At 36.9% G+C, this 288,358-nt stretch overlaps 6 protein-coding genes across 7 annotated transcripts in view; 2 read left to right on the top strand and 4 right to left on the bottom strand.

Annotated features, from left to right (window-relative positions):
• LOC6562824 (casein kinase I) overlaps positions 1 to 747 on the bottom strand; it is a 1,351-nt gene extending 604 nt beyond the window's left edge. The window contains exon 1 of the mRNA XM_001989223.3: positions 1 to 747. This exon is cut by the window's left edge and continues 604 nt beyond it. Coding sequence (XP_001989259.1) covers positions 1 to 599 — 599 coding nt within the window. The 5' untranslated portion in view covers positions 600 to 747.
• Positions 748 to 41,654: 40,907 nt separating this feature from the next.
• Positions 41,655 to 44,207, top strand: LOC6562827 (class E basic helix-loop-helix protein 22). The gene is made up of 4 exons (XM_001989224.3): positions 41,655 to 41,868; positions 42,686 to 43,194; positions 43,746 to 43,859; positions 43,927 to 44,207. The coding sequence occupies exons 2-4, from the start codon at positions 42,713 to 42,715 to the stop codon at positions 44,054 to 44,056; spliced, it is 726 nt and encodes a 241-aa protein (XP_001989260.1). The 5' UTR covers positions 41,655 to 41,868; positions 42,686 to 42,712; the 3' UTR covers positions 44,057 to 44,207.
• Positions 44,208 to 44,984: 777 nt separating this feature from the next.
• LOC6562828 (cytochrome b5) lies at positions 44,985 to 45,860 on the bottom strand. Its single transcript, XM_001989225.3, has one exon. It carries the CDS (start codon positions 45,628 to 45,630, stop codon positions 45,208 to 45,210), a length of 423 nt encoding a protein of 140 aa, XP_001989261.1. The 5' UTR covers positions 45,631 to 45,860; the 3' UTR covers positions 44,985 to 45,207.
• A 3,436-nt stretch (positions 45,861 to 49,296) lies between these two features.
• Positions 49,297 to 62,867, top strand: LOC6562829 (synaptotagmin-5). 2 transcript variants are annotated; one of them, XM_001989226.3, is made up of 6 exons: positions 49,297 to 49,622; positions 59,459 to 59,672; positions 59,765 to 60,185; positions 60,939 to 61,176; positions 61,639 to 62,136; positions 62,449 to 62,867. In XM_001989226.3, the coding sequence occupies exons 2-6, from the start codon at positions 59,485 to 59,487 to the stop codon at positions 62,622 to 62,624; spliced, it is 1,521 nt and encodes a 506-aa protein (XP_001989262.1). In that variant the 5' UTR covers positions 49,297 to 49,622; positions 59,459 to 59,484; the 3' UTR covers positions 62,625 to 62,867. The 2 variants fall into 2 exon arrangements, with proteins under 2 accessions (XP_001989262.1, XP_032592467.1); XM_032736576.2 differs by lacking the exon at positions 49,297 to 49,622 and adding an exon at positions 58,146 to 58,333.
• Positions 62,868 to 92,522: 29,655 nt separating this feature from the next.
• Positions 92,523 to 93,230, bottom strand: LOC6562830 (selenoprotein BthD). The gene has a single exon (XM_001989227.3). The coding sequence runs from the start codon at positions 93,087 to 93,089 to the stop codon at positions 92,649 to 92,651; it is 441 nt and encodes a 146-aa protein (XP_001989263.1). The 5' UTR covers positions 93,090 to 93,230; the 3' UTR covers positions 92,523 to 92,648.
• Positions 93,231 to 126,250: 33,020 nt separating this feature from the next.
• On the bottom strand, positions 126,251 to 274,459 carry LOC6562838 (neural-cadherin). Its single transcript, XM_043214450.1, has 23 exons — positions 274,369 to 274,459; positions 253,402 to 255,339; positions 226,246 to 226,696; positions 224,689 to 224,905; positions 223,824 to 224,609; positions 222,618 to 222,851; positions 222,365 to 222,556; positions 220,676 to 220,687; positions 219,733 to 219,923; positions 212,861 to 213,050; positions 209,235 to 209,417; positions 206,005 to 206,191; positions 149,270 to 149,413; positions 149,058 to 149,173; positions 148,321 to 148,485; positions 145,935 to 146,072; positions 141,944 to 143,267; positions 136,496 to 138,797; positions 136,096 to 136,266; positions 134,300 to 134,541; positions 127,445 to 127,657; positions 127,161 to 127,331; positions 126,251 to 126,601 (listed from the first exon to the last, which is right to left on the bottom strand). Exons 2-23 carry the CDS (start codon positions 255,050 to 255,052, stop codon positions 126,480 to 126,482), a joined length of 9,402 nt encoding a protein of 3,133 aa, XP_043070385.1. The 5' UTR covers positions 255,053 to 255,339; positions 274,369 to 274,459; the 3' UTR covers positions 126,251 to 126,479.
• Between the last annotated feature and the right edge of the window lie 13,899 nt (positions 274,460 to 288,358).

Below are 288,358 nucleotides of genomic sequence, written 5' to 3'. Positions count from 1 at the left end.
ATCGAGGCATACCGGGCTGTGCCGGTGAGAATGCGATCCTCACGATACGGTATATGTGTGTTCGTCTCCCGATCGCGATAACGCTTCGCCAAACCAAAATCAATAATATACAAGCGACTGCAATGCCGGCCCAGACCCATCAGAAAGTTATCCGGCTTGATATCGCGATGGATGAAACCCTTCTGATGCACACGCTCCACTCGCGACAACATCTGATCGCTGAGCATGAGGATCGTCTTCACGGTGAAACGGCGTTTGCATATGTTGAAGAGTGCCTCCAGCGAGGGACCCAGCAGTTCCATAACCATCGCATTGAAGTCCTTCTCGCTGCCATAGTGCAGGAGTGTTGGCAAGCCGGCATGTTGACCCATTTGCTCGTAAACCTTTGCCTCGAAACTTAATAGATGAATTTTCACATCAATGCCCTCGAGCTTGACGGCCACATCCTTGCCATCCTGCATATTGTAGCCCTGATATGTGACACCAAACGAGCCACTGCCAATTTCCCTGATCAGGCGATATTTGTTGCCCACCAAGCGATTCTCGAGCACCAAATGCGATAGATTCGCCCGGCCAGACGATTCCATCTTTTTGGTCATTATTAATTTATAAATAAATATGTTTCACTGATCTACTTTGGACCGTTTTCAATCAATTTTTGTTTTGTGATTTTGTGTGTTGACAACGCGAACTGCTTTTCTTAAAATTTTCTCAAAATCTAAATATATATTTTTGACACACGTTTTTTAATGTGAATGCTTTGTAGATCGGAGCAAAACGGAATCCAGGTTTATATGGAAAACAATCAACTATAACAGAAAAATACATTTACTTTTGATTCGGCAAGTGAGAGGAAGTCAGTTTGATTCGCTCTGCAAAAAGCACAATCCAATTGTTTGTTTATTGATAATAATAAGTTAATAAACTTCTAAAGTCAAATAGAGAAATGTGGTTTCAATTCAAATTGAAATAAAGATCAAGAAACCTTGGTTTTTGGCAGATCTGAGAAGTTTTAACTCCTTCAAGCACTTTTGTGGGCATAATTTTAACATAATAATGTTTATTATACCAAATGTAAAATCATGATCCAAAAGAAATGCTGATCTTGCTCTAGGAGGCTTAGACCCGTTTTTTGAATCCCTTCAGATGTAGCAGTAGTCGATGTGGATGCGCCATATCTTTTTAATACTGGTTTGTCATTGAAAACCACCCAAAATCCGAAAATCACTATTAAATTCAACACATCACTTTCCATTTATAATTATTCAACAATTAAGTTTGTTTTGCATTAACGCAAATAAATCATTAATTTATTTCGACAACTTTTGGACAGCTTTGACAAGCTTTAAATTAAATTCAAATAGATTAATGCGGCACATTTTGAATTGAACATTTTGTGAATTGAATCAATAGCTTAAAATTTTGCAATTAAAGCGAGTTCATAGCGAACAGCAGCCAAATGAATAAATAGTGAATGAAAGAGAAAAACACGGAAATTGAAGCATTTATAAACCGCTTAGGTTCTGAAGATAATAAAGAGTTGATGATGATGATGTTGTTTCTGTTGTTGTTGTTGTTGTTGTCGTGTTTGTATTAGTTTGCGAAATGTTTCTGGGTTGTGTGTCTGTGTGTTAAAGCTGCAATGCTGCAGCAGCCGCTGCAACAAAGAACAAAGCTCCTTAACTTCAACTAAAGGCGTGTCTGTCTGAGTGTGTACGTGAGTGTGTGTGTGTGTGTGTATTTGTGTATGTGTCTGTGTGTGTACTTGCAGGTGCATTAAATGCTATTAGGAGCGAGTCCAAGTCCAAGCATTTTCACTTGGCAAAGTCCATTGTTAATAATTTTGTAACAAAAGGCCACACTAAAACAATAACTAAGCGCGCAATAAGTAGTAAGTAAGTAGATGACAATGCCATGGGCGTGGCCGTGTGGGCGGGCAACTGGCCAAAGCCACAGTTGCTGATATATATATATATATATCTATATAACTATATATACACACAAAAGTACTTTGACCAAACCATAGAAATTGACATAAAAGAAGGAAGAAAAAAAGCTTAAGCAGAGAATGACCGACTGGGAGATGCCCTATTAAAGATGCACCAAAATATACCCAAAATATATTTGAAGTTATTCATAGTATTCTGTTATACTTATAAATAAAGAAGGTCGTTCAGTGAGTGAATATTTTGTATTAAATTAAATAGATCTCGCCTTCTACTTGATCTGATCTGATCTTGATCTGTGGAAGATATGTGGAAAAAAACATATTAAATTGGAAATATGTATATCATTGTATAAAATATTATATATCTGCTACAGAATAAATAATAAATTAATTAACTGTTTCTTTATAGCTACAAAAACCCACAGACAGACTTATTATTCTCTGGGTATTGAAGACAGGTAGCAATTAATTATATTTTTTATTATATATTTTTATTGTATATGTATATATATATATGTATAGAATTGAAGCTGTCTATTTCTGCCTACCCATTTGAGCTGTTTTTAATGTGTGTGCAGGGTATGAAAAGAAGAAAAGAAGAACTAAGAAGCAGCTAAAGAAGAAAACGACGATGTGGCAGCAAATAAAATAAAACAAATATAATGAGATTTTCTGAGGCTGTAGCCGCAGCAGCAGCAGCGGCAGCAGCAGAGGGAGCAGTGGCAGTGGCAGCGAAAGCAAAAGAAACGGGCCAAAGCCAAAGCCAAAGCCAAAGCCAAACACAAGCGTTGCATACTTATCAGCGCTGGGCAATGGTGTGGCACGAGTCGCGAAGGACGTGCACCAAAATGGCGGCGGCGGCGGCGGCCGCTATCTTTTGTCTGTGCCTGTGCATGAGTGTTATATATATATATGTGTGTGTGTGTGTGTGTGCGCGCACAACAACTAAGTTTATTTTAGTTTTAACTATTTGCCCAACACAAACGGCAAACAGCAAAAAAGCAGCAGCTGTAAAAGTGTGTTTATGTGTGTGTGTGAATGTGTTTGTTGTGTGTACATGTCAAATACTTAATGCCGCACACACACACATACACACACACTTATTTTCACTTTTCAGCAACACAAAGCGAGAGCGCACAAAGGATATTATAAATTACATACTCTGTTACATTTTTTTTATTATTATTATATTTCTCTCTCCCTCTCTCCCTCTCTCTCTCTCTCTTTTTCATTCAGTCTATTTTGCTTTCAGTGCCATTGGCAACTAAAAAAGAATAGAAAAGTTTATGTGTGTATTATTATTATTATAGTTGTTGTTATTGTTGATGCTGTTGATGTTGTAGATGTGGTTGTTGTTTTACACTAGTTTCAATTTGGTGTCGTCAAAAGGCCCTTGTTATTGTAATTGCAGCAGTTTATGTTCTTTTATGTTCTTTGCTATGCAAACTTAATTCCATTTCGCTGTTTATGTGCTTCAAGCCAAGTGCTTATGTACTTATTTCAACTTAAATATGGTACCATACAGGGTGTCCGTGGATCGCCGATTCCCTTTCGTTTTTTAGCAGCAACATTGTGTTTTTATTTTTATTATTAAATCAAAAGTGCTTCCCATTCAATGATGTTGAGTATGAAGTTATACAGGGAATATATACAGGGTGTGTGGTGGATGAAGAGTACCATAACGAAACAGGGTGAGTGATCAATGGGATGAATATTTGTATAAGCAAGGGATAGAAAGCCTGAAGAGTTCCACAGAGATAGAGCGTGATTGATTAATGAGATTAAGAATTATATGGCGATACAGGGTGTATGATGGAAGGTATGAGGACTTCTACAGCCGTACAGGGTGCTTAATGCATAAGTTGAAGAGTCCTATTGCGATAATGAATAGGATAGAGAGCTCTGCAATAATGCAGGGTGATTGATGAATGGAATTAATATATATTTATGTACACAGGGTGTGGGATTCAAAGGAAAACAAGTTCTTCAATGAGTTCTATAATGATACTGGGTGTGTAATGAAAAGAGCGAAGAATTCTACAACAAAATATATAATATAAATGGTGCTTAATGAATAGGCTGAAGAGATCTATAACGACAAAGTCTGTGTGTGTGTGTGTGAGTGTGGCAAAGGATAATTAGCTCCACAACATACGGAGTGCTATACCCTTACTTTCCTTCTGCTTTTATTTGTCCAGTACGTGACTAACCCTTTATTTCACCCGTTACAGGGTGTTAACTCCCCGTAAATTGGCTTCGTTGTAGTAGCTTTTGTTGTTTTATGGACATTGTTATTCAGCGCGTGCATCGATTTTACATTTATTAAATCAAATTTGCTATCTATTAGAGAAGCTTTGTATACAAGGTGTGTGTGTAAGGGTTAATGTGAACAATCAATCGTTGATTATTTAAAATTTAGTTAAATATTATTTGTTTATTGTTATATTATAAGTGCTTAAAGCATATCTTGTTATAAATGTGCAATACTTGTCTAGTCTACTTATTCACTTTCTATTCGTTAGCTATTCATTGACTGCACCCTCAAATTCGTTCTATTTCTTTTTGGCAACAGCTGCGGCACCCTGTTTATGGCAATCAAAGAAACAGCAGCAACAACAACAACATGGAGCAGCAGCAGCAACATCGTCAAGCACGAAAAAGTGGTCACCCCACACACACAGTCAAAAGTCTGCACGTCTGGACGCTTGGGATGAAGGGACGGACATTATTGTTGCGGCCAGCGTCGCTGCCAGCGACTGATGCTGCTGCTGCTGCTGGCAGCGACTGTACCCCGCACACAGAGACAGAGACAGACAGAGAGAGCGAGAGAGAGAGAGAGACAGAGAGATACGAAGTGAGTGTTGGAGAGAGATAGCAATCTGGAGCAGAGAGTGAGAGCAGAGAGCAGAGCAGAAGTATTTAATATGTACAGATGTACATATGGCGGCATATGGCAACATTTCTCGCGTTCACTCAATGAAGCACTCAACAACAGTAGCAGCAGCAGCAACAGCAACAGCAACAACATCAACAGCACCGACAGCAGCAGCGCAGTCGGCAGCAAAAGTTTGAAGTTTCTGTTGACGTTAGCAGGCAGTAAAATTTCATACATTTTCAAAGCACACACACACACACATACACACCACCCCAGCATCATTTGTGTAAATCTTTTTTTTTCGGCGGGGTGGTTTCTGCAGCAGAGGCAGCGGCAGCAGCAGCAGCAGCGACGGCGACAGCGACAGCAATGTTGCCGGGACTATAAAAATGGATTTTTATTATGCTGCTGCTGTTTCCACATCTCCTTTTTGTTATTGTTGTTTTTGTTATCTGTGTGGTAGCATTTTACTCTCACCTTGGGCGTAGGTAGAAGAAGCAGCATCAGCAGCAGCAGCAGAGATGCTGTTAGCACAACTTTCTCTCTGCGAGCTTTTTTTTTGGTGAGCAAAGCAAAGCTTTAAGTTTCGCCCAGGCTGCTGCAAAAGCTTCAAAGTGCGTGGGAGAGATGAAGAGAATGAGAGTAAGAGAGTGAGAGAGAGAGAGAGAGAGAGTGGGGGGAAGAGGGAGGGAGTAGTATTAGAAAGTAACATTTTATTAAATAATTGCAGACAATATGGCAAATATTTTAAGACAAGTTGTTAAATTAAATTTAAATTGAGTTTTGCTAGGAATTTTAAGATAAAGATATATAGATAAATATATATATATGTATATTTATAAATAATATATATATATATATATATATATTACAAATAACTTTCTAGCAGCATTTTAGATAATTAATATAAGTAAAATCAAAATTTAAAATTTAATTTATAAACCGAAGTGGAAAACAACAAATATTATAACAAGGAAAAAAACTCACTCAATTAAAGCTTTGCTGCTGATGCTGACTCATAAGCGAAAGCCGGCAGCAACAGTCTGCCTGTGTGTGAGAGAGACTGCACTCAAATACACACACGCATACAGATGAGCTGCTCTTGTACATAGGCAACTATGTAAGCAGAAGCAGAAGCTTTGCCAATGCCCACCACCAAAAAACAGGACACAACTGGGATTAAGTCGACGTGGCTGCGAGCAGCGCTGCTCAGATGCTGTACTGCTGTGTGTGTATGTGTGTGTGGGTGTGTGTGAGCGTATTCTGACTGTGTTGTTGGCTGTGCCATTTTGTATATAAATCACAAGCAGCAGCAGCGGCAGCAAACTGAGAGCGCTTTCTGCAGCTGCGGCTGTAGACTGAGGCGGCGACAGAAGCAGCGACAGAGGCTGCGGCTGCTGCTGCGACTGATGCTGATGTAGCTGCTGCTGTCGTATTTTGTCGTAGTGTGCGTGTGCCGCCATTTGGAATTTTTCGAAATTGGGGTTTGCTACAACAAACGCAATTCGTAGTAGACGTTTAGGCGTCAACTAGTGCGCTTGGTGCTGCGCTTACACCACGCTCAGCCACGTTTTGCTACGGCTAACAAAACAGTTACTGCTGCTGCTGCTGCTCACACACACACACACATACACACACCAATGTATACACACACACACACACACGCAGGGAGAGAAAATGAAGAAGAAGAAGCGCACACTTGTCCTTTTGACAAATGGCTGGCAGGAAAAATGAAAGAAAGCAAAATCAGAACACACTCGACACTGGACCAAGCGAAAACTGCACAAACACACAACACACACAAAAGGACAAAGCACAAAGAATAAAACCAGACACACACACACATACACACACACACTCATACATGCACCTACACACACACACACACTCGACAAACATTCAACATAATTAATTACACAATTTTTTACGGAGCTGCATTAAAAAACTGAAAAGCAACGAAAAGCAATCAAAAGTGAAACTCTGTGCAAACTTAAAATACAACTAATAAAATGAATACAACTAATAAAATGCAAGTAAAAAGTGCCAACGTCAAAGCAATTAAAGATTCAACAAGCTTAAACTGAAATTAAGTATATAATTAAATCAAAATTCAATTCAATTAACATATTTAAAAAGTGCGCGCTGTAACGGTAATGCTAATGCTAATGGGTATGTACTTGATGTTGTAATGGAATATACTACTACTACTACTACTACTACTACTACTACTACTCCTACTACGTCTCCTATATGTCAATATCTGTCAATTTCTTGGTGTTGTCCCTAATGTTGTTAATGTTGCCCAAAATATCTGTGTTTATATTAAAAGACAAACTTATAAAGTGAGTATAAATTGTAATTTCTATATAAGCATCACAAAAATAAAATCATTATTGTAAAAATATTTTCAACGTAAATGCATTAAAATATTTATATATATTTTTAACTATACACATCAAATGTAAATTAAGACCGAAAAGGATTTTGCGTTGGTATTTTTAAGAACCGTTCATAATAATTTAAAATTAATTTAAAAAGTTTCGCAAATATGTATTTTTTAAAGCTAATTATATATTTCATTTTGGTAAAGAATTCTGTCTACATATTTTTCATATTATCTTAATATATTAACATTTAATTAAAAGTGTTACTTAAAAATTGTATATATCATTTTTGCTTACTAAATATTTTGTATGCATCGTAAAATATTGTATTCAATATAATCTTATAACGTTTACACAAATGTTTCATCGTGTTGTGAAAAGTCACAGAAAAATCGTTAAAGAAAAAGATTCAATATTTTACAGCTTAAGCGCAGGAATGGATTTAATTTAAAATTTCATTTGTGTAAGTCCATAAAAAAAAGGTAAAAAGCTCGTATTAAACCCTAAGGAATAGTTCTTATAGTTTCAGCTTTTATAATCACTCTAAATACATATTAATTCGCAACCCTTTTGGGCTAAATCTTTTATCGATCAAAAACCCAATCTAAAAACTTCTTGCTGCACAGCAGTGAAAATATTTCTATTCAAAAATGCCAAGGGGAATTGCGGAAAACATGCCACGAACAAAATTCGACTAATAAATAAGTTGCAGAGTTGCCGTTGGGGCTTTTTTGGTGTGCTACCCAAAAATGTTTGCTAGTCTCTTAGTGTGTGTGTGGCTGTGTCTCTGTGTGTGTGTGTGTGTGTGTGTGTAGTTGTGGTAGTCAGTCACACGCCCGCGCACACACCCACACACACATACTAATACACTGAAAGTCTCTCTGGACAGCATCACAGTAGTAGTATCAGTGTGTGTGTGTGTGTGTGTGTTGCTTGATGGCGGGTGCTGTCGTAAAATCGAGTTCATCGTGAATTCGAAACGAGTATTCGCAGCAGGCAGGCAACCCTGCGAATCTCAAGCACAGACAAGAAGCAGGCAGCCAGGCTGGCAGGCTGGCGGGCAGGCAGGCAGGATAACAGCAAGGATACCAGCGAGGCTGGCGAGTGTCATGCGTCGTACGCGATGTCAAGGACCGCACCCAAAAAATTCTCGTACTTTATTCACATTTTATTTTTATTTTTTCCCCATTTGCCGTGCTGTGCAAAGGATGCTGTTAGCATGATTTGTTGTAGTAGTAGTAGTAGTAGTAGTAGCTTTTTGGCAGTGTGTGTGCGTGTGTGTGTGTGTGTGTGCACAACTGTGTGTACATATGCGAGCATTAATGGCAGGTTGTTGGCATTACTGTTATTGTTGTTGTTGCATTCGTTATTGTTGTTGTTAGGTGCGCGGAAGGAAATTACATTTTTATGCTGCTCGTTGTGGTGCCTCCTTGCAACAAGAAAAAAATACTGGAGTACGTGCTGTGCATAAAAAGCGTTGCAAATATTTGAATTTTTATTCTGCATTTACATTCCAGTTGGGTCTGCTTTATCTCTTACGCTTGGCTGCAGTTTCAAATTGGTTGCCTGCGCTTTGTGTTTTTACTACTTTTTGGCTTATTTCTTTTTCTTTTTCCTTCGAATTTCGGTTTATTTTGAGTTTATTTGTGTGGCTTTTCATTTTGTGCAAAATAAATACCATTTGACTCTTGGCTACTTGGCAAAAGTTTAGTCAAGCAAACTAAAACTTCTTGAGGACTTGGAAAACTGTTGGGAGTAGCAATGAAATTATTTGAGTTAGTCCAAAGTCGTAGAAACTTTCAATGTAAATGTTATTCAAGGATTCAAATATAATTTATTTTTCATTGATTTATTGAACTAGAAATGAAGTCATATCAATGAAAGCTGTGCTTACAATATATATATATAGTTGTAAGTTAATTTTGGGCTCCCTTATGGGCTTACAACTCCTCTTCTCCTCTCAGGAGTAGATCATTATACATGGTATTTAAATATACATATATTGCTTTACTAAAGTTTATTACATAGTAAAGCGAACCATAGAAAAGCTGTCATAGTGTAACATGGTATACTAAATAAGATATAAGATTCTGTATTATAAATGTATGTAACATAAAGTAAGGGATCATATATTGAGGGATCTGATATTAAATCAGAATATATAATATCAATTAAAATAAAATACAATTTTTGCAGTACTCAGTACTTTTTTCCCAGTACTCTTTTATATAATATCTGTCTGAATTTAATCTCTAATCAATCTCTTTCCCTGAACTATTTCATTTAGAATGTAGCTGAAAAAATCTTGAATCCTTCACTTTAGTATCTTTCAATTAAAATACGAAGGATAAGCTAAAATTGAGTTCAAGGTCACAGTTCTCCAAACTTAATCGTTGTCTTACATTAAATGCTCATCAAATCGGTGGCTTAATAGATTTTTGTACTCATTACGACAACAACTTGAGAGAGACAGAGACAGAGACAGACAGAGAGAGAGGGAGAGAGACAGAGAGAGAGCTTAAGAGTCGCACTTGCTGCTGCTTCAGCACCTTTTTATGGCAAATTAAACAAACAAGCAGCAGCCCTGACATCTACTGGGGGGCAACAAGGCAACAAGCACTTTTAAAAGCTCCTCAGCACAGCTAAAGAAAAAGTAAAATCTATAAAAAAAGGCGAAGAGGTGCGACGACCTCCAACACTTTCATCTTCTTTGCGTGCAAACAAGCTGCTATCTCTATACCTCTCTCTCTCTCTCTCTCTCTCTCTGTGGCAAATATGGCGAAGCGTGGAAACCATTGACATTAAAATCATGTTTAAGTGCCTCACATGACAGCAATGCGACAGCGTTGAGAACAACAACAACAACAACAAAAGCAACAACAGCAGCTAATTGCCAGCCATTGAGACAGTTTCCCACTAAGAGGGGGATATACAGAGAATCAGGGGCTCGACTGTGAACAGGACACCATTTGCATGTCTGTGTGTATGCCTGTGTGTGTGTCTGTGTGTGTATTTGTATGCGTGTGTGCATGCATAAAAGCCACAAGGGAGACGAGCATAAAAATTTCTATGCCACAGCAGCAGCCAGCAGAGCAAACTAAATAAACTCGCTTTATATATATATATATACACTGTGTGCACACTGAGAGAAATTTTATTTCACGTCAATATTTTAGTAGAGAGAGGTTGAAGAGGTTATAACCTCAACCCAACTGTTAAAACACAAGCAAAGTAATTGTAGTTTGTTCAATATCAAATCTCATTTTAGTTAACATAATCTGTGTTTCTTATTCGATCTTAACGAAACTTTTACAATTGATTTATGATATGTGGGGGTATTATATATATTACATAATATGAAATTGAATTTGTTTTGCTTGTATACGAGAACATAAATTGCAAATTCTAAATCTCCAGATTCTATAGCATCTGATATGGGCCTTTCATACAAAGGTACAAACTAATTTGCCTAAATCGACTTGGCTTCAAATATATATGCTTTATGGGCTCGCAGATGCTTCCTTTCTTCTATTACATCCTTCAACTTCTTCACACCCTTTTCGATTTATTATTTACCAATTAAAATTGTTAAAAATAACAAAGACAAAGAATATGAAACTAGTTTTCCTACTGTTTATTTTAGATAACAATTGATGTATGTATCTTCTTTAACCAATCTCCAATGACTACTTAACACTGCTCAGGACAGTATCTAGTTGTACATTTTTTACTATATTCAATATATGATCTCCGAAATATTATCTTGCCCGAAGATATTATAAATATTAAATAATTTCCTAAGACAAACTTAAAAGTAGACTTCAAGCCTTGTAGATTTCTTATACCTCAGTTCGTTGGCTTTTCGTTTAGCCACACATTTTATTTTGCAGTGTATAACTGCTGTTCAGTTATTTGCATATTCCTCATGCATACTTTAGAATGCTAAGATTGCTGGGGAGGAGGGAAAGGAGGCAAAGGGTTTATGATGTGACGCGTCATTTGCCGAGTCGAGACACTTTTAGCTCAAAGTGTATGTGAGGAGCTGCATTATTATTTTTATACCTCAATGTATGTGTGTGTGTGTGTGTGTGTGTGGCAATCGATAAAAAGGCAACTGGCAGAAGCAATTTAAATAGCTACAGCAAAATCAATAAACTGTGTGTGCAGCAGCCCACAGCTGTTTTTGGCATGAGCCAAGGACTCGCCTGACAGCTGCTGATTTTGATGCAATTTTCCATTTTCAATTGCCTGGCATTTTTCCTATTGCTTTTGTTGTATTACCTCTATGTTTTTTTTCTTTTGGGCGCCAATTCGTGCTGGAAACCTTTTGCTGAATGCAGCCTGCTGCAAATGTGTGTCACGGGCCAAACGGCTGATAGTTGATAGCTGAATGTCCTGCCATGTCCTGTCTTGTTCCGTACTCGACTCTACGCTATTCAATTTGTTGTGCGTTCCTCGATCAGCTGCTGTCGCCGTTGACAACAATACGCATTATGCTTTTGTCTGCATTTGTTTGCCTCTTCTCTCCCCGCACTTTCTCTCTGCCCACAAATGACTTTTATTCGCATCGACATTTTCCAGATGTGCCCTGATTGTGTCCCGTGCCTCTGTGTGTGTGCTTGAGTGTGTATTTACTATTGATCGAATCGTAACAGTTGTCGTTATTTATGTTGTTATATCTATAACTGCTTTTCTGCCCAACTCAAGCAGAAGTAAAACAATTGATTGAAATAAACTAATTGTTGCTAATTATGGGCAATGGGACAAATCTGATTAATATCTTTCATATACAAATTTAATGGTAAATTATTAAATTAAGTGTGACTAATCAATAGAAAATAAAAATATAGAATATTAAAAGCAAAATAGAAAAGTAAGAATGCTTTAATTGAGAGAGCTCAATTTGGAGATGTCTTTGGCTATCATACGTGTTAGATATTTAAGTCAGCAAATTGAAAGTATGCTTTATAAATATGTTAAAAAGATATCCTCATAAGAGTCAGATTTGAATTGCTATCGAAAATTAATTAAAAGCGATATTCGTGCAACGGGGACAGTTATTGATAACATGAAATAGACTTGATGTGCTAGGAGTATGGCATATGATAAATTCTATTCCAAATATTAAGTCTTTAGCTCTTATAGTCTCTGAGATCGAAAGACAGATCAAGAGTATATCTATCTTATGGAGTCGAAGATGTTTTTTGCTGTTTGTTACTTACTTTTGTTCAACTTCATTATTTTCCTTTGTCATTTGGGTTCAGGGTATACAAATTAGAAGTCTTACATAAAAATGTCTATCTCAAAGTATCTACTTAGCTAAACCTCAATTTTAGATATCTAAATAAATTCCAAGTAGCCAATATTTTTCTGTATTTTATTTTAAATGATGTTGTCCATGTAAATATTATTTGATGAACTTCTTAATGCCTTGTTTAGCAAAAAGTATACCCAAAAATAAGAGAAAACGGTTTTTTACTACTTGTCAAATTTTCTGAGTTTTTTATGACGATATAATCATCAAATACCTAACTATTTATGCGTTGAAAGTTTCACATTATATCCAAACATAAAATTAACCCTTCTAAAACTGTCACCTTAATAAAAAAGTAGCAATAAAAACAATAAAAGTATAAAAATAAAATAATCACTTTTAAGGTTGACGAAAGAATCAAGATTGTAAAATCCATGGATGACATTGCACCTTTTGCGGCTCTGATTGCAGCTCAGCTGCTGCTGCTGTGTAGAGAGGGGTGGAGAGAGAAAGAGAGAGGGAGAAAGAGAGAGGGAGAAAGAGAGAGGGAGATAAAGTGCAGTAGGAATAAATCACGAGTTCCATTGATAAAAACGCGCGCACATAAACAGGATATAAAAATGCATTTGCAACGCCGTAAACGCCAGCAACAATATAAAAGCAACACACAAACACACACACAGACATCAACATACACACACAAACACAAACAGAGATGCCTATAATCATAAAAATCGGCAAGGATAACAATAACAGGGAGCAGCGGGCGCTCTCCGTCGCTGATATGTCCTAAGCCCAATGCACGTTTCAATGAATTTTGATATTTTGCTTCTTTTTCTTTTTTTTTTTTTTGGCAGCTGCCTGAACAGGATAACCCAAAGCCAAAAACCAAAAACCAAAAACCGGATTTCACCACTGGGCGGAGGGAGAGCAGCCGCAGCAGCAGCAGCGGCATTGATCCTGTTACGCTGCGCCGTGCTCGGGGATCAAGCAACCCCTAAATGATGTTGGGATCGCGACTACTTAAGGCTCTGCCCCGGACTGAGAACAGAGAACGGAGAGTTTTGTAGCGCGGCGCATTCAGCAATTCGAGCAGTTCGTTCGCAACACTGGCAACGAACACACAACGCATCTCCCAACGGTCCCAGTTCCAGTCACCGTCCCAGTGCCAGTGGCAGACCCACTTTCAAGACGTAAATGGTTCCCAAGTGCCTCTCAAAAAAAATAACAAAAAAAAACCGGTTCGGTGCGGTTCATTTTGGGTCATTGCCTCAAGCAGCGATTGCTTGTGCGAAGGACATTCGCCTTTGCGATCATCAGCTGATTTTTCACTCATTATGCAAGTTCCTGTTTTGCGTGAGCAGAACTCGAGTGATGTGTGTGGTGTGTGTGGTGTGTGTGTGTGTGTGTGTGTGTGTGTGTGTGTGTGTGTGTGTGGTGTGTATGTGTGTGTGTGGTGTGTGTGCCGTCGTTTGGTACGTTTTTCTCCTGGTATCCACTGTAGGCCTCTATGTTTTTTGACCATAAGGCACGCGGTGAATGCCAAGAGCGAACGAAACTCTACACTTCCATTCAAATATAACCAGCAAACGACTGCTTTAAAGTGTGTGTGAAGTGAAACTCAAGAAAGCTAATAAACATCTTTGTTTGAGTATAAACTTGATTTGGTTTTGATGTGAAAAGTGCTGATTGTGATACGTGCTTACTTTATGATGAGAAATCCATAATATCAATTGAGTTAGTGGGTAAGTAAATCGGATTAATCATAAATCACAATGTGCAATCGGATTTTGCATGGAACTTTTTAAGATAAATTAAGAATGACTTTACTCCAACTAAAATAAATAAATATATTTCAGCTTAATGCTTAAAAATCAATTTTACTGTGTAATTAAAAGCTTAAGCAGAGATTGCCCTACAAATTTTTATTTAAAATAATTACAAAAATGGCATTTTAAAACAAAAATAGGGAAAGAAAGAATATAAATTTCAGATGTCATGATTTAAATAACTCTTAATGTAAAGAGAAATAATGCGCAAATTGTTTTTTTAACGTACAAATGTATCTGAATACCTTTCATTTAAAGAGTAAAAAAGATATAGTGAAGATACCAAGAAACAAATGTGAAGAAACGAAGACGTATTTAAAAAAGAGTACAAAATAAACTAAGTAAATAACTTAAGGGTGAGCTTGACTTGGAGCTTTGACCGATTTACAAAGCAGACAGAAAGAAATTCCTATAAGTCTTAGCTCAATTTTAAAATCTTAATAGCTTCAACAAAGAGTCCAACTTAAGGAAAATCTGTTGGTTGTCAATAAGCAAAAAGTTCGTCAGATTGTCAGCAAACTCATTTTAACAAATTTCTAAGCTGTTTTGTAATTTACAAAAGTTTTGTATAAAAAATGAAGATAAAGTGCAGGAAAGTTTATTTTTCGTTCAACTCCCAAGGATTTTCACTCGAAAAAACCAAAACTCCGAGAGGGAAAAGTAATATGTATATAGCAAAAGGCTGCTTATAATAAGTAGATAAAAGTTTGCATAAAATGCAAGTTATAAAAGGGGGTTTCCATTAGGCAGCCGGTAAGCTGATTAAAAAATACCTAAAATAATTGATGCGGATGCCATCTAAAATATGCCAATAAGCTGTTCAAAGCGGTTTGTCGAAGACGTCGTTGACGTTGACGACGGAGAACAGGCGGAAGACGATAATTTCTTTTGGCGGAAATTAATTTAACGTCAGCTACATGCAAAGTCCTTGCACAAATATGCATTAGCAGGAGCTTAGCTGCAGCGGCCAAAGGACTAAATGCATAAGGAAGGATGGAGGCTGAACGATGCACACAAGGACAACGGATGCGGAAATGTGCCACCTCACAAGGCAGAGTGAGGAGCATTTAACTGTTTGCCAGACGAACCAGGTTGGCAAAGAAAAATGTTTTATACAAGTTATAAAAAAAGGGCATGGGCAGAAAAATGCAATAAGCAACGAGTTTGACATTTTACTACGTTTAGAAGAGATAATAGCGAAAAATGCCCAAAGGTAAAGAAGAGAATTTAATATCGAAATATTTTACGAAGACTGGCAGCAAAAACAACGAATCAAAGAAACCAAATCTCTGAGATAGCAAAATGTAAATATGTAGCTGGTAAAGGTATGCTTGAATGATGTAATGTTTGACTTGAAAATACCCTATAAAAGATGTCAAGTTTACTGAAGTAACTGATAACTCTCTCAGTCAAGTCAGAGGTCAGGTTATTCATAGTTAAAGTAATTTCTACTTATTACTTGATTATGCATACATGTGATGATTATATTCTTAGAGCACTAAAGTTTATCTCAAATATGTAAACACTTTGTAATAAAACATATATTATTTAATTATTTTTATTAAATTTAATTTATAAGATGTGTTGACTCACTAACATTTCTGAATAGGATTGTGTTTAGCTCGAACCTAGCTAACTAACCTAACCCAAATTTATGTTCACATGTTAACGAGGTATCTAAAATGCATGAGGCAATGTGCTGGGAATTGCTTGTGACACATGAACCAGCCAGGCGTACTAAAGTGTGGACGTGGCACAGGCAGAGGCAGTGGCAGTGGCAGTGGCAGAGGCACGAGTGGAATGCAGCATTATTTAACCCATAAGCTGTAAAGCATTGCAAAGTTATATATCCAAGCATACTGTATATATATATATATATATATATACATATATATGTTTGAGTAGTTGTATGTGTGTGTGTTTGCATACCCATGTAAATATTGCTCAGTTCTGTGCCGTTTTGGTTCTGTTTATTATTTATAACCGGGCAGTGTCAGGGTATTATAATTTAGTGTGCAGTCTGCAAAGCATTGAAGGAGATATCGTATATATAGTCTTGATTGTCATGTTCCTCTGTCAGTCTATATGCCTGTCTGCTTATGTACAAACTAGTCTTGAAGAAACTCTGAATATATTCGTCTATATCAACAATCACTCAGCCTAAGGAAAACTGTTTTTGTTTTCCAAGTTATTCCCATCAAATTTACCAGTTTGGTATACAATTGTAGGCATTGCACTATTACATCATTTATCATTTATATGTATAATTGGAAGATACTTGAAATTTACAGCGAAATTCAATTATCAGCAATTTGAATCCAGTTCGCAAGGGTATTTAAGCTTCGGCTTGCCTGGGTTTTTCTTTTTTACGGGTTTTTTTTTGCGCCTTTTACGCGCTTTTCTCATACACAGCTCTTGGGGCCGTGCAGCGGAAAAATATATTCCACAGCCACGCACATGTGGCACATGGGCTCACTTGGGGCATATGCAACGCATTTTAATTTACACTTGCTTATGCTGAGTAGAGACTTGGAGTGTTGCAGTCACTAAGTTTTGGGTATATTTTTGTTGGCAATATCAACGCAAAATTTAGCAACTGCTCAATGCTGATTACTGATAAATTCCATGTCGGTACTTTTGCCCAACAATGTTTGCCAATGTTTCCTTATGCAAATTCTCGCACAACTGCTATCTGCACACTCAGCATATCAATGTTAGTATGTGTGTGTGTGTGTGTGTGTGTGTGTGTGTGTGTGTGTGTGTTGTGTGTGTGTGTGTGTGTGTGTGGTTGCTTTCAGTGAGGCAACAACGTTTTGATTGCCATTTGCATAAGCAGTTCAATGCAATTGCGTGCGGTTTCCACAAACTTTTCCATCGCTTTTCAAAGCAAATGGGCATATGTGTTTGCCAAGCTATAGATACACACACACACACACACACACACACACACAACTAGAGATACACATACATGAAAGATGACTATATCCTACGATTATATAGCTATTGCCGTTTGTGGTCGTTTTGCTGTGTGCGAGGTCATTCGATTTGTTCATGCATGAAAATGTTCGCATTGCACTCATAAAAGCGGAAATTGAAAATATATAAATCTTGTGCAAACACACATACACACACACACACTCGGGCTGCATTCAATAGGATATTGCATTCTGAGCATCTGCCAGTTGCAGGACAACAAAGTGCAAGCATTGTAGCAAACTGCCTGCTAAAAGTATCTGTCTTCAAATTACACGGAACACAGCATTTGAAATCACTGTAGAAACGGCTTGTCATAATTATGAAATTGCACTTAACAAAATGTGCAATAAGAATTATAAATTGATTTTGATTTCAGAGCACAACTTTGAAGTAAGTTGATTGTCGAAAATTAATAAATGGAAATTCAAAGCCAGATTCCTCGTTTATTTGATAAGAAAACAATTTATTCAAAGGTATGTTAAAATAAATACATAATAGCCTTTAGCTCATGCATCTGAAGGCTTAAATATTTATAAGTATTTATGGCTCATTTAACTCCCAGTAATAATTAAATATTCATGAAATAATATTAAAATACAGCTCGACTAGGAAATACCCTGAATACGTATAAGACTTGCATATATATCTGTCTTTCTTGTCTGATCTTAATGAAATTTTTATCTGGGTTTATAATATGTATACATTTTCATACTTTCTGCATAAATCTTATCTCTCTCTATCTCCTATAGTCAGCAGATGAACGAATCAAGTCGGCTGTTAATGCTGATTAAGAATATAAACACCTTATGGTGTTAGAGGAGCTTCTCTCTGTCCCTTTGCACAACTTTAAAATACAAAGTAAATGTGAAGAGCAAATTGATGCCCAATTTAACATACTAAATGGCAATTTGAATAGAAATGTAATTCGTTCGCAATCTGCTTAAGTGCTGCAAATGGAAAACTGGAGAATTTTGCCAGCTAAGCAAAAAGACTTAGATAGGTATTAAGGCGTGAACACAAACATAAATTCTCAAGTGATTTGCGCATTTGCTTCGTTTTCACCATGTTATCCATTTTGCGGACTATAATAAATCTGGCGCATGCAATGAAATGTAACACGAGATATTGAATTCAATGTATGCATTTAGATCTAGAGTCGAGGGGCACGGGCCAAACGGGTCACGTTTGATTGTCGGGGTTAGGCCAAAATCGGGCCACGTTTTCCAGTGTGTGTGTGTGTGTGTGATAAAGAAAAGTGGCTGAAAATGCGGAAGAATAATGCGACAGCACGAACAACAGACGGTTTGCCAGGGCCTGGTCCTGGACCTGGGCCTGGCAGCTGGGTGGGTTAACCGGGGATGCTGCTGCTGCATTACAATGGCAAAAAATATGTAGGCTGACAGAGAAAGAGAAGCACAGAGAGCTACAGAGGGAGTGAGATAAAAAGAGAGAGAGAAAGAGAGAGAGAGATGTGTTAGAGGGTGGGCCCCATGGCAAACAAAGGGACAGCAGAAGTACAATCGAGACAATGCAACGCCCGCAACACGCAACAAGAACAATTGCAATGCGGCAACTAATATATTATGCGTAAAGGCAACACAGATATTTGCCCTGCCAACGAGGGTCGTTCCATAAATTACCAGCTCTAAGAACATGACCGAAATAAACGATACAACGAAAAGCATTTGCAGTCTAAAAAGCAACAAGAAAAAGTAGTTGAAGAAAGATAGCAGCAAAACTCTCATTTAATTTTAATCTTGTGCGGAATATTTTAGCTTTGTCATGAAGTTTGTAACCATGGAAAGAGAAGTCTCCGACTTAATATGGAGTATTTCAATTCTGAATGAACACTAATAGATGGGTCTATATAGTCATGTTTTTCTCTGTTAAGATTTTTAAGTTAACTTGGTTTACCTTCATCATTTTTGATTCGTTAAGAACGTATTTCAAAGGCGACTGGATCGAATCACTATATCATATAGCTGTCATAGGAATAATCGGTCGACAGATGAGTCGTTGTATGAATAACTTATTCGCTTACCAAACTAATCGCACAAACTTACAAACTAGACTATTGTGGATGCAATTAAGCTCTTCACATTTGGACAAAAAACATCAACATCCAACTACTATATCATATATCTTTTAAAGAAATAATCAGTTGATTTTTGAAATTGGAAGTGAAATTTATATCTTGGCAGGTTGTATCTGAACTAGAAGGATATTTATATTCAAGTTCAAAATCATTTGTGACTAAAAAAACGTTCATAGTTAGCAAAGATTAAGTGATTAATGGATGGAGAAAACTAGTTTTGTACCCTAGAGATGAACAAGTGCTTAAGCTGCGCAGGAAAATAACTTAATTGGCATTGTAATCTAACAAATACAATGAATAATAAACACGAAGTAAAAATTTGTTTCAATTCGAAAGGAAGAAATAAGCACACAGTAAAGTAATATTATTTTATTAGTGCGCAACAAAAACTATTTAAGCTCAACATCTTCATCTCGATTATAAGTAAATATGCCTTCTGTGATATTTCGAGCACATTTCCAGTTCAAGTATCTATTTCCCTTAGGGCTGACTGTGCAAGCTACCACTACTGAATGCTGTCAGGGTATTTAAGCAGCGTCACGTGCTACTTACATGCCTTTTGCCCTTCTATTTCAACTTCTTGTGGCTGTTGCAGTTTATTTTCCTTTTTTCTATATATTTTTTGTTCTTAACATGCTTGTGCAATTTTCCATTAAGGGAATTAGTTGCCGAGCAGCAACTTGGCATATAAAAAGAAGTGCAACGAAGACACCAGAGTACTGCTGTGCATAGACTTCAAAAAGTAAGACTCTAAGTAAGTAGATGTTTCGGTATGTGTATGTAAGGGGCATGTGCTGATTTATAGAAGGTGACAGATGTGGACACCGAATGATAACAAGCTTTGCCCATACTTTCGCAAAATATACTATCAAATAGTTGGGTTCTAGAAATATTTCGTTTTGTTTGTTGTTGATGTTGCAGCAGATTTCTCGTTACTCGTTGGCCCGTCGCACATTGCAATTGCAGCCCTTGCCAACATACCCACGCCCCCACACCCATTCCCACCCCCAATCTCACTACCCGCTTGACTGTTGTAACAGCTGCAACTGATGTGCATGAAAAGTGGTTTTCGCAGCGCACCAAATACTAGAAAACGCTGGCAAAAGCCACAGCCCAGCTCAGCCTCAATAGGAAAAACAAGTAAGAATGCTCGAGTCGTGAGAGCTCGACTAGAATATATCCTGAAGTCAACTTTTAAAATACGAAATTACCATTTTCTTCCATGTTTCTTAAACAATCTTGTTGAAGTATTGCCATATGATCAATATTATTTCGAGAAATCAATTAGATCATTTAAATAGTTTATTTTTAATGCTGTTGAAAATCGATTTATATTGATATTCTTTAAATGGATATGGCTATCGATAAAATGAAATCAACTCTATTTTATTGAGAATTAGCAAGTCTCTAGCCTTTACAGACTGCAATGGCTGTATACATGTAAGAATATAAGTACTTTATGTATTTCAAGATATATCCTTTTGCCTGTTACAAGCTTAGCGCAATTTCATCATACCTTTCTCACACATTTTTAATTTGTCCAGAGTATTAACAGAATGAAGAATATATATATATATATATACGAAGAGGGCAACGAAAATTCGTCGCTGTGCTATAAATTAAAGTGTTGTCAGCGTCTCCATACCACATGCAGCACTGTAGCATGTGGGCAAAATTTTACACCATATTTATTATACATATACATACCATTTATATATATTTTATTGCAGAGAAAAACTTTGCACAAGCTTAAGTTAGAAACAAAGAATAGTCTGCGATGATTTAAAGTGCCAAAAGGAAGCCTGGCAATAAAGTTCAAATGAACTTTAACAAAGTTAATGGCATAGAAAAATGTAAAAGTGTACGAAATATGTTGAGGAATTTTAATAAATATATTCTGTAAAAATATAGTGAATTTTAGTTGGGCAAAGAAAACAACTTGTTTTCCCGTTCGCAACGAACTTGTCCACATTGTATTGCCAAACAAAATGATTTACTCTTTTAGCTTTAAAACTTTCCACATGAAACACATTCTCTAACCAAGTTTCGGATTTTTTTTTTATTGAATGAAAAATTGTGTTTTTATGACTAAGCTCGTTTGCGATTTGCTCGTATATTTTCCAATCAATTTGACGAGTTTGGAGTAGAGTAAAAATAACATTGGCCAACTTTTCTAGCACTTGCTAACAGCAGAAACAACACAAAATGGCCAACTGTTGTGTGTGTTTGTGTGTGTGTGTGCATTTGGGCCATGTAATGAATTTATTAAAATTGTTTTAGGCAACAAAAGGCAGCTGTAACAACAAAACTTTGCATTCGAAAAATTTCAATTAGATTAATGGGCTTTTGGAAAACACGTTACTAAAAATTACATAATTGAATTAAACGGTTGGCACAACACCAGTGAAATCAAAGCAACAACTACAAAACGGGTAAGAGCAGTTGTATTCGAAATGCCGAAGATAACATACACTGCTGACAGTTCGCAGGTCAAACTGCCAATTTCATAATAAATATGAAAAATCGATGGGTTGTTCCTATGGGCGTTATACGTTAGAATGATCCGATGTGAATGACTTTTGTGCTTAAATTTTGGAAGCATAATTTGTGAGCTTACTCTGGATGACCTGTTAAATCAATTAAGATATAGTTAACCGATTCGACCATCTTCGAAACATTTACTGCCTGCAGCAAAAATACGAATCTATAGAAAATGTCATAAAGAAGTTTCAAAACTGAGGCAGTCGTTGGGATATGGCTATATCTACTCGTCTATTGAAGCTGATCAGGAATATGTATATATGTTCGAAGAAGTCACCCACACATTTAACGATCGCCTTAAAATACCCTCTGCAAGTGTATACGTGTAACATGTAGAATTCCAATTGCATATTTTCAGCGCTCAATTTTCAGGTTTTTTTTTATCATTTTAATTTGAGCACGTTTTCGGCACAACAAAATAAAAGGAATTGGTTCAATTAAATTTCGGTGCGGCCTAATGAGCCCTAAAGCGCATTTGCAAACGCCTCTGCCTCTGCCCATATATATTTATATTTATATATATATATATATATTTGTACTTTTGTACGTGGGCATGAGTTTGAGGACTTTTGGGAGTTTGGGGCATGCCACCGCAGCAATAATAGCCAAATGGAACCGAAGCGAAACGTAACGAAACGAAACGAAACGAAACGAGACGAAATCAAATGAAAGCGTAGCCTGTGTTAAAATTGCCAACGTTGCAGGTTCAGCTGCTTTTCCTTTTTGTTGCTGTTGTTGTATTTTTGAACGCAGACCCAGACTCCGATCCGGATCTGTGTCCGTGTCCGGATCCTGGGCAGCCATGTTGATTTCATTTCATTTAGCAGCGCAGCGAATATTTGCTGTTATATACGTGAAATTCTCATTTTGTGTTTGTCTCGCTGTATGATGCTTGTGTTCGTGTGTTTGTGTGTGTGTGTGTGTTTGTGTGTGTGTGTGTGCTGGTGTGTGTAGTTCCAGGCAACGCCAACGCGAAAACATTTGCGAGCAATGGCCGCCATCGCGTTTGGCGTTTTCCAATGGCGTCTGGCTGGCCATTAGTAAAAACACCGTAACAAGAAGACGAAGAAGAGGAAGAAGTTATGGCAATGGCAATCAATATCGGAGCGTATAACGAATTAAATATACACTGCAATTTGTTTTAAGTTATCTTTTAACTTGATCTTTGACTTCCTTTTTTGAAAATCTTTTAATTTTAAATTTACTTACAAAAACAGAAATTATTTCCTACTGCCAGATGTAGATATATATAGTCAGGGTATTAATCTGAATCGTGTTCAGCTACGATTCTCTTTCGTAAACGTTTCCGTTCCCAGAATGGTTTTCAATTAGTTGTACATTTTTTTAGGTATTCGCTTCCATTATGACACTACATGGACTAATAAAATATTAATAATTATGAATTGCGGTTGTGGCTTCTAAATTTAAATCGATAAAGCTGCGGTTCCGGCTGAATACTTATATATACCATTTAGTTTTTTATGGACTTCATTGCTAAATAAATTCTTAGCCAAGAGAGATACTTTAAAAATTCCATTCAATTAAAGTTTAACTCCGTCTGCATATTGAAAAAGCAGATGACCTTTTCTGTTATATATATTTGAAAGCATATATAAGCCTTAAAGTAAAAGAGCTCGGATCATTAATTATGCCTCCCTTCTGTCTATAAATGATAAACTTGATGTGAAAGCTGCAAAGGCCTGATACTTTATAGAGCAAGAACACGTAGTTGCCCTAGACCTGGTCACAAAGGTGGATAGATAGATGGATGTCGTACGCTTGGGAGAACGTGCACTGAACTGTAGGCAGCAAGGCAACAAACGACAGCAGTTGGCCAACTTTCAATCGTTGTTGTTGCTGTTGCTGTTGTTGTTGCTGTTGCTGTTGTTGTTGTTGTTGCTTAACGACAAATCGAAAATAACAACAGGCCAACAGGCAAACATCAAATATGGCGACGGCACTCAACAGCGTCACACTCGAGGGAGAGTTCTGTGTTGCGGTCTCCGGGCTACTGACTCTTTCAGCTTCAGGTCTTTCCACACACCACTCCCCTGCCTTCGACTCCCTCTCTCTCTCTCTCTCTCCCTCTCTCTCTCTCTCTGTTTCTCTTTCTGCCGCTTCATCCGACTCTTCCTCTTGGATAGAGTGCGGAAAACAGCAGCAGGAGCAGCACTCAGTTTCCCAAACTCTCGATGTTTTGGTAGCAAAAGACCGGCAAAAAGCAGCAACCGGTAAAATCGAATGTTCACTTTGCACACACACACACACACGGAACACGCACACACACACCGAACACACACACACATATAGGACACACTCTCTCTTTGTCAGTTTTCACTCCCACACACTCACACACACATGCATAATGCTTGAAATTTTGCACACATTTACAATATTTGTAAATGTGTTGAAAATCGTTTGCACAACTGTGAGCAAGCAACACACATGTGTGTGTATGTCAGTGTGTGTGTGTGTGTGTGTGTGTGTGTGTGTGTGTAACTTGCTCATTTGATAAGGGGAAATGGCCTTTGTCTGTCTCAGCCAGCAACTATATGTATGTGTGAGTGTGTGTGGGTCCTGGCCGTGAGCGCAGCCATGTTTTTTTTTGCCTAGTGAGCTGCAGCGCGCAGGCGCCATTGCATACACTGAGCGAATGGGGGTAATGTGAGGAAATTATGTTAAAATTGAACATACTTTCTTTAATATATTGCTTGGATATTGATGAATTTTTGTTGAAATTTTAGGTGTATAATAACACGCATAAATATTGAGTTTGGTTTCTATTATTCGGTAGAAAAAGTTGTCAAGAAGTCATCCGATCCGAACGATTAATCAAGAATAGGTCGGAAATGTTTGTTATGAAGTCCTGACAAACTTCAGTTCAACTTGAAAGGATAATAACTAAATGTATTTTTATTATAGATGTGTTCATATTATAATGAACAACTTCTACTTTCTTAAATTATTATTATTATTACATTTTCATTGAATTTCAAAAGAGATTAAAAAACAATTTACAGCTTATAATGTATAATTTTATTGAACATGGCTAAACATAAATAAGAATAAAGTTTGCTATTCTTTCGTAAATTCTATTAAGATCAAGTAAGATCTATGTTTAAATGTGTTCGTTTGTTGAATAATTAATGAAACTGCTTTGCTTGTACCTCAAATTACTTAAGTCGATGTCTTAAAGTGTACTCTCTGCTACTAAGTGCTGCAGTTGGTCTATGCATTTGAGATGCAGTCATTACAGCTAACCGCATTAGTGATGCACCTACCCCTCCCCATATACCCTCAATAGCGCCAACAAAATGTAAGCAGCAACCACTTGAGACTCCCAGCCAAGGCTCAAAGGAGCTCTATGCTGATGCTGCTGCTGCTGCTGCTGTTGCTGCTGGCCTTGTGGCTGCCACCTGGCAACGCATCTGAGCGACGAGCTGTGCTTGACAACCGCTTTTATACTCGGGGCACCCGAAAAATGCTCGATGACACCCGTGTGGCTTTTGGGCTGCGCACAACATGGCGTATGAGCAACGGACAACGAACACGAACAGATACGAGACGACAAGCTGGAGCATGGTATACATACATATATATATTTATATCTATAGATATATATAAATGTATGTATTTGTGTGTAGTATGCGTGATGCTCTCTCCCAGATATTGCTATGGCAACCTTGACTACCTGTGCTCATGCCCCGCCAGCTTAGCCTCGTGCCGCATCCTGCTTGAGTCCTTTTTGGACCGTTTCGAATATTTTTCGTTGGCTTCGACTCCCTTTTGTACAGTTTTCGGGCGCACAGACTTTTGGTTTTAATGGATCGATGACTCTTTTGCACCACACACACACACACACACACACACAGTCACAATGAGTCAAAAGAAAAAAAAGAGAAAAAGAAACTTTTCCATGCGGCAGGCAAAAGTTTTCCTTTCTGGCATGTGGCAAACAAAAAATGTTTTCATATGTATATAGACTTGATATATCTATATATATACCAATATATATGTATAGATATATATATATGCTTACATACAAGTATGTGGCTTGCATATTTTTATGTGTTCAAGTTGAGGTTGTGGCACAGGTGAGGTGACAAGCGTGTGCTGATTAGATTTTAGATTTGCCTCAAGCCAGAATGCCAAGAGGAGAGATAAGGAGAGGCAAAGAAGCCAGCTTAACGCTTCTCACGCATTTCTAGGTTAGCTGGTTATTCTCTTTCTGTTGCTGTTCTTGTTGTTGTTGCTTAGCTTTTCATTCTCTGACTTTAAGTGCTGATAAGTTGATATAACAGCTTAAGACACTCAAGCAGAAAATTGAATTGCAAAAAAGTGAATACCATTGTACTTTGTACTTTGCTTTTGGTATATGAAAGGGTGTCAAACTGAAACCGGAACAGCAACTGTACTGATTCAAATTCAGAGCCGGAACGGAAAGCGATATTATGCCGAACAAAATTTCGAGCCAATTCAAATCATTTGCCTTGCATCCATGAACAGAAATACGATCCAGTTTGACAGCCTGATAAATTACGATAATGGAACTGAGTCGACTATGTTTTGTATTTCAATTCTATATATCATTTAATTGTATGACTATTTCAAACATGTATTTTTTAAACTTTACCCCATTGAATAAATAAATAAAATGTTGGTTAACGTTCCAGTTTCGGTTTTGCTTTGACACAGTTGCTCTTAAGCATTAAAGCAGCCTCCAAAACTTATATTTAAGTTCTCTCACAGCAGCAAAGCTGGTATTCGATTCCAAGCGAATTTCACAGAAAATTGCAAGCGCAAATTGCACGTTCAACATCAAGGGTACTTCCAACGAATATTCGATGCACACACACACAATTTGCAGTTGAGTAAATGCAAATAAAATATACTTTTCAATGGAAATTGATTTATTTATCTACGGTTTGTTAGCCAGCAGAGAACAACAAATACTAGTAAATAAATAATAAAAAGATACAAAAGAATTCCCAGCAGCTGCACAGATAGAAATGGCTTATAGTTCAAAGGGGTAGCTAACTGACTGCCTCCCAATTCGATTGCATTGCCACTCACCAGAATAAGTTGCCATTTGGAGCACTTCAATATGTATATGTACATATTTATATATCCCACTGAATGCAGCTTAAAGTGCTCTTTATTTGCAAACATATTTTTTTAGCAAGTATTTTCGTATTTATTGTATTGTTTGGTCTTTACACGAGGAATTTTTAATATTTGCAAATCAAATGAATTACGAGCAACAGCAGATGGCTAAAGGATTCATATTACCAGCCATGACAAAAGCTCTAAACTGCACGTGTGTATTGAAAATAATAGAAATAAATCATACAATTGAAATAAATGCTAAATTAAAATATGCCGAGGAAAGCCAAATAGGTGGCAAGTCGTGAGTGCTCAACTTTGGAGATACCCTGAACTTAAAAGCTTTTCAACTATCCGTAAATCGGAATGCAAATAGGAATGCTTGAATTTATACAGTTTCTCAATATTATAGATATATATCTATATTTCAAATTGTTTTGTTTTAATGGACGGATATAGTTAAATCGAGTCATCAAAAGAATATACTCGTATATGCTTTGTGGAGTTGGAGATGCTTCGCTCTGCATGTTACATACTATTAAATAATTTCATTATACTCGTTGCATCCATTTTAACTGGTTTCAGGGTAACCAAAAAATCAATTGAATTTTGAAATATGAAAAATGCAAAGGAAATGAATCAGTTAAGTTATGCAAAAAGAGTTTCCATTGGCGAAATTGTTGATTTTTTTTATTGAAATATATTTTAAAACTTTCTGGTATAAAATCTTTAAATATATTTGAATGCTACAAAAAAGAGCCTAGCCACATTTAAGGCTTTAAGAGAAAACTTTGCAAATTTCTTTAAATTGTTAGAGAATTTCAATTTTGTACCACAACTTTTATTGTATGTAAGCAGATATACCCTTTGAAAAAACAACGGACTTGCAACATTTTAAATATTCGGCTAATGAAAATTGGCTTTGTCGATTGACAGCTTTCAGAGTGAACCATTTTGAAATATGCCAACAACAGCAAACCGAAAGAACTCTAAGCCCATTACTGGATACGTCAAATTATGTTTTGGGCAAACGGTGTCAGCCTTTGAAAGTAAACACCCACACTTAGAGACAACATAATAATGGAGGCAAAAACTAAAAGCGCCAATTGACGACAAAATTTTCAATTTGTCTAACGAGTTTGCGGACAAAGTTTTGTGCACATACGCTTGGGCCCACATAAAAGCAGCTGGCATGGCTACAATCAAAGCCATCAAATGCATAAAGGCTTAGTGGCAACTTTGGGAACCACGCCCACACACATACACATAGAGAGAAACCCACCCCACAAACATTATGTGTGGGTTGCACTAATGGAAAACAATTTTCAAGCGTCACATTTCCAGCGCTAATGAAGTGAGGCTCAGCGGCAGAAGCAGCAACAGCAGCAGCAGCAGCAACTGGGGACGAGTTGGAGGCAGGGGCTGAAAACACAGAACTGCAGCCGGGCTATTAAAAAACTTTTAAAGGCTTCAGTTATTCATTTGCAGTGTTGCATAATGTTTCGCTGAACGATATCTGAGCGGCATATGAATTGGCTTAATTCGCAGAAAATGGCAAAGCATCCTTGCAGCAATCATCATCGAAATCATTATAATCATCATGAACTGGCGATGCAAGCACCCTTGCAATGCCAACAACCATAAAAACAAATACTTATTGCATCTCTTCTTGTGTGTATCTATGTATGTGTGTATGTTTCTCTGTGTGTGTAATTGTGTGGAGCATTGCCGAAGCAACTTTTTGCAAATGAATAATCCACAATTGTTGCTTGCCATAGTTGCAACTCAAGAAATAAAATCAGAGCAGCTCTGCAAATTTGCATTAGCAAGACAACATTTTGATGCTCTATCAACCAAATGTCAGACAGGTGAGAAAGTTGTAGTCGAACTCTAATGTCAATCTAATGTCAGCTGAGGGTGCCAAAGAATCTTCTTGTGGAGTTGATGATGAATATATATTCTTTATTTATTTAATATTTTTTTTAGCGATGCTTACAATTGATTATTGGTATAGTCTTATATATAGAGTATCTCTTAGTCGAGCTCCTTTCCTATCTTTAATTGGTCAAAAATCATTCATTTTTATTTTATGTTTACTAAATTTTTCATATTGCGGCAAGCAATTCCTCTGTGAACAAGTTTCTAAAGTAAAAAAGCGTGAAATTGATTTGGTAACAAAAATAGTAGAACTACAAAATAAAAATATAATCAAAACATATTTTTTGAATACAGAACGCAAATGGCCCGTATACAGAAGCAAATTAAAATCAATGTTGTCTAAAATCCAAGCGATTGACAAAGTGGAAATGCTGGAAATGCTGCAATTGAATGTAGGAAATGTGAATGCTATTTGTTTTTGCAGCCGACATGCTCAAGTGGAAAAAAGCATTGCGCATACGCCCGAGTGCACTTGGTAATAATAATTTGAGCTGCCTGACAGATAAAGAGACAGAGAGACAAACAGGTAGATGAGAGCAAAGGACATCGCCAAACACAACCGAAGCGAAAAGAATTGAGACTGAAACAGAAACTGTTGTCTAAAGTCATCGGCTGTGAATGTGGGCTGACGTAAATCACCAATGGCTAAACAACTGATGGTCTGACGTGCAACAAACAATGCAACAAAGAATGAGACACACACACACACACACCCATTGCACACACACACACACATGTATAGCATAAGCCGCTGTCATGGCTACTGTTGGATGGAAGATATATGAAAGCTGCTGTTGAGTGACTGCTGTTAAGCCCGAGGCTTTCGACAGTGTTGCCAAGGTGTGGTCGGACTTTGGCTTTGGTTTTGCATCGGCAGCAATCAATAAACAAAATACAACAAAAGTACAACACATGCGAATCCACACAGGCAGCACCAGTACACAAAACAAGAGTACAGTTGCGATACATATGTATCTGTATCTGTCTCGGAGTATCTGTCTGTCTGTCTATTTGCAGGCGTATTCCATTAGGCTTAGGCTTATGCCTTTGTAATCGATATTGCCATCAGGCCTGGTTGCCTCCAATTCATAATGTATTTCATTTAATTAATCGCTGACCAGCCTCTGTCGCCTGCATTGTGACTTTGCTGATCCAATTCACACATAGTGCATCAGGGGTTTGTGGTGTATTTTGATGGAGAATATTATTGCTTTGGGGTGTGCAGGTTTTGCAATTGTCATTGTTATCTTGACAGGCGAAGCAGAAACTGCTTTAGAGCATTTTCTCGCTTGGAAATATGCTTTGTTTAACAAATAATATGACATGAGCATTGCAAGCGTCTGCCTGTAGGCGTCTGTCCATTGCATTTGTAGGCAAATATTTATGCTTCGATATTCATATATTCATATATTCATAAACATTTCCGTAGCTGAGCTGGCTATTTATTTTTGCTGCATACATAAATGTCTGTAAATATTGCTGTTGCAGGCAAAATAGGACCAAAATCGAAGTTTGTCTTTATTTTATTTTATGAATATAAACCATAACGCAAGAAATATGTTATTTTAGTTTGGCTATTCAAAAAAGAATTTGTAGGAAATTGTTTATTTTAGGCACTCTTTAAAAAATGCACCATTTTAATTGAAAAATTTGTGGGAAATAAAACGAATGTCAGAATCTATGTCCGGTTGAGCATTTCTATGTGCTCCTAGTTTAAATTATCTTACTTATCATTAACAGATTTACAGATCGTGTATTTATTGTTGTGAATTCAGCTTCTTAGTTTTTCATTGATATGGTTTCAGATACTGCTCTTTTAATGTAAGATCAAAGACGCTTTGCGGGTCATTCTATGATGATATAATAATGATATGTAACCACAACAGAGCAATCTTGCTGGTCTGCTTATCATCACATGCTGAAGCTCTTTTCTTTTGTGCATTCGTTAGTCGCCTTACATAATCTCTAAAGCCTTTTACAATATCCAAAACATTAAATCCAAACTCAGATAGCTAAGACAATGGTCATTAGTGTTATTTTTATGCCCAGCACTGTATATATCTATATTAAATCTTTCATTGTTTCGCTTTTTATTAGAACTTTATCAATATCAAGATCCATTAAAAAGCAACTGGCTGCAAATAGTTGTGGGACAAAGGCAATGGGTGCCACTTTATGCGGCACACAAATGTTGCAATCGAAGTCCGAAATCATAAAATTAAATGCTGTCGCAAACCGGAATATGGAAAGTGCGCGAAAGGAAAATACAATTTCAAAATTTTATTACACTTTCCATTCTTTGAATTTTTTCTTTTCGGTTGCACGCTGCGGCAGCTGCGTCGAGCGAGAGAGAGAGAGAGAGAGAGTGGGCGAGACAAAGCGAGAGCAAAAAAGAGAGAGTGAGTGAACTGAATATCATATCGTAAAATGAAAATGGAAATGAAATTAAATGTTGAACATTATTTATGACGCTGCGCATATCAAATGGCTTTCAGGCAGTCATGCAGTCAGGCTGGCAGACGGTCAGGAGACGGGGGACACAAGGACACCACCCTTGCGGGCCATGTGCACCCCTTTACAAGCAAGCACTGGCCTACAGATACAAATGCAGATGCACACACCGAGTTACACAGGATACGTGAAAGGATTTTGTGGAATTTATTTTGTTTTGCATTTACATTTTTATTTTTTTTTTCATTCTCACTATTTGTATCTAATTTGCATATCGCCGTCGACATCCTTGCTGCGCATCCTGAAATGCGCCGCCATCGCCAGCGCTATCGCCGAGTGGCTTTTGTTGTGCCTCGTTGTCCTGACAACCGCTGGCAAATTTGTTGCCCTTAGTTCGCTTCATGCTGCACTTGCGTAGCTTGGACTACCCTACCTTTATCTACTTGCCTACCTAACTGCCTCCCTCCCTTTTTCTACATGCTTACATCGTATGTATGTATGTACTTTTGCCACCCTGCCAGCCTGCTTACTGCCATTGCCCTCTGCCCTCTGCTTGTGCATTTGCATCGCTGCATCGTATTGCCATCGTGACTTTCCCATCAAGCATCGCCCCTTGCTCAATCCCCCTGGGTACCCCTCTGCTCTACTCTGCTCTGCTCGCCGGCATGGCTTCATTTCCAAGTTTATTCGGCAACTTGAAGTGCAAAGTTAAGTCAACTTGGCCCGCAGCAGCAGCATCAGCATCAGCAAGAGTGCGCACAAAATGCCATTTCCGTTTCCGGCAACTTTTACAAAGAACAAAAGCTGCTGAATAGCGCAAAAGAAAAAAAACATTGATATTCACGAAATTAAAGTCAATAGTTTCACATCGAATTTGCAATACTCTTATACGAATAATACAAATTTAATATTTATAATTATATTAGGGAACATAGTGTTATTGATGTTGATTATAAGTTTGCTTGTATATAATTACATAATGTAAATAAATGAGATTCAGTTTTTGATTGATAACATTTTCTTTTGCATATTTTAATAAGATTATAAATAGTTTGTCCAACGAGTTGAGGGTCTTAGCTGCAATTGCTCTTGAAAATAAATTACCTTGAAGTTGAGACCAAAAGTTAGCTTTATATGAAATAACATAAATAGGCAATAACAAAAATAAGAAAAAAATTAAAAACTTTGTCAATTAGTGGGATAAATCAAGTTTTCTTAAGTTGTTTATAAGTTAAATGACTTTTAGTTGCTTAGTTTAGCTCCTATTTTCGCCTGGATGGCAAACCGAATCGTTTTTTCATTTCCGGTTTCGTTATGTGAAGAATACAGGTTCCACTTGACGTTATAATTTGGTTCTAATAATATAAGAGTCTCTTAACTGGTCATAAAATAAATGCCAGATTTCCGCATTTCAATAGCTATTTTTGTTTCGATTTCACACAACCTTATTTTTGCTGAAAGGAATCAAAGTGTGTGCATACCCAAGGGAAGAGTAACAAATAAAAGGCAAACCTTCTATGCCATGCATTAATTACATTCAAATAATATTTGTGCTTGCTTGTGGAGCTCATTAGTAGCTGGCAACAACAGAAGAACAGAAGAACCATCGAGCAGCGAACAACGCACAAAATACAAGTTACAACGCACAGCAACCGGAAACAACACAAACACAACACTCATACACACTCACACACACTCACTCACACACACACACTCACACACTTAAGTGTATGTAGCACACATATAGCAGACAATGTGCTTGGATTAAGCGCACTTTAATCAAACCAACAAGAAGTTCTCCCCCCGCACCTGTTGTCTGACTTATGACACACGAAAAAGTTGCCAAGCAACATAAATTATATTACAACTTGCCTGCCTGACTGACTGACTAACTGACTGACAGTGTGTGTGTGTGTGTATGTGTGTGGGTGTGTGTATGTGTGTGCATAGTATTCTTTTTGCTGCCTCTTGTGGTTGACATTCATTTGTGCAAATTTATGTTAATTAGAATTGAATTTCGAAGCTCGCAAACTTGCCTCATCCGGAGAAGTTTCCCGTTCGACTTTTTCTCCTCCATTTTCAAGTTGTTTTTTGTTGTTGTTGCTGCTATTGTTGTTGTTCTTCCTCGTTTGATTCAATTTATTTGAGGCTGTCAGGGCCAAGTGGAAGCAACAGCAGCAGCAGCAGCAGCAGCAGCATCTCTCTTATTTTTCATCTCTCCTCAAGAAGTCGACTTCTTGTTCAGCTCCTTCTGCCTGTCACAAACTTGGTTCCCCAAGTTCTTTGTGATTTTGTGGTTTGCGTAATGATTTGTGGAATTTCTTTATTGAAATTATTACTTTGGCTTGCAAATCATTATATGAATTTTACATCTGCCAGATTATTGTTATTGTTTGCTCTTGTTTTTGGCATTTATCACAAATATTGCTTTCCAATCTTACTTGAATGGGTGAGAAATTAAGATTGATTTGAGTTGCAAATTAGTTACGAGCTATGCTTTATTTATTTCGTTTTTATTTTAAATTTACAAAATCGTTTATTACGATTATCTATTAAGCTGAAATTTAATTTTTATAAATCTACTTTTAACTTCAAGGTATAATAAATATTTTTTCTCCTAGTTCAGCTTTATTTAGCTCTACTTATCTGAATTCTTTGTTGTAAGCTTAAGTTGTTTATTTCTTTTAATATTCCCTCAAGTTTTCTCTCTGTTCTCAATCTCTCCTTCATTTCTCGTTCTGTTTGCTGCATTTTCTAAAATGTAAATGCAACATTTCCAAGTGTACATAGTAAACATCCATCTACATACTTATTTCTTGCTATTCCACAAAGCATAATCACTGAAGCTGCTTGCCAGCTGATTTTGCTGCAAACAAACTATGGAAAATAAATAAAAATCCAAGGAATCAGCAGACGCAGAAGAGGCAAGGGGAAAACTCTCAGCTCGCTTGTGCGCATAATTTTCCTGAATGCCGGACCTGCAGGAAATGGCAGCTATTAGCATTTGACTGCTTCACTGATGATGTTAACGATGTCAGCAATTCCCTGCCCCCCCTCTTTTCCACTCTTGCCATGCCACCAGCCACCAGCCACCACCCACCACCCATCTCCCGCTACCCCAATCCAAACTTCAACTGGTATACAATTTCTGAGTGAATAAGAAAAGAGCATAAAAATCCAGCATGTTATATGCACATCAAATTTGTGGTCCGAACTGGACAAGGACTGCGCTGGCCATCAAGAGTGAGCCGGGCATCGTCATTCAGTATTGCACATTTTATGCGCTCGACTGCACATTGAAATCAGACCTCAAAAATCTGTTCGCCTTAACCGAAGCTCAAATATCCTAACAAGAATATTGCATACCCTTGCATTTAAGAGAGGGCCACAACCCCAGAAAGTATATAGACTATTGACCAACCTTACTTTCTCTCACTCTATGTTTGTAGTTTCTCAGTCTCTCAGATTTTTAAGGTATCCTAATGAAATGTGTTGCAATTCAGAGCTGAAGAAATGTTCTCTGTTAGAGAAATCTCGTTCTTGGGCTGCTTCTCAACTGCTTCCTGAGGAACCCCTGTAATATCACTGCCAGCTTTCATTAAGCCAGGTTACCAGCACCTAACACAGCTCCTTCAGCAGAAGTTGCGATTCGTTCAGCGATGAGCCAAAATAACATCCCAAATATACAAATAAAATGAAAGATTCAAAGCTCACTCATTCCTATCAATAAAACTGGCCAACTAAGCCACATTCAATACTTTCTCCAATAAAAAACCAATAGTTATCGTAATCTTCTTTTTTCACTAATAATTCCACTGTCAACTCTCACATTTTTGAGGTCAGCAGCAACTTCTTATTCTTTGCTTGCACGCGCATCAAATAATAATAATCAAAAATTCGACACAACTATTTGAAATGCTGTTGCCAAAACGTGACAAAGCAGAACCCCACGTCAGAGCCAAAGATGCTTATAATAAAATAAAATAATAATGATTAACACCCGAAAGGCGGCAAGGAAATGTGCACGTAAGCGGATACAATCAATATTCCATTTGACCAAAAAAAAAAGAAGAAAAAAAATGCTGAGAAGCGCACAATCAGTCATTAACATTGTTGCAAAAAAGAATAAGGGAAAAAATATATGAGGGGTAGATTCACCCCAAAAAGTGCTGCCCTCTCCCTAGATTTGCTGACGTCTACTACGCAATGGTCACTGCTTCTGATTTTTTTTATTTTATTTTTTCGTGGTGGTTGTTTGGGTGGTTGAGTGGCTGGGTGGGTGGTGCGTCCAGCAGTCTAATCAACATCAGCAGCAGCAGCAGCATCCACAACCAACGCGAAAGCCACACAGCCACATGCACAACAGCGTTAGCAATTTGGTATGAATTCAGGGCTCCGCTTTTGTCACTTTCTGTTGCCATTTAATGGATGTTGTGGGCGGTGCACACGCGTACCCCAGTGGCACAACAACAACAGCGGACCTCGGACCGGAACAGACCAGACACGCATGTGTTTATCGTCTAGTCGCATTGGGTTTGTAGCAAAGATTCTGTGGTGCGGCAAGGCCAAATTAAAAAACAATTTTCTAATACCCAATTTATACATACTAAAAATGTAATAAAGTATCTAAAATAAAATATGAAGTATTTAATGTTTATATAATGCGAATCGTTATCGATGACACCCAGATTTGTTAATGTGGAATATCAAAAAATAGATTATGCATTAAATTTAAATAAAAAATGGGAGATAAATTTGATTTATGTAGAATATTAGTGCTTAGATGATCTACTTACAGCACTTAACGTGAAATCTTCACATTAATTTACTTGAACCACTTTTAATATGAATAAGAAACTGACTTTAAAAGCCCGTAAAAAGTGGCCATGAAAACTAGAAAGGTTTTCTTGTTTTTAGAAATAATTAACGTCAAAAGTATGGCGAACTTCTAAGCGATCTATTTTCTGAGTGCAGGAGAGATGTGTTCATGTTTTTATTTCACATATGAATCATACATGGCCAGCAGACTTTCATTAGAAATGTATTAATCAAAATAATTGTATATGCTTGTTAAATAACTGTGGCCCGGGCACAAAACTAATCTGTGCGTTCGCTGAAAGCATTAGAAATGAGGACACATCATTAAGGGCAGCCCGGCAGCAGCAGTCCCAGACAGGCAGCAGGAGCAGTCCCAGTGCCTTGGGTTGCTTGACTAATCCACCACCCAAAGCATTTTCCATTCGAGTCCAACCCAACCAAGCACATTGTGCATACTCACAATGGGTTTGGTGCATAATTCATCACAATCAGCAACAGGAACCACACGGAGTTGACTTCAGATGGAAATTTCCAAATTCAGTGATTACCTTGGCAATAAACAAACACACACACTTAAATACATGCATATGAGCTAAGTCTGTGGCATCGTAATTGCAGGTACGAGTGGCAGCATCAAAAATGTGCGTGTGTGGCACGAACTCTTAGTGCAATCCACGAGAGACACAGAAAACAGCCACAAAATACATGTAGAAGCGGGGCAAGTGGCAGTACGAGAGTCGTAGCGCCACCAAACTTACGCAAAGTGCGCTGACTCAGTCCCAGTCCCAGTCTCAGTCCCAGTCTCAGTCCCAGTCCCAGTTTTACTTATCGAATTTGTGCGCACTTTCATTGCGAAACTTGTCAAAAGTTGTAGCTTCAATTCCAGATTCCGAATCTGTTTCTGATGCTTGTTTTTGTCCCTTTTTGCAACTTTTCTGCTGCGTTTACGCCACTAAGCTTGTTGTTTGTATAACATTTCGTAGGCATTTGCAGCAACGATCCAAAAATATATAAACGGTATAGAACAATTTAGCAAGCAGACAACAATCAATTAAACGACTATTCAATACTCTGTAATGGCTAAGAATCAAGCGTCTTTTTGAAAAAGAGGCACCACTTGGCTGTGTATGACAGGAGGTGCTCCTACAAAATTAGGTTAAACTGCTCTAAATATAAAATAATATAAATGTTTAAAATAAGCTATTATTATCTAGTCAAAAAAAAAAATACTTCTTGAATTTTAAATTGACATATTTTAATAATTGAGCAACATTTACTAAAAAGATGTACTAGAAAGCACAACTCGAATATCTATATAAGGAATACTTAGTTTCTACGGGATACAGCGTCTAGTTTAGTTAGGACAATCATAATCAAAACAGGCATTTGTATTCGGTTTTTTATTAATATATATTATAATGTTGTAAAAAGTTGGCATAAAAAAAATATAATATTTTATTGAGTATCTCACAAAGAAAGCTAAAATCCATCTTCTACTTACTACTCAGTTTATTATATCTGCTTTGTACATAATACTTTTAATGGGCATAGCTTCTAGTCTAAAGACCTAGTTAATCTTTTTTTTGTAAATAGGTAAAACAAGCTTCTTTATCTAATATTTTTTTATATTTATTATGACAGATAACGTTTCATTTTCTTATCATAAATCTCATTAAGTAAACAATTTATCATATACTTGCTACTCGGCTCATTAAACCATCTTTGTAGCTAACACTTTTAATGGGTATTGCGTATAAAAACAGAAACAACAATAACGTCGACAAAAACCACCCTTTTGCAAAAGGCGACGACGACGATGACGTTGACGATCGATGTGGAGATGAGATGATGCTGCGTTTGACGGGGTGGCACATTCGCACTCACATACCCTGCCCAATCTAACCATTCGCATTCGTTGCCTCATTCCTCATTCCTCATCCTCATACCTCATCCGGCAGCATTTTAATTCGAATTGCTGTTGCAGGCATTGTTATTGTTGTTGCTGTTGCTGCTGCTGTTGTTGCTGTTGCTGTTGCCGTAGAGCACTCATTCTACAACTGCTCTGACTGAGGACACGACTCTGTTTGGTTTCCATTTGATGCTGATAAATTGTAAGTGCGTTCGCTGGGTGGATGGAGAATTGAGTTTGGGCTTGGGATTGGAATTGGGATTGGGATTGCGAACTGTTCGGTGCTCTGGGAGTGGTAATGGCAATGTGTTCATCCCACAGGGGTGTTGAAGCAACAATGCAAAGGATGTTGTATACATCGCATAATTTGATAAAATATTGCACGCTGTTTCTTTGTTCCTGGATTTTGTGTTATTTTTTTTTTTTTTAGAAGGGCGCCCCTCTTCTGCTGAACATTAGATGTAATCAATAAAAACTCAAAGACCCGCACAACTGCTAAATAATTATAGACTAACTGATTATATATAAAATTTATTTATTTTAGATTTGTATTTCCAAGCAGCAAATTTTATTCAGACAATAGTCATGAAAATACAATACAAATGAATGGCATTTTAATTGTATGAACAACTCTGGCTCAACTCGAAAGGCAACCAATGCAACTACACAAATAACACCTAAGGAAAACAAAAAATAAACACAAACGTAAGAAATATATTTTGCTTAAGTTTTTCTATCAAAACTTTAAATCGAAAACAATTCGCAAAGTTGCATTCCGGTGTACGCAGTGCTAGGCAAAAGCAAGCTGGGATTGCCTTGGTAATCCAATTAAAGCTGCTGCTGCTGCTGCGTGCAAACATTTGCTAATGGGGCAAGACAAAAATAAATAAATAAATAAAATAAAAAAACCAAGCTGACAAGTTCATGTCCGAGAAAAGAGCTTATATCGAAGAGGCAACGCGACTCATGAAGTGAGATATAAATATTTTGTTGTATTTTGCGAGAGGCTTGCAATTTCCCCAGCGTACAATTGACACATCTTTGTAACACAAATAAATATGTGTGTGTTTTTTGTTTTATTCGATAGGGGAGAATGGCTAATCATTTGGAAGCCATAGTGCACGCTCGTACCTTCAAAATGATACGCTGGGGAATCATTAGAAGCAACTTTCAAGGCGGCCCCATAAATATGGCATGCGAGTAAAACCCATCATCGATAATAAGGTAAACGAGAACACGACACGACACGACGAGATGAGATGAGATGAGATGGCCATAAAGAAAAACTGCAAATGTTGCCAAATTGGGTATGGCAACAAATAAAATACTAATGATGGATACGCTTTTGGGAGCATTTCCCCCACATGGAATGAAAAGATACTTTTTGGGGTCGTAATTTAAAGCTGGGCTGCTGCCATTTAGCATTTGTAATTATATGCTCACAAAAGGAAATATCCCGACTATGCTAAAACACAACCAAAACAGCAACGAATGAGCGAATGGATGAATGAATGAATGAGAGAATGAACGAATCATGACTGGACGCAAATGTACAAATCTTAATTATGCAAATCACGGTCGTGCATAAATTATGTAAATTTTAACGAGATTCCTCATGATCCCGTCCACTACCTACCCCCATATACAAATGTAAATATATGTATGTATGTATACATGCCTTATATAAATATAGTGCCAGCAAAAACACAAAATAAAATTATATACAAATTCAGTGCAAAAAATAACCTCATTTAAAAGCAAACTAAATAAGAAAAAAAATTATATATGCATACTGTAAACAAAAGCCAACATTTTAAACATTGCAAATATCTTGTAAAAGAAAAAAAAAAACATTTATATCATTATGAAAAACTCAGCGTCAAAAATAATCCAAATGAAAGCGAAAAAGGAAATGAAATTTAATTCGAATCTGCTATGTAAAATAAAGTATAAATTCAAAGTAGAAAGTAATAATAAGTCTTTAAAAACAAAATAAAAAATAAACATTACAAAAGGATATACACAAGGAAGATGTAAATGCTGCTTGAAATATATATATATTTATACAAATTTATCTACACTAGCAACTGGAGTTGAAAGCATCGATTCCTGTAACAAGCATCGATTACTGTTTTGGCCGCTGTACAACACTGGCCCCGTTGAAACAACGCCATTGCCTGGCATTGTTCCCAACTTTGAACAATGCGATAACATAATTTACAGACACACACATTCACACACACACACACACACACACCAGGAATGGACCCGCACATTCATATATCAAACTACATGCAGATATAGTTGTTGTTTTTGCTGCTGGGCATTCGAATTCGTATTATGATGCATGAGCGAGCGAGCAAGCGTTCAACCCCCAAAATGGGCGCAAAAGGGGAATGGCTTTGTCACGGGGCAGGCAGCAGCAGCGGCAGCAGCATCAGCAGGCGGCGGCGGCGGTGGCGACGGTGGCAAGCATGTGATTAGATTCAGTTTCAATGGAAATTGAAATCAGAGACAAAGCGAAACGAACCCTGCCTGCCTCCTAACTCCTAACGTAGTTCGTGGCAGGGTTGCAAAAAAAATATATATGTGAAAACAAAACGATGCCAACAAGAATCTTTTGGCATTAAAAGTGCTATGTAAACAGATTCATAGCCACTTTTTGTATACCCTTTTAGTGGTTTTCATGTCTCTTTATCAAGTACAGCATCAACTTCGAAATTTGTTCATTACTATTTCTAGCAACTTGTTTTTGATAACCCACAAAAAGTTGTATTGTAAATTAAAATAATTTTAAATATAAATAAATATATATGAAAAATATGAAATAAAATAAATGTGATAATTCAAGTACTTCATGGTATCATCATAGTGATCATATAATAATATGCCACACCATAATGAGTAAGCCATTAGCTTATATAATCATAAAACAACTGATAACCGATTGGTTGAACAAATGAGAGGTGTGCCCCAACGTATGCAACGTATTTGGGAATTTACATTATGTGTGCTCAGATTTAAATTGATTTGATGTCTGTTCACCGATAACAATTATAAGGAGTGCGCCAAAGATTTTCCGCTTTTGAAAATTGGAGCATCCAGAAAAATTAAGACGGAAACCTTTTTCGTTTTCGCAAATTGAAACACGCCTGCAAATGCCGATTAAAGGGTATTTCAACTTTCAACGTTGTAAAAACTGTTTTTCCATCTGGCTGGTGGGCTGGTATTGGTTTGAATGCTGCATTACGAGTCTAACGACAACCACTAAACGTCAACCACCAACCGACGTCAACGCCAGAGACCAGAGCGGCACACATTTACACATTTCATTTGTGTGTGTGTTGATGAGTGTGTGTATCTGTGTGTGTGTGTGTTTGTGTTTGTGTGTGTGTGTTGTAAGTGTGCTCGTAATATTCTTTCACTGCTGAGATTAACACCAGGCAACGCAGACGTCGGCGACGGCGAGGCACAAAAATTATAATCGGAGCTGCGTTGCTGGCGTTGGCAGCAGCAGCAACAGCAGCAGCAAAAGCAGCAGCAGCAGCGAAAAATTGGAAAAATCGTTATACGTTATAAGTTGGCATATACACCACAAAATCGCGGTTGTGTGCTGTGTTGTTTTGGCCGGCACCCGCAACTCCTGGCACTGGCACTGCCACTGCCACTCACCACTCACACTCACTCGCGCATCGAATTCGAATCCTGCCACAGCATCAACGGCAACGGCAGCATTTTAATTTTGTGGTGCGTGTCTTTTAATATATACTTTACACATATATTTATATATATATATATATATATATATATATATATATATATATATATATGGATATTTATGTTTCCATATTGCCGTCTCGCTCTGCTGCGGCACTTGTATTGTGATTGTGATTTGCGGTTCATTTAAATAAATAATCCTTAAAGTGTGGCATAGTTATTTTGATATGAGCCGAGTTCAAAGTGAAGCCAATAATTCATTTATAATAGCTATGAATAAGTTAAAGTGGACAAAAATAAATTGAATAACTGAAGTATATCATAATTTAATATTGAATTCAATTAAATTAAAAGTATTAAAAACTAGTTAATTATTTGTATAATAAATAAATAACATAAAGTTTTATTTTAATATCTATTTAAAAGCAAGTGAGTTATAATTTTAATTGAATTAACAAACTCTGAAATAAATATGAAAAAAAAGGAAAAATCTACAATAGTAACTTGAATACAAAAATAATCTATATTTGATATCTACCATAATAATACTAGTCAAATTATAATAATATTAAACACACAAATCAATTACTATTGAATAGTTCAAGCAAACCAGCAAAGTATATCAAGTAACTTATAAATCTACTTGATATTTTATTTAAAAATTCGTTCACACACACAGCGCCATCTGTTGCAGACTTTGTGCATGCAGAAGCTTGCTTAACTGACCGCCAGATGGCAGCGCAACTGGAGCATTGACTGTGTTGACAACCCTGCTGTGGCGACTACCCTCAAATTACACACACTTCAGCCAGTTCTGCCTTTAAAAGGGTATTTTTTGCACTTGCAGGGTTAAAAACAAGACGTGATTTTTCAAATGGATCCTTCGAATTTGGCATTTGGATTTCCTGGACTGCCTGGCCATGGACACATGCCGATCCCGCCCACGGCCAATATGCTTGGGGCACACGGACATCCCGCCCCTACGGCCAGTCCGCCGCAGAGTGTGCCCGGACGTCGCACACCACTCGGCTCGGTGGGTCTGGGCGGCTTCTATGCCCAAGGCATGGGCATGTCCCAGCAGCAGCAGCAGACGTCCACGGATGAGAATAAGCCGGGACCGAGTGCGGCGGATAAGCCGCTGAGTCCTACTGCTATGGCAATTGCAGCAATCAGCGGTGGTACCACCACAGCGGCCATGTCCAGCATTGGCAGTGCTCTGTCCGGTGGCCCGGGTGGCAGTGGTGCCAATGGTGGCAAGCAAAAGAATCGTCAGGGCAAAACGGTGCGACTGAATATCAATGCCAGGGAGCGCAGAAGAATGCACGATTTGAATGATGCCCTGGACGAGTTGCGAAGGTAAAACAGATAAATATATATATATAGTGGAGTACTTCATGATTATACTGCGAACCCTTCAAAATGCTTAAAGATGTTTAGTAAAAGTATGTAATTGGCAGAAGTAAGCATCCCGAGCCCCATTAACTGTATATATTCTTGATCAGCATCAAAAGTTGAATCGATTTAGCAATGTCCGTCTGTTCGTCTGCCTGGATAAGCTGATAGCAGAGTATATAAATATTAGAGACTTCAAATTTGGCATTTAAGTTCTTGTAAACCAAACACAAAGTTTGTTTTGATTTATCGATAACTTTCAACGCTTCCCGAATATCGATACAAATCGATTTCCAATGACAATTAACGACACAATTGTTAAGATATAGCCTTCTACTTGATATATAAAGTACCCAGACATATTTTTGATCGATGGTAAACGTTGGTTTTTTATACAAACTACAAACTATGTATTTAACATCTGTGTCAGGGTATTCCCTAGTTGAGCGCCCTCAACTTGTTCATATTTATATATAGATATATATATATTGATTTATATATTTATTTATTTGCAGTGTGATTCCCTATGCGCACTCACCCTCAGTGCGTAAACTATCCAAAATTGCCACCCTGCTGCTGGCCAAGAACTATATACTGATGCAGCAGAATGCGCTGGAGGAGCTACGCAGGTAAACAAACCCCTAAAACCGACTATCCGAATGAAATCATGAATGAGCTTTGCATTTGCATTTTCAGACTACTCGCATATATACAAAGCACTACGGGAGCAGCTCCTTTGGATTTGGGCGCATTTCCGGCAGCGGCCAAGTTGCAGGCGCTGTTGCAAGGACCTCACAATGAGCCACCAACAAGTGGCAGCAGTTAAATAATGCTCGCAACGAGCAAAGGCCAATTAATTAGAGAAGCAATACGAATATATATATATATATATGTGTATATATATATATATTGAAGTCAATTTGTGTACTAGTCATGAGAAGAGAGGTTGAGCAAATGTGTTAAGTGATATTTAGTTCTTTTATAAATATAAGCATTCCTTTTATGCATTTACATACTTAATGATAATGTCTGTATAGATTTTAAGATGACTATAATCAGTACGACAAATAAATATACGTTCATGAACAACAATACTAAGTAGCAGACTCTATTCGAAAACAATTCTGAATGGTAATGCTGACGTTAACTATTTTTTTGTTATTTTTTGTTTTTTGTTTTTTGTTTTTTTTTGTTATGATATTCAAGTATTTGCGAGTTAGTTTTAAGATTTAAGATTAGAATTGGAAACGTTGGCAAATAATGTGCAACTTGGCGCATTTCTACTATTTTGAATTGCATTCAGAGTCGGGCTCTACCTTTGTCAAAACTGAACTGATCTTGACTTGGACTGTGGAATATTATGAGAATAATGCAATTTTTGACAACTGAAATGTATTCGTTGTGTTAAAATGTTCTACTGAAAGAGGCCTTTCCATGGCAGTGTAGGCCTGGTTTAAACAATACTGCAGCAAAAGTGTGCTTATTCAAATTATTGGTATATAGTATATGAGGACAGACGAGTTATATACACTCGTCTTTCGATGCTGATCGGAGTGGCTATAAAACGTATCTTCGACATTTCCCGTAGACATTCACAAAACAAGTGATTTGCATTGCAAAGCGCTGTTGAATGCATTTTGTTTGGGATTAATAAACATTTAATATTGAAAACATTTGGCACAGCCAGACTTAAGTACTCAAAACAACAAAAATGTGCAGCCACATCGAAAACGGCAATAACAAAAACAATGTAATCTGTGTAGCAAGTCTATAAAATGCTTATGCAAATATTATACTATATTTAGTTGAACGTGAAAAACACAGATTAAAGAGTAAAAGCTAAATAATATGGTATTACACAGAATGCAAAATAAATAAACACAAAACAAATAAAAGGAAGAAATTCGGACGGCTGACAATTCAGTTAGGAAGTATTTAGTTGTTGTTTCACATCACATCAGATCACATCACATCACATCACTCTGGTATGCCCGAGGAGAGGATCCGGTGCTTGCTGGTGCGAAAGATGCGCTGTGCGGCGGGCAGTTCACCGATGAGGAATTGACGCATTTGCTCGACTGCATGACGGGAGTGGCCGGTGCCATGGAATGCAATTGTCGCATCTCGTCCGGCATGATCCATGATGACATCGTCGCCGCCAGGATGTTCGCGCAGGAAGTGTGTCACATCGTAGACCCGATCATAGATCACAATCCAGCAATCGTCATAGCTGTCGTGATGTGCCACCTCCTCCAATGTGATTTCCGGCACCAATTTCACTTCCAGTTTCGCTTTGGTTTTCTCGATCATAATCAGATCCGAGCCCGGCTTCGATTTGATGGACGGGGTCAGAGGTCCAAGGCGCAGCGTTTGCAACAGATTTGTCAATGCCGATGACATTTTGATTCCGGTTTTGTGTTTCTCGTCTAGACTTTCACTTTTACTATTACTACTACAACTACTATCGCAGCGTGACGTCACTTTGCGTGTCAATTGGAGCGTCCACTAGTCAAAGTCTCTCTCTCTCTCTCTCACTCTGTCTCTCTTTCTCTCTCTCGCTTTTGTTTGGTGTTTGAGTTGTGTTCCAGTCCGGTTTAGTTGCGCCTCATGTGGCTACTGGCAATCGAGTGTGGGTCTCGCTGGCAGCTGTAATCACTTTATAAGTGACAACACGTGAATCTTTGCCAAGCATCGAGCGCTGATAAGGCTTCCCTTCACTTGCCAACGTCGATCGAAGTTGACCACAGCCAGACAGATTTGTTACACAAATACTTGTGTTGGAATTAGTTTCAAGTTAGAGCCTCCAAAGAAGACGTCACATATGCGACTTATGATTACAATATGGAAGATAATATATAATCTCGTTTTACAAAAATAATCATTCTAAAAATAAAATTGTGAATTTTATTCAAGAAAATAAAATAAAGAAATATAAACCAATAGTTAATAATTTGTGACTGCCTTGTGACTAACGCAATTATTTATAAGTTTTCAATCTCAAACCAAAATGCTTTCTTAAGAATCTGAATGAAAATAGGAAATAGGAAGACAATATACTCGACGCTGTTCATCCGTATTTTCAAAATGAACAATTGTTTTTTCAATTTTATGTATTATATAAACTCGTCTCATTCAGAAATTCAGAGGGAAACATACAAAAAAAAAAAAGAAAAAGTAAAGAAGGTTGTTCATACTATACCCTGAAAGCCTTGAAAATCAGTGAAACGGGTGTTTTGAAGTCGAGCAAGTGTATGTAACAGACAGAAGGAGGCATCTCCACATCCATAAAGTCAATATGTTCTTGATCTGTAGAGACTGTACAATAAACTACAATGAATATCAATATTAACTGTAAGTTGAGTTGTGGAATGCAATTTCGATAAATATACGAGTTAAATATTTCTGAATGCGAAGGAAACACGCATACAAATAATTACAGGACAGCTGAGAGTGTAGCATGCCACACACTTAAATATACTAGATACCATTTAGTCGAGCATTTCAAGTACGCGTGAGTTGAAATTATTAATTGAGTTTTACGCTAAGTACACAAGGTTTAAAAGTCAATCACCTTCGATTATTATCATTGCATTCTGATGAATTGCATGCTGCAAATAATGACGTAAATAATTGCGAAAGGTTAATGGAGTATAAATAAATATAAATGATGTAGAATATACATATTACTGATTATTATTTGTTCGTCGAGCACAAAAATACCAAATTGAACTCTGGCTGAGATTATTCAAATGTTATTAGCTGTCTCAGCATTTGAAATATCGCCCCAAGAGTTCACTTGTGTCTTCTTAGGCAAATTAAACTTGTAAGCACAAAGAACACGAGCTCAGAACTCAAAGTTGATTACCAACTGGCTTCAGCCGGATTTCTCAAAAAAATTGTGACGCACATCGAAATGGGCACAAACATTTTGTTTGACACACATAGGAAAGTAATCTATGATTTTTCATTGAACTATAAATGTTTTTTGGAACTGTCCCAAGAAGCAGCTGCATGTTAATTAAAAATTGTTAATGAATTCATTTATTGTATACCCTGCACAAATTGAACTTAAAGTAGAGTTAAATATAACATTCTTAAAATTCAATTTGACTTATATGTAAATATATATAAATAATAAATAAATAAATATTTTTATACAGATTAAAAATTGCTGAAAAATATTATTGATTCTTGAAGAAAATGTGCAAAATATTATGAACAATAAGTGGATGTAATATAACATGAATAATGTGCGCAATTGTCTATAGTCGAGTGTTATAACTGAGGCAATTTGATATGGGTTGGCAATGTTAAGATCAACATCGAACTTCGCACAACCGACCGCAATTAGCTCAATGCGTAATTAGATGTATAATCGAAAGTATTAAGCGATGATTGCGCGTGTGTGTGTGTGTGTGTGTGTGTGTGTACGTGTGTGTGTGTGCGTTTTTAAGTGGGTTACGCGACTTGACTTTGACTTAGAGGTCGACACGAGCATTTGTTTGTGTGTGTTTGGCAAACGCCATGCATATCATATTTCATCATACGTTTGAACTTGAGATAATGCAAAAGCCAACCAAGTGTTCCATTTTTTATGTGTCTACTTGGTATCAGATTAAAAAGTTATAAAAAAAATGGTATAACAATTTCAAATTTCTTTTTAATTGGGTCTGCAGTCTATTTTTTTAATCCGGGTATTTTTATTTCGTCTTAATCTGGGTCGTGTATTCGAAGACACGACTGTCTAAGAAATAAGTAATTAAGACGTTTTGATGATGACATATCCTGTAAACATTTCTACATAAGCTGGATCGAATCCGCCCATCAAGTTTTTTAGAAGCCCAGCAATGCTATCAAATCTAAAGTTTAATAATCATAGACGTATTGCTTGCTGCAAATTGAATAAGTCCCCTTATCAATAGCGTGCGAATAAATCAATTTCAGAGCAGCAGTTTGTACATTAATGGGATTGACTGACAAACATTACTAATACAAGTTCAAGGTTATAAATAACGTGCAGCTCAGCGTGTCAAGCAAAGTATCTACGTATTGATTCTATATTTAGGTGACTAACAAATCTGGATGCCTAAAAACTCTTATTGTTGCATTTCGAAGCAATTTTCTTAACTAATGTTCTCCTTAAGCGCGGTGCCTTTAATGGAATCGCACCTTAATCTCAATCTTTTCTTAGTTGGCATACAAAGTTGTTCTAAAAATTTGTTTTGTTTTTAATTTAACGTGTTTTCCCATGCCTAATTTATGTGAAAAAAATGTTGCAGAGTCTGTAAACAAGAAATAAATGTCCTTCTCTAACGACTAGGAAATATATCATGGACTAAAATTTCACTACATAAACTACATAAGTTTATTAATTTATATATTAATTCCTAAAAAGCATAAGTCTAAGCTGAGATAAATTCTTCAAATCGTTCAGTCATTTCTAACAAAAGTATAATAACAAATAAATAATAAAGAAATCACTAATTTGCGCACCTGTGGCAACGCCAATCGTAACTGTTAACAGCAAAGCTTTCTGTTTTCCTTGACGAGCTTGCGACAGCAGCCAGTTGTTGACATTGAGCAACAATTGGCTTGGTCGTGAGCGAGCTTTTGACTAATGAGGCAGCTGTTGCTTGTGCACCGAAGCTTTTGCCGCAAACTTTTCGCACTCACAACAAACGTTGCATATTCTTTTGCGTTCAAAATCAAAAAAATGCCGGTTTATGATATATATTAAGGAAAATTATACTAAACCAAAAGATAATGAATTGAAAAACATTTATAGAAATCTCACAAATAAAAAAAATATATATATATTAATAGCTTATCTCTGATAAGAGCAACTGCTAACAGATAGGAAGCGAAACTTTCTGACTAGGTGTAAGTCTGTGTGTTTGTGTGCTGGTGTATGTGTGTGTGTGTGTGTGTGTGTGGGAATCAACAGCAAAATGGAACTGTGTGTAATATTTTGGCGAACAACAACACAGTCGAGTTTGAGCAACGCGTTGGCCAAGTTGTTGCTGCTCTCGAGACGCATCAGAAAAATATATATAAAGTTATATATATATTGAAATATCGTTTAACAAAGTGCTCTGTCTCTGAACTAATACAATTAAATATTGATGCACGCAGACAACTAACTAAATTACTTTGAAAACGGTTTTCCAAATACGAGCAGAATGCCGGGCTTTGGTGATTGCTTTTAGAGCATATTGCGCATACGACACGTCGAGCGGCAGGATAAGTCAACATATTGTTGCGAATAACATTTGCGTGCAGCAATTCCGAGAACATAAATTGTTTAGCTTGTCCCTCTGACTGGGTGTGCGTGTGTGTGTGTGTGTGTGTATGTGTGTGTTTGTAACACATTGCTAAACAAGCACAAATAACTGGTAAGTGTTAAAGCTGCAAGCTGAAATATATTGTGTGGAAATCCTTCAAGTGTAAAATTGAGTTTTAAATCTAATGGTTTTTGAATGGGGAGATTAAAAATAATTCACACAATATGTTTTTCCATCAGCTGAAGCGAATAATGACATCGATTGTGGCAAACATTTTTGTGGTCTTAGAGTCCTTAAAGAGACAAAACGGTTATCGTTTAATATAACAAAATAATGACAAATTAATGAAATTGAATACGTGCCATATCAGAGCGCTTATATACTCATTTATATATATTAAGGAACCTGACTACGTGCTATATTCTAAGAAGTGGGCTTATATATTTACTTATGTACATTAATTAACCCAACTACGTGCTATATTGTGTAACCTCGAACTATTAGTGAAAATAATTATTGGATTCCACATTTATACCTTGACTAAATTGGAACAAGTTACTGAGTTCCATATCTATCTATCTATCTATCTTGATGAAACTTGACATATGTACATCTCTTTGCAACGGGCAAAACATAATTCAGATCTGGTCAGATAGGAAAATGAGTTTTTGTGGTGAAAACTTTACTAATACGCATCTCACATATGATACTATATCATATAACTTGCAAAGTTTGTTTAACCTTTCTACTTATTTTCAAGTCATTTATCTTAAGTTTATTGAATTAAAGAACTTGAAGCATATGTTTTCATAAATTTCCTCTGACAAAGACAACAATTTTCTTAATAAAAAACGTTCGATTCTCTGCAAAAATTGATTTATTAGCACAGCAGCTTTATTTTGAGTCCATTAAAGTTTAATTCCAATTAATTGAAAAGGCTTAGCTTCTAATAGAAACAAAGTGCACATTGAGCTGCCCAGAGTCACAAAAATAATTGAATATTTATCAGTTTGATTGGGGATTCATGAGTTCATGCAACACGCATACGCACCGTGGCCCACGTTGACAAAATTGATAGCCAATTCATAAACTCCCCGGCGGCTAGTCGCGAGTGCTCGTCGGTGAGGCGCGCTGAAATACAATATTTTCCCCAACTCATTATGTGGATGTATATATGTATGCATGTAAAGATTTCCCGATTTCCCGATAAATATTCAAAATTGTTGTAATCGATTTGAATCGATAATTCGGAAATAAATAATAAATAAATAATCTTTCAGGAAGTATCTAATCTAATAGTCTCTCGGTTTGATCATACAGCCATTGATGGCTCGTATGGCTTGATTATTATCTACTTTATATATACTTTATCATCTCGGAGATGCTTCCTTTTATTATACCCGTAATATCTGTAGTCAGGGCATATTAAGAAATATTTTTCACATTTTCATTTGATAATTTATATGTTCTACATTGTTTTATTTCCGACTTTGAGGAGACGTCACACTTGCGAGACAGGCAGGTGACTGGGCGGAAAAGACAAATATTATTCAACGCCCACATTTAGCTTAACATTTGTGGCACGCCGTTTAAGTCCCGTTAGAATTTAGTGTACATGTTTGGCGGAGATTTGTGTTGGAAAACAATGAAAGCTGGCCTCGAGCTGAGAGCGCATTTAGTGTTTACCTTGGCCCTGGCCACTCAAACACGAACACGCCCTTGTAACTTACACTCACTGACACACACACACAACACACACATGTCTATGTAGACACACTCACACAGAAACACACCTACCCGCAAACAGACCTTCTGTAGGGAAAAAGCAGAGTGTATGATAAAATATTGCACTTTAGGCTGCAATTGCAAATTGCATTCATATAAAATAGATATAGTAATACTCAACTCTGCAGACCCATGAATATTTATCACTTGTCTCGGATTAATGCATTTTTAATGCAAAAAAAAAATAGAATGCTGCAAGGACTTTGATAGCCTGGCGCGTGACATCAATAAAAAGTGAGGGTGAGCCAAGGAAGACGGGTGTGATGGGGATGGCGAGATGGGGAAGCGAAGGTCAACGCTGGAGGCAGCTGCTCAATATTTGTTGACATGCTGAGTTATTGGCAGCAGGCATCACAAAATTGAGGCTGCAACTTTTGCCTTTCAACATGCACACAAATACACACATGGCCCCAAGCGCTCGTTTAAGTGTGTGCCTGTCTGTGTGTGTGTGTGCGTGTGTGTGTGTGTGTATGTGTGTGCTAATAGCCCACTTCTTATTCTCTTTGTTACCTTATGTGCAAACAACAAGTGTCCGGGCATATTGCGCTTTAATGATCAAGTTTCTTAATACTCTGCCAGCAGCATAGTGTTTTAACTGTATGCAATGGTGTGTGTAACAGTGTGTGTGAATGTGTTAACCAACACTGTGATGCTGTCTTAAATGGGACAACGATAATACTTGCAGAAAGGAGCCATAAAACTGCGAGAGGAAATACATTAAAAGGATACATTAGCATATCTGCTAATAAACCTTTTTTCAAATCTTTCCATTCTATTTATTTCAAAAATGCAGATGTACTCTGACATTTTTGGATGGATCCTTTTCATTATAACATAAAAACTGATTAACAATTACAGCCTTAGATTCCATCGCATTTTTTCGAGTATAGTGCTGCATTTCAAAATCGTCTTCTTAAATAATTTTCCTTTAAAGCAGTGCCTTTAATTGACTCTCGCCTTAAACTCACCCGTTTTTTAATTGGCATAAAAAGTTTTCTACTAATATTGAAGTGTGAGTAATTGTTTATTCAATTAGCTTTAAGCATAATTAAATAATCTTATCAAAAATGTTAATTACAGTTTAACAAAATTGACTTTAATTTGGGCAGAGTGTAACTTGCCCCCATAATTTGTATCAATATTTGATGCATGTGGCATTAGGCATTAGGGTATTTAACTGTTAGCAAAGCTATTAATGTCTCTCATTTTGTTTATCTTGGTAGCCTTACTATTAAATTGCTGTTTATCTTGCTTTTGACAAGATTTTGTTGTTATTTTTTTGGTCTGTCTTTGTTTCTGTGTTCAATTTCCTTTGTTTAATGGCCCGTGGTAGATTGTTATATTTACATATGCTTGTTGCCCATTAAGGGCATTCGTATTTCATTGCATGATATTTTCGTGGAATCAGTTTTCCCTTTTCATTTTATTTTCTTTTGCCTTCATCGCATTTGTTAAAGTTGTTGCCTGTTTTTGACACGGCCGACAATCAATGGAAAACTTTTTACTTTTCAGCAAGACGAGATTGTCAAGCTTAATAAAGTGGCAAAGTTTTTTGGGGAATAAACGGTCAGAGACCTAGTCACTTTTGGGAATCCAATTTACACATATATTTGTGAAGCACAACAAACTAAATTAGAATGCTCGAGTGCTCAACTGGGAATATACCTTGTATACCCTGTATATAGCTTTTAAATACAGAGTCGGCTGGCATATTTTATCGACTTATATCAGAGAGTGTTATCTAAAAATTAAAAAGGCTCTATTCTAAATCTACGGATGCCGACAGGCATCTTGAAATGGCTTTTGATGCTCTTCAAGAATATACACAGCTTATATGCTCGCAGATGCTTCCTTCCATCTGCAACATACTTTTCCCCTTTTTTGACCATTTTTAAATGAATTCAGGTTTCATGATAGAAAGTTCTAGTCAAAATGTTAACTGCAGGTATTCACTGTACAAGGCACACATATTTTATTATCAGCATACCTATTTACATTGTTGTTCAAATTGAACCCTAATTGAATTTCTTAAATAAATGTTCCATTTTTCGCCAAATTGTTGCAAAATTGAATTTCTTGCTGCCCCAATAAGTAGGCAGCATAAAATGTGTTGGAATTCTGCTGATGTTGGCATCTAATGGCACCTATAGCAAACACATATATCTGCTTAGCATTTACCGGTAATACAGAGAATAGATATATATATTTATATATATCTGCTTGACATTTAGCGGAGATACAGCAAATGTATACATCTGCTTGTGGCATTAGCTGCTTATGTCACTTAGGAATAAGGAATAGCCTTCAAATCCAACAAGCCATAAATATTCATTGGCTGCTAATTACACAAGTCTATGGACAGCCACCAGTCAGACAGACATTCAGTCAGTTGTTGTTGTTATTGTTGTTGTTGTCATTGATGCTTGTCGTGGCAAGGGAATATTCAGTAATGGCAGAGCGCAAAGTCAATGCCAGTGGCTGGCAAATAATCAACTCGCCTAGCAAACTGAACAACACGCAAAAAATAAAAACAGAAACAATCTGCTGGCCATGTCAGCAACATATTAACAGACTAAGCGACAAGTTCAGACAGATAATGATGTTGTTGTTGATGTTGATGTTGATGTGAGTCCATATCATTATAGCAGCATTACAAATTGCTGATGGCTAGATTGTTGTTGTTTGTTGTTGCCTGCTGGCTGCTTTTCTACACACACACACACACACACATACACACAGACAAAAGTCTTTGAAGCTTTTATCAACTTTGTAGTCTACTTGGGCGTATACTTAACGCCACCTATTTGTGGCTGGTATCAGCTTTGAGCCAAAGGATAAAATTCTCACGTTCACACCTTTGTGCCACATTCGTGTGGCAAGTCGTTTATGGTGTGTGACAGTGTGTGAATGTCTGTGTGTGTGGGAGAAAAGTGAAAATGAAATAGCTGAACTGAGCTGATGTGGCAGCTGTTTTCTGTGCTGCTCCTTTGGGTCTGCAGGACATGCTCTGCTTGTGGTGCGACACTCAAAGCGCGGTAATCTAATTATATCATTGCGCTCCAGCAAACAAGCCGTAAACTTTCTACATATATGAATATAATTAGGATGGTAAAAGTGGAGGAGAGTTTTCAGCAAGCTCTTTTTTACTACAAAAAGATATTCGTTAAAAAATATTTGCCACAATTTTATTTTAAATCTTCTTTACTTCTACTATTCTATTTTATAGAATTCGCTAAACTGCGTAGAATTTCACTATTATTACTCTCTCTGGATCTTAAAACTTGCATAATAATTTAAGCAACATTGTGTCAAATATTTTCTTAACGATTCTCTTTTGTTAGAGTTTTTGTATGACACCTCTATTTCTCCCTAGATTCCTACTTTATCCTACTTAACTCAGCGAAACTTTTTAATTTATAGATAATATAATATATAAACGAAAATCACCCCTCAGTATTTATCAATCTTTGTCTTCCTAAACAACTACTTCTCTTCTCTTCTTCTACTTATATTCTACTTATAATCCTCCACTTCTCATACTCTCCAACTCACCCTCCAAATATGCCATCGTAATCCTGTACAATACAAATTGTCCCTCTTAACCAACAAATCCTTCTACTCACCCTAATATTATACTATACTTCTTATCTCTCCTCAATTCAACAACAACTGTGCTGTTTCTAAGTCTTACGAACAAATTTCGTAAAAAAAAAAACGCTTATCTGCTTTTAAACAATTCTGTAAGCTGATTAAAGCTGCTTATTGGCGCTAATCAAATTATGACAATGCTTTCGACCAAAGAAGCTGTAAACTTTTTAATGTGTACATTAGTAAACATAATAATAGCAATTGTCTCTTGTGAAAGTTTCATGCTAGGAGTAAAACAACTTCTCCCTCCATGCTCCTGTCCAACCATTTTAATCCCCCTCTCAAACACTGCTGATCCGAGACCAGAGTCGACCACAGATACAATTCATAGCTCACCTCTGTCCTAGACCACTCGTGCTCAATTAATCCTACAGTCCCTTCTGCATCCTACATTCCTACTATATTCACCTCCCTCTCCTGCTATTCCACTAAGCTCTGCTGTGGTCCAATGCCCTACTTTCAGTTCCACTCATCCACTCTTTCCGCCGTTTTAACACAGAATTCATTACCTTTTTACTACTGAGTTTTTTCACAACTATTTTCTCAATTTTAAAATATTCATAAAAAAATATTTTTTCCTCTAGTTACAAAATTTTTGCAGAGAGCATTTCTAAGTGTGTTTTAAAATCAATTTCTGTGCGAGTGCACTCAAATAAAATATGTTACTTCTGGCAGTCGTATATTTAAATTAGTGTGTGACTTAACTTAACAATATTGATATCTATATCCTTCGCAGTGCCTGCCTCAATTTTTGAATTCTAATGCAATAAGCAAAAAGCCACAAATTGTTTAGTTAAAACATTTCACTGGCTAGAAATGCCTGTTCCCATTAAATGTAGGGTTTGCTTTGATGGACAGACTTGTAGCAGCTGGAAACAAGTGGGAGGTGGACTGATTGCTGAGGGTCGCTACTTTGTATGACAAAACACTTCATTAGACTAATGAGCATAATTTGGACCATAATTGTGCAATTTGATGTCACTTGCCGTTGGCAAAATTCTATTCCTTGATGAAAAGCGAAAAAGTTGTGTTTCGAAATTTGCCAGCGAAGCTGAATGAAAATTCGAATCAGAAACGAGGCACGTGGAACCCAACTTGTGGCTGGGGGTCCCATTCCTCCCCATCCCCCTCCGAACAGCTTATCGATTAGATAAAATTAATTTTAGTCAGCGAGTCAATAAATTCAACGAGGCTGACAGCCAGAGCTGGCCAGCTGCTCAACTGCCCTTGACTTTGTCCGGAGCGGAAATAGTGGCTCTTATCTGTCTGCCTGTCTGTCCCTCCGTCTGTCCAGCAAAAGTGAAAATGTGATAAAAGCCTGCAAATTGTTTATAAAGCCAGAGCAACAATGCCGCCACAATGCCAAAAGCCACAAAACAACATTTAAATTTATGGCAACTGTCATAAACTGCTCGGCAGCACAATATATAACCATAATATAAATATATATATGTATATGCATATACATATATATGGCAACCAAAAAAACATTTCCAGCTAAAAGGTTCTAAAATGCATTAAAGTACGCCTCGACACATATAAACTGCGACACATGTGCGATTCGTCAGAAATGGCGAAAACCTGACATGTGAGCAACTAGTGTGGGATGTGATAGCTGTTGAAGGAGAAGGAGGATTGGAGGAGGGCTTGGTTTATGCTCGCTTGACATCGATTTACAGCGGCCCGCCCACGATCCGATCAATTTGACATGATTGGTTTAGCCGAGATTTATTTGCGATGCGAGGAGCCTCAATTTAACCCAGGCGCATTGGGAAAAATTATGCCTTTGGGGTTAACTGATTGATTGATGGATGTAGACAACTTGTTGTTGACTTTAATAAAAAATACAAATAAAATACGGAACATAAAATAATTATTTGATAAAATGCATCAAATAGTGCAAAAATGTACAGTATTATTTCAAATTTTTATTACAAGTAAATCATTTTCTAACTCGCATTTAATTTTGGATAATGTTGATGAAATTATTAACTAAAGGCATTTATTCATCATGTTATTAAATTATTTTAAATGTGCAATAGCATAAATGTTTTACGAGCAAGACGAGAGAACATTTTAAAATATGGAAAGGTTAACCACATTATACTCTGCCAATGAAATGATAAGAGTATATTCTTTTTATAATATGTTTTAATTACATAAATTGGGAAATCGATAACATCGATAAGTGCGAATCGATTAAACCACAAGTGTGGTACAATTTCTAAGCAAATTTGGAAACTAGATTGTTCTAGACTTACTCAATTAATTCGCATATACGAATATCCCGGCCTCAATTTTAGAGGTAAAGGAGATAGTTGCCAAGAACCTCATCCTACCATTCTTAAAAACCTTTTAGGCTATTCTACTGCCGTTACCACAAAAATAACACCTATATCCTTTACAATAGAGCTAGGAAAGAGCTCATTCCTCTCTCTAGAATTGCTATACAAGGAAGGTAGATTGCTGTGAACCTACTCCTAAAATTGCACAATCAATTTTCTGGTCACACTTACCAAAAAGGATTTCAAGGATTATAGTTACCATTATCGATCTATCATCTGAAGTTTCTTTGTCTCATGTTTTTGGTCTCTGGCAACAGAGTATTTTACAGTCGGCTAAGCCCAACTCGTTTCTCTCTTGGTTACGTCGGCTAGAAGCCAAATAATTAAATTTATGATTTTGCTGGGTATTTTTGGCTTTTTGGCCGAGGTTCAAATGAAAAATGAAGCTTTAAGAAAAGCATAAATCATTCGGCCAAAGACCCATCTTATAAATCATTAAGGCACGACCTCAGCATGAACTTCCCACACACACATCTACACCCACACCCACACACACACGGGACGTGCACCTCATTCAATTGCAATTCCATTTGCTGACAAGCAAAAAGTTGTCATAAATAAATAAGCAACTCCAGAACAAATTGGCCAAAAAGCGAGAGAGAGAGAGAGAGAGACAAGAAGTGTGAAATAACAGAAGCAAAAAGGGGCAAAAGGTTTTACGGTTAAGGTTCAAAGTGTTTATTAATTAACAGGATGAGGCAATAAATTTGTCGAGCTTGAAAAGTTGTTATCAGCGGGCTTTGCTTATTCACTTTTTGTTTGCTTCAATTTGACAGCAATTGTTTTTCAGCCCGCCTAAAGTTGCTCACTTTGGCACAGCTAATTACCAACAAGCCACCTGCTTGCCACCTGCTTGCCACCTGCTGCCGCTGCCAGTGCCAGCTTTGTGGCAGACAGGCCTTGCCTCAAGACGCCAGCACGTGCACGTCAGTCCAAAGCAGGTCCTGCTTCCTAGTCCAAAGGAAGCTGCCTCAAGCAGCGCAATTAATAAGCCAAAAAAACTGAGTACGCCTGAGCGGGTTTCCCTTGGCCTAAGGGAGTGGGGTAAGTGGATAAGGGTGGGTTGAGGGGAGTTTTTACTTTGACTGCGCTACCTTGATTTATTCATAGGGTGCCTCCTCAGTCTTTTATGCGCTGACCTTTGTTAATGAAACTTTTATGCCCAAGTAGTTGTGTTGCCATTAACCTGTGCAGGACACCAACTAATTGGGTTCTTACTTTTTATACTACAGCTAAAAGAATTTGTATTTTTCTCTTGCCAAATGAAAGCACATTCATATATATAAATATATTTATATATATATATTGCCGAATAAATATTTATTTGTATATTCTTGGAACTTTGATTATTGTCCTATGCATGTTTGTTTTTGTGTAGCACAATTGACCCACTCAAATTAAGGCGAAAAGCAATTAAAGCCTTTGTTAAGAACAATGTAAGTATTTCTTTTTACATCAACTTAAATACAAGTTATAGAACAAAGCACTTGATAGATGTGAGTGTGAGAAAACTTAGCTCTGTGTAATCTTACCTGACTCCAAAGTTTCAGGGAATTGCTTAACTTATTTTATGTCTCACTCTTTATCTTTCTCTCTCCCTCTCTCTCTCTCTCTCTCTCTTTGCATTTAAACTTTTTACGTTGCTTATTAATAAACTAACAATAGCGCTTAACAATTTTTGGTTTGATTGGATTTTTTACGGATTTACATTTTACATTTAAATACCGCCAGATTTAATATATCCTTTAATTGATTATTTATTTTTCTTTCAATTTAAACTTTCAATTTAATTTCTCACTTTTAATTTTATATAATTTAATTTGTCACTTTTATTTTAAATGTTTGTTATTATTATGTATTATTAATATTCTAAAACCCAATAAATAATAGCTGATATCGTTCCTGAAATAGGACAAACTCAATTTTGAATGGGTTTAGCGTATAATTATAATACTATCCCAAACTCAAGGAAAGTCTTTTTAAGACAAAAAAATAAAATAAAAAATAGTCATAATAAATAAATTTATGAAGTATCTCAAACTCCTGGCAAGACTCTTTTAAATTTTGCACAGGCCACAAACTTAGTTGCGCAATATGCACGCATCTAAAATTTAAGAGGTATATAAAAAAATAAATATATTTTTTTTTTTGATTTGCTCTCATTCACAGAGACAGTGAGAGGGAGAGAGAGAGGGATGGATATTGTTATACGTGAGGAGGAGCTGTCGCTGACGCAGATTGGCGTCTATGCGTCGGTGTCGTTTCTGGTTGTCTCAGCGGTGGGTGCTGCCCTCTACACCACCTGCTCGAAACGCTATCGCCTCAACTGGTTCGAGCAGAACCTGCTCGAATCTGCCAGCGAGAACGATGAGGAGCAGCAAAGGTAAGTAAACTTCCCTGCTTTCCCACTCCCCCACGACTCAATTCCCCCAAAATGTTGCTTGTTGTATAATGCGTTATTTGTGGAATTTGCAGCCGGGAGGCGCTTGTCTCTGGCGCAGTGGGCTATAATAATGTGGATAATGTACACGGTGGCAAGTTTAACCCACACAATAATGTGGGCAACTTGAGTCCCACGTCACTCAAGTCGGAGGATGCTGATCCGGCCTTTTGGGTGCCCGCTTCGGTGACTTCATCGTCAACGGCAGCCGTGCAACAGCAGGTGTCCAATGCCACCAATACCACCGAATTGGATTCAGCCCCGGCCACGCCCACACCCACCTCGCCCACAGGCAGTCTCAAGTCGAATACATTGTCCTACTGCTCGACCACATCGGTGCCCATCGCCCGCTCCGAGAAGCACGTTGTCCTCGCCATGAATCCCACCCGGCCGAGGGTCTCCTCCATGAACGCCAAGCTGGATCACACCAAAATCGACATGACCCTCTATCGCAGCGTGAGTAAAATATACCGCAGTTCTAATATAGGAATTTAAATTGGAAATCGGACAAGCTACAGGCTGCAAATCGTTTCAGTTTTTACATAGTATTGCAACGGTGATTGATTATTTGGATAGTGTTAAAGATTGATTAGACAGGAGTAGTTTGTTAAACTAGATTTGCATTGGTTGATTGTAGTGAAGTACTTTCTAAGAGTTGTGGGGATTTAGAGTAGTGGATAATCCTCTGGGACCTCCTCAGTAGTACGTGAAGGGATCTGAAGTCTTTTTGAGTTTGAGTTATGTTGAAGTTTATCAAGGTGTTTCCTTGAGATTGAGTTAACTCTTACTAATGGAGATTGTCCAATCCCAAGTCTGATTATGGCATTGAGCCTTTGCTGAACTCGATTTTTGGGGTACTTCTTATATGGTGAAAATTATGAATTGAAAAAAGTATGAATTTAAAATGTATTATTTTCGATGAGTGTCTCAAGTTGCATATCTGTTTAATAAAGCAGTGTAATTTCCAAGTGAGTTCAGCTGTGTTTGCCACAAGAGTAAATTACTTGTCAAAACAAAAGCCCTAAGGATTTGTAAGGTATTTCGTTGAGTGTCGTGTCTGGGATGAGATTTCAGTCACTTTATAAAGCTGACTTCTGTAATACTTTGTATGAAAGTTTAAGGTTTTATTTAAGCGTCAAATTGTTTCACGCAAAAATGCTGTGATTTCTTAATTGAATTTAGTCAAAATAATTTAAATCACTTTTGCAGAACTCGCAGCCGAAACACGCTTGCCCCGCTGCACCCCTGAATGAGCTGCGTGGCAACTTGCATGTGTGCCTCAGCTATGATCCAGTTGGTGGTCTGCTCAATGTGCGTCTGCTGGAGGCACAGAACTTGCAGCCACGGCAATTTAGTGGCACCGCCGATCCCTATGCCAAGATACGTTTGCTGCCCGACAAGAAGAACTTTTGGCAGACGCGCATTCACAAGAAGACCCTCAATCCAGGTGAGTGGAAATTTCAATCAAAAACGAGCAAAATATATGGACAATTTGGCATTATCAGCAATGCTACACTCACAAAACAAATAGCTTTAATTTTCGTAAATTGCTTTACTTTTAAATAATATATATATAGAGGAAACTTCTTAAATTAAAGGTTTTTTAGAACCACAGCTTGCATTTCTAAATCTCAGAAAAAAATGTTTGATTTCCAAGCTTTTGTTGTTCGATAAATCAATTTTTTCTGAGTGTAATAAGTATTTGGAAGCTGAGATAAAGGAATCTTCTGGACGAGTTCTCTCGACAACAAAACGCTAACTTTTATTTTGTTTAATTGATTTTTAAAGTAGATTTTAGTTAATCTTCTAGCTCACAGCTTCATTTAACTATAAGATAAATCAAATTAACAATAACTAAATTAACACAAAAGTTAATTATGCAATTATGCAATCTGCTCTGCTTCAACAGTTTTCGATGAGCAATTTGTGTTCGAGGTCAACGCTGGGGTCATCGATAAGCGCAGCGTGGAGATTCTTTTGTATGATTTCGATGCATATTCGCGGCACGTTTGCATTGGCGGCACTAAGTTGCAACTGGCCACATTGGATTTGAGCGAGCAGCTCAGTTTGTGGACGCCACTCACATCGGCCTCGGCACAGGACATGAAGGTGGATCTGGGCGATATAATGGTCTCGCTGGCCTATCTGCCGTCCGCGGAGCGTTTGATGGTTGTGCTCATCAAGGCACGAAATTTGCGTATTGTGGACGATGCACGCAACTCATCGGATCCGTACGTCAAAGTCTCGCTCCTCGGGCCGAGTGGCAAGAAGATAAAGAAACGCAAGACGGGCGTGCAACGGAATACCGTTAATCCAGTTTACAATGAGGCGCTCGCTTTCGATGTGGGCAAGGAGACGCTCAAGAATTGCCTGCTGGAGTTTACAGTAATTCACGATGGAGTTTTGGGTGAGCAACACTATACAAATGGGGAAAACAATAGTAGAGAGAATATTATCGATTCAAGTGCAAAAAGCGCGCAAATATATAAATTATATATGATAATATATTTTATTTTAATATTATTTTAATATAGTCCATTCTTAATTTAAGATTATCCATGCTCATGAATCAATATTTACAATGTTTCTCTGTGTGTATAAATAGCTTTACCAAAGGAAGTTTTTTTCTAATTTACATATTCAACACGGGTTGCATTGAATCTGTAACTGTACTAAAAGTAATTCCGACTAATGAAAGCTTTCGCAATTTCCAACACAGGTTCCAATGAGATATTGGGTCGTGCTTTGATTGGCAGCTCGGCCGAGGTGCCGCACGACGAGAAGATATTCTTTGAGGAGATGTTTCGAGCCAAGAACGCAACCGCTCAGTGGGTGCCGTTGCACGAACCGGCCAATAACTTGGGTGCCACAGCGAAGACGACAACCAAACACTAAAGCTTTCTGTAAGCGCTGAACAGACACAGCTGTTGCGCAGCTATGGTTTGCGCCTCAACTAACACAGGGGAAAGTTTCAAGGCTCCAAACAGGATTTCACTTGGCTACAGTTTATCTGGTAACTTGCAGGGATATATATTTAAGAAGAAGAAGAAGAAGTTGAAGCAGACGCTAAGCGCAAAAATAGTTACAAAGATATGAATAATATTTTATATAAAGAAAATCAGAAAACATTAAATTTGAATTGAGAAACGTTATTTTTTCAATTTTTTTTATATTATTTATTTTTTGTTTATTTTTCCTTTTGTTTTTTTTTTTCTTATGAGAATTCTTCAGTTTGATTTAAATTTAATATGTAGAAAATATTAATTATAGTTTAAGAAACTTTATTTATTTGTGGAACTGTCTTTTATGCGAGCAAGAAACAAACACAAAAACAAAAACTATTTACAACTATCAAAGAAAAAACCAACTACTTAATGTGCTTTCCGTTGTATCAATTACTCGTCTAATCAAAGATAAAAATTTACATATGCATATGTATAATCAAATATATGGAAAATACTTAAATGTGCTAAATGTATGTCAAAGGGTACCTAAGATGCAATTATATATTATACATTATATTTGCGAGCTATGACTAAAGAATATATACAAGTAAATGAGAAGGGATTTTGAAAGCCAAATACCATAAGAGATAAACTTTAATCTATATTAATTATATATATATACACTATATAAATTATATACAACTGCAAAAGTAGATAATCAAAACTTACAGCTTCCGATTTTTAAATACTTAACTGGATTTTGTTAAATGTTGGGTTTCAGCAAAATAAAAATAAAACGGGCACAAAAGTAGAACAAAACTTAAATGTATTTCTTTCTCTCAATACAGAAAGATTGTACAATTATTATATAAATATATATATATGAATCTGTAACTTGTAATACAAATCACCTTTTCTTTGGGAAAAGAGAGTCAATAGTTTAATTTTTAGATTGAATGCACTAAAAATAATCAACAATCATGTAATTATTATAATATAATAAATATTAATGCAAATAAAATTCTCGGTTACAAATAAAAACTTCTCTACTCGAAAATGCTCGCATATTTTTAACTTTATATTCATTTTATATATATATAGCTATTTGCACACATCGACTATGACTATCTATACACATATCATTTACTTTGTAATTTCCTATCCTAATCTTTACTCTTATGTTAAAGACAGAGTTAATATTAAAGTTCCTTAAAAGTTCAACTATAACCGCAAGCAGTCAAATAAAAAAGGAATGGCCTCAATGACTTGACATGCCCCCAATCAGCCCCCGCCAACGCTGAGCCCCTCACCTATCAGTGGTCCCTTTTAACTTGACTTATTTGGCAAATACTTGGCAACTTGTTGACCAACTTGACGTAAAAGAAAGTTGCTTTTGGCCAAGCCTTTAACTAATTTTCCAACATTGACTGATACATCTAGGAAGTGGAGAAGGGGGGATGGGGGAGGGTTAGGGGGTAAGCGACGCCACATTGCTTGTTAAATTGTGGGTGTCTCAAGCATTAGACTCAGTCTGAGATCGAGTCCGAGTCCTAGCCAGGGACTGCTTGGAGTTTTTGGTGTCTCTGAAGTTTAACGCAAATTTCCTTTCAATCAAAATGTGCTTTTATTCAATTTAGAAGCACACTTTCCAAAATAAACTGATTTGTGTAACTGGCTCTATAAAAATGTCAAATTTTTGGATTATATTCCGATTCCGACTACGCTTTGACAACCTGCAAAAAAAAAAATCTACTTTTGTATTTATGAGTAGACTTAAATAGTTTGGAAAGTACATATTTCTTTGTACGTATTTTTCTTTAAGTGTAGCCTGGCTGAAAATTAGGTGTAAACTGGCCAAAAGGGCAATGGCAATGGCAAAAAGAACTGAGCAAACTTTGAGCAGTTGCCAAGAGTTGAGATGGCGCCTAAAACTCAGGCTAGACGCAGGCTGACTGCTTATCGCCAAAGCGGAAAACTCTCCTGATGGATTGTCAGCTAAGCACTTTTACACATACATATATATATTATATAAATATATATGTAAGTTTATATCCGCATTGGGGAAGGAAAGTCAATTTTGCAGATAGGCAAATTGTTTGGCCAAGTATTTGGCTTGTGTTTGCCATGTTTCTCAGCAGGTATTTGGCTAAATTTTGTACTCGCAGCTGTGTGGCAATTTCAAAATAGACTGTAATCGTAAAGAATACTGTAGTAGAGAGAGCTCGAGATGAGATACCCTGTAAATATGAATAAATGCTTAAGCATGATTACGATTTTATTATTTATTGTCAAGATTTATAGTCAATTGGAAAGGAAATGTATTTGAATTTGTGGTTTTTATTGCTATAGGTAATCGATTTTAATCGATTTTGAGGAAAACGAGAAAGAAATGATAACAGATAGATGGGCGGGCAGATGGCTCTATCGACCCTCTTGATGCTGATCAAATATATATATATATATATACCTTACGTGGTCGAATATTCTATCTTTTACCGTTTAGCATTCTTTTGTACAACTTTTCTAATTTTCCAATCAATTCTCAATCTATTTAAATATGTAAAAGGCGAAGATATTAAGATTGAAGATAGTCTCTATGAATGATACTCAAATTAGCTCCCATTTAAGATAGGCTTCATAAAGATACTCAAACTAACTACAAATGGGGATCAATAGAAGTCGCATTATCACACTGATTTATTTGTTGCCAAATCGCGACAGTTTCAAGCAAAATCTTGAGTCGAATTTAGCCATTAATACAAGCACACCAACACACACATACATCTTTATTGGCCATTCAATAAATCAGCCTTTTTGTGTGTGTGTTTTTCATTCTTTCATTACAAAATTCAACTACCAATTTTTGGCCAGAATACTTCGCAGTAAAGTCCATTGACAAAAAAACTGAAGTAACTGTAACTGCTAACGAGCGAATTCCATTTTTAATTTCGTTGAGCTTCTTTTCTGTCTTTTCTGGTACTTTTCAACTTCTTTTCTGCTGCTTTTCTCCGTTTGCAAAGCTTGTCAAACGTAAACTAACGGCATTTTCCTTTACTTATTTACACAATCAATTTCGAGCTTTTGTGATGCGGCAAAAGACTAACGACAAATGGCGAAGAGCGCACGACTTCTTCCAATTCTCTCCTCCCCCTACTCTCTCTCTCGCGCTTTCTATACACTCAGACAAACATTTGCTATCCAACAAGTAAAGTATTCGGTTTATAAATACTTACAATGAATATACCCATTTTTAATGTGGACAACGTATTAGCGATTTACTTTTTGTTGTGTATTTTGTGAATTGAAGCAACAACAAAAAAAAAAAAAACAGCTTCTTTCCTCTTAAGAGAATATATAAATTATACTGAAAACAATACAAAATAATTTTTATTTGCTTAATTTTACAACTGTTTTTTATTTAATTGTCAGTGTAGACTGTTGCATTTTTGTTTTTATATTTGGTATTTTTTCGTATGTTTCTCCCATGGCTGCTGCCGTTTGTACCGTTAAATTCGGCTTTGCTTTCGCATTCGCATTTGGTGTTAGTGTTGGAGTTCTCTCTCTCTCTCTCTGCCCGCGAGGGAAATTGTTGTCAAAGCGCAAAAAATGTCAGATTGTTGTTTTAGCAAGCAGCCAACCAGCCTCCGCCTACACTCTTCACACACACACACTTGTCGTTTATGGTTGTGCATTACAATGCGCGTGTGTGTGTGTGTTCGCGTGCGTGTGTGAGTGCAGTTAGTAATAGTTCTAGTTTCTTGTTACATATCCTATTTTTGTGATTCCCTTGAAAATGGGGTATTTTGGTGTTGTCGCGCATATTGAGTTTGTAATGAATGCGTATTTTTTTTTTGCAGCAGTTAATAAATGAGTCGCAGCTTGTATATATTTTCATATTGCTTTAATCGCTTCGTTTTTGATTTTTAACTTAACAATTGAATTTATATGTGAGCAGTTTTAGAGCACTTTTTAAAGGGTATTTCATCTTCAGTGAAACTACTAAGAGAGAGAGAGTTGTTGCCCCGTCTCCCTTCCACACACACACTCTGCAGCAGCTTAGCAGTTGTAGTGCTCCTTTTGATGTTGACCGCATTCGCTCTCGCTCTCTCTTTTTTCTTGTTCCTTTTTGGTGGCCTTTTATTGTTTATGCAACTGTCAGCAGTTTTCGTCGAGGAAGTGTTCGCCTCACAATTGAAGACTTACTTCACATGTGTGTGTGTGTGTTGTGTTATGTATGTTTGCTTTGGCTCAGCTTATATGGACAATGTACAAAATGTGTGCGTCCTTTCTTTGTGTGTGTGTGTGTGTGCATTGCTTCATATTTGTTGTCATTTCCAATTGTTTCTGCGACTTTTGACAGCTAGCAGATTAGCTTGGCGACGCCGATGCCTCTGCAGAGCAGCAGATAGCAGTAACTCTTTCGTTTATTGGCATTCGGCTAAAGGATAATGTCCAGGGAAATCAGCGTTGAAGAGGTGTGCACTACCCACTCCCCTCCCCCACCTCCCTTTCCCATTATCAGCTAGTGCAGCTCGTTTTTATTGGGTTATCCGCACCGCATTTGACAGATCTGTGGAATATCCAATTTAATAATCATATAGAAAACATCTTTGGATTGCCGTGGCATAGTTACGATTTATGTGCGTTGCATAAAACTATTCAACATTTGAGCAAGATGGATTTTTGGAGCTATAATAAGTAAATACGGCATAAACATCTACGAAGTGACATCATAACTGAGAAGCTTTACTTAGCATTCCCAATAATATAGAGAAAAAATAGTAGGATATATAAAAAACACGTAAATAACAAAAGTAAATATAGACAAAACAAATACATCTAAAAAAGAACAAATGAGAAGAGATATTTCTGTATTTTGAATTACTTAATAAATCAGTTCAACAAGAGCCATATTATCTGCTCGAAGCCAGAACCATTTGGGAATTACTTCAAGGAGTACGTTGAACGAAGCGCGAGAAATTAGGCAACACTTTTTTCTATAAATTGTCATTCCGTTTGGCAATGCAAATTTCAAATATAATTTTTTCTTATTTTATTTTATCGATAACCTTGCACGTTCTGCGAATAGAAATCGAAATGTCGCAATTAAAAAGATTTATCATTTCCATTGAGCTCTCTCGACTACGGCGTTCTTGCTCCATATTATTCTACTCCCTGTCTATAAGCATTTAATGTTTAGTTCATTTGATCGATAAACTTATCTGTTTCGTACATATCGATACAAATCGATTTCCGATAGCAATAAAAACTTCAAATATAAATATTTGGCAGCCGCTTTGGGTTTAAATATTTCAGGGCATATTCAAGATAAAACTAGATTTATAGATATATTTAATGGCTGTGTGTAGGGTATCTCCTAGTCGAGCATCCTCGACCAGAATATTCTTACTTGATAGCATTTTATTTACCAATAAGCTAAATATTTTTGTATTATAATGTTTGTGGAAAGTCATTTGATGTGTCTGCAACATGCTGTGGCAACTGATTTTCATTTCAAATGAAAATTAATTAAATTATTTGCAGCTAAGCAAATGTCACATCTGCATTCAGCTTTGAGTGCGATATGCAATGCAGCAGAAGCAGCAGTAAAAACTCATCAATAAACAAAATTTATGGCTAAAAACACAATTGTGCAGCGAACACGGAAAACAACAAGCAACAACAACAACAACACTAACAACAATAACAATAACAATAACAGCAACGGGTACAAACAACAGCAAAATGTGCCCAAAAATGGGGGCCAAAAGAGGCGATAACTAAAGCCAAAGCCAATTAAAGACACGCCTCAACAGCAGCCAGCAAATGTGGGCGTGGCACAATGCTATAAAACATTGGGAACATTACCCAAAGCACCCCTCTCCTCCCCAACCCCCTCTCGACCCCACTAGACTCCTGAGCAGGAGTCAAAATGGTGACGAGTAACCAAATTTCCGCACCCAATCAGCATATTTAAATTGTGTTGTGTGTTGGTGATTGAAATGCATGAGGTACAACACACACACACACACAGACGTGCAACGTAAATAGGACAACACTGTTGGTGGCGACACTGTGCATAGATCAGAGGGACACTCTGGTCACACTGGCGAACATGCATTTTTACACCAAAAGGAAAAGTCGGCAACCTTCTCACTCACTCTTTAAGCGCCAGCTGAACAACTGATGCCAACCAACGCTTATCAAAATAGCTGAATGTTCATAAAAAAAGCTAAAACAGAAGTTGGAAATCGGAAAGAAACAATTTTATTGCAGTTCAGTTTGAGTTCACTTAAAACATTTGCAACTTTTATTTCGGGTATGTAAAGTTAATGAAGATTCAATTCAGAAAATCATTGTCGACTTTAAAATTAGCATTTTATTATTACAGAAATCAACTAAAAATTTAACTTTAAGCTTGCCCTTGTGACAAAGCAAAGTTTTAAGAGTATATTCATGGAAAATCATGCCAGAATCGAAGTTGCAACTTTAAATCAATTTTCAACTCAGGTTAAAAAGCAATGATTTTTCAAAATTGATTACATTTTGACCAAGCTGTGGCAATGAACAGTTTCAATCCGTTCCTAGAATTACTTTTTGAAAAATCGAATTTCCAATTTAAAAAGCAGTTTTAATCCAGAAGTCAAACCTTGCGCAAATTATGGCTTTTAAGCCTCAGCTCCAGCTTCAGCTTCTATATAAATTAGCATAGCTTTGCCGCTAATTGGTCAGCACTGACTTACAGCTGGCAACGCTGCTGGTTGCCATTTCTATTCTCCCATTCCATTCGCCCATTCCCCGTACCGGTTTCCAGGCCCATTTCCATTCCCATTCCCAGACCGATTTCGATTCCGATTCCGATTCCCGTTCAATGCTGGTCAGCAGTTTCGTTTTGATTGTGCGATTTTCTTTTTCTTTTCTTTTTTCCTTTTTTGCTGTGCATTTTTCCTTCTACCTTTTTTCTTTGAGTGTGTGTGTGTGTGTGTGGTGTGGTGAGCTGGTCAACCGCTGTTGGAGCTCTAATTGCTGGGCAACAACTAAGCTGGCTAGCAACACATGCCTCTTGCTGCATGCCATATGCCACATGCCCAATGCCACACGCCGCTTTATGCCCCTGCCAAGGTGCCTGCAACAAAATGGCAGTCAGTCGTTTCAATATTGTTTTTTCCCCCAACAAGAGAAAAAAGAGCAAAAATAGATACGGTCACACTGACTGAAACACTTAAAGCTATTCATTTTTAATTGGAATTTGGCCGCAAAGTCGTAAATTTATCTTTTTTTCTTGGGATCTGGAACTGGAAGTCAACGCGTTGAAATAGCGATCACAAGTATTCCAATTTTTGTGTTGTGTCAGCCATCAAGTGAATATTGTCATTTCAAGTGGTGCCACAGCCGGTGGCGCGAAGAGATAAATGAATCCAGACAACGCAAGCGATTGAGAAGAGGCCAGGAAATCTGAATGAAATCATTGCTGAAATAATTCAAGTTAATCTCTCTCATTTATAAGCCTTGAAGTCACGAATTTCCCTTTGTTAATCAAGTAAAAACTTTGTTACATTTCGCACCCAAACAAAAAGTGATCAATTAATTTCCCACTAATTTTGATATGGTATTTTAAACATAAGCATTTCGACACATTTAAATACAGCTTGTTTTCAGAAAACAAGAAATATTAATTGTAATTCCTTTTCGAGCTTTAGCCAAATCAAAAACTGATCAATTAATATCCCACTTATCTGAAATTGCCGAATAAAACACCTTTTGGGATTTTTGCAGAGTACTTTTTGATGCTTCGACTTTTACCTTTTGTGTCCATTTTGCGTGTTGTCGCGTAAGGCTAGAGTTTGTTGAGGAGTGAGAGAGAGCGGAAGAGGGCAAACATGCCGAAACGTAGCGTTGCAAATCCTCATTTGATTCAAACATCGGTGAAATAACTGTAACGCATGCATGCAAGAGAGAGAGAGAGAGAGAGAAAGTGAGAACACGTCGCTGTCAAAACAAGCAGTAAATGACTGCGTGGTTAAGAAGTGTGTGTGTGTGTGGGGGGGGGGGGGGGGCTGTTAGGAAAGAGGCGGGCATGAACACGTAGCTGCCAGCTTTCAGTCGAATCTATGTGTCTGTGTGTGTGTGAGTGTTTGGTGCGTGTGCATTTCGTCTAAAATAGAGATGAGTACGGGTAAAGCAAGTTGGGATTTTATAGATCGCGTGAGCAAAAACAATGGGAAGAAGAATATGAAATAAAAGGCTACAGGAAATTTGATAAAGCTCAAGTCAAATAGCAAAATATTCGCATGGTGCTGTCTTGAGTAGCGTCGCTAACAGTCGTGAGTGAATATTCGTGTATTCAAAGAATGAGTCGTGCTCGTGTCAATTCCGCTTCCATCTGTAACAATGCGTGTTAGTGTCAAGTGATGCCAGATAATTTGAAACGAAACTCGATGAACGGCTTAATGGCCTCCTAATTAACTGGATGCCTACATTGTACAACACTGATTCTAGCCGTGAGAGCGATAAAGAGAGAGACAGAGAGAGAGAGAGGGCAAAAAGGAAGCATCGTGAGCATTCTCTCTCTCTCTCATAACGGAATTAACGTTTCAGACTCATTGACTTTAATTGCCCACGATTTGAATTTTTTCAAACCTTCTTTTCGTATATTTCTTTTAAATGCAATGTGTACAAAAAAAAACCCAGTTTTCTCTTATTTAAGTTTTTGTTCTCTGTTCGTGTTATGACGTCACGACACGTCGCGCTTGCGGTAAATTTTTTTTAATTTTTTGGGTGCACGTGTTTTTGCTTTGCGTCAGAGATGAAAACCATTTGACAGCCGCAAAAATCTTGAAAAAATCCGTTTATATTTTTAGAGATGTGCTTTTGAGTTTTGGTTTTTTTCTTTTTTGATTTTGACAGAGCGTTTGGTATTTTTTAGCATTTCAGGGAAATAGTCTTAAAGTGTGATAGAAACACTTCTCGCCACTTGAATATGACCTAATTTTAACTGCTTAAACTCTATAACATATTTATTTTAGTTTTAATAATCTTAAATAATTAATAATGAAATATATTTAAAAATAATATTCGAAATAATATATATCTGAATTATATTAATTATTTCTTCGCTTCATTTATATATAATGATATAAGCTATAAGCTCTTTGCTCTATTTTAAATCCGTATTACCCAAACACGTATTTTTTTAGTATTCCCCAAATGCATTGCCAAACCTTACCAAGTGTCGATATGAATACAATTGAATTGAATTGAATTGAAAACATTTTACACTTTAGTTGATCTTGTTCGAGTGTTTTATCAAATTATCAAATTTGGCGACATGACTGCTGAAAGTGAAACACAACTGAACAGTTTACCTGCTGTTGTCATTTGCTGTGTGTGTTTGTGTGTTGTTATCAGCTAACGGCATTTGCACTTGCCCCCAACACACCCACACACGCATCTAAAACATTGGTTGGCGATTTGTGTTAAACAATTTGTAGCTCATGTTTTGGTTGTTGTTGTTGTTGCTGCTGCAGGCACAAACTGATTTAACTTATCGCGTTTGCCACGCATGCTACTCATGTGAAAACAAGCAGTTGCAAGGACACAACACACACACACACACGGCCAGACATAACACACACACACGTTGTCGTGGCAGCGCCGTAACAGTTACAGTTACAATTACGGACAACATGGTTGCGCCACAAGTGTGGCAGACAGCCCAACAATAACAACAAGTATTCCTCGCGCCACAAAAATATTTATTATAAATATTTACTGCTTGAAAAATAGGAAACAGTAAATATATTTCTGTTTGAGTTCAAAATTATATCTCCCTCTCCCTTAATATAGTATAGATCTATGTATACACTTACATTTCGGTGTGCAAAAAACTTTGAAATGAGTATATGACAAGTAAGGAATATATATATATATAACAGCATGTTACATACCTTTGCACATAACCGATATACACTCTTTAATCATTTTCAAAGGGTTTAGCTTTAAAATAAGATGTTGTGCAATATTTTTGTCCGCTCTTCAAAGCTGAAACAACTAAATCTAAGCCAAATTCAAAAGTCAGCATTCTTTCTTTAAATTAGTCAACGCTTAACATGCTTTTCTTATTACCTTCGAAAGGAAATTGCACTTAATCAATTTACAGGTCGTTGGAAATTTATGTGCCTTGGCGAGGCTTCAATAAACTGAAAACTGTATTCCAGCCAAGACTCATAATTTTGTTAGTCTGCAATCGATACTCAAACATATGTAAGAGTGCTGGGTAGATGAGTCTGACCATGTTGTGCACACACACACACACACACACAAACACACACTCAATAAACATAAGCCTTGAAGTATGCTACACTTTTGGCCAGTTATTTATTTCTTTTCTTTTTTTGATACTGCTAACTGGCTGTATTTTATTCCAGACAGTCATAAAACATAAATCTCAACAAAAACAACAACAACAACAACAAAACACTAACGAGTAAAAAGTTGGAAAGAGCCAAAAACAAAAAAGGTTCAAGTGTTCGACAAAAATTCGAATTCGAATCCGAAAACCCGATAGCCGTTATTCGAGTGTTGCCAACTTTTGTTGCTGCCTCTGTTTGTTGCATTTTGTTTCTGTTTCTGTTTTGGTTTCCTTTCTTTTTTTTTTTTGTTTTCTGTTTGAGTTTTTCCTGTGTTTGCTGAATGCTCAATGGTCATAACTTTTTTTTTTGTTTGCAACAGCAAATTTAACTGCATATTTTTTGTGAAATTCAATTTTTTTCCACTTGCCTTTTATGCAGTGTTTTCGACTCGGTTAGTACACTGAGAACAATAATCCACAATCAGTTAGAAGTATGCAAAATGGGAACATTCAATATACGGTAAAAGAATTGAACTTGTTTTCTTGTGGACTCAAAATAGCAATAACTATTTCATAGACTTCGGAAAGTATTATTCATAAATAATATATTTAATATTTGTAGCTTTTTATTGTTTGGTTACCTCTTTTTAAATTTACTTATATTTATTGCTGGCTTCAGGTCAAATAACTTTAGAATTCAAAATATATTGGACTATATACAAAACTTTGAATTAATTATTTAAGAATTAAAAGAATTTGCTATGCAAAATCAACATAAATTGTTTATTTAATTAAATTGAATATTTAATTTAAATTCAAGTTGCCCAACAAATATCTTCATTTATTGCACATTTTTGTGCGTGTCTGTGGAATTTTATTTTTTGGCTGTGCAACTTGGTAACCACCCCCCGCCCCTGCCTCCCGCTGCGCTAGTAAAATGTCAGATAGGTCATAAAGAATATTTGAACGTAGAACGCAGAGTGCAAAAAAAAAATGAAAAAAATCGACTAATAACAATGTCTTTGCTGTTGGAGGAGGTTCCCGCCCTCTCCTTCTCTCTGCCTGCCTCTCTCTCTCTCTATGAGACCACGCCCACACAATTTTATCGCGCTGCCTCGAAACGAAATGAAATGCGACAAGAGAAAGAAAGGAGGCAAGCATTTAGGCGAATGTCCTGGCAATCGCCAAAGTCCAGCAAAGCAGTAACCAAAACTTGTTGTTCTTGTTGTTGTTGCTCCATTTGTTGTCCTTGCCACAGTAGAAGCAGCAGCAGCAGCAACAGCAGCAGCATCAGCAACAGCAGCAGTGGCAGCAACCGCAAAAGCCGCAGACAAACTGTTTGTTGGCCTGCGGTTATGGCTTGAGGCGTAAGTGGAGAGTGTTAGGGGAGGGGTGTGGGGGTGTGGGGTTGTGGCAAGTTATGAATTCGGTTTTGACTGCAAGCGTTCAGCTGGAAAATGCCAGCTATTCTGCCAGCTGTCTGGGAGTACTCCTCCCTATCTCTTCTTGCCTCGCTCCACTGCAACTGAGAAAAAACCTTATTTTTGTTCTCGGAATTTTTCTATAAATTTTAGAACTGGCTTTAAGTATTGCTGACCGTTCCAATGATTGCTCGTTTTAAGTTCTTTGTTGTGTGGCCTGTTTGTTTTGGCCACACAACATTTTAATTGGTTAACATTTTTTTGTATTTATTTTTTTTTTTTTTTACTCGCCAAAAAGAATTTGTTTACATTCCTTTGGGTAATTTACAAAGTCAAACAAATGCCGCCAATCAAGTTCAACAATTTCTACGTATTGTTAATTAGTCGTCAATACTTTTTTAATTACGCGCATCCAACAAAGTATTCAATTCATTTTAACTAACAAACCCTTTAAGCCTTTAAGCCTTAACTTTCTTAAAACAAGTGGATTACTTGTAAAATTTCTTTGTTTGAATCTGCATGGCATTAGTTAAAAAAGTGCAATTACTTTAAGAATGTTTATAACAAAAATGAGAAAAGTCTGAAATCGTGAAAATGTTATCTGTGTGGAACTTTTATTCTCTCTTATATACTTATAGTCTCTGAGATCGGCTTGTTCATAAAGATGAGCAAAATAAACCTGGCTATATGCAATTGGCTATTCATGCATATCAAGAATATATATACTTTAAGGATTCATCCTTGCTTCCTTTTGGCTGTCACATAATTTTGCTCAGCATCAGCACACCAATTTCAATTGGAAAAGAAAACCATTTGTTAGTTTGCCTGATTTTTCGCTTGACTTTGGCTAATTGTGCAACTCCACATGACTCCACATGGCACTCCAGTCGAGTCTCCCTTCATTGTTTTTGAGGCAAAAGTTGAAACACTTGATCACATTCGAATAGGAACTGAAAGTCGCGCACATTTGCAATGCTAACCAACGAGGAAATACAACGAATACGTGCGCACAGCTACAAATACGGATACCACATACACACATCCTTACACACACACACACACACACACCAAGAGTCACACATGCGATATTCAAATGCAAATTGACATCGCACACGCAACACAGCTTTCTCAGCTTTTTTTGCACCCCTTTTTCACCAACTCTGATTCGTCTGAATTTCGATTCGCTAGCCTTTTTTTTAATACACTTGTGGAGGGTATTATGATTTGGCTGTCAAGCTTGTAACGCATTGAAGGCGATGTCTCCGAGGCTATAAATGATATATAAACTTTATCTGATTGCCTGTCTGCTTCTATGTTTCTATGTGAACTACAAACTCAGTTTTGAATCTTGAGAAAATTATGACTAAATCCGTCATCTAACAGCAGCTGCTATAGCCAATAGGATCGGATCACTAATAAATATATAGGAACAATCTGTAGGAGGATGGTCTCTTTTAGGAAAAACTTTTTTCTTTAAGAATTTATTCAGAATAATGAAATTCACCAGCTATGACTTTTATAACTATAACTTATATAGTTGACCTAGCAACAATCTGTCAATTGTTTGCAAAATTTATCCTAACAAAACTGACCAGTTGTGCGATGATAATAATGATAATTATATATAACAAAATGTTTTTAAGATCGGACTCCTATATCATACAGCATCCATAAGAAGAATCTGTCTGCTTTTTAAAATCTATAATCAAATTTAGATAACGTCTCCGGTCAGCAAGGGTATTTCAATTTCGGGGTGCTTGCGATGAAATGTTCTTTCTTGTTCTGAGCTAGTTTTGAGTTTCGATTAACTTTTTTTTATGCTGCGCAAATATTATGGAATTTTACGTGTTACCAGTTGTTGTTGTTGTTGTTGTAGCGTTGAGATTATGCGGCAAATGGGTTAAGCAGGAGAAGGAGCAGGATTTGAGAAAAGCAGCAGGAGCAGAGTGTTTATGATGATGATGATGATGATTCTGTAGTTGTTAGAAATCGTTTTGCATTCCTCAACGCGCTTGTCAACTGAAAAATTTAGGCAAAATAAACTTTTCCACTTGATCAACGCAGCAGCTCGTGAAAGTTTTTCAATCGACATAGTTTCGGATTAAGCAATTCAATTTGCCTAATTAGCCAAGAGTTTCAAGTAGCTAACAGAAAACAATTAAAAACAAATTGCAATCTGAAGATGAATTGCATAAATCTAAAAACAGGTGAAAATAAAATAAAGTTATTGCCCTATGGGTTACAAATCACTCTATGATATTGATGGCAGCTAATTTGTTATTAAATTAAGTAGAAAAACAAAATCAATTTTTAATTTATAGATATCTAAGTTGAGATTCTTTAGTTGGAGTTTTCTATGTGGATTTGTTTAGCCAAAGTGATCTTATTGAAATTATAAGACTGAAAATACATTTAATCTGATCAAATCTTGACGAGAAAGGTTTTTAGATATGTTCTCTACGTATTTTGGATCAGTGGATAATTGTTCCAATTTTTAATCAGCCTCCACAGACACAAGCCACAGCACCATCCTGTTGTTTATGCTTAGCAAACTTGACAGTAGTTTAGAAGCTGACCAAATCTTAATCTAGCAACTACAATTTAATACACAAAAGTGCCACTTCAGTTGCTTACAGTTCCATTTTACCAGCTTTAAAATCCAGCTGCGTAGCCTTTGATTTGTTGCTTTCTGCCTGCCAAGCTGGCTTGAGAAATGTGCGTGTCCTTGCCACAAATAACCCTTGAACTGGGTGCCGAGTCATGTCTGATGTTTAATGCCTCCGCTGCCAGTTGTCTCCTTATGGAAATTTGGCTTGGGCTACCACACATACCCCTACACACACACACACACACACACACACACACACACACACACACACTTCATTTGCGATAATAGTTTGTTAGGAACAGTAATAACAAAAAGGACGCATCAAACAATTATAGTCCCGCCGCTCGCTGACATAAAACCTTTGACAAATTTGCTTTGTTTGCTATTGTTGTTGTTGCTCCTTCTGCACTCAAGGCGTCCCTTTGACAACAACAAGAACAACAACAACAACGACAGTAAACTGACTTGCTAATGAAAAGTTTATGGCCACGGGGCGTATACTTTTAGCACCATAAATGGATATTGTAGCAGAGCGGCACCATATCAAAAACTGATCAGTTTTCAGGCAGAAATATAGAATCCTGAAAGCAGACATTCTAAAGCTATAATATTAATGTTATTTTTGGTTGTCAGGGGAATAAATAACAAGAGATATTCTTTTTATTTATAGTATTTTTCATTATTTATTGTCAGTTTTTCAGAGTTCTTTTTTTTTAGTAGTAACAGTATAATATAGAAAAGCGAAATAAATGGTTCCATTAATTAATCTATGTAGAAAGACAATACTAAGAAGTATTCTGCTGTTAACCAATGATAGATGATTAATATATTATTTGTTGCTAGTAAGCTTATCAAGGTTGGATTTTTTTATGTTAAGGTTGGAGTTTTATGTTACTTATGGAAAGTTTCTTACCAAATTAAGATTCTCAGCTCTTGTTGAATATGGTTTATGAGCGAATTTGTTGCTAAAGCCAATCAAGCAGACCCAAAAACATAGCCTTACCTGTAAGACAAGGATTTATTCAAAGAGTCGAAAGATATTAAGAGTTCAGATCAAAATAATCAAATTCACTTGCAGCTAAAACTTGACCCATGGTGACAAATGAATGAAAGCAAACTCAGCTGCTGTTGTTCAGCTTACTTCATCTTGTTGCTGCTGCTGCTGCTGCCTGTCTGCTTAGTGCTAATACTATTTACACCAAATAGTACAATGAGTGAGGGAGGCAGAGGGGTGGCGGGAGAAGAGGGGCAAATGACAGTGGGACATAGACAGAGCCGCACTTTATGTGGATGACGCCCACAGGGCATCAACTGGAATTATAACGCATACGCAGCGTGGACAGCGAACAAAAATATGCAACAACATGTTCTATAAATGAGTGTGTGTGTGTGTGTGTGTGTGTGTGTGTGTGTGTGTGTGTGTGTGCGTGAGTGTGTGCGTGAGTGTGTTACTCTATTTTAAAAGCAAATTGTGTCAGCCGCAAGCGACATGAGCGGATTCCAACAATGCCAAAATGAGCATGGGGCACACACAGTCAGCAAAGGGCAAAGGGTGATGGGCGTGGTTATTTTATTACACACACACACACACACATTTCTGAATACCAACTGTCTGTGTGTGTGTGTGTGTGTTTTGGTCGGGTTGTTTGGCCAATAAACCTGAGCAAAGTCATTAGAAAATTTCAATTATGTCAACAGCAACAGAAACAGAAACCAAATTCACAAATATATATCAATATGGAGATGATCGAAGTGCGATAAATACATATACACTGTGCAAATATTTAGTTACTCCCGACGGTGAATTTTCAATTTTCTTATTTGGTTATATACCCATTATAGAAGCGGGAAAAGACTATATTGATATGGTCAGAAAACATGTAACGGGCAGAAGAAAGTATTTCCGACGCCATAACTCATATATATTCTTGATCAACAGCAAGAGTCAAATTGATTTAGACATGAGCGTCTGTCTGTCTATATAAACAAGCTGAACTCAGATACTGTAAGACTATAGACATAAAATTTGGAATGTATGCTTCGTATATTAAGCGTAGATTAAGTTTATTTTGTTTTCTTCGCGAATATCGATAAAAATCGATTACTAATAACAATAAGAGTCACAATTTTAATTAAGTTTTGTATGTAGCTTTTCATATTCTTGAACAAACTGCACAAATTTCAACTAGATTGGAATGGAAACCTCCTTTTATTTATATCGAACAAACTATTATTATTGGAAAATGCTGACAGAGAAGAGAGCTGCATGATAATCGAAGTAGCTGCCCCAAGCTGTATTTTACACAGAGAGAAGAGAGCAGCATGATAATCGTAGCATTTTTACAGATTTGTGTACATGGATTTGTGGCTACTTTAAATAACGATCTCTTATCTCTCACATTTTAACATTAGGCTTACATTTGCATGAGAATTTATTTGCAAACAGTCACAGCAACAAATTCAAAAATTCGCTCAGCTCTGGCAACCAGACACAGACACACACACACACACATATGTGTGTGGGTTTATGGCACCGTTGTCAGGTATTTTACGAGCATTGTATCGATAAACAATAAAATCACACACACACAACACACACAAACACACACACGCCCCCTTTAATCACCCCCTTCTGCAACATTGGCGCAACGCTGTTAGAAATTTTTATTTGTATTTTAATTTTATTTGTTTTGTTTGCCTTTTTGTATGCAGAATGTAAAGAATGGAATACTACAACCCCCTCCCTTCTGCCTTTGCCATCGCCAACCCCTTCCCCTTTATTTTTATTGATGCAAATCGAAATTGAAAAGAGCCTTTTGAATGAATACAAAATGGGCGCTGCTTCTTCCTGGCTGGTTGCCTTCTTGCTGGGCAAAAAGTTATTATGTGCTGCTTGTAATATTTATAATGTAATAAATAATTTTATTATGTGCCAAGAGCCAAGCAAAATAATCGCGCGAGAACAGAAAATATAAATGAAAATAAAAAAATAAACAAAACAAAAACAACAAACAGAAGCTCGCTGAATGCACAAATAAATCAAAAAGAAAATATGCAGTCGCTGATAAATGCTGCATAAATTCAAAACACTTTTCATTTTGACTTGGAAAATGAGTATTTCAATTTCCATAGACCCTCATTCATTCATTCATTCATTCAATTGCAATTTAGCATCCACATTCCTGTTAACAGCCACCAAAATCCACAAAACATTGTTAGCCCTAAGCCCAATGACTCAGTCTGGCAGCGATATATGTATTTCTGTATTTCTGTATGTTTGCCTGTATGTCTATATGTCTGCATATGGCTTACATAACTCCTGGTTTAGCTGTTGAGACAAACGATATGCGAATTTAAATGCGAGCACCTTTTAAGGCATGTCAACCGTGGAGCGAGTGTCGAAAGTCAAGCTGGGGATTTATTTAATGGAACTGGGCTCGGCAGAAAGGTGCGAATATCAATGAGGGTAAACAGCTAACAAGTATTTGAAATTGCTTCTTTTTTTTCTAAGCCGAAAGTATATTTCTGGTTTTATTTGTCAAATAAAAGTTGAAGTTTGTTCAACGCTTCATGTCAAAAACTCATCATCATCAGTTGAATTAAAAAAAATTGCTGACAACAAAATAAACACTCTAAATTTTACAGGCTTGAAGTAAATCTGACAAAATTGGCTTGTTCGTCAAATTTGACATAGGTTTATCACATATTTAACATCAACTTAATACTAAAATGGAAGACTTAATATAAAAGTTGCAAAATTAGCTTGTTGTCAAATTTGGCATGAGCAAGTCAAATATTTAACACTATCGAAGTAGTTGTTAACTTTATTTGTTCTGCTAGTTCTAGTTTTAGTACCTTTCACTTTCTCTGACTGGCAAAATATTTTGTAAATTGGGCAAAAAGAAAACTTGCTGCCTCAAAATGATATGCAAATCTTTTGTATCTATAGCTTTAATCCACTTCACGCTCGACAGCCTGCACTTTATATGAACTGTGTATGTTATTTTTTCATTTCGTCAAGTGAAATTGCCACACACACACACAGAGAAAGAGAGAGAGAGAGAGAGAGAGAGAGAGAGAGAGAGAGAGAGAGAGAGAGAGAGAGAGAGAGATGGGTAGAGGGAGCATGCAACTGCATCTAAATTGATAAATAATAATTTGTCGCAACGCTCACTCAAAGCAAAAATTTAATTGCTTGTCGCAGAGCGGGGATCAGGCCAAACATAAAGGGAACTATGCTGGCAAGGGGAAGGATTCGGGGGTGGTGCCGCGGGGTGCAGTAGTTTAGGGTGTGAGGATAATATGCAACACTGAAAATCGTTTGATTAGGTGTCTGCAAACATTTGCTTCGTCGCGGCGTTACGTATACGCCATGGGCACAATGGATAAATGGGTGGAATGGGTGAATGGGTGAATTGTTTGATAGATTGGCGGATAACTGGGTGGCATGGTGGATGCACACCAGAATATAAAGCATATAAACACAGAGGAAAATTGCATTCTTTAATCAATATTCTAAACAAAGAATGAACACTCTTTAAGAATACTAAATAAATACACCAAATAAATATATTGAATGTTGAAGTATGAATCACATTTCAAGAAATTCTTCTTCATGGAAAAACCCAATCAGATCAAATTAATGCTAACTGCAGCAATTGAAAGAAAATAAAAATGAAAACAGATAAAAAAGTACGCGTTAAAAAGAACAAAAATGTAAAAATCACAAGAACAACAAAAGAAAAAGGATGCAAAAAGGGAGTGAAGACTCTCTAAGGAAAGATTTATGTTTCACAGATCGGGTTTATCTGAACTGTTTTTTTTCACACTGTATAATTGGCAATCAGACACCGCGATTGGGTTTGGCTGCCACATTCGATTGGCTTCCACATGGCTTGATTAATAAATGGTGAGCTTTTGTGCCGATATTGGCAAATATTACACACCGCAGACAGGACGCCGACGACAACGGCGATAACGATGAGGAAAAGTCGTCGTCCTTTGGAAGAAGGACTTCAGTGGCACTTGTCAATTGTCAATTGCCATGTCAGCAGACATGGAATTAACGCTATTCAACTCGCTCACTCGCTCGCTCGCAGGCGCAACGAAATTCTTTCACATTTTAACAATGTCTGCTGCAGATGCCCCACAACTCAATCCCCGCTCACCCCTAGTCATAACTTTGCTGACACTTTCAATCAGCATCGGCTGCAGAAAGAACTTCACAAAGTCGTCGCACAGATTTCGCTCAATAAATGTCATTAGATTGTCAAGTGCATATTAGAGCCATAATTGCGAGACGTGCTCAGCATTTTGCAGAAAAACAGATTGTGAAATGTATGTGAAGAAAATTGAGTTTTTTTTTCCAACATTTACATATCAATAAAGTCAAACTAACAACAGAGAGTTTGAGTGCTAGTGTGGGTGGTGAGGCGCCGGTGGAGGCTTCACATACTCAACCAATATATGAGAGTCTTATAAAAATATATAGTGCACAAATCGAGTTATGAGTCAAACCGGTATAAAAATATTCATCTGTAAGGAATCAGTCTTTTCACTCTAGGCTTAACAACTTTTACCCCAAAATTGCATCTTTAGTGCCTCAACTTAAGTACTGCTTTGGCTACAACGAAGATTTTTAATATTTATACATTTTCCATATCAGTTTGGTGTCTCCATCAAAACTTTGATGTAATACGTTTTGAATTTCATATAGGCAAAAATAGAACAAAAATGCAGTGTTCCTTGACAAATTAATAAAATTACTAAATAATGTTTGTCTTCATTTAATATTGATAAGTTTAAATACATTTCTTTCATGGCTTAAATATTTAAAAAAATAATTTTCGGTTAACTTTCGGTTGCAACTTGGCAGCACTTACAACTTGAGTACACCTTTTGTGTGTGTTTGATAGTGTGTTGTTTACCCACAGTCACCTCAAATGGCACTTTTTATTGTGGCTGCCACACAACAACAACAGCATGGAATTAAAAACGTCACGAGTTCTCTCCTTCAGCTGATGCTGCTGCTGCTTTCTTTTTATGCGTGTGTGTGGCACTCGAGCCAAGCCATTGCCATTTTATGAATAATTCATATTCAACACACACACATACAGAGATAGCTGAAGAAACTCTCAACAGAAACGGCACGCATACATTTTCATATTGACACTCGTCGCGTGTGGCATACTCTGAAATTCACATTCTTTTGGCGAATACTCATCATCGTTGCCCGTTCGCCGTTCGACACTCGACTCTCGACTCGCAACGTCATTGTCTCTGGGGTGTTGCCGCCTTTGTCTGCGCCTGTCACAGACTTCAACGCATTTTCCACTACCCTGTAATTATACTGAAAGGTTAGATAGACTTGTACACACTTGGCAAGTGTTTGTCTTTAGTCAAAATCAGAGAGCTTTCTTTGTGAGATCTGAGATGTATAAAACTTGTAAGATTTTCGCTCGAAAAAACGACAAAAAGTAAATTAAATAAAGGTTTCTTTTCAATTAAATATATTTGATAATAGTATAACAGTTAGAACTAGATTTTGTATAGATATATTTTTCAGTGTGATAAAACCTCGTTGATAGAGCAACTTGTTGATTGCCAAATCGAAAGTGGTAAATCTGATGCACAGCATAATTATTCATCAAAATCCTCAGCGCATTAAGTTTGAAGTAGAATGCGAAATAAAATATTTAATAATAATCTGTATACTTTTTGAGGAAATACAGATCTGAGATGGATACCTTTTCAAAAAGCATTAGCAAAAATAAATAACTTAGTATTTAATGCTTAGGTGTAATTTTTTATAGTTATTATTATATTATATTATTAATATATATTTGTTTAGTGTCTGGAGCTCATATTTTGAATACGGAAAAAGCTTGTGGAGTAAACCCAATTTAAAAATTCTCCATTTTTATCTTTCATAAGCTGTGCGCAGGGTATCTGCTGGTCGAGCAGTTCTCAAGCATTTGTTTCTTTGCTGTTTCTATTGTTGTTGTTGATGCCATCGCTTTGTAGTTGCCACCACCGTTGTTGCCGCACCATCGCTGCCTCCTCGTTGCTGCCTGCATTCCAAAGGCACATTTCTCTCTGTTGTCTTTCTTCGACGCTATCTTTGAAGCAGCTCAAAGAGCCAGTTTCGCACAACTGAGTCTGTTACACCTACACACAAATATGTACACACACACACACACACACACACACATACGCACACCTTCTCACACCTTGTCTGCTTGGTGTGGCATATCTCTGGATGCTGGCCTTAAAAATCTTTTCCATTTTTTTTTTCAGCTGCTTTTTCGCGTGTGACGCCAATTGCCAATTGGCCAAACCGCTGCTTTGTGGTTGTTGTGGCTGCCACAGCCACTGCCACTGCCACTGCCACTGCTCTTGTTATTCATGTTGTTGTTTGTTGCCAAATTTGCTGCTTCACGCGAACTACAAAAACAGCATCGACAGCCACAAACTGAAAAACAGCAATGGCCACCAAAAATTAGGCGACAATTTCGACAGGCAGCTCAGGCTGCCATGTCCACTCAGTCACTCGTTATGCTCTAATTGCTTTAGAATCCAGTTGGTTTTGTCATCAACTATAGCCGGCTGAGTTTTACAATCAGTGTAAATATTTAAACGAGTTTTCTGCAGTTGGGATTTTAGTTGATATATATTATTAATGAATTTAAATAGTGTTCTTTTTATGCACCCAAATAATTAGTTAAGATCAATAATGCAGTTTCGCAAAAGTTAAATTAAGAATGAGAAGGAAGAATTGATCAATGACTCCTAATATATATATATATCTATATATATTCCTCTGTCACAGACTTTTAAATTTGGATTAAGATTAGATCATTTGTTTTTTTTTATGGTTTTTATGGTTTGTTGCCTTTTTTTATAATTTAAATATATTTTATGCTGGCTCCAGGCTGAGCGTTATATATTGTTTTTTAGACTCCAATATATTTCGAATCACGAAGGGATTAATTTTATCAATAAGTCGATTAATAACACTATTCATGAATTTTAATGCTGAACATATGTTTTTGCTGCATGTTTTTTTTTTATGTATATTTGTGTTTTTTTAAGCAAAGACAAAAATTGACAGCAGCTTAACCAGCCGATTTAAAATTTGCAGTGTATTTCAGCTGCAGACTCGTAAATTTGGAGCTGAAAGCACGCAACATTTCGTTGGCTGTTTGGATTCATTGTTTTCGCCGTTAAACGAACTTAAATACCAAATTGACCTTTGCCTTTACACACAGCACACAACACACAACACACAGGCGTGTGTGATTTTAAAGTGTTGCCGTTGTTAGTTTTTGTATTTGTGTGTTTGGTTGCTCGATTTGATTGCAGGCTCCATTAGGAAGCTATTGACTAGCTATAATACCCGAGGGCTTTGTTGCTACCCATGACTTTGCTGTATTTTAAACGCGGATTTTCATATTGCCTAATGTGTTGGGGACTGGATTGGGTTGCGGGGCGGGGAGGGGGACGTAGCAAGTTTGGGAGGGGTGCAGTGTGTTTGGGTTGCATGACATTGCATAGAATTATAAACGGTTTTGCTGTCGTTATGTATCATTATTGGCGCATAATTAAAACAGAGCAACAATTTTGTAAATTGTTTTCAGTTTTGCTTTTTAATTCTGCATAGTGTGTGTGCTTTTAGTGTTGCATGACGCACTAAAAATATGTGAATGACAAACATTTCTGGCTCATTTATCAATTAATTGCCAAGAAAATTGTATGTTAAATATTTGTTATACATATCTATTACTATATAAATAGAAACCATTTGAGCTTTAAATTTATTATTTATTTTTATGGTTAAAGAGCATACAAATTTATAATTTGTGTATTGAGTGTTTGGCTTTTGTATAGGAAAACATTTGCTGTGTTTTGAAAATGCTATTAAAGTGCTTGATAACAAAAAAAATGTAAAAATGATTTATAAGTACGTTTATATTCACATATATTCTTTAGTTATTAATTTAGATGTTTTAAATTTATAAATTGGTTTTCTTAGAGCTCTAAAAATGAATGTGTGAAGTGGTGATTAAAAACATATAAACGCAATCAATCCTATTAACTACAAACAAGTTCAGCATTAAGAAAGAAAAAACCAAAGTGTTTGCCACTGATTTATGCATGTTGCACGTGCCGCACAAATTACTGACCTACGACGCCTCTCTCTTGTTGTGGTTCTTCAGTTTGTTCAGTTAACAGCAAAGAGCGCTGTACTGTTAAATGAACTCTTAAAGCAGTTAACAGTGACTGTTAGCAGTTGTTGCTCTTACCAGGGACATTTGCTCTTTGCTCTCTCTCTTTGACTGTTGCTAACAGTTGATGTTAACGCTTGCCGTCAACTCTTTGCTGTTAACAGTTAACAGGCAATTTTGCACTGTTAACTCCATCCCCCATCCCATACACAGCACCGCATCCCACTTGCTGGGTTGCCCCAAATGTGCATTTAAATTAGCCAAGCTTAGTTTGGGAGAGGACCCCCTGCAGTGACATTTCTATGCATAGCGAATGCATAAATCATTATGCAGCCTGCTTGCCGCAAAAATAATAACAATAATGCTTGAAACTGCCACAGTCGACGGCTGCCACAAATGCCCATGTGGCAAGTGTGGCTAAAACAATACACCCACCAAAAGTTGCCCGCAGCCCTCCATTTTGCACACATTTCCGGCAATCAGTTTCTGGCGTCGGCAAACCAACTATTTTTCCCCAGCCCCCTCCGCCCCCTCCATCCACCTGCTCCCTTGTTAAACTCGCCACAATCGGTAGTAATAATAATTTAAAAAACAAAAAGGGGAAATGTGCGTCGTTGACATTTGACATTTGGCCACTTCAAACCGAATGTTTTCCCATTGCTAGTAAAAATTTATGCTCGGCGATAGATCATGCAACGGGCGACACATGCAACCGAGTTTACTGTGAGTGTCTGTTGGTGTTAGTGGGGCAAGCGATGCAGTTTCTATATGCTGATTTGCACAAGTTCTCGAATCCCTAAACTCATTTATTTCGACCATAAAACTTGCAATTGTTTAATTTAATTTTTACATATTTACAATTAATTAATAATGCTTTTACTTTTGAAACTTAAAAAGCTTTCAATTATTCAGATTTCAGAATAAATTCCTTTATTTATAGCTCTTAATTTTGCAAATAAAAACAGCTTTAAAATTTGTACTTGTTTTATTTTTTCATATTATTATATTTTATGCCTCGTTTAAGGATACCATTTGATGTGTACCAGTAACCAGAGTCATTTCAGGAGTTGCCACAACATCTATACACATCAGGTACGTATACGTAAGTGATATGTGGCACACTCGTAGAAAAATATGATTCAATTGAGCAATTTATATATTTACTATGCTATTTAAAAAAGTGTATAGAGAAATCTGAGACACTTTTAAATTTCTTTTCATTTTTTTAGGAATATGATTCATTAAAATTAAAAGTTGTTTTATGAACTAGAATAACTTTAGTTATTAGTGCAAGATTTTCTATGTCCAATAAATGTGTATTCGATGCTTTGAGAATAGTTTTAAAAGAGAATATTATAAGTAATTTGAATTGAGTAAATGATTTTCAGCAATTGCGATTATCTTTGTAAAGTTCAACATTTTGGTGCGTCGTTTTTGTCAGTGTGTTGCACCTCATTCCATGGGCAATAAGCAGTGCTGCAGTGCTCAGTGGCCAAAAACTGAATCGCGTCAGTTGTCAGTTGTCAGTGCTCCGTTGTGGAACCGCATATGCCTGACTGACCTAGTCTCCAGTATCCAGTTTCCGTCTCTATTCTCTTTCCAGTGCCAGTTTCTGGCTTGGTTCGCTTCACCGTCCACATTCCGCCTGTCCACCTGTCCAGGTGTGCAGCTTGTGTCCTTCTCTCTGTCCGTCTACATGTCTCTCAGTCCGTCTTGGTTTGGCAGCATCGTTCAGGATATATGTCAAAAACGTATTTGCATTTTTTTCCCATTTCACTTTGCAGTTCTTTCAACCACGCAACTTGCACTTGCCGTCACCTGCTGTCCGTTTATCTATCCAGCTACCTCTCTCTCTCACTCTCTGTCTTTCTTTGTCTCACACTCGTAATTTAAATCGAGATAGAGTTCTGCTCCAGTTGCCCTATGTCCTGTTGTTGGTTAAATTTGTTCATCAAATAAAAACCATTGTTAACCTGTCACTTACTTTTCTCATTTTCAAAAATAATTTTAACTTTTATTCTTATTTCTATTTATAAATTGCAGTCTAAAGTCTCTCGATTACCATCATACATACTAAGCCTTTCTTAAGTGACTGTTCTGGTATATTGAAATCTACCCAATTCCTTTTCAAAGCCGACCAGGTATTTATTTATTTAAATGGCTTCTCGTGGAGCACGTTCAATTAAATCATTCTTATTTTGTGGTTTTTGCTTTAAAATCATAACAATTGTCGAGCAATTTTGTCGTGTTGCATTTGACGAATGCTGGCAGCAGACAAAAAAAAAAAAGAGAAATTTATTTATGTTCGCGCCTCTTGCGTCACTGAATTTAATTGGAAAATTTAATTAACTTGCAAAATCCATTTGATGCGGGTGCATTGGGCTATAAAATTGTTGAGTATTTTCTGGGTACAATAATTTGAATGAACTGAAAGTTATGCTTTCTGATTGAGCTGACAATCAATCAAATTGCAATTAGTAATTAACGAATTGATTTTGATCTGTTATTGTCACTAAGCAGAGAAATTGCGAATTAACTCTTCAAAATGCAGATTCCTGATTTTGATTTATAGATAAATCAGTTTCTGGAGGTGTCTAAAAAAATGTCAAGTCGACACCACTTCGACTAATGGAAGTCAAATGATAAAATCTATTTAAAGAGAAAAATGCTAAATGGTAGCAGCGTCATCCAATTGAATGTCATCGTCATCAGCCTTAGGGCGTCTGACAGTTTGCCGTTGTGCATCCAAGGAAGTGCCTCCAAGGAGACCCTTTTCGCTCCACTCACAGGAACTATGACTGTGACTGCGAATCCGATCCAAAATGTGCGTCAGCAGCATTAAATTTGCATAGATGCAGTCGGCGTCTTTTTTTTTCCTTCCTAAGTTACTCACTTTTTTATATACCCTATAGTCTCTTTAGTCTTATGGAGTATATGAGTCATTAGAACAAGACTCTGACAGCAGCAGATGATAAATTCCTAGATAAGCAAACATACAAAGTTATTGAAGACTTTCTTTGAGTCTCGCTAAATACATCCTATTTCCCATCTGCTAACTATCTATTCATGAGTATCTACGCGTCGAGCAGGCGCTCGTTGACTCACTATCACTTGTTAAATACTTGCAGCGACAGCAATTGCAAATGACGCACGTTTATTAAAATGGCAAAAATTACGATAGCAAAATGGCAAAAAAATGAGAGAAAAAAACTATTGCATTGAATTTAATTTAATTTAGTGATTTGCTAATAATAACTGAACAAAATTTGCAAGCAAAGCAACTTTAATATAGATAGTAAACTTGCTATTAATGGTTACACTCAAAAACTATTGCCAAAAACAAGATTTATTAGGGAGTAGGGAGAAAGGGATAAATTTAAGGAGGAGTGTGTGGAATATGCAAGAATATCCGACTGATAAGTCGGATGTAACAAGATGAGGGAAAGGAGTAGAGTATGAAAAGGAAGATTAAAATTAGTTAATTTGGAATAGGATAGAGAATAGGAGACCAGAAAGCAGATTAAGAATACAAAATATAGTAGGGAAGAGTAGGGGAGAGGAGGATGAATATGAGTAGCATAAGAAAGAAAGTGGCTACATTTTTTTTCTTGCTAGTTTTTAGAATTGTTATCTAAAATTCATGATATTATCTTTATCGTTGTACAACGGAAAATTCCTGACTGTTTTTAGCCTGTGAAGAAAGTCTATCATGAGATGAAATTGTTGGTTTATTTTTGAAGACCCATAAAATGCGATCGAAACTTTAACCACTCGGCTTTCCGCTTGAGGAGTGTATGAAGATTCAAATTAGCAAGCTGTGTGGTAGTCATTTTTTTAAACATAATGGAAGCAAAACCAATATTTGGCCAGTGAAGCTATAAGGAAGCACTTATCTTCTCAAACAGATTGACACTTTTTCCGAAAGAAAAACAAGAATCTGGTCTTGACACGAGGAAAGGAGAAGCATATGAAAAAAAGCTAGAAAGGTGAATGACAAAGTATGAAGAAAGACGAATTAGAAAAAAACCAACAGTCAATGAAAGGAAAAGCTGTGCCACCTTTAATGTTGTTGTAGAATACTAGCAAAAAAATGCATGAGAAAGGCGCAAATTGAAGCTAGGATATTGGAAGGTGGTGAAATGGACCAAGCCAGTTGATTAACATGAGTTCTCAAAGTAAGATTCAAAAGAGTAACACAAAAAGTATCTCAAACTCTCAGTTTCAAGCCTAGCACTTTGCATTGCTCCATCCTGCGTCGACAAGGTCATCTTTCGGCCGAGAGTCAATTCCACAAACTGGTGCACTTTGCGTGTCAAAACTCGCATATTCTGTGGACTAATGCTAGTAAGAAAAAGCAAGCAAAGGCATTTTTTCCTGTTAGACATCTAACGTGGCAGACATATCCTTTGAGCGGCATATGCCAAAAGTCAGCTCAAATGCAGTCTAAAAATCAGAAAACACAGTTCGCAAAGTGTTGTTTTTTTTTCTTTGTTGCTGTGTTTTATTTTTATTTTTTATAATGAACTTCATTTGCGAGCTTTGTGCGCAACTCAAATGCAAAAAGGCAAAATGCAAAAGACAAAACGGAAGAAGGCTTTAATATCAAGTTGCTTTCTTTTATTTTTACTGTTTACTTGTCAGAAAAGGAAACGGAACAAAAGCTGCTTTCGCTGCTATTGTTTTAAGCGGTTGTTGTTGTCCCGGTTGTTGTTGTTGCTGTTGTTGTTGTTAAGATTAATATGCTGCCGTTTTCTACTACTTATGCTGCCTTTCAGGCTTGCCAGATTCTTAAGGGACGCAACGAGCACGTTCTGACAAGTTGCACAAGTGCGCATGTGTTGCTTTAATGACTGCTCCCCGGCGCAGTGTGTGTCTCCATAAATGTGTGTGTGTCTGTGTGTGTGTGTGTCTGTCTGTGCTGAAAACTTAAGACATGCAGCAAGCCATTCAGCAGCTTGAAGCATGCAGCGGGGCAAGCCAAACAAAATGCAATGCACAAACATATCCCCACTCACTACTTACTTTAAAATGGGATTTATTGTGCTCCATGCACACGTCTGCACTGCCCAAAACAAATATCGGGATGTATATAAGATACATAAATAATTATATATATATATTTCGTATTTCGCTTACGATTCCAGTAAAGATTATGAATTGGCTCCAAATGAGGACAAACAATATTGATTCCCTTCACCGATTTTCAACAATAAATATTGTTTATTGCTTCCGGTTCAATCAGCAAATCAACATCTTCTGTTTCGTACTTAGTTATTTTTAAATATTTATAAAATTGGTAAAAATTTGTGTTTAATTATTTCCAAGCAGTTTCTTAATTGAAATTCTTGCCCATCATTTTTTTTGGTAGTGCAGGGCTGTGTGTCAGCGTGTGTGTGTGCGATGATGCTGAATTTCAGCTCTCAGCTTGCCGCTGTTGCAACTATCACTTCCAAGCCAAAGTCTTAACTGCCACACACACACATACACAGGCAGAACTCTTCACTAGCAAAGCGCTTTGTGTGTCAAGAGTGAAAATGAGCAGTCGCCTGTCTTACACAGCAGAACAGCACTGAAGCACAATGTCTGCCCCAACAGTCCGCTGCAATCCTGGCTTTCAGTTTCCATATTTTATGGGCACACACTTTGTATATGCCTCTTTAGCATATTGAGAAAGGAGCAACACAAGAAAGAACACAACACAAGACAACACAGCACAGAACTGACTGAACTTGCCGGCAATTATACATCATTGTGATAATATGATGCTGTCTACTTATAATTAAGTTTGGCTCTCTTCTTCTGTTCAGTTCTGTTCTGTTCTGTTCTGCACTTGCTGTTGTTGTCTTTGTATTGCTTGGGGTTCCCCCTTCTTTTTTTAACTGCCTTTTTCGTTCTTCCCATACTTTTTAAGCTGTTGCCCCCTGACTGGCTTAACTGGCAAAGGAAAACTTTATAACTTATGGGTTGCATGAAAATGTTATACTTTGCCTGCAGCCAAAAGGAATTATGTAAAATATCAACAGTTGCATCGAAGCAACTTTAAGTGTATCAAAGTATATAATGTACTCTTTTTTGTTGGCAACACAGTTTTTAAAGTTTTTAGTAAAAAATGTTGTCATCAAATTTGGTGATCAAATAACAACGAAAGCAGCCAGCTGATTATATTTTATTTAATACTTTATAAGTTGACTTTGTTACTTTTTTTATAATGGTTATTTAGCAATTGCTTGTAAATATATATCTATATATTAAATATATATATTTTGCTGGGATTTCCATTAATTTTGAATGACATGAATGACATTATTGGTACAAATAATTTGATGCTACTGTTAATTTGGAATCGAAACCGCAACCGCAACTGAGGCAATTACAAGCTGCGTCTGCCATGTCGCTGGATGATTTTGCTGATCTCGCCATCGCTGGTGCGGACCAGGTTGATGCTGCTGCTGCCCGCCTGGCTGTGCCGGAGTTTCAGGACCAGACAGGCTGGCGCAATGATGTCATCGACATTGGGCACCTTTGCCGATTGGGGCACTCGCCTCAAGCCCGTCCAGAGCATATGGCGGGCGTCAACATCTGCGGTGGGCGTGGCCGCAATTGCCACTTCAAAGGCGCCCTCACGTGCAGCATTGTTCTCGTTGAGGCGCAACTGAAGTCGCACCTCGGGATTCATGGCACGCAGCGCCTCCGCCAGCCCCAAATGCAGTTCCAAAGCGCGATGCCGATAATCTGCCTGACTTTGACAGCATTCAATATAGAGCACCGGTTGTTGGGGATCCAATGGCGGTGGCGCCTCGTCCGTAAGCATTCTGCAACTGTGACTGCTGCTGTTACGGCTGCCTCACCTTTCGAATTCCGTTTTGCTTGCTCGACTTGTGTATTTTGTGTGTAACTCAACATTTTGTTTAGCCAAGTTTGACAGCTTGCTGCCCAGGCACACAGCTTGCTGCTTATCAGGGGCTCGCGAACTCAGTCGACACTTGTGTGTTTCCCCAGTGAACCTCCCCAGCCGCCCACAAACCTTCATAAATCACGCCAAAAAAAAAAACACAAACAAAATTCGTATCTGACAAATAAATCTTTGGCTTCAGATACCAAATGCAAATGCGCAATGCCAGAAAAACACACACAAAACCAATGTCCAAACAAAAACTCAAAAGCTGCCCAAATTTAAATATCAGTATATTTTGATACCCTGTATTTCTTAAAAATTACTAAAAAAAAAAAACTGAAAGAAAAACCGAAAAACTGAGACTGTTACGACTCCAAATATGAGCTCATTATTTTTTTTTAAATTTGCATTTGGTAATTTTAATAAATCAATTATTTTTCCTATTTTCTTTATAACAATTATTATAGACTTATAATATACAAATAAAAGATGGTTGATTATAAATGTTGATATTATTGGAGATATGAAATTCTGATTGTTAAAATGTTTTTTCAAGTAGAGCCAGTAAAAGTAAGAATATAACTTTCAATGGGCCAATTTAATGTTGCTCTACCATCGATTGTCATCAGCCACTTTAAGTCATATCTTGGAGAATGTAAAAATACATTCACTAAATTAAATAACATATCTAAGCTGTGAGAAGAATTCGCTTAGTCAGTCAAACTCAATTCGAGTTCTCTTCTTGTTGTGTATATGAAGGCAGCCTTCCCTCTTAGCCACCCTGCGTTGCCACAAAAACTGCAAGCTGTCCACTTTCAGCTGACATTTTGGCCAACGGCCTTTGGCCGCCAGTTCAAAACTTTTGTTAAACTTTCTTTTTTGCCGGCTACAGCTAAGCCAAATTCATAAAACATGCAACTATATTAAATATTTTATACATACAAAAAAAAATATATATATTTTATTTTTAATAAACCGAATTGTGAACACAAAGAATCAGAAACTGCGGCTGCTGCTGCTGCTGTTGCTGCTGTTGGTGCTTCTTATTGGCCCCGGGTGGGGATGTGGCAAGTTTGCCAAAGGGGGTCATCTATTCATTTTATTCACAGTTATTGAATGCAGCCGAGCAAAGCAAATAAAATATAATAAAATACGAAAATACGCAAAGCAGACTACGAAGAATAGAATATAAGAAAATGAGCGGCAAGCAGACCAGCTATGATAATAATAATGTGGCTTGCTTCAATCTAACCAAAGGTTGCGACAGCCAACAAGAACAACAGGAGCTGCAAAGGATTCGAAGCAAATCTAAATAAATGTCGAGGAAGCATTTTCTATACACCTGCAAAAAGATTAGCAACAGCATTTTGGAACATATTTCAATTCAGTGAGCAAATATGCAAATGGCAAATATAATTAAATTGTAATTGTTTTGTTTGTTGGCTTGTTTTATGTTTGATGACCTGTTCAGGTCATGATCTGCAGCTAAGTAAACATCTATTTGAATTACCGTATTGAGTCTGTCAAAATAATGTTGGTATTTATTAGAATTGCGAACTAATCGTTTTAAATTGCTAGAAAACATTGATTTAATAAGAGTACATTGGAGATGTAGTTCAGGCGAGTACATAAATTGTGAAGGACGCAAATTAATAACTGAAGAGCAGCTTTTTAACTGGAGGTGAGTTGGTTAATTGAGTAATTGGTAACAAAGAGTTTGCAGTTGGGTAAGAGTAGTGAGTGGTCGTCTTGGAATAATAGTACGTGAATATAACACAAGTCTTCTTTTACCTTTTATCAAGGTGTTTGCTGGAGACTGAATTGATAATGTGCATGACTTTAATGTATAATCAAATCACAATGTATAATGAAATGCTTCATTGCATTAGTCTGATTAAGATGATGGGTCTTTGGCTCAATTCTATTCATGAGTGAATATAGCAGTGGGCATAAGGATGAATTTAAAATGTATAAGTTTGGATGAGAATCTTAAGTTGGATCTGTGTGTTGAACTCTGTTGAACTCCCAAGATGGCAACGCTCTATGTCCATATGGAAACAATCATTGATTTAAAAAGCAGCGCATTGAATGAAAATCTTACTGTGTTTCTATGCCTAATAGGCCAGTGAACAAGTTAATCTGAGTGATTTTCAAAAGTAGATGACTTTTAAGCAACTGCTTTGAACAATTTGTACAGCAACCCAGGAAGCCTTGAAAATAAGCAAAAGCCATCATCAGGTTAAGCCTAACATCCGCAGAATGAATCAGCGTCAAATACGCAATCATATATATGAAAATACTTGGTATATATATATTGAATACCTAGTATATATATATATATATATATTTATCTGTCAGTTTTCTTGCAGCCTTGTAGCCATCAGCCCTTGGTTACAGTTTTTCCTTTCGCTTTCACTCTCTGGCTTAAATTGGGCAAATGCGTTTGTCCGGAGTAGCTCAAAGTACTGGGATTAAAAAGCGTTTTGCATGTCCATTACCCCAATTGGGCAAGTGGGCGTGGCATGTTGGTGGAGCAAAGAAAATGCGGTAAACGAATTTGCGAAAATTATTTGCGCGCCGAGGCAAAAGCTTGATTAAATTTTCTCTACGAGTCCGCCGGGCATACGGCATATTATATTTATATGTACATACTGTACTCTACTCTATATACTATAAATATATATATATATATGTATGTATTTGTATGCGTATATAGGAATGAGTTTTCATTGATACTTTGATTTGGTATTTGGCCGTTTTGTGTGCCGGGTCATTTCCCAGGCGCATTACGAGCGCGTCCGCCTATAAAAATGCTCTTTTTCTTTCTTCTTTTTGCTTTTGACTATTTGTTGCTATTTTATTTATTTCAATTATGAAAACTTTTCTGCACACAAAACGCGACGTTGAGAAAAAACAGACCCTGGTTGGATTTTGGCAGTAGATGGTGGGCGAGATGGGCCCCTGTAATTTCTTTGTTGCTTTGTTTGTTGCTGTTTCTGCTTATACATTTTCTTTTTTTTTTGTCCACCCCCACCCCAACAGTCTGCCTCATTTTGTCGCCTTGAGTAAACAAACATTTACAGCTCAATTGTTTTTTTTTCGCTTGTTTTTCAGCGCTCAGCTTCCACGAAAATTGATGAGTTTTAAATTGTTCGCTTCGGCCCATATTTCTTTTTTTTACTCTTACTTCCTTTTCATCCTGTGGTTTTTATCTTGTTTTTGTATCAATTTTGATCATAATCAAAAGTTTTCGCTTCATTTTACATTCAATTAAGTCCATTACTTAATTTGTGTCGTATTTAAACAGTGGCCGACATCAGAGACTATACGAGATTATAGATTGTATTTATTTTATTTACTTAAAGTTTGTTTTGGTTTCTAACAATTAAGGAATGATTATATTTAATATGGAAGTTTATATACCGCCTGCTGTGTTCTTGCACCCCAAAAAGAGAAAAGAAAAACAATTTCTAAGTTTACCAAGTAGCATAATAAATTACATTAGGTTGCCCCAAGTTGTTTTTTGCTCAGACCCCCTCCCAGGCCTCGACTGTTTTGGCCAATGTGCTTTTGTGTGCTCAACAGGTAAACTTTTTTTTCAGTTTCCATTTAGTGCAGTCTTTGTAATTATATATTTTCTTTTCAATTTTCATCATTTTCCTCCCACGTGCCTCGCGTTTAAATGCTTTAAGTGTTTTGCTTATCTTTAATTAACAATTTGTGCCTGCTGTCCACTCAAAGAGGGGGGCAATGGTAGAGCATCTCTGACTTAATGACCAGCCTGGAGTGTTGTGTGCATTATATGATTAATTACCTAATTATTGTATTATATAACGCAGGCAGCTGTGGGCATTGTATCTTTAAGCCAGCGGTCAGATGCCTGCTTTTGTTTAATAATTGAGCAGGCTCTCGGGATATGCTAGTCTCTATAACAGCCAGCTTCCCCCTCAAGCATTTTTTTTCAATGGTTGCTGCTCGTTTGTTGCTGTGTTGGACTCATTGATTTTAACCGAAAAAAAGGTCAAGCAGCAACAGTTTTTCTCCTAAGCCGCAAACAAAAAAAAGAAGCAATTGTGGCAAATTTCGAACCCCAAAACGCCCCCAAACAAACAAGGCTTTTGCGCAAATATTTCGATTGGAAATTCAAAACACGTGCACCCAAAGCGAAACTATAAATGCGTATTCGAATAGCAGTACGAGTACCAGTATGAGTACTCGATGTAAGCATTGTGAATAACTTGAATACACAAGCCGTTTACACTGTGTATATAAAAGGATTTCCACTGCTTTCTGATAGTTTTGCTCTCAACTTTGGGGTCAGCATCGGTTTTAAGTATGTGTGTGTCTAAACTGATTGCAATTCAATTTATTTGCAAAATTGTTTCTGCTTAGCACTAAATTATTGATTAGTTTTAAATTATGTTGATCACAGGCTGTGAATATGAAGTGAACATAAGGCACATTTTAAACTTGCTGTCAGCTTTGACAGCCGCTTGAGTTAATTTAACTTATTGCTATTTGTATTTTGTACATTCGTCAAAACTCGATGTGCAAAGTTTGCTTTATTTCACAAGCTAGCAACTGCTACACACACATGCTCCAAGCCATCTTTGGATTGGACTTTACTGCTGGAATAAACTTAATACAAAAAAGTAAATTTTGTATTATTAAATATATTTTATTTTTGGGCAAACTTTGTGCATAAATTCAAAGCGAGCAATGTGATTTTGTGTGTGTGTTTGGTAATAAATGTTGAACGCTGTTTTGTATAGCATACTTAACGGGGCTGGAAGTGAAGTCAAACTTGCCACGCTCAAATAAATGCTGTCAATATCAAAGTCACGTGCAAATGTTGTTTATTACTGTTGCAAGTTAAGTTTCGGTAGCTTCCTGGTGAGCTGCAAAAACATTCGCATATATTCCTTATGTATATATAAGTAATATGTATATATGCTTGAGCTCGAGTGATTTTAGTTTGAATTTTACGTGCCCATCAAAATTATTATGAGCACACACACACACACACACACACACACACACACACACACACACACACAGGCACACACATATCACACATGGAAATCAACGCCTGATGTTGTTAAGGTATTCATTCACTTCATTACCGGGTTCATGTCAAGTGGCAAGAAACTGTGTCTCTGTGTCCCTGTGTGTGTCTGTATGTTTTAGTGTGTGTTAATATTAGAGATGCTTGCGTCTTATTTTTGCTTGACACGACATTCTGCGTCTCGATAAGAAACGAACAGCAACAATTCCTAGACACTTGGCTATTAAATTTCATATCTTTCGAAAGTTTGCAATGGTTTTGGGTTATTTCTATAATTTAAAGAAACTATAAGACACGATTTATTTTTATTATGTTTTATATTTAATATTATATATTACATATTTTTATGCTCTTTATTGAAATTATTCAAAAGTATGTAACAGGTAGAAGCAGGCATCGCCGACCCCATAAAGTATATAGCCTCAACTGACGAGTCGATTTAGTCACGTTCGCCTGTTCGTCTACTGATCTGATCTCAGACTTTGAGTTTGGAATATATTCTCAAGTACTTCACTAGGTTAATTTCATTGTAACGCGAACTTTGCAATATCGATTCAAGTCAATTATCGATAACAAATACAAATACAATTTTTGGGGATACATACTTAACTCAATATAATATAATACTAATATCTATCAACTGTAGAAATCATTAAGATGAAGAAATTAGATCAGTCACATAACAATAACAATAACAATAACATCGTATTAGTGTTGCTTTGTAGCTTTAATGTTCTTGACCCACTTTATATATAATAGGTTGGTTTCAGGGTATTTACTCTTTGAGCTCGCTCGTCTCGACCATTTTCACTGGCAGTTGTGGCTTGGCGTGTTTACACTACTACTACACACACACACACACATAGGTGTGTGCTTGTGTGTGTGTATCTTTGTTTAGCTGCCGGCTGCATTGCTGTTTAGCGCGTGCCAAAGTCGTTTTAATTAAAGTTGGTATAACCATTGAAATTATGCTCCTCTCACAGTGCGTGTCGAAAGTTATCGAATTTTGGCAGCTTGCCTGCCATCCAAACACACACAGACACACAGACACACACAGCATACACGTATATATATATACAAACATAGCTGCCAACAACTTGTCTCCGTCATCATCGTTTCTGTTCTGCCTCCGATTAAAAAGTTTTTCTATTAAAGTGGTTGTGGTTGTTGTTGTTGTTGTTGTCGTTTGTTGCCGCTGTTGTCGTTGTTTCTTTTGCAGCTTCAACAAGTTGCTGCTGTTTTGGAGTTTAAGACTTAAGAGCCGAAACAAGCTCTTGGGTATACAACTACAAATGGCTGGTTGCCTTTTAGCTAAATACTAGAAAAATCAACAACAACAATCAGCACTTGGACACAAATCGCTTGGTATTTACCAAATTGAAATGCACTTGAGCAATTTCCAGCTTGAGCTTCTCTCTGTGTGTCTTTGTTGTTATGTGTTATATTATCAAAAGAGGCTCAGTGAGGGAAATGCAGATTTAAACAAGCAAACTTGTTTGCTACTTGGGTAAGTCACTAGTTACCCTATAACAAAATCTGTTTGGAATAAACTCTGCTAAATATTCTTTTTGATTTGATAAACTTACGCTTAAAGACAATTTATAAGTCACATTTATTATTTTTTGGTTCAGCAAAGTCTATCTACATTATGACTTATATCCTTTTAGTCATCATCAATTTAGCTAGAGCAAAAATTAATTATAATTCAATAAACCAATACATTTATTGATATATGTGTTAAGATTGTGGTTATCGTCTCGAATTAGATTACAAGGCTTTGCTGAATAATCAATTTCAAGATATACCTAGAACAATAAATAGTTAAAGCCAATAAACATATAAAACACAAACGATTTAACTACTGTAAATTGCCAGATAAACGTTATGTTGAGTTTAATAACGGATAGGGCATCAATCATTCGTTCAATTGCCTGGGGTGGCCTTGCTGCTGCCACTCTAGATTGCAATTGTTTTGCTGCAGATGTTCCAATGTTCGCCTTGGGCCGTAATGGTTTCGACAAACTGAGGTTTGCTTTTGGTATATGTGTATACCTTGCTAGCTTGTTGTTTTGGCCCGGCAATGTGGGAATTGTCTGACTTTGGTAAATAAACTAGGCAACAGCTGCATAGCGAACATAGCCCCGCAACTTTAAAGCCAAGTTTAATGGGCAGCTGGCGCCCAAATAGATACTTTGAGCAAACAGGATTTCCGTTGACCGCAAAACGGGTCCAGCAACAACAGTGTTGAAAAGCCTGCTGCTGTCCACAAAAACAATTTGGGAGCAAAAAAAATTGCGCGCAACCATTTGCAACCGCAAAGCACGGTCAAAAACAGACATTATTATTATCAGCTAGAGTTGCGCCAAATCGTTCATATTAAGTTTGATTTGGCTGAACTTTCCATTTACTTATGAATCAACTCTGTAATAAGTTTAAGCTTGTTGGCTTTTTACTTTTCAGTTACATTCACTTATTGGGCAATACATTTTTAGACTTCAAATTTCAGATCTTACCTTGAGGCTCAAACTTTTGGTAATAAAAATTAATTTATTTGTTAAAAACAGTATTACGTTTATTAGGGTTCCTATTAATTTATGGATGTATTCCAAATTCTTTCTTTATGCTAAGAACAATGCTTCTTGTAACTGGTGATTTACAAAATGTTTCGGTTCTCAGTTTGAACAGCCTGTTTTAAAACTCTAATCAATATAAATAAATAATATTCTAATATTACAAATAATTGATTTTGGGGCTGACAACTACCAGGTTGAACTAGAATTTGCAACTCTATTGCCAATTGCAGCTCCAGTTCCAGTTCCAGTTCCAGTTTGCACAGTGCAACATTTAGTTCTCAGTTTTCAGTTCCTGTTTGCAGTTTGTATTTATGCAGAATTAGTGTTTCTCTGCACGCCTCCCTCTGTGCATCGGTAATAACCGCAAGTAAATGTCAATGCAGGAAATGCAGCCAAACATACACATACACATTTTGCAACGTGACACACACACACACACACACACACACACACACACACACACACAGATACCGATTGGCTTGACAATTGCATTGTAATTTGTTGCACGGCCCAAAAGTATGCAAAGCACTCGGCACCAGGACCAATAGCAGCATGCATCCTGCTTCCATGACCAAAATGAGCCTGTTGTCATTACAATGCAGATAGATGAGCAAAGAGAGAGAGAGAGAGAGCGTAGCAGGGAGAGGAGCGTGGGGCAGGCACAGGCGTTATTAATGCATAATTTTAGACTGCCGCACAGCACATGGTCCATAACTCTGACTATGGCTATGAGCAGGAACTATGAGTCCATGAATTTGGAGCCTGGTGCGTTAATTAGCCTGTTCTTTTGAGGTCAACAGCATTGCAGCAAAAGAGAGCCTAAAGGAAGAGTGGCTAATATCACAAAATGACCAAAAAAGAACACACATTATTTGCTTTGTTTACTCACAACACAATGCAAAATGTATATAAACAAGACGTTGAAGTTTGCAAACTTCAACCACAATTAAAGTTAAGGTTAGCTTAGCTTTGGCATACATAAGCCTGAAGCTTAATCCATAAATAGTAGCAAATTTATTAAAATAATAACGCATGTTCTAATTAAAATATGACTAATTTATATGCATAGAGCTGTGCAATATTTTCCTGGAATCAAATCGTTGCTTTATTTTGCTAATTGAAGGATTTTGTTGAAAATAGCCTAAAGACAATTCTTTGAAAACTTGAACATTGTTGTTAAAGCATTTCTTTTTGATTTTTAAAAACTTTGCTTTTCTTATTTAAATATAATATTTAAATAATTTGGTTCTAATTGTCAACTTAATATGAGGTCTTAATGCTGTTTGGCCTCACTCAAGCGCAGCACAAATTCTAAAGGCAGCATTAAAAAACTGTTATTTTGTTTTTGGTTTTCCAGGCATAAGCACTGAATTTCCCAACGGGTTTTTAGCTGTTTTTCGAGGCAGGGAATATGTGTGTGTGTTGTGACTGGGTAATTGTGTTGTGTTTATTGTGTGTGTGACAAGTGGACCGAATGAAAGTGCAATTTGTATGCTTAAATGACTTTATGAAGCCATGGCGTATACTTTATGAACCCAGAGCATGATGTGGATGTTGATGTAGAAGAAGTCGAGAAGCAGCGCACAGAAGGGGCAGCAAAATGGCAAATAAACAAAAAACCAAGTCAAATAAGTTAGTTATCCTTACTGAAAGTGCTACACAGCAAAATATCCTGTATTATTCCAAGAAAAACACTTGTTACAATATTCGAAGTCATTTTTCAAAAAATTTATATCTGTTTCATTAATTAATATCTGATATTAACTTTTATGTTTTCTCATTTTGTTTGACAATTCAATAATACATTTTCCTTATTCATTATTGTTTGTAGAATTCAAGTTTTTGTATCTTATTTTGAGCAATTCATGGAGAGTTTCCAGTGCCTAATATAAAAATCGTGATAACAGCAAGAAGAACATCTGGTTATACTTTGTAGAGTCTGAAAAGACTTCAACTGCAAAATACATCCACATAAATAACACTTTCTTTGCCACTTCATTAGTACGGAGTATTCACTGCTCACACTTGATGGAGATTAATGAATCAAGCACTGGCAGTGGAAAGCGTTTTGAGTTCTTGTGTGAGCCTCACTTGATTTTTGCCAGCTCGAAAATGCACTGGCTGAGTGTTAATTAAAGGCTTTGCCTTCATGTTCTTATTTTTGTTTAGTTTTAATTATGAGTAGCGTAGTGCAATTTAATAAACTGACTATAAACTTTGAGTCAAGCACGTTTTTATATATGCATTTCAAGTGCTTGGCATAAATGCAAATGTGCCAGTGGAGCTCAGTTTACTCATCACAATAAATACAAACACTCAACACGCAAATTCTCTCACTATCTTCCGTATCTAGCGCCAAAGGTCACAGCTGATTATATATTCTATTTTAATACACTTCCTAAGGGTATTATTGAATTAAAGAGAGGAACCTGCAAAAGTTGAGCATATGTTGGTGCTTAGATAAGTAATAGTTTGGATCCTACAATTATGTATTATGTTTTTGAAAATAAAACAAAACTGGGAGTTTAAATTTTAGCTTTGATATTTTACATTAATTATTGTTTTTGATAGTGCAAAATAAATAAAATAATTATACTTCTTTTAATAAAAATTTCAAATACAAATTATTTTTTAAAATACTAATTTTATATTTTTATTCTGCTATAAAATATTTTAGAGTGTTGCTTTTTCAGTTTGCAAACTGTTTTCGTTTACTTTATGCATTTTTTTGAGTTCTGTATTCACTTTTTATACTTTATAAATATTTTTTTCAACTCTGCATATATTTTTTCCATGTGTTTTATTTGATACGCCACTTTTAGATCTTATTTTATTTAGTTAAGCTTTTTTCTGCATTTGGATTTGGCTTTGGCCTGACCTTAACTGGACTTTGTTGAAATATTTTTAATATGCATTTCTCGTTAGTTTTTCGTTTGGTGCTGTGCACATGTGCAAGATATGGAAATTGTTAGCGAATGCCAAGCGGAATTGGGTTAAGCCGGCACCACACCCAGAGCCAGAGCCAGAGCCAGAGCCAAAGTCAGAGAGCTGGGTTCAGTTTTATTTGGCCTCAGAGCTAGTTATGAATATTCAGTTATTATGAAAACTTGGTCCAACTGCTGTTGCACTATCCGCTACTTAGGAAGTAAAAAAAAAAAAATGAAACGACATTTATACATTTTTATGATTGTCTAGTTTATGCTTAAAGATGAATGAAAATGATCGAGTAAAGATGGCATCATGCAAACCCACAATTTATCCGTATAATTCATTGGAACAATGACAAACGAGCCTAACCTTGATACGCACAATTACACACTGAGCGAGTGTGTGCTGCTGCACTGAGAGAAAACCTTGAGTACATTTCCAGAAAAGTGATATTCATATTTTATTTATGGATATTTACTATTTACTATTTATTATATTTACTCTCCTTGTTATTAAGCTATTAACAGTAAACAATGTTTAATTTGATAGGATTTATTACATGATTTGTTTATTTATTTATTTTTTCTTCGAATTTATTTATCAGGTTCTTTTTCAAACACGTTGAGATGTTTTCAAACCGCAGTAAGTAAATAAATAAAAATATATTTGTATTACTCAGGATCTCTCTCTCTCTCTCTCTCGCTTAGTGTAGGGCTCCTTGGGTCGTTGAGGTTAGAGCGACAAGGACCCACAACCTCTTGCCACGGAGTATTCGTGTTAAGGCCAGACAGCAGCGCGACAATGTTAGACGACTTTCGCACACGTGAGATGGATGAATCTAGTCCTTGCTCGTCGTCGAGGTGCTGCCTGGGAATACACACGCGCTGACATAGACAAATGACAACTGGGAGGCACAAGAACAAATAGCAACAAGAAACAACGGACCCAGTGACAAGGCCAAGCAGCCGTGTCAGGCATAAAAGTAGACATAACGGACTTGGCTCAACTCGACTTGGGTTATGCGTGGCACAGTGCAGAGTGCACAGTTGGTGGGCGACTGCTATGTGACCTGTAAGCGTAATCAACACCAAAGCAACAACACGCAACCAGCATCATTCAGAGACATAGCCACATCCTTAGCCACATGCCGCATGCCACATCCTTAGCCATTGTCATTCGCAAAACAGCTGCGACAGTGGCCCATTATTCTGCTGACAATCAATATGCGCAATTGAACGCGCATGATTGTTGTGATTTGTAGCCTTGTTCTTGGTCTTCTTTCAGGCAGAGACCATCAAGGAGACGTCACGCACTAATTCTGCACATTATGCTCAAGGACTTAATCAGCACAACACAGCAAAGCACAGCACAGCAGAGCAGAGCACAGCAGGTGCTGCTTTAACAGTTTGCTTTGTGTTCGCGCCAACAACAAACAATGCCGCACAGCAAACTCCGCACTTGATACATTTACTTCTGGCTAAATCCTCTTGGCAAATGGATTTAATCAAGCACAACTTCGGTTTCTCCCAAAATCCTTTTATGCTTGATGGCTCAGTCTGAACTGATGAAAGTAGATTTATATATATACAGTATACACATTTCTATTATCTTAAGCCATTAACTGCGTTGAGAAATATGTGTGTTGTTATCACTTTTCATTCATTGGAATGTAAAATCTTCTTTAAATTGAGATTGCAAACAAAAAGAAGGAGGAAAAATAATTTAATTTGCTTTATTAAAGAACAAATTAACTATTTCTTGTTTGGCAACCTTCTTTAATAGTTTCCTTTTATTTTTTAATTTACTTCAATTTATTCCAATTCCCATCGATGTTCGTCTTCAGATACTCAAAACATCCTTCCAGCAAGCTGTAGAGTTTTAAGTTCCTTACACAACTTTGATACCTTTTAGCATTGCTTTCAAACACATATTATTTAATCCTGATATAAGATTTACCATATTTGTTTCTGTGAGCACAAAGTTATTTGAGACAAAATGGTCATCATGAAATACCAGTTATACCTAAATCTACTACAGCATTTTTCTTAAATTGTTTTAGCATAAATTTTTGCGCGAGTTAAGCCAAATCCAAGATTATTTTCCGTGAATTGTACATGAAATAAAGTGCTTAGTCATGTTAAGACACAACTCAACACCTAGTCAGAAATGAGTTTGCCTGCAGCCTCGTTTTGTATATATTATGAGCTATATATGTATGCAGATGGTTGAGTGTCTGTGTCGGTGTCGGTGTCGGCTACTTGATAAATGATCCCTAGTGTGGCATCAACATGTGCCGCTAGACATCGCTTAATCCGCGCGTCAACAAACTTCTGACAAGATACATATCATCAGGGCAACAGTTGGTTGCACTTCTCACAGAAGACGACGCGCGTTGACGTAAGCTGAGACATAGATATAGTGAGAGAAAAAGAGAGAGAGAGACAGACAGAAAGAGAGAGAGGGAAAAGAGTTCAACATAAAGTTTTGGAGCAAATTGTTTTCTCAGCTTAATATGCACATGCGACCAAAATACATTTTGTCATATCCCATAGCAATTTTCAATTTATGCTCAAAATAAATTGTGTGATCTTATGCGGAATGGAAAAATTTGCAACACAGAAAAAAAATGATTGAAATATGTTTCAATTTCAAGACAACAAATTTCAAGTTTTCATGAAGCACATTTTCTCTATTTTTAAATAAGTCAAAGAAGTTAAATTTTATCTCACATTTAGAATTAGCGCACAGCTAAGAAATATATTTAAACCAAGTGCAATATTTAACAATCGAAATGTGGCTCAAGAGTGGAATATCTGAATTGATAATAGAATCTTATCATTTTTTTTCTGTGTTCAAAGTGAAATGGGCCAAAAATGAAATTTAGCACAATATGGTAAGGCCAACAGACTTTGATATAACTAAAACAGTTTATCCAACAAAATGTAGATTTTACTTTATCTTTTTTTGTTGTTGTCATTTCTGCAGCAATAAAGCACTCAGCCTTTTAACTTTTGACCGCATTGACTGGCTTATACCTAAGAGCACACACTTACACACACACACACACTCACACACTCACACACACACACACTCACACACTCACACACTCACACACATGCTGTTGGCCTTAGTTGGCATTCTTTATTAGATTTGCTGTCAGTCACTGAGCTGAAAGTCTGAGCTGCAGCCTTTGCTCCGGCTCCATCTCCGTCTCCATCTCCTGGGTCCTGCTGGAATTTACCAAATTTGATGCAAGCCAACTTTGGTCGACCAAAAAAAAAAATAAGTAAATATGTGCCTTTGTGTTAACTAAGCTGAAAATGCGTACAAAACTCGGGACCAGTGACGTTGCGGGAATGTGAAATGCAGCTGGCTGTCTATTGTCTATCGAGTGCCAATCTATACTTGCAACAGCCGAAGAAGTCGATGCTGCACAGTGCAATCATATTGCAACAAAAGCGTAGCTGTATTTGAAAAGGATTGATTGATTGATTGAACAGATATAAACTAAATTAATATAATGCATTTGGCTTTTTTCAAGCTTAACAATTATTATAATTTTTAATAATATTAATAATATTAAATGAATGCATAAAAAGCTTAGGAATTTATTAGAATTACTCATTGTCGGATCCTTAACTTATAAAATATTTTTACAGACTTTAGAACTCATATAACATGACTCATATTATGTATTAAAAAATCGTTAAATTCAGATTGTCAACCTGAACTTTTATATGAGTTTTCGATTGCTCTTGCTGTTCCAATTTGACATCCTGACTCTACTTTATCTTGTACCACTGTGCAATGGCTTCAACTCACATACATACATAGCATGCACAATGTGGCAAGTAGTTGTATTTACCAGAGGCAGAGGCGCGCCCACAGAGGCATGCCTGTTCGTGTTCACGTTGGCTGTCAATAGCGAGTAGTTCACTGCAACGCATTCAAACACAGACAAAAACACTCACACACACACACACACACACATAGACAGTGGCACACAGCTAATACATTGTTGGAGTGCCGAAGCTTGCAATAATATTTTTCTATAATAGTTTTTCGAGTATAACGAGTCGACTTAGTGCGAAAACTTTGCCACCAAAGACTGCAACAAAAGGCGTGTGCCGAATGGAATGTGACCGACTCAGCGGCAAGATTGGAGCAGTTGCAACCCCAAAGCAGGGTTAATGACAACTGTCGTTTGCATTCCAACTGCACCATGCTCCTTGCCACTTACACAGAAAAAAGCAGGCAGCACGAATCCAGTCAGAAAAGGGTTTTCTTGTTTGCTTGTCTGCTTGCCTAAGAACTGATTGCAACACATGAATTTATGCACTTATCTATTATTTAATTCATTTTGCTCGATTTGAATATTTTATTTCATTGTTTCACAATATTTTCATGTATTAATGGGGGAATTTTTTCAAAATTGTATGCATTGTTTGAGAAAAATCTTCATGAAAACTTAGTTGAATCTATCAACATTTTTTTCTGCTGTGCAGCAGCATGCAACCTTGCCACTATTTGTTACCACAGCTTAGCATTTGCATTCCTCTAGGCGCTAAAAGCTTTCACAACACACTAACACACACACACACACACTCGTGTTTACACACCTGTGGAAGCAAATGGTGCTTATCCTGCATTATTCAGACGTTGAATGTTTAATTTATGTTACACGCAAAAAAAAACGTGAAAGAATTACTCAAAGTTTGCTTGCACTCGTCTTTTTATCCGTCTTGCAAAAAAAGAACTGTGCAATGGGGCGCTGGAAGTGTGGCAAGAGCTGGGTAATGGAAAGTGGGCGGCAGGCACGCAAAAAGTTGCAAACATTTATTTAGTTAGTTAAGCGTGCATCCTTGTCGCTTGCCCCATTCGCGTAAATCACTGAAATTTATTGCAAATGCTACAGTTACAGAGAGGCGCGCACATGTTGCCCCAAAATAAAATTTTGGTGTCATTCTACAAAACATATTTCAGTTTGTTGCACGTATAATGCTACCTTGTAAACGTGCCACAAATGGGCATCTGTTCCGGAATACCTTTGACAGTTCTAGTTGAAAGTATATATCTATCTATGATTTTGTGATTGGCTTGTCAGATTTGGATTTAATCCAGTTACTCAAGAATCCTTAACGACTTGTCTTAAGTCAAATTACAGGGCATCTGCTGGTCGAAACACTCTGATTTACTTCTAGTTGTTTGGGCATGTAATTTATTTGCAAATCTGTTATTGTTGTCGGTTAGGTGAGGAGTTTTTTGTTGCATCTGATATGTTTGGCATATATATATATATATATATATATATAGCTTGTATTTGAATGTGACTATTTATACATTTGATTAAATTGCCAAATTGGTTCGCATTTAAGTGATTTATCAAACGGCTGCTGCATACTGAAGCAGATCTGTTTCCATTTGAATGTGAATTTGAATTTATGTCTGTGGCAGATTATATCTAATTCTATTTGTTAGTTGAAGTCTAATTTGATTGCCGCTTGCAAAAGTGCAGTATCGATTTAGCAATATCAGGTACAAATGCATTTATTCATGTATTTTGATGTTGATTTTCGGTTTTATATACATTTATTCGATAATCCTTCTTTCAATAATTCAGTATTTCAGTTGCCTCTCGTTGATCGCTTTCCTGTCTTTTTATGATTATAATCAGCATGTTTTCTGTTTCTCTCTCGAATGCAATAAGTTATTAAATTCTACTTTGAGTTGCTGCGGATAATAAAGCTTTGCTATCAATATCCACTTTACTTTCTTTTAACATTTTATAAACAAAAAACAGCATTTGTAACCAGCATTTAATCATTTGAAAATGATGTTAGCCGCATTACACTTGCAGAAGTCTTAAGTACACAAATGATGTGCATTTATAAATCTTATAAACGAATTAAAATTGTTGTCAACTACACAGATGATTGCCACAAATTTTCATTTGGTTTCCCCCTTTCAACTGTTAAAATTCGCCCCAAAATGCTGAAAACTTTCTTTCGACTTTGTCAACAAGTCAGCCCTTTGCTTTGGCCCCTCTTGCGTTGCTTGCGATTGTCCTCTTTCAGGCGGCACATGTCTAAATTATAACGCCATTTGGGTAATTACACTTTTGGAGTGCTTTAGCGTTACCCGAAAAATCTGGTAACAAAATGGATAACGGATATTGGGCCAAGGCAAAGAAGTGCTACCAAAGTGGCAAATTTGGCGACAAAACAAATTAAAACTCCATAAAAGTGGATACATATTTTATGCTGTTGTTGCTGTTGTTGCTGTTGGTGTTCTCGTTATTTGAACAAATGTTTGGGCAATAAAAACACAAAAACAAACAAATAACACCGACTAAGTCCAGAAGGAGTGAGTGAGGGAAAGAGGGAGAGTCAGAGTCAGAGTCAGAGTCAGAGTCAGAGTCAGGGAGAAGGAGGAAAATATATAAATGAGAGTGTAATAATAATGCTTGCCAGCAAATTTAATGTGGCCAAAATGTGAATGTGTTCGCCAAGGCAAAAGTGAAATCAAATAAAATTACAAACACCAAACAGGAACAACAACAACAACAACAGCAGCAAGGCTTCCCTTGGTGCTGCTTGCAACATTAGAAAACAAGTGTTAAAATGTTTGAAATTAGTTTTGGCCACGGCAACAGCACAACAACAGTCTGAATTAAAACTGTAACTGTTTTGCTCAAAATCATTTTAAATTCTAACGCAATTCTATGTCTCTGTATGTGTTTGGCTTTGTGTGTGTGTATTTGTGTTGTTTTTGGCCCAACGGTGTTGCATGTGTTGATAGAACTAATTAAATGTTTTATTCATTTGTAGCCATATTTTAGCCAATTTCGTGGGCCGTGTGCCGATGATAATTATAATGTGCCCAAAAAATTAGTCAAAAGCTCTGAGTATTTTCGGGCCTCCTAATTCATTGGCCTATGCACTACTGTAACAAGTTAGAAGGGCTATCTCAGCCAAGCCGAAGTTTAAATTCCCTTGTTTCAGTCAACCCTTCGACATCTAAATTTTACTATCAATTTCAAAAGCTATATAATGTGGTAGATCAATGTTGATGATCTACTTTTCTAAATGTTAGAAGCATTAATAAAATGAATAACTGATGGATTCGGTTGACATAACTTGGCCAGCAGAGAAGTGGTTTATATATAAGTTTAATCAATATAGCCTTAAAACTAGGGGACTTTTTTGTAACAAACCAACAGGCATGGCTATAAAGACTATTATATTGATGCTGATCATGACTATATATACGTGAAGACTCGTAAAAGTTTCCATTAACGGGTTGCGAGCCTTAAGCTTAACTTTTCGATGTTAACAGAAATTTAGCTTAAAATGCTTTTCCAAAAATACTTTTCCAGGGATGGCAATAAACTTTGCCATAACACTGCCATAACAACATCAATCCAGAAGCGATAATATGTATAAATAACATACAAGATCTACTTAAGCTGTCGTTGAAGAATCATTTCGATTAATTTCCTGCGGGATGCGAATTTTTACACAAAAACTTTGCACGCTTACAGCCAAAAACTTGCCTCGACTTATGGGGAGTGTGGGAGGGGAGAGAAGTGGGGGCGGGAGGGGCGTTGAGGGTCATCTATAAATACTGAGAATTGGCGATGTGCACTTGTGATTTCATAGCTTTACTGCGCTTACAGCGACAATTTCCGGCGAAGAAGCCAAAAGCAAACGCGGCAGCTTCCTGCGTGCGTGGCAGCAAGCTTATAATTCACTTTAAGTTGACAGCAAAAGTGTTGCTAATGTGGCAAGGCGCCTCCTCCAAGCTAATCAAGCTGCAACGGGACTGCGAGTGCGAGTGCGAGTTCGTGTTGCAGCTGCTTGCAACTATAATAAGAAAATCATTTCCGTTTGGCAAATTGGAAAAACGTTTTGCGGCTGCTGTCGCCGAGTCTTCCTCTCTCTCTCTCTCTCTCTTTCTCTCTCTCTATCTCTCTCTCTCTCTCGGTCTCTATTTCCCTCTCCTTTTTTTGCAATCCAACTGAGCTGTAATTCATTTATATGGTAATTTGACGCACGCACTTGCCGCACTCCACCCCCTGCTCGGCTTGTCATAACTATTTCAATTTCAACAACATGTGCCGCAGCAAGCAGCAGAAATCAATAAGAAACGCAGCCCAGCGGAAACGGAAATAAACGAAGCAGGTAAATGCTAAGTTTAATGCTCATAACCATTTATATCTGTGCTGTGCCAACTCTGCTTTGCTTAGAAGCTGAAAAGTTGAATTTTGCAAGCCTGCTGGCGTTAATTAAATACTCTTAAGATCCTTGGAAAGGTTAGCTAAGAAAATTATTTTCTTTCAAATTTAAATGATATTATTTTATACTTTGATTTTTTTTTTTTAATTAACTGAATGCTACATAACTTATTTTTCTTAAGCCGTGCAAATCTCTCTTTCTTCAATAAAGCTTCCAAAATTGACACAAATCTTAGATCGGAAAATTTGTCAGGCATTTAAAAAGCATTCTTCTTATTCAAATTGTTCCTGGATTCCGATTTGATTGCGATCTTCGTCATCCTGTCCAATGTAAGATTTTTTAACTAGTATAAATTTGAAATATATCTTATATAGAAATACTCCCAATGGCGAGCTGGGGAATCCATGAAATGTAAGTTCGATAGAGGCATATCCATAAAACTGCATATCTTCTACAATTTTAAAGCTACAATTCATTCAGTTTGTTTGCCATATTTTATGAGCTGCCATTAGACTGATAACAGAGTATTCGACAGTCGCTTATGCCTGACTGCAACGTTCTCAAACTGTTGAAGAACATCATTTAATTAGTTGATGCGTGTTAGCTAGAACTGAAAATATAATTGAAGCTTTCAATTCGCTTGAAATTTAAGCCGCAAAACTCAAGTGAAATTTTTGATTTTGACTGTTCGAATAAATTTCGTGAATTCAATTTTGCGCCAAAAAGCATGCAACACAAATTGCTATGGAAACGAATCGAATATGAAATTCAATGAATGTAGATGCATTTGTTTGGCATTTAATGCGATAATTTGCCAGTGGTTGAAACGAAATATATTAAAGCCACTTTAAAACTAATTTCCTTCAATTAAATGTGGCAAAGAGAGCCAACACACAAATACACACACATTCGCTTAATGACTTAATGGCAGAGTGCTGCGGGATGCTGAGTGGGGAGAGATGGTGGCTGGCAGTCAGTGCATATATTGAACTACATCAGCATTCGCAACACCAACACAAACAATATTTTTCCAAAGTGCTATTTAAATGCCAGCACTTGGTGTGTGTGCGTGTGTGTGTGTGTGTGTGCGTGTGTGGAAAGCACGGCTCTGACCTGACCCGTTTCATACGCCAAATTGCTTCGCTGCACACACAAAGTGCTAGCCAGAGTGTGTGTGTGTGTGTGTGTGTGTGTGTGTGTGTGTGTGTGTGTAGAGGTATGTGGGTTGGCTTGGGGTGCTCTGATTGGAGTAGCTAGTGGGGAGTGAAGTGGATGGGAAGTGGCGGGTGGGAAGTGGAGGGGTAGTAAGAAGTTGGGGCATACGATGTGCTCAAACTCATTTTTCAACGTTAAAAGCACACGGATTTTCATGGCGCATATCCCTTTTGCACCTTGGCCGCACTGTGTCACGCACGCCTGTCTCTGTGCATGTGTGTGTGTGTGGCGCTCCAGCTCTTTGTTTTTTTTTTGTGCAGCACAAAGTACAATTAAATCTGTGTGCAATTATTATTATTGTTTTTATTGCACTTCTTTCGGTTATTGTATTGTCCGAGTATTGTTAATGAAATTTACGTGATTTTCACAGTGCCTCATGAAATATTGTGCACATCCGTCCAAATGGTACGCATTTCCTGTCACACCTGTGTACGGGCGAAGGTCGGTTGGCTTATTGGCAGAGAACCCCAACCCGAAAGCATTTTATAAACTGGTTTAAGTCAAAAATTAATTTTTAAAACTTTTTTCTTTTTAATTTTAATAGAGTGAAATATAATCGAAATTTAATTCAGTTAAATAAATTTCTTTAAGCTCTTTGTGTACTTAAGGCTTAAGGCTTAAGGCTTTTTGAGAACTGACATACCAAATTTTATTGTCGTCTTTCAATTAGGCTGTCAAACCGAAAGGAGCTTAAAGGTTCCGGTAAAGCTTATTACTGGAATCCGTATTCAAATTCCAGTTGGCAATCACCGATCAAGTCATTTAAATAGAATCTATTACAGTGTACAGCTCAATTATGGTAAATTATTATCGAATTACTCACGGAAAACAAATACATTTTCTGGAATCCCTCAATTATTGAAGGAAGAGTTTGTCCATTAAATTGCATCAAGTTAAAAATTGGCAGCTGTTGGGTTTCAAATGGAGTTATTCGAATACGGCAGCCATATAGCATTCTCTGATTGCATTTCATTTGGTTGGCAAAGATTGCTCGTAGTCATGCGGATAAAGTAACAGGAATAGCGACAGGTGCACACAGAGGGGAAGGATCTGTGGAGGGCGAGGGGTGTATTGCGGGGCAGCAGTTGAAAGAGTATAGTCCTGGCATATGGATATTCATTTAATAAAAGCCAACAGCTCTCCAATTTTAATGAAAGAGTGCAAATGCGTGAGTATGTTGTTCAATTCCCCTGTGTGCGGGTGTGTGTGTGTGTGGACAGGGTGTGGCCTACTGGTGGAATGGGTTAAGCCTGCGGCTCCAGAAGAACGCAAGCCAATGGCCATAACAACAACAACAAAAACATTCGATGTGCCAACTGTTATATGTGCCAGTCGTTATATTAATGCTTGAGCCTTACCTAAATACACTCAGAGAAAAATACATGAGCTAGCACTTAGAAAATCTAGAAAATGTGATTTCAAGCAGAGTGATTTGGGTTCTGAGTCCAATAAGTGTTAAGCTGTCGGTAAAGGTTATAGATTGATTCCAAATATTTATCGGTATTCGATTCCCTGAAGGTATACATACCATATAGTCTACAAATGTCGGTTTTTGTACCTGCTTGTTAAAAGAATTTTGTTTTTCGGTTTGAGCTCTAATTTTCAATCGGCCAGGCTGTGATTCCAATTTCTGATTTTGGCTTCAGCAACCAATTTTAAGTTAGTTTAAAGCAAGCTTAGCAAAAGTTATAAGTTTTTCCCACTGTGTAGGGAGAGGTAGAGATGCGCTGGGAAGCGGTGCTGTGTTGATAAACTCTTTGGCGGCGCTTTTGACGTGCACCGTTGCCCGTTGAAAGGACATAATAAATGCCAGAGCGGTGGCAAGGATGCATGGCATGGACACAAGGACATGCGATTGCTGCAGTGTGCACTCAAATAAAAAATGTGTAAAATTCATTTGTGCAAAGAGAAGCAGCCAATTGCGTATCTGTGTGTGCGAATATGCGTGTGTGTGTGTGTGTGTGTGTGTGTGTGTGTGTATGTGTGTGTGTGTGCGTTGTCATTGTGTATTTACGTTAAATGGATGCGGTGCAGCAAAGACGTCAAAACTGGCGCAGAAATCGCCTTGAAACGCATCCTGCCTCAGGGCCAGCTGTATAAAAAATATATAAAGCCGGCGATAAATTATGAGTGCCACAATTTTCTCACACTTTGCAAGGAGGTATAAAATTGATTGTATTTTATGCGCTCATGTTTTAAAAATTTCATATATAAATCTATTTATTTTTAAATTTGTGGAATGTTTTAAGTGCACATTAAATTTCTAAATAAATAAATTATGGAGAATACTTAGAAGCATTTTTAAGCAAGTATTATTACAATCTTATAGAGTTACTTTTTGTGTGTCATTTTTGCTGTTATTTCACACCACTGTGCGGTATTTCATTACGTAAATTGCATTTCGTTCCGGCATAATTGCGCTGATTAATTCCCATAAAAAGCAATGGCCATTGACTCCTGCATGCCAACACATAAATATACATATCCACATACCTATGCATATACACCATAAATGTGACTGACAAACATAGATACTGACACACACACACACACACACACACACACACACACACACACACACACACACATATATATATATATATATATATACATGTCTTAAGCAAACGTTGCTGAATGAATTGCAGCAACACACAAAAGTTAATAACTTCATGCAAATTATGCAAGCAAATTTAATTTTCCTTTATTTTAATATATCACTTTCCTTTCTTTACCGTCAGTTTTAAGTGCAACTCTTTTTCATCGACGCCATTGAGACTCAAGCAATTATTATTTATTTTTGCACAGGGCGCAAAGCGATTTCTTAACTTTTACACTTGCTGGCCAGAAAATGCAATAAATAAAAAACAGCAAGCAATTTTATCTTTAAGTATGTCCATTTTCTTTATTCTTTAAAGTAATTTGTAGCTTTAGTTGTGTATTTCCTTTATTATTGTCCTAAAATTAATGCAATTAATAAGTGTATCAATTTTATGATACAAACCGAATAAATAATAAGGTTGCAAATGTAGAAAATTCAATAATTACTTTACAGTATACACATTTTAATATTTTACTTCTGAATCTTATTCTTAAATATGGATCCCTTATATGATCTCCTTAAGGTTCATCTGAATAAAATAGAATTTGTGCAAAAACCATTTCCGCTATTAACTTGATTGCCAATAACAGCTTACCTTTTATAAAAATATATCGGAGAACCATGCACAAATTAATTATCTAAAACAAACTAAAATTAGTGGCGAAATTGATGGTTCCGAATTAATCAGCCAAGTTCGATTTCCAGTTCCGATTTGTAGGGCAAGCAACCTTTAACTTGTAGTAATTCTATCCGTAATCCATTACATAACTTATGCTCCATTTATAATGACCTTTATGCCTTAATTAATGGGGCCACATCTTGGTGTTCTATTAAAATTTTAATCTTACTTCATTCATTTAATTGTACGCAATTTCAACTTGAGCGTCCAAATAATATCACTCTGATGAAGTTCATTATCTGCTTTATAGACTATTGGCAATAAACACACATAAGTGCCTCAAAGCCACATACGTAGAAGAGCTCATCATCTTAAGCTGTGTGTGGCCAGGCAACGCGACTTATGTGGTCACACTGTCACACACTCTCTCTCTCTCTCACTCATTCACACTCATTCGCACTCATTCACACTCATTCTGTGAGCTGAGCTGCTTAAAGGCGATTGCACTAAGCCGTATTAGATTGCATTAGAGAGCTGCGACTGCAGGCAGGGTAATTTGAGACAACTAAATCATATAAGAAACGAGATCACAATTTAATTGGGTGTATTTTGAATGGCAAGTTGAGCTGTGTACTTAACTCCCCATTGCGATTGGCTGTTTCAACATTAAACGATTGCTAAGATGCCTGCAATGCGGTCCTGCTGTAATTTAATACACTCGAAGCAGATTAGCTTGATGCATTAATGTAAACCATTTACCGCACTACAAAAGTCATTTGACACACACCAAATCCAATAAACATTCACACAAAAGCAGTGTGTGTGTTTGTGGGTGGGTCAACTAGTTGAGACATCAATTAATAAAGCAAATAGCGGTTAACCGCTTGATAACTAATTAGTTTGTTTGCATAACATATATAACGAGAGAGACAGAGAAATCTCAGCTTGAGACCTGCAAATGCAATTAAAATTAGCTTAGTGAACAAATCACCCAGAAAACTCTTTTAGGCGCAATTAAGTTGTGCATATTTTGATGCGGTCCGCAAAAACACAAAAACCAAACCAAACATTTGCCCAAGAGAGAGAGCCAGCACACATATCTATTTAGACAGAGCGCCTACGTGCTCCACTCGGGATTGGATTTGGGTTTGGGTTTGTGTTTGGGTCTGAGTTTGGGCTTGGGCTTATGCAAATGCAAATGAAATAAACCTTGCCGGACCAACGAATAATGAATATTCTTGTCGACATATGAAAACATTGCTTTATGAATACCCTAGACACGAATCAGGCATGTATTCTGGGTTCAAGCCCATCGGAATAATTAAATATTCAGTTAATTGTTGGCATTGCAATCATAACTTTTTCAGAATACAATTTAAACATGATTTTCGAGCCACAATCGCGACTCCAACTTTAAATGTAGTATAATTTTTATTCTCGAATCATGATGAATAAATAATTTTTGACTATGAATAGTTTTGATCCTAACTGGAATTTCTTGGGACAGAATTCTTATATGTAATTCAACCCACAATTGAGAGCCTTTTATCAGATTACAGGATATCCTCTGCTCTTGCACACTCAGACCTCCTCATTGCCGTTTCCACATGTGGGTGTCTGAAATAATGAAGTATATATTTGCATATGTTGCGTGTGTCGCTGCCCCAAAAACTAACAACCTCCTCGTCCCTCCCGCCCGCCTGTCCACTAATCATTTTTGGAGCGTGCCTGCGGCTGGATTCGCATTCATTAAGTAATTTGTAACCACAAAATTTAATATGTTTCCTACGCTATTTATCTAATGCTTGTCATTCGACGCCATTTCGGCAAAATGTGTCCCTTTTTGCAGTGGGCTGAGTGGGAAAGGGGTCGATTCTAGCATTTCTAACCCTTGACCTTTGATTGACTGACAAGTTGCCCTTAACGAGCAACCCGGCAGCTTTTGTCCGCCTCTATCAAGTATGATTGCGGTGCTTAAATTGTTCTCGTTCAACGTTTTGGGTGCCCGATCTAAAGAGGCTGAAATCAAATGAAAATCTCATACCCCTTTTTCACTGTTCCACCGCCCCTCCTGTAGCCTATATCCATTTCTTGACGGGTCCTTGAAGTATTTCCGTGCCGGGTGCACGCGTGTCTCTCTCTCTCTCTCTCTCTCTCTCTATCTTTCCCTCTAGCCAAACACCCCGCCCTTTCTCTCTGCTCTACCTCGACCGTATCTCGGTATGTTTTTCAAGCCGTCTTCGCCTCGAGCTATAGCGATTTTATCTCCCTCTTTCCTTCTGTATTCTCTCTTCTCCCTCTCGCTCTTTCTCTCTCTCTCTTGCCTTGCCTCTCGTTTTGAATGTGTGTTGATTTTTGCTTTTGTGGCTCAAAAATGTTACGTTTTATCATTTACCCTGCTTGATGGCAGTCAAAGTGTATACGTTGAAAGGGAAACAAGCCAAAACAATAAAATACTGATTACAATTCATATCCTTTCAAAGCTAAGCAGAGCTTTTAGTCTACGAAAGATAACTTCTAATGCAATTTATTGCTTATATTAAATAAGTTGTTTTTTTTGGTTTCCTTTTTTCAAGAAGACATTTATGTTTTTTGATATATTTCATAGCTACATTCTCTCCATGCAGAGTATCGCCTAGTCGCGTTGATTTGTATTATGTAAAATGTTCTTTGTACTCGTTCTGTTTTTATGCTTTTTTTTAACCGATTCGCGTTTACCCTGTATTAAGCAACCATCAAATGGGGTATACCGAAATTATAAACAATATTTTACTAATATTGCTAGAGTTTTCTGGTTTTATAAAGAGTTCATACTAATTCAATTTCTTGCTTTTTATGCTCTACAAGGAATATATTTAGAGCAGTTGCTTAATTTACTGCGGAAATTGAGATGAAAATGAGTCGGAAGTAAATAAAAATTGTTGAAGTGCCCACAATAATATTAATAGTACTAAGTACTCAGAGCTTACTTCAAATATGAACTACACCTTAATAGAGGGTATCTACTTGTAGAGCAGTGCTCTTGTTGTTTACAAGTATTTCATTTTATACGAAAGCGACAAATTGTGCGTGTTGACGGTAGGAAATGAATGTCGTCTGTGTGACATGTTGACAAAATATTGAAATATATGTTGAGATGAAAAAGCAGAGGAAGTACACACCAACACACACACACCAACACACACAGATGCAGCAGAGATAATGTGTGCTTATTCTGTGGGCGTATTTCCTGCATACTCCACATATTTGGCCATAATAGAATTTACGGCTGTTCAGATTCATTTTGGACGCACATATTGCCTAAGAATAGAAATCAACTTAAAGAAAGAACATATTTCCTGCACGTTTCCGTGACAAAACTAAAATGCGTTTGTCCTTTTTTTTTTGTTTTGTTGTGTGGGAGTTACAATTTTTAATATATTTCCATATGCCTACAGCAACTGGTGATTTCTCAGAAATTTGATCTACATTTTAATGGTTTCCCCAAAGCAAATCAACATACACAAGCACAAAAGTCTATTTTTGGAGTCAGAACTAATAAGCCCTTGTCAGTTTTCAGAAGTTCAACAGACACCATTTGAGTTAAGCGGACAATATTTAATAAGCAGCATGGAATACAAAAGCAATCTAGAATCGATTAACATACACACTTTAATCGAAATCGATATCCAAACACAATGCAAATATTTATGTATGCTTCAGTCTGTAATCTCTTATCGGCTGTGGGCAGCAAACAATGCCAACTATATATGTGTGGAATCCACAGGCAAATGCATATTGTATAACCAAGCGAAAAGCAATAGACAGTTAAACAACCTGGGGTCAGGATCAATGCACGAACATAATACATGTATGTGTACCTTATAGTATATCCTTATTTGGTTTTGCCTTTGCTTTGGCGTTTGTTTGTTGCACTATCAGCAAATAAAGTCAACACCATCGGCAAATATAAGCACACACGACCACACACACTCGCACACACACTCGCACACACACTTAAGCGACAAGTCTGGGAAGCAACTGTGGCTACAAATTGTACTATGCAAAAATCTTTTTAGCTGCCGGCACAAAAAATTCCTTAACAAATATTGTGTTTGTGTGTGTGTGTGTGTGTGTGTGTTGCGGGTTATTTCTTTTTGCTCCCTTTCCGATTTTGGTTATTTTCTTTTTAAATTTGCAAAGCAAAAGCAAAAAATGAAAAACGTTGCCTTTGTGCAGGGATTTCTGGTCCTATGTGACTTCATTTTGGCATTTTTATAGGCAAAGGTTCGCAACGACGAACAGGAATCCTTGCGCCAACCACAAAACAAATATAATAAGCGATACACTGTGAAATAAGCCAAGAGATTTCTTTACTTGTTACCTAGGAGTGTGAGGAGAGGAAGTTTGACTGTGACAAGTACAAAATAAATGTATTTATTTTCAGACCTGCTGTGTTATTAAGATTTACATATAAGTCCTTATAGGTTTAAGGATTTCATACTCTTTGCACTAACATTGATTTGATTACATTCTATTCTGATGGTAGATGTATTAAAACTAAGATTAATTTGCTCAAATCAAATATCTATTTATCTATTTATTTTAGCAATTTTTTTGTGTGTGTATTTCCCGGTACTCCTTGCCAACGCGCCAATGGAGCATCAAATTTACAATATTATTGCTCCCTGTTGAACATTTGTCTCTGCGCTACAGCCAAACCAAGCCACCAACTCCCCCCTGGCAACATGCTTGCTGCGAGGCATGGCTTTCTGTGCCGCTTGAAGCACGTTCGGGCAATTGTTTAAGGCGGCTAACAAATTGCGCATACGACACGCTGCTGGCCAATGAATAATGCGCCAACAATTTTTTAAATCCACCATTTGCGTAAACTATTCTTAGCTATGAGTTTACTCTTTTCCTGGGCGTATTTTTATATTACTTTGAAATTTGCAACGCTTAGTCTCAGGCCCCAAAGAGTGTATATTCTTGATCAGCATCACTCGCCGCTCGATATGGCTCAGTATGTTTCTTCAATTTTGAAGCTGTCTGATAGAAATTGCATTATGCCTATATCACTATCGGTTCTAATCAATCATTCTTATAGCTGTCTTGGAAACGAAGGTTTAAGTTTTGTTTACCAAGATATCGCCAATCGAAAAATTAGAGTTATTTGTGTTATTATTCTGCTATTATTTGAACAAACAATCAAACAAATTCAGCTGTCAGCAATTCGCTTTCGCTCTGGAAGCGTATTTCAACTGCGGTTTGCCTAAAAGTCCCCGTTTTCTTTTACTTTATTCATATTTTGCCTGCTCGCATATTCATGAATTTTGTGTTGTTCGCTCATTCATCTTCCCAAACAAGTTTCCAATATTTTTTGGACTTTGTGTCGTTGCTCATTTGCAGTAAAAAAGGAGTGTCCTGGTTATTGCCTCAGCGCGCCCTTTGGGCAGCCAGCAAATTGTATTGATTTTGACTTGGGCATCAATTTTATGTGCACCCAGCTTAGTCCTTGTTTCGATCGTGCTCCTTTTTGCTCAGCTTTGCCTCGGTTTGCTGTGGCTGTGCTTTTTACTGCAGCTTGTTAAATGCTCAGAATGTTTGTTTTGCTTCTCAAGTAGTCCAGCTCTGCTGTTGTTCTTGTTGCCAACAATTTTCGTGCAAGTGCTTTATGAAATTGTGTACAAAGTGAATGAATTCAGTAATTTACTTTATTCTTTTGCTTTATTTTTCAAGTGCGCTTTAAGCAGCTGCTGCTTAAAGTATTTGCTGACTGTCTTATTGACTCCGAGATGGCATCGTGCTGAAAATCAAGAACTCAATCAACAAAATATCAAAAAAGTTAAGAAGTTTGACAGTAAATATCAATTTTACCTCTAGTATTTTATCCATGTGTATTTAAATTCCCTATCTATAGATAAAAAATAGTTTTTTATGAAGATTTTCACCAAGTTTCGTGCCTCACGCACGACAAAAATCACGACATGAGCGCATCTCTAAGAAATAACAAGCTTTTTTCCGAAAATCCTTGAATAAAAATGAAAAATGCGATTTTAATTGGTTTTCCATATAACGTTACAGATTCTTTATTTAGTTCTTGTTGTTTTTTTGTTGTTTGTTTTATTTTGTTTTTCACTTTTCTTTTTTTTGCATTTTGTTGCTTTTATAATAATTTCCGTTTAATATAATTGCAGTTGTTGTTGTCTGTATAAATGTGTGTGTAAAAGTGTATGTGTAGGTGTGTGTGTGTCTGTGTGGATGCGTCTGTGTTTGTATATGTGTTGTGTTTGTGTGTCTGTGTGTGTCTGTGTATAATTTGCCTTAAATTAAGATTTCTCATGCTGCTTACACAATTTTCCCACAATTTCTCATCATTTGCATGTAGTTTTTTGCACAGTGTAAATTGTGTAGAGAATTCGCATTGCATTTTTCGTCGCACTTGTAATTTTAATTCTTTAGTTTTCGCTTTGCAGTTTAGTACTTTTAATATTACTCGTAATTTATTCATAATTTTTGTTTGTTTTTAATACTAGTCGCCATTTTGTTATTTTTCCTTTTTTTATATATTAATTTTAATTTTTGTTTTGTTTACTTTTACTGTATATTTAAGTGATTTTACATAATAATGTACTTATATGCAAATTTATCTAAAACTGCATTGGAAATCGGCTTTTTGGTTTTCTGGTTTTTTCTTCTCGTTTTTCCATTTCATTTGACTCAATTGTGAATGCCTTCTATCATTTTCTATAGAGTTGTTTGTATTTGTATTTTTGTTGTTTTTGTTGTTGTTGTTGGTAAAAAATGCATACATTATAAATACATAGTTATCAAATAGTATGATGCCTCGCAATGTTTGTGTGTTTGTTTTTTATTTTTTGGTTTATATGAAAGTGTGCTATATAGATTTATATGTTTGTATGTGTTCTGTTCTGCTTGTTATGTATGTTTATGTATATGTTCTCGTATATGCCTCTAACTTACGTTACAAAATATATAACAAATATATGTGTGTCTGTGTATGTGTTGTGTCTGTGTGTGTGTGTGTGTAAATGATTATTTAATGTATTTGTCCCATTCTAATAAACTTTCTCTCTTGCTGTGCTGCTGTTACAAAATATCGTAAGATCTGGCAACTATTTCCCATTGTTAGAATGTGCTTTAAGCAGGGTGTCAAACGGAATCGCATTTAGATTCGGTTTCCGGTTGCGGTAAAGTTTATTAATCGATCAATAACCAATAATATGGGCTTCTCTGACTAGTTCCGATTTCAGTTCTGCATTTCAATCGGTAAAGTTGCGTTTCCGCTTCCGGTTTGACACTCTGCCTTTAAGTAATTTATACGCCTATAGATAAATGCAAATTTATATAGTTATGGAATTTTAAATAAAAGTATGCCGAAAAGAAGCAAACTGCAATTTTACTAAAATCCCAAAATCAAGATTCGTTGAATTTGAAGTCTTGAAATAATATATATCTGTGTATATTATTAAATTGGCAGTGTTTAACGTGTTTTTGTTTTTGTTGTTGCTGTACCGTTTGTTCAAAAGCATTAAACATGAAGTGTATGCAAAATATATATAAAAACCATCGCATCAATATAAAAATTGTGTTGTTTTCCGCTTCTATGTCGTGGCTACTTTATATTGAATTTCGTTTATATATGTAATTTTAACAGTAATGTGCTTTAAAATTGTTTAAATTTGAAACAAGTACAGCAAAGTTTGCATATTTTACTTTTATACTTTTTACGTTTTTTTTATTATTTATTTTTCAATATTCGGTTCGCTGTATGGTTTAACAATTACGTTAAAATCTTTGCACTTTTCAATAGTCAACTCTTGTTGTAGTTTTTTTTTCTGTATGTATTTTTTTTTTAATGATTTTTGTTTTTGATTTTTGGGAAGAAAAATTAGAATAATCAACTGTTGTTTTAGCTTTAGGAATTTGGGCAGTTTTGTTGCCTGGAAAACTGTGTGATTTATGCATGCGAACTAGATTTGTTGCAGTGTATTTCCTTATGTACTTACTTGGCTGACTCGTCTGAACTCAAAACACATAAATTCAACAAAGTAATCACCTAACTGGCTTCCCAATTCGATTTTCTTCTCTATGTATATATGTAACTACTATTGTGGTGTTTGTTTCGTATATATAATATAATATATACGTTGCATGCAACAAATGAAACAATAAACGTTTTGGAGTATGTATTATTATTTTTAAATTGCACTCATAACTGTGGCTCAACTTGTGGCAAAAGTTGCGGATTTCCTCTTACCTAAGACTATGTGGGTCAAATTTTTGCTGCCTGCAAAAACAAACTCAAAATTAAAGCGGCCCCAAAAACAAAACACATTTTTTAACGCTCTCGTGTGGAAAAGTTTAGTTTTAAATGCAGTTGGTTTGTTGTTGTTTTGTACGAGTAGTATACATATATATATATATATGTATATATATATATATTTATATGAAGAGTGTATTGTTTGGTTAATTTAACTTTCTCTTCAGATGCCGTTTTCCATTTGCATTTGCATTTGCATTTGCTGTTGCTGTTTCTAGTTGAAATGACTTAATAAGACTTTTAGGTTCTGCTACCAATTTCGTATGCTTTAATTACTTGTTGCTTAACGTGCTAAAAACTAATAATATATACAATGTAAAATACTTTTTCCATTTCTTTTTCTCCTCATATATAATGGCATTTCTCTCGTATGTTTTCCTCTCTTTAAGTATTTCCATTTTTAATTATATCAATTGCGCTAAGTTCATCTAAAGGTAATTTTTTCGTTTTTTTTTTCCACTTTTAATCGTCATCAGCTGCTGCCAGACACATTTTGTTTTTCTTCTTCAACTACGTTTTTTTTTCTTCTTTTAGCTTAAGTTTTTGTTTTAGAATATCATTTTAGGAGTATTTTTCTTCTTCGTGTTCTTAACTGCTTGTGGAAAGAAACGGGTTTTAGCCTTAACTGTTTGAGTTGGAGCGTTTTATTATTTTGTTTTGTTTATTTTTTGTTTTTGTGTATTTCTAGTTTTTAAATTTACTCGTAGTGATACACAAATGTGGCGACACACGTAACGCCCTTGTAATGCCAGTTAAAAATTGTTGTAGACTTCTTTTTTTTTTATATATGTGTATATTTTTTATGTGTTTTTGTTTTTTTTTTTTTTTTTCTCATGTATATATATGTACTTGTTATGATGGAACGAAAACAGTCTTTGGGTATTCATTTATATAAATTTTAATTATGTTTTTTTCTTTTTCTTTTTGTATTTTCTCGTTTCTTTTAATTTTAAATCTTAGAAAGTAATTCGAAATCGAAACAATATAATACTCGTTTAAGTAAATTTAAATGTACTAATTAAATTAAAAATATAATCAACTAAACGTACTTTGCTGGGCCCCAAGCGCTAAATGACTCCGCTCGATAGCCAAAAATGATAGATGTGTGTACTTAAAATAATAATTACAAAAATATCGCAAAAACCTAAAAGTAATATGCACAACATATATAAATATATATAAATTTATTTCCCTCTCACAAAATAATATGTCAATTAATTGGAAATTCATTTGCTCTCGCCTAAACTAAACTTTGGTATGCTCTCGCTCCCATTTCTCCCATCCTGCTGAACTTCCTCTGTCTCTGTCTCTGTCTCTGTCTCGATCTCATCATCATCATCAAAAATTCGCAACGCATTTTCGATATTTGCGTTTTCTGTCATTCCCACTACACACTTAATAAATTAGTTATAATAATTGTTAAATTTAAATGCTGATGAAGTATTTTTTACAAATGTCATTTTACGTGTCATATGTGTTGTTTTTTTTGTTTTTCTGTTTTGTTTTTTTTTTTTTTTTTGTATTGTTTTAGAGTTTTCGCTTTTTTGTTTTGTTTTAACTTAATGTTGCTTTTGCCATGCTTCTTTGGTTGCGCTTCTTTGTGTCTGAGTCAGCTGTGGGTATCAACGATGCCTACGATTTATCCTAACCTCATCTCTCGTTTAGTACTTTCTTTAAATGCAACTTTTGTGGCCACTTAACTGCGCTTTCCTCATAATCGTCTCTCATTTGGTTGGACTTGGCTGGAAACTTACAATTCGAGCTCGGTATTATGCGGATTGGGCGCCTCAGGGCCATACATGTTGGCCAGCTTATCGAATCGGGGCCCCCAGGCGCCGAGGTAGTCATACTCCTGCTGCTCATCATCGGTGCCTGCAATCAGCAAAAAGTATTCAAAACGTTGGTGTTAATTTGCAAGTGTTAAAAGTTGTCTGTATACAAATTAAAAATATTTATTTGTGTTGAAAATAAGTTTGTTTAAAAGTATATAATAAGAGGAAGGAATCTCTTCTGATCCATTAAGCATATTAATTCAGATGTTAATCTCCTAGTTCAGCTCTCACGACTAAAGCCATTTTATTTATTTCGTTAATGGATTTTTGCATTTTTCTGCACTTAGTTTTCTAAGTCTATTTTTGATTAGGATTTACTTAAATTTACACCCAATATTCGGCGGTTTTTGAGCGCTGTTGCCCTGTAAATAATTGCAAAAAAAAAAAAAACAATTTAAAAATCAATTCAAATGTTTTTCTCTTTTTTTTCACTAGTTGATAGCCTACTTTTTGGGGCAAGGAGCAGCTATTGATTCAGCTAGTACTTCATTTGTGTAGAAACTGCCGCAATATTGGGTGCAAAATCTAGTTGTCATGGTGAGTTTAATAATGCTAATGGAAGACAAATGCATGATTGTATCCATTAAGGGGAGACCCACCTGAGGCCAACGAGCTGAGCGAACCGGCCGTGCTGCCGCCGCCTTCATACGCGTAATTGCGCAAATCATCGAAGGGGGGCGCATTCGGATCGCCATCGGCCCGCTTTTTATGCTCCTCGATGAACATGCCCACGTTTGGCTCCTGGCCGGGCATTAGCTGCATCACCGGATCTGCGCAAGAAAAAGTACAAAAATGGTGCATGTTTTACAATAGTTGTATACGCAAATCACCAAACCACTCACAGAATGCAAGGAGAAACACACATTACAGCTGAAATACTTACACATTATTGGCATCTTCATGGGAGCCAGTTCTGGTGGCATTGGTCCACCAATCGGTATCTGCAGTGGTGTTATATCGAAAGCAGTCATATCATCCTCGCCGCCGCCCTCATCGTCATAGTTGATAATATTCTCGCGAACATCGTCATCGGGTCCCGGGTATTTGATATGCGCCTCGCGGCGTCGATTGTAGACCACAAAGACCAGAACGAGTACTGTGAGTAGTCGTAGAATACAGTTGGTTTAATAAGTTGTCGTGCTCAGTTCCACTCAATATCAATCATATGCAACAACAATTGTGGCAAGTTACTACAAATGCAATAACTCATAGCAAAGGACAAATAAACTTTAGCATGCAAAATGACATTTAAATGGTGAATTTAACTAAAGCAATGGCAAAAAAGGATTCTTAATTAAATTCTGGCAAAAAGCACCAAATTGTAGAAAAATGGAATTGCATAAAAAATTCACATGCAAAAAGTTTTTGAAAACGAGAACAAATATAAAAAGGAAAAAGAGTAAAAAATTGAATAAATATAAAGTATGCAGAAGCTTGAATACTCTTGATCCTGTGGCAAGATTAGCAGCTGATGTCAGTCAATTCTCAAAAATAAAGTATTTAGTTAATTTTAGAAAATTAAAGTATTAATTTAAAAATAGATTTTATAAAAGATAATTAATATTTATATATTATAATAAATAAATAAGCAATGCCTAGTTCTATAAAGCTAGACAAAGGAATATGATCAACAAATTTATTATTGCAATCAATTTATGTTTTTGCTTTTCCAAATTTTGCATTCTTTGCATCAAATGCTGAACTTATTCACAATTTATTATTATTATTTGCAACATTTATTTATGCTTTTCATTAAAGATGCGGTTAACCCAATATATTTTAAACTACTGCTAATTTTGGGAGTGTTTTCCCAGTGTTGCTTCCAGCAACCTGCTCATAATTAAAACCAAAGAAAATTACAGCTTTTGCTGTGCGTTACACAGTTGGTGACAATATTGCAATGCTCTCTTTGGGTAAGGGCACATAAATGTACAAACAAATACAGCGCATATTGTCTTCGCTTGCTCCCTCTCGCTCTTACTCTCTGTCTGCCTCTCTCTCTCTTTCTCTCTCCAGGTTTTGTGGCTGTAACTGTGACTGTCAAAATGGCAAAATCGAGCTGCAAGCAGCCAACAACATCAGCGGCCAACAACATCAGCGGCAGCAGCTGGCGACTTGGCGTCGCTTTGTCTTGGCCAACTTGTGTCGAGTTGTTTTCATTTTGTTTCGTTTCAGTTGCGTTCCATTTGTGTTTAGCTTGTGTTATTTTTGACTGCTGTTTCGCGTCGCTGTTTTCTAATTTGGTGTGGCGCGCATTTCCAACATATTGCAGCATCTGTTGCACAGCACAAACTTTTTTGTCAGCTTCTTCTTGTTGTTGTTGTTCTTTTTTTTTTTTTTTGGCCGCAAATAGCAGCCGTACAAGCTTAACCTCAAAGTAATTTTTAGCCAAGAGCCAGAGAGAGAGAGAGAGAGAGAGAGAGAGAGAGAGAAGGGGAAGTTGGCCAACAGAAATGAGAGAAAAACTTTTGCCCAAGCAGCTGGCAATGGCCAAAATGGACGTCGCATCGTAATTGCAATTATTGTCTTACTCAAACTGGCATTTATCTCGTTTCATTCCATACATGCATGCATAGTTTAATACAACATTCCGCCAAAAGAATTGGGTAAAAGAGGCGCAACAGAAACAGTGTCCATTTATCTGCATCCATTCATTCAATAAACTTTAATTTATGTGCATCGCTCGGCCGCATGTAATTTGCGGAAATAACTTTTGATGTTTTTCCCCCTTCGTCTCCTTTTGACGTTGCTGCTCCATCTGCATCTGCATCGGCATCTGCATCTGCCTCTTGGCTCAGTTGATGGCTCGATGGCTTGATGGCTTGATGGGCGTGGTCAATTGGAAAATGCATGGCTTAATTAATTTTCAGGCAAAAGGCGATTTCATAAATATTTAAATAATATATTTGAAATGCCAGCATTCTGTATAATCTCAACAGATGAATTGCCTATCGCAAGAGTTGCATAATAAATTGTTTACTTTTTGCTTGAATGCTTTCAACTAAAAGGTTTACAAATTGAGCACAGTTTGCGAAACCAACAAATATAATATTTTAAGCTCTTCAACATTTTACTTTAATCGGCTATTGAGCAAAGTCTTACACAAAATTAAAAGCTTTAATAAAATGTTCAACTATTAAATAACAATAAATGAGAAAGCATTCAGGAATATTTTGTGTAGTGAAATTAAAAGTTCTTACTTAAAGTGAGGCAATAATAAATCTGTGGATTTCTTATAAGCTTAATGAAGAGCAGAATTAAACTGTTAAACGGGAAAATGGGGAAAAACATACAATAATATTTGCTGTACTTACAGCTTACAGCTGATTAAATGTTTTCATGAATGATTCACAGCTTTGCCAGATTATTTTGTTAGACGAGTATTAAAGCCATGCAAAGTGTGTCAGTATTACTTACTTCAAAGACTTTGTTATATGTTATACTCAAGGATATTTGTTGGGTCAAACTACTTAACCTTGGGTTAGTCGCACTTCTCAGCACTGCTCCCTCGACTTTTATATAGATAGATGTATGTGTGTGTGTTTTGTGTGTACTTACGTATGAGTGTGCTGAGGCAGAGCACTAGGGCAATAATAAAATCACGTGATGGTGTCAACACCCCCGAGGCCAACAACTCCAGTTCGCAGTGCATGCCCGTGAATCCCAAGGGACATTGGCATTCATACTTCTTGGGCGGATGATGATCGCGACAACGGCCCCCATTGCGGCAGGGGAACAGGAGGCATTCGTTCTCGTTGACGCAACTGCTGCCGGAGACTTTGTAGCCAGCCGGACAACTGAGTGCGACAGAGCCCCAAAAACAGTTAATGTGTGTGTATGTGTGTGTGTGTGTGTGTGTGTTTATAAAAGAGTGTTGGAAAACAAAAAACAAAGAGATTATTGAAAAATATATTGTTGTACGTCATGCAAATGCGTTTGTTCAAGTGTGACAGAGAGAGAAGGAGTGTTGGAAAGTGTCCGTTTTTGTTTTATATTTATCAACTGTTCATTAAGTAGTTGATTTGAAATACTTTCAAATAAGTTATTTGAGGGTGTCTGAAATACTGCTTTTATTCTTCGCACAACTTTTGCTCTTGGTACTAGTTATGAGAATTAATATTTCCGCTTGCTTCTAAACACCTTTTGCAAGAAGTTTTAAGACAAGTTCGGTTTTTGGTTCGCTTGCTTTGTTTATTGTTGTTAGAGTTGTGGTTTTTTAATTTGGTTTATTTTTATTTTTTTGTGTTATTGTTTTGTGCTTTGGCGCGCTTCCATGCACAGTTTTTTTTTGTGAGTTTCCATTCTTAGTTTTTGCTAGGCAACATTTTGCTGTTGCTGTTGCTGTTGTGGCAAACTTTATGCATTTGCTTTGGACACAACATACACATCCCCCCCTAAAAAGTTAAGTGCACTTTTGTTTCTCACTTGCACTTCTTTGTGCGTGTTTTTTTTGTTGTTGTTTGGTTTGTTGTTTTTTGATTATGAGGCAATTGTTGCTGACAGAATTGAATAAAGTTTGGGTTTTGTGTCTGGTTCTTTTCCTTGGCATTTGGCACTTGTGTAAGTTTTCTTTTGATTAGTTTTGTGGCTTGAATTGGAATGGAAACCAGAAGCTAAATCAAGACAATACACAACTCTTACGGCACCCTTCTCTAATAATTGTGTGTGACTTTTATACATTTAAAATGGATTTTGAAAAGCTTTTTACAAAAATGCATTCACAAAAGGAAACTTTTCTTTTTTTTATATCTATTCCAATGATTTGGCAAAGAGAAGTAAACTTTTGTGCAACTTATAGTTTTGGTTTGCACTTCATTTTCCACTTCACTTCTGCTGCTTCACTTCTCGGTTGTGTGCAGTAATGCAAAAATAATGACACAAATGTTTTCCGATTGCTGCTGATGAATTTTGGCATCTTTGGAATGAAAACTGGCTGCGAAACTCGACTCGAGTGCTGCTGAACACTTTTCAAAAGCAGATATTGAGCATTTTTGATATATTGATGATTATTGGGCAAATAGCAGCGACTTCTTGACCAGCGAGCCAATAAATTCGCACACAAAAGCGCCGCACAGCGGGCAGTAGCAAAAGTATTAGCAGCAGCAGCATCAGCAGCAGCAGCAGCAGTAGAATTTAAGAAAGATGCCAAAAAGCAAAGCGAAACAAGGAATAAAAAAGGAAAAGCCAGCAGAAACTTTCACACTAAATCAGCGCCAGGCAAACAAGGAGTAAAGAAAAAGTTGCATAGTTTTTTGCGCAACGCCTTCCACTGATTGCTCCCTAGTGCGTAGTTTAAGCTGATCAAAAGTGGGCACTATATATATAGACATACATATATACACCGAACTATGTATGTACAGACATCTATATATATATACAGTTTCTTGGTGCGCTGTTTGCTGGAACTTTGCCATATTTTACGTCATTAAGTTTTACTTAAAGTTGGCATGAAACAATTTCTTTTTATACCCTGTACATATGAAGTGGGTATGGTGAATGGGTGCTAGTCTATGTAACAGGAAATACAAGGTATTCAAATTCATAAGTCTAATTGTTTCTCAATCTTTATTCTATATATATGTATATGTAGGATTATAGAACTATATTTTGATAATATCCCCGCTTGTTTCTAAAACTAAAACAATGAATTTAAAGAGTTTACGCAACTTTGTTCATTTTGCCCTAGCTCTGCAGCTCGGCATATCACTATCACTAAATATATTGCTTTGCTGATTACAGGGTATCTCTTGGGAATTTCTAGCACGCTAGTCTTGCACTTTTCAACTTGACTTTCTTTTTTTACTTGCTGCTCTGGTTCTTTGAACATTATTTACCTATAAAATGTTTGCCTTAAACTTGAATATATATATTATATTATTATATATATTCTACACCCACACACACGCACATGACTACTCGGCAAAATGCTCTTAGCTTGTATTTAAAAAAAAAAAATAAGCAGAAGCTGAAAACTCGCAAGTAGCCGCAGACGAAGTAGAAACAAAAAAAGTTCTATGAAAGTGTGCACGTGTGTGTGTGTGTGTATGTGTGTGTGTGTGTGTGTTTGAGTGTGTAGTTGTGTGAGTGTGTCTGCAAAATCCTCGCGGGGCTTCTCAGATGAAACTGGCAGCTCCTTTGAGCTCATGGTTATCCCGCCCTCGATGCCAGAGTCGCCGCACAATTGCTGTGGAACTAGGTATAAGTATTATATCTTGCTGCTAACTGTTTGCTCAAGTGGATTTAGTGCAACGTGATTTTTGTATTCGATGTCAAAGCTAAAATCAGCCAATGCTCTTTCAGTTGCCAGAGCCTGGCCTTAGCCCGTCCCCTTGGCTTGGCCAACTTGCCAGCTTTGACTGCACATTTATTATCTCTCCCATTACCTGAGCTCTTCTCTGTTCTTGGCTTCTTTAAGTGCAACTCAGATGAGTGTGTGAGTGTGTGTGTGTGTGAGTGTGGGAGTTGAGGGGCGTGACACTTAAAATTTACACATAAGATGTACACATATATATATCTGTCAGTAGTTGTTTGTCTGAAGTGATTTAGTTTTCGTGGAAAGCGGCACTTTAATTATACTCAACAGTTTTTTAGCTCGAGATATAATATCAAATGTATATTTAAAAAATATATTTTTTGTATATTGTTTTATATATATTTTTGTAATAAATCTCTTGGCATTGTTAAATATTTTACAACACCTTTCACGTATTTGTCTAAATATTTATTATGGAATTATGTGAATATTCGGAGCAAAAACAATTTAATAAATTTATTTACTTTTTGTAATTACAGAAAATGTTTGATTAAATGAGATGGAACTACGTGGAACATGGTTATATGTAAGTACATACCTTTCAGTTTGCAATTTGTTTCTAGGCAATCAATTTCATTATAAAATATTTAAAAACACACACACAATTTACATTGAAACAGTGAGAGAAACAATTGTGATTGGAATTGTATCAGGCAGAAACAGAAAAGGTGCCATAAACAAACAATGTAAAAAAGAGCAGTAAGTAAGTATTTTGACAGCGAACGATGTTGATGGAATGCAGATGGACATGAAATTGCTAAACTTTATGGATTTAATTCATGTTTGAACAAAACTAAAAAAACCAAGAAGTAAATATCTTGAAATAACAGTGACATGGCTGGCTAAATATCAAAAAAAATGTTTTTATTTTAATGAACAAATTTTGGGAATGCAGTCAGCTGTGATTCTTTCAACGAATATCGAATCGATGCATGTGTGACTGAATAATTGGATTTGTGCATTTCACATATGTACGACATATAAATATACAAATATAGATATATATATACATATATATATATATATATACATACATATATATAGATAAAATGAGTTTCGAGTTCGGTTTAAATTAAATGCAAAATATGGTTGAAAATACGTTGAATTTGTTGTAAATGAAAAGCCATGATGTATAATGAATGATATGTGATATGCGGATATATACGGATATGCGGATATGCGGATATATTGGTTATTGGCATGAATGAGCAGCTAGTAAAATTGCAGATTAAAAACGGTATAAATGGGTTACAAGTGGAATGCTAAATGCTAGTTAAAGGCATTCGCTAAAGCACTAGTTGCTTACTATATATATATATATATATTTATATATGTATATAAATTGAGGCTAGTTGTTGTTGCATATAGTTGTATAGATTGATATGGATATCTTTTGTTGTGGTTGCTTAGATTTTGATTGCTCACTCAGTATGATCAGCAGGCAAACGAGAATGGCCGCCAGGGCGCCCATGCTCAGCTTGAGGGTCTGACCCTCCTGCACCAGTTCACAGCTCTCGCCCCAGAAGCCGTCGGGGCAAATGCAGCGATAGCGGAGACGCGGCTCCAGATTGATGCATGTGGCACCATTCATGCAGGGCATATCGAGGCACTCGTTGCGATCCATGCAGCCCTTTGAATCGGGCGACATGATCCGTCCCTCGCCGCAACTATTGTTCGCATTTCGCATTCGATATCGAAATTGAAACAGTTTAATCAATTTAATTCGATGTTAGTTCTATTTAACGGGCTACTTAATAATTGTGATCGATGGAGCAACGGATAACCAAAAATATATATATAATTGATATAAATGCGCCAATGTTGTTGTGGTTAGTTGGTTAGTTCGAATGTAAGTCCAGCTGATTTTATAACCGATAACCGTTTAACCGATTGCTTTTAACCGTTTGGCAAGCGCCTTAGTAATTGGTATCAAGTTGTTGCCTACATATATTCCCCAAAAGAGACAGTAATCTGTTCCTTCAATTTTCAATTAATTCTTTTTAACTATTCATATTTACGTCAAGTGGTAATTTTACTACTCACACTTCAATGACAACAGAGACTCATAAATGAATAGCAAAGTGCAACGAGTTTAAATGTTATAAATGTCGGGCATAGTAATATCCGATTAGATTCCATTTGGGTATAGCTAGTTAGCCATATATCCGAACGCTATTAGCTGTTAGCATATTCAAAGAAAAGTGTTGTTATCGATTGCTGTTAACCGTTGAAAATGCAGAAAATGCAAGCTAACCAAGCACTTTTTGGGCCTATTATAAATTCATAAATGATTTTCCTTTAACCAATTGATGTTCATTGATTATTGTTAGCCGATTGGAAAATAGAAAACTGATGCCAACAACATTTCCACTGCTTGTTTAGCTCAGATTTAAGTAGAGCAATGCTAACCGTTAACCGTTAACCGTTGGCTGTTAACCGTTTTGACGAATGCTTGACCAAAGCAGCACGTAAGGAAACTAGGTTGTAAGCTGATTTGCTTTAGATCAGCTCGAATTGAAGTACAGCTGTGCTTAATCGAAAAGTGAGTAGTGTTGCTAAATGCCACAAAAATCTATGGTGTGTGTGGCTGTGTGTGTCTGTGTGTGTGTTGTGCCTGGTGAAAAAGCGTGCACACAATGTGTATGTACAGTGGCGTGAGAGAGAGAGAGAGAGAGAGAGAGAGGGAGAGAGAGAGAGATGGGCGGGGGTGGAACACACAATAACACACGACGCATATCGAGATTGTGAAAGGCTGACTGGCCCTAAAACCTAATCCGATTGATTTGTCACGCAACGTTAACAGCCTCACTTTTGTATGTGCCAGCCAGGTCAACTGGCTGGCCGGCTGGCTAACTGGCTGGCTAACTGGCTTGCTAACATCATTTGATTGACACACAGTAAGCTTTTATCTGTTGACCTCGCACAATTTAGCCTCTCCACTTTCTCTCCTTTTTTTTTTTGGTATATCTTTTGGCACAGCCTTTAATTGATTAAGCCTATCAAATGTTCAACGGCATCAAATGTTTGCCACTGCTTGTTACAATAATTTTTTCGATGTCTTGTTTCATTTGTTGGACGTCATTTCGATATATATTTTTTTTTTGTTTTGTTTTTATACAGTCCGAGTCGAATTTATTGTAAATTTTTTTTCATTTTCTTTTTTTTTTTTGGGTTGAACAAAAATGCAATGCGAAAATGTTTGTTTGAGTTGAAATACTTACGTGCACTCATAGACATTCCAGAGATCCACACACTCGAAGGGATCGGGGCAGATGACATTCGAGCAGGGCTTGTTCGAGGGGCAACCCTTCTCCAAATTGCGCGCCATTGTCGCCTGGCCCCATTGTGTGCCATTCATCGCCGGTGGCAACGGCAGATGTTTGCCCTCCAGACTGCAAAACGAGAAAAAGCGGAAAGAAGCACAACAAATTAAGACGATTATTTCAGAGAGCGCAAAGGAAGTGCAACGAAAAAAGAAGAGGAAAAACTTTATAAATGCTCAAATTGAATTCAGCATAAGTTGAAAAGTTGCGACTGGCAACAACTGTGCAACTGTGCAGAAGTATCTTTTGTGACTTTATGCTCTTAAACGAAAACTGTTATTCAATTAAGTATACGCACCGTATATCGTCGAGACAGCTCTTCTGATAATCCGCATAGACTTCAAAGGTGCGCACACCGGTATATTCAGCCTTGCCGCCCGCATAGACACCCTCCTGCTTATCGACCAGCAGCCACTGATGTCCGGCAAATTCGAATGTTTCATTATAGCGCCTGCCCTCGCCGCCATCCAGTTCCAAGGTGGCTGCGGAACCATAGCGATTAATGCGCACCACATGCCACTGACCGTCGTTGACGGCAACCGAATTGAGCCACAAGTCCTTCTCCTCGGTGCGCAGTGAATTGAGATTGTAGCGGAAGTGCAATCGTGCCTCTTTAATCTCCAGTATGCCATATTCCCGATTATGCTGATCACTCACACGAAACAGTTCCCCATGCTCCTCCCGGGTGCGGAACCGCAACTGAACCTGTGTACTAAAGCGATCCGGTTCGAAACTCAACGCATATTTGACATAACTCTGTGCCTTGAAGGTGGTCGGCACGGTGGGTATATTGCAAGCGGGACCCGTCCAACCTGGTCGACAATGACAACGTGCCTCCGACAACGAACCCACACAATTGCCATGCTCCCAACAGCGTGCTGTGGTCTCCGTCTGAGCACAAACCTCCTCCGTCTGGGGACAGCCAGCGACACTGTTCCTGCTCAGTCCCGGATGCGCCAGATCGTAGAGCTTGGAGTTGTGCACCAGATTCCGGATGCAGCCATCGAAACCCTTTGCCGTGGGCATATAGTGCCAGAAGTAGAGCGATTGCTCAAACTGTTCCCGATACAAACCGCCCACTTGCAGTGGGGCATTCACATTCAGATACTCGCTGAAGGGCGGAATTGCACCACGGGCCTGACACGAGGTATCATCGAATTCGGGTGGGGTGCCATCCTCCATTTCACTGATATCAGCCGATTTACAGAAATCCACGACCATGCGCACATCCTCCGTATCCCAGAACAAGTCGATGCGATGCCATTCGCCATCATCCAAGGTTTTCTTCGTCTTCACACGCAACTCGAGCGTGCCAGAGCCAAAGTCGATGAGCAATCGTGGATAGCCACGCTCCAGTTCCAGGGCGACAAAGTCCGAGATGAGCATCTCATCCCGTTCGGGCGGCACAATCGGTCCATTATAGATGATCAGACCATCCGGTTTGCGTGTAATAAACTCCAGACTCAAATGGGATTCGTCGCACATCTCCAAGGGTGGATACCAGGCCCATCCATTGCCACGGAAACTGCGCGTCGTCTGCTGACAGCGCGGACCCGTATACCCGGCCGGACACGAGCAGTGGGGTCCGAAGCGTGTGTCCACACAGCGACCACCATTGTGACAGGGAGTGGTGCGACACGATTCGGGCTTGGTGAAGTTCCTCGCACCACACGTACAATCGGCAATCGTGTCCACTCGCACACCGACCAGCGCCGTCTTGTTCGCATTCACCATGTACGGGAGCGAACTGATTTCGAGTGCGTTGGTGCAGCTGCCTTCGCACATCTGATTCTCGTAGAGGCACTCATCGATGCCGACCATGGTGATGTTGATGCCCACATCCTTTTCGATCTCCTCGCGATGCATCAGCACAATTCCGTTGAGCCGCACCGGCTTGTAATACGGCGAACCGTGTGCCGAGAATCGCACATCGGTCAATGGTGGATTGCGACGCTTCAGTTGCACACTAAATATGTCCACATTCTCACGCTCCGTGTTGAGTAAGTCGGCCAACTTATCCCGGAAACGATCCATCTTGGAGCGACTCAAACTCTGGGTGCGATAGTTCCAAATGCGTATAAAGTCCTCATCGGAGATGCCCGACAAGCGCACCGATCCCGAATTGATGACAGCCTCGTGGGGTATTTCCCGAACTATGACGGTTACATTTGCTGGCACATCGGTCTGGGTGTGTTTGCGATCGTAGACCTTGAATCGGAGATGATAGCGACCCTCTCGAGTGCCCGCTCGCATTGTGACCATGCCGGAGTCTTCGTCCAGCTTGAAGCGCGGATGCTCCTGTGCCTCCCAGTAGAACTTCTTGTCGGGCAAATCCCAATCGTCCAAATCATAGACATAGACGCGTCCAACTGGCGTATCTGGCGATTGTCCCTGATAGTTGTACACGGTAATTTCCTTGGAGCCGGGCTGCATTTTGTTATCGTTCACATCGCCAATGATCACCGTCAATGTGCTGGTGCCTGTCATCGCCGGTGAGCCGTGATCCTTGATCACAATCGGTATCATGTACTCCTTCTGCTGCTCCCGATCGAAGGAGCGCAACGATGAGATCACAGCCATGCCATCACCATTGGCGCCCTCTGAAAATGCAAAGGGGGTAAATAGAAAGAAAAAATAGAAAACATTTTAGAAATGTTTTAAGATATGTTTTCTATTCTCTACTTTAATTGGAACTCAATTAATTTATAATCATCCTTTCGCTTGTATCTGATTCTAAAATGTGTGCTTAGTTAAAGAGAGATAATTATTCCATTTCCTTTTGTTAAATATGTACACATCTAACCCATTTATTTGCTTGGTTGTGTTCCTGACACCAAAACTTAATTAACCCATTTGTACGAATTAGTGTTTCATAGTTTCACTTGAACATTTCGAAAATAATTTGTATAAAACACAAAACACAAAACTCAAATTCTGTTTGCAACTCGTTGGTTGGATAATTGTGGATACTTCATGATGATGACAGTTGCAGCTTTGCAGCTAAGCTTTTAAAAGCATTTTCTAGTTTAATTGTGCAATGGAGAGCACACAGCGACGGCAGGAAGGAAGGAAGGAAACAAGAATATCATTGTCCCAGTTATTCCACTTACAGTCCTCAAAACCTCAAAAAGTAAGCACCTTTATTAGCACCCATGTTTCCGTTTCCGGCTGATTGCAGCCAGGAGAAGCAAACCAGCAAAGCAAACTCTCCACATTTGCCTGCCATTTGTTGCAATTACGCCTTTGAGCCAACAATTGTTGCTTTCCACTCTCTCTCTCTCTCTCTTTCTTTATCTCACTCTCTCTCTCTCTCTCACTACTAATCCAACATCGCACAACTCCTATTCCCCCTCGTCATTTACTTTTTCTATTCGCATATTTGCTTGTAGTATTTGCAACTGGCATTCTGAAGGGGCCCAAAACGCGCATTTCAAATGTATTTTTAAAGACACTCCATGGTGTGTTTTTAGGCAAATTGTATGCAAATATGTTCACCAGACAAGGCCAAAACACACACACACACACACATACATCTGTATACGTGTCAGTGTTGGCAATTTGGCTAATTTTGCAAGTGTAAAAAAACATTTTTCCTTCTTTGAAGTCTGCTAAAGAAAACTTTATGTGAAGCGTACGATAAGCATGACTAGAAGTCTGCTACGGATATCATCACTAATATGCTATATAGTATATAGTATATAGTATATATACAGCTGACATTTATGTTGCTGTTCATATACTTTATTTTAATTTATACAAAAAAACTGTTTCCTTTTTGGTTTAATTGGAAAACAAACCAATTTCTTATTTCAGTTAATTGGAAAACAGACCAATTTTTTATTTCAGTTAATTAAAAATTAACCCATTTTCATCTGTAGTTCAATTTCAAGTCAGTTTTCAGCTTGTTCTTAAAATAGTTTTCCCTCTAAAACTAGCTGTTTTTTCGGCCAACACTTTGTATAAGCATTGGACAAAAGTCAAGCCACTGGTGCAAAGTTTTTCGACTCCCCTTTGGCGCATCAAAATTGGATTGCCACCCACACTATGAAACACACTCTCACACACACACACACCATATACCAGCAAACACACATACACACACACACACACACACACACACACACAACCAATCAGACACACTCACAAAGCCTACACAAATTGTGACTCCAAAGACTTTTTTCTTGCACTCTCCGTGGGGGCCAAAGAAGCAAACTGGGCTTATACGCAAATGCTGTTGACTTGGCCCAAACGGAAGAGTGTGTGAGATAGAGAGAGTGAGAGAGAGAGAGGGGGAAAGCGAAGGAGAAACTCAACATTTTGGGTAATTTAATTGAAAACTTGTGCATTTTAGTCACTTTATTTTTTCACTCGACCAGTGCAGGCTGTGCGTGTGTGTGTGTATAGGTGTGTGTATGGGTGTGTGTATAGGTGTGTGTATGGGTGTGTGTATAGGTGTGTATATCTCGGCTTTGGCTTATTTAATTTAGATTTTCATGTTGTTTGCACTGGTGCTGCTGCGGTTGACTATTTCCGGTGTTATGGCCCCATGTTTCGTGCTATTCATTTTCGTTATTCTCGAGGTAATTGCATTTTTATGTTTTGGCTTTATTCCCACAGAGACACATATCCGCACACACACCACACACCACACACACCACACACAACACACACACACACAGCACACACATTTATGCATAGAAAGTGTGACAACCGAAAGAATTCGCACAATTCGAATTTGTATTCGATGCGTGTTTGCTATCGAATTTCGAAGTATCTATTCAAACAATGCAATTTTATTATTCGCTGACTTTATACATACGCCATATAAACTAACTGGTTTCTACTCCAAATACTGCAGGATGTGTTGCTTGCATACGCATTTTTTAAACTTTGACCCAAATATTTCGCAAACGATTCTTTTTTTCTATTTTTTTTTTTTTTGTGTTTCGTTCTGGTTCCAATGCAATTTGCAAACTTGGGTCAAATCGCCTGAGACCATCGTTTCAGATACTGTATGTGCCGCAATTTGTTGAGCAACTGTGGCAAATGGCTAAGCAAATGGTTCAAATGCTTTAAATATATTCGCATGTGAGAAAACCAAATATATTTCTTAAAATATACATTTTAGTTGAGTTGCGGTCAACAGTTTTGAGTTCAGCAACGAAATGGACAAAAGTGGTTAAAGACGTCAAAATGAATGAACGAAATTGCTTTTATAAATTGGTCAAATGTCATCATGGCTTGACTCGAAAATCTTGTTAAAATTGTACCCTCAAAAAGTGCTTTTAATAATAGGTCATCACTTTCCACAGCTGTTAGTTGGTCAAAAGTAAATCAATTGTTTTTATTATGGCTTGACGTCTAGATTAACTCTGAATTGAATGAAGCTTGGAGCGTAATTCCGAGTCGAAAATCATATACATTTTACAATTTCAAACAGTGTTTCTATGAACGGAAAGTATTCTGTCAAAATTTCTCTGATATTCAAAAATCTCCAGATTTAAACTGCTTCTAAATTTTGAAACTAGATTTTAGCTCGAGATTCATGTACAAATGGTGCCCCAGAAAGTGTCTGGCAAGGATTGGCCTAAGCTTTCTTCAAAATGAACAGATTTCCAGACAACAGTGTAGTTAATCATAGTTTGAGCTGCTCATTAATATTACATATTGAAAACCTTGTCAAACCATCATTTTTATAGTAAAAGAAATAATCTTCAATAGTTAAAATTCCATTTTGTGTACTCACTTTGATCCTGTTCGACCTTGAAGGAGGCGCGTATAATATCATCGGCACTGGGATCCAAACGGAACTGGAAGGGTGGTCCATTGCTCTTGGAGCGATCATCATCGTCTGTGGCGAGAATTTCGACGACTTTCCTTGGTGGCACATGTTCGGGCAACACTGGTCTGTAGTCCTTCAAGAACTTGGGTGCATTATCATTAATATCCTGGACGATAACCGTTAGGGTTGCCGTCGCCGTCTTTGGTGGAGAGCCATCATCGATGGCCAAAATCTTGACTTGATGGCGGGGCACCACTTCACGATCGAGGGAGCGTTGAATGGTCACGGAACCATTCTGATTGATGGCAAACTGTCGCTGACGATCCGAGGAGCGATCTATCGAGTAGCTGACCTTGCTCTTGCCGCCCTGATCTGGATCGGTGGCCTTGAACTTCTCCAATTCGGTGCCCACTTTGGTGTCCTCAAATACAGAGACCTCAACGTTGGCGCGCTCAAAGTGCGGCTTGTTATCGTTGATATCGCGCAGCTTGACGACGACCCACGAGTAGGCCACATGATACTTATCGTTATCGTTGTCCTCGCCCTTATCGTTCACTTGGATGCGGAAGCGGAAACCGTTGCTCTGCAACTGATCCTCATAGTCCAGGGGTTGCACAATCTTGAGCGAACCAGTGCCATCATTGTTGCGCACCATGGTAAACTTATCGGCGCCATAGCCGCTGTTATCGATAACTTTGTACTGGAACTTATTCGTCTCGTCCTCGTCGTGGACGGTCACAGTGAGTATGGGCATTTCGGGCAGGGCGGTGCCATCCGTTTCGTCCACCTCGGTGAACCATTCGTCCTTGGTGAACTGCGGCGGCATGTCATTAATATCCTTGACACGTATAGACGCCGTGCCCGTGCCCTTTAACCCCCCGCCATCCATGGCAACCACCTGTATCGAATAATCCGGCGTACGTTCCCGATCCAAACAACAAACCGCCGTCTTAATCACACCCGTATCCGGTTCAATTTCGAATATTGGCGAACCCGTCTCCTCCTCAATCACATTCTTCTCAATTGAGTAGACGAGTCGTGCATTTGAACCCTCATTGGGATCATCGTAGTCCACAGCAGTCATGGTCATTACCACCATGCCGGCGGTGCCATTCTCTGTCACATTGCCAAAGTAGACGCCTTGCGGGAAAATGGGCGCATTATCGTTGATATCCTTCAGATTGACCTGCACATCCGCATAGCCGACAAGACCCTCGCCTCCCTCATCCTGGGCGAATACAGTGAAGCGCCACTGTGGTCGTCCATTCGGTTGATCGCGATCCAGCGGCTGTAAAGGGGACAGCAAATGGAAAGCAGTGAGTTAGACAGTGAATGGAAAAGGCCAAGCTTTGACTGGGTTTTAATAGTTGGAGAAACCATGTAAATAATTCAATTAAATATAGTTGTTAAGACAGTTAAATTATTCAAGCTGGTACTCTAATTATATCATCCCAAATTATGATTAGACACTTAATATATTTTTCAAAATATTTCCAATAAGTAAAAAATTGATTTATTTTTTATTTGACATATGCTTCTGCGCTCATTAAAAAATTGGGCAACTCGAGAGCTGTGCCAATGTGTGTGTGTGTTGTGTGTGTTGTGGCTATTGTGTAATTTTGGCTGTCATAACCACAAAACCGATTAACATCAGTGAAAACATTGCCTGCCTGCCCCGCAAGTCACTGCCACTGCCTCTCCAGTCACATGGCTTGCAATCCAATGAAAACACACAAGTGCAACTCAACGAAACTCTAGAGTGAAATCACCATATCGGTGTGTATCTGTGTATGTTGGTGTGTGTGTAAAATTATCCATTCACAATGCCAGCCAGCCAGCCCGCCCAGCTGAGCTGAGCAGAGCAGAGCTCTGTGGGTCGCCAGTGGCAGGCGAGGTCCCCGGTGCTGATTTTGACTTTGATATGCATACAGAACGAGAAGCAGAGAACCAAAAGCTTGAGTGATGTGATGTAAAGCTCGAAACAAACCCGACAAACCATTACCCAACCAACCCCAGCCCTTAACTTCAGCATTCACCTGGGGAGACCACCTTTATAATAACAAGCACTGGCAAAAGGAAAAAAAAATACCGATTTTAATCAGCACTTTGTATCTGCTCTGCTGTTGTTACGCATCCTGGATACGGACAACCCACATGCGACATGCCCACTAAAAAAAACCCCAACGCATCCCAACCCTTAACCAGACAATCCCAGAACCCCCGCCAAACCCTCTTTCTGACTTGACAGCCCCGCACAGCGCATAACGTAACAAATACAACAATAGCGGAAGGACAGAAGGACAGAACATGCAGGCTGAGCCAGAAACAGAGAGACAGAAACAGCTTTTCCAACGCGCTGACATTGGATTAGTCGTGAAAAATGAAATGGGAGGAAAATCTACAAAAAAAAAAAAAAAACAATAACAGATTGTAAAAATATTCGCATGCGTCGTCATCGCTTTAATTTGCATGACAAATTTGACAGCAATGCTATAACATATTCAATTTAAGGGATTAGTTCAGTTACGAAAGTGTGTGTGAGTCTGTGTGTGTGTGTGTGTGTGTGTGTGAATAGTATTTGTTTGTATTCCTTTGGCGCTATTTTATTTTTTTTTCTTCCATTTTGTGCTGCATATTCAACATTCTCCTCTTTCTCTCTCGTCATTATTATTTTAACCACAAAAGTTTTTTTGTGCTTTTAACTGTGTATTTTTGATACAATTTACTTTTCCTAATGGTCGAAAACCGACAACAAAAAATATATATATACAGATATAATCATGTTTTTGCTGGCTTAGCATTGGCTGCTTTTGTGGCGCTTATGGGAATTTCATTTGAGCTCCCATGGCTCTATGATTTTACACAAGTTTTAAGCTGAGCGTTGCCAATTATTTTTAAAAACAATTTAAAAAACAATTGAAAATTTATTAAATGTAAATTGCCAATTTATTAGCAGAGCTCTTAACATAGCGCTAACATTGTTATGTTAAGCGACCACAGCTGTTAAAGCAGCTGTAAAGATTTCGAGATTTGCTTTTTTGAATGCTGTTTAGCAATTGTTTGAAGCAGCAAACACTTTTCATGAATTGCACCTCAAAAACACTACCTTTTTAATGACACACACTTGCTCAAGACCACCGCTTGGCAGTCGCTCATTATTACGTTTAAAACTCACTTGAGTTAATTGACTTGCGCAAAACTTTATTAATTATTACAGCACTTGAGACACTTCAAGCACGACGCAACCAATTAAAAAAAGAAAACAGAAAGTAAAGAAAGCAAAAACTTCATAAATCAATGCATTGACCATTTTCGCATTGAGTCAAAGTGATTGCAAAAAACATAAAAAAACATAATAAAAATAAAATAAATAAATAAAACTGTTCACCGACCAAACTTAAATGTTAAATAATGAGTTTCGCACTTTGAGTTGGGTTGGATTTGCGGTTGGCATTAAGTAGGAGCTGCCCTGGCTGCTGCTGTTGTTGCTGCCACTGCTGCAGCTGCCTCGGGGTATTAAGTATGCATTGATGGATCTTTAATCAGTGAGCATATTTCGCAATCATTTTCATTTGCCGCTGGCCACAGCATCAGCTGTATGAAAATGTGACGGCAGTCGAATTTATTTTTTAAGCAGGTCTTAATTGTCCAATACCCCGTGTTGCAATTTTAAGTTGGGAATATCTTTTAAATAACTGGCTACCAACTTGCACCCAAAAATCAGCCTCATTAAGGCATTTTACAGCTGTTTACAGGGTGTCTTTTAGTCGCCCACACTCGGCATTAACATGGTCACTTGCTTTTTATAATTTTTATATTTATTTATTTTTCCGTCACACATGCTTGTGGTTTTGGTGACAGTTTGTTGTTAACGCTTAAATTGCAGTTTATTGTGTTGATTTAAATTTTATGTATTTTGTAACTTATTTTCATATCCTGCTTTTGTTTTACTTACCTTTAGCACAAATATTTCGCCTGTTGTGCGATTAATGTCGAATTTGCTATTGGCTGGATTATCGGGATCGATGCCTTGACCAGTTAGGAAATAAACAATATTCTGTGGACGGTCCTTGTCGCCATCGGTGGCTGTCACCTGTTTTCCATCCAATCCAATCCATTGCAGTGCAGTGCGAGCAGAAATGTATAAAAATATATATTCGATATTAGTTTTGTTGCTTTATTTATGAGAAATCAAAACTATAAAATACTGGCAGATTGGAGTGCATGCAATAAATAAAAAATATATATATGCAGGGGCTAAGCTCTTAAGTCGCTGCACAGCTTGTTGGAATATTTTCAAAATATTTTACTTTGTTAGTTTGGATTTTGTGATTTGAACAAATATTAAATGCCAACACTTTGGTTATTGATTTTATTGGGGATGGGCTTAAATACAATTCACAGTGCATTTATGTATTTACTCTAATTAAATTAGTTACTAGTAAATGTTAGTTAACCACAAGCAGATAGAAACCACTGAAAACTGAAACTGCGAAATCGTGCAAAAGATTTAAGCATACAAATTTGCCGCATTAAATATTAAATAACACTTTGAATTTAATTAGCAACACAGTGTGTGTGTAATTAAATTGTCAAAGTGCTCAAAATATTTATGCATGCAATTACATTCGTAACCACAGCCAAACTACAAAGGCACAATGCGAATTATGCAAATAAAGCTTTCACATTAATGAAAATCATATTTAACTCTTGTTTTTTGATTAAAATTAATTATGAAATAAAACAGAAAATTATGAAAATGTGCTTGGCGATTTGAGAGGCTTTAACGCTTCTCGTAAGAAGTACAAACATTAATGGTTAAAAATAATTGAATTGGATATTGACCTTAATAACAATCATATTTGTCAATGAGATTTTCTCTCATTTTTCATTTCGTTTCGTTTCAATGAAATTTAATTTGTACACCTTACACCAAATGGGAATATTCATTATATTAACTATATATATACATAAGTACTATATCAGAGTGTGTTATTGCTTATATTTTTTTACACATAATTTACATGAGAGCGAAATACCGATTACGATGAGGTTTTGTTCTTTGTCATGTTAAATTAATTGTTATATGAGCACTGCCAGCTATTGTTATGCACACACTTGTGTGTTATATATGTACATACGATATGTAGAATAGGTCAAATGATATATATATATGTGTATAGCGACCTGCATTATGGTGAAGGGCGTCGACATTTCCTCGTTGAGGCTGCGCTCGTACAATGTTTGGGGAAACACTGGCGGCAAATCGTTGACATCTCGCACACTAATCACAATTGTTGTTTGATTCTCGTTTAAACTGTCCGAGGCGACCAATTTCAACTCGTACTATCTCGTTCAACCACAAATCGTGACAATAAATAAAGCCAGTAAAAAAATACAACCAAAAGAAAAACAAGAAAAAAAAGCAAACATAACAAATGTAAATAAGAAATAATACATAAATTATAAATAAAATTAAAATATTGTTTGCCATAAAGCACAAGTTGAACTTGAATGTACAAATGTCCTTCGCAGATGGTTTTTACACATGTTTGTATTCATTTTGTGCCCATTTATTAACTGTGTATTTTAATTACCGACAGCAGTTGATTCACAATTCCAATTTTTATTGACCTATTCAATTATTCTCTGGTTTTTAGTACACAATTTATAATTGGATGCACGTCCTTCTTGACTTATCAATATAAATACATATGATTTTCATTGTTCGTGACTGTATTTTTAAATTGACTATTAGTTCATTTGTTGCCGGTTTATTATAGTGTATTTATATTTGTTTATTGCCATATTATTGCTTTATAACTTTAATATACTTTTACAATTTAAATCCTCAAGCAAATAACTTTAGATATTGAAAACCAATAATAATTTAGACGACAAAATTATACGTGTAGAAAACAAAAATGAAGTATTTAAGCCTTAAGCTAATATGAATAATATAAATAAATATTTGCTTTGTTTCAACGAAATTGAAATGGCTTTAATCAAAAAAATTTGCTTATTGATCTTTTGTTTTATTTATGATAAAAAGCAGTTGACTATTTTATTGCTAACTAATTAAATACGTAATAAATTATAATTTCTTTCGTTTTCTGATGTGCAATTCAAACTCGAGCAAAACTTGAATGGACATGCAATACAAAGCTAAGAAAAGGACAATTTATGGATGGTATTTATTGGAGGGGCAACGTGGCGTATGCTTCATATACACATATGCAAAAAAGAAATAGCAAAACGATAAGAAAAAAACACTACTCGAGTAAGGGTAAAAATCAAAATCAAGACAATGATGACATTGAAGATTGTGAATTGTTGTTGACCTGCAAAACTCGCTTGGGCAAATTGCGATCATCCTCTTCGGTGATTTGGGTGCGATAAGTGGGTCGCTCAAACACGGGCGGATTATCATTGACATCCTTGACATGGATGATGACTGTCGTATAGTTCTCCTTCAGATTATCGGAGGCGGCCAAACGCAGCTCATACTGAACGAACAAATTATTTGTTTGATTGTTTAATTAAATGTCATGCACAAAACTATTGATTGCAATTTGGTATGCATTTCATGTATTTCGCATTCAATTCGATTCAATTAAAATCAACTTCAATACAAGCCAATTGTTCAAAATGAATTTCAATTAATGTTTCGCGGCACTTTCTTCTATTAGACTTTGTGCTGATTTCTTCCTTCACATTTTGTTCGCAGACCGTGTGGCTAAACTGGTTTGAACTGTTAAATATTTAACTAGCCTCGCGGCCAGCAGCTGAACCAGCACCTAATCAAATTCAGTGGCAAAAAGCACTTGCATTCGACTTTCTTAATGAATTTTATAGTCACATCTCGCTTGCAGATTCAATTGCTGAACTGATTGCACAAGCTCTTTCTCGCATTTGTTCGACTGCTTAATGTAAAACAGTTTGACAAGGATTCTTCACACTTGACTGCATATTAAACATAAATATGGATAGGATATATGCGACCACAAACAGTTGTGAAATCTCTCTAAATATGGCTGGGAATTAAATGAAAAATAGTGGACAAAATAATATTGCTTACCCTGCGTCGCGTTTCATAATCCAAAGCGCCGGCCACATAAATGGCACCCGTCATATTTTTAACCGCAAAAGCGCCGCCAATGTTGCCGCTGGTGATTTCATAGCGAATACGTGAGGCTAAAAAATAATTGTTAGCAATATGGCATATTATATAAATATTCGACAGTACGCCAAAGGAAAGAGTCATGCAAATATGCGTATTTGTTTACTTACACTCATCGTGATCCTTGGCTGTCACAGTGAGCACTGTGTGCTGAATGTCCTCGTTCTCATCCACTTCCGCCTCGTACAGCGATTTGTCGAAATAGGGCGGATTATCGTTCTTATCGGCGATGCCAATGCGTATGAATTTGGTGACTAAAGCGACAAAAATACAAACATTGATAATTCACTTACATTTTCGTTTCATTTTCAACATTACAGGCTTGGTACTTTTTTCTATTTCTTTCTTTTTTTATAAGTATGTAATTATCACGTACTAGACGGAGGAAAAAGATATGTATATATATATACATGGCACATTCAACAGCGGGCTCAAAAAGTTATCAGACAACAACAAGAATGTGACGCCGACAAACATTTGGATTTTTCCTTCTTTTTTATATTTTTATTTGAGACTTTTTCTGGCAAGCATTTAAATGCGTTTTGCATATTAAATATTTTAAAGCAGTCCTCGTGTCTTTCACTTGTTTACAACTCTAACGAAAAAAGGAATTCCCTTTGACTATGCGATGATGTAATTTATGTGATCTTGATGACAATTGCTGTGTATTAAAGTTTGCAAACTGGTGACAAATAGAAAGTAAACAAAGGAGGCGACTAAAGACTTAAGTTTTAAATAGAACTAAGCGTGTAAGGTTCAAGCTTAATAATTTTTCAAATGAAATGCATTTCCAGTTAAAATGTTCTCTAGCCAAATTCTAAGAAAGGCAAATTCTATAATATTTAATAAACAATTATAGTATTCTCGAAATAAATATTTGGAATGCTTATACAGTCTCTAAATTTAATATATTTATATTTCCAATTATATTAAATATTTCTCTCAATGTGCAACTCAACTCAACTCTCAGCATTAGTTGAGGCATGAATAATTTAATAAGCAACTAAACAAAGTCAAGTAAGACATTCCATTTGTGGGTCAGACAAGTGGTGAGAGGAGAGGGGAAATCGAACACGGTCAACTGCCATCTAAATTACATAAATCATTTATAATTGTTGCATTAACAGCAGCAGTAATAACAAAAGGATTGCTTTAATTAAATAAATTCAGCACTGCGACAAGACTTGACCAGGCAAATTCTCCAAACATTTCAGGATACATCTACATAAATATTATACACATTAGCCACAGGTGTGTGTGTGTGTGTGTGTGTGTGTGTGTGTGTGACAAGATGTCAAGTTATCAGTTTATACTCAAGCATACGACTCTGCCACAAGTTGTGTGTGTTATGTTTTCGGTGTGTATGTTTTGCATTCTAATTTGCATTTGGCTTTGACATTTAGTTTCTTATCCAGCCAGAATTATTCACATTTAGTTAGCAGCTTGACAATACTCACAACTGCATTTTGGCCCACCTGACGTATGCGTTATATGATAGGATATTATATTTTTCTCTCTCTCTCTCTCTCTCGCTCTCTCTGTGTTTCGCACTTTGCAAATATTTGAGCCCATTCGGAATGAAATTTATGGCAAGCCATTGCTATCTGCCAACTATGCTGAATTTTAGTGAAGCCATGTGACGACATTTTAATTAAAACTTGGCAATTAATGCATACATATTAAAAGACAGCCCAAGAAATAGAACAGACTAATGTGTATAATGTGGTTGCTAGATTTAAAAGTAAACAGAAACCAAGAATCGATATTTAGATTGAAAAATTCTTGAATATAGATACGTGATGATGTTTCCCCTACTTGAACAAATATTTTTCTTTTAAAAATCCATTTGCGGAGTCATAAATCTTGTGGGGTAATTTATCAAACACCTGACTGATTTTAAACGCCATTAACAATTAATTTGCTGGCATGGCTTTGGCAAAATGCGCTCATTCATAAATTATCCAAGCGTACGTGACAAAAATTTGTTTGTTGATATTCCATTAACATTACTGGCTGCTACATGAAGTTGATACAAATATATATATATATATATATTTGTATATATATTTAAACGTTCAAGTGGCGTATCCTTGCCGTATCCTTGCCGTATCCTGTCAATTGATTTAAATGACTTTGAAACTGTCGCTGGCACATAAACTAATTAAAACTGTTCGACGAGGGTCGCAAACATGTTGGAGACAGTTTCCAATTTGCTCAAACTATAAAGTGCTTAAACTTCAACTTCAGCTTCAACCTGCAAAACAAATTCAACGCTTGACTTTCCATTTTGATGGCCAATCATTTTCCTTTTTTATTTCACTAATTGCCGAACCGCAAGAGCGAGAATCTCTATATATATATGGATATTTTTGCAATGCACACACAATTCTTAATTGTTCAAGTTCGAGAGAGAAAAAGGAAAGCCTCAAAAGCCGCAAACATGACAATCACATACATGGCATGCACACAAAAATCAAAAACTAGTTTTTTATTGCAGCAAGGAAAAGACCGCAACACAACATTGTTGCCGCCTCGCATGTTGCATAAATTTCTGAACAGCTGTCGCACAGACAGAGCCGTGCAGAGAGAGAGAGAGAGAAAGAGGGGGGCAGGTGGCAGGGCTTGGCAATCATAAAAAATCAACGAGGCAGCCAAGCGACAAATGCATTTGCAAGCAGTTTTACGAGCAAACACAGCCACAAAACAGTAGCAAACGCTGCAAAAGGACACTTTCAAGAATTGCAATAAAACATTTGCAACAATTTAGATGCCAAGTTGGCCAAGTAAGCAGTTGTTGCAACACAGATACACGCACACACACACACACACTCACATAACATTTGATATCTACTATTTGGACATGCAGTTAGCTGACTTTATTATGGCCCGGCCACATTAAGCGCCATTAATGGCCAACACATTTCCGCTTCCTTTAGCCAGCAGCCTTTATATTCGTGTTGTGATTTCCTGAAACACAAAAACACACACAATGTGTAAAATGTTGAGATTCGGTCGTAAAATGCAACATCGCTTCGAGGCCAAGTTACCAATTAGTTCTTAAAGCTGCAGCCACAGAAGTTGCCAAAGTAAACCCATTCAAAATATATCTAAACATATTTATTTCTATAGGACAGATATTGATACCACAGCTTGTTGCTCTCCCGCTACTATTGAATATCATATTGAAGTTCAGTCGAGTGCAAAACTTGATGATAAACTTTGTCGAAAGCGAACCAACAAAATAAGTCGGCAAATTTCTGATTCCATAGTCGTTGCACACATGCTCTTTACATAAATATCAAAAGTAAATATTTGCATAGTACATGCAACATGATTACAGTGATGGATCGCCAGTTGAAAGTTGTCTCGAGTTGAATGATTTAGTAGTTCCAAGAAACAGCTGCTCTTCATCACTTTTTAATTTCGAATTTTTATAAATATGTTCCACATTTTTGCTCAACAATATTACATTTTAATTATAGATTCAAAATCTAAGATTTATTAGAGCATTAAAAATATTAAATATGGAAACGGTTAAAGCACATTTAAGCTGCAGAAACTAATATTTATTTAACATGCACAGTTTAATATTAACTTGCAAAATTTGGGTTTGAGCAACTTTAGAAGTGCTCAGACAAATGAGAGTATAACATGCGGCGTATAAATAATTGAGTAGCGCGCAAAAATTGTTACATAAAGCGTGCAAAAAATATGGCATCTGCGATTTTGACATATATTTATGTATACATATATATATATATATACCTGCGTGTGTGTATGTGTGAGTATATTGATATGCGTGCGTGCATACGCGAAAAAGTAGCGCATAAATATTGTGACTCATAGAAGGGAAGGAGAAGCGGTGTGTGTGGCATGTGCAGCAAAGCGTAGCAACTAAAGATGACAACTGGGCAAATGGAGCACTATTTATTTGGGCACACACACAATGGTAGGCATACACACAGAGAGAGAGAGAGAGAGAGAGTTACATAGAGACACAGCTGTGACACATTTTATGTAAGCTAAGTAAGTGATAAAGTTGACTTTGATTTTGCCACTCGCTCAGACCTGACTGCCACAACCACACTCACACACACACACACACATTACACATACTCACACTCACACACAGTCACATGCATTCATTTCTGACACTCCACTCGAAATTGCTTCAATGTCAATTTTTATGGCAATACAAAAGACTTTTGGCTCGCCCCCCATTGAGATGATGCTGCTGCTGTTGCTGCTACACTCAAGGGTTTCGTTTCGTTTTGCAGCACTGGCAGCAGCAAAGAATAAACAGTGCACACAACTCGCAAATCAGTAACAAAGCGCCCAGCTCAACTGGGGATTTCATTTATACCCCTCTCACCTACTTATTATAGCCAAGTGGATACGTTAAGCTGGCCACAGTCAGCAAATGTTAATATAAATATCACTTGCGCTATTCAAGACCATTAAGCAGTGGGATTTTTCTTTATATCAATAACATATATATAAAATATATATAGAGAGTATGTGCTAGTCGTGCATTAAAGCTTTTAACGTGTTTTTGCATCGCTTGCAACTATGTTAAAAACATAAACATAAAATATAATGGCATATACTATAATATTTATTTCGATTTAAAACCCAGAATCCTTTATAAATGCATAAATAGGGTATAATGAAGTTGTGCATATTTATGTAACAAGTATTTATTCTAGGTTGCATTAGCTACACTTGTGTACAGGATATCAGCTGGGCAAGCTCTCTTTTTTTAGAGATTCTTTTTTTTAATTATTTCGTCATAAAAACTAATAAAATTTGATTCGCTTTCATGTCAGAGAACTCAATTGCCTTTCGCGGCATGTGGTATGTGGCATGCGCCTACAAATAACATGCACCATGAAATTTTCACAGCTTAAATGTCAACTTTCGATAAATACGAAAACAACATTTTTGCTATTTTTGCCCTCAGAAAAATTGGTCATAAAAACAGCTTCATATTTACATTCTTCTATATGTGTGTTTGTGTGTGAGTGTGTGTGTCTGTGTGTTTTTGTGTGTGTGTAAATAAATTGAATTTTGATGTAATAAAGTCAGTAAAGGGAAAAATGCTGTAGGTCGATTTTAATGAAAAGTATTTGCGACAGCAGACGCAGAAAAATAACAACAAACAGAAACAGAGAGAAAATTTATTGCATTTTGTGTAAATAATAATGCATGGCATGACGCGTAATGCACAAAGGGCACATGAGGAGTGGAGGAGTGGAGGCGTGGCACCTTAATTAAAAGTTGCAGTGAAAAAAGTGAAAATCCCAAGTTTGCTGCTAATTAAGAAACATTAAAAGCCACATTAAATTTGGTTATTCTGTGTGGAAAAGTTAATCCTTTATTCCTTTTCGCATATTAAGTTTCGTTAAGGTGCAAACAGAATAGATTTAAGGTAAATTAACAGAAAAAAATAGATGGCCAAGTAAGTCAGCTGCAGATTGGCAGCAGAGCTTAATGCATACTAAAAGTATAATATGTATTCATAAACATGAATGTAAGTCGAAGTTTTGCGAAACTTGCAAAGCTTTATTCACCTGATCATATTTACATTTTAAGCACATTCTGTAATTATTTATAAAAGCGTTGCACAAACAAAAACTTTTGGAATCCAATTTGCATTTGGTTTCTTATCCAGCCAGAATTATGCATATTTAGTTAGCAGCTTGACAATATTCACGACTGCATTTGGGCCTAGCTGACGTATGCGTGATATTATATGATATGTTTCTCTCTCTCTCTCTCTCTGTTGGCAAATATTTGATTCCATTCGGAATGAAATTTATGGCAAGCCAACAGAACTAAATTTTAGTGAAGCCATGTGACGACATTTTAATTAAAACTTGGCAATTAAAACACACACATTAAAAGACAGCACAAGAAATACTTTTCAGGTTAAATAGTATGTATAATGTATGTGTTTGCTAGATTTAAAAGCAAAGATAAACCAAGAATCGATATTTAGATTGAAAAACTCTTGAATAGAGACTCTCAATGTTGTTTTAATATGTGAATAAATACTTTTCTAAAGTAAAAGCAACTGATTTTAAGCCACAATGTTCTTTAGAAATATTTGTAATACAGATAAGTAGAACAATTAAAATTATTCACAAATAAAGATCAAGAATTCCAGGCGGAATTCTCAAAGAGAACAAAGTCAACAAAATAGAGTGATTCAAGCTTAAGTGTCCGTGAACATTTACTTTCTATTTTCATTGTTCTTTCTTTTTGGTAGAAGGTTACTCGACTCAAATACAAGTTATTTTCAAATATATACTTTGAAGGCTGCACATTTAAACACGCCCAATTGCTGTTAAGAGCTCACTTCACAATTTGAAGCCAGCAACGGCAACGGCAACAGCAACAACAACAACCAGAAACAAGAGTGTCCAGTGTTAATGGACGTTGCGCAGAATAAAATCGTAGAGCATGTCAACACTGTCTGCAGAACATGTTTAAACCAAGCACAAAAATAGCTGCTAATGTTTTGTTCTTGCTGCTGTCGCACAATTAACAAATGGCCATTACATTTTTGGACTACAGTCGAAAAAAAAAAACACTTTGGTCTGCACTGCACTTGACTTGTTTATGGCGCGTTTTGCAACTGCTTAACCAGCAGTCGGAATAATAAATGGAGCGGGTCAGTAAATTGAGTTGAACACAACTTTGTGAGGCAGTTGCTTTTTTTCTAGGAGGATGGGGAGCAATGTGTGTGCAGTTTACTCAATTGGCTGTCATTTAATAGTCCGTTGATTTGGTCCGAGAATTTGTGAAGCGTAAAAGGTTTCGAAATCGAATAAAGTGCTCGATCATCAGCGGGGACACGAACCAAATGAGGGGCACCTGCTGCCTGCTGCCTGCCTTTCTGCCTGCTTCTACGGTGACTAATCATGTTGAACGCAGGTTGGCAAGTTGCAGCTTCTCTTTCTCTGTGTGTGTGTGTGTGTCATAGTTTAAATTATGTGCGAAACTTTTAGCAAACTTTTAATAGCATAGTGCTGCCAAGTTACCAGTTGGCATATGTTGCAACGCTTACGCATTGATTGGTTACACTATCCATTAGACCCTTAGGCTACGGTGACGGTGTGGCAAGCAGCAGCAGCAGGAGCAGCAGCAGGTAACAGTTTTAGACGCTGCCAACTTGTCCCTAACTAAGAAGCATACGCGTGCCTGGCATGACAGATTTAGCACCATCGCCGCCAACAGCAACCAGTGTTGGCCAACTGTCGAATTGTGTGAAATGAGTTTGCGGCAGTCAAGCATTAAATTGTATCTTTCAGCGCGCCAAAGTTTGTTTGTTTGTGGCATCTTTTTGCATTGACAGGCGGGCGAAATGAACTAAACCAAACTAAACTAAAGCTGAGATGAGCTGAGCTGAGCTGAACTGAACTGAGACTTGAACTGAGCTGCCTTGAGTAGCTGCTACGGTTCGTTCTCAAAGGACATTTATTTGTTTCAGCTAGTTGCCGAAGAGCCGCCAGCTGCCACAGAGGCACAGAGTGGCACAGAGTGGTACAGAGAGAGAGAGAGACTCTAAGTGAGAAGGAGCGTATGGAATTCAGCATAAATTCTTGCTAAAGTTTGACTTGAAATTAATTTGATTTTAGTTTTAACAATCTTTGCTTTTCTTGTTTCTAAAACGCTCTAAATAAAACTTGTCCTCATTTTGAAACCATTTTCAGAAAATTCTTACATAAAGCAAAAACAAAAAACGAATTTCCTTTTTTTTTTAAATCATTTCTCTGATGCAACAATTTAAAAACGCTGAAAAATACATAGAAGACAAAAACATTTCCTTAACTTCTGAATTGGGATGATTTAAAAAAGCTGTGCAAAAAAATTGCAGACAATTTTCACGGTAAAAAAAGCTCACTTCATTTATAAAATAATTGTATTTGAATGCAACTGCAAAAACATCAATTCATAAATTCAACATACAAAGTTTAGTAAAAAATTTAACAACAGTAAATAAATTGACTCACTCAAATAAATTTAAAAAAGTTATTTGAATAGTGCATGAAAAAACACACAATGTATTTATTTAATTTATGTTTTTTCGTTGTGAATCTTTGCTATGAATTTACTGAGGAAAGTCGTAAAAAACCGGGACGCTTTACTAAAATTTAAGTTTCATACAATTTTTTATCACACGCGAAGAGTGTTGCCAATTTATTGAATTAATTTAGTGAATTGATGCATAAAACAAGTATTTTTCATTGTGATACGATAAACACATGAATTTTGTCGAGCAATTGATCTTGAATATTTATATATATAATTTTATTGATTGATCTGTTGTAATTTATATCATCTATATAAAATATTAAAAGATCAAATATATAAATTGAATGCTTTGGTTTTTCTATTCAATGCAGTAAATATTCAAGTTTTTTTCAGTCCGTTCTCGCCACTGTTTAATGCAGTTGTTCGGCCAAACAAATTAGAATGTTGGAACAAATAAATTACTCCCCATTGGGTATTTTTTTTTTTCATTGTTGTTCTTCTGTCTGGCATCGCATTTGTGTAGCTGCTGGGTAGTTGACCTTGACTGTGGAGTGTCTGCAGCGCAAGGCGTGTAAATAATGATAGACACACGAGTAAAACAATAACAAAAGCACATCGCAGAGCTGGGAAAACAAATGTGTATAATTATAGTACTCGAATTGCCATTAGGGCATTTAGCAGGGACTTTGGGGCACTCTCTCTGCAGTTGGAGAAAACCCCGACGCATTTGCTAAATTCGCATTAATTAGATTGATTTATGCTGAGGCGCGTCGCAAAGCAGATAGCGATAGATAGTGAATGTGCGAAAGAGAGAGAGTGAGAGAGAGAGAGAGACAGAGAGAGAGTAAGCTTGAGTCATAGACTTGATGACCAGCAGTGACACAGACGCAATTTGTGCTTATTTATATTTGCACAAGCAGACGCCCTCTTTCCCTCTCCCTCTCTCTCTCTCTGCCCTTCACTCAATCTGGCCCCCTCTCTTTTATTCCCATTTGTCGGCAATCAATCAATTTTTTAGTCCAATTTATCAAACTATTACGCAGCATCACACAAAACTTGGCGACTTGTGTTTTATTTTGGTCAATTTGACATTAAAATTGTTGCCTAGTTTGCGACAGCACGCCTCCATCAGCATAGATTTTGGTAGCAGTGTGCACACTGAGAGAAACTTGAAATAATGAATGACAAGCAAAATATATCAAGAGAGATTACAATTGTGAACAAAATTCGTATATTTTCTGTTTATCTCTCAATGAGAAACTTCTTCTTCTTCTGCCTCTTCTCAATTTTATTTGCTGCTGGATTATGGACTCAAAACCCGAGTTTAAATCCAAACCAAAATTTAAGATTTTCCATTTTTCAATCAATATGTGCAATTATATTTTTAGCATGTAGTTATTTCTCACTGTGTACTTAGTGCATACCACATGTATTTATTGTTAGTTTTTTCCGCTTTTCTCACTAAATTTGATGACAACTTTTATACACAATGTGCGTGTTTGGTAGTTGTAAAACCAAAAGGGAGGAAATTGAACTAGAAATCGCAAGACTTGGCAATAATATTTGGGTCGACAATTTGATGGATGTGTTCTTTGCTTGACCATAAAAACCATTGAAATGTGCTTCAAATGCTGATCGAATTCACAATGTTAATATAATAAAATACTGTGTGTTTACAGCCTGTGCGAGAGAGAGAGAGAGAGAGAGAGGGGGAAAGAAAAGGAGAGCAGCTGCCTGAAAATGTTTGGCTTTTATGGTCGTTATGTGTGCGAGAGAAAGGGCAGTGTGCCACGCCCCTTAACTATAAATATTATTTATGTTGCTGTAATGTTCATTTGGGTGCTGCTGCTGCTGCTGCTGCTGCTTCTGTCTACAGTTCTGTGGCATGTTATGTGCCCAGCTAGCTAAGCATTAAATTGTATTTTATGTCATCGTATTTTTAACAGACTGTTATTGATTTAATGAATAGTGATTGGATTCTTACAGCAGCAGCTCTATGTGTGTGTGTGTGTGTGAGCTTTAAAATCTATATCTATATATATATATAGATATATGTGCTTGAACACCAAAGTGGAACAGGAAGTTTGCAGAGAGCCTGCTTGAAATGTAAACGAAAAAGTAGAATAAAAACTGAGTTGAATTTCGATGCTTATTGCACATGATGTTGTCAGACTTACACACATCACTGTATGTGTGCACAGTTAGTCAATAAAAACTGCATTCACTGTGAATGCGAATGTGAATGTGAATACAAAACAGTCGAAAATATTTACATATTTGCCATGAATATTGAAAACTATGAAAGCTAACTGCAAATTGCCATACCAAATATTTGCCTTTCCTATTTCTATGCGTGTAATATTTGTTTATTTTTGTTGTTGTTTTTGTATTGTTTTGTTTTTTTTTTGGGATATTCATTTCAAATGTTGAAACGGAATCGCAGCTTATCTGGTCACATTGGCCATGGCTTGCAGGTTTTGCGATTTTGTATTTTTCATTAAGTTCATGCGATATTATTTTTGTTGTGACGCAAATAATTTCGTAATATTTTCATTATTTTTGTTTGTGGTAGGAAATGAAAAAAAAAAGATATTCAGTTGCTGGGGATTATTGTGAGCTGATGTTGTTGCTCATTTAGAGAACCTGATCAAAATTGTGTTTATAATTTTATATATGCAGTAGGTAGAAGCATATTCAGGTTGAGAAGATTTCATGTTGGGTTTTGCTGATTTTTGATTTGTTGCATTTGTGTGTTTTTGTCGGTACACAAATCTTTATGCTTTATTTGTGTTTTCCGGCATATGCACATTTTAGCCATGAATATTTGTATTGCCTGGTTTTCTTTCTTTTTTTTATGTTTGCCCAGTTAGCACTTTTTTTGTATTGATCCAAAACAAGGCAGAAAAAAAAGGGAAAGCAAATTCCGCTCGCTTGTTTGCAGCAATTTATTTGGGTTCCGCTTTGCTTTCTGGGAGTTAATCGTATTTCGTAAGCGGCTTAAAGTATTTTTTTCTCTTATTTTGTTGTGAATTGCACAAAGTTAAGTGCGCTGAACTTTAGCGCCAAAGTAATTAAAGTTTTACCGGCTCGCAAAAAGTGCCGTGTGCAACCAAAAAGAAATAAAATAATTCAAGTACCAAACCTGTCTCAAAGTCACAGCAGCAGATGCAACTCTATAGTTGAAGTTGTTGTTGGGCAAAAGTTGATTAATTTACCTGCAAAGAAAAATAAGAAGAGTGTTTTAGGCACTTTGTAGTTGAAATAAATCAGTTGGTGCAATTTCTTAAAACTAAAGTACTTTTAAATAAATGCTTTAGCTAAATTTTTATTAAAAACAACCCCAAGATACATTTTTTTGACAGTTGACTATATTTAAATAAATGTTTTAGCCACCAGTTGGCTAATCAATTATATTTGTCTATATATTCATATTTTTAATAGTTGACTATATTTTAATGAATATTTATGACTGCAGGTGGCTGATAAATTTGATTTGTTTTTGTATTTGAACGTTTATTTGATAGCTGTCATCATCTAACTCTATAAATATAGATATTATTAGAAGGAGTTTTATTTGATTTTTTAATTTAATATGGATAGATTGGACATTAGTCTTCTAGTCAAGGCTGTGAAGTGAAGTGGCAGATGTGCTAAACCAATTAATTTTCACTAGTCACTATGAGAGTTGGATAATCTATTTATATTGCAGTATTATATTTCTTTACGCATTTTCCAATGAACTAAATTGCAACAAAATCGCACAATATTTAATTGCTTATTTTGAGCTTCAAACTCAAAATATGCTGCATATCCTTAAAGCACTCTTTCTATTATTTCTAATATAATGCAAATGTCTGTCTATAAATAGCTTGCACTGCTAGCAAAACATTGACTAAACTCTCTTTCGCTGGCAGCCTCGCTTAAATATGCACAAAAAAAGAATAATAAAATACATCGAATGCTGTAAAACTGCAAAGAGGCACTCTTAGCAACTATATAAATATATTCATATATATATATGTATATCTATATTCATGTAAGCTTTGTGCTGCTGAGATAAGCTGCATCTTATGCAAATGTAATTAAAATGCAGCTGGGCGCCATTTAACAATATTTAATGTTATTTCTCTAAGCGCTCCAAATGCTGTCACTGTTACTGTTACTGTGCTCGCGCTGTTGTTGTTGCTGTTGCTGTGGCTGTTACTGTTGTTTAGGATTATGCAGACTTGCATATTTGCATTGTGTGTGTGTGTGTCGGGCTGTGTGTGTTTATTTGTGCTTGGGGCATCTCGTTAGCCCCATTTAATGAGCAGCGGGCAACGAGAGCATTTTCAAGTTTTAATTAAAAGAAATTAAAGTTAATTAAATGCATTTTGGAGACAACTCAACAGCGACAACAGCGACGCGCCCAGCCGTGAAATTGCTCGCATCTCTAATGGTAATTATACCGAACATAACCTTACAAACAGTAAAGCAGGCACACCTTTAAATCATCCACTGACAAACGACTTAATTTTGAATATTTTCAACAAGTTAAGCGTTTGTTAAATCTCGTACATGAGAGGCCATTGAAAAACCCATCATGCTAAAAAAAACACACCTTTTTATGTATAATATATTTATATAACAGTCGAATTAAGCGAAACCCGAAAATGATTCAAACTCAAGCCTAAGCTGATTACAAAACAGCGCCCTCTATTGTTCACATTTCCTTCTTTTTTTTACGGCGGCTTTGTTGTGATTATTTTTTTTTCTGATTCTGCGTGCGACCCTAACTTCGTCAGCTTGTATAGGAGTGCTGAGGAGGTGGAGGGGGCAGAGCATGTAAACAAAATTCACACTCAATTTTTTCTATTAAAAATTCCACTGAATTATGCGCGTATACTTGATTTTTAATTAAATATACGAATTGCTCTCAACTCCTCGTTGTTATTTGTCATTTGTTTTGTGAATTACAAATTATATATATAATTTGGTTTATTATTGTGCGTATGCCAAGTGCAGAAATGCTGGCAAAGGTGTCGTTGGATTTTTTCTTTACCTTAATAATAAACAAATTAAGTGTACACAATGCCAAGGCAAAGACTTAATTAAATTCCATTGTTGGTTGATTGAGTTTCACTTAATATTGTATTACTTAATTCGGGTGCGTCTTATAAAGTAATTAAAAGTGATTAACTTAACAAAATGTTGCACAATGTCAGAGCTGTAATTTGATATAATTAAAAATTGACACAAGAAATAATAATAATACAAAGAAATAAGAATAAAGAAAATATTCTTGACTCAGTCTTGATTAGACTATAGATCTTAATTTGAGTTGTTTAAGTTCTTAATATAAGTTTTTACAAACTATAATGAATTTGTCCTAAATTCCTATTTATTTTTGTGATATGTTTCTCTAACAACATCTGTTCGAAATGCTCCATTTTAATTAAGACAATAGTTTTATTATTTGGGACATTTTTCCTGCCAGTTGCGGCCAGGAAAAACAGACGCAAACTGAGCGGAAAACACTCACAAAAGACGCAGCAACGCAGAATTGTCATAAAAGGCAAATACAAATTTTGCGAATGCTATAAATTCCCTGTGTCAGTTTAAAGAGAGAGAGAGAGAGAGAGAGAGAGAGAGAGGGAGAGAGAGAGAGAGAGACACACAGAGCGAGGGAGAGAGACAAAGTGTTGCAATCAGTTAAAATCGATACTTGATGTGCAGTGTTACAATCCGTTTAAGTAAGTGCTGTAAAGTGCAAAGCGTGCCATTGTCGCTTTATTATTTTTATAATTATCAATATGCGATGGGCAGCATGCGTGCCACAAATGCCGCTGTGGCTCTGTGTGCCTCAATGCAATTATAATCAAAATGAAATCATATTTTTTATGCACTTTCTGTCCCTCTCTGGCGCACTTAATTACTTACGCAAAAAATGTCACAAGTATTGCTGCTACTTTTTTTGCTTTTGTTGTGGCATGTCACAAAAGTGATTGTCAATTTTATCAGCAACGTCATCATGATCTGAGTCATCATCATCATCATCATTGCTGTCCATTTGACAGAATATATCAAATAGTTGCCGCATTGTTGCACTTACAGACAGAGAGACGAGCGCAACAATTTGAACAAAAAATGCTAACAACACAAAAGTCAGACGATGCACGAAAAAGTCACGTCAACAATCTGGCAACACGTTGCAAGTGGCAACGCACACTTTATCGCCACCATTGTTGCCATATATATATATATATATATATATTATATACTTTTATTTTGTTGTATCTCTGTGCTGTCCGGTGTCCATTGGCCATGCTGGGCCATAATTTGTGCGCGTGCAAACGATAGGAAAGCATTTGGCTTGGCTTTTGCGCGTGGCACGTGCCACGTACCACTGATTAATTGCAGTTGGTCGTTGACCACTGGCCACCAGCATGGCTGTGCCACAAAAGTTAAGCTGTTAAATGTTTAGCAAGCGACTTTCAATTGCAACAAGCAGCGAGCAACAAAAAACCAGACCCAGCCCCAAGCCAAAACGAGCCACACGCTGTGGCGCCCTCTGTTGGGCGCTTCGCTTGTAACTACAGTGGTCTCTGCCTAATTAAAATTGTTCATCAGGGGAACTTTCAAGCAATTGAAAAGCTTAACTTTTAATGAATTGGAATTGTGAAGTTCGGAGAAAAATTTGGTTTAACTTTTCAACTTTTGGCAATTGATAAGCAATTATTTTCTTATTATTCTTATTGATTCCAAAAGATTAACACTTTTCTATTTTTTGATAATCTTTAATAAGTTGAAATCGAAATCTCAACAGATATATTTATTAAGAAAAAACTGGCACAATTCTTTTAAGAGTTGTCTAGGAATTTTAAAGGGGAATTGTTAAGCTGTGAGTAAAATGTCTGTTGGCAACTTTAGGACTGTTGATAAACGATTATTTGCTTATTAATATATCAATGCATGGTATTAAAATTATTTTAAATATTTAAATTGATAATTAAACTAAATAAAAGTATACAAGATAAATAATTTACAATGCATAATGCATTTTATACGCTTCTCAGTTCGAACGAAATAATCAACTGTTGTCAATCAATCATTACAAATAAATAACGCATTTTAATCTTTTCTGAGCACTAACAATATTTATAAGTATTCTCAACAGGCTCAGCATTGTCCTCTTCTGGAGTACCCACTGTACCTGTTGTTTATCTTACGTGTCCAAGCTTAAGTTCATTTTGTTATTTGAGCTGTTCTCAGTGCCTGTTTTCCTGCCTGATTTCTTCATACAAAGAGGCCAAAGCAGCCTGCTTCTCATTGTCATACTTACTAGTTGTTTTTTGTGCTGAGGCAGCAGGACTCTTGTTTCAACTCGACTTGAGTGGAATTTAGTTGAGTTTCGTTAAGTTGACTTTTGATTCTTGGCTTCTACTGCTGCTGCTGCTGCTGATGCTTCTACTGTTGCTGCTGCTGCCTGTGTTTGCTGATGCCGTGTTTAAGGCTTGACCTCGTTTTTAGCTATTACAGTGGCCCACACAATACCTCCCACGTTCCACTCCTCGCTGGCCCCCCTCTTCATCTGCCTCTTCTAACTACCCGTATCTGTTTTCCCAATGGCAATCAGTGTGCACCTTGTACAAAATTAAGGCTCAACAATCAGTGCCAACTCAGGGGTTCAATAAAAACTATCATAGTACAAAAAAGAACAAGAGAAACACCAGCAGCAACAACAAGAGCATATTGTAATAGTAGTTACACAGCTACACTCTTCTTCTCCTTCGACTACACTGCCATCTGCTTGAACAAGGTCTGCTCTTAATTTGTGTGTTCGCCAATGTTGAGTTTAGTCTTTTGGTAAACTCGAGTCATGCTCCAATTCATGCTGCAAACAGCTGCCCAAGGTCTAAGCTGAAAATTAAATTAGCTGTTAACAGAACTGAACTTGCCCTTGTAATCCCCTCTCTCCCTCTCCCCCCACCCCTCCCGCTCTTTATGTCTTTTTTGATTATAAACTTTTTTGAATTATGCGACTCAATGAGACCACAGAAAAAAAAAGAAAATAATAATAAAATATATATAAAGTGAAGTCGAAGCAGTCGAGCAGCAGCAACAGCAAAAGCAAAGGCAAAAGCTAAACTGTAGTCGAGAGTGGGCGACAGATAAAATAATGGTAATAGCCTTTGAGGGTTGTCCAGTCCAGTGCAGGGAGTTGGGACCTTACACAATTGCACTCCCTGGCATTGTCTCCCTGTCTGTCTGTCTCTCTGTCTGACGAAGCAGAGCAGCAGAAGACAATAAACATCGCTTCACTTTCAAAATAATGATGATAACAGCAAACGTGCATTGTAAGAATGAAGAAATGTTAACTAGCCCGGCTTCATCTCTGCCTCAAGGAATGATCTACAAGTTGAAGTAAGTGTGCACAAAATGGAAAATATATTAAGGACCATCTAATATTAAAGTTTTAATAATAAATATGATTTTTATGATGCTAGTCTTGTGATTTATTTAGCAGAAGTTTTTGGTTTTGAAATCCCTTATGCCACACAGCAGGAATTTATCACAAAAGCATTGATATTTTATTACTTTAAGTAAACGACTTTCCTGTATAATAATCGTGTAAGCATAGAAAAATGCATATATAATAAATATTATAACAATAAATAAAAATAGCACGGCTATTTTTATGAACGTAGCTTTATGTTAACTGAAGTTTTCGCTTGGGTTTTGTTTTGATTTCGTTTTCTCAATGAAAATCTATTTTCAAGATAATCTTTAATATCCCAAACTTAAATCGCATAACATTTAAAGCATCCCTCTCAAAAATATTAGTTTTCTTTTTATTTCCCGAAAGCAACTTAACGGCTTTCTTACAAATGAATCGCTTAATCTGTATTTTCATTAAACTGCAAAACATACAACAAAAAAAATCATATAAATTCCTGCAGCGCAGAAAACACACACAGAAACACACATAGAAAGCGACATTTATATTTTTCATTCAAAAAACCGACAAATAAAATGCCCACAAACTTAGTTTTAGCTGTTTTTTCTTATTATTGTCCGCATCCGCAGTCGGAATAACAACAAAGTCTGCGCTTCTACGAAGGCATTTAAACTTGTTATGAGCTCAACTTGTGGATGCGATGATGACGAAGAGGGATGAGCTGGAGAAGGAGGCGGCTGGGAGGCGTTTGGTGTTGGTTGTGATATAAGTTTACCGCCAAGGGCCAAAACACTTGAGCTCAATTGTGCACGCGTTGACAATGCGAATTACAAACACAGAAGAAGACGAAGAAACAACAACATGTTCTTGCAACAACAACAACAACAATAATAATCTTGGTCAAACAATTTAGCGAGAACTTAACTTAACTTGGCTTAAAGTTGACGAAACTGACGCTCTTAAAGCCAAATTGAATTGCTGACGTCAGAAGTTGATCGATTCGCATCGATTCGATTCGATTCGAGTCGTTTTTGATTTTTCTATTTTGTTTACACCTCACTTTTTGAGTCAAACTCAATAAAAACTAAAAAAGTCAAATCAAATGCTTGCAATAATAAAAACTATTCGCAAGAGTCGAGTCCAAACTTTGACTTGACGAAAGCAGCAAATGATGGAACAAAAATAAAGAAAAGAAAAGGAAAAACTAAACTCTTTTTCCCCATAAAATCTTGCTATTTTTGATGCTGCTGCTTCGACAGACAGTCAAAAACTTTTTGGCACGTTAAGTTTACCATTTTATGGCATTATCTTCTCTTACTCAACGCACAAAACTTTTCCTCTTTCCGTTTGATGCATTTATCGATATTCGATTTCGGTTGAGATAAATGAATGGATGTGTGTTCTCTGCTTGTAAATACCCTAAAAGTGGGCATAATAAGTTTGTGATGCGATGTGTAATGCATTGAAGAAGGCGGCTTTGTTCAGCTTTTTAAAGCCAATTCATTTTGCAGTCTAAAGAGTAGTAAAATAACTGTTAAGTAAGCTATCCAATGGGGAATTTAAATATGTTTGAATGAAGTTATATTATCGAGTTTCAAACTCCACAACATCTCTCCATGCGTAGGGATTTCAAATATTTTGGAGTATATCAAATATAAAAACACTTTTTTTGGAGTCAGCAAAAACAGAATTAAATTATAACAAATTATTAAGAAACAGTAAAGAATTATATTATATAATAATATATATTTAATAAGAGGAAGAATGAAAATGTTCTTGCTTCTTTTGCTCAGCTCGTTTTGTGCTTTTAGTTTTATAGTTTATTTATATCGAGTTTTGTTTGCTTTTGTTTTATTTCAGGGTGTTTTTGGCTTTGAACTAGACACACAAACACACACACATAAACACACACCTACACACACCTACACACACACAGAGAGAGACTGACACACACAGATGCGTTGCACATCTAATTGCGTTTTTAATTAGTTTGCATGCAATTGCATAATGACTTAATTAAAGTTATATATCCTCTCTCACTCGTTCTATCTCTCTCACTCTCTCTCCCCCCCTTTCTCTCTCTCTCTCACTCTCTCTCTCTGTCTCTCTCTCTCTCTCTCTCTCTCTCTCTCGCTGAATGTGTAGATAATTAATGCAAAATCCTTAACACGCACTAACAATTCCAAGTTTGCCGCTTGAGGCCGCGCCTCGGCTCTCTTCTACTTAATAATCAAGTCGAGCCGTGGAAAAACTTTGCGTTATTATCAGTTCGCGCAGCTCGAGAACATAATGCACACCTACCATCCATCCAGCCTAGCCTCCCTTACCACCCACTCCCCTTACACCTACCTGCTATGAAATGCATCTTAATGAGCGGGAAAACTTGGACGCAGAGTTCAGTTGGGGCTTTCATATTGTGAGGAGTTGCTTTTTTGTGCAGTGTCAAGAACTCAACCCGAAAAACTCAGGCATAAGTTTTAACAACCCAACACCCACCACCCCTGCCCACCTCCCTCTCCCTTTGCATCTAGCCACACCTAAGTAGCTCTTAAGCGGCTTTAAGTTGCCGTGAAAATTGTTCAGGCAAAAAGTGAATACAAATTTTTATTTTTATTTGATTTCCGCATTTTTTTCTTCACCTCGCTTTTAAATTTTCTTTGATCAATTAGAGGGCAGACAGAAAAGGAACTGTGTGTCTCTATATATAGGTGTATATAGGTATATTTATGTGTCTGATAAATGTGTGTGTGTGTGTGTGGGAGGTGTGCCTGCTGTCGCCATAGTTGACATGATAATGAAAATGTTTTATCTCTTGACAAAGGTCGCACTGCTGACAGCTGCCACGTGTTAATAAAGTAAAATGTGCACAGATTGCAATAACAAGTGTAAAATGTACAGAAGTTCAGAGTCGAGAGTGCTCGTCTCACAGCTGCTTTGAGGAGCAAGCTTTATTCTTTTCAAAGTGGAACAAGGAATTGAAAGGGTTGATGTTATCTAAAGTTAATCTGCAAGTGATATACAAAAGCTGCTCAAGTATATAATGCAAGGGTAATTTTAACTGGAAATGAAAGAGTTTCTTTTTAAAGTAGTCGCTTTTCTTGTTATCGTCAATCGATTTTAATCGTTTAGCAGAATAAGTTTCAGCTTAAGCAATAATTAACTTGCTTATTATGTAAAAGTTGATGAATATTATGCCAAGATATATTCAAACAGAATTGAGTTGACTTAAACGAGGTTTATCTTTAAAGTGATGCCTTTTTTTGGTTATCGACTTTAATTTATGATGTTATCTAAAGTTAATCTGCATTTGGTATACAAAAACTACAAAAGTATACTATGCTAGATTATCTACAATTATCAAAGTATTGATGGAGAAGCTTGTTGAAATGTGAATGATGAGTTTCTGGTTGGTATTGTAAAAGCAGTTAAATATTTATGTGCTTAACTCTGGAATTAATAATATAATCAGCTGACAAGTGAACCAGTTAACTCCTCACTGCAATTTTGCAATTTCAATTTGCCCCAAAACATTCATGAGTCTCATATATAATTGCATATAATTGCTCCATTCCGAAAGTGGTCTCGTCTCTGACTTGGCAGCATGTGATAATTGCCAAGTTATTTCATCGAAGGAAGCCGACTTAAAAACTAGAGCATGTCTCAAGGAAAGAGAGAGAGAGAGAGGACAGAGAAAGGAGAGAGAAGGGAGAGAGGAGTTTGGTCAGTGGTGTCGACTAATTGTAATGAATTTTTCAATTTTTGCCTCAAGCTGTTTGAGTTTGATGGGGTATGGGGAGTGGGTGGGTGCAGCTGGTGCTGTTGCCCAAGCCTGATGAATGATGCCACACACTCGTCGCTGCCATTCATCACAGCAGGCGCTTTCCGCCTTCCCTCCACTTCCCCACATCTCCTCTCTCTCTCTCTCTCTCTGCAACTTCCACGCAGCGTTTTTGACACGCGCCTTTTGCGGCCACAAGTTAGACACAAACTCCCTCTCTGTATATATGTGTGTGTGTGTGTGTGTGTGTGTGTAATGTGTGTGTGCGGTTGACTTCAGTGGCATTTGATGAAATATTGAGGCAGTAAGTCTGACTGAGTGAGTGACAGAGGGAGGGTGGGGGAGAGAGAGAAATAAAGACACAAAATATAATTTAAGACTTAAAACCTATTAAGTAAGAAAATAACCCAAGTAAAAGCCGCATTGAGAGTGCATCGAATGTCCAAAATTCTCAACTAAGAATTTATTTAAATTAGATTCATTTATATAACATTTTTTTATATTAAATTAATCTTTTTCCATATATTAGATTTATTTATTTATTAGATTTTTCACATTAAATGGAATTATATTCGATTAGATTTAGTTTATAGTCGGCTGACTCTAATAGTCAATATTCTAGAGTAATTAAACTCTAATTCGGCTGCATCTTCTTCTCACTTTCATGGCCAATATTAATTAGACATTCTCGATCTAATTAGTAAACTTCAATCTCAAGTCCCCCGCACTCTCCCCACCCTTCTCTCCACAATTTCCACAAACTACAATTGGTTTTCAACGTTGATCTGTCGACATTTTGTGTTGTTGCCTAACCTTGACGCTAGATGGAAATGCAATTACATGAAGCGCCACCTACTGTGCAATTCTTGTGGTGCTCTGCTTTTATTGTTGCTTCAATTGACGCAATGTTTTTCCTTGTTTTAAGTGCAAATGCAATCTAATTAAGGCTCACATTGGTAAAACCGCTACACACACACACACACACACACACACACACACAGTCACACACGAGCTAGACATGTATGTGTAAAGCAATAACATTTCTATTGGGGGCTCAAAATAGTTGCCACGAATCGGCGCCAATTGGCAAGGACGAGGTGATTGGGTTGGCTGAGGGGTAGGGTGGTTGGGGGGGAAGGCGATATGTGCTGTTTGTTTGTGACGTGCAAATGAGTTACAAATTGAAATAGCTAAGCAAGCAAATGCTCAGTGCGGCTTTTCATTTATTTAGGTTAAGGCCTTTGCAATTGTTTTACAAATTGGCAAGTTGTTCACTTCGTGTGTAGATTGTCTTACATTCAGTTAGCTGACGTTTGATTAAAAGTAGAAGTGGTTTAAGTTTATACACTTCTGTCTAATGGCAATAATTAATTTAATTAACTGCTGATATTTTGCAGAATTTGCAAATTAATCGCGCTGTTAAAGTTAACATTGCACTGTGCACTGCTTAATAAGCAGTGTTCAATTGATGTACTTTTTCTGGTTCTGTTAAGTCACTGTTATTAACTGCTTAAGCCTGAGTCATATTTGAAATTGGCGCTGCAAATTCAATTTTAGCAAGAGCGAAAAACAAACGCCAAACGCCAAACTCAAACTCAAATTGTAATTTGCAATGCCAATCATTGTTAGGCATTATGCACATACATACATATATACGCCACATTCCCAAGCCCAATTCATAAGCGCCACCAGCAACATCATTTCTCAAATGCTCAGCCTTTGCCTCCTCTGCCTGCTTTTGCATATTAATGCTGTGTATCTGTAGCTGTGTGTCTGTATGTGTGTAACTGTATCTGTGCCTGTTTCCCTGTCTGCATCTCTGGCGTATAGTTTTCCAATTAGGCGAATAACAAAAAAATACAGTAACAAAAACAAAAACAGGGCGCAAAAGTGAGGAAAACAAAATTTCGCTGCTGCTGCTGTTGTCATCTTCTTTTATGGCTGCCGCAAATGGCGCAACAGCAACAACAACAATAACAACAGCAACAGCAACACTGGCAATAAGTATGAAATTGCAGTGACAAGCAGTTGAAATAAAATTGGGCAATAGTAAAAACAGCACAAATGAAAACAGCACACAGCAAAATTCTGAATTTGCAACTGGACTCGTAACTGGTCAAAAGGGAGGAGTCAAACCCGTATCCCCACTCCCCACGCCCCACTCCCCCCTTCCCCCTTTCCCCTTTTGTAAACCCTTTGCTTAAGATATGCATGGCGCTGCTCATTTGCACATTTCCGTTCCATTCCTTTCTGTTTCAGTTGCTGTTTCGTTTTTTGTTGGTGTCGTTTCGCTTAGCGGAAGTTGCCATGTTGCCAAACTCGAACGAGAAGAAGCGAAAAACTGCAACGTTGGCAATTTCTTTTCGCCAGCGAGGTAGACACCCCTTCAATCCCCCTCTCAATCCCCTCTCAAAGAAACGGCATCTTGTCGCCGGATGTGAATTTATGCGTATTCAGCTTGAAGAAAAACAAAAATAAAAAAAGAAGAAGAAATAGAAATAGAAAAAGCACAAAAAGGGAAAAAAGGGAAGCAGGAAGGGAAAGCAGAAATTGCATGCTTTTTTCAAGCATTGCTGCAATTGCTTTCAGTTCGTGTTACTCGGCTGATTTGTGTCCGCCTTGGCTGCAAATTAATTGCGCAGACAGGCGGGGCAGACAGGAAGACTCTAACTGTAACTGTAACTGCAACTGCAACAGCAACTGCAAATGTAAGTGTGACTTGCAGCAAAAGAAAACAACTAAACTTGAAGCTGCTTGCGACAAACGAGACACATTTTCTATCTTTTTTTGCTCTTCACTTTTCGACTGGCAGCTACATTATTGCTATGTGTTTGCGTTGTGCCTCGTGCCTCGTGCCTCATGCCTCGCTGATTGTTGCTTAATTAAAAAATTACAAAAATTATCTTGGAAAGTTTCCGTGCAGCGAAAATGTTGCGACAACTGTTTTGATTAAGCGAAGAAAACCCCTCAGCTATTTACAATATGTTTGAGATAAACTCTTTTCTCCTTTAAGACTTACATTTACTTTGCTCTTAAGCACGCAAATAAATAGAGAAAAATTAAGTTGGAACACAGTAGTCGAGAGAGCTCGACGTAGACTTGCTAAAAGTAGTTTCTTTAGCAAATTCTGTGTTTCTTATTCGAATCGATCAAATGTGTAGCTATATTGTATATAAATGTGTTTTAATTCCACAACTGTCAATTATGTGTAACGAATATTGATTAATATCGATAGTTATCGATATCATAAACCTAATCTAGGTTGATATGAGACTGCTCATAATCTTACAGTCTCTGGGATTGGCGTACAGACGAACTTGTCTTATCGAATCAGTTGCTAGTCCTGATCAAGATTATATATATTTTATGGCTTCTTATACACTTCAGTCTGCCTATTACACAAATTTGCATTCCTCGTTTTAAAAGGGCTCTGCTTATAATGACTATCTAATTATTAAGAATACTTTTGCTCATAAATTATATAATTGTCTACTTATTTCCATCTCGTGCTTTTTTCTTGGGAATATTATTTGTGTTGTAAAGATTCAGATTCCAGTGGCATTTTGGCAATCAATAGATTTGTCAAAGCCAATAACTCAAATGTCCACTCTGCCACAAAATATGCTTTATGTGTGTCTGTGTCTGTGTGTGATTTATGTGACTCGTAAAAAAAGAGTGAGGTGGCTCTTAAACAATAAGACTCGTCTATAAGGGATAAGGGTTAGGGTTATATATATAATAAAATATGGATGATGGAAATAGTCGAATTGCTGGCAAACAGTTATTGTTATTGTGAAAAGCGCGCACATAAATCAAATATAAATACATTAAGCGCCTAAGATGTGTAAAATGTGATTAATAATTGTAATTTCCTAAAGGAAACGCGCCAGCAATTACTTGAGGTTAGCATTTGAGTGATTTACTGGGGGGTTTAGGGGCTGCTCATAAATATATTCAACATTAATATACAATACAATACACACATTTGGGAAATGTTGCAAAGTGTTGCAAGCAATACATATGTTCTCAATTTATAATTTTCTATTTTGTTGCATGCAACGCGGCTTTGGGTGTCAGCTTGCAATTATGCATCGCTGGCTTAATTAAAACTTTTCAGTCCACTGGATTACAATTATTTTTGCGTTGACTATTTGACAGTTGACTGAGCTAAATTTAAATTCAGTGTGCCAACTCTCCGCTCTGTGAATTTGCGATAATGTTGACTTAATTTCATGTATGTATACATATTTATTTATTTATATATATATATGTATATGATTATGTTGACGCCCCCTTAAGTTTAGGCAACATTATTTATTTAATGATTTGCCACGTTGAGCGACTTGATGTAGCTAAACGAACTTAAAACTTGTGGATTATTAATCATTTCAATTTGAGATAATTGTAATAAATATGTACATTTTGTTGGCGACCCTGAAAACAGGCAACATTATTGTTTGTTGAGCAACTGCAAAGCTTGATTTGCCAACTTCTTTAACTTAAACTAACTTAAAACTTGTCGATTTTCAATCATTTACATTTCAACTAGCTAAATATATTTTTTTTTGTGGTAAGCCCTCAAAAGTAGGCAACATTATTTGTTGAGCAACTGCAAAGCTTGTTTAACTTAAACTAACTTAAAACTTGTCGATTTTCTACTAGCTAAATAGCTTAATATATAATGTTGATGTTGAGCAACTGCAGACAATATTTTGCCAGCCTCCGCCGTCTGTTTAATCGAAACTTACTTAAAACTTGACAACTTTTAATTGCGTAGCTCAAAAGTCAAACAAAAAAAGTATTTTTGCCTAATTCGTAGAGAAAGGCAACTTTGAAAGGCAAATGGAACTATTTAATTTAATTTATTTTTTGAGTAACTGCAAGGAATGATTTACAGCCCGTTTAGAACTAAGCTAATTTAAAATTCATCGATTTTTAAATGCGTTGCTTATCAGTCAATAAAAAAATATATATATATATAAGTATAAATATATATATTCGGCTATTTATTTGTGAATTCCCTGTAATGAAATAAATAATGTACCACGTGTCCCAGTATATATATAGCTTTGTGGCAACACTATTCATTGAGCAACTGCAAAGTTGGCTTGCCACAATGTATAATTTGGTGAGTGTCCCTTAAAAGTAGGCAATATTATTTTATTTAGTAACTGCAAAGAATAATTTGCCAATTTTCAGGCTTGTTTAACCTAAAGCTTGTTGATTTTTCATTTTATAACCCAAATAAAGCGTTTTCTAGGGAACCAACTCTGCTATCAAATTAGAGAATTTTTTATGTGGAAAAACAACTGTTTCCTAATCATTCTAATTCATATCAATAATAGGCCAGCCTCCTGCAAATAAAAGCTTCGACAAACTATACACAATATAAATTTTCGCATTTCTATTGGGCGCATAATAAATTGCACGAATCTTGTTGTGATTTGTTTTTTTGTTGTTTGTTTTTGCGAATGTTGCAACAATGTGTTAGCCAAACAAGAACTCAATTGACTGCATTATACGGATACACTACACTCGCCAATATATATTCCTAAATATATATATATATATATGTATGTATATATGTATATATGGCTTTACATTGTTTATCGTTCGCTGTGTGGATGTGCAGGTGTTTCTTTTGGCCGTACAAAAGTCATGAGTCGTGAATTTGATTGTGATTTGGATTGGAATCGTGTTAGTAATTCCATTTAACGCTTACATATCCAGTTCCCTGTACCGAGCCCCCATATCAATTCTCATTTCGCATTTCCCAGTTCCCATTTCCATTCCCCATTCATTCATTCCGCATTCTGTTGGCAAACAAATTTACGTGCAGCTCAAAGGCTCAAATGTTGATGGAAAATTGACTGACAAATGTGTTTGGCTTTCCATTGTTGCTGTTCTTGTAGTTGTTGTTGTTGCTGCAGCTGCTTGTTGTTTGCTTAACAGCAGCGGCTGCCGTATTTGTCATGCAGACAGTATAAACAGAGCAGACAACAACAGGTAAAATATCCACAAACAGACACTTAACAGTTCACATCAGTTTAGCAACTTAACATAAGCTGTTAACAGAATTGCAATTTTTGTTTTCTCTGTTATTTTCCTGCGCTGTTAATCAACATGCTTTGGCTTGTTACATCAATCTGACAAGTGCAGACAAGAAACCGTAGGACAAAGCGGGCAAAATACTAAACTTCTAAGAGCGTCTACATTTGCTCTCTTTGAGTCAAACTCAAGCTGATTTACTCTTAAGCAAAAGTCGCAAAACTGTTATACAAAAGTATCGGCCATAAAATTATGACACAAAGGGTTAACATAGCCAGGCCTTTATCCTTTAAAATACACCGTATTTAAGTGTTGTGCTTTGGAAAAAATTAAAACCCGTTTTTATTTCCGAAATATAAGATACAAAAGCTGTAGACAAACGTTGCAAAGGAATTCCACTCATTAGCTCTTAGAAAAGTTTTTATAAGTGTGAAAAATCCCTTTTATTCACTTATACACTTGTATAATATATATTAGTGTAATTTTATTCTAAGCTATGCAATATTCGAGTTTCCTTTGGCATATATTTTACAAGTGTGGGACTTATAATTTCCCTTTGATTTAAAATATAATAAATATCTTTTAGAAGTGTGGGTCTTATAATTTCCTTTTTCAGAAAATGTCTTAGTTACTAGCTTCTAATACTTTGCGTATTATAAGGCTGCGGACTTTTTATAAATATTGGCACTTATACGCTCTTCTATTCGTTCTTATACTCTGTATAAGTGCTGGGAGTTATAAGTGCCAGTTGAATCTACAAATTTCCTTTTTAGTAGATGTGCTAGAAAGTACCTCAACCACAAGGGAAATCATCTGTCTTATATTTTAATGCTGAAAAGCTATTTCCATTTTAGGAGATGGATCAAAATATAAGACACAGAAAAAGGCATAACTTTTAGCTTATACAAGTAAATGTATAAGAGGAGCTCATTTCGAAAGCTTTTTGCTTACTTATAGCAAGAAATGGTAAATGGTAAAGCTTTTAACGAAATGCGAAATGTGCTTGCAATTTGTGTAGAGTCTGTTTTCCTATTGTTGAGTTTTTTTGAAGAGAAAAATATTAAATGTTGATTGAGTGAAACTATTGTAAATGAAAAGAGTATTTTTTAACAGTTTGAAACCTGGTCTCAAAAAATAATAATAAAAATAGCTGAAATAACATAAATAAGTTTAAGTTTATGCTAAATATGCATGTAGATATTTTTAGATGCCATCCAGTAAGTGACAGCTACAGAGAGACAGAGAGAGAGAGTGAGAGGGGGAGATGGAAAGAGAGGGGAGGGAGAAATTCTTAAGCTGCAGTTGAGCCGCTAACAAAGAAGTTGAACAAGAAGCAGCAGCAGCAGCAGCAGCAGCAGCCGTTAACAGCAAAGAACTTTGTCTAGTTTGGCAACATTTCGATGTGAGCCACTGTAAAAGTTTATTAGCACGCAAGTCTGGCAAGGCTAGGGAAGCTCATTAAGTTAGTGGACACCCCCCAACCCCTCACTCTCAGATTGCAACTGTTGAACATATTTTTGGAGAGCATCTTTCTTGCCTCGCCTCAACAATGTTTAATGCAAAAATCTTTTCTTATTTTACTTCTGCTGAGTTTTATAACCGAAACAGCACTCAAAAGCAGGCAACAAAGAGCTTGATGAGGGGAGGAGGAGCAGGGGGGAGACGGGAAGCAATACTGATTTTGATGAAGATCAAATTGCATAGTTTAGGTTAGGTTTAGTTTGCTGTGGGAGTTTTAAGAACTCGGCCATAAAAAAACACTCGAGCTGTGAAATGTTTATCACACTACTCATGATTTCATCCACTTTGCATTGGTGTGTGTGCGAGTGTGTGTGTGTGTGTGCGAGTGTGTGTTACTTATTAAGTGCACAAAATGTGACTTGAAATCTTACAAAGTTCGAGTTATAAAAAAATTTTTGTTAGCTATCAAAAATTATTACGAATTGAAATTTCAAAATTTATGAACTTGTGAAATAAAAAAAAAAAAACTATAATTTGCTGAGTTATTAAAATTATGCTCTGCTCAGAAGCTTGTACAGAATTTAAATACACTCTGTGACAATGCTCAAAATAATTCTCAGCTCAGATTTATTAAAAAAATTAAATTAATACAGCCTCATGCCAAAGACTCTATATATGTGTATAAAATATAAAATAGCAAATAAAATAAAATCAATTATAAATAAATAAAATATTATCTCTACAATCTTGGCCTAGACTCAATCTATACCAGTACTAAATATATCTAAAGAGTATATATTTAAAATTGAATTCTGAGCTATCCGAATGGATCACATTTACTTTTGACACATTTCATAAATTATTGAGTGCAATTTGCCGTTTACACAATATATTTATATATATATATTGTGTCATTCTTTATGTGTTGCATGAACAATGTCCATTTTTGGTATGACAGCTGTGATGCGTTGTGTGTTGTGTTGCACAGACATATTGATGCCATAAACAATGCCCCAAATGGCTGACCCCCAAAATACCACAAACCAGTGCGGAAAGGGAGAAAAATTCAGTTTGTTCCTTGCCTGGCACAGCACTTGAAACCCATAAATTACACGAAGCGCTGCTGTCTTCATAACTTAAAGGCACACACACACAGAGACACACACAGGGACACACACACACACACCTGCTGTCAGACACCTGGATTTCACATATACTATAGCAATATTATAAATATATATAAATAGCTATGGTAATATATATAGATGGCTGTTGTGTGCAAGTAATTTCAAGTGCAGCTTCAAATCAATCGGTTAACGTGTAAAAATAATGACGCCATTCAAACTGAATCCCTCAGCTATTGAGTGGGTGTCAAGTGGGTGGTGGCAGGTGGCAGGTGGCAGGTGGGTGCTGGCTGGTCGGCCACTTGCTTTGGCTTGTTCAATATTTATGACAAATATGGCACTGACGGCAACGCGCACTCAGCGCCAGACAGAGGAGAAATCACCCACTTCGCCACCCCTCCACACACACACACACCCTTCTCTAGCTGTGTGTGTGTGTGTTTGCCTGTGTGTTAAAGATAAATGGCGCATCTAAAATACTTTAGCTGTGCAAAAAATGCAGAAAGCAGATAGTGTGCTCCACTCAAGAGTTAACGACTGCGCAATACGCTGTTTTCTGCTAGGAGGTATTCAGACTTACGAGAATCTTTATTATCTTTATTCTTCAAATTCTGAAATATATTCGAAAACCAGAAACCAAACTGACTTAAAAGTCAATATGAATTTAAATCTGTTTTAATAAATGACAAAGGTTTTGGCAAAATTTACTTTGATATGTATTAGTATTGATCATTTTATTTACAATTTTTACAATTGATTTGAGTCGTTTTTAATAAGCAACACAAAAAATAAATGGACTTGTTCTGACTAGGCAATCAAAGAAGCAGTTCATTATATATTTATTTGATTTTCAACAGGTTCGATTAATTAATGTAATGGCAAAATTGGGCATATTTTTCACTAGACTAACCAAAATTGAAATGCGCTTTTTGAGTGGAATGGAATAACGATTTTCGTTGTGATCAGGAAGTAGAAGAAATCTGATGAGATCTCCTTTTGAAATTCATCCCTCTCCGCCTTCACAAGAAGCCCTATATCTTGAAGAATCTGTAATATCTGCTGCTCGCCAAGCACAACTTGATAAGAGACGCAATCATGCCCATTTCGATTGCCAACAGGGTATTACCATTTTCGCGCTACCTGGCTAAAAAGCCAGTGGAAAATGGAACTGGGTGCAGAATTGGGGGTGTGCCAGTTAGCTGTCTGTCTGTCTGCCTGTCTGTCGCAATGTCTGTCTGTCTGTCTGCCTGCGTGTCGCTGTTGCTGTTGCTGTGAGTGTGTTTGTGCTTTTGACACTTTAACTACGCTCGCAACTTTGGGGGCCGCAAGTTGAGTCCCAGTTTGTTGCCGCCGCTGCTGCTGCTGCTGCTGTTCTGCTGCTGTTTTCCTTTCAGCTGCCTTTGCTTATTGGTTGTCATTTTGTGTTTCTTTTCAGCTGGCTTGCAAATGGCGTCGCCGCCATTTTCAGGTAACTACCTAAGCACCTCCTCCCTTAACAACCGCCCCGCTTTAGCATTGACAACTTGTTGTACGCGTTTAATATTTTTGTTGTCGTTTATTTGCTTGCGCATTTTATGCAAGTGCATTCATAAACATTTGCTCGATTGATTTTTAAACTCATTTTAATGGCATTTCCACACACAGCACACATATATTTGCATACATATATAAATATATATATATATATTTAATGCATTATGAAGCGATTTGTTTCCTGATTGCGATATATGTTTGCGACTGTTTGCGTTCAATGCGCATTTTATTTTTTCCAACTGATTTTTGGCCATTCAAATCTATTGAAACAGAAGATTATTTATGCGCAAATATTGGCTCAAAATGCGATTAATTTTAAATTGAAATCTTTTACAGATTACAAAATGCTATTTTGAATAGCTAAATTCACCGAATCAAATGTACAATTTGCAGCTATTGTAATTATTATTTGCTGATCCACAAAATTCCCCAAAATAAAATGTTGAATTTCTCGCAATTGTAAATATTATTTGCTGCTTTCACTTACATGTAATATTTAGTTGTGTTTAACTTTGATTTACATACCTGCAATGAGAAGAAAAGAAAACATTTTTAATTATAACTTTTTAAACTTTTATTTACAGATTTGGTCAGTGAATCAGTAAATTGTATAAAAACAAACAATTTGAGTGGATTCATGTGAAGGCTTAACACTTTTTCTACATATCTATTCTACATTACCGATATCCAATATTAATTATAATAATAAAGCATTCTAAGCACTCAAGCCTTGCATTCCTCAAATTGAGGTTACTAACAAGTTGAGTGCAAAACATGATATCTTCGGTAAATAATGTATTCGAGCTGTTGCTCAAATATATACATGATACTTAATAATCTTCTCAGTTCAGTTTTATGTATATTTTTCTGCTGCTTCACGACACACTCGGCACTCTCTCAATAAGCCAGACAATAAGCACATAAAAGAGCTGTGTTATTCCATCAGCCATTTGAGCCAAAGGCCAAGCAAAGCTGCTTATAGGCAGCTATAGTCCTGCCAGCAAGGACACGCAAAGGCAGCCAGGATATGACACTTATTGAGTCGATGTTGGCAGTTGCAGCTGCATTTTGCCTAAGCCAATAAGCATTTAAGTAAAACACGCAGCGAAGTGCAACTAAAATGAAATCGAAATAAAATCCAGAGGCGTGGCAATGTCTTCAACTTCTGGCGGGGTGGTTATTGAGAGGGGAAAGAGTTACTTTATTCCCCAAGTTAGCTTGTTGCACACGAATTTCCTTGCTAGACTTCCAATGGCTTTGAGTGTGCTCCTCCTGCTCCTGCTCCTCGTTGATGAGGCCAAAACTGTCGTCACGTTTTCTCGCTTTACGAGCAGCAATTTGTTGAAGCATGCCCCGAAAATTGGGGGCAAAGTGCACACATGTGCAAATAACTCTGACGGTAATGCAAATTAAAGCCAATTTACTACCTGGAATGTAACAAGCAGCTCAACTCAACTGCGCACAAAGAATCTATCTGCCTTTCTCTATATAAATATAATATATATATATATATATATATGTACATATATATAACTCTCTCACTCGCTCAATTGCATTAGGCAGCCCAATTTGCAGCTGACGAGGTGTGAATAAATCAGTTTAAAACGACTCGAAAGATACAAACAATTTACACTTGTTTTGCCTTTTAAACTTGTCTCACTTTGGATTTACTCAAGTGTCTTTCAAGTGCAGCAAATGTGTGTCAAGTCTTCACTACAAATAGATATAGACAGTTATAATGAAGTACAGTATAAGTATGCAACAGACCGTAGTAGAGTATGTACAGGGAATATATATTCTTGAACAGCAACAACAGTCGAGTCGACTCAGGCATGTTCCAACTCAGAGACTATCAGAGCTGCACACTTTAAATATGGTATAAAAGTTATCGTAGTTCTCGATAAGAATGAAATAAAGCAGTGCAAGGCAATTTTCAATTGATTTGCTTCTCTCACTTCAAGAATATCGATATTAATCGATATCCGATAGCAATAAAAGCCAGAATTTCAAAGTTGTAGCTTCCCAATTAATATTTATAAACAGATTTTGCTAATCACAAAGTATTTTCAAGTTGAACAAATAACAATCATCAGGTTAACTATATATTTCCCAGTCAAGCTAAATATGTTCAAGACCAAACACATACAGAGATTTTCTGATTCTAAAAGTGAACATCGATGCCAGTAGATAGCTGCCAGAGAATTGAAATAAAGTCATGAAAAAAACCATCGCAAAACATTGCGCAAAAGCGTATTTTCCTCCAGGCTGCTTCCAGTCCAAAAATGTGCGAAAGGTTAAAAACTATTTAATTTGGGCGTAAATATGCAATAGCTTTTGGCCCAAAACAAAAGGCCATCAAGTGCTAAAGCGACTCCTCTACCATTTTAAACACACACACGCACAGTCGAAAGCCAGGTCCAAAAATATGGAATAACAAAAGAATTTTCAAATAGGCCAGGTGCAAAAAAAAAAAACAAAAATGTGAAAAGTGTTGGAAAAACTATTTCATAACGTGGCAATAGCTGTTGCCCCTTTCTGTTTTTTGTAGCTCTTTTTGTGTGTGCGTCTTTTTTTGGGCAAGTTGTGCCAACAATTAGTTTTGGGCTACTTTCACAGAAAAGTTACCCCTACCCCCTCCCCCCACCGCCCTCACCAACACTCAGGTTGTAAATGGTCTATTGTTGTGACTCTTGACCGACGACGAGGATGGCTTGAATATGCCAGAATTCAGACCGAAAATGCAATAGCAGAAGCTTTTTGTTTAAGCCGAAATGGATGAATGGAACCATGCCACGCCTGCTTGATCATTTACGCCCAAGCAGTTGCCACCCATTGTTAGACAACGTGGCACGTGTGTGTATTGGCATTTATATTTGCCTTTTGTCTGGCTGCTGTTGCTGCTGCTGCTGCTGCTGAGTGTGTGGCAAAAGTGGGCGTGGCGCATTAAAAAACAATTTGTTGTTTTGACACCAAACTGGGCAAAGGCTTTTGACTCTCGCAAAACCCTAACCAAAAGATGACCTCAACTGACCCGCACACACACACACACCTACACACACACCTACACACACACACCTACACACCCAATCATGCGTTTGTTCATTTGTTTGTTTATTGCTTTAAAGGATTTCTCCATTTGCCCTCGTCTGATTGTGGCTGGCATTTAGAATTTAGTGTTTTTGCTTAACTCTTTTCATTGGCCACCCAACTCGAGAGTCTGACAGAGTCAAGCACTCAAGCACTATTTGTTTATGGAGAGCTTATGGAAAATAAAGCGGGCAATCGTCAGCCTGGCCAACGGCAGCCGATAAAAGGCTGGCCAATTTGTAAGGCAGCCATAATCAGAAATGATTTAAGCAATGGATTTGACTTGTACTTGGAATACTAACAGCTCTCTTGGCAGGACACTAAGCAGTCATCTAACAATGAGAGGGAATCCTCACAGCAAATCAGAGCAGAATATGATGCCTTTATCAGAGCCAAGAGCAATCAGCCTTCTACAACGAAAAACAAAGGAAGCCCTCAACACAACTAAGGTACTTGAATATTGCAAAATAATTCAAGTTGAGCCAGTTCATCTCATAAGACACAGTGTAAGTAGACCATAAATAATAATAATAATAAATAGTAAATTCAGTGAGTAATATCACTAAGCAATGAACTCTTGTATTATTAAAATATTTGTATCACATTCGGTTCCCATCTGTGATCATAAACCTACTCAAAATTTAAAGTTAACCCTGTAAAGGGATGCATCGCAGGATCAGGATCAAGCTGAGGAAAATCCTCATCAAAAATGTAAAAAATATGACAGTCGACTATCAACTTACACAAGCAAAGACAATGATAGTTATTGTATTGTTGCTATCTATAGAAACTTTTATAGATCTAAAGGATCTACTAGTAATGGTGGTAATCCTTTGGAATCTAATAGGAAAAAAGAAGGAGAAAAATTGAGCTGCTCGCAGACATGTTTCTTATACACTCTTGAAGGGATAAATTCTCAATTCTACAAGAGAATACGTAGAAAAAAAAACCAATCTCCCAGATTTGATATGTAAGCACTTCAAATACGATCTGATCTATAATTTAGTTGTAATATTTTGCTCAAATTGCTAACAGCAAAAATCAATTTCAATATTACACTTGTTTATCAATCAATAATGTTTGTTAAAACTTTAGCTGTATCAAGAATAAATACATTTCCTGTTATATTAATTAATAGTGCGAAGCACACCAAATGAAAGAGAGATAGAGATAGAAATAGAGAGAGAGAGAAAACTCAACTTTTAATGGTAACATGTAATTGAAAACTTTGCAACACTAAACTGAATCATTAAAAAATATAATTTCAATTTGCAGCAAAATGCTGAAAGCCTGCAAAAAAAAAGCAAAAAAGCAAAAAAAGCCGATTGTCTGCTGTAAAGTCGTGACCAAGCGGAAAACCGCTAAAAATTGCTAAGCGCATCGGATTACAGAGACAAGCTGTACAAAACAAACAACTCTCTCTCTCTCTCTCTCGCTCTCTCTGTCTCTTTCCTTCTCACACACAACAATAAGCAAAGCTTTGTCGCCTGCCTGCTCACACACACACACACACACACACACACACACAGCACAAAGGCAATTTGTGTGCTTTATAAGCTTTCACGCGTTCCGCGTATTAAGCGTATTAAGCTCACATACGCGAAAAAAAGCAGAAGAGGGAAAGTAAGAAGAGCAAGAAGAGCAGAAGAAGAGAGCAGAGAGCAGAAGAGGGGGGAGAATTCGAAAACAATTTGTTGATGAACTCAATTAAAAGCAGCTGAAAGGCGAAGAAGGTTGTGAGTTGTATTTGTAGCTTTTGTATACCGTATTTTAATTAATTTTACGTTATTCGTAAACACAAACTTCGCCCCCTCCCCACCATTACCCATCCCCTTCAACGTTCTTGTAAAACAGCTGTAAAGTTTAGCCTTAAATCAAATTATGCAAATTAAATTACATAAATTTTTGGCTTACTCTTCTAACTCCTGCAAAGGGTATCCGCAAAGCTTGTGAACTATTGAAGAATACTGCTAAGATTATATAGAATATATATATAAAGCTGACACATTTCTATATTGATCCAACTTATTGTTAAATTCGGGTTTCGAGTGGGGAAATTATTTAGCATCTGGTCTCTAAATGCTATAAACATTTTTCAGTTTGTTTCGCTTTTCAGAAAATTGAATTTAATAACAATTGAAGGAGACTTTCAATTGATTGAAGGAGACTTTCAAGAATCTTTAAACTATATGGTATCTATGCTGAAGTAATATCTGTTGACTTCTGGAGGGATTGTCAAGTACAATGAAATTAGTCTCTAAACATCATAGTCAACTTGCCACTGACTTTTTGCTATACAACTTAATCAAGTTCAAGTTGCAGTAATTAAAAATTAAAAATTTATTTAAAAAGAATGTAAAATTAAAAAACTCGAAAGCAGCTAGGATATTCAACATTCTACGTGCCTTGGAGTAAAAGTAACGATTTCAAATCTTATATTTTGCTGCTGCTTCTTCGAGCAAAAATCACATTTGCAATTAGGCAACGAAAAGTTTGCAACACAATTTTATTCTTGTTGTTGTTGTTGTCGAGCTCGAAAAGTAATGCAAATTGCAAAACAGTTGCACATTGGCTGCGTGTAGAGAGAGAGAGAGAGAGAGAGAGAGAGAGGGAGAATGAGAACTGAAGCCTTATGTATAAAGTTGCCAGATGCGCTTAAGAGCAGGCAATAATCCTTACATGCCTGACATACGTCAAATACTCACAAACACACACACACACCAACACACACACACACACCAGCACACACACACATGCATATACACTGCGCCAAAACTTAATGCAAATATCATAGATCCTGTGCTGCCTGCCAGCCTGTCGGCATGCTGTGTGTGGCAGCTGCTGCAGCTCAAGAAAGTGCAGCCAAAGCGCAGTCATGCTGCACAGGATAATCCCAGGAATAAGCTACTCCGCCCAACACCGCCACCCCACCGCTTCAGGGCAGGCGCAGCTAGTCAAACAAGGCTGCACACAAAGCCCTTGGAAAGTGTGTTGCAGCCACGCAAACATGTTCAATTTTTGCATGCTAACAAAGCGTTTTTTATTGGCTCACCCACTTCCCCCACCCCTCCCTAAAGGGTGTGTGTGTGCCACAAATATGGGCGTGGCACAGTGCAAATGCAGCGTTTCGCGGCCTTTGTCAACATTTTTGTACTCTTTTCAAAAAGGGGTAAAAAATAAAATTAACCCAATTTTTGATAGTTGAAATAATCGAAAACTTTTTGCTTTATTTGGCAATTAAAAATGTATTTGAATAACAGTTAAACATCAGCTTGAAGCTGCCAGCAGAGCATGGCTTAGTCGGTTACATCCGACTGATATGTTAATATATGTTTTATTTTCTTATTTCTCTTTGGTTTTACTCAGCAAAAGTGAAATTCATGAGAAAGTTGCGACTTTGAGAGCGATTTGCAATTTGCAATTTACATTTTACGTTTTTTCTTATTTCAATATCCTCTTTTCTTTTTTTTTTTTACTGTTTATGCTTAGCTTAATGTAAATATTTGAAGGCTTCTGATGCCAATAAATAAGCAAAGCTTACAAGTTAAAACGTGCGAACAAACAACATTGAATCAAGTTGGCTATGCAAGAAGAGCTCAGTCTTGATTTGAGACTGTCAGCTCTTAATTTGAGTTAATAAAGTGTTCATTAAGAGTAAGAAAATCTTTTAACTAACGCACAATTCAATTTACTTTCAATAAACATAAATTTTAATTGAATGCTTGAATGTTTATTTTGATTTAATTTGCTTGCCTTTCTTCTTCAAGTTTTTCTTGAGCTATAATATAAAAGATTATTTATAGATATTTCAGTTTTATAGTCGATTTTGAAACTTCTAAATTGAATTTCTAACATAAAAGCCAAAGATTAATAAGCTGCCGACAAGGCGGGGCAGTCAAAGGGGGCTGTTCTTGATGATTATGCCAAACCCGAAAGCCACAAAAATAATGAAAGACAAAGGATGCATTTTGGAAAACATAAGAGGGAAAAAACTAGTCTAAAATTTGCATGCATATCTTTATGAGGCACAAGGCGTAGCTGTAAAACATCAACCGAAATGTTGTACAACACATCACCAACCCCTCTGCCCGCGCCTACCCTTAGAGAGGCGGCAGATAAAGGAAAAAAGAGGAAGAAAAACAGCAACGCAACAATTTTTCGGCGTGGCGCCTCCTTTTTGTTTTGTATATTTTGTATGCAAATTCGTTGCATATGAAAAATTGTCAGAGTTGAAGAAGTAACAACAACAAAATAATTAGGAAGCTGGCCAAAAAAAAAAAAAAAAAAAAAAAAAAAACATAAGCGACAAGAGCGAGAAGAAGAAGAAGCAGCAACGCATGTGAAGAACGAAATGTGCAAACTTTAATAAAAAGACTGTGTGCAAAGCGAGAGCGAGACGGGAAACGAGCCATAAATTTGCAGTGTTGGCAAGCGAGAGAAGCAGCGGCAGTGGCAGCGGCAGTGGCAGTGGCAGGAGCTGAACAAGTAGCACTTCACACAAAGCAACACTCGACGAAGGAGCGAGCGGGGGACAGGGGGGAGAGAAAGAGAGAAAGGGAGAGAGAGAGAGCGCCCCCAAGTAACAAAATATGTAATTTTAATGCAACAACAATGAGGCAACTGGGGGCTTTAAGTAGCAAGGGGTATGTCGTAAAGGGGGGAGGGGGCGTGCAACATGGGGTTTAAGGTAACGAGGGCTTTTGGGTTGCGCCAACATATTAAAAGTCAAAAGCGTTAAGCTCTCTTTGGGGAGTGCAAAGTTGCCTTTGCCTTGTTGCATGTGGCACGGAAATTTGCGTTGACAACAATGCGAAATGTTCTCTGTTACCGCAAAGTAGCAAAATGCAATAAGGGAAGAAAGGGGTGCAAGAGGCGAGCGACGGGGTTGCTGCTCTTAAAAAATTACTTAATAATAACAATGTTTGCCTGTGGCATGTGTGGATCTCTGTGTGTGTGTGTGTGTGTTGCATATTAAATGTTTAATAAAATACAAATGAAAAAATAGTTAAAAGCAGCCAGCAATCGCTTTTAATTAAATTCATGCAAGAAGTTGTGCAACAAACTTATTTGCATATATAAAATCAGCTGATAAAGCTTGAATAAATAATGCAAAAAGAAACCTTGCACAATTTACCCGTTACTCAAATTAAGTGTTGATTAACGATTACAGTTTTAACTGAAGTTATTTTAAAGCGAGAATATTTCGCTTTCTTTTATTATTGGTTTTAGATTATTTCTATTGCATTTTATAGCTTTTGTCTTGTGGCATGCTTGAAATTTACAGCAGACACGTAACAAGGAAAACTTGTTACGCTTCTTGCAGCTTTGATTTATATGAATTCCTCTCTTTCTCTCTCTCTTTCTCTCTTTAGCTCTTTCGCTCTGTCTCTTTCGCTATAAATCAGTAGGGGCAATGAAAATGTCTCCGCAACACAAACACACACAGCAAACTTAAAACTTATAATTGGTAATTGCACTTGTATTCTGTCTCTCTCTCTCTCTGTCTCTCTCTCTCTCTATCTTTCTCTCGGATATCCCCTTACTGCCTTACTAGATCCCTTCTTATTTCATCTCTTATGCAGGACCTCAGCTGCCTCAGCTAAAGTTACAAAAATAAAAAAACAAAAATATCTCGGTGTCAGCTACTTGAGAAACTTGTGAATTATGCCGACAGTTTTATGCATCTTCTGACCTGAATTGTGTTGTGTTTGTGTTCACTCACTTGCTAACTACCAAAAAATATATATATAAAAAAGAGGGGAGAAGAAGAAGAAGAAGCAGAGTAGGTAAATATGCACTATTGTGCAACGTTCAAAAAGGTGAATGAAGATTGATGGTTGGGTGTCTCAGCTAAATTGTTAGATGTATATTCAAAGTTACTTTGGATAATGATTGATTGAACTTTGAAGAGCTCTAATCATATAAAATTACGAGAAATATAACAATATATTTTATATCAATTATTCAAATTATGATTGATTGAAATTTGAAAGGCATTAAACATCGATGTACATAATGATTGAGGCTGTAGAGTGACAATGTTATTGAAGTTATGATTGATTGAAATTTGAACATAAATATTGATGTTTATGACAACATTTTGTTAATCAACTTTTGGCTATGTTATTTTATCTTTATAGCAATTAAAATAACATTAAAAATGCAGCCCTAAACTATTTTCCTTACTGCACTTTGGCTATAACTAATCGTTGACTCAATCACATCTCAATCATAGTCGAAAGTTGCATAATTATTGCATTTAATTAGCTAATTATGAGGGTTATTGAAATCAAATCGATGGTAAATTAATAATTATGCACATCAGAGTTCAACTGCAAGGGTTGACAGCTGCTGACAAAATGGCAAACAAAATGAAAACAAACAGCGACAACCGGATAAACAACAATTGCATGCACATGTTGATTAAATGCCGTTTATGTTGGCCAAAGGACAATTAAAATTCGTTAGAGTTAATTACACGCAATTAAAAATACATTTTAACAACTAATTGCCAACCGCAATAAAATGTAGTAATAAAAATAATACAATGAAAGCCAGAAATGTGCACAAAGACAACACTTTCAGCACTTGTAATTGTGTTTGCTCAATGTGGATTTTATTATTATTAAAAACACGCATATATAATTAGAAAGAAGTGAATAATTTGCATAAGACGTAAACGTGGCAAGTCTTGATACGAGAATAATGAAGTGCTTCAAGCGCAGCAAATGCGACAAATGTGAGTTTAACTTCAGCAACAAAAAGAAAAAAACAATATAGAAAAAGGTTTAAGGCAAAAGCGACTTGCAGATGCTCAGTAAAAGGGCTGGAAAAGCTATGTTTCAAGCAGGATGTTAAAGCGGAACAGGAAACCCCAACTTTATGGATTGAAAATTAGAGCCAGAAAAGGAAATGATTTCTAACAATTCAATTATTATATGTTATGTTCAATCTATAATATATGTAAACCTATCAAAATATATAGAAGAAAATGCAAGAATTACTTTGCCACTTCTCTGCCGAAGAAATTATATTAATTAAAGAATTACTTAAATTGCAAAAATATGCCAAGCAACAATTTTTCCAATTGCTGCTCAATCCAGCAAAATGGAAAAAATTAAAAAATTAAACATTTAAATTGTCATATTATTAACAGTGGATGCCAAGCCTGATCCGGCAGATCTTAGCTTTAGCATAAATTAGCATTATCTGGTCACAATGGCTGTGAACTCGAAACAAATCATAATTGTCGTTTTTATTTTTGTGTGGCCCCCGTTGGCAATAGGGTATAAAATATGAGTGGAGATAAGACAAAAGAGCCAACACAGCAACAAGCAGCAGCCAAGAACCAAGAAAACCGCCGAACAGAAGAGGAAACACTAAAAGTCTACTTTTGTTTTGCTTCGTTAGCTTTACAGCTATCCCATTTCATGCCCATTCCAATTCTCCATTCCCCATTACCCATTCCCCATTCCCCATTCCAATCGTCTCATCTTATGTGGAGAATGCGTGCGGTTTTATTTTGAGTTTGAGTTTGAGTTTGAGTTTGGCGGCAAGTTTAAGTAGATTTTCATAATTTACGCGCTGTGCGCAGGCAACATTCATAAATTATAGCGTTGCAGACACACCCACCATCACCCACTCCCCACCACCACCCTCTGCCTCTCTGCATCCCCGCCATAGGCCTGTGTCCTCCTTCAGGTGCTGGCTCAACATTAACTTCGTTTCGAGTTTGTTGCACAATGAATCAAGGGTGGCTTTCAACACAAGTACACACTTATATGTACACTGAGAGAAAACAATCTAAAACTTATTCTTAATTCGATTAGAAAGCGCAGCAAAAGTGAACAAAGAGCGGCAAAAATGTACAGCAAGAAATATATGCTCAGATTGTTGATTAAGTTGATTCTGTGTTTCTATTTTTACTTCTTAAAATTCTTCTTATTCTTGAAATATCTTAAATTAAGTTTGCTCTTTGCCTACATATTTTTTATTGTTAAAATATTGAGTTCTTCTTTTTAGGAATATATTTTCTTTTTATTCTTGAAGTATCTAATATCAAGATTATTTTGCATGTTTGTAAATTTCAAAAATTAGATTTTTCTTATTGCTAAATTAGCTAAAATGCAGTTTGTCTGTCTTCTAATTTAGACTACTTAAAAACATATTCTTCATATTCATAAAGTAACTAAAATCAAGTTAATTTTCTATTTACTCTTGAAGCACCTAAAATTAAGTTTGCAGTCTTTCCCCTTCACATTCTTAATTTGAGAAATCAGATCTTAATTTCAGCTTACTATGCTTCAATTCAGACTTTTCCACTTTCCCTTTTTAATTTTTCCCTTGTGCATATTAAGCGACCTTCATTTTGAGGCTGTTTTTCACTTCCGTGTTGCGAACAATTGCATTTAATTGTAAGTAAAATATGTGAAAAGTTTTGCACAAAAACTTTTCAAGCGTCTAAAGTGGGTTTTTCAGCAGGGGAACCATCCCCTACACCCACCACCCCCTATCTTTTGTATATCTTTAAACATGTCAGCGACATGTTGTTTTCATGTGATTCAACGCTGTCAAACACAGCTGTGTGTGTGTGTGTTGGGTGTGTGTTGGGTGTGTTTGTGTCTATTTTTGGGCGGTGTATTTTTACTTGCTTCCTTGTCTCGCTTGGATCTTTTTTGGTGATGATTTTCTAGCTTGCGATTTTTATATTTTTGCATTTCGTCAACGCTTTTAACAAAATACATCACAGCCACAACAAGCAACGAAAGCAACAACTAACTTTTCATATTGCGATTATTGGTGAAATGGACAAACTTTTCATGGCAGCAGCCACAATTGTCTGCCACAGAAGTTGTTCAAGTATTTTTACTTGTATTCCACATAAAGCAAAAAATAAAAAACAAAAAACAAAGCCAAGAAACAGGAAATGCCTTTTCCCTTCTGGACAGTTTTTCATAGAAATGACATCGTGTCATAAAGTTTTTAATTAAATTGTTACGTTTACATGGCAATTTTGCCATGCCAAGCAGCGCAGCAAATTGAGTTAATTTTAATAAATAAATTTGCCAATGAAATTATTTCAGATGCGAGTCGGGAAAAATGACTTCAAAGGAATCGAGTTGAATAAAAGTGTGGAAACTTTTATGGTATTTTTATACGAACAATTTGGCTTTTAATCAAACTAATTTGATGTGGCATAGTTTGTTGCAGCCATTCGAATGTAATGCAAGTAAATATGTGGTCAGGAAAATGTAATCATTATTTAAGCAACACTTTTGGCTATTAAATGTCAGTCTCAGACTAATTGGAGCCAGGGCTTACTGACCATGTTAACAGACGCACAGCTAAACGGAAAAAGTCAAAGAAACAGCCAACGTTGCAAGTGTGGGCTTAACGTAGGTGGCAAGAAGTAATGTGCCACACGCGTGTTGGCAATTTAAATTACACAGCTAAGTCGCCAGCTTGTTTATGCGACAATTGTTGTTGTTTTTGTTGCGCTTCTTGTTTATGGCTGAAACACGCTTACTCAAAAAACCAGGTCAGCAGCAGGAAATGTGTAAATATAAAATATAAACAAACATTGCGTATACGCCTTGTTGAGCTCTTTTAATTGATATTCGTGACCAAAGCCAATGAAATAAAAACATGTTCCTAAAACGCAATCAATTATTTAACAACTTCATTTGTAATAAATCAAACATTTAGCAAAATAATAAAATATTCTAAGCCTTATCGAAATGTGATTGAACTGTTGCAACCATTTTGTTGCACAAATAACCAATAAATAACAAGCAGCATTTATAGAATTTTAAATTTATCGAAATGTAAATGTTTTTCGGGCAGTTTTAATCCTTGTTTAAAGCTTTTCTTACGCAATTTATGCAAATCGTTTACCTATTTCAAATATTCATAAAATAAAAATTTTATTAACTTTTTCATTAATTTCTGTCTTTTATCCTAGAATTGAATTAGTCAATTTTAATTTGAAGTAAATTTAAATAGGTTAAAAATGCTCTTCCACTTCTAAAAATGTATTCATAAGTTGCTCAAACTTACAAATTGAAATAAGACACTTTTCAAAACATTTCTTGTGCGAGTGGTGCTATTAATTCTTTCACAACTGTGTGCAACTAATTTCATTTTTTTTCTTTTTGCCAAAAGTGTGGCATGCCACTTGCAGGCTTTTGCTGCTGCTGCTGCTGCTGCTGCACATAAAGTGTCAAGTTTATCGCAAGGCTGCAGCAAGCAGGAGCAGAGCTGCACTTGCGTGTCCTGGGAACGTGCGACGAGAACATGACCAGAACGCTCCCCGCTGGCTGCACAATAAATCCTGAATCACATGCCTTGGGGAGGCGTGGCCAGATTTGAAAGCACTGCCAGCCAAAAAAGGTGGAAAATGCATTTAAATGGCAACAGTTTTTCGACTGTTTTTCGACTATGAGTTTCCAATTGGAATGCGGCAATTTTCAAATAAAAAGAGCAAAATTAAACTAAATCAACAAAAAGTTGTCAGAAATATTTGACTCAAAGCGCGTTGCGCACAAAATGCGATTGCAGTAAATTACCAAGTGAATATTTTCACACACGCATTCCACAACACAGATGTTGTTGTTGTTGTTGTTGTTGCCACCATGTTGCAATCAATTTCACTCATATATATATATATGCAAAAATATGCAAGTATTTTACGTATTTGTATGTAAAATGGCGTAGTTTATGTCGAGCAACGCACAAATGAATTGAATGACGAACTGACTAAATGACTGACTGACTGACTGACTGACTGACTGATTGACTAACTGCCTGCCAGCAATGGCAACTAAAAATTCCAAAAAAAAAACAAATGCAAAGCAGTCAAAACATTGCGCAAATAAAATTGGCGTTGGCAGCGCTGCTTGCGTCGCTGCCTGCGTCGCTACCTGCGTCGTCAGCGCTGCCTTTCAATCAAGCGCAGACAAAACGCGACTTTGGTCGCATCACTTCCTCTGCCGCACGCCAGATGTCGCTGCACGTGACAAATGCCGACAATCGACATGGATTTTACACCTCCCCCACACCCTCCACCCACCCAACACTCACTCACTATTCAATTTGCCTGACAATCTAACTGTCTCTCGCACTCTTCCTCTCCCCCTCTTCCCCTCTTCTTCTTCTCCTCTTCCTTTGCTTCGCTCTTTGTCTTTCACCTGGCAGCCTTTGCTTTAATTTGCCAGTCGTTTCCTCTATCTGGCAACGCTGCTGACAATTGATGAGCGGCTTTTAAAGCACTCCTTTATTCTCCCTCTCTCTCGCTCTCTCTCTCCGTCTCTCTCTCTCTCTTTTATCCCTTTCCTATATACGCAAAGGAGCGCAGTAATTAGAAATGCAAAAGCAAAATTTCGCTGAGTGCATTTTTGATGATGCCTTTGACTCTTTGCGCTTCGTTCAGTTTCAGTGGCGCGGTTTCGTTCAGTTTGTAGTTGCCAACTTGGGCGCTGATTAATTTATGTAAATGCTGTCCACAAAAACAAAAACAAAGTAAGAACAAAAAGTGGGCAACAAAGTAATCTTCATTATCATCATGAAGGTCGTCAGCGAAATTGGCGCCAACAAGTAGATTTCCATCAAATGCCAAAAAGTTTGCCCCACTCAAAGAGTGTAGGGGTTTGGGGGCGTGCCTTCAGTTAAAGACGGGCATCAGCAGAAAATCGCTGTCATTAATCATTTGGCCAAAAAGGTGGCAGGTGGCAAGTGGCACGGGTGACGTTAATCTTTGACTACGTACAAGAAAAACACACACACAAAATAGGCAACGAATGCAAATAGTCGAAAACACAGATCACAACGAACTTGAAATGCCCTGCAATTTTCGATTTATTTGTGTGAATTATTATTTAGAGTTGAAATTATTAAAGATATTTAATAAAAAAAGCCAGCGTTTATTTCAAGCAAATTCATTTCATTGTGTTCTATAAGAAAAACCAATTTGTAAGCTAAAAAAAGCCCTTGTTCAGCATGCGTTTACCAACACTATTCAGACACATCAAAAGCAGAAGGACTCCAAGAAAACAATTAAAAGCATCTTGTGGGCGTGACAATTGGTAACTGTTATTGTTGCTGTTGTTGTTGCTCACATTTGACACGTGTCACAGACGAAAAGTGAAAGTAAAAGTGAAAGTGTGAATGACACTCTCTTAATGATAGCCAGCAACAACAACAACAACAGCAGCAGCAACAGCAACGTAAATAGTTGAAATAATTGTGGTCAGAGCAGGTGTCGACAATTTCATTGCTGCATTCTTTGCTCACCTTCTGACTGTGTGTGTGTGTCACCTGAGGTCTAATTAAAATTCCTTGACTTTGGCTATTTGCCAGCACTGGCTGCCCGCAAGTATTTAACAGAATGATTAAATCCCAACCACAAAATGAACTGTGCGAAGAACAAAAACTTTAGCCAACATCTGCACTTGATGAAATAATGCTTAAAGACTCAGAAGTAGCTCACATGTTTTGGCACATAATTAAATGCAAAGTATTTATTACAAATATATATTTAATGAATATTATATGTATTTCAAGCAATTTATAACTCATATATAGAAATACTAGCAGGAAGATTCTTCTTAATTTTGGCAGCCATAAAAATAAATATATACAAAAATGTAAATTCCTTTAAAAGCTGTAAACTATAAATTAATTAACAATAAGCCAACAGAGTTGAAGGATTTAATAGACATTACTCAATACTATAAGTTGACCTACAACAATTCCCTGAACCAATTAAACTTGGGTTAAAAGTATATATTGATATTCTAATCAGAAGTTAGCTGGTTGTAAGTAAATAACAAGATACATGGAAAATGGGCCAACTGAAATGAGTCTCAGTCAATTATCAAAAAAAGAAGTTCTTTATATTGTCCTGTGTATAATTCTTGCAGAAAACTTACTGTTTGCATAACATGCGTGCAGTTTTCTTTATAAAATATCTAAACCAAACTTATACAACTTTATACAAATATTTGAGCAGAGTATTTTTACTGCAACTCAGCTTACTTTATTGCTTTTTATATTGTGAAAGTTAAGCAACTATCATTGCAAAAAGGCAAACAACTTTTTTAATGAACAACAGAGCATTTCTAAACCAAATTTGTAAAGTTAGCAAAAGTTATAGGTAAAGTTATTTATGGTTTAAAGCCTCAACTAACTGATATTTGTTAGAGCCGGCTGCTAAATATACCTTATAATTGCAATAAACATAGCTTAACAGACTATCATTCCAATACACAAACATTAACCGACCATTATTGCAACACACACACACACACAGGCAGGCACAAGCAGGTCGCATGGCAAACGTTGCAAGCCTTCAACTGCCTCAACTTTCAGACATAGATGGCGCCAGTTAACCAGTTAATCAGAAAACGCTTAGCAAAGCGCATTTCTAAGCTGAACACGCGAAACGATTTATGTCAAAATGACCACAGGGGGGCAGTTGGGCAAGGGCAAGTGGCAAGGGGGAGGGCGGGGGCAACTAGAGGCTGCAACGGTAATTTATATGCACTTTGATAGCAACAAGATGCAAAGCAAAGGGTCACACAGTGGGCGGGGACGGAGAGGGGGTGGAGTCGCTCGACCCACTTATAAATCACAGCAAGGATATCGTCCTGTGGCTGTTATTATTGTTGGTGCACTCAGAACACAAATCGCCCTTAAATATATAAAGTTTTCCTGCTTTTGAAATCAATTTCTAAAAATTACGAAAAAAATTGAAAATGTTGTCTTTTTTATAAATTATTTGTGAAAATTACTGTAAATAACAATTCTTATAGAAACACTCGTATTTAAAATAAGTGTTTTGCTGTTATATTCGTTCAACAATGAATTAAGTTACAAAGTTTTCTACATTTTCCAAATGCAAAACTTGGTTCTGGAAAGCCACAAACACAAAAATGTTAGAAATTTACTTTCTGAACAATGTCCGATGAAAATTTAGTGTAGAATTTTTTATGAGTGTCGTCAGGCTGGCAGACGGGGAGGGAAGTGGGGGGAAGGGTTGGCAAGTAGACAACTAAGCAGTTTATTGAAAAGTGCAAGAGTTGAAAAAGTTGGAGTTTTATGGTTTTTTAGAGGGCCGTAAATATGTTTTGAGTGTGGAACGTTTTCAATTCAGACGCCGCCCACAAATGACTCTTTTCTTTTATATATATATATATATACATATAATTTTTTTTGCTCTTTTATTCCTGTCTGGCTGGTGGGCGTTGAACGCTGTTTTGCTGCTGGGTCACATTAGTTGCCAGTTTGTCAAGGACTTGGCTTGACCCTTGAAGAAAAGGGTCCCGTTAGCAGATGACAAGCACAACGCACACACAGAAAAAAAGAGTATAAAAAGAAGCAGAGCTGTCAAAAGGTGTGTGCAGAAAAAAAAGCGAAATTCAATTGTGAACTCAAGTCAAGGTCAGAATATAAAATGACACACACAGATTCAGTCAAGTCACACACATTCCCATAACAGCCACGCTTAACAGCAACAATAACAGCAGAGCGAGTAAAACATTTCATGCACTGCACTGCTCAAAAATGCATAGCAACAAAAGAGCAGACGAGAGGGTAGGGGAGAGTGGCGGGCCAATCATGCATGCAGCCGAGTTCAAAGAACTCACAAAAGCCGGCTCTGTTATTATTCAGTGAGAGCATTAAATGGCTCCCACCAGCATTTGCTAACATTTGTTTTGAGCTCTATTCGAAATGTTAAATTAGCCCCAGCATGTTAGCTATCAGCAGACTCAATTTAACAGAGGCAAACAATTGGGGAGGGAGAGTATCGAACATGTTAAGTGGAAGGAGTATATCGAATGTTAATGTTAACGATTTCTATGTAAGAAACATAGCATCCACAATAAACAATAATGCAGCTTAAGAGGAGAGATACATTATATCAATGCCAAAATTTCGAGCTTGTTTGAGAGGGGCATTTAGCAGTTTGACATACTGTTAATGTTAGCAATTTTTAGACTAGTTTGAGGGGAGACTTTTACATGCGTATACGTAATGTTAAAGTTACTCAAACTGTTAACTTGGAGTCCACACAAATTCGAACTTGTTTTGAGAGGGGATTTACCATAAATGGAAAATGAGATACAAATGCTTTTCACCAGCATCTAAAAGAACTGCAACTTTTTTAACAGTTGCTTTGCGAGGATAATATGAAGTCTTTATGTAATTAAAAGCTGTATTGTTTTAAAATATGAATACCTAATGGCAACTACAGCTAAGTAATCTTAACACTTAGCCTAACTGTGCAGTTTGTAATTATTTTGGAATATACTAAAATGATAAGCATTAACTAATGTTAACCCTTAACAGAAACATTTTCTATGCTGTTATTTGAAGTGGGGAATGTCTAACATGTTCTCTGCTGTTAAACATCTACAGCTGCAAATTACATTCCGTCTCCAACTGAGGCCTTACAGAGAACTGTTAACAGTGCTCCAACATGTGTGCCTCTCTCTCTCACTTCGAAACGCGTTAACATGGAAACCACACCTAATTTTGCAGCATATTCGAATAAGCATTGCTCCTTCAAATTACGCTCACGCTCACCTTAGTAAAAGAGAGCACGCTCTCTTCGTGCTACGCTCGTGTTTTGCTTCGTTCGGCTTCGCTTTGTGGACGTTAACCTCATTTCGTGAGACTATTTTGGCTGCAATGTTAGCATTCATTGTCTCTGTGACTCGCCTGTGAGACACAGATGCAAAACAGGCGAAACGAAGACAAAGCGAAGACTTCCAATTGGGTTCTTGGTGTTTTTTTTCTCTTCCTCTTCTTCTGTTACTGCTTTGGCTTGACAACTTTTTGTTATCTGCTGCTGCTGCTGTTGTTGTTGTTGCTGTTACGCAAAAAGCTGTTGACAGACATCTCTCTAACTACCCACACCACCCTCCCCCATCTCTGTCTCTTCTCCCTCATAGTTTGCATGAAATTAAAATAATCTTCTAGATTTATTGCAATTGACTTAAGATTTTATTTGGCTTCAAATTTAAAATTTTTGCTGCAAATAAATCGAATATCTGAGCAAGGAAAGAGAGGTGGAAAGGAGTGAGAGAGGGGGTTGGGGTGGAATTAGGGTGTTTTTAGCTTTTATTTACTGACTTAAAGCACAGCCAGACAAATGGAGTTTATTTGCTTATTTATTTATTTATTTCCTTAGCCTTTGGGGCATTCGTTGCTTAAGAAGCACAGCTGCAAATGCAACTGCCACTCCTGCAGGGAGGGGGAGGGGGGTGGCAACTTGTTGACTTGTTTAAAAATGGCTGTGAGCAAAAGAAAATGGAGTTGCCACTGCGGAAATGCCATTTTTCATTATTTGCTTAGTGAGACAAGAAGAGCCTTAAGCGGGCAGATAAAGAGCAAGAGAGAGAGAGAGAGAGAGAGAGGGAAAGAGGGAAAGAGAGAGAGAGAGGGAGACAAGTGCATTTCCCTAGCATTTTAATTTTCGTTTCTTTTTCTTCCGCTTGGCAATTTGTTTATTGCATTTTTGTTTAGCTGGCTTAGCTTAAGGGCAACATTTTAAAACTATTTTGTGCCACAAGAAAATTAATTCACATTAAAAGTGTTTCTTTTTTTGTTTTTTTTAAATAAACTGCGATGGTAAAAAATTTGATGATTTTTTGCGCATAAGTAAAACAGGAGCAACAAACTATTTTCAACTTTAAGTGTGGGATTAAGCTAGACATCAAAATATGCTCGTTGAGCACTGGTTTTTAGAAAATCGTAGTAATTTTGACAATGTTATGACAAAGAAAAGATGGAGCTTGTCAGTGGAAGCATTGGTTGAGGGTATGTTTGAAGGGTTTAATTGATAATCAACTTTGCAAGTAGTAATAGTAGTTAATGTAGAGATAAAACCGTGATTTAGAAGCACAGCTTATTGAAATTCGGATAATTATTGCAAAATTTGAACTTTTCACTTTTTTGGGTCATAATTTTAACACGATTTCAATTTTGATTGTAGTATTAAAGTAGAGGTCAAAGCAGGAAAAAAAAGTTCTGTTTTTATTTGAAAATTAATTGAGTTTTTACTTTTAATGGCTAATAAGAATTCGCTATATGAAAATTCGTTTAGTTTTTGATAAGTAATTGCAATGAATAATTCTAACCAAAAGTCACATAAAATGCCCAAAGCCAAAACTTTAATGTGAATTTAGACGAAGAACTTTTCACTGCCTTAAGGTAAATTTCACTTTATTTTCAGACTAACTTTGTAAACATACCTCAAAACATTTCCTTCACATGTGACAAGTAATAAATGACAAATTTGCTTGACATACCTGCAATGGAAAGAGAAGAGAAATGTTAAAGTGAATTTCTAGCTAAAGCAGAAACTTAAAGTAGTTCGGGGAAATGCGTGGAGAGTGTGTGTGTGTGTGTGTGTGTGTTGGTTGTGTGTGATTGGAGATACTCCGCTCAAACATCGATCATAAATGATGAAGTGTGGGGCAGTCAGAGTTTGGTGTCGCCTTCAGTTCCCAAGCCAGACAAATGACCTCAAAAGGCGGAGAGCGGCGTGCAAATAACGAGTGAAAGTGCTCCAATGATGACTGATGACGCCCAAATTTACGACCTTTTTTGGTGTGGAGGCGACTCAAAAGCGTATCGAAAAAGGGCGCACAAACTATTTGCAAATACTAAAAATACGGTTACCGCTCAATAGTTGTTGCAACAATTTAATGGCCAATAGGCCAAAAAGCGTCGGCAACCAATAAACTGTAAGGCTCAAAGCCATATGAAAACATTAACGCATATCAAATATGAGTCGAGTGAGAGCGAGCGAGAGGGGCAATAAGACTGAGTGTGCGAGTGAGAGGGGAAGAGCGTTTAGAGAATGGCGAGATTGTTATTGGTATTGTTTTTGTTTCTGTTTTTGTGCTTGGTTTTTGCTTCCCATCCAACTTTTTATGGGCTTGAACATTTTTTACGAGCACTTATTTCCGCCCCAGAAATTAGAGAAAACCCCAAAAACCGGCAAAAACCTCCCCCCAAAAAGAAAAAACAAAATGCCTAATAACTTCTTGGAGAAAGAGTTGAGTTTGGTTTTGCCCCTTGGCTCTTTGGGTTTTTGGGCGGCAAAGATTTTGCTACGGAATTTATGATGTGTGTAACAACAATCGAGTCGAGGCATTGTTTTCCATTCTCGAGCATCTCAGTCAAGTGTGTCATGCAAATTTTGCTTATTTTATTTAATGCGATTTTTATAAGTGGCAATTTTGATGGTTGCTCTTCTTGTTGCTGTTGCTGCCCTCGAGGCACATGCCCCAAAATAGATATTTCATTTAGCATTTGCATTTCCATTTAGCAGTTGCTCAAATCTTTTCTATCAGCTGCGAGCAGCTAAACCTGCCACACTCTGCTACAATCCAGCGATTAATTCGGCTTTAAGGAATTATGTGCAAATAATGCTTGACTTTCGATTCCTTTTTGATATTCCTCACTTTCTTTGCTATATATTTTTAGACAATTGATGGAAGCCGATTTTATGAAATGCCTCAGATTATCCCTTTTTTTCACATAAATACATATAAGCTGAAAAGCTTTTGATACCCATTAAAAATGTGAAAAAAGTGTAGCTTGATGTTGTGCAGCACTTAAAGGATAAATATTCCTGATCAGCATCAACAACAGAGTCGATTTAGTCATCTTGGAACTAAAGACTTCAAATTTGGCATATAGAAATTCGTATACCCTACCCAAATCCAGCTTATTTCATTTAATCGATTAAAAATCGATTTTCGATAGCAAAAAAAGCCACCATTTTTAATATAGAACTGATGTTGAATATATCTTGGCATATTATCAATCAACTGTACAAAATTCCTCAAAATCTGTTAAATAATACACAAGTTGAACTCCACTTTAAAGATATTTTAAAATACAAGCAGAATCCGTGTTTTAATCGATATTAAATATATCGAATAGTTGTACTTGAAGATAGCCTACACTAGATAATTTTAAGTTGGTTGGCAGTACTATTTTGGGTTAGCAAAGGTCTTACTTGAAAATAGCATGGTTTAATAAAGTAATTAATACTGGACTTGGACTATCTTTCTCTCTCTCTCTCTCTCGCTCGCTCTCTCTCTGTCTCTCTCTCTCTCTCTCTCTCTCTCTCTCCTTCACACACTGTCAATATGAAGCAAGAATAAGAAAAACCTTCATTTTTACTTAATTTCATTATCGAATTCTGTTTCGAAACTACGAAAGAGTAATTAAAAAATTTTCATTAAATACTTGACAATTTCACAATTGTATTTTAGGCATGCCCCAGATATTGGCACATATATTGGAGGTATTCTGGTTGCTAAACAATATACCCTTTCCTTATTACTGATAAACTGTACAAGTTTCATTAAAATCAGCTGGATATTTCCCAGTCGAGCGCTCTTGACTAGAGCCTACTTACTTATTTCACTTTCATTTTCGAGAGGTATTTAAAAGTATTGATTGACTGACTGACTGACTGACTGACTTCCCACAGGGTTGCCAAACCAAGGCTAAGAAGCAGAGACGCAATCGTTGAGCTTGCTCAATTGCCACAACATTCACATTCTTTTTATCATATTTCATATTTCTTTGCCTTTTTCTCCAGCTACACTTTTATTGTTGTTGTGGCGCCCCAAGGCAAATAGGGGCGTGTAGGTGGGAGGGGGCGTATAAAGTCAGTGTGCGTTAAGCCGAAAAGTGTGCATAAATATGGAAAAGAGCACGTAGAGCAGACTACGCAGATAACAAAGTCAGAAAACAAGCCATTGATAAATGTATTTCTGTTTGTATTTGTATATAGATATATATATATCTTTATATATATATATCTGTATTCCTTCATTTGTATTTGTTTGCTGAGGGATGTATGTGTGGGTGTGTCTGCATATTATTTGAATTTAAATGTTTTTGGGTCACATTTCGATATTACTTTTAATGCGAGTAAAGCCACAAATTCACCTTTGCAGGCAACAAATAACAGCAACAGCAACAACTACAACGACAATATTGAAATGAAACCACAATTCTATACCTGTTGTTGTTGTTGTTGTTGCAAAAATACTTTGTGAATGAAGCCAGCAGCATCAAAGCCAAACAGAATAACAAATAGAAAAGACAAAGTTGCAAACTGCAATCGCAGCAAATGCTCTGCACAGAAATGGACCCAATCACAATTCCGACCAAATGAAACAGAAAGCGTACAGTGATAGAGCAGAGGGGTGGGGTTGTGAGGGGTAGAGGGAGTGGCGAGTGGGGAGGAGGAGGAGTAGAGATAGAGGGTGGCCAAGAAATGCACTCAAACAACTGGCAAAACAACCAGAACAAATAAGAAAAACAAATCGAAAGAAATGCAAAATAAGGTGAGTTAATGCTGAGATAAATAAGTAAGAATGAAGCAGAGGAGAGTGCTCGACGTGGCAGATACCCTGCAACGAAGAGTAAGTAACATAAGAAGGTATATTCAAGAGTTGGGCAAAAGTTGTCGATGGATGTGATAATTTGATGTGCACATTTAAAGTCTCTATTTGACAAACAGACTGACTGATTGACTGATTGCCGGACTGACAGATTGACAGACTAACAGACTGACAGACAGACTGACAGACAGACTAACAGCCGACTAAACGTTCCCAGATGAGAAACCAAAGATTTTTTGTTTTGCTGAATTGAATTTATTTCATATTGATGATTTTGACGCGGTCTCGATTTGATAACCATAAAATGAGCAATATTTGTATTGCAGCAGTATTATTATTTTGACCGCAAGTGTATACTGCTTTCTTCTGTTTGTTACAAACTTCAGCACAACTTCAACACACCCTTTTTATGCATTTTCAATTTGCTTAGGGTAGCAAAAGAACCACATAAAATCAAGGATAAATTCTTGATTCAAGGACTCACACAACTCTGACAAATTGAATATTTAAATTGAAGCGAGACGACAAACAGTCGACAAAAGTCGACAATTTAACAATAGTTTATGGATTTGCTGATGAACAAAGGGCAAAAAGTAGAACGAAAATATTACGTGCTTTTCACACTTTCGGCTAGCAATAAAATTGGCAGACCGCAAGCTGTTGCCAAAGGCCTGCAAGCTTTCACACACACACACGGTGCTTACAACTTTTGCCTGTTGCAAGAACATGTATCAATATGTGTTAGTCCAACAACTGTTGTAATTTACATGCGAAACCCTCTCCCCCTCCCCCTGTCACCCCTCTTATCCTTGCCGAACCCCACTCTGACAAAAAGCGCTCAAAACAAACAGAAAAACTTTTTAATTTTCGTGCTCGCTTTCATGGCCAACACAAGAAAAAACAAAAAAAAAATAATAAAAAAAAGGCAGGCACAAAAAAAGACTGTTGCCGGCTTTTGCGCGTGTTGATTGCACATCATTTTCAATGTAGCCAGCTAAAAAGTACGCTGCGACTTTTCCCCCACTCGCTTTTCCCGCAATCGCTTTTCCCCCACTCGCTTTTCCCCCACCCGCACTCGCCTTTGCTTTCTGCTTCGCTTCCATTTAGCAGCGCTTATGTGCGGCTCAGCGACATATTAAACAATCGAAAAGCACTTGCCGAGGACATCAAAAAATTACAACAAAATGAGCAACAAAAAAATGAGCAAAGTATAGAAAATAAGCAGAGGAAAATAATTTGCACGCATCACAAGAGATACCAAGAAAAACGCATACAAAATTTGATTGGCATTTCAGGGGCAGTTTTTAATGAACAGCAAAAATGCCACAAAAAAAAAAGACAACAACAAAAAACAACAACAACAACAAAACAAAAACCATAACAACCACAATCCACAAAGGAAGAAAGGAAATAAAATTGACTGTAAGCCTGCAATTTGTTCATTTTAATTGTGAATTTGAGGAGCAAGCACTTGGCTCAATTGCAAAATGATTTCTTTTAATTAAACGCGGCTTTTATTTTGAACATAATTCAATTTTTGTTCTCCAAGACCAACAGATAGCTATTAAAGAATGTAGTGGAAACAAATTTAAATTAATGATTTTAAAGAAGCGGGAAAGGTTTGAGCGAAATCTTTGACAGCGCTGGAAAACTATATATTATATATTTGTGGAACTGAGTTCCAACTGAAAGCATTTCTAAAAACGAAATACATTTTTAAGCAACATTAAATTCAATCCAAACTATTACTTATGCTGTAATCAAGCAAAATATATTAGTTTAACATATTTGTTGGCCTTTAATGTTGATTTTAATCTTGAGTTTCAATAGAAAGTTAGTTTTAAAGTACTTATAAAATACACAGAGAAAAGTCTGCATTCATCATATCCTCAACTCGAGCACTCTCGACTAGCACATTCCAGCTTGTTGTTATCTTTTATTGCAATAATATACAACAGCAATAAGAGCAAACAAAATGTTAGCTAAAACAACTTATTATTATTGGTTATTATTGTTGCTGGCAAATAAAACGTTGATAATTCTGTTAACTGAATTAGGCGCTTAAATAACGCATTTTGTGGCTGCTGTTGATGATTTTGGTTTGGGGCATAATTGATTTTTTTTGTGGTTGTTGTTAATAAACACACAGTGGCCAACAGCAGCAGAATGGGGCAGCAGCCTGCCACATCAATGAAAGCCAAAATGCACTTGCCAAAACACACCAACACACACACGCCAACACACACACACACACACACACACACCAACACACACACACCTAGGCACACAACTATTTGGGCTGGTCAATATTTATCGTTGATATACTCGAAATGGGACCTGGCAGTCCTGGCAAACAAGTTTCGCTGCAATGCAAATAATCAAAGAGCCACAAAAAAAAAATACAACAAAAAAAAAAACAAAAGCAGAAGCAGAAGCAGAAGCTATTGCCAAATGGTATTGACAAGCGAAATGTTGAATGTTTTAACTGGTTTCCAGCTAATGGCCACCAGCGCAATTTAATGCAGCTGTCATATTAAAGTGTTTAAGCTATGCCTTTTTGAAAGGTGTAATAAATTTGTATATATTATGCATGTATTTCCACATTATGATTTCTTTCTACAAATATTAAAATCTGTCAAAAAAACAATCGATAAATTTTGTTTGTTACTGGGTAAAATGGGATAACTTTGCTTCATTAAATATGATTTGGCCTACGACCAGAATATATATTGTTGCTTCTAATGTTCATCTTAATAAAGTATTTAAAAAAAAAGGAACTTTAAAATATTTAAATGTGTCCAAAAAATCGTTAGAAAAAGTTGTATTTCATTTTGTTAAATTTTGAAGGAAATTGTTGTGCAATAGCCGGATACAATTTGGGGTTTGAAGAGAGGGTTGTGGGGCTTACCTGAATTGGGTCCATTGCTGTTGGGTCGGGCAGATGGCGCTCCGTCGCGGGCCTCCACCTCGAGGGCGTAGGCGCCCTTCTTCTCCCTGTCGAACACGGTTTTGGTGAAGATTTCGCCGCTTTGCAGATTAATTTCAAAAAATTCTTTGCCCTCGTTTCGCGGCGAGTCGACAATGTAGTAATAAACCTGCAAAATACATAGATAAAGCACACATACCGTTAGAGGCAAAAGTCAGGGGAAAAAATGTATATACGTTGAATTTTGTTGACAAATCAAATAATTGTCAGGAAGTTAATTAAAACATGTCGAGTTCAAAGCGGAAATTGCAGAAAAGAATTTAAATCAAGCAACAACTGCGCAATATGGGCAAAAAAGCTGGCTGAGGCCCATTAAAGGAAAAGGTGATGACGCTTTTCACTTACACAGAGAGAAAAATATGCTTTATTAAAGCTAAATCTTTTGCTATTGGTAAATGAGCTTTTTTCTTTTGAATTTCGAACTCATTTGCAGATTTATAAAGACTCTATTCTTGGAGAATAAAAATGCGCATCAAATTCAGCAGCAAGAAGAGAAGAAACTTGATTCAAGGATTTTATTTAAGAATATATTAAAGCAAATTGTCAAGGCTTGAAGATGATGAATTGGTTCCGTTCTTCTAATATATTTTCTTATTATATCAATTCTACAAATAGCTAAACAAATGCTGACTTGCTTCAGCTCCAGCTACGATTCCAAATTGTAATCGATAAAGTTATCGTTTCAGTTTCGTTTCGGGTTCCTAAAGAGAATATTCTTTTGCTTTCTATGCGCACAAATAATAGGTGAGTTTGTTCAATTTTCTCGCTGTGTAACATTAATAGTAATCTGCTGCAGGGAATGCGTCTTGCAGCGAACTTGTCGCTTCTGTTTTACAGTTGCGGCTATAAATGAGAAAACGCTAATTAGTGCGAACATTTTGCGCGAACATGCAAATTACTTGGCTGCAGGACATGAAATGTGTTGGCCAAGTAAAGCTAGAGAGAGAGAGACAGAGAGAGAGGGAGGAAAGCAGGCAGTGGCCAGTTGCCAGTTACCAGTTACCAGTTACCAGTTGGCAGTTGGCAGTTCAGTTACCCATTTTACCATTTAGCCATCACCCAAGTGCCATATTATTATAATCGCGAGTGCCTAGCCTTAGGCTGCAACCCCTCCCTCGCCTACCTCTCCCCTTGTAATCACTCCCTTTACCCCTCGCCTACTGCTAGCCCCATTCTCTTTGAAGGTCCAGCGCCCTCAAGGTCTGCTGTCAGACGCATGAAAGGCGCTTGTGTTTTTTCCTTTCTATCTTAGTTTTTTGCCGCATTTTTCTTCTATTTTTATGCTGTGTGTTTTTTTTTGCTGCGAACTTTCACTGAGAGCTTAACGTGCTTAGAGGGCGTGTGAAAATACTTCTGCTGCTGGGAGCTACAAAAAAAGAAGGAAAAAGTGACAACTCTTTGACATTTATTAGCCCCAGCTGCACAGACGAGCAAAAGGCGGCGAACGCAGCAAAAAAAAAGAAAGACAATTATAATGGGAGAAAATGAGTGCTAACAAAAAAAAAAAAAAAAGAAGCGGAGCTGAAAGTGTGAACACTGTCCATATAAATAGAGGGAACTGGACTGGACCCAAAAGCGGCCAAGGTAAAGCAGCTCAGCAGGAACTATTTAAGCTCTGCTCGACAGTTTGATTATAAAACGCTTAAGCTGTGCAGAACAAGTTTTTCACTATAATTGTGAATTCAGATTCCTTTTTTTGGGTTCACACATTGTGCGAGCAGACATCTCTGGAACCATAAAGTATACATACAACTATATAAAATCGTAGAAGTGGATAAATGCTAAAAGCTCGCGAAGAGTTTGAGTTGCTATTCAAAATACAGAATGCAGTAACAAACACTAAATTACAGTGTATTTTCTAACTCAAATTTTCACATTTTTTGTTAATGACTAAAAACAGTTCTGTGAGAACTCAACTCTTTTGGAAGCTATTTGGATGAAAATATTTAGCTGCCATTTTCTCTCTTTGGTTAGCAGAAGATGAGCTTGAAAACTAACAAAACGAGTCTGGTTTTAGAGTAGATATCTTCGAACTGATAAAGTATTTAAACATGTTTACTATTCTTAGGATACGAGTCTTTATAGTTTATAGTGTTGCTTGTGCCTCTGTGAATTAATTTCTTAGTAGAGTTTAGTGGATGAAGATTGTTATTCATGCTTTTTATGCACTTGCAGAGTGAATTCAAAGTTTCTCGAGAAGTTTGTGAGGCATTGCAGGAGACGCCATCGACCACAGAAAGTATATATATTCTTGATCAGCAGCGACAGACGAGTCGATGTAGTCAAGTTGCTCAGTCTGTCGATTTCTATATGAATTAGTACGTAAGTTTTAAGTCTAAGAAAATATCGTAATACTATTTCAAATAGTTACCCATGAGAATAATCACTTCTTGTATGAAAAACTTTTCTCTTAATTAATATGTCCTGCCTAAAATAAGCCTTTACAGTTATTAGAATACTCGCAAACACTTTAACATTAAATATTGCTCAAACAAAGTTCGATTTCTCTATTTATTATTCATTTTTGCATGAATTTATAATATTTTTCCTGTTTCGCAGTGTAAATTTTACCTTAAATAATTGCTGAATATCAAGTAAGTTGCCGCGGATTTGCAACCGTTGAAATGAAGTGGCATCTTCAAGTTATGCTCAAATTAATCGCGTATGCACTTGGCACATGGAACATGGCACATGCCACATGTGGCATAAGTGAGTGAACGAGCACATAACGGTGTATGAGAAGATTTGCAAACGCTTAAGTTGCACTTAAAACGCTAGCTGAAATTTAAGCATCGCTTCAACGCTCCATTAACCAAATGATGCTTTAAACTGTTGCCCCACTCCTCCCTCCCCCCCCAACATCCCCAAAAAAGCCACACTGCCAACTTGTGACTCTTTTTTGTCATCTTCACTTCACACAGACACACACACACACACACACAGAGGCACACACAGAGGCACACTCGGATAGAGTCATTCATTTGCCAACAATCGCCTGGCATTTCCGTGGCTCATCCCAACCCATGCCAACAATTCCATCCAATCCGGCATCCTATCAAACCAACCCCTGCACCCCCCTTCATCCCCTGCACCCGCCTGCCCCGCTTGATGTCAATTTATTCACGTTTCGCTTACGTTTACGGGTTGCTCACCTGATTATTTGGGAATGTGCCATCCTTGTCGATGGCATTCACTTGTGTCACTTTGGTGCCAATCGGTTCGCCCTCCAGCACCGTTTCCTGTTCGCGTTCGGTGAATAACGGTATTTCGTCATTAACATCCTCGAGCATTATGTAAACGGTCGCTTCCGATGCCAATTGCTGGGCGCCATTGTTCTATAATATCACAAAAAAACAGCAAAATAAAACAGAAAATTAAGTTCGTCTCTTAAATGTTTAATTTTTCATTTATTTATTTTTTTGTTTATTTAAATATGCTTTGCATAAATAATTCATAAATGGTTGATTGCGTGTCGCAAATAAAAGTGCACATTTTCAAATGTATTCAATAACAAACCTGATTTCAACACAAAAAGCAAACAAGCTTTATTGTTTCCATTTGTTTAATTAATTTTTATTTATACACATAGAGAAAGTATGCGCCATAATCAAGCAGAAAAATGTGCAAAATTATCAATATCACAGTGTATATTTTCTCTATAAGAAAAGTCTTTGAAATTATGGTTTTCATTGCAATCGTTGATCGATTTTTATCGATATTGGGAAAGCGGCTAAAGTTATCGATCAAATGGAATAAACTTTAACTTATAAATCCAAACTTAAGCTCTCTAGACAATATATACTTTAAGAAGAGATATATTCCTCTGTCTTTCAAATACTTTTCTTACTAAAATGCTTTTAGCCATTTTCAAGTTCAGGAATTTTTGTTCTTCAATCGAAAGTTGAAGTTTAGCAAATAAGTTTTTTTCTGAGTGTACTCGATTTTAATGAGCATATGGAAATTGAGTCGTTAGCTGCTTGTTATATGATTGATTGAGCAAATACAATCAATCAATCAATAAATCGCATACTTTATTATGCAATTTATTAGTCTGCTCGAGAATGAATTAAATTACTGAGTCCGCTCGGCCACAGCCAGGCAGGCATTGAGCATTCTGTTTGTCATTTAACCGGACAAATGTGGGGTCAACTGGTTAACACACACACACACACACACACACACACACAGTGTGTCTACACATTGGTTATCTATTTGCTTAAAGTCTGTGTATTAATCAATTGAAATGATATGTCTTCCAGATACTTATGTGGAACATGTGTTTGCACTGTCTTTGACAGCACATAAAACTCAATTTCAGGATGTGGTTAACACTGCCAGCTGTTAGACAGAGAGAGAGAGAGAGAGAGAGAGAGAGGGAGAGAGAGGGAGACAGCGTGTGTGTAATCGGATGAGGCAGATCTAAGGCAATTGATAATTTCGAAATGAATTATTTAGTTTTGCCATCGAGTTTTGTGGGTAAATATGAATTTGTTGGTTTGCCAGCTAATTAATAGTTTGCCGACACACTTTGACCAAGTTTGATTTGGTAAACAACATTGGCACGGGTACAGTTAACACCAACGGATATCAACTGATACACCTAAATACTTGTCACAATATTTGTTTAGTTCAATTGCGCAAACTGTTGTCAAATACTGTGAATTATGCTTATTCGATTCATTTAATTTGCATTTATACTTTGAGCAGGATATCGTCTTACGGAATATTCTAATGCATTAAAGGTGGCATCGCTCTGAATATATATATATGTATATATGCCTGATCAGCATAGTTAGCCTAATCTATGTAGCCAAGTCACTCTGTCTGTGTGTTACTATAAGAACTAGTTTGTATTTCTGCTGCAGACAATATATAATCAGAGCGCTATATAACTGCAATAGGAACAATCGGTTGAAAATTGAGTTCTTCTACGATTATCATTTTTTCTTTACGATAATATCCGCATCAAGCTCCTAATTTATGTGTCTTCTTAAGCTTCTCACAGCAGCAGCAATGGGCTACTGAATTATATAGCTGTTTTAGGATTGATCGATAGATTTTGTAAATATATAGTTAAGCTGGGGTCATATTTTACACGGATATATATTTCTATATTGCTGAATATTTGACATCAGTTAAATTTACGAAAAGTATACAAAAATTGGAAAAATTTAATAAATGACTGTTGATGTCATATAAATAACATTTTGGCTGTTTAGAGAAGCCACAACCAACATTTGCTGCTAACCGCAAAAACAATTCGTAAAAAGTCTAAAAATTGTACAATTAAAATGGAATAGCATTCAAAATATGCACTGAATATATATTTTATTAACTTGCAATCTGACGCGGCAACCGCAAATAATTGAAAAATTAATTTCACCAAAAATTCTTTGATGCAGCAGCAACAACAACAACAACAACAACAGCAATAATAATAATAATATAATAATCTGGGCAATGCTGTCCATTAGCTGTATTTGCTATGCATGCCAGGGGGATATTTAATTAACTGCCTTTAAATGGAAGTTGCAATTGCATTTTAATGGCAGAGGGATAAAACTAATGCATGTCCCTTGGGGCAACATTCACATCATTTGTGGCATTTGTTGGCCGCTGCTGTTGCTGATGTTGCTGTTGCAGCTGGTCAGTTGCATGTTTAATTTATTGAGCAGCTGAAACAAGTTGTCAATAATTTTCCAGCACAGCTGAATGGCAACGCTAATGAGCTGCATTAAATGGCGGCGCACAAAGGGGTAGATGTGAAGAGCCATCTAAAACTTGCCACTGATTGAATTTCAATTGAGAATCACAGTGCCGACGACTGACTTTGACTTGGCTGAGTGACAGACTGACAGACAGTCAATCAGTTGTTCAGTTGCCACATTCCACAACTAATTGCCACTGCGCACTGCATTTGCATTTGACGTGACGCTGGATGGGCTGGAGTGGGCTGGAGTGGGGTGGAGTGGGGTGGTGGCATGCTGGGGACGGTGTGGTGGTGGTGGTGGTGGTTACAAGTCGCTAAACTCGCGCAAGTAATTAAAACTTTTCAAATAAAATAATTATAAAACGTATTTGGAAGTCATTCCCAAATACAAAAGTCAAATACATGCTGCACAGCTTGAGCTGTGCGCTTAATTGAGCTCACAGCAAACTTGAAAACTTGAAGCAACTTTTTCGGTTTTGCGTTTAGCGTTTTGGGCACTTTTCGCTATTTATTCACGGTTTGCCGAAGCGCATAATGAGTATATTAGTTTCGATGCTGCATCTCGAATAGAGCGAAAGATTGTCAACATATGTCTTGGAAAATAATCAAAAATAGTTCAAATATAATGCGACAAATTTGACATTTATCTTAGTATAAGCAATCAATATTGAAGTTAAATAAATAACTATAAAATATATTTATTTAGCTAAAATGAGCCAATCAAAATTCACTTTTTAGAAAGAGACCAGATATTTATGCTCCTAAGATATATAACTCTATATAGTTTATATTAAATAAAGTCTGTAAATTTAATAAGATTTTGTTCAACAAAAATAAAATAAATCAGAAGACGTTCAATTTACATATTATTCGTATATTATTTTATATTAATATTTTATATTAATTTACTAGTCTCTGCACTGTTTCCAGCGCATTGTGCAGTCGACTATAGCCGACCAAAAATGACCAGAATTTTTCTTTACACTTTCATTTTTGCAAGCAAAAAGTTGGCTTGTTGTAATTGAAATGGGTATCAAGTTGAGTTAAGTGTTAAATGTCGAAACTTACCTCGACGCGTATGGTCAGATTGTACTCCTTGATGCTCTCGTAGTCGAGCGGATGATTGACCTTTATGTCCGCCCAGGTGTCGCCATTGTCCGGTCTCTGTTGCAGATAGAATGTGTGAAACTTGTTCGTCTGTGCCGTCGAGCCGGGCATTAATCTATAGAAAACCGTCGGATTGCCCTCAATTCCCGAACTGCAGACGTTGGCGGGTGTTGAACAACGATTTCAGAAATAAAATAATCATATATAAGTAATTGGCATAGATTGTTGTCTCATTTATACACTGATATGACAGTCAACGAGAGAGAGAGAGAGATAGATAGAGATAGATAGATATAGATTGAGACAGTCGTTAGTTAGTGTAGAAAGAGTTTTTTTTTTGGCTACATGAAGTTTAAGTTTCGGAAATAATGATATTATTTTACTACAAAATGAACTTTAAATACTTTTTTAATTTGCAAAAAACAATGAAAAGTATTTTCAAAAAGTTTTGACAAGCAGTTAAGAACTCTTTGCTTTTTCATTTTCAAGTTTCTTAAGTTGCACACAAAAATAATTAAATGTATTTAGAAGCTAGATGAAGTTTATAAAATATCTATACATGTTACGCACACACACACACTCGTACACACACACACACACTCTGCTCAGACACACACACATGCGACATATCAAAATACAAAAAAGTTTGATTTATGACACACAACAAAAACATATTCGCAAGAAATTCGATTGCAAGGAAAAAAAAATGAAGAAAATGCTGCGCTTCAAATTGGAAAATTCTTTGCCTTTCCGTTAAGCGTCTTTCGTGCAAATCAACCCAAAAAAAAAAAGAAAGAAAAGAAAATAAAGCGTGAAAAGCTAAGAAAAACTCGGCTTCAACAGCAAACAAATAAAGAGACGAAAAAAAGTAAGCAAGGCGCAAAAAATGGCTTCAAAACATTTAATTGCCATTCGAGTGTCAAAAAGTTGTTGGAGTGGGTTTCAAGAGGGGTGGTTGTGTAATAGGGGGTTGTAGGTGGGCTGGGCTGGGCTAGGGTGGGGTGGGGTGGGGTTTGAGTAGAGGGGCCAGCAGATGATGACTGTTTGTTTGCTGCGTGTTGTTGTTGTTGTTATTGTTATTGTTGGCGAGGCGAGGCGAGGATAATGAAAAACAAATTAGGCACAAGGAGGCGGCAAACAAACAAAATAAATTTTATTTGCACTTGGACAACACTTGCAGCTGACAGAAAGATGATGAGCAAGAAGAAGAACAACAAAGTTTTTGCAAAAAATAAAGAAGAAGAAAATCTGTCAGGTTGCGCCAAAAATATATACTTGTTGTTGTTGTTGTTGTTGCTGCTGCCAAGGACCAGGACTAAAAGGATATTAGTTGGGTACAAGGCAAACAAAAAAATATGTTGCAAAAAAGTTGGTTGTGGACATTTTTTTCCATTTTTTTCCATTTATTTTTTGGTGGTAAATGATTGGATTTAGAGGCTGTGAGTGTCGTGTGTTTGTTGTTGTTATTGTTCTTGTTGTTGTTGGGGTGTATTATATATATTTTTGTAATTGATTTGTCGTTGGTTGTATTGCAAAATCAAAAAAAAAAACTATTGTTTTGTGTAGAACTTGATGTGAGAATTTTTGTGTGAATTTTTTTTCATAGGAATTATTTTTTATTCCGAGCACTTGGTTTGATTTTTTAAATATATATAAAAGTCTTGGTTTGCAGTTGGCGCCTAAATGCTATAGTTATTTATTTGATCTAAATGCTAAAAATCATGATTATCAATTGAATTGAACGGAATAGAAAGCAAAATATTTAGTTCAGTAAAAACAGGCTGTCAAACTGAAACCGTTTCTGGAATTTATTTGATTATTAAATAAACTAATAATATATTTTTCTCATAACTGATTCTTAGAGGAATTGTTGAATCTGTTACCAAATTTTAAGCATAAAACTTGCGTTTCCGGTTCCGGTTCCGGTTTGACAGTCTGCTTTCAAGCACTGCTGATAACATTTATCGTTAAGTTCTGCTGTTGAGTGTGACCCTCATTTAACTTAAACCCATCTCATTGTTATTGTTGTTATTTGTTGCTGCTGCTGTTGTTGCTGTTGTTGTTGTTGTTTTAGTGTGTTCTTAAATGCATGCCGCACTTGAGGCAAGCACTCGACAACTGGCGCATTAAGCGCACTAAAACTACAACAACAACAACAATCTAGACAACAACAAACAATGGCAAACACACATTTATTATGAGATACGCGCACTTGAAAATTGCTGCCAGTGTTGCCCCCCAAACTCGTTTAGACGCTTAGCAGTTTTCTCGCTGCTCTGCACACACTTTTTCGCTACGCGCTTAATAGCATCTTGGCTAAACACACACACACACACACCCACACACACACACATATATATATATATATATATGTGTAGTAATATATACACATGTCTAGCAATATATATATATATATATATATACATATATATATATATGTGTATATATATGTATATAAAAAGTTGACAATTTTGTGCTGGGACAAGATAATTGCAAAAGGAACAAAGACAAACAGAAAATAAACCCAAAAACACAAACAAAAAAAAATAAATAAATTGTTTTCATTTCTGTTTTTTTTTTGGTTTTTTTTTTGAGTTGAAAATAATTGAGACGAGCGTAATGCGAAAATTAAACCCAGGCACGTTTAATAGTTGGCAATTTCCTAAAAATACTTAGCATAGAAATGAAATTTTTACTTTTGTTTTTTGTTTTTTGTTTTTTTTTGTTGTTGGTCGCACTAAACTAACGCTAGGTGGTGCTTTATTTGTTGGTGCACGGTGCACGGTGCGTATGTGCAATATTTGCAAAGCAGACCCATTTTAAGTGCATGGCTTTCAGTGCCAACAACAATTAAAAATCATACAAAAAAGCAGGATGAGAAAAATGAGAAACCACCAAGCAAACAGCAAACAGAAAACATAAACAAACAAACAAACAAACAGTGTGTACTGGCCACAAACGGACGCATAATTAAAACGTCAGTGGCATGTGGTTGGCTTGCCACGAAGATAAAACTCTGCTCGTTATGTTAATGCCACACAGCGAGAGAGTGAGAGAGACAGAGAGAGAGAGAGCGAGTCAAAAGTCATTTAAGTGCGCCACTTCAAGTTTTTAATTGCAATTATAAAAATGCAAAACTTTATTTTAAACAAACTTTACATTTTGCTTTCTCACTTTTTGTTTTTTTTTTGCATTGCTCAACTTGACAAATTCTATGATCATTGCAGCACTGGCTGCCCCTTCTGCTGCCCCTACACCTGCCCCACCAGTGGGCAGTGGTCAGAAAGTTGACTTGTGGCAGGTAATTTAAAGTGCAGCTGCTGCCACAGCCACAGTGAAGGTCAATTAAACTCAACCCGAATGCAATTGAGTTCAACTCTAAACTAAGAAATAATTGCCATCTTGGGCATGCTTAAGATTTAAATTTATGGAAGGTATCTAAAATACAAGTGCGATTTTAATGTTTTATTTTTGCCAAAAATTTAAAAACACTTGAGAAATGTGAGTTTGGATAACTCATCTATCGAAAGTTGTTTTCTAATCAATATGGTGATACGATCAGGCTCTGACATTTGTATATACAAAATAGATACCAAAAAGACGGATATATTCCAAACTTAATCAGCATATATATAGTATATATATAGTATATATATAATAGAGTATATCTATATATACTTTATGGCGTTCGAAACGTCGACTGGGAGATACCCTCAACAAACAATCTGAAAATAGTTTATATTTTTCTTATTCCATCTAAATACAATTTGTACAATTGTTCAAACTTATGTCAGTTTATATTCTATATCAATTGCAATGCTATATTTTCACAGTTGTTTCTTTAACTGCTATCGATAATCGATTTAGTCTGGAAATTATCGATAAGATGAAATAAATTGAATAATATACGAGAACCTTACTCATAACTTTAAGTCTTGGGTACTTTGAACCTCTGAGAATGGCTTCATAGACGGACAGACAGACAGATGACTTGTCTGTTGATGCTGATCTAAAATATATATATACTTAATGGGATCAGGGTCGAGTTTATCTGCTGCTTGTTACATACTTTTAGCTCAAGTTCATTATACGCTCTTCACATGTTTTCAGTGGATTCATTTTATAATCATAATAAACAAAATTTAAATAATAAATAATATAAAATCAAAAATATTTCAAATCTTTGGGTCCCCAATGCAACGAAGAAAAGGTGATTGCAGCTTAACTACCCCTTCACAGTTGAATACGACAAATGTGCTTTATATACAATTATTCAATCTATAAAAATAAAATACAAATAAATCTTGTGCATTTTCTGTGTGTGATTTGTGCAGGTTTCTAAGAGATTATGGAATGTGTTGTTACTGGTGGTGTTACTGGTGCAGCATATATATAGATATATGGTATATAGTATGTGGATGTGCAATGATGGGGAGCAAAGGAGCTATATCAAGCCGAGAGTGCGCAAATGAAAAATGAAACTTTTATAATAATTAACACACTTAACAAAGGCACTCTCAGTCTGATGGGGGGGAGGGGAGCTGTAGCTCTAAGGATCTAAGCAACTAGAGAACAACATTCAGAAAACACACTAGAAAACCAATAAAATAAGAAGAAGAAGAAGAAGACAACACCGAGAAATTATAATGAAAATGATGGCAAGTAATTGAAACTGAAGCACCTTGGAAAATATATATATATATATATATATGTAAAGTGTAACAGCTTATCAAAGGATAACTAAGCAAAATGGTATGGCTTTATTTTTAAATGGATTTTGTTTTTAGGTTTTTAATTTTTATTTTTTTGTGGGTTTTGTTTTTTTTTGGTTTTGGTTTTTGTAAAACGAACAGACCTGGCTTTGATCGAGACGACTTTGCCGCCGACGGGCATATTTTCCTTGACATAGATCGGCCCATAAACGGTATGGTCCCAAACTGGGGGATTGTTGGCCCGATCGACCACATCGATCTGTACTTCGACCGTTCGCGATAATGGCGGATAGCCCTTGTCTTGGGCCATCGCCTCTAATTTGTATGTCTCGCGCTGTATTTCAAATACATTTTCAATTCAATTTGTACATTTTTTTTTCGTTTTTCGTTTTTTTTTTTTTTTTCAAAAATACAAGCACGTTTCAAAATCAAGCGAGCGTTGGACAGAAAAAAAGGCAAAATACAAAAAAATTTATATATAGTTTGGAAAAATACTTTTGGTTTTTTTTTCTTTCATTAAACAAAATAAGGCAAATTGTTTTCGTTTTTTTTTTTTGTTGTTGAAAAAATCAAAATTGTTAAAGTTGTAACCAACACCTTTTATGGGGAAAGTAGACAGCACTAAAACTTAAAATTCAAAAAAATGTGTGGAAACTTGAATGATTTCCATTTGATTTTATACTTTTTCTTCTTAATGGCTTTTTCAAAAGTATATTTTTCTCGCAGTGCAAATTATTTGTAAATCAAGTCTCGACCCTAGCCTTCAAAATGTAAACAAAATAAAATATATATGGTAGATATATATATGTATATTTTGTTGCCGTACTGGACAATAACTGAAAATCGCATACACAATATATATATAATAATAATAATTCAGTTTTGGAGAGCATAAGTACAAATATATATTTATATGTATAAATATTATTAATCTTTTGTGGTATAGAAAACTAAATGCATAACAAATGAAATCAAAAAAGAAAAAAAGAAGGGCTTTGTGCAATTTTCGTAGCATACTTTTTGAATTTGTTTTTTTTTTTGTATTTTTTATTAATTTTTTTCATCGTTTTTCGACTATTGCTTTTTAACATTTTTGAACAGTTTTATTTACCTTTTGTTTTTGTTTTTCCTAGAGCTTAAACTAAACTGCAACCTTGCGAATAAAATGCATTTCTTAATTAGTTTCTTTTCGTTTGTTTTCCCAATTAGAACCAACACCAAATTTATGTGGAATACCAAACAAACTTCACACTTATTTCAAGCAACTAGTAATTTTACCATATGTGAGAGAGAGAGAGAGAGACGGGGAGTTTAAAAGAGTTCAGATCTGTTATTGTTGATGTAGTTGTTGCTGTTGTTGTTGTTGTTGTTGTTGGGTAAGCAAATCCAATGGGAAAAGTGTTGTTGTTGTTGTTGTTATTGTAATTGTTAGGTTAGGGTGAATGAGAAAGAGTTGCAGCAAAATGCAAAATTACCCGTTAGCCGTCATTACATGAGACTGGCATACACAAAAAGGTCGCTCAAAACAAACACCAACAACCATTAGTTGTTTTTCTTTCTTTTTTGTTAATAATTCATTCTTTTTTTTTTTTGGCATATTTTCGAATAAGTTTTCAAATGGATTTTGTTGTTGATTGCACAAAAATCAGCGTTGAGCTTTTATATGCCACAAAAAAAAAAAAACAGTTGATTCGCAAAACTGTATGTTAAATTAACAGAGAGGGAGAGAGACGAAAGACAGCAAAAACAGAGTATGTTAAAAAAGTACTTGTACTGGGCAAGCAGCTTATAGCTAGTTTCGTTAGGTGAGTAAACTTCGTTAAGCGAGTACACGTACAGTTCGTTTAGTGAGTACACACTTTTTGTTGCTGCTTTAGCAAGGACACAGTTCAAGTTACTTAGCTGTAGTAGCTGTCAAAGTTTGACTCACAAACGAAAGCTTAAACCTATGTTAGCTAAAATGCTGTTAACATATGTAATATTCTAACAGCTGTTACGATTTCGACTTATGAATTATCTTTAGTAAAAGTAGTATTAATAGTGTTTGTTTTGTAGTACAGAGTAGTGTGTAGCGTTTAGTGTTTAGTGTTTAGTATAGTGTAGTGTATTGGCTATACAAACCTTGCCTTAACCGATGTTACAACCGTACCCACAGTGACATTCTCGCGTATATGAATCGGCCCATAAATGCTCTTATCCCAAATGGGCGGCTTATTATTGCGATCGACGACATCTAACTCAACATCGACATCGGCATATGAGGGCGGATCGCCACGATCCGAGGCGCGAACGCGCAGACGATAACGATCGCGCTGTTGATTGATTGATTGATTGATTGATTCATGTTTTTTCATTGAATAACAGTTGATGTTTTGGTTAGCCAAAGTTAGCCAAATGTTAGCCACAATGTTAGGCGCCGCGCATGTTATGTTAGTTGGTTTTGGTTTGTGTATTGGGTGTTACGTTACGATTACGTATTTTCAATGGCATCGTTGTCGTTTACGTTACGTTTGAAATTTAATTTGATAGTTTTTGTTTTTTTTTAATACAAATACAAATAGATGAAACATAAATCAAATGAAATCAGGCAAATATTGGGACAAAAACTAAAGCATTTTCTCGGGATAAGCAAAGGATTAAATACACGCTGGACTTATTTTGTTGATATGATAAACATTCAGATTATGGAAGGGATTTTGATTAGTTTTCTATGTTTTGACGAGACTATCTCTTGATTGATCCTGACAACAATATGATGAAGTGTGTTGCAAAGTTTGCTGAAGTAGTGGGTGTTCGCCAACAGCACTGGATTATTACGTTAAGATTTTATGTGCAACATGAAAAATGTGTTTCGGCAAACAGAAAGTTAGTTTTCCCATTTTCAATTTTGTTTTTTTTTTTTTTAGGTTAGCTTACAAAATTTGCATATTTTTTTAATTGAGTTTCAATTTGGTTTGTTGCTGGGTTAGCACACAGTTATATCTAAACACTTCGTTAGATATGCACAGATAGATATATGTATATATATATGTGATATATAGGGGATAGTTTGACGATTACTTACAGGATAACAACCCTAAATTGTTGGGATATATTTGGATAACACCATTTCATATGTAAATATATAGAAATCGGAAATGAAAAAAATGAAACAGAAAACTAAAATTTGATTAATTTCTCGCCTCAATCAGCTGACTGCGCACAGAATCGAAATTAGTTGGAAATTAAATATTGTTAAAGGTGCAGTTAAATAATATATTTAATTAACTTCGCCTACATTGAAAATAGTTGACTATTTCTTGATTGATTGATTGATAGATTATATATATATATATATATATAACACAACAAAAAAGTAAAGACTTATGAATATTGAACTGCATTTTCCATCGGCATGCAAAAATGCTCAAAAACGCTCAATCAAATCTCGATTGATATGAAAAACAAAACAATCAAAAAATATTCATTTTTATTTATATATATTAATTGGTTGGTTTTTGATAGCTGTCAGCAGGAGACCTTCAAAAATTCGCATAGTCTCGACAAAAAACGTTGTTTATTTTATCTAATTGATTTTGGGTGGGTTTTTTTTGGGATTTTTTTGGGGAGGGTGGCAAAAAAAAGGAGTAAAAATATTGGCAAACAAAATAATCAGAAAATACATTTGAAAAAGAAGTAGATTCTGTAGTTTTTATGATTTGATTATTATATTTTCATTCACATTGGTTAGCCATCAAAAATGTGGTGTACAACGATGCTCAAAAATAGGCGTGATCGTTATAGTTATATAGATATATAGCTATATATATATATGTATAGGGGGGCAAGTTGTTAAAACCTGTATTTGTTTTTTTTTTTACAGTTTACAGTTTACTTAAGCCTATAAGCCTAACACCAAAAAAAAAAAAATGATTAAAGCAGCAACTGGCAGCTAAAAGCTTGCGGAACCACAACCCAGCCTGAATAATGCACCCATATAAAATAGCACTTTTATTTTTTTGAGTGTATGTTAGTTGATTTGTTTCAAAAAATGTTAAAAATCAATTCGCTTGGCATTCGAGTTTTACTCTTAACTCTTTTCTTTGTTTTTCATTTGTTTTTTTTCTTGGTTTTTTTGTTTGTTGGCCAATTACGCACTATAAACTAAACTAAACAAAAAAGAAAACACAAATAAAAGATGTGAAATGAAAGGAAAACTAACTGAAAAAATTGGATTACAAAATGCATAGAATATATATTTGGCATTTTTTGTTTCTTATATATGTATAGATATATTTATAGAGAGATGTAGTTTATTTTTTCGATTGTGACAAAAAAACTTGCACTGCTTTTCACATCGAATTCGTTTTGTGGACTATCAATATTAAAAAAACAACACAATTGATAGCTGCCTAAAATATATATATATTTTGTATCGGGGGAAAAAGGCTTCTTTAAACAAAAGAAAGGTGCAGTTGAAATCATAATTAGTTGAACTGAATACTCAAATTGTTCTGCTGCTGCTGCTGCTGCTGCTGCACACAAGCCACGTTCGAAAACTCTCTGAATCTCAGCTTAGTTTCAAGTTTCAAATTTGTTAGTAAATCAAAATCATAAATATATATTTGAGCTATTTTCTTGTTTCTTTCTTTTTTGTATGTTTAAAACAATAAAACTTGGTTAGTTGGGTTCGCAAACATAACGAAAACAATAAATATATAAATAAATTGAGTATATTTTGATGCGTTCATTTGCTGGATAACAAAACACTTACGTCAAGCGGCTTCTTCAGCACTATCCAACCGGATTCGGCTTGTATGTCAAAGTATTCCAGATCGTTGGGATTGAAAGGAGCGCTCAGGCTATAGACGATGGCGCCGTTATTATCGGCATCCTCATCGGAGGCAGACACGCGCAGTATATTTGTGCCAATGCTCGCATCCTGTTTCACATTCTCCACATATTTCTAAGGAATATGAAATCTTTATAAATAATTATTCTTAAAAGGAGTTTACTTCTCAGCTCACCTGTCGATCGAAGAGTGGCGGATTATCGTTGACATCGGTGATCTCCACGGTGAAGGAGCAGACACCCTCCAAGCTGGGATCACCCTGATCGGTTGCCTTCACCGTTACGGATACAAATTTACCATCATCCCCTTCCCGGTCGAAGACTTTGTTGGTCGAAACTTCGCCGGTTTCCTCGTCAACGGTGAATTTGGTGCCCTTCTGATTCGGTTGCTGTACAATCGAGTATTTAACCTGTACAACAGAAAAGAGAACAGAAAAATATGCAAAATTTATATATTTAATTTTTGACACGATTGTGGCGTTGCCACCCCGTCGACACGCAAAGCGCACACGCTGCAAGTGCATTGAACTTGAGCGTGGCAACTCTGTCGCGGAATCTTGTCACGAAATCTCGCTCAACTCAACTCAATCGAGCCAGTCTAATACAATTTGACATAAACGTGTCGTGGCCCAAAAATGCAACCAAGCCAAACCCCCCATTAATAGTTGAGCCATAATAATTACAGTCCTTAAACTTTGTACGTTTGAGCAATTAGAAGCGCCAACTGAACTGCAATTAAATTTTGCATGATTTGCCTTTCGACTTGGTTTTAGCTTTAAAATAATTATGGAATTAGTGTTTAACATTTAATGGCAGTGCTGTAAATGAAAGCAAAGTTTTTAAACACTTTCGTTTGTGCTGCAAAGCTATGGATGACCTAACAATAGGTTGCCAAATTAATTGACTGATTGATCGGCTGAGATTTAGAGATTTTGATTTATCTCTATCAAGGATCCCATAGAAATCGTAGTTTGAAAACTAACTTTAAAATGATTCAGTTTGAACCACTGGCAGTCACTAATTTTTGATCTTTCTCTATCTGCAATGCTATAAATATCGTGTATCGATTATCGAAACAATCGATAACTTGGCAAAATGAACATTTCTGTATTAAAACCCGAACTACAACTTATAGACAATACGGTTTGACATTCTGATAGTAACAAATTTGTAGTCTTTATATATGTATATATGTCGTTTACCGATTTTTGAAACAATCGATAACTTGGCAAAAGAAACCTTTCCCTTAAACGAAAAATATAATTAAAATACGATACATTTTGGCAAATCTTTGATTGTACTCTATCAAGATCACTTATCGATTATCGAAACAATCGATAACTTGTCAAAATTAATTTGTTTAGTTGGTCAACGCCACTCACCTGTCCATTGACGCCCTTATCCTCATCGGTGGCGACAACTTTGATGACAGGACTGCCATTGGGGGCGCCCTCCTCAACTTTGGGATAATAGGTGCCGCAATCTTTGAACACGGGCTTATTATCGTTGACATCGGTGATGAAGACGACGACAACAGCCGTCGAGGTGTGAATTGTCTGATCACCATTCACACAGCACGAACCGTCGTCCATCGCTGTCACATTCAACTCGTACTTATCCCGATCGAGGGAGATGGCCTTGTTGTGCAATCGGATGACGCCCGTGATGTCCTCGATGACAAACTGACCCGACGAGGTGCCGCCACCAACGAAACCAAAGCGCACATTATCCCCATCCTTGTCGGAGGCAACCACAGTGGTGACCAAAGTATTCGGACCGGCATTCTCATCCACATTCGGTGTGTAAACCTGTTGCGAGAACTTTGGTTCCTCGTCGTTTTTGTTCTTCGTGTAAACACGAACAGTTGCCGTGCCCGATTTGGGAGGTTCTCCTTTATCCTTGGCGGTCACAATAAACTCATAGTATGCATTATTATTGTCCGCATCGAGTTGTTTATTGTTCACAATGATGCCATTCGAATCGACCGCAAAATGATCATCGGAGACAAGATATTCGATCTCGGCATTCGCACCCGAATCCGAATCCATTGCCTTCACCCGCAGGATGCTGGTGCCCAGGGGAATATCCTCGTCGACGTTGTGTGCCTGATAATCGGGCAGCTCGAATTTGGGCGCATTGTCATTGACATCTGTGACGCGTATTGTGAGCTGTTGAAGTTGTTTGTTGCATTTATAATTGGATGCCAGAATCGATTTATGTATATTCAGTTGTAGTCAGTTGACTCACCTCAACGGACGTGGAAAAGCCGCCCGAGTCCTCGGTGGCTGTCACAATCAGTGTGTAGACATGCGGCTGCCGCAGGTCCTCAAAGTCCAGCTCCTTGGCCAGCTTGACAATGCCCGACGAGGGTCCAATGTTGAAGGTGCCAGCACCCTGACCCTGCGCCTTCAGCGTATAACGGATTTCTCGGTCCGCAAACGATTTCGCCTTCACCGAAATGATGCTGCAAATGATGGGTAGGAAAATCAGTTAGAAAGTGGGCGTGGCAACCATCTGACAGTCTGGCAAATGGGATTGTGGTTACCAGTTTAATACACATGTTTGCGGAGTGGCAACTAGAGACACAAGTCCTAGAAATGTCTCTTGGAAATGTCCTTGACTATGACAAATGTTCGCTGGAATTTAAGCTGAGCCAATCTTTTTTAGATCGAAAATCGAGTCAGAACTGCGCTTTTAACTTTCAGCGTAGTATTTAACTAACAGTAAAGATATGTTTAGAAAGTCCTGTCAGAAGTTTTAACTGGTTAAAGTAAGTATTGCTTAAGAGTATAATTTGAATAGGAAATTTGTACTTTTTTATGATAGAATTTAACATGAAAGAAACGCGTTTTCAGCTTTAAGTGTATTACTAATCTATAGATCAAATTATGATTAAAAAGGGCTGGTTTTTCAAGATCGGATAACAATTGGCCAAGTTATGGCTATGGAAAGTTTGTAAGAGTTATAATTAGACTGCATTTTGAACTTGGAATGTAGTATTAAATGAGAGATTAAACTATAATCAAAATCAGAAGTTTTGCTAAAGTTGCTGGCTGCTTAAAGTTTACACCCATTCCCAGAAGCTCTTTTTGGCAGTATAATTTTAACATGGAAGTTGTTCTTGAATCGCGTTTCCAACTGTGAATGTAAAATCTGAGCAGTCTTGACCAAATTGTGGTTGTGGAGAGCTTCAACCTGTGCTTATAATCACTTTTCAGGAATTTAATCTTAACAGGATTTTCGCACCAAAATCTTAATCTCAATTTTGAATGCAGTATTAAATTCGAAGTCAAATTATGTTGAAAAAGTGTTGATCAAGGGAAGCTCTTTTTTTAAACTAAAATTTTAGCATACAAATCACTTCAGAATCGCTCTTTCAAATTTAAATTTATTATTATTACCATGATTAGAAAGCCTTGATTTTTTAAAATCCAATCACTTTAGAAAGACTGATGTCTGTTTAAAGTCTTGACGGGTTTTAGGAACGGATAAAGAATTGCAAGATGTGCGATGAGCACACTTCATGATATTAACTGCCAGGAGCCACTTGAGGGATATACAACAAATGCACGCATATATTAGAAAGGAGGCGGGTTCTGGCTGTGAGAGAACTTAATTTGTATTCTGTCACTCGGTCGACTGCCCTTTCGACAGTGCTCAGTTGGCATTTCAATGAGGCAAAACTTTGGACTGTTTGTGGACTGCATTCTGATTGTTGTTGTTGTTGTTGTTGTGCTCTGATTCGCATAACTTTGCAATTGTGATTTGTCTGCCTGCCTGTTTGCCTGCCTGCCTTCAACTTACTCGGAGTCCTTTTTCTGGTTCTCGGGTATCTCGGCCTCGTAGCCGGGCATATAGAATTGTGGGGCTCGCTTGCCGCCCACAATCGACAAACGCTCCTCGGGCGTGCTCTGGAAGCGACGATCATCGACCTTGCCATTCTGATCCTCGGCCTTCACATACAGCACATACTCCATGTCCAGCTGGAAGAGATCTGTGCCCCGTGTTCGCACCACACCCGATCTCTCGTCCACCTCGAAACGGCCGCCGGTCCGATCTCGTACAATAAAATAGTGTATATTGTGATCGGTGTCGGGATCGCGTGCCTGCAGCGTAAACACTGGCGTGTTGGGTGGTGCATTCAGTTGGACCACCGCCTGCATGGGCAGGGGTCGATTGATGAAGTACGGCGGCTCATCGTTCACATCCTTGACAAGGATAATCACACGCTGGTTGTCCGTGTACTTGATGCCAGCTGCAAAGAAAATGCCAAATTTTAGTTTTGTTTATTTTTCGGTTTTATTTTTGCATATTCATGTGTGTGTGTGGATAGATACTTTTTGGATGCACTGTATGCTGTGTGTGGTGAACGAAAAAGTTTTCGTTTTTTTTTTTTGCTTATTTTTAGGTTTTGCTGGCATTGTTATTACAGCTAATGGATAGTTGGTTTAGTCAAGGGGAAAACACAAAGAAAGCAGACGGAACAAAACAAAAACAGAGAATTGAGAATTGAATTTCCACCCCCAACCCCTAAAATGGCAGCCCCTTTTAAGGGGGCGTGTAATTTAAAGCGCTCGAGTTTCACTTAAGCCAAATGCAAATGCAATGAGCCAGAAAATCAGTCCAAGGCAGCCGAATGTTGCAGGTGGCAACCAACTGTGCCTCACTTGATAAATATATTTGCAATTTACACAGGTGCCAATTCTTGCCCTGCTATAATATTAAGCATTAAACAAATATCTTAAGGTTTGTTCATTGGAACCAATTTGAATATTTGTTGGTAAAGATATTCAATTAAATGTTGAACTTAACATATAAATGTGAAAATTACGGACCAAAAATAAATCTGAAGTGGCAGCCAACTGAAGACGCTTTCAGCGTTCGAATAACATGAATATAAATTATATGCATACACTTAAAATATTGAGCAGTAGCCTCCTCTACTCACTCAATCCCAAACACCTTATTCAAATTTAAATATATTTCTTGGCTCTCTGAGTGTGTGTGTTGAATTCAGCTAAAATCCACTGTTAACTAAAATCCCTTTTAGCATTTCCAAGTCTCGAGTTCTGGCAACAAAACAAAAACTGTTTTTAATTTGAAAGAAACTGCTTCTAAGAATTCCACAAAACTTGCACATTTTTTGTTAACAGAGTTCAACACAAAAAAAAAAAACAGAAAAAACAGAGCTTGACGGAGAAAAAATCAATAAAAAAGCCGCCTGGCGACCAGGCCGGAAAAAAAGCGGAGGAGTGAAAAAAGTAACAAAATATAATGTGAGGGTCGACGTTTTGCTACCTTTTGCAAAAATGTCTGCAGCGGAAAATACCAATCATGTTGTTGTCGTTGTTGTTGGTTAGCGCAAACAGCAGCAGCAGCAACAACAAAAGCAACAACAAAAGGAACAACAACAACAACAACAAACATGGCAGCCCTACAAAAGGACCAAAAAGGAACCCCAATGATGTCGCTGGCGCTTATTAGAAACGTGTGCTGCTCTTTGCAGGTGTGTGTGTGTGTGTGTGTGTGTGTGTGTGGGTGTGGGTGTGTATAGAGAGTGTAGTGGTAGACAAATAGGACAGACGATTTACTTGCCCTTTTTGCCTAAAGGGGGATTCTGAGCACAAAAGCAAAATGAAATTCGAGCGCGATAAAAAGAAAGAAAAAAAATAAAAATAAATAGAAGTGAATAACAAGAGGGGGTGGTGAGTGGGCGGGGATAGGGGATAGGGGATAGGGAGTGACAGAGGTAGCAGCACAGCATGTGTAATTTCTCAAGTGCAGCAAAGTGAATTGTAAACAGGCGACAGGAGAGCAAAACCCACACACCAAATACCCCCCGTCAACTGCCCCCATCGACTTACTTGCAGCAAGCAAATCTCGTGTTGCAAGACAAAACCAAAACCAGAACCAGAACCAAAAAAATAAAAAGACGCATAGCAAATATAGCCACGCCTCAAGCAATGCTAATAAATATATATATATATATGTATATATAAATTCATATCTGTTGCTCAGCAGATTGCACAAAAATGCAATAATGGCATTAGGGCTGTTTCCTGCCGGCGTCTTGCCAACTTTTTTGATACACTTGCCAAGGAATACATCGGATTGAAGCAAGAAAAAAAACCTTAAATTGTACTATTTGTATATTAAATAGTAAAACATATTTAAATTGTAAAAAGTGGTTGTCAAGCAGTAAATAATAAAACTTAAATTTCTATATTCTTGATTCAAGTTTTTTTTTTTTGTATTTTTCGAAAGAAAAACCTTGAATCAAGACAAGAAAAGGCTTTCAAATGCACATTTTAAGTCACATTTTAAGCAACGTATTCTTTATTTAAGATTTGTGCGAGCTTGTCTGGAATACACCCGGTAACAAAAAACTAATTAAAATGCTTATTGTAGAAAGAAAATTATTGAATCAAGTCTCATTTGCAGGAACACATTCTCAACGTAAGATTGGAGTTCTGAATTTATACTTGAATACTTAATTGAATATGTTTCATTTTAGCATGAAACAATGGCTTAGCTGTTTCTACGGCAAACAAAACATTAATTGAAAGTATATTTATAGCTGTAATTGTAAGCTGCTTATGGAGCACTCAGAATGAGTGTAATACTGAGACTCTGGCAAGCCAGTGTATGTCCAATTCGACGAAGTTGCCTCAACTTTCTTGTTGCAGGCAAGCTTTGCTATTTGCCAGCTTTTTAGCATTGTTGCAACGATTTTCTATGGCTTATTGTGTGTGGCAACGACGGCAGCAGCAGCAGCCGCAGCAGGTAAAGTTAAAATTTAAATAATACGAAAAATACAAATGAAAGTTGCTGCTGTTGCTGCTGCTGTTGTGGTTGCTGTTGTTGCTGTTGGGAAGGGAGCGTACAGCATTGTGCATTGGGACGTGCCACAAAGCAGCAGCCAACATGGCGGAAATCCGTGGCGACAATGCACACGATGAAAACTGGCAGCAGACGTAACGAGAAAAATGTCAAGGGAAATTGCAAGAGGTAGGGTGAAGGAGTGCGGGGGGGGGGGGGGGGGCGTGGTATTTCAATAGAGGTGACTTGAAGTATTAGATTTGTTATTTGTTATTGTGTTTGGGCAAAAAATGGCAAAGCCGGAGAAAAGATTTTCAACATCAATTTTATTTGGACTTGGCAACAACTTCAAACAATCTACAATTCATCATTTGATTTAGTTGAGTTTCGGAATAAGTAACAGAAATTGAAAATAATCGTACAGTTTCCGAGCGTATTTTTTTGGGGTTGCCGGGTGGCTTCAGCTCTTGCTCAAGAGTTGTGTAATAAACAATAAATAAGTTGGGCAGAGAAATTGCTTTTCGTCGGTTAGTGTTTTTGACATCGCAAATTGAGACAATCAATTTAATTTGATTATTTTCAAACGAAATATCCTTTTCCGAATACTTACTTAATTATTGTCGTCAGACAGAGGAAGCTTTATGGCAATAAATACTTGAAAACCATTGGGAACTTTAAACTTAAATGAAGAAAAGTTTATTAAAGTAAATGAACTGCTTGACTTGATGTAAAAAATATACTTAATACAAGCAATCAGCTCAAAGTTTTCTAAAATAAATAAATAAAAATAATAATTATTAAAAATCATCCTTTAACCAAAAACTAAGCACAGCTAAGAAGATAGATACTACTAAATGCGTTTTAGCTGCTATTAGCTTGATAAAGTAGATAAAATAGTAGGCTTAAAGTAGTAAACATTTGTGCATATTTTAGGGAAATTCAACTTAATACAACAAATAGAAATAGATGGTTTTATCTTAACTTTCCACACACTCCACTCCTTCAATGCTTTAGATACAATTGTTTTTATGTATACAAATCCAAGTGATTTATGTTTGACTATTAGTTGAATTTTGTATTTTGTATATTGCTGGCAACTATCATCATCATCTACTTTAGCTGATACACACACTCTCTCCTCGGTTGCTTGCTGTGCTTTGCTGTCAGATGACATCACATTATGAGACCATTAAAATAAATTTCCAAAGCGTAGAGCATAAATAAATTTTGCTTACGTTGCACGTAACACTCGTAGCAACAACAACAGCAACAGCAAAAAAAAAATACAACTTTTAGTTGTCAATTTTGCTAACAAATTAAATTTTTATGCGCATCAATTTGAACACACAGTGATTCCAAGGACCCAAGCAACGAAGACTCAGAATTGAGGATGGGGGATTGAGGACCACCCAAGCAAGCATTTTTCCCTTCCTGTATTTATGTGCTTATAAGAGAGGGAGAGAGTTAGGTAGAGACAAAAAGAGTGACAGAGAGGAGAAGAGTGACAGATAGAGAGAGAGAGAGTTGTGTGCTCCCCACGCAACTTCCGTTGCGTCAAAGGACGACAGAGTCGCATATCAAAGGAGAGAATAGTAGTCTGTACATGTATTTGTGTACACCCGGAAAAAAAAGGACATTTAACTTAAATAGATTTTGATATATGATATATATATATATATATATATGTGTGTATATTTAAACTCATATTTATATTAAAAAAAAAAACAAATATGACAGCAAATATCCAGAAGCAATTTTGAAACATTTTCAAATAGATTTCTAGTATTATTTTTAATCCCAAAAATTACAAAAAAATTGTTGAACTTTATTTTTGAAAACTTGACAATTAAATTCCACTGTAAGTAAAAAAGAAAACAAAAAAAATCAGAAGAAGCACACTTGAAGCTGTGCTAAGCACTTGAAGCTTGCCAGACGCTGCGCCTTTCGAGTTGCGAGTAGCTTGTCACGCATGTGAGGCAAGTTGTAAGGAGGCGCATGGAACGCATGGAGGAGGTAAGAGAGAGTTGTCATCAGTGCAGCCACCCTAAGCGACAGACATCAGGGCTGTGCTGTGCTGTGTGGCATCGACTGCTGTGCAACATCAACAACTCATCTTGCCACACTCTCTTCGCACTTCGCACTTTGCACTTCACACGGCGGAAGCAGGAGAGCAATAATAAGAAGAAGCAGCAGAAGAAGGAGAAGAAGCAGAAGCCGAAGCAGAAGCAGAAGCTGGTTTCCACTTAATCCATTGAAACAATAAGCAGCTTTGTTCTTTGCCTATCCCAACGAACTTGTCGCCGTGGCTTTGGGTGCCTTTAGCAACCGTGTATTGTACCCCTTTCAAAAGTTCGACAAAAAGCTAAATGCGATGCTTAAATTTGGAGTGCGCGACTGCTAGATACCCTGTGCGCTACAAATGGCAATTGAATGCATATTTATTTACCAGAAACTCATATCAAAAACGAATAACAAGTCAGAGGAACCGATTTAAAATACGATAAGGAAACCGAATGGCAAAATAAAAAATATTGCAACCAATTCAAAGCCAATTTGAAATTGAGAACCAGTTATCAGTTGCAGAAACCGATATTCATAAGAGAGAATTCATAACTTTTACGTTCTGCTTAACATTCTGATATTTATCGATTTTTGTTGTAGCAATTGAAGCTATCAAAAGTTTGTCAAATATTTAATTTGCATATTGTAAATGGGAACATGTACAAAAATTGATTAAGCTCAACTGCTGCCACTTCACACACATTTGCATAGCTCTGTGGAACCCACCTTAACCCTTTTCAGCTCACAGGGCATGGATTGGCAAAAACAAAAAAAACAAAAACAGTAAAAATGAAGAGAAGAAAAAATAACACCAAAGGCAAATTTCCGTTGTTTTCAACACTGTCAACTTTTAGCCTCGTGTTGAAACTCTTTCGGGGCTTTCAGAGTGAGTGTTTTTTTTTTTTCTTAATTTTTGTTTTACTCTCCACATCACATTGTTGTCTCAAACGTCGCTGGAGTGCAAAGCAAATGCCAGACAATGAGTGGCGGCTTTCCGGGTTGCATTTCGGTAAACTTGGCTCGTTCCACGCTAACCCCTAAGAAGAATGCGAAGTTTAGAGTGCAACAGCATCCCCTGGCTGCATGTCTTTGCCTTGTGATGACAATGGCTGCCGAATGGCTTTGAAAGGCATCCCCATTCCCATTTTTGTTCCTTGATAAGCAGAGCATTAAAATAGCTACTGGTGTTGCAGCTGCCGCATGGTTTTGACTTCTTGAGAGTCTTGTCACTTAATGCATGTGGTAATTTTGATAAGAAATTGAAAGTGTCAATGACACCAGCTGCAAGTGCTACTTTAGCAATAAATTATAGCTCATAACAATACAAGAGCTTACAGCGAGGCAAATATAAAACTTAGCTCTGCACTATATACTTTTGAATGGCACCCATTAAGTTGTGTCTTTAACTGCTTTTCAAGTTAATTTAATAGTAAAGTAAGTAAATCTTTCCATAGCAACTTGAGTTTAGTTGGCAGCTCAATAATAAGATATAACAGGAAATAATAGTAAAGCAATTATTAAAATTAGTTTTTGTTTATGTATAATTTAATTAATTTTGCTGTTTTACTGATGCTTAAAGTTAAGTCAAGTTGAGTTTACTCAGTAAATATAAAATAAAAACTTTTAGTAAAGTTTTTGCTTCCGCTTTCTTTGACTGCTTAAAGTATTCTCTTTTGGCCTTTACTACAAAATAAAGTATAAATAAAAAAAGAACATTTTATTTATATAAATAAGAATCTGTCCATAAACATTCCACAAATAATGGTAAGCAGCTGTTTTCAACTCGTTGCACGACATTCATGTGCAATTGGTGCAACAGAAGCAAGACAAATAAATAAAAGTCTTCTTTTTTTGTCACTTTGTCGATTTAACAACAACTTAACTTTCGACAGTCAGTTTATTGATGCAAGCCAGGACAACAATTCATTTTGAGGTATGCAACGCACAATATCCTGCAACACTAGCATCATCAACAACATCATCAAAAGGTGGCAAGGTGGGTGAACCAAAATGCGGTTGATGGTTGTTTTTTTGCTCTCAACTTGATTAAAATGCAGTCAGGTTGAAATTTATCTTGACTTTGGTATTCCAATTGGGGTTATTCGTTTCTATTCTTCTTCTCTGCCTGTTTTTCTTCTTTCTTTGGTCTTTTGTGGCCAACAAATGAATTTCTTCTTCATTTACCCATTTGTGTGTGTTTTTTCCTTGCTTTGCTTTGCTTTGCTTGTGGCTTTGGGTTATGCCCCCGATAAATACTACGTGCGGCAAACGGCGGAATTGGCAAAATTCGCTTGTGGCTTTTACGAGTCTCGTAATATTTGCGTTATGGGGTTGATGCGTATTTTTTGCCTCTTTTTCTTATATTTATTTGGCATTTCATCTGAATGGGAAATGTGGGCGTGCATTTAATGAAGCTGCCACACAAAGGCACCATTGTGTGCCAAGAACTAGCCAAAAGCCAAAAGCTAAACTCAAATATTGAACTTATTGATTAAGTCACCGGCGTTTTAGTGCGCTTAAATCGCAAAAGTTACTTTTGTGGCTGGGCTTTTTTTCTTCTCTTTTGTGTTTGTATAACAAACTTTAACTAAAAAAAAGATGCAGCTGGTGTTTACTATTGTTCCTACTGTTGTACTTTTAATTTTTTAAGCTCACACAACAAATGAATTGAAACTGTTTGAATTGAATCAGTTTGCTTCGCAGGCAACATCAAATAAATCATTTTTAATCAGCTTACAAATTATTTAAGTCAATTAACGCAGTTAATGCAATTAGCTCGTTGGAATAGCTTTTGTCACGACTCTAGACACTCCATTTGAGATGCAACCTGCCAACTGGTTTCTGCAGCAGCTGCCTAATTAAAACATTTGACAGCATTCCAAATTTGTCATTGCAAATCAGCAGCTTCCACACAAGTAACCCAACTCTCTCAACTGTGTGGCACACCCATATAAGGCCATAACTATGCACATTTATGGATGGATATATGACACATACATATAGATATATACATATATATGCACAGATGGATACATTATGCATTTGTCGAGGCTGTCACACAGCGTGCAGTCCTCGTTTTGAGTTGCCGTTTATTGAGTCACTTAAGAGCTACGCAAATGAGTTAACACCTGGTAGCAAAGCTGGCAACGTGTTTTGTTCAGCTCTTGGCCAAGCTACAGGCGGGTTTTGTGGTTTCATGGGGAGTGGGTAGTCGGGGAGGGGGTGGGGGACCAAAAGGTGGTCTCTGCTTTTGAATGCAAAATTATGCGACAAGCGAGGCGCAAAAACTGTGTGGCACAGAGACAGTGTGAGAGACACTGCGAATGGGATAGAGATGTTGCTGGTTGCTGTTGATTGCCTCGCTTGTACACTGAGCGAAAAAGCAAGCAACCGGAAGAACACAATATACAAAAGGTTTCTGTCTGTGGACATTTCAATTAAAGTGCAGCAAGTGAATCACTTTAAGCAGCATTTGCTGCACTTCAGATTATTATTCATATACGATTTTCTATCCAGATTTATATATAATGAACCCACTGATTCCAGATTGTAATTCTCAATATCAGCTTAAAATTCTACAAATAAATTAATTCAAGTTTCATGCAGAGTTCAACTCAATCAAAATCTAGTTTATTTTATGCGATCGATAAAATTCGATTTTCGAGTTACGAATAAAATACAATTGAATAGTTATATATATATAATATAATCAGAATAATTATTATTAATCAGTTTGCAGCATTTCATAAGAAGCTCAGATTAATTCACATTGAATAGCAAGCTTAACAACTGTGTTCAGGATATTTGCCAGAGCAGAGTGTTTTTTGTTTTACAGTGTATGCTGCTGCAACGTCCGCTGTGGCTGCCGTGTCTGCTGTGTGTGGTTATCTGCCACGCCTCGCCGCATGTCACGGCAGCAAATTGGCAGTTTCAGATAAAGATAATGTTATGGTTGAGGATGCTGCTTCAGCTTCTGCTTCTGCTTCTGCATCTGCTGTTCGGCTGCTTCACTTGCTGCCCATAAAGACTTTTACTTTAGTAGGTGTCACATTTCTCTCCCACTCGCCACCCCCCTTCCTCCTCACTCTCCCTCTTTCTCCATCAGTGTGGCTGCTCTTCTGACAAATAAAGCCTGCAATTTAAAACGAACATTTCGCGATTGCAATATCATTCTCACTCTTTCTCTCTCAGTCTCTCAGTCTCACAGTCTCTCTCGCACTCGTTCAGCTCTTCAGGTTTTCAGCTGCTGCTGGCCACATTGATGTGGGTGGACAGCCACAAGGCATAAGCTCTGCGAGCCATCATTTTTGGCATCGCAAGTAGTTGTCTCTCAGATATATATACATATATATAGCACTTTTTCTCGCTAACGACTTTCTACTTAATTGCCAATTTCACTGCGAAGCAGTGCAAAAAGGCGACAAAAGCAAGAAAAAATAAAAACAAATTTAAAAAGTAATACAACAAAAAGTAACCAACATTAATAAATTAATTAGCGAAGGGTGCGTAAAGAAGCATCCCAGCTCGAAGACGAAGACGAAGAACTCTTAGTTGCCCAGCCGAGCGCAGACTCAATTAAAATTTACGCAAAGAACTCACAAGACAACTAAATGGGGGCGTGGTGGGGTCAAATAAGTGGGCGGAAGGGGGGATTGAGGTAGAAATGAGGGACGGCTGGAGAGCCAACATAATAGACAGCGAGTGTAAGAAGTAATCTAAGAAAATGTGAGTGTAAGTAATGCTCTTACATAATTAAATGAAATACACTTTTAAGGGTACTTTAAAGTTTAATATTTATGATATTTGAAGTCAATTGGCAGATGGAATACGCTTATCGAATGTCAATTCACTGAGAAGTTGATATAAAACTCTTGAAAATTGTTATACAACAGCCTAAGTTGCATGTATAGTTAAATAGAAGTAAATATTAAAAATATTCTGAAACAGCAACTTCAAAAAATCAAACTTAGGAATTATAAAAGAATAAAATCTTCCTGTAACAGTTATATAATGAAGCAAAGCGATGCAGAAGATGTTTTGCTTTACAATAAAATTAGAATTTTTAAAAGTATTCATGGCTTAGAAAGTAGTTTATTCAATTCTAAGCAGGATAGCAAAGCTAAATTAATTTAGATTCCCGTGCTGTTTCTTAAGGTATAAAAGTTCCGGTTGAGATAGTCGATTTTGTTTATATATAATACACTTCGATTAGGCTTATTTCGGGTAACAGTTCCAGTTTCAATCTTGAACCCTAATTTTAAATGACTGAGAAACCCAGATAGTTAGCTTTATGATATAGATACAGATTATATTGAAAGTGCAACCCACAGAAATAATTCCTAGGCAGTAAACTTTAAAGCTCTTTCACATGGCAAGTGAATTTATGCTGCTCGACACCAAATGATAATAAGAATATTCATCATAAAAAAACACTTAATATACCGTATTCAGTTGTTTATGGCTGCCACACCAGCAACGTGGCGTGGCATCGCGTGGCATGGCGTAGCGTGGGAGTCGAGGCAGCAATGGCTTTGGGGCTGGTGTGCGAACTAAAGTGAAATTGCGCACATGGCAGGCATTAAGCGAAAATTAATGAAATTTTGCTTGTGCTAACAGTGGCGAAAGGTGGTTTAGACATGGCTCGAAGCGGTGTTGCTGATGCTGCTGATGCTGCTCCTACTGCTGCTGCTGCTAGTCCTGCTGTTACTCTGCTTTATCTGTCTGTTATCCTGCCATCAGCCATGAGCCTGATTGAGTTTGATGGCGATTGTGTGCGCCAACTGCGCGCCGCTTACTCTGAATCTGCCTCTGCCTCTGTCTCTGAATCTGAATCTGAAACTGCCTCTGACTATGCTTCTGACTTGATTGCAATTTTGAAAACCAACAACAGCAGGCAGAATCAGTGAGGCGCATACAGGAACAGCCTGCGGCCCGGCCAGCTGCATACCAATCAAACCAATGGCTCTTGCAGGTGAGTCAGTTGAGTAGTCAGTTGAATCTGTGGCCCCGTCAGTCATTAACGACCCGAGGCACGGCATATTGCCAAGCCACATTAGTTGCTTACCCCATTTTGTTTTTGCCTGCTCAATTGATGAGTTGGCTTTAAGAGCCAGTCAGCTTTATGTACACAAATATCTCTTTCTTGGTAAATGCATTGAACTGTAAAAGTCTCTGATAAACGCATTGCATTGCAATGTCGCTTGTTAAATGATTTTAGCTGCCAGCCAAATGTGATTTACAAACTCATCATTTAGCAAATAAATGTTTTCTTCAAAAATTCAGCAAACTATAAATTTATTATGAATATTTATGAGTATGTTTAACTTTGCATGCATGTATTTTTGATTATTATTGAATATATTATACAAATTATTTAATTTAAAGTGATTTAATTAATATATGTTTGATCTATTCATAGCCAGGGGCAAGTTTTCGATTTTCGACATCTATTTGACGAGTAATTTTATTTCCTACTGTTTCTATTTTTTGGGCATTGCATTATGCAACATTGCGCACTATTAAATTGAACAGCAATAGAAGTACATTCAGAGGCTTTTTATTTATGGGCTTGACTATGTTCTATATTTTTTAAATCCGATTTTTACATATTCTTGTATTTTTAAAAGTTATTCAATTACTTTCAATAACAGATCAAATATGCACAGGTTTTTACACATAAAACCAATTATTGAAATCAATTCAAATTTACACGAATTTTGTTGGACCAATGTGAAATGTTTGCTTAATTCACACTGATAATTACTATCTTTTAAATAAATAAAAATGTATTTACAATTTATTTTTTAAATTGCATTTTCGATTTCCCCTTTCCAATTTAACAGCTGCTCTTTGATAGCTTTCTTTGATATCTTTCCTTCATTTTAACTATAGCTATAACTTTGTGTGATTAACCAGTATAAATTGCTCTTTAAAAGCACACTTTCCGCATATAAATCCTTGCCATAAAACCACACCAGAAGCGCAACAGAAAACTGATTATAGTTTTAGGTCGCACCTAATAGGCAGCTAACCACTGTAATGCCCTCAATAAGGGCTCACAGGCAGAGCCAGAGCCAGAACCAAAGCCATTCAAACAATATACACCCCATAATCACATATTGCTGCGCAGAAAAGTATGCTATGAAAATTGTTCAACGTGTTGTAACATAAAAAAGAGAAAAATAACAAGAAAAAAACGTAATTCAAGTGGTGTTTGTGGCTAATGCTTTTTGATGCTGATGCTGATTTGTGTGTGGCATGTGCTGCATACTGAAAAGAAGTCATTATGAACGTGGCACGCCTACCATTTAAACAGAATCCTCAAATTGAGTGATGGCAAATTGCTGAAATTAAAAGTAAATATGCGAACATTTTGTAAATGTTTAACGATGGCTATTCTTGTTGTTGTTCTTGTTGTTGTTTGTAATGCGTACTCGCATTGAATAAAGTTGAAATCGTTAAAAATGGCGCAGCAATTCGCACACAATCTCCAGTTGGCCATGCTGACCAGTTGGCCATGTTGTCATTAAAGACCTCAACTCCCAGCGAACCAAACACTATCTGATTTTTCTGATGCTGCCTGCTGCCTGATGGTGTTGTTGCTGTTGCTGTTGCTGTGGTAACCACCAAATGCTCAGCACAGGCAACCATTTTGCATTTTAATGAGTAAACGTTGAGGGGGTCGCACACATTTGGCAGGCACTGTATGGCTGTGTTAAAGTTAACACTGTCACAGAGTGCTCCAATGGACACAGTTGGACGGGGTCGCTGCACAAATTCATGTTGGCACTGCAAAAACAAATTTGAACCGAAGTCCATAGCACATACATAGAAGATCCACCTCCCACCTCCAACACATATTTTCTTTTTTTTTTGGTCAAAGAACCCCGTCGAACAATTTGTATTTGCAATGTGAAAACAAAATGGCAAGCGTGAAAGCAACTCAAAAGGCCACCTGCTGTTTGAATTGTGTTCAGTGTTCGAAAGCGATATTAAGGAAAAAACTGCAAGCATATTGCATTTGTGTATTTTGCATTTTGTATTCACGGCTCGATGATTTAAATCGTGTCCCGAAAAGACAAAGCCATTAAGCAGCAAGTGTGCTAAATAGCATATTGTTTTCAGCTCTTTCAACACTTTTTTTTGGATTCAGAAATTGCTGCAGCTAATTGTAGATTTGGTCTTAAAGTTTGGGATACAAATTTGACTTAAATATTATTGAAGAGTGTTTGAATAAATACATCGAATATTATACAAAAATAAGAGTAAGTTAAGTCATGTAAAATATGCTTACATTAAACAAAAATTAATTAAATTAAAATTGATTTAGTTTAATGGGCTGTGTTCAAATCTATCAAAGACTAGCATAAGAACTGTAATAAAGTAAGTATGCGATCAACAATCCTTTTAAAGAGTTCCATTCATGTTTGCATTTACAAAAAAATAAATAAAATAACCTTTGCAAGTATTATACAAATTATACACATTTTAATGGGTTGCCATTAATTGAATGTAAATTTCAGCTCTGTTATGCACAGAAATGAATTCATAAAACAATATTGATTTAAAGTAAGCTTTAAGTAAATACAGATTTAAATTTGCAAACTTTTGTTGCAGCAGGTAAATATTTATTTTTTGTGTTACGTGCCAGGCAAAAGGAAAAAAAAAGCTGTGTAAAAAATAACCCTAAAAATTCGGGGCGAAATTTATATAGCTAACAATTTGCAGCCACTAATTTCATTAGCATGCGATGGTGCATGTGGCATGTGGCAAAATCAAAATCATTGACATGTAACCATTTTATGGATCAACTGGCAAGCCACGCACAATTTTAAGTGGGCGTACGATAAAGGGGGGTGGGCGTGGGCGTGGGCGTGGCATTCCAGAGTTTGAGATTGATGATTTGTGGCTCATTTGTTGCAGCTCAAATCAAGTGGAAAGTCTACTCCAGCTGCTGCTGCTGCTGCTGGTGTAGTGTGTGTTTACTGCTCGTAAGCAGTGTGAAAATAACTTTAGTTTGGCGTGCGCTGCTAATTAGACCATGACGTGTTGTTTGCTCTTGCTCTGTGTGTGTGTGTGTGTGTGTGTATTTGTGTGATTGTATTCCTGTTCTTGTTGGTCAACTAACAACAAATGACGCCCACACAAATCACAGCAATCGCTGGCTGAACTGACTGCGATAAATAACTGCCGCAATTGAAATAAATTTCTACACAGCAAAAACTAAATGTTTTCCATAACTCAAAATGCAGATTTCTACTATGTATATACTATACTATTATACATAAATATATATATATATATATATATATATATATATATATATATATATATATATATACTATTCTGATTAGAATGGAAAGTTAAGTTTAAGATTTGAGTACAAGATTAATATCTACAATGTGAAGTATTTTTTAATTGAATAATAAGTGAGCAGACAGCAAGCTTGATTAATGTCTTTATTTTAGCTATTAAGATAAAGAATTGTAGTAGGCAACGTTTACGTAACATTCAGCAATTGACACAGTGCAATATATATTAACCGTGTTTTGCATTGTGTCATTTCCTAAATGTTATGCCAAATAACCAAAGATCGTTAACAATTTTTGACATGTGTTTAAAGATGTATGAGTAAGTAAATAGTCTAACACAGATTATTACTATATTCGCATATGAACCTAGTGTTTTTCGCTGTGTAGCTTAGCCACGCCCCCTCTCCGAGAAACAATCCGTTTTTTGTAATGCAAATCCACATGCCATATATACACACAGGGTGTACATGGTGAATAGTGGAGACCTTTCGGCTATTCCGGTTTGTCCGTCCGTTTGTCCGTCCGTTTGTCCGTCCGTTTGTCCGTGCGTTCGTTAGCTTGTTTCGCTAGCCGTTGGGTTGGTTATATTGTAATAAACGCAATTTGTGCCATGAATTATTACTGCGGCGTTGGCCAAAACGGATGTGCGAACGCAAGCAATACAAATGGCAAACAAGGCGCAAAATGCAATTGCTAGGCGCTCTCAAGGATTTTTATTCGCTCCACGAAGGCGGCGAATGGGCGTGGCCAGCCGTGAGGCAAGTGGCAAGTGGCAAGTGGCAAGTTTGTAGTTTCTTTATAGTTTACTTGTTTTCTCTTCTCTTATTTTTGCAACACGAACTGACGTAAACTTTAACGCAACTTTGTAGTTTTCATTGGAACAAATACATTTTTGCACTTTTTCGTTTGGCATTTAGTGGCCAGCGAAGCTGACTGCTCGGCAAATTGAAAAAGCAATTTATCAAAAACGCAGAGCAATTGAAAATGGTGTGTTGAATTTTTTATTGATTGATTGATTGGCAGCTTGATTGATATTGATTGCGCTAAATTGCATTTTCATTTAAAAGGAGCTAAACCAATGTGTTTGAGTTGGTAAATGTAATTCAACAGTAGATCGATAAGCAATCAATAAATTTTAATGCATTGAACATTTCAGTTTAGACCAAAGCTTACTTAATTTAGTTAGTTTAGTTCTCGAATTAATGCTTCGTCTACAGCTTAGTTCTAGTTAGCAACAAACTCTGTTCAATATACCGTTTCTATCAGAGTCTGTATTCAAAATATCTACCAATACTGACAACTAATTACAAATTCTGCACAGTTTTGTGTGGCAATCCGACAAATCGGAAATGTTGCAGACATCCGCTTAACCAAATGCGAACGAAAAAAAACCAATTTTGTCAGCGCCAGTTTTTGGCTGAAAAGCCGCAAAGCGAAGTTGCAGCCACAAACTAATCGGAACAGACAGGCGAAACGAAATAAATGGCTAAAAGCCAAAAGCACAGAGTGCCAGACTTTCAATTCAAGCTAAACGCCTAAGGGGCCATTGGCTATACAAAAGGCAAACACACATAGCACACACACACACACACACAAAGCGAAAATGGCAACAAAATGGCGCCCTTTCGATTTGAGTAGCCACGTTTTGTTGCCATGGCAGCCGCAGCAGCAGCAGCAGCAGCAGCCTCTGTCACCAGCCAAAATCTACTCGCAATGCGATTTTCATTGTTGTTGCTGTTGTTGTTGTTGTTGGGCCAAAATGGCGGCCAGTCTAAATGCAATGGCAACAGCATAAAATATAATGGCGTCCAATGATAAATAATGGCGCACATTTGTGCAGTCAAAACAGGAAATGCTCGTAGAAAACTAAGCGACAAATGGAATAATAACACCAAATCACAGACAAACAGAGAGACGAAGAGAGAGAGAGAGAGAGAAAGAGAGAGAGAGAGCGAGAGTCGAAGAGCTAGACAAGCTGCCAAAATGCGAAAAGTAAACACAGACAACAACCCTTGGTACTCCTTCCGCGCCCGCCCGCTAAAAAAGAGGCAGAAGAATCCCCCCTCCAAGACAAGCAGCAGCAAAAGTTATGTATAACTAAATACTTGATGGGGTAAAAGTTGCCAACAGTTGGGCTTGTTTTTCTTTTTTCTTATTTTTTCTTTTATTATTTGGGTAACGCTAGACAAAATGCGACAGAGCGTAGCAATTTTTAGCTTGGCTTCGACATTTTGGGGGGCGTCTGTCAATAAAGTTGTTAGACCCACTGTAGTTGTTGTTAATCCGTTGTTTTTGTTGTTGCTCAACACTGCTGTTGCCAAAAGCCCAGCTTATTGTAATTCATAACCAGTGTCTGAATAACTTGAGCGACTTAAAGGCGAAACAATTTAACTTTGCAGACCTTGAGAGAAACTTTCTATATATGTGGGATCGGCGTAGCCATAGATGTGCACGTCTTCCCAACACATACTAAGACGTGTTAAGTATTGTGCAACACTGAAAGTCAGCATAAACTATCACTTATTTTGCAAACTTTTTCAGCATATATGAAATTGAATTTATGCTAATTGGAAACTTCAAATTCACATGTGAATTTCATTTAAAACACATAATCAACATTATATTAGATAATAAGATTTTATTTGTATTTTCCAACAAATCTTTCTGTCATTTCTCATCACAAAATAGCCATAAATAATCCTTTATTTAGAGAATTTCTCACAGCTAACTGCATTTTGTATATTCTGTATATTTTCTTTATTTTAATTGCAAAATGAATTTCCAATGTGCAAGCGATTGTGAAATATATTTTTTTTAATGCATTTTAATCTCAGCATTTTGTTTTTGAAATTCAGTGAATTTACTTTAATCAGAATATATCAACGCTCAGCAAAAACTAGTTGAAACAACAAAAATGCAAGCAAAATTTAAACTTTTCCTTATTTTGCGTGCTATTTTTCTGTTATTTTTGTTTAGTGAATTCGTTTTCGGAATGAATGTGAAAATGTTGCACTAAAAACAAATTGAATTTTGATGGGAGCCACTTTTATTGCGTACACAGTTGGTCAAAGGCGTGAAGAGAGGGTGTAACAACTGCCTAATACTCTGTTCCCGCTGTGATAACAGTAAGGAGCTTAAGCATTTTCATATCTCAAGAAACATGCGAGAAAAATCGTTGAGCTTAATCTGAAGATGAAAATAAATTTATGCAAATAAACACTAAAATGTTCTTCACAAGAAAATAGGCAATATATTTATTTTCTCGCTTCTGCGAACAGTGTATAACAAACGTTGTTTATGGCAGCTTTTTAGAGGCACTTTCGGCAGACTGCCAAAAAGAGAAAACCCCCAGAAACCTAATCATATACACAAAACAGCCTTTGCCACGCCTAGTTGTAAAAATTGTACGCCTCGCTTGACCAGAAAGCAATTCGAATTTTCCAAAGCATACTGCGAAGGGCCGCGCAAGAAAACGTATGTGAAACCAATTGAAAGCCGTAGTAAAAATAAACAAACAAACAAATAAACAAACAATAATGTTTGTAAATATGCTTCCCGTTTGTTTTTACTCGCTTTTGCCATTTGTTGCCTTGTCCACATAGTCGTCATTAAGTGCAAAATAAAATATAACAAGGACTCTCTTGTTGTGTTGCTCGTATCTCTTGGGTGTTGCCAAAAATCACTTTCGAACTCGCAAATACAAAAAATACGAATTCACATCGATATCCAAAACATAAGAGTAATTTTCCTTGTTAAACGATTTCCACACGTTACAAAACTTGATGCCATTTTCATGTATTATTTATTAGCCTAAAACAATTTGTTCCGTGTCGTTGGCAATTCGAGTTGCTCTTGTTTTCCAGCTGTGCGATTTGCTTTTAGTTTATTAGCCTTATGGCAAAAATAAATAAATGCATCGAAACGATTTTGCAAATATGCAACTTGCAACTATTTTATTAAGTCCCAAAAGGCCACAAGGTGGAAATTTTATGTAGGCATGAAAAATTGCGATTAGAAAAAAGGATGTTAAACCGAATCGTTTTATAGTTCCAGTTCCGGTATATTTCTGATTTAATGGTATATCACTTCCGTGAAAAATTCTATTCCTAAATTTTAAATTTAAATCGATAAAATTGTTGTTTTGGTACTTGTCATAAAGTGTAATCGAATAAAACTGAAAAGATTACTGAAAAGGCTGATTCTTTTTTTGAAGCTTTACAAGGCATAATGTTCTTAATTTCTACTAATGAATAAAAGCAATTTTAATTCAAATTGATTGCCCCACAAAATGAACTGTCAACTGTTTTAAGTGCATATTTTGTTTAAATTGCGCATATTTGTTGGAAACAGCTACAAATAATTTTCAAATAATTGTCAGAGAAACCGCACTAATCTCAAGAGTGTGCCGTCAAGCAAACCGCACTACAAATGCAATTTGAATGCAATTCCAATTACATATTTGACAGCCAACCAACTCAGCAACAGCAAAATAATCGTTAACAATCAAATTGACTGTCAAAATGGTTGGCTAGCTAAGCGATTTGCAATTTTAATTTGGGTTAAATGTTGGCCAGTGTTGTGTATGTGTATGTGTTTATAAATATGTATAGTACACATATATATATAGAGATCAGAAAGGTAAGGCCGAGTCTCAGCATGTGTGTAGTCCCCTAGCCAAATAGCCTGCTGTGTGGCACACTTGTTGTTCCTGCTCGTTTTCCATTGTTTTTGCAAGTCTTTCGCTGCCATCCAAGGTTGCACAAACACAAATACAACACTACATCTACAACCAAAAACTACAACTCAAATACACTTGGTGAAAATTGGTGTTTCAAGTCCTAGCAAAACAGTAATCGCAACTGCAACTTTTTCGATTTTAATTCGGAACCCTTACAAAGCTGCACCTGACAAATAATTCACAATTTTTCTAAGAATCAGTTCCAGGAATCGATAATATCAGTCTATATTTTAATATAACGAAACCAAATACCGATAAAGTATTTGAAATCTCTGCATAACCCTCATAAGAACCTTTAAACTTTACGATATATTAATATTGAAGCATTTAAACAAGTCTAATTTGTTTTTCAGAAATCAAAAACTGTTCATCTTAATTTTCTTATTCCTCAATTGTTTTGTTTTTACTCTGTGCACTCAACTTATGCCTAAATAAGGCCTAGAATTTTAACAGGAAAATGCTCAGTGGTTTTTCTTCGAGTGCAGTCATACAGAAATTTGTATGCGTACAATATATGAATTTTATGTAGCGTAAACTAAAACTTGCTAAACATTCAGCATGCTCGACTGTCACATTGAAAAGCTCACAGATGTGCGACTTCCCCTCCCCCGTTTGCCCCCTTGCCAGACCCTTTTCACTGCCCCAACGTGTAGCGTTGAGCATATAGCAAATTTGTGCCGCGAAACTTTTCGCTATGCGATTTCCTCAGCGTGGCAGCAGCAGCTCTTCAAAATTTAGGCCAAAACACTTTGGAGCCAGAAGAGCATCGCGATGCAACAGCAACAGCAACAGCTCTTGCTCTTGGCTGCGAGGTCGGGCAACGAATGGATGAATGAATGAATGGGTGGATGGATGGATGGGTGGATGGATGGATGGCAACTGGTGCAGCCCCAAATAAGAGCAAAAGCAGCAGACGGAGGCGTGTGGAAAACAAGAAAATGAAATATGCCATAAATGATATTTACTCAATGTTTTATTTTATTTTATTTTATTTTTGTATTTTTGTATTTTTTCACAACTAGTGCAAAACATGTGCTTCATAATTCAGCTGAGCAACTTTAGAATTTCAACGGAAAATTTAAACGAGAAAAGGGGTCCGTAAAATAAAATATATAAAAATCCTTGCAGAACAACAGCATTTACTCTCCCTCTCATTATCTATCCAGTTTACTCTCTCTTTCTCGCTAGCATCTGTAATTTATTCGCCTGCATTTAGTTTCTACTTTTTGTTGCAACATTAGTAGAAAAAAAATAACTGAGACATAATCGTAAAAAAACTAAATGAATGGTTGAATAATGTTAGAATTGTAACATTAATTTTGTATTCATGGTAGAATTTAAACCACGAATTATATTCAAAACTGTGAATCTAAATTAAAATGCAGCAAAAATGCATTGCTCTCAAAAAATAATAGAGTTATGGCTTTGGGTAGATTCTATCTGTTGCTGAATCTGATTTACTTAGACAAAACTGGTATTTCAAATCAATTGAACATGATTAAAATGAAATGGTTTTTGTAAATCTAGTCACTTTTAATCAAGAAATGTGCATAGAAAGTTTGGAACAAGTCCCTGAAGCACTTTTTGAGGTCAACATTTGAACATGGAAATTGAGTCAGAATCTAGATATCAACTCTAAGTAGACCAAAAAGATCTAGTTTATAAAAATCGGATTAGTTTTGACAAAGCGCTACGCAATCCCTTCTGGCACTTTTTGGGGCCATCATTTTAAGATGGAAATCGACTTAAAGTCAAATTTTCAACTTTAAATGCAATATTAAATCTCTTGTTCGGTTCAGTTTAAACAAAGTCGTCGCCTTTGAAAGTGAAACCATAACTAAACCAAAATCTTAAAGAAAAGTATATATTTTACAGGCAAAGAATATTAATCAAAAATGTACCATAAAAATGGCTACAGATTTGGGCAAGTTGCAAGTGCTAAACATTTTACATATGCGAGTGAAAGCTGAATCGTTGCCTTGAGCCTCGACGAGTTTGTCTTGACAGAACTTAAGTGTCTTTCTTGCATGCATATAAAACATGAAATTAATGCTTAATTAGGCGAGTAGCTTTTGTCTGTCAAGCAGCAAACAGTTCATTTAAGCCAAACACTCCCTGCATATGGCTTTGTGTGTGGGTGTGTGTGTGTTTTGGTTATGTAATTACAACTTTGTGAGTTGGGAGCGTGGAAAATGGCAACGCATATTTGTGACTCGATTTCTTGACTTGGCGTGAATGGCAAACTTAAAATTTGCATATTCATAATTTACGAGGCAGAAGAAGTAAAAGTTGCACTCTCTTGTTGCACCCCTCATTTATGTTTAAGGCAATAAAAATTAGTAATACTGTTGCACAGTTGCATGCTCACCACTCACCAGCTGCAGTTTATGACATTTTATCTAAGTACTATTTCAAACAAGCCCCTCCACTTCTCCCCTCACTCTCTCTCCCTCTCCACAACCTTCAAGGCTTTTAGGTGCACTCGAAACTTTTGGCAGGTCCTGTGTCTCTGATATTATCTCGACATTAGTTTTGCCTGAGCTTTTTCTCGTGTTCTCGTGGCTCACAAAGTTTTTATCGCAAACCCAAAAAAAAAAAATGTAAAAAAATAATAAAAGTAAAACAGTTACATCCTGTGAGAGCGCCAAACTTAATAATAGCATGAATGGGACACAAGCCAACTAACTTTTCGTGTTTTCCAATCTTTGAGTTGAAGCTGAAGCAGCAGCCCGTAACTTGCCACTTGCAAACCACAACCCACCTGCAACACACACTCCTGGGAGTAGTGGGAGGGCTGCCACAAGCAACTGTATAGCTTTACATTAACAACGCTCCCCTTTTGCTGCACAACAACTGGGTCCTGTTTCGGCAACAATGTTGTTGTTATTGTGTTTTTTGTGTGTTTTGCATGCGTGCAAGTTTTCATTTTTCATGCAGCGCATAAATTTCATGCCTCGACCCTTTGTAAATGGCACACAAAACAACAAAGGATCACACAGGAAGGACCAAATTTAGATACGTGTAACGAGATTGACTAGGGAATACCCTATACTCAGCTGACAATTGATGGAGCATAGTTTAAAGCCCTAGATTTGATAAAGTTATCAGCTGAAACCAATCCCAATTAAGTCACTTTTTTGGGGTATAGTTTTAACATTAAAATCGAGTCAGAAATTCGATTAAAATTTTCCCACTTTACTTTTGAGTGGTTTTTAACCATTAAAAACGTGAAATAAACTCAATGTGTTACTGAATGTATGAAATATGTATTTATGCTTGAAGGATTCATTCATATATCATGTTCCAGAAACCAGAGCAATATCTTAAGGGCAAGTGAGATATTTCTAAGCTTGGAAAATATTCAAGAAGTGAAATAAACTTGATGTTTGTATTATATATTTATACGAGATATATATATATATATATAGATATATATATTTTGATGTATTCCAATATGTATCTCTTCTTTCTATAGTATTTAAGATTCGCAGACCTTCACAAATATATATATATATATATATATATGCCTTAGCTAGTTGCCTTTGGTTGTGTATGTAACAAAAACTCCACACTTCTGCTTCTTACAAAATATTTACAGGGTATCAGCAATAACAGTTACCCTTTCCCTTTCTCACTCTCGTTTTGAGCACTTTTACCTTTTCTCTGCCATTTATGTTTGCCTGCATGTACTGTGCATTACTAAAGGAATGCCAAAGCATAAAAAACGACATCAACAACAGAAATCAACCCTTGAAGCAATGCATACATTTCTGCTGTATTTTCTTCTTCTTCTTCTTTTTTTTTTGGTCAAAACAATGCACTGCAATGCTTGCAAATTGCTAAAACAAACACACGCTCCATTCAACTGGAGCAACGCAATCAACTCTCCTCTAACAACTAACCCCCTCCCCCTCCCCCTCGCCCATCATCCAAGTAGTCATTCAGCAATGTTTGAAATCAGTATCAAATCATGAATTTATTCTTAACAAAGACCCCATTTCGCATGTGTTTGTTTTTGGGTGGAGTGTGGAAAACGGTGGGCGGAGGCAGAAGGGAGGGGGTGTGTGCGAGAGGATCCCTTTTAATTGTTACGAGCATTTTCCTGTTGGACTTGGCACGCGACCGCATTATAACCCAACCCCTGAAATAAGCACAGCTCTGGCATGCTCACTGGCAGCACTCTCTCTCTCTCTCTCTCTCTCTCTCTCTCCCTCTCTCTCTCTCTCTCTCTCATCTGCGTCTGCTCAGCAGCTGTTTGGCATTCCATTTTTCCATTTCGTTTCATAGCATTTCATTTCATTTCGTTTCACTGGCAGGCTCTCTCCTGGTTGCTCTCTCCTTCTCACTCATGCTCTCTCTCTCTCTCTCTCTCTCTGTCTGTCTCTGTCTGATGTGTATTGTCGTAGCATTTTAAATGAATGAAAAATGTTTGTCGTAAATTTGTTGTACTTCGCTTAACAGGAAAATAGAAAATAGGAGAAAAACTAACTAACAAGTTGCCTACACATTTTTAAGTGTTATTGTTTTTTTTTTTTGGGTTCCATTCTGGTAAATGAATTATGTTTATCTGGCATTTATGTCCTGGCGCGCACAAGTGGCCCAACAGTCCCTCTCCGCCCCTCTGGTGTCCTATTTAGTACTATGAAGTTTTTTCTTTCATTGTTGCCTGTGCGTGACAAACATGAACTCGAGTTGCAAGAGGCAACAACCGTAACAATCAGTACTACACATGTGTGCAACGCATACAAAATTTGAAGTACCCCTCTTCTCAGATACATGATATATATACATATATATATATATGTGTGTGTGTGTGTGTGTAGTTCTGGTCGAATAGTATTGATTGGGTAGATGGCAAGTGCCTTGGGATAAGGATAATGATTTTCGAGTCGGGTATTTGTAGGCAAGTGGCTTGTTGAGTTTTCTTTTGTTTTTCAAATTAGGACACTTGAGAATTTTTCAAACTTAGTGTTGCAAAGTAATACATACATTTTATAGTAACTGCTCTTACTGAGAAATTTGCTGGGCTGTGCAGAGTTATTAATTATTGTCGTAATGTAATTATATGTTCGAAGTCAACCACAGATTGCAGAATTACGGATAAATTGTGTAATCCGCAAGCAGCATTCATGCAACTCTGTGCAGCATATGAAATTCTGTAGAAATACGGATAACTTGTGTAATCCACAAACAGTTTTCTTGAAACTCTGTGAAGCATATTAAATTCTGTAGTGTTGCTAAGTGATGGAGGAAGCGCAATCCCTGTGGCAACTCAATCAAAATAATCACTTCACAACTTTCATTCACATTTTACGGTGCTGCACTTAAGAACCGCATGCATATTTAATAAGTTGAATCTTCTTTCGAGTGCATTAAGGAAACCAATAAAACTTGTATGCAAAATCAACAGTGGAAAGCGCACAAAAAGCACAACAGCAACAAAAAAAAAAAAAAAACAGATGAAGTGCAACGAAGTTGTTGCAACAGCAAACATCAATGAATTTATGAAACATTTTTAATTAACTGACTGTCAGACAGACAGACAGAACTATAAAAAGTCACAGCTACCAGCCCCAACATGTCCAATCACAAACTGCTGCCCAGACCCAAAACGAGACCCAGTCTACAATGCCCATCACAATTAGCGAGTGCAATGCGGAAAAAGAGCAGCAGCTGCAACCAAAAACAATGATGGACTAGAAGTTATTCTGTTTAATATTCGAGAGTTGTGCAGGCTTTCTTAACTATAATGAATATCTACGTACACAATTTTTAATCATAACTTTTGAGTGCAATGAGAGTAAAACAAACTGCATTTAAGTGTAAAACGTTATAGTCAACTTTGTCTCTGAAATTATCAAGATAGATTTATACAACGAATGTTAAAGCCAATTCTTTCCGTATTGTCTCACTTCTTAATGTATTACTTCCCCTTGATTTGTTCAGAGTTTCAATCAACCTTTGCAATAAATGTTGAACCATTTTACATTTTGATTTATTTGAAATTTTATTTTACATTTTAATTTAGTCATTGACTTTTATTGAATTCCAATGAACTTTTAATTTCAATTGCTATTTTTTGTAGTCTTTTTTTTTAATTCTATACCATTTACAATCAAAAATTAAGAGCATTTTCATATTCTCAAGTGCATTTTACAGGGTATATGGCGAAAGCAAACGTCAGCCAGACATTTAAGTTATAGACGGCTGCTGCTGTGTGTATGTATGCGAGTGTGTGTGTGTGTGTGTGAAGCGAGTGTATATTTTTTCAACAATTGATTAGCCTGTCTGTCAGCTAGTTGAACTTTTTGTGACTCATGTCAAATTGGCAACATTGGCACCAATGACATTTGGTCACTTTTGCTTACCCAACGAATCAGCGATGCGGACAAACAGTGAAAGAGACAGTCAGTCAGTCAGTCTGTTAGTCTGTCAGTCAGTCAGTCAGACATTCATTCAGTCTGTCTGTCAGTCAGTCAGTCAGTCAGCCAGGTAGGCTGGCAGTCAGATTGGTTGACACAATTGATTGGCTGCTCAGTTAAAGTCCTTTGCCATGTTTATTCTCCCGTTAGGAATGCTTCAATATTTGCTTATTGAGTTACACTTGAAATAACTGGCCAGCAAACCAAATAAGAAACTGCCAAACGACAAAGCCATTTCCCTCTCTCTCTCTCTCTCTCTCTCTCACTCTCACTCTCTCTCTCTCTCTCTCTCAATCTATGTGTACTTTCATCTCTTTGTGATATCCTTTGTGCTCACTTCGTACGTAATTACTTGTCATGACAACCAAATATTTGAATATACACAGTGGGATAAAAGAGACCACACTTTATCCTTGCTTGTGAAATTTTGTTAGTTTTCATTTGCAGTATTTTTCCCTATTTTGACTGCTGTTGACAGTCTTAATGAAAATTCGATAGTTTCTCTGTGTGAGTTTAGTTGAAAACTATTGAAAATAGCTTTGCGACATTGTTGAAATTTGATTTGATTTCTTTGGGCGTTGCAGTTGTCTATTTGAATATCATTTGACATTTCGAAATGTTTAATGATTTTACCATTCAGCTTTCCCATAAGCCCCCTAAAATGTAGCCATAAATGTGCTCGCAATGTATTCCACTAAACCCATTTAGTCAATTTAATTGCTACTCCAAAGCTTAGTTGCGTCTGCTTCGTCTATTAAGGGATTGCTGCTTATTTGCTATTGCCTTGTGATGTCTGCTCAAATTTCAAAATGTCTTCGCATTTAGCTGTCAAGGCCTCGAGACATTTAAGCCACATTATGCAACCAAAGTGAGATACCAGACAGAGACAGAGACAGAGAGAGAGAGAGAGGTGAAGTGGAAAACCAAAACTGACAATCCAATTATGGAAATCAAGCTGAAATTGTAATAACATAATACTCAGAGCTGCGCCTAATTACAATAACAGTGCCAGAACCTTGTACAACATTTTCAGTTGAGATAATTGTAAGTACAGCGTTGAAAAGAACAAACAAATAAGTCTGAATCTATTTTAGAGTATCGATTGACTCGCTTATCTAAACTAACATTGCTTATTCAGCGAAAAGGTTATCAGTCTTGTTAGATAAAGAAGCTCGAGAGAGAGCTCGTTTTGAAGATACATTGAAGTCATCTCTTGCTGATATTACAAGATTATTCAATATGAAAATAAGTTTTGGTTGACACAAATCGTGTGTATTTTCTCCGAGTTAGATAAAATGCTTATAGTAATAATGTATCTAGGAGACTTTATCTTTATTATTGTTATATTATATGGCTATCGATGTATCTGCACATGCCAAACGAGAAATTATATTCTATATTCAAAGCTTTTATAGTGCCTCAGATTTGTACAGCTTGATTAAATCGATTTGACTTTATAGTCTATACTAGGTTCTGTCTGCCACATCCTTTAACACAAATTAATTTTACCCATTTTAGAAACTTTAATGGGTTCAGGCAATAATTATCGATAGTAACAATGCAGCTGCCTATCGACGACTTAGCTCAGTGAAGAATTTACAACACTCACCATTATGTCCCATATTCGTGATGATGACCCAAAAATCGATGGTCTTATCTGGGCCCAGTTCCTCGTAGTCCCACTTCTTCTTGACACGCACGGCGCCATTTGTTTCGACCGTTACCCAGGGATTATCGTCGCGTATTTTGAACGTCTCCTTGTCCGTTTCTTTCTCCAGTTGGAACACGGATTTGCCTTCGGTATCGCCATCGGCTTCGGTGAATTCGATACGCTTTGTGGGACGGACAGCTCGTGTCACGCGTCGCTTTTCACGATGATGCGAATGGGCATTGACCTCATCGTGCTCCAAGTGTTGCATGATGAACGAGACCGGTTCGGGTGCCAGGAATTCAAGCAGCACCTTCGCTGGCTGAGCGCTGAGCAGACTGGGATAGCGTAGATCGTGGGCAATCACCTCGAGGAGCAGTTCACTTGTGGATGGTTCTCCGGCCAACATTAGTTCACCCGTTTGGGGCACGATGATGACCACATTGCTGGGCGATTTCAAGCGATAGGCAATTTTATCGCCATCGGCATCGGTTGCCTCCACTTTACCCAAAATCGCAAATCGTTGCCAACTAATGCTATTGTTGCCCTCCATATTCTGTGACTTCTTGCCGGCGATGGCGAATTTATAGTCCTGCGATTTGAAGACGGGTCGATTATCGTTCTCATCGAGCACTGTGATTTGTATTTTCGACACTGTCTTATCAAGGCCACCCACATCGGATGCCTCCACGGAGAGATCGTAATGGGCACGCTCCTCCCTATCCAAGGGACGATTGGTGACCAGCCACACACCCGACTCATCATCGCCCTCAATTGTCAAGGACTTGGCATTGGACTGGACATTCTGATTGGCACGACGCTCCTGCAGGGCAAAGGCATCGTTCACATTACCATCGATGATGGTGTAGCGCACCTTCTTCGGCTTGGCCAACTCCTCATCCAAGATGGAGCCGCTAAATGCCTGCATTAGGGGCACGCCCCTTACTCGCGTGCCAGCTGGATGATTTTCACGCACCTCACCGCTGGCATCGAGCAGGGAGCCCGAGAAGCGCAGCATATCCTTGCGATGCATCACAAACAGCTGCAAGTTGTGCGTATTTGTGGCATTCGGCGTCTGTTCGACAACAATCAGTTGCACGGGACGATTAATCAGCGGCGATATATCCGCCGTGGTCATAACAACGCCATCATCGAGCACAGTGAAATATTTGGAGTAATCGCTGTCCAGCATGTGATAGGCAGCATTTCCAGCAGCAGTTGCTGTTGCTGCTGTCTTATTGTGTTGCCGTGGCTGTTGCAGCGGATGCGTTTTGAATTTCTTGATGCTAAATCCCGGATACGTATCGTGTGGCAACACTAGCGACATATCACTGTGCTGCTGCTGGTGTTGTTCATGCTGCTGTTGGGGCAAGGTACTTTCCACATCGCCCGGACTGCCAGCGAGCATTCGAGCTGCATTCTCTGCACTGAGTCCGGCATAGCTGGTTGGGGGCTGTTGTTGCTGTTGTTGGTCGGCTGTTGTTGCCACAGTTAGTAGCAACAGTGCCAGCATCATTGGCAGCCACATATGTGGCATGCTCTTAATGCGTATTCTTTGCGGTTGATATCCTCCTCGCCCCATGGGCGCCAACGGGCAACGTCGTGCCGCCATTTTTTGACTGGTGGCACGCGTTGAGCGTTGTTGTGGTTGGTGTTGTTGCTGCCTCAGTTGTTCTTCCTTGTATTGTTGCTGTTGTTGTTAGTGCTTCCTGCTTGCGTCAAGTTGATTGATATTCGTTTTAGTTATTTTTCGTTTGAATTGCTGATTTTACACGTTACACGTTACTCGCGAATTATTCATTGAGTTTGCTTTAGACCCAATTGGGCTTTCAATGGAAATACCCTTAAAATTTACTCTTTGCTAAATCAATTCATCTTTGCTATTGCAACTGCGGCAGCCTGTAATGAGAAAAGTAAGAGAGAGAAAGAGTTGTGTTAGAAAATGTAGAGGTTTTTTATTTCCTTTTTTATAATGCTGGTATTTTATTTTATATAAATTTGCTAAGCAATTCAAAAACAAAATAAATAAAAGTTCATTTTCTACACAGCTTTTTTCTTGCAGCAATCGCATTTACCAATAAAGATACAAATAATAATAAAAAGCAAAAAAATCAATAAATAACTTCAATGCTGATAAAACTGGCAATTATTCAATTCAAATATTATTTCAGTAAAAAAATGCATATTTATGCATAGTCTAAACTATTGAATGATTTTACCTCAATTACAAATATTCTATTCCAGCTAGTGTATATAAAAAAATGCATTTTTTTCCCTTTTGTTGCATAAAGCATTCTTGGAATTGATTCGGTTAAAATTCCAACATAAAATTTCTAATTAAAATGCCATCAACCAGAAAAAGTGCAAAAATGGCTCCAACAACTTAATTAGTCAAATTGAATGATTTATTTATTTATAGAACAATTTTCAACAAATGAATTTTAATAAACTTAAATTAAAAGCACAACAGAAAATGTAAGCTGTTTGTTATCCTCATTATACATTAAGAGGAACTCTGACGTTCCTTTGACAGCATTTAGCTACAAACATTTTCAGCAACTTAATCAAGTTTCCATTGATTTTGTAAGCAAAAGGAATTGCTTTGAGAGTGCACAACTAGCAAATACTCTGTTTGCATATAGTCAAAGTAAAATTAAGCTGAGGACGGCTTCATCAACAAACTAAACTTGGAGTCAAAATATCACAACTAATATTACAAATATTTGTTGCACCTTCAAAATATTTCCTCTCTGTGTTGTATGCTTTGTTTTTAGGTATTTTATGTCTACAGGGTATGCAAATTGTGAACTTTTCACATTTTAATTGGTTGTGAGTGCAACATGGCGCACAAAATGTTGCACAAAGCAAAAACTTTTTAATGACATTAGCAGCAAATTATTAAATATTCACGAATGTTTCGGCACACGTGCAAAGACAAAGAGAAAGAGAGAGAGACAGAGACAGAGAGAGAGAGGGTTAGAGTCTGTCTCTGTCGCTGACAGCAGCAGTTGCAGAGTCAAGGCTTTTGCGCTGAATTTGAAATGTTGTTTGTTGTATTTTGTTGTAGTTTTGTGAGGTGTTTGAGTTGCCCTTTGATGTGTTGCGCTGCGAGATGACATGCTCTACATAAGTAAGCCTCAACAGCTATTGTATTATTACGAATTTTGGTTTTCCTTCCTCTTTTTTTCCACCCCATAAAGGGAAATGTGTGCCACACATGGCCGCCCTTGAAAATGTGCTGTGTGTGAACATTATTTTAATTACCCAAGTGCGGATCAGAGTCCGTCGATTCGGCACGCACCCTATCATTTAAGCCCTAACAAAGGTTCGCTCGGAATTGACAACAGCTGCGCAGGCGCCGCCTCATAATATCAAAGTATATACACATACACATACATATATATATATATATATATATATGGCCGTTTCACGTTACCAAGTTTTACGAGTCGCGCAATGTGTTGACAATAGTTTTATTTGCTTTTTACGCGTAATTATCGGCAGGATTTCAGCTTCAGCAAATGCACTTTACTCGGGAGGAAGAGAGAGAGAGAGAGAGAGACAGAGCATGTAGCGAGAAAGAGATAAATAGAAAGAGAGCAGCTGACAGAACAGTCGTGTCATTAATCTAACGATCAAATATAACAAGCTACGTTAATTATTGACTGTGTCAGCGAATGAAACATTGACAAATTGTAGAGTTGATTGCGAGAGTTCCCCCGTAATTGCAGAGGATATTCATAGACTAGCTGGGGGGACTTTTACCAGACGAATACAATTTATATGGAATACATATGCAACATTTTGTCATTCATCTATGAGTAATGTTTCGAGGTTTCGTGGAAGTGAACACCAGGAATAAATACAAACATCTGTGATTTTTTAAAAGGGGAGCACCACTGACAAATCGTCATCAGCATAACTTAAAAGATAATGAGAAGTACATGTAATTGTGAAGATCACATTCTTTATAAATATATAAATATATTGACTCAAGTCTCAGTAGTTATTTAAGAATACCAATGAATATTATCAACTGCAACTGTAGTTTGTAAATAGTTTGCTAGGCAAAGTAGTCATCAAATAAGCCTTTGCAACTTGTGACTCCGCCTGTCCAGCAACTCTCAGCTCAAGCTACTTTCAACTTTAACCAACTAATTATCTATCTATCTTTATGTATATCTATCTATCTATCAATTATTTAAATGCAAGCACACATAATTTGTTGAGTTAGTTCTGATTGTAATTAAATCACTCTCCGATCCTTTTCCAATTTATGGCTAAAACACAATTAGAATATTGCTTTCCAGCTTTCTAGCCACAAATATTCCACTCCAAGCTGGCTTCAATCAATTTTTAATGAGACATGACAAACATTGCACAAAACATTTGATAGTTGTTGTTGATATTTGCTGCTGTTAATATTGAATTTAATACAGAGAGAGAGAGAGAGAGAGAGAGAGTCTACCATCAAATTGACTATGTGGCAATCAAGTGGACAAACTCAAACGCATGTTGGTCAAATTTTTGTTGGTTGTCTACGGGAATTATGGCCAAATATGAAAAGGATGTCGAGTGGTAAACGAAATCAAATGACCATAACGACTTTGTTTGTGCGGGTGGCCCAAACCGAGCCAGTGAATAAAATGCCATGAATTTTAATTGCATGCCGGCCGAAAATCAATAAAAACTTGATAGAGGAAAAGATATTGCTATTGAAATTGGTATTTGTATTGGTATTGGTATTGGTATTGCTATTGGTATTATATCGTATCGAAAAGCGACAATTAAAGCTTCATTAAGCAAGTTTCTTTTTATGATTATTATTTGGCATTGGCCGCATGCAGTTAATAACCGAAATATTTGAGCTGTTTCAAATATTTATGACACAACACACAAAAGGGCTGTCCCGCCAGGCACGCGTTAATTCAATGCAGTGTTGGCCCTAGCTTTTGTTACTATACCAATAGAAAATAAATAATATTAATATGTGGCCTGTTTTATTATTTTCTTGGGCTTTTTGTCGCCGCTGTTGTTGAGCTACTGAAAACGTGTGTAAAACGCTGCCTACATTTAAAATTCTAATAAACAATGTACGCGAGGGGGCAACGCCTTGGCTCAAAAGACGGCCCGAAAGTTATGGCTACAAAAACATATGAAATAAGAATGAGATGGTCGAAAGAGGTCGACTGGGAGACACCCTAAGCACAGCTGTTAAATATATAGAAAACTTGTTCAACATGAATATAGATGAATGGTTAGCAAAATCGATCTTAATGCAAGTTTTTCAATTGATAAATAAGAGCAAATTTCAATTGCAAGGCTTTATCTTTACTGATGTGTCTTTGATTGTAAAATAAACTGGATCTGCATATGATATTTATTATTATTGTTATAGAGACTGAAAACTGCGATCTCGTGGGTCTATTGTGCCTTACTTCTTCTCTAAAATGTCTTAAAGTTCTTGATTGCACTTGCTCTAAGAGCATTCATTAGTATTTAGGAGGCAAGTCCCTAGCTTTAAGAGTCTCAGTTCGAGTCTCGAGTCTCGTCATTTTTAAGACACAGTCTGCTCAGCATCCTCCACAATTTTTTGTTTTCTACCCATATTCAGACAGTCAGTAGCTGCCTAGATAATCTGACTTTGCTACAATTGCTTACCATTACTGCTCATTCTCTTGCATTTGGCTTACGAGAACTTATAATTCTCTAGTCCAAATAGTATCAAACATTGGCTTGTTCATATAGACAAACAGACAGACAATCAACTCGACTTTTGAAATATATCATTAATGGGTTCGTAAGTGCTCTTCCCCTGCCTCTATACAAACCGCTGCACAACTTCATTAAACTCCTTCTTGACACATTTTCAATGGGTATTTTATATGACGATGAAATTGAAATAGAAGAGATGCTTTGGCTTCAGCTCCAATGGCACAGATCGCCGACCACAAAGCACAGCAGGTGGTCTTTAGGCGTCGATTTTTAATCGATTTTAAATTGCTGGCAGCGTGTGGAGGAGGAGGGGCTGGCAAAAGAGCCGACAGCGTTGCCCTTGTGGGCGTGGCAAATCGACCTTAATGTTTGCCTAACAAAGCTTGACTGAAGCCTTAAAGCCAAATTTAAGATTAATGCACAAAACAAGTAATTAATAGTTGATAGCAGAATGTTCCAAACAATTTAATCAAAAAAGTCAAGTAATACATATGTTAAAAATATCATTCTGATATAAAATGTGCTCTATTTTTTTCTTGGTTTACCCTCCGCTTAGCAAACATATTTAATCAATATATTTTTTAAATGTGAATTAATTTAAGCCCATAAATCCTTCGCAGCCGAGTATTTCCATCAACTTTGTTGCTTAACAGAGAAAAAAAATAAAACCATTTTTTTTAAAAGATTTTTGTCAGTTTTTGTGTGAGCAGCTTTGGGCTGGCATTCTGCATCAATCAATTCAATGGTTGCATAAATATACATATCTAAAGCAAATCAAATTCCAATAAACTATATAATTTATTCATTTATGCCAAAATGTAACGCTACGCCGCAGTTTATTTTTATTTTTTCTTCATCTTTTTTCGTCTTGAAACGTTTAAAACTGGTTTTTGTATATGCTTTTTATCTTTGGGTTTTTAATTAAGTGCCACTAAAAAATTTGCGTTTATCTGCTACGAAACGAAATACCAAAGAAAAAAACGACTTCATTTTGATTAATCAGCTGCGCTGCGAATCGCAAATGAATTTTGACGCCAATCAAATTAGTGAAAACAATGAATTTATTTAGTTTTCATAAAACTGAAAAAAATGTATATAAAAAACTGAAAAGAGGCCAAAACAAATCGTAAACGACTTACAACAAGCCCAGATCTCGAACAACGGGTTTGATTATTAGTGCTGCAAGCGAGCAAGTTATGCAAATCGCAGCGGCACTCGACAATTTGTTGTTTAAAGTAGCCGTTGTGGGCAAACTGATTAGTAGATCGCATAGATAACACCCATTGATGGGCTGAAGAATCTGGTACCGTTTTTCCTTCGACATTTTCATCGCTAATTGCAATTAAGATGCGGACCCAAAGATAAAGCCAAAAAGAGGTGACAAATAAATTGATGTTGACAACACACACAACACACACAACACACACAATGCACGCAACACACACACACACACAGCAAACAATCATCGTTAAGCGTTGAGAACACAACACAACACAACTCGAAAGGCGTCGAAAGTGAATGGCAACTCTGACGCTCTGTTTCTTCTTCTTCAGCAGCTGCTGCTGTTGCCCATTCTACATTCTACTTCTTCTTGGGGCATGTGGGCGTTGCTCGTAAATAATGTATTGGAATGTGGCCAGAGCTTTTGGGCATTTTATGGGCATTTGTCAGGTGTCAAATTGCGTTGGCTGCTGATATTTAGCTACTGGGGACATTTTTAATGACCACAACAAACAAATTGCTTGAGTGAATAAAAATCACAATTGCATATTGAATTTCAAAATAGTTTTAACGTCTTCGTATATGGACGCTTGTTTTTTCTTGTATTCGCTTATACGCAAATTTGGTAACATAAAAATGACAGCTTTACATTTTTGATTTAACGTAGACGTTGAGGCATATTTTTTATATCTATGGCAAGTTCAACAAACTGTTTTTTAACCTTTTCCCATAATGAAAACTTAACGGAAATGATTATTAAATTATACAAAATTTGGGCCTTTTTTTAAAAGGGATTTCTAAGCAGTTGCTGCGGGCACAACCCCTATGTGTAGGAAATTATGTAAATTGAAACTAAGCATTTAGCAGGCAATTTAAAGCGTACAATAGGGAAGCACAGCACAACACACACACACACACACACACACACACACACACAAAGAGACACGCATATTGTCTGTGTGCAGCTTGGCATAAAATATTCAAGCACACTTCATCAAAGGCGACAACGCGCAACCGACGAAGGATTTTTATATTTTCTATTTATAGCGTGAACCCATTTCAAATTCCTTAGGCGGGTATAATGCAGTTGTGCTAAGGTATGTAACAACCAAGGGAAATCAACTATGAACACATGAAGAATATATATATATATATATATATATATACATCATGCATGAACATAAAGAGTTGAGTCGACCTAGCTATATCTGTCTGACTGTATAGATAAGTTGATCTCAGAGATAATTAGAGCTAGAGAACTTCAAGTTGGAATACAAGCATTCGTTTATTATACTCTGTATTTAATTTTATCCATAAGTTTCACTTCATTTCTGACAATTGAAGTCCCAGTTTAAAAAATAAAGCTTTCTTATTGGTTCGGTAGATACTTTGCCATAATATTGTTAATATGCTAATGTATTTATACTTTATAAAAATCGTTTAAGAAACCTCTAAATTAAACACCAGCAAGCTCAAGAATTTTCTGCATACAAATAATCGACTAATTAATAGTTGAAGACCTGGTTAAAGAGTATCTGCCAGTCGAGCACTTTTTACCTTAGGCAACCAACTTGATTGTCTTGCTGTTGTTGCCGCAGCGCGTGGCACTCACAATCAGACAGCACAATACGTGAGATGAAAAATTTCAGCACGACTCACCCCTACAGAGAGGGGCTCAAAAGCACGCGCAAATCTGCTCTCAAATCCCAAATGCACTAGACACACACAGCCAGACACACATACACAGCCAGACACACACACACATACACATATATAGTTATATATATATATGTACAGGTAGTCGACCACAGCGGACATTTGAAAATAAATAGAATACAAAGGAGGGAAATATTTAGGTTTGGTTTTTGGGCACGGCGCCTGTTAAGCCAAGGGGTGAGCGAGTGTGTGCGAGTGTGTGTGTGAGTGTGTGTTGTGTCTAGGGAGTGCGACTGAGGGTCGCCTATTATATTCGGCACGGATGACAAACGAAGTGCTTCATCAAACATGAATTGGACAAGGATTGCCAATGAGAGAAAGCGAAAGAGAGAAAGAGAGAGAGAGAAGTTGCCCAATTGTGGTCCTTTTTAAGGACTAATACTGAGTAAGAGAGAGAGAAAGAGATTGATTCAGAGCAGACAATGATTAATTGAGCTGTTGTTTGGGCTATTTAAATGCAAAATATACGAATGACAGATTTCTTTTTTGCAGCGCTCTGGCAACAGTTCAGCGTAAAACTCATTAATGCAGGCCTTATTTATTGGCCACGTCAACAACAACAATCACAAGAGTAACCAGACGCAGGGCCAAGTGTACCAGTGTAAACATTGGCCTGGGGGGTACTATTGTCTCTCTGTTCGTGGACTGAAACGTGCCCATAAATAAAGTCATTACGCACTTTTCTGTATGCTTCACGTGCCAAAAGACGCAAATATTTGCATATCATGTGCGCGAAGCCCAACGGCAACAGAAAACAGAAAAAAAAACAAAAGAGCCCGTCGAAAAGGGTAAACACAGTAGCCAGGCTCGTCTTGCTGGCCAAGAAGGCCTGGCCAGGCCAGGTAACACGAGACGCTTAACTCGTTTATCGGCTCCTGTCGCAGACAGCCAGCCATTCAGCCATCCAGCCAGGCAGACTGGCAGGCAGGCAGGCAGTTCAGGTAGTAGCCCTACAAATTACGTGTTAACAACATTTGGTGACACGCCTCTGCTGCTGCTGCTGCAACACACATACATGTGCTCCTAATTGGAAATTCAACGATAATGATGACTCTGAGCTGCACCTTAAGCCGCTTACGATTGGCCCACAAGAGAGACTCTTCGTTGTTGTTGCAAGAAGGTAAGCGCCTACTTACCACTAACTGAGTTGTTTTTGGTTTTCTTCTTTTCCTTTGTGTGTTCACACTTTATAATGCTAATTTAGCACAGCCAGTCTATTCAGCAATCGGCCGCTAAGCTATTGATTTGTATGGGAAAATGTCTCGAGTTGAGAGCGGGAGATCATTTAAATGTTGACAGCTATATGGAAAAGTTGTTATATGGATTGCGAGCAAGTTTTCAGATTAAGATGTCGTTTTATTTAAGTGCTCAAGCCATGCTCAAAATGCGCTGAAGTTTTGACAGTATCTGGCCAGAATTATTAATGAAATTATTATGCTAATGCAGGCCATCAAGTCGGTAGCGGAACTGGAAACAGAATCTTAATAGAAATGCAGCTTTTTTAATAACTATTTACGGGAGAAATATTCATGGAATGGAAATTCATAACCATTGCCAAAACCAAAGCCGGAAGCGAAATACAATAAAAATCAATTCCAAATCCTCTGCAAGAATACAAATACTAAATTGTGTATTTAAATCAACTTTGTTACATTTGAACCAATGTAAACTGCTTAGCATAAAAATTTGTAATTACGAGCAAAACAAAGCGCAACACTAATTACTGTATTTACTGTGTTTATAATATGCGATTACATATTGGTTGCTGTACGAAACAATTTCCATTATAAGCTCATTAAGTGGCGTCCCCCCAGGCTTTCAAAAATGTCTCCCTCTGTCTGTGTGCGTGTTCTAATCACAATTTGGTCGATCAAAACGAGCCTTTGGCTACATATCTGAGCAGAGCAATTAAATTCCAATGGAGCACCTGATTCTCCCTCCCCAACGTTTATCTTTGGCCCCGCCCCCCTTTTATGTCTCGTGCCGCCTTTTAACTGCCTTCCTGGAAGCTGTTGACTGGAAATTAACTTCGTTTTTTCTGTTGCTTCTCTCTCGTTTTCTTCTCTCTCCTGTTTTTGAGTGCTTCGAACGCCTGCAAGGTGTTGACTAGAGGTAATAACACCTTAATTAAATTTGCAGACAGCTCTCCAAAAAAAAAAAAAAAAGGAAAAAAACCTGCACGAGAAAAGAAAAATCGCTTTGCGTGCGAAATGGCAAATTCCTTTGAGTGCTATTAAGAGAACTTGGCCAATTGCTGATTACGTTGTTGCTGCAGCTGCTGCAGAGGAATTAAGTAATTTATTTATATTGCGTTCAGCATGCAATGTTTAAAGTGCGATTTGCATGGTTTCCCCAGAAGCTATACAAATTACAAATAACAAATAACAAATTACACATTACACATTTTTGCCCATGTGAAGAACGAACGATTTCTGATGATTTGTGTTTCCCTTCGCCGTTGAGTGCTGAATCAAGCATGAAATGTGACCAAAAATGGCAACAAACCGTGTCGCAATGCTGCCAATGACAGTGCTAGAAATTGTGATACCCTGTAAGCAATTAGGAGCTTGCTCAGATGAAAAAATTGCGCTGAACTTTTGCATTTTGCATTCTTTTGACGGCAACTTATTATGCAGAAAGAATATTTCTAACAACAAGCATTTTTATCGCTTTAATTCCAGTATACATTTGTTCGTGTAACCAAATAGAATGAAGAAAGCACCCCTAAAAAAAAAAAATTAAAAGTAAACTTTATCAGAAACTTTCTCTAGCTTTCGATACGATTTCTTAAAAATCAACTTTGCCGCATAATTTCCATGGATTTTGCTTGTGGCCCAGTTGGCGACGGCTCCACTACTCCTTCTCCCAGTAATTGCCTACTCTCCTTCATCATCTGCCAGATGTTCCTCTGTATTCCTCAAATTAAATTATAATTATTTACCAGCCATGCATTCACAGCTTTGCATTAAACATAACTTTCTTATAAAATAATACATATTTTGAAGCTGCCATTATTTGATGTAAAAAATGAATTGGATATCAACTTCTTTTATGTGATTCAACTCGAGCTGCAATTGCTGATTGGCAGCAAAATTTGACTTCCTGCAGACTAACAAACTATGACAAAAAAAAACAGAGACATCTTTTTATGTTTATTACAATGCAAGACAAAAAAGGGAAATAAATAGAATATATTCGATTTATTTCTATTTGTTTACAGGGTATAAAAGAGCAAAAGAAAGGAGAACGTGCAGCTACCCCAAGTGCAGCAGCAGCAACAAATTGCACAAGCTGCTGGCAATGTGCCCAAGCAGCAACAACAGCAACAGCAACAAACACAACAACAGCAGCAGCAGCAGCAGATACAATGATGAGTGTCTGTTTGTAACCCCCTCGCCCTTTCCCCCACCCTTGGCCCGTTGAGCACCTTCCGTCGCTGCCTGGCCGCACTTCCGGCGTCGGCATCGTTGTTGTTGTTGCTGTTGCTGTTGTTGCTGTCGCGTCGCGTCGCAAAAAGTGCAATGCACTAAAATTGAATTTAAACAAAAAGAAAATGCACAATACAAAAACAAAAGCAACAGCAAAAGTAGAACGCAAAATGTTCTATCGAAGGGTGCAGAGCGGAGAGAGCAGAGGGAAGGCAAAGACAGACTTTGGCTCGCCTCAAATCAATACGAATGTGAGTGAATGTGAATGTGAATGTGAATGCATTCACTATTGAGGTAGGGTGTTTCAAATGCACAACAGCTCAAAAGGCCATTCAACTTGCAACGTTTGTTTGGCATGCGGAGGGTTGTTGCATGCCTCACTCTCCCTCACTCCCTCTCTCTCTCTCTATCTCTCCCTCTATCTCTCACTCTGTCTTTGTTCGCAATTGTGTAACTAGCATCAAGGTTAAATATTTGCATTTTTATAGCATTTTGTTTACATTCCATTTAGCTGGGTGCTTTCATTTTTTCATTCAGTGAGCTGCAAAAGTATATTGATTTTGCACTATGATTTTTTGTATTGTTTGTTTTGCTTTCTGTTGAAAACTGTTGACGAGAAAACCAATTAAGTTTTACTAATTAAAACAAAAATATTATTATTATGATCATCAAATCAATTGTAAAAATTAATGTGGTGTTTCAATCACTTAATTTAATATTTTTATTGTGCTATTTTTTCCAACAGAATGAAAAATGAAAACTAGAAAAAAAGGTGCTTTACTATTTTGTGTCTTGTTTTGTGTTTATTATAATTTACTGCTGACAGCTAAATCTATATAAATTTCTTTTTAATTGGTTTCTTATTAATTGGATTGCTTGCGAAAAAAGTGTTTCAAGCATGTCTTACATTTTATTTAATTGTTTTATTATTCATAAATTTAAATAGGCCGATTCACCATTTTATTTAAATCAAGCTGTAATTTTGCCAGTCACAAATGAACAACGGACAAGGGTAAAATAAATACAAAAATAAAATGAAAATTATATATAACAATAAACAAACAGAATAAAAGTAAAATACCCTCGACAAGGGATAAATAAATAAAACAAATAAAATGACAATAATATCCATATGCTCCTTATTAAACACACACCAAAGCGAATTAAATGGAATATTCGATTTAATTCTCTTTTGAGAGTTGCAACTAACATTTTGCGAGTGTCCTGCGGCAATTCCATTGATTATCTGCTGCGCTGCTCGTCCTAATCCACCTCCTCCATATAACTAACTCTCTCTCTTCCACTCTCTCTCTCTCTCTCTTTCTCTCTGGCATATATGGTTTATTTTTTATGTTTTTTTTCTTTTGCTTTGTTCACGTATTTATGCGCAGTCACGCTGTTGCTGTCATTTCTTCTTAGTTCGCTTTGTTGTTGTTGCCGCTGCGGCTGCTCTGAATGAATTTTACATTTTTATGGCACCCTTCTCTCTTTTTATTTTTCTTTTATTTTTTTAGCCTGTGCCGGCTACAAGCGGGGGGTGTCCCTGCATATATATATCTGTGTGTGTGTGTGTGTGTGTCGCAGCCACTCATAACTTTTTTTCTTCTTTTTTGCTTTACTTTTTGTTTTGCGTATACGATTTGACAGAAGTATTGCCGCACTCAGGTTGCTATTTGTCGTCGCCAAATCCCCTCCACCCACCCCTCGTCATCCTTTCCACCTCTCTCTCTCTCTCTGTGTCTCCCCCTCTCTGTTTGGCTCTTTACGGCACCGTTATTGCCACCCTGGTGGGGCACAGAAAAAAACAGGATGCGATGAGCGCAACTCGCACATAAATATCACATGCGAATTGTGCCGCCAGCCCAAAAGGGAAGCTTTCTCTACTCTTTCCAATATATATATATATATATATATATATATAGTATATAGTATATTCTCTAATAGTAGCCGCAGTGCCGGCAAAAAAAGAGGGCAATCACCCGTAGCAGAATCTTTGCCATTGCCTTCGACTATGATTTTTGCCTGGGGTTGCAATTTCGATTGATTTTCATCTTTCTTGGAGTCTGGTTGCAGTGTTAATATTCTCTCTCTCTCTCTCTCTGTGCGTGTGTGTGTTTGTAAGTGTGAACACTTTGCTTCCTTGTCTTTGTCTTTGAGCGACCCGCAGAGCTCTTACATTTGCCACACAACGGCTTGATTTGCAGCTGCTGCCAATTTGTTGCAAGTACCACTTGGCGAATAAATAAAGCAAGCGTCGGAGTTGATGCTGCTGCTGCTGCTGCCGCATATTTGACACAATATGCAGATTAGCTGCTAATGCCAACTGCCTCCGCTTCAAACTTAAAGCTGCTGCGGCTGCTGCTGCTGCTGCTGTTGCAGCCACTTAAGTTTGATTGATTGTCGTGTAGACAGCCAAACAGCAACAACACTTTCTGTTTGTTTGCTCGCTCTCCCCTCCTCACTCTCCTCTCCAATCCTCTCCAGAGTCCGCAAACACAAAGAGTCCCCAGACAAATGCTGCCCCCAAAAATATAATAAATACTTGCAAGGATAATGATCTGAACTGAGCATCTTTTAGTTGGAAAATACTTCGAATCTCTACAAAAAATATTAAGTTAGTAGTTGTAAACAATTCTCGAGAAGTTTGAATAGAAAGAAAGCTTAAAGTAAGCAAGTAAGTTTTAGTAGAGTATGAAGATTATTTAGCTTTTTTTTATATATTTCATTTATAATAGGATTGTTGATTAACCAATTAAAAGACAAAAATAACGTTAACTTAAAAAATATATTATTGGTAAGTTTTTTAAGATTCTTTAATAATTTTAAAACCAGTTAAATAAAAATGTGTAAGCAATCCTGCTCAACAAACCGAGCACTTTCCTGGCGATGGAATTTGAAGAGACTTTTATTTATGTCTGTTGTTTGACAACACAGCTAAATTCATTAATTATTATTATAATTAAATTATATAAAAACAAAGTACAAAGTTCTTTAAGTCCAAAGACTAGAAAATAATTTCTCTATAGTTTTCGACTCGATAAACTTGTTTGTGAAACATAGTAAAGCATTTCCTACGCATCTCTATTGGCTAGTGCTCGACTTGTATTATAATTTCTAGTACTATTTGTATATTAATGTTTAAGTAAGGATACTCTTCCAAATAAGAAAGTTGTATATCATTTTACTTAAAAAGAATTCCTACTTTCTGTTGTTAAGCTAAAGATTAGCATTACTATCAATACTAATTTGCCAAGCAAATCTTCATAGTAAATACAAATTTGCTCCAAGCTCAAGCTTCTTAAATCGCATTCAATTTTTATGCATTTTTGCTTAAAACTGATGAAAAACCGCAGAGGGGAAATGGGGAAAGGAGAAGGGGAAAGGGGTAATTCTGATGAGCTCTGTAAATTGCGTGCGGGTCTTGCGTTTAATTGCTGTTGCCAGCTAATAAATTTTAATTGTCGTCAATTAGCAACGGAATGCAGTGGAAAATTTAAAAAAAAAAATAAGACAAACCAAAAAAAAAGCAGAAAAAAAGAAGAGCAATGCAAATTGGCGGGTGTTCCACTGTTTGTGGCAAGGCCTTCGCTGCCATTTAAAAGCGGATGTTGCAAATGCAAAAAAAAAAGTATTATTAAAATATGCATTAGAAGCTGGCACAAAATGCCATTAAAGAGTCGACCGAACTGACAAATGCTGCATGCCACCAATATGAGCTGCATACCGAAGACACATTTTCAAGATGCAACTGAGAAACTGTGCAACTGTGCAACAGAGGCTGGATAACATGCGGTTCACATGTGTGGACAGCTCAGCAAAGAATTTCATTCATAAAGATTAAATTTTATTGCCACAAAATCGAAGGCAAAGGCGAAGGCGGTTGCAGGTCAAAAGCGAACCCAGAGACGGACAGGCAGACAGACAGACAGACAGACAGGCAGGCCAACAAAGATTTATTGACATTAAATATGGGCAGAGTACGCCTCTGAAATACCCGAGAGAAATACCAAAAGATTGCCTACTGTCAAACAGCATACATAAAATCTGAGAAAACTGTGCAAAAGTAAATAAATAATAATAAGAAATATGTATAAAATACAGTCAAAGGATTGCCAGGAATGGAAATTCAACAAATTATGTTGCAGTTGAAAATTATTAATTGGTTATGTGAGTAAACAACGAAGCAACTTGTTTGCAACTTGATGTTGCTCAGCTGAAACAAAACCAACAACTACAAACTAAAGTTTGCTTTCTTAGCGAATGAAACTGTTTTCCAATCAACATCGACAATGTTCATATTCCTTATGCTGGAAAACAATAAAAGATATGTGCCTCAAACTCGAGAGAAAACTCAATTTTGGCGCCACAAACTTAAGGTTGAGAAACCTCTTTGTTAACTGCGAAATCTATGTTGAAACTTGGTAACAAACTTTTACCAGATAAGAATAAACGAGAGATATCCAACTCTGAGCCACAGCCAAGCAAATTCCATATCAAGATTATACAAAAGTTGAGGAACAAGGTCTTCGAGACAATTTTCAAGAGCGCACAATCAGTTAAATTTGCCAAGAAGTCAGCTAACTAAACTAGGTATAGTCTACTAGCTCAGAAAATATAATTTTATTCTATTTCCGATTGATATCCTGTTCGGGAATGTCGAGTTTCGATTCTGTTTCTGAGTTTCAATCGGAAAATTTCGATTGACCATCCCAACAATCCAGCACATTATTTACCACACAACCAAACAGAAAACTAAAGAAACCCCAACTCTGATATATTTATTTATTTATATTTGTTATTTTATTCCTTTCAATCTTGTATATATAATATAAATCTATGTGATGTGCTGGATAAATGATATATAATAATACGAGCAATAAATGTACCAAAACTCCAAGCACTACAAATATATATGTATATACCCAACTTGTATATGAATTATTACAATGATTAACTATTGTAGTCACTATATATCATATCTAGAATACAAAATATAAACAACAAGCAAATCCTGAACATCTCTACACATTTGTTCAACTCAATTATTTAGTAATTTCCATTTGAAATTAAATAAAACAAGTGTGTTGAATAAATTTTACACAGACAAACTCAAAGCAATTTAATGTTTCCCATTAAAGGTCACAATGATGAATTTACGGCATTTTGCAGAGTAAACAAAGTAGAAATATTAAATTTATTATACAACAATCGTGGCAAGCAGAACGAATGAACATAACGTGCGTAGAAGAACAAGAATGGGAGTTAAACTTTGGCTCCGAGTTCAAACAAATTGCATTTGCGGCTTCAGACTTGTCGCTTGAGTGGAAAATTGCTGGCTAAATTTGATATAGACAATTAGAGGTGCAGCAACCAAAAGAAAAATGGTAAAAAATTAACTGCATATGAATGATAATTATGTTGATGATGACGGCAGCGACTGCTGTTGCAAGTTGGATAGCTCCCTTCCCATAGCTGCCGTTCCAGCTTATTTTGCATACAATATTTCTTGCTCTCCGGATTTTTATTATTTTCCTTTCAATTTGACCGCAAAAACAAATAAAAATAGAAGGAAAAAAGCCAATCAATAGTTATGACCCAATATTTCACGTGTTCTTCTTGTAGTTCTCGCGCCGCCGATCAATGAATACAAATTTTTTTGCGGGTTTTTTTTATCTGTTGCAACGGGCCACAGTTCCGACCGCAATAAGTCAAATAGGAGGCCAGCGAGTCTTTATTATGTGCAACGCGCCAACCGCAGAGCAGAGCCCTCTTCAAAAGTGGCAACAACAACAACAACAGCAACAAGCGGCGGCATGTTGGCGTCTGCATTGCATTTGCGGCAGATAAGTCAATTATATTGACTGGGCCAAAAGGAACTAAAATAAGCCACAAAGCCAATATCAAAGCTGCTCTCCAAGGTGCCAACGAAGTTTTGTGTTTCGTCTTCGTTTTTTGCGCTTTTGTTGTTGTCATTTTTTTTTTTTTCTTTTTTTTTTTTTTGTTTGCTGTCTGAAATATTCCCACAGCGGATTATTATTATTATTTTTTTGTTTTTGGGTTTTGCTTGGATGTGGACCAAGGCGATAACATCAACACAGCTGCCAATGGCTGTCAATGGCTCAAAAGACGACGCACAGTGGCACGAAAATGGTTAAACAAGTGATGAAAATGTATTTTAGTATGATCAAGAATTGAATGAAGGCTTGGGCAACTTTTTAATTAAAAACTATTATGCTAAAATATATACTTTAATTCGTATTTTAGTTCTTAAGCTTTGCAATCTAATGGAGAAGAAAGCGTATTGGTTTGCTACGTCCACAAGGATGCTAGGATATCGATAATATCGATAACTGCAAATCGATGAGAGCAAATATCTCTTTGAATACTTAAGCGTTATTCACCAAATTTGGAGTATAGATTACTGGTAACATCCTTTAACGAATGGAAAACGTTTAGGCCAAATTCCATCTAGTCCTACACATATTTTGCATAAAGTCTTATTATTTTTTATTTCAGAGGCAGTCTCATATCTCAAAGTTCTTTAAAAAAATTATCAAAACTGAAGAAGTAGATAAATTCCTAATAGACTTCTCCTCACATTGATGAATGTATTCCCAGGTCACGCCCAAGAAAATGCTCAATCCCAAATCTCCCACAATTTGAGAGCTAGAGTAACCAAATTTTATAGAGTTATTAACAAACATTCAATGATCGATTCAAGCTGACTATAAATCTCAGCCTGCTACAATTGTGGTTTGCCACAATAATAAGCGCACCACTGTGCAACATTGTGCCACACTTTGCTCAGGCTCCTACACCTCCTCCCCCACCGTCGTCATGTGTTGGGCAGACGCGGCTTTATTATTTTCTGACTGGCACGTAGATTTATGTATATATTATTTTGTTGTTGTTGTTTTTTGTTGTTGTTCATAAAGCATCTCCGAAACGCTTTCAGGCTTTGACTTTTCTTTTGTTGTTGTTGTTGTTGTTTTTTACTCAAAGTGTAGACGCAATTTACTGATTACATTATTGCCGGCAAATTGCTAGATTGATGTTGTTGTTGTTTTTTGTCGTTGCCGCTTATTATTGACTGTCGAATTATAGTTATTAGTCTTTTTTTGGTTTTTTTTTAATATGATTTCCAATCAAATGAACATTTTGACAAACAATTTGCGCTGCGATTTATGTGAAACTGTCAAAGATTAACGTTTCAAGTCATTGAATAAGAACTTTCTCTGTATCTTAAAGCATCTAAAAATAATCTTTAGCAATTTCTTAACCATTTTTCAAGCGATATAAACATAAAAATAAGTGTAAATGACATAGGAAGAAAAATATACAATTTATTGAATGATTTAAAATGAAAATAAATTGATTAAAACATAAAAATATGTCATAGAAGAAGACTCTCTTCAAATTTAATGACATCTCTTTTTCTCTGTCTCCCTCTCTCTATCTCCCTCTTTCATAATTCTTTAAGCAATACAAATCAAATAAAAAGCCCAAAAACTATCCGAAATGTCACAAATATTTGGTGAAAACAGGAAAAATTGCTGCTCGCTTTCTCTCTATCTCCCTCCAACCATCCCTACCACATACGCTATCTTTCTCTCTCTCTCTCTCTCTGTCTCGCACTTTTGCTCGCACAAAAGCAAACAATAAAGCAAATAGCAGAAAACCGGCAAGAAAGTCCAAGCAAAAGCAAAGTGCCAAGAACAAGTGCGGCCAGCAGCAGACAAGCAGCAGCAGCAGCAGCAGACGAGCAGCGAAAACAGAGCAGCAGCAGCAGGAGAGAAGCAAAAGCAACAGCAGCAGCAGAGCAACAGCGGCAGAGCAGCAGCAGCTCCAGCAAAGCAGAGACATTAGCACAGCAGCAGCAGCAACAGCAGAGCATCAAAAGCAGCAGAGCTGCGCCAGCAGAGCACCTGCAGCGCCAGCAGAGCAGCAGCAGCGCCCACAGAGCAAGCAGCAGTAGACGAATGCTCCAACAAGAGAGAGAGAGCAAAAGAGCTCGCGCTGCGCACAAAATCTGCGAAATGAGCCACGCTCACACTCTCTCCCTCTCTTTTTCGGCTGCACTGACTGTCTGTCAACAACTGCGCAAAAAACAACCCACCATAAAGCACACACACACACACACACGCACACACACATGTGTGCATGTGGTAGTAGTTGTAGAAATTTTGCAGACGCATTGCTGGCAATTCCTGTGCACATAGTAAGAATAATACTACAAAGGAGTATTTAACTTGCTGATAAGCGTCAGCCAGGAGGGGGAGGGGGAGGCGGACGAGGAAAGGAGAGGGAATTGATGGGAAGAGGCCGCGCCAGACGAAGGGGAGGGGGGAGTTTGTGCTTGTTGGAATCGATCGATTTTTCATGTCTCAAAAAAAGTGCTGCATACGCACGGGAGCAGTCAAAGAGAGCAAGAGACAGCGAGAGAGAGAGAGAGAGAGCGCCAAGCTCCAACAAGCGAGTCTATGTGTGTGTGCGTGTGTGTGTGTGTCAGTGTGCGACGTGTATGTACATTTCTAAGGTGTGTTAACCTCAAATGTGCGCACACACACACACACACACACACTAAAATCGGAGCATTAAACAATTTTTTTTTGTTGATTTTGCACGCTTTTGCTACAGGTAAAGTTGATTCTTTATTATAAATAAATTATTAGTAAATATCAAAAAAGGAAAAGTAACTTAAAATGTTGCATATTTTTTGAGAGAATTTTACAATTTATTCAAAGCGACTCGCAATGAATTAAAAGCATTTTTCGCACTTCAATTCTGCATATTTTAAATGGAAAATAATAAAAGAAAATTTAAAAATAAAACTGTTTACGTTGCTTACTTTTGTTTTGAATCCTTTGCTTTGCCGAAATTTCGAACACAAAACAGCTACTAATCCAAAAATTATTGATTTTCATGCGGTTTGCGTCGTTTGCGTGTTTTTTCTTCCTTTTTGCGTTTTCTTCTCTTTTGCAACGAGTTTTTCTCGCTTTTCTCGCATTTGTTTAGTTTTGCAATGAAGCACACAAATCACTAGCTTTCACTTTGCCATATATATTTCGAAATATATATTTATATATTCATATATATATATAGCATAATTTTCAACGCTTTTCTGCTTTCTTTGTTGGTATTCGATTCGAGCTGCAGTTGAAATATTTTTTGGGGTATTATTTTATATAGAATTTTTGCTAATTCTTTTTCTTGGCATTTTTGTTTAATAATTTTTCACTGTGCCCATTTGCAACAAACACACACATCAACACACACACCGCAACACACACACACACGCGGCGCGCGAGAGAGAGAGACCGAGAGAGAGAGCGAGAGGGATGTGTGTGTGTGTCTCTTGTATATTCATATATATATGTATATATATATGTAATTTGTATGCTTTTGCATTCAGTTAGTTGCGCGGCGCTAACTGAAAGCTGAAAAGGACCGTTTGTGTGGATCTCTTGTCGTGCAACACTGCGACACCGTTGTCCTGCCACAAGCAACTCAGTCGACACAATGAGCGGGCGAGCTGGCTGGAAAAGTTCTCGGAGCCGTTCAAATAAAAGTGTGTTGAAAAACTCTGCCTAGGCTGACTAAATTTCCCACCACCAACAAAAAAAAAAATGTGAAATGTGTGCAGCGAGAGCAGAATTGGAAAACACAGAGAGCAAGAGACCGGGCGAGAGAGAGCGAGAGAGCGTGCGAGAGAGAGAACGAGAGAGAGAGGGAGAGAGAGAGGGAGAGAGAGAGGGAGAGACACACACATCATCTGTTTGGCAGTCCTTTTGGACATCCTTAGACTAGCATATCCTGCTGCCAGCCACAGATGAAACTTCCTGACTTCCTACAACTCTCCTTTCTGCCACTTAGAATGCGCTCATGCCACACACGCCATGTTGTTTATCCGTATTTGTATAATATCCTGTATTTTCATGAGTTTCCGCTAGTCTCTCGTTTTGGTTACATTTTCATCTGTCGTTTTTTTTGAGTTGCTTTTATTAATATTTTTTCCTTTTTTGCAGCTGGAGAGCCGCTTGTAATAACTCTTTGCAAGCGTTGACTTTGGCTTTGGCCTCAACTTTTTAGCTAGCTTGGACATGTAAACAAGTAAACAGCAAGGCCCAGGATTAAGTTAACACTTTAAAATATCAACAACTTTCGACTTATTTTTGCATGTTGTTGTTGCAAATGGATTGTTTTAACGAGAGAATTTTATATTCTAAATAAATAAATAATATTTTTTTTTAATTAAGTTATATTTTTTGCTGGCTCCAGGTTAAATCAACATTGAACTTTAATATAATATTTATTTATATCTATTTCAGACTTGGAATGCAATTTTTTATTTAACTTCGGAATTTCTGAAATTATTTTTAACATTTTATAGTTTTTTTAAAGCTTTATCTTAAGTTTTTCAGCTAGCTTAATAATATTACGAAAGTTTATAATTAGTGGAGCAACTAGCAATGCTAACTGTTAGAAATAACCGTTAGCCACACCCTGTGTGTGAAGCTAAAAAGTCAACGACAGGCAAAAAACTTAAGATTAAAAAGGCGCAGTTCAAAACTAAAACTCGTAAATTTTGATTTTCATGAATGCAAAAGCATAAAATGAAATTTCCATCTCACTAAACTAGGAAACAGAGCGAGAGAGAGAGGGAGCGAGAAGGGGGGAGAAGTGCAGTTAAAAATTATAATACGCTCCAATATAATATGATATGCACACACGATATACACATATACCGTTATTTAAGCAGCCCAGCAGCGACAGTTATGCACACAATAAACGCTCACATAAACATGGTAAATTTAGCATGAAATCAACGAATAAAATAATAAAAAATTATACAAAAAAAAACTAAAGAAAACATATATAAGAAGGACGCGTCAGGAAGTTGGCCCCAGCTGCAGTGGCAAAAAGCAAGTGAAACGAAAGAAGAGAAACGAAGCACGTAAAATGCGCGCCATATGATGAAGTAAACACACACACAAGCACAAACACACACACAGAAAGGACACAAGGCGACAAAAAAGAAGAAATAGTAGAAGAAAAGTAAGCGAAAAAAAATGCAGGCATCGAAATGGGAACACGCCAAGTGGGAAATGCACACGAGCAAAAAAAAACAACTAAATGCACACACACAGAGAGACACACACCTACACACATGTAAACAGAGTTGTACACAACTTGTGCTGGAGTCTGCAGCCAAAGCCAAAGTACCGTTACCGTTACTCCAATCAGACGCCAAACGCAACGAGACGCGAGCGAAAGAGAGCGAGAGAGAGCGCAGTTAGAAAAAAATACGCACCTCACGCGACGCCAGCAAACAGAAGTCTGAGTGGAACTTTATGTTGGCGGCAGGCAAGGAGCGCGAACGGAACGTTTTGGCAAATGGAACAATGGAACACGGCAGAGAATAGAACAAACGAGACACGACCAGGGTGTCTCTCTGTGTGTGTGTGTGCGTGTTACTGTAATTAAGCGCCAGCAATGCGTAAGTTTTTTCTTTGGCAATGCTTGTGGACCACTAAGGGTTAAGCTAGGGGGGAAGTTGGTCTTAGGCAACGGTTTTGGGGGTTAAGGCTGTTTTAATTTCAAATTTAAAAGGCACGCAGCAATTAATTAACCCCAAAGCTGTCGCATTAAAATGTGCAGCTAAAGAAACGAAATGAAAAGTGAGCGTGGCAGGAGGGAGGGGAGGGGACAGGGTGTCTGGTTAATCATGTTGTTGAGTTGGCCAAAAGTTTAGTGGCAAATCCAGACAAAGGTAGACGAAATGCGAATTAAATCTAGCTGCTGAGGAGCAAATGTGCCACAAATGCAAATAAATGTTGCACACAAAAATTGGGACACTCTAGTCAAGTGTGAAAAATGCCACATTGAATGTTGCAGTGGAAATATTTCAGATTAAATTGCAACTACTAATAATGAATAACATATTAATTGATATAATTGACATATTTTTAATTTGATAAATGTTAATATGTCTGTAGTTGATTGGAATAATACTAGTTAATTGCTGTCAAGAGATCAGTTCATATTTCAAGTCTTTAATTTGGATTGATTATAAATATTTTATATTTGATTATTGCCACCCAGAAGATATTTGGCTTCTCTGAGACCTGATTTGTTGCCTCTGCCCCACTCATATTGTGTGTCTCTCTATGCCACAGATAGAAGCCTCTCTGCCCGGTTGCTTCATTCCTTTTTGACTCGAAACCCATCTTAGAACATTGATCCAAGTAAGTCCGCACCTCACAAACTTTAATAAATGTTTAAAACTCAATAGAAATACAAATTGAATGTTTTTTGTTTCTATTTGCAGAAAGCAAACTTTAAAAACAGTTTTCCACCAATCCATTCAATTGCCTGACTGAAATCCACCCCCAATAAAGTATTTATATACTTTGAAGTGCCGATCTGACGATCTCACGCTCAACATGCCCAACAGTTTCACATAGGTGACATAAGGTGTCGATATGGCAACCATAAATTAATGTCAATTCATTTGAGTCAGTCAGCTATCGGGTATCATGTGCACTAGTGTGTCCTGCCACACATTGAGGCAAGTTCGATGACTAATGAACTGCTGACAAATGAAAATGTCACAACACAGCGACAAATGAAGCGCATTAAATGGAAATGTTGCGCTCAACTTATTGTGACATCAAAATGCATTAAATACAAAATAAAAAAAATAAAAAACGACCACTAAAACAATGGCAACAAAAATGTATAAAATTGTGTGTACACTTTGAGATACCCTGTAGGTAGTTTGAATATATACATAAATAAAAGAATAATAATTAGTCAAAAGTGCAAAATGAAGTGGGTTTTAGTTGATATTGGTTGACTAGTTAATACCTTAGAATTGCTCTTAAGACAAAGGAATTTCTTATAAGTGATCAGCATACCCTGTGTTTATATGCGTCTCGTTTAGAGTAGCATTAAAATTAAAAAGACAAGGAAACGACAACAACAAAAATACGCATACAAAATGTGACAGAGCCTCTGCAGCAGCAGCAACAGCAATAGCAGCAGCAGATGTTGCATGAAGCGGAGGAGCGAGGGTAAGCGATACCTAGTGAGTTTAAAGCGCCTCCTCCCCCCTTCTGTATATAATTATGTGATCAACAGCAGCCGCAACAGCAGATCACAAGTTAAAGTCAAAGCCACGCAGGGCAAGCAATGTCAAAGCCGCATGCCACAGCGACCACAAAAAGATGCTGGTCTCCGAGCTGATCCCAATAATGTCATCAACCACGCATGTTCCCACATTGTGCATGCACCCACAAGCAGGAAGGGTGTGGCGAGAGGAGGGGTGTGGAGCGGAGCGAAGGGGCAGTTAAGGCATTAAGTGATGGATAAGCATTTGAGATAAAGTCAAAATAATAAAAAATAATGTGCGCGTGCGTGAATGTTGCAAAGATGTTGAGAGACAGAGAGAGAGAGAGAGAGAGAGAGAGAGAGAGAGGCAGAGGGAGATATAGGGAGAAAGAGCAAACGGAAAGGTCAACTATTTATTAAATCCAATGAATTTGAACCTTTTATGAGGGCAGACGCCCATATGCCCGAAACCAAACGCATTGTTTTTCAGGCCACAAGAGAATAATCCAAATACCGAGCCGTGAGGCATAAACAAAACATGTGCGTGCAATGTGTGCACAAATGTTGCAGCAACCAGAAACCGATGAGGAAGAGGAGCAGCCAGCACTATATTTAAAACAAAAAGAATTAAACTTAAAGTCAGCTACGGCAGCAGCAGGATATCAGACAGACAGCGACTGAGACAATTTGTGTGCCATTAAATGCAAAATTACCCATAAAACATTTTATTTTCTTAATTTTTATTTAATGTCTTCTATGCAACTGAAAAATTATATTTCAAACATCATTTTCTTAAGTTTTGTGGGCATATTTATGTGCAGAGTTGGTGCAACATGTAGAAAAACCCCAATCAGATTAAATATAAAAAGAAGTTTAAATGAGTTAATTAAGATGCAAAACTTTAATATTATTTGAGATTGAATTCTTAATGATAGAAACAGACGATGCTGTATTGATAATATAAGAGACTTGAGTGTATTGTAATGATTATAGAGTTAACTATAATAATTAGTTGGGCAGGTCTAAAGCAAACACACACACATATATAGGTATATATTTATATATATATATATATGTAGATATGTCTCAATCCGTATCAGCTGGAACTATTGACTGCCGTGGACTTTTTTTGGGTCATCCAAAACAAGAAAGAAAGTTAAAAGATTGCAGTAGTCAAATTTTTAAAAATACATTTAACAAAAAATGAGCGATTGCTTCTATGAAATATAAAGATTTAGCATTACAATTTTGATAAGCATGATAACATGCATAACTGAGAAGTTGGTTAAGATAACTGGCGAATGTTGTTCATAAAAGAAATCATCTTTCGACCGATCGTGCCTGTGTTAGCAATATGCTTTAGTTATCCGATCCGTTCGGCTGCTGCCTGTAGCAAATAATTTTATAATTAGGTTATATTCCCAGTTTAGTTTATACAAATAGAGAACATTGTCACTTGCACAATTTCTTTTCTTTTCTGTGTGTGAAGCGATTCAATATATTTAAGAACTGTATGCAGGGTATCTCCAAGTCGAGGACTCACTTGTTAGCTACGATAAAAAAAAACGTGTAACAACAACATCAAAAAGAAGGCGCGAAGTTGTTACGTCAACAGCTATCAATATTTATCGACACGTTGTATCGGGAACAGGGATTTTCTGCTGTGGTCAAAGGAAAAAGAAAATAAAAGCAATTAAATGTTGTAGCGCCTTTTATGGAATTTCAATGAGGCAAATTATGCTGAAATAACTTGCATCAAACAAGTGGCGCGAAATAACCCAAAAATAAACGATAAATGCCAAGAAAAATCGGAGCAAAAGTCAGGCAATGATGGGGGAAATGGGGGGAGGGGAGGCTTGTATGGGTGTTTGGGTTTCAAAAATAAAGAAAGAAATTCCATTCGCTTCTATGTAAATAAACATTTTTTGTGTTATTTTGTTTTTGTTGTTGTTGCGGTTTGCTTGGTTGCATCTTGTTATACAAATAAGAAAACGCGCCATGAATATTAAATGTGAAATATTTATCCATATATATGTATATACACAGATATATATTTATATAGACATATTTTGCGGCATGCTTGCGTCTTGGCGATTGGACGATGAAAATTGAATGCAAAAAGAAAACAAAAGCAAAACAAAACACAAGAAAACAATAAAAAACACTTGCAATCTTAAATAAAAAAAAAACATAAGTCTTTAACTTGGACTTTATGAACAAAATATGAGAAAATACAATAAGCTAAAAATGAGGTTTTGCCATAATAAAATATAGCTTTATTTTTGTGCACTCATATGAATAATTTAAATATTTAAATTTACACAAGTAAATAAGAAAAACCAGTGAGACGGCTGCAATGTGGTCAAGAAATTCATTCACCAATCTTAGGAGGAGGACATTAGTTTTTGCTTGATATTTGAGGAAGATATAGAGTGATATAGATACAGAGAGATATAGAGTTGTTTGCGACTTAAATTCAAGCAACTCTTTCTCTTAATATCACTAGAAAAAGTTGATTATTTGCTTACAACTTACTTTGTTACAATATTAAGTCCACAATATACATAGGCAATATAATATCGGAGCGTTGCATTGTCTACAAAAAAACGGAAATATAATAACTTCAATTAATTGTAGAACTTATAAAAAATATCAATTTTAATATGTGTTTTTGCTGGAGTCGGAAACATATTAATAAAAACTATAGCCAGATATATTTTTAAGTTTTATAAGTAAGCATAGAATGTTTTTTTATTTGTCTAAACTAATTGTTTGTAAAATGCAATACGATTCCTTTGAATGTAGGTCTAGAAAATATAGCAGATTTATAAAAGTTAAATAGTTAGAATATTAATAAAAATAAACATTTCATTTTTAAGCTTTTCGCTCCACAAAATGTTTGCAAGTATGTTTCTCCATTTGAGCAAATTTAACGAATGAGAACGTGACAGTAAGTCGTATATAAGCATTATCCTCATTCTTATCCCAGCTTTGGATACATATGCATATCTGCACGAATATAATGCCATAATTCCATTATGGCCTCATACATGTGAAGCACTTGTGCTCCATTTCCTGTTCGTCCTTTAACTTTACAGTTGAACATTTATCTCTATTTCAGAACTGAGAAACACAGCAAGCAGCAACCAGCAACAACAATCAGGCATTGGTCTTGTCTGGGATCTGGACCTGGCTGTTACCAGCTAGACACATGCCACTGACACTCCTCTCCTGGCTAAGCACATGCTCAACACTGTCGACAAACTGACAAGCGGGTACACAATGAGCAAATGTTTAGTACTGCTTCAATCAAATTTAAACGCAAAATTAAATTCAGATTACGCTTGTAGTAAATGAACCCAAATGAATTGAATATGTTGATTGAAACAATATTTATTCCAGTAATTAGGTTCTGCTCTTTTGTCGTACAAATTGTTAGAGCTATAATGACTTCAGCAGAAGCTGTGGAGGATTATGAAGAATCCGCTGAAGAGAAGAATCTACGGCACTGGCCAGAAAATGATTAATCACCCTATATCTGGATCAACAAGGCTTGCAACATTTGCTCGAATCAGTGTCCTGTAAAACTGACATGGCCAAAAGCTTTCTAGCCTGAACTAACCTTTACCCTTGCAGAGGCCACTTTAAGTGTGACACAAATTGAAAGAGACATCTGCGACCTTAATAACGTATATATATTCGTGATCAAATAAGATTCTGTATCAGAAATTTAGAGTTGGTCAGTTGGTAGAGTTAGAGCTGGCCAAATATAGATTCAATCAAACAAGTGTCCAGCATTGGCAAAGGGGGGCGCTGAATTCGATTTTCTGTTTTTAAATGTTTAAAAAAAACAAAATGTATGTTTCCTAGTAACTTGTTTAATCCGCAACTGCACTCTGGGCAGTTATAATAGTACAATGTGGAGCAACTTTCCAACAGCAGAAGGTGTTGACACTGATGCTTCACATCCTTCCCTTTCCCTCTCTCTCTCTCTCTCTCTCTCTCTCTCTCTATGTCTCTCCCTCTTTTCCTTGCTCCTTGCTTTTGTCCCTCTATTTCTCTGGCATTTTCTGACAGTTGCTGCGGTTTCACACTCGAGTCGAGGCACGTTCGTTTGTCGGACTCTTACAGAGCTCCTCTTGGCCAGGTTTCACTTTGGTGGCTGCTCAAGTGGCGTATTTTGTTAATGCGTATTTGTTATTTATTTATATATTTATGTCAAGTGGTCTCTCTAAAGTTCATACTCAATGCTCATTAGCTTTCAAAGTGTTTGACCAAAGTGGAAACCAGAAAAAATCATTCATTCTGTCAAATAGAAAGCAACTTAAATGCTTACCGAAATAAACCAGAGATTCATTTTTATGTGCATGTTTTTTCTAAATAAACAATTTGGTTAATTTATTTGACTGATTTACTTTTGTGAGGAATTTATTATTGAATGCGATCCCAAATGCCGTGAGATATGATTTATTTATCTATTTTCGGTATGTTCTTAGTGAGTTTCATTTCCCATAAAGTGTTTTATTTCTTATAAACTGTATTTCTCCAAATATCAAGATCCAATTTTTGGGTTGAGCGTTGAGTGTTAAGTTAAATGTCTCCTTTTTAATGACTTAAGCATATCTGATTATCGATCTTCTTTTAAGTCTCTCTGAGAAAAGTAGGCCAAAATAAAGCCAAATAGTCTAGTTTTGTGAATAAAATATTTCTTGTTTCCCTCAGCTATTTATTTGTTATTCATCCACCACTAAAAATGTTGTTTTATTGATCTAAATTCTATTTGCTTCTCTTCTACTACAAAAAATACTCTTCTGAATCTCCTTAGAAATGCTAACAAATTGTTTAAATTATTGTCTGTTGAATTTTGCAATTGGAAAAGTTTGCACAACAAAAGAAAAAAAAAAACAAAAAGCAAAAAAAAAAATCAAAATAACAGCTATATTAAATGTATTTGTTTTATTTTTCCAACCCAGTTTTTGGCATTTCCTGCGCATCAAGCAATAAAAAGATAAATGCTCAAAAGCAGTTTCAAGTTCGACAGTTAACAAAACGCAAATATGGCAAAATTCCAGCAGACTTAAGGGAGCCACACTATCTACGAGTGTGTCTGTGTGTGTTTTAGTGTACTCTTGAAATAATGACAATGCGAACAAATATTTACAATTGATATGTCGTCTGGCTTTTCATTTCAAATGTGCGTAGACTGAGAAAAGCCAACTGACAACAGCGTCAAGTGTTAACTGGGCTAACAGCAGCCAGGCAGGCTCGTTGTTATTGTTATTGTTCAGTTGTGGCTTTTGTGTGTATAATAAATTGAAATTAAATTAGAAGTGCAAATGCTTAGGCGCTCACAACTTTCTTAATTAAAACTCAATTGCTGAAAATGCCTGGCAGCCTGGACTGAAAAACAAAAACAAAAAAAAGTAAACAGCAGCAGCAACAACAACAACATTGTCAACATTTTCTGCACACAGTGAAAAGCTGCAATCGACTCAGAAATGGTTGACAATGCTTACAATGCTAAACAAAGTTGTTGAAAACACTTTTATTACTATTTGGTGTCTGGTTGGATTTTGGGTCGTCCGATTCTGCTACATAAATAATAATAATAATGTTGGAATTTCTTTTCAACTTTAAGAATTAATGTCGCTTTGCATACATAATCTAGAATAAATAAATTCATTATATGATAAATAATTTGTATTTTAGATGTGAGATTTAAACATGTTATTGTCTTTACACCAAGTAACTGGATGAGTTATAAGAATGTTCCAAAACAAGTTATAAAAAATGTTGAATTTATGTTGTGATTCCGATTTCAATGCTGCATTTCAATAGGTAAACATGCGTTTCCGATTTCGATTCCAATTCGGGTTTGACACCCAACTTTTCGCGTTTCAAAAGGATATCGCCAGCACTTATCCTAGTCAGCCAGCCAGTCAGCCTTCCATAAAACTTAACTCATAACGCCAACTGCAACTTTTTGCTGCTGCTTTTTCTTCAGTTTTTGTTTTTTTTTTTTTAACTTGTGTCTGCCAAGAAACAAAAACCCAACTAGAACTGCTGCGTTGTGGCAAAACTTTCTTAATAGATTTTTGCCCAGCGATAAACTTTTTTATTCCGCCTTTTATTTCTGTTATTGAAACACACACAAGCAAAATGACTGCTACTCAAAATCATAATGTGTTCTACTTGTTCGATTGCTGCTCGGGCAACATTGATTTTCATTTGTGCAGCATCCTGACAATCTCTAAATGTGTTTCTGTTGCTTCCACCCAAAGGTTACTTGACGCATATTGTACATGTGTTTGGAAGTGAGTAGGCAGCACAGAGTGTTGCCAGATTCCTATTCAGAAATAAACAGGCAAGAAATTCCTCGTCCAGAGACAGAGGGAAAGAGAGGCAGAGAGCTCGAGTACGATGTATACTGAACAATAGACTTAGCCATGCATAAGATGAATTGATTTTATTCTAATAAAATCTTGACTTGAGTCCAGAAACTTTTCACACTTATAATTTGGTCAAAAACCAGGACTTTTTTCAGCTCTAAAACAATACTACATTTAAAGTTGGATATGAAATCGGGGAATAATAAAATAGTTGGGAACGGCTCAACATTTTCCATTTTAATAACTTAGTCAAATTTTCAAAAAATATGGCTTTTAATAATGGATTTATTGAAAGTTGAAAAGGCTGTTTTAGACCGAAAATCAAGTTTAAAAATGTATCTCAAAGCTGATAAGCTTTAATGGAGAATAAATGCCCAACTTACATTAAACTACCCGTTTAAATAGTCAACCATTTCTAATGCCAAAGTAAAAACCTTAAGCCTTGAGCTGTGCCACAAGTTGCACACACACACACAGCAAATAAACCATATTTACGTGTGTGTGGGTTATTTGCCACACACTTTCCAGCAAAGGAGCTTAATCTTCATTTTCGAGTGTGGTCTTTTATTAAAATGCTATGCATCAAACTGAGAACTGAGTAGTAAGAACCGAGAAATGAATACCGAAAAGCTTCAGCTTCACTTTGTAATTTCTACTCGTTTATCTCACCTCTGTCTGTGTCTGTGTCAGTCACGAAACTCAATTAGAATGTACGAGCTGATGTGAAAGGTATTGCAACAACCGGCTACTCAATATGCACCCGGACACACACACACACACAGACACAGACACACACACTCACACACATACAACCACACATATTGTTGGTAATCCTGCACAACACACATCATTTGAGCTGTGGGAACAAAAACGAAACCGACTGTTGGCCAAAACAGGAAACAGGGTCGGTCTGCAGTGCAACTTTTGATTAGGCAGGAAAGTTGTAAATGCAAAAAATAAAAAAACAACAACAAATTAATGTTCGCAATGTGGCATTTAATTCGTTTTTTATACTTTACAACGCGCTCCATTTAATAATTTAATGACAACAATTGCGGGGCAGAATTGGCCTCGACTACAAATGAGTTCTTGATGATGACGAGGACCACCAGCTGAGTTTTAAGTGTGTTTCTCCCCCCTCTCTCCCTCTCTCTCTCTCTCTTTCGAGCGTGTCTCCCCCTCTCTCTAGCTCTTCACACAATTGGCATTGTTTGTTTGCCAAAAAACGAAGTTGTTTCAAGTGTTTTGCGGCTAATTACGACTGAAGTCCGCTGCAGCAGTCGCAGTTTGGACAGTGCTCAAATAAATTAAGAGCTGCGACACTTGAACACGTCTGCAGGGCCCATTTCAAATCCTCCTCCCCCACCGCATTCTGCTACTCCCCGTGGACCCTGGCCCCACATTTCAGTTTTAGTCTGTGTTCAATGTCAGACTGAATGCGCCGCTTGGTGTCTGTGGCAAATTTATGTGTCTGCATTTCACACTTTTGGGCGCAACGCATTTTCACAATTAGCCAAAAAGCGAGAGAAAAGCGTTTAATTTGCATGGGCCATAAAATAAATAGGATTTTCGTGCTGTTTCCTGGCGGGCACTCAATTGCAGTTGGGTTTGTGTGTTGTTGTTGTGGTTGCTGTTGTTTTAACTGCAAATTGATTATAAATTGAAGGCAACGCGTAGCAGATGCCACAACAATTGTCAATTAATGGCGTGCATCTGAATAAAAATATAAGGTTAATACATAATCATCATTAAAATGAAAGCAAGTTATTGAAAATGACGTCAAGTCAAGGTTTCTGCTCTGTATCTCTCTTTCGGTATAATAACCAGAATCTTATCGAAATAAATCTAGTAAAATATGTTTTACAGCTGCGATCAAAATAATAGTAGTGTCATCTTTTGGAAAATGTTAGAAAAAAGTGCTTTAAATTAAAAAATTGTTATTTGAACACAAGTAATCAATATTGAAGATACGTAAACTAATCTAAATAAAAATAAGTATTTAAATTTATCACAAATTAGTCGTTCCAAATAAGGTTTCCTATAAAAGTATCAATTAAGAATAGATTGCGTCCTTCTCAAAACAAGATCAACAGATATTATTGATAAAATTACGGTCTTTCATGATTTTCCAGGAGAGTTTCATTTATTATACTATTTTAAATCATTTCCAGATGAAAAATAACCACAGATAGGCAAATAAGATAAGTATTACTTTACTCAAAAGACTCTTAATAAACTTGTCAAAAAAGTTGCGAAAATGCAGCAATAATATAATTTTGACCGCAAGTGTATAGATTTATTTATATTTTTGTTTAATGAGCACATCAATTTAGCACTTGTAGATAATCGATATGAGAATAAATATGAGTTCACATTTAATTACACTGTAAGCATTTAATTTGCTCTCGAGAGTAATTGGAATGCATTAATGATGTTGCACATTCGTTCGTTCGAATGCCACATGTGCCACATTCTCCAAGCAATTTGCCAAACTATGCAAAATCTAAAATGCCAAGGACATGTCTTGGAACAGGACCAGGACAAAATGGTAAAAGCTAAAAGTGTAAAAATGTCAAAGTTTAAACAAGTCAATTGGCCAACTCAGGTCCTGCTTCTGGCCACATCGAGAGTTGAAAAAAACAACACTAAAAACAAAACATTAAAGCGCATTGAGTTGAGTGGAGCATGCAACAGAAAACAACAACAGCCAAAAATAAACAATAAAAAAAAACTAACAACGTCCAAAAAGAATGTCGCGAGAGGTTGACTTGAATATACTCTGGACTCAGCGGCTTGCCTATAAAAATCAATGTTCTTCTCAATCGATCTTTATGAAATATAATCTCGAGGTATATGTATATAGAAACCCGAATTTGATTTTTATTGTTATCGCAAATAGATTTTTATCGATATTTAGTAATGCAGTAAAATATTAAACAATAACTATGCTAAATTTGAAGTCTCTAGCTCTTACAGTCTCTGAGATCAACTTAGACAACCTTGGCTAACTCGAATCGATAGTTGATTCCGATAAAGAATATATATTTATATATATATGGACTCGAATATGCTTCCTACAAGCACCGCACAACTGTATTAAAACTGCTTTTTGTTGGCATTTTCAATAGTTTCAGGCTATATAGAAAAACAATGGCAGGCAATAGCTCTTATTGCCATGACCACACACTCAAGGCACAGCCAAGGACAAAGTTAAGCGAGATCGATGTTTGTGTGTGTATGTGTATGTGTGTGTGTGGGGGGAGCGATTTATGGGGGCGTGTAGGTGGAATGGCAACAGCAAAAAGGTAAAGCATTACGAAAGCTTTTATGCAGTCAGCC

Source organism: Drosophila grimshawi, unplaced genomic scaffold, assembly GCF_018153295.1.
Source record: "Drosophila grimshawi isolate 15287-2541.00 unplaced genomic scaffold, ASM1815329v1 contig_1377, whole genome shotgun sequence".
Taxonomy (NCBI): domain Eukaryota; kingdom Metazoa; phylum Arthropoda; class Insecta; order Diptera; family Drosophilidae; genus Drosophila; species Drosophila grimshawi.
This window is presented reverse-complemented; position numbering and strand designations above follow the sequence as displayed.

What these genes read in the sequence shown, in the direction of transcription:
- LOC6562830 (XM_001989227.3), bottom strand. Translation starts at nt 93,089, where the DNA reads ATGCTTACGGACGAGGCGCCACCGCCATTGGATCCCCAACAACCGGTG.
- LOC6562828 (XM_001989225.3), bottom strand. Translation starts at nt 45,630, where the DNA reads ATGTCATCGGCATTGACAAATCTGTTGCAAACGCTGCGCCTTGGACCT.
- LOC6562829 (XM_001989226.3), top strand. Translation starts at nt 59,485, where the DNA reads ATGGATATTGTTATACGTGAGGAGGAGCTGTCGCTGACGCAGATTGGC. An exon ending in CAAGAAGACCCTCAATCCAG is followed by an intron (nt 61,177 to 61,638) that starts GTGAGTGGAAAT and finishes CTGCTTCAACAG; the next exon opens with TTTTCGATGAGCAATTTGTG. An exon ending in AATTCACGATGGAGTTTTGG is followed by an intron (nt 62,137 to 62,448) that starts GTGAGCAACACT and finishes TTTCCAACACAG; the next exon opens with GTTCCAATGAGATATTGGGT.
- LOC6562838 (XM_043214450.1), bottom strand. Translation starts at nt 255,052, where the DNA reads ATGGCGGCACGACGTTGCCCGTTGGCGCCCATGGGGCGAGGAGGATAT. An exon ending in CGCCACTCTTCGATCGACAG is followed by an intron (nt 222,557 to 222,617) that starts GTGAGCTGAGAA and finishes CATATTCCTTAG; the next exon opens with AAATATGTGGAGAATGTGAA. An exon ending in ATCTGACCATACGCGTCGAG is followed by an intron (nt 209,418 to 212,860) that starts GTAAGTTTCGAC and finishes GTGATATTATAG; the next exon opens with AACAATGGCGCCCAGCAATT.
- LOC6562827 (XM_001989224.3), top strand. Translation starts at nt 42,713, where the DNA reads ATGGATCCTTCGAATTTGGCATTTGGATTTCCTGGACTGCCTGGCCAT. An exon ending in GCCCTGGACGAGTTGCGAAG is followed by an intron (nt 43,195 to 43,745) that starts GTAAAACAGATA and finishes ATTTATTTGCAG; the next exon opens with TGTGATTCCCTATGCGCACT. An exon ending in GCGCTGGAGGAGCTACGCAG is followed by an intron (nt 43,860 to 43,926) that starts GTAAACAAACCC and finishes TTGCATTTTCAG; the next exon opens with ACTACTCGCATATATACAAA.